The 287,626-nt window shown below is 46.4% G+C and overlaps 2 protein-coding genes across 2 annotated transcripts; one reads left to right on the forward strand and one right to left on the reverse strand.

Moving 5' to 3' along the window:
* Positions 1–27,041: 27,041 nt before the first annotated feature.
* Positions 27,042–163,374, forward strand: TSPAN18 (tetraspanin 18). The gene is made up of 10 exons (XM_082485700.1): positions 27,042–27,235; positions 102,137–102,267; positions 137,404–137,493; positions 143,494–143,585; positions 144,346–144,540; positions 149,965–150,039; positions 156,170–156,268; positions 157,525–157,704; positions 160,209–160,292; positions 161,411–163,374. Exons 4-10 carry the CDS (start codon positions 143,523–143,525, stop codon positions 161,456–161,458), a joined length of 744 nt encoding a protein of 247 aa, XP_082341826.1. The 5' UTR covers positions 27,042–27,235; positions 102,137–102,267; positions 137,404–137,493; positions 143,494–143,522; the 3' UTR covers positions 161,459–163,374.
* Positions 163,375–168,793: 5,419 nt separating this feature from the next.
* TP53I11 (tumor protein p53 inducible protein 11) lies at positions 168,794–173,743 on the reverse strand. The gene is made up of 6 exons (XM_082485502.1): positions 173,415–173,743; positions 172,248–172,306; positions 171,630–171,678; positions 171,097–171,193; positions 170,101–170,202; positions 168,794–168,928 (listed from the first exon to the last, which is right to left on the reverse strand). The coding sequence occupies exons 1-6, from the start codon at positions 173,541–173,543 to the stop codon at positions 168,795–168,797; spliced, it is 570 nt and encodes a 189-aa protein (XP_082341628.1). The 5' UTR covers positions 173,544–173,743; the 3' UTR covers position 168,794.
* Positions 173,744–287,626: the final 113,883 nt, after the last annotated feature.

The raw sequence follows: 287,626 nt of genomic DNA on the forward strand, positions 1-287,626 counted from the left end.
CTTCTAAAGGCACTTGCTTCGGAGAAGCCTTCTCTGCAGTTGCCCTCAGCACTTGCAAAGCCTCCCCTCCTCATGCATACTCGCAGGACTTCCTTTTCATTCATTTCCTTTAATTGGGGGAACAGCTGGAGAAGTCCAGCTGTTTCCCTCCACGAGCAGTTTCGGAAATGAGGTGATAACCTCAGCCCTTCTTGAGCCTTGAGGTTAGCTGGGGGAGGGTTGCAGATTAAATTAACAGGCTGCAAGATATTTGAGGTTAAGGGCAGAGAGGCTGAGAACCAGTGGAATTTTCCATCTTGTCTGGGCTGTATCCCTTTCACCCTTTGCTGTTTGTCAAGCCTCAAGGGCGCACAGCTTGCCTACTTTTTCCCAATTATTTTAATCCTTTGGTAGTGTTAAAATTGGAAGCCTTCTAATTAAATCTGGAGCCTTGCACATGGATTAACCCTTAAGGGCCAGCAGGATGCACTGTCAGAGGAGCAGCACATTCTCAGGGGGTGGTTTACTGAGAAATTATTTTACTCAAGCACAACCCCTTTGGACTTCTCTTGGAGCACTGGTGCTGATGGAAGGATTTGCAGAGCTACTTGCAGTGGACGATATGCAGGTTAAAAGATATTTCTTTCCCTGTGTACGTCCAAATGCCCAACCATGAAAATAGCCAACGTGCATCTGATCTACACTTAGAAAAGACAAAGAGCAGTCAACAGCCCATATTAAATCATTGGACCTTCTGCTTTGACTCTTCTTTTGTATGCTAAGAGGTGGTGAAATAAGTAGTTTTGGAAGATACCTTATATATATCTAAGAAGAAGAAGGTGATTTACTATGTGTTTTGTAGTTTCTGGCAGCTGTCACAAATATATTTCATCTTCTAGAGGTGTAAGAGATGGAATCATCTGTCGGGTGATGCCCTGCAGCTCTTCAATATACACTGTTGTTTCTGGAGTGGTGTGAGGTCTGGAAGCTGTTTTGTACAATCTAATGCTTTACCCTCTCTTAAGGCCATGATCACTACAGTTGCTGTCAGGTGTCAGATACTGTGGGAGCATTTTATTATCCTTGATGCCTTGAGCAGCAGCCACCCCATCTGTCCAGGCTGTTCTGCTTTTGGGAGCCAGCCTCCAGATGACTAGCAATGGCAAGAATCTGCCTGGAGCTGCTTCAGCCAAGCTGAAAGTAGCCTGCTTTTTTTCCATGACTGTGGAGATGTGTGAGGGAGGTCTACTCTGGTTACTTACTTGTCAAAAAAAAGGTATAACAGGTGGCAGCATCAACTGTCCTTCATGAGGACAGTGAATGACTGGGAAGTGGTTTTCTTGTGGTTCGTGCATCATTGGATTGTTACTTTTAAGTGGTCAATGAAAGGTAACTAAGAAAGCAAGCCATCTGACTTATACGTGCTACGTAGGGAAATTAGATAGCAGGCTGCAAACTAAAATATCCTTTTCTTTGGCTTTCTGGAATGTCCCTCAATAAACATTAAGTGGAGAACAGGTCTGCCTGCCATGTCATCCCTCTTAGCCCGTTTTTTTGAGAATCTGGGGTAAGCGTTTGTGTTCATACAGCAGAAGGGTGCAGGGCTTAAGGGTGGTGCCAACTGTGATCGTATGGATCTGCAACACACTTCTGTTGAATGCCCCTGAAAGGGCTCTGAGACAATTTACTGAGAGTATGAATTGTTAGTGGCCCTATGACTAAGAACCTGACTTTGAGCTCAAGCACCAAGTGGTTTATTTGCAACTGGAAATTCCCAAGGTGTTGTCTGCTGCAGACATGGGAGCAGAAAGACCCAGGCTGGGGAATCCAGGCCCACAAAGAAAGAGACCAGAGGGATTTTTGCTGAATCATTGAGAAAAATCCTACATTAATGGATGGCAATGCTTCTTTCAGGCCAGTACTACCATTACATAAGTTCAGTCTGATTCATATTTTTGCCACTAATACACGAATTTATTAATGAGGGTGATCAGCAGGAGGCAGGACAACAGAGGAAATTGGGAAGTCTTTATCTGTAACTTGCTGTTTCAAATCCAGTGCAGCTCAGCACTGACTGATAGTTATTAGTGTCTGATATTTCTTGGTAAGCCCTGCATGAAATAAATTAGCAAATCTTTCATTCATTTCCCCCTCAGAAAAACATCAACCATAACTGACATTAATTAGAAGCCTCATTGGCGGTCTTGCAAGGAGATAGAGACTGTGCTCTCATTTTTCCCCTGAGTTATCAATACGTTCGGAGAAAGAGTCCTTGCAGGTCAAGCTGGGTGTATAACTGTGACCTGAGCAGTAGACTGGAAAAGCTTATCCTGATGTAGATTTAAATGAGATTTTGATACCCTGTGCTCCAGGGAGACTAGCATTGCTTGTAATACACCAAAGGTTTTGTTTGGCTAGAGAGCTGGCAAGATATCCCACTGCAGCCACCTGCTACTGGTGCCAGCTCTCTGGGAGCCTGGGCTGTTATTCCAAGAGTAACTATGTAGATGGTGAGCATCTGTTTCTTCTCCAGGAACCCAGCTGGCTCGGAGTCTCAGCCAGACCAAGGGACCACTGAATATTTGTTCCATGGAAGACAGTCAGGCAGTTTCCAAAGGAGAAAGGGGTTTCCTATCAGGGACCATGAGTACAGCCTCAGAGGCTGATAAGAATTTTGGAGGGTTTTTGTTCTTGGGGTGATTGTTGGTGAAGGGGACAGTTCTTCACCTCATAACCAGAAAAGGTGGAAGTTTGGAATTACCTACCAGCAAGTGAAGACCGCTTTTTCCTTACAGACATATTCCTCCTTCCACTCTAGCATGGTGGTTCGCTTCTTTCTTTGGCACCTTTTTGGTGCAATTGTAGGACCCCTCGGAATGTCTCCCACTTACACACCTCTTCCCCAGGACATGAGTCCCTGGGGGAGGCTTCCTGCGTACTATTTGCTTAGACACCTGTGCACTATAATGTATGTCTAATTGAAATTGCATTAATGGTATGATTCCATTACAGGCGAGCGAGATGCTTGCTGCAAGAACACTCCCAGCGGGCCTTGAATCAGCTGCAATAGATAATTTATAAAGTGCTGTGGATCTGCTCAAAGCTCCAGTGTTAAGTACAGGAGACACAGGGCTATTCATTATTAACAAGATATTATGCTTTTTGCTCAGCAAAAAGTGTGGGTCTGGGATGAGCTAAGCTCTATCAAAGGTGAGATTTGAGACTGCTGGTTTGACTGAGCTATTCCTCAGACACTGCCTCTAAGTCTGTGCCAGATTTTGAACTCTCTTTGAGAGATAAAGTTCACATCTCTGTTCTGACCTTGTGTTCCAAGAGTTTTGTAGGTTCTCTTTGGATTTTCTTGCTTTGCCTTGTAAGTTTTATGAAAAAAACGGGAATGAAAAGAACTAATGGCTGGTCTGAGGTAGGGCTGTTGTAAGTCAGCAAGCCAAGCTTCTCTGAGCCCAGTCTTCTGTTATTGCCAACCTGGCTTTCTCTCCTCACTTCCACATTTCTGCATGTATTTTCTAGTCTGAGTCTTCAACAAGCTTCTGCTGTCTCAGGAACAGGTTACTGCTGTTCTGACAGGAAGAAAGGTGTGGAGAGAGGAATGGCTTTCTGGTGTGACGGTAGGGTAGCAAAAGGCTATTCATCTTAGGAATGGATATCTAGACTAAACTGTAGTCCCACCCCATAGAAGTGCCCAACTGGGAGGAGGTGGAAAGAAGATGCAAAAGAAGGAGCGTACCATCTCTTTCTGAATCTTCAGCTCCCTGCTCCTCTTGCTGTCATTGTCCCTCCCCAGATCCTGCTGCCATGCCTGCCTGGGCAACGCTGCTCTCTTTAGCAGCTCCCCTCTCTGAAGCAAAGCCCCAGCTTTTCTACCCTTGGGGAAGTTAAAAAACAGACACGGGCAGCACTTACTGAAGAATCTGTGTCAGCAGAGAGCAGTAAAGGAAGACATATACAAGGAAAAACTAGATGCAGATTTACCCTCTCTTGAGTCTTGCCTCCCCTCTCTCCAGAACTCTGCAAACGTACCCATTTCACTGCATTTTCTATCATTTGTGCTAGTGTCCTCTCTTCCTCTGTGGTCTGGAGGAGGGTCACGAGGATGATCCGAGGACTGGAGCACCTCTCCTATGAGGAGAAGCTGAAAGAGTTGGGGTTGTTCAGCCTGGAGAAGAGAAGGCTCCGGGGAGACCTTATTGCGACCTTCCAGTACCTAAAGGGGGCCTACAGGAGAGCTGGGGAAGGACTTTTTACTCAGACATTTAGTGATAGGACAAGGGGGAATGGCTTTAAACTGGAAGAAGGCAGGTTTAGATTAAACATTAGGAAGAATTTCTTTACTCTGAGGGTGGTGAGGCACTGGAACAGGTTGCCCAGAGAGGTTGTTGAAGCCCCATCCCTGGAGGTGTTCAAGGCCAGGCTGGATGTGGCCTTGGGCAACCTGGTCTAGTGGGAGGTGTTCCTGCCTATGGCAAGGGGGTTGGAGCTAAATAATCTTCAAGGTCCTTTACAACCTAAACCATTCTATGATTCTATGATTCCTGTAACAGCTCCAGCAGGCCAGCTTATCCTTTTCGCTCTCAGCTTGATCTCCCGTGGGTGTTTTTTACTGAACTGTTTAAAGGTGTAGATGTGGTGCTTAGGGACATGGTTTAGTGGTGGATTTGGCAGTGCTAGGTTAATGGTTAGGCTTGATGATCTTAAAGGTCTTTTCCAACCTAAATTATTCTATGATTCTACATTAGCAAGCAGAGCTGCTTCAATTTGGAAATGAAAGCAAAAATCAGTGAAAGCTGAAGACTTTCCAGAAAAGCTTTGCATGATACTGTGAGGATGCTCCAGATTATTTTTCCTCTTCTCAAAAGACTGTAGGAAACATTAGATGTTTTAATCTTCTAAAGAGAGCAAATATTTCTTTGCAAAATTCTCAACCTCTTGACCTCTTTGTCATTAGCTCTACTAGCAAGTCATTAGCAATTGTTATTACAAAAAAATTTGAAGTCAGAGGTGGACAATCAGTATGATTTTCTTATTCTTCACTCTTCTCCCTCCATTCCATTATACATATGCAGTCAGAGCTACCACCATTGTTTTTATTAATATTTTATTTTTAACTGTGCATTTGAGAGGAAAGAATGGGACATTCTTTTGGCACTGAATCTTCCAAGTCTATGCAGAGCTTTGGGTCTCTTGGCAGGAAGATGTGCATTTTTAAGGGGTCACACATTGAAATTGTCAGTAGAAAGTTTGCGCTCTAAAAGAAGAAACTTAGGAAAACTTGTGTTTTTTTAAATTCTTTTTTCTTTAAAAACAAAAGGAAAGTGCAGGCTTCAGAGTTTGAGAACCGAGATCAGACACACACCAGGAAGTGTGGCCTTTTCAGTTATTTATTGGGTTGCAATTTCATTTGTAGAGATTGATAGTTGATCTTTAAGTACTCCTTCGTCTCCTCCCACTGTCTTTTCTTCATCTGTCCTTTACACAGCTTGAATACTTTTGGGAGCAGCTGGATTAACAGCTTTAGAGACTTGCAGGGAGAAAGGGATATGTGCATTTGATGGGTCTAGCAGACAAGAGTCTGATGTAGACTCTACCAAAAGCCATGGAAGAGAAGAAAGAATCAAAATAGGGATGTAGGAACTGCAGTTGTGTACAGTGCCTATCATGTCTATCCAGACATATGGCTGCACCCACAGAAACCCATCTGCTGGCCTCTTGACTCCCTAGAGAGGTCACTAAGGATTGTGGCTCTATTATATTGGCTGTCTAATGTTGCATGCTGCTTAGCTTGCCATTTTGCTGCTTATCTCTTTGGATTTTTTTTAAGTAATTGGTGGCTTTGACCTTCTGCTTTGGTTCTTCAAATAATCTATCAACACCAGTGGACTGAGCAATCAAAAGTCTTTAATATGGTCAACATGGCCCTCCCTTACCACCTGTCCTTGAAAAAAAGCCCAGATGGACTGCTATCAGCACAAACATCTTCAGAGGCACTTTCTCTCCTGCTGAACTGTTCTTTTTTCCTCCCTCATATCCAGGTGGGAACATAAATCAACAGGGAAATCAAGACAGTAGGCTTGACTGCGGGTCTGCCTGCAGCCCAGAACCCCACCCTGGGAAGAAGTCTAAAAGCAAAACTGTTTGTCTTCTATGAGACCAAAAGCTGTAAATTCTAGTGGTTCAATGTGAAAAAACGCAATCCAAAAGCCTTTCTTTGAGTATTTTAAATGAAGCAGACTTGTCCAAATGGCTCAAAGTTGCTGTCACTTTCCTTTCAGGCTCGCTGCCACGCAGCTGGGATCCTAGCAGTCCTGGTTGCCCTGGCTCAAACAGGGCTCCTTGGCTTCCAGGCTTTTTGCCAGGAAAATCTTTAGTATCCCAGCTGGAGCTAGGTTTGCTAGGCTCTCAGTTCTGCTCACTGATCAGGTACGCAGCAGAACCTGCGAGGAAATGGGCAGATTTCTGCCAGAAAATTCAATTAAGCAAGTACATTCTCATGAAGTAGTTTGATTCTGTTAAACTGGCATTTTTCAAATGGAAAACTCTTCTATCAGAAAGCTTAGGTCCAGCTCTGCTCATTAGTGCATCCATCCATGAACAAAAGGTAGGTTGTGCCCGAGACCAGTAATTGAAATGCCTAAATCCCTTCCATCAAGAGCGGAGCAGAGTAACACTTTGGTGTCTGGCTACATTTTAGCACTTTAATGTTTTCTGCAGATATTAAAGCTGACAAGACCCCTGTTACGTAGGGATTACTGTCCCCATTAACAGATAGATACAGGGCTGAGATGGGGCAGGGAATAACTTGGTCCTATTGTGAGTCAGTGGAAACTCTGCAAGAGCTTCCAGTCCTGACAGAGCTTTCTTCATCAGCTATGCTAGCTTACAGATGCTCTTGCAAAAGCCAAATGGATCAGTAGTGTACGGGGTTTGTCTTATAGGATACAGTTCATGTTCAATTATAACACTTTCAGAACAAATTCATGCCTATTTTTAACCTCAAAACAACAGCATCAGAAGACCACAGGGTAGCAGACAGCCCTACAAAACTGTATTGACACCATCAACTTGAGCCATGTGACATCAAGCTGCAGTCCAGCTAGCAAAAACTACTAGGAAGTGGCCAGCAAGGTTCTCGGCACCCTATGTATTGTCTGTGCTGAATGGACAGTAACACACACTAACCATTTAACCATTGCTTTCCACTTACAGACTGCTTTCCTATGGCAAAAACCAAGTTTATTTAATCATTTGTTCTGATACCATTTGAACCAATTTCAGTGAAATTTTTCAGAAGCAGCAGAATCAGAGATTGTTAAGCTACTACAGATTTTTTTGGAAGTGGGACAGTTAGGAAGAGGTAAGTGTCCTTTCGAGGGGAATGGTAATATCAGTTCACCTGCTATTAGACATCAGAAAATCCATATGAAGGGAGAGAGGCAGAGAAATCAAACACCTTAATTAAAACTAACCCTGGGACAAGCTTCAACTATATTTTGAACCTTAGACATGAAAGCCAATCAACCCCAAGTCATTATAGGTAGCCAAGCTTCTTCATTTGTTCTGCTGGTGAGGAAACGAAAATGCTGGCATGAAATAGTGGATATGAATCTTATGAAAGGCACAGCTTCTATTAATAACAAGCATCTCTAGAACAAGAGCCCCTTTTATTTGAAGGTTCTTCAGGAAGACTTCTCATGGCACTAAGAAAGATAGGGTTTTTTTGACAGTGGTATTCAGAAACAGTCTTGGCCTCACCCCCTTTACTGAGGGCTGAAATTGTCACACACTTTCCACCCAAATCACATTTCCGTACTGACTCTCCTGCCTGATCCTCTCAGCTGCCTCTGTCATTGTTTGCTGCCTTTACATCCTCCGGTGGAACTGGATCACAGACTCTCTTGTGATAGGTCCAGGGTGAGAATTTGAATAGGAAACAGGAAAGACTGAGCACGTAGCCCCTGCTGACGTCCCACTCAGCACTTCTTCTATCACTGGCTGATTTAAGTGCTTCTTGCTGGTAACCAGTGCCTTCCAGATTAGAACCTGGAGCGATTTCTTAACCTATTCTCCCATTTCGTGCTGATTGATGGAGCCTTGCAGCTGAAGTGGATGCAAGCCATGGGAGGAGGGGTTTGTGAAAAGGCCCTCAAACTAAATTGCGTGTGTATAAAGAAATTGTTTTTATTCTTCTACTCAGATTTTGTTCTGCACCAGGTAACAGTGGCATATGATTTCCTCACTGGTGCAGAGAACTGAGAGACTTTAGTATTAAAAGCACCAAGACCCAACAACATCAAAGATATAATTTAACAGGCTCAAAGGCAGAAGGTAAATTCTTAGCTGGGATTGCAAGCAGTAATGAGGAGTGGCACAGTTTCATTATTTAACACCTTGTGATTTTTACACTGATACAAACTGCTACCATTCTTATTTAGTATGATCTTACAGTCACTTTGCAACTGAGGTGAATGACTGCTGGCAACCGATAGTTACACCAGCCATCCAAATATGAGGTTAGTAAGAGCGTGCAGACAAGTAACAAAGGATTCCCTTCATTTCCTCCTATCTGGAGAAGAGGAGAATAAAGACAGAGACCCTTGAGCTGAGAAAAAGGGTCAGACCCACTGTATGCTAGGTGCTTTTTGAGGACAAAAATGAAAATGGGTTTTGCTTAGCGTGAGGTTGATAATTTCGAATTAAGATTTATTGGCTGGTTACTAACCTGCTGCTAGAAATCAAGACATTTAGTTTGGTACAATTGGATTTTAATTGGGCCTTGTTGCATTTTTAAGTGGGCTTTAAGTGGTGTATAAGGCTTGAGTTAGTTTAAATTTCCTAAGTAGAATATATCAACTCAATACTTTTTAGCAACAAAGCAAAGTTCCTGTTTAGGGAACAGGGCTCTGCAACACGTTCATAAAGCTTTGTTATCCCTTCTACCTTCCTTCCCACTTGCTGGTGTTCTTGTACCAAAAGTAAGACAGAAATGTTTTGGCATTTTTTTCTGCTTTTCCCTTTTCCTGCTTACCTTCTAGGGAACTTGCTTTATAAACAATAATAGAATATGGCTGGGAGGCCTTCTACACACAGAGAAGTGGTTCCAGTGAAGACTGTCTCCTCCATATGGCAGCATATGTTTCTGTGCATTTCCTGATAGAGCAACCATCTCCCTGTGGCATTTGGGCACAGTATAATTAGCTGTGTACAGAAGTAGAGTGTTGATAACATTTTGCTGGAAGAGTGCCATCAGCATGACTGTTCTTGGTATTTGTTGCCGTAAGTAACACTGTCTTTAGAGAACAGTCATTGGAAATCTGTGGGCTGCTCTTGCACACCCCAAGCTCTTTCGTGATTTTATCATTAGTGGTGCCTAGAGAATAGTCCTTTGAGTTTTGAATGTTTAACGTGAGAGAGGTTCTGGCCGGTTTGTTTAGCTATGTATCTTCTTGACTGCAGTTTAACAGGATTAATCCCAACTGCAGATTGGTATCACGACTGGATATACAGACTACTCCCTGTTCTGACATACTTGCTCCCCGTTTTCTCCCAGCTTCTGTTGTCAGTACAGAACATGACCAAAAAAAGGGGAAAAAAATAATCCAGGAATATTGTTTCTTAAAAAGCTCAGTCCCTTGTAGGGTCCCCTCCCTGCCTTCCCTATAATCAAATTTTCCTGCCTTTTCGCCATCCCATGCAGAAAGAATCCAGTGATTACAGTGGACCATGGAAGAACTACCCAGAGTGATATATGAAAATAAGATATACATATATGAAAATAAGGTTGTCTCAGAGAGTACCCAATAGCAGAGCTTCAGAGAAAAGTGCAGAAAAAGTACGGTCGCCACTAATGAGTGGGACAGGGCAAGTTACATCTTCCTGTAGGCAATTAGAGATTGGTTTATGGGATTATAACTTCTTTATCCATTTACACTGTTTACAGTAACCTTGCATGTCCCATTATCCATGCAAGCATCTTTTAATCTTTTGAGTACTTTTAATCTGTTGACTTCTGTGGTAACTCTAGAAGTGAGTCCCAACAGTTAGTAATATGATGGTCAAAATATTTTCTGATCATAAATGTACTGTGTTTGGCTTCCTCTTCCCCCCTTGTACAAGCTCCTTCTGTGCTTACACAATGCTCTGTTTTCAGCAAAGCTATAACATGAGGCATGTCTATTACATCTGTAGGGAAAGAGGGGAAGAGCTAGTCCTGAGCTGTGAACCCATAAGTCTATGCAATGCAGCACAGCTCCGTGATGGCTGCCCTGTTTATTTGCTCACCAATAGTACTGAGTGACATGGCTATGATGTTCCTCCTGAACCCAAGCTAATTCACAGCTTTGATGCTTCAGCATGATGCACTCTATCATGTTCAGCTCCAAGAATGTCATGCAAGGTGTTGGTTGGCTTGGGGTCACAGCTCCTGCAGTACATTTATATCCTGCTGGTGGCTGTCCTGTGGCCATGGTGGGTGTCCGCTCTGTGGCCATGGTGGGTGGCCAAACACAGCACTAGCTCCTCTAGCTGGATATTCTTTAGCAACACAAGTAATATCAGTTATTTTATTCTGCAGATAGTAGGGCTGTATAATCTCACACACAGTCAGAGCAGGCATCCGGCTCAACAGACGTTGTTGTGTACTATGTTGTCATTGAATAATGCAAATGGATTTTTCAAAAGGAGCCAAAAGGAGCCAAAACTTTAGACTGGGAAAGGAGTTATCTGTATTTCCCTGCCTTTGCTTGGGATGTGTCAGGGTGTCCAGAAGAAAGCTAAAGACTCAAACTGGATATTTCAACTCAGAAGGACTGACTAAAGTTGGAGAAAGGAAGGCTTAGTCCTTGAGGTGTGGTAAAGTGATACCGCCAAGAAGATTTTAGACCACAGAGTCCTCAAATGTGTTTTGCTGAGGTACTACTGGCAAAGACAACAGCAACTCTTGCTTCTGCATGTGTACTGGAAGAGGCTTTCTTTTTCTGCTCAGTAAGTGTTTTTATGCCAGTTTAAAACAACCTGTGTATCACACCAGAGCTTGAAAGCCCAGATATTCTAGATTATGTATGGAAAGAAGGATTGGCAGGGAGCGTATGCCTACTTTTCTGTATTTATCTGATTTGGGTCTGAAGTCTAATTCTTGGGGCAGCATTTATTTTGACACCTTGTTAAGTTTGAATTTGAAGAAGCTCTAAATTCAAAGTAATGGGTGCATTTTTTAAGGTTGCTCTCTGTTGCTTAACACCTTCTGACTGGGTCATCCCCCTGGAATAGCAAAGCTTACCAAATATATTTTCCATAGCTGTGGTAGATGCAGAGAAATTTGTCCTGACCTTTTGTGTTTCTGCATTTTTAATAATGGTTTCTTTTTTGTTATGTGTGCAAATCTGCGTTTGGCTGCCTGTATGTTCTATGTGGTAGGTACATTTGCTGGTGTTGCGTGACAATCCTAGAGTTTGTGTAAATTTTTTCACTTTACTCCCCAGTCCTCTTGTAACTCTAGAAGCTGAGCAAATTAACTTTTGGAGAAGGTATAGCTGCAATCTCAGTAACAACAGAAACAAAAGTTGGAAAGTATAAAATACTTCATTTTCTCAGAGGTCATCAGTTCATCAAAAAAAAACCCCAAACAAACAGGGGCACATAAAATTCTGCCTTTTCCTAGCAAAATTTCTAGAGGGATGCCTGGGATTTGTGAAGCCAGAACAGAGAAAAACAATGTTTTGGGTTTGTCTGCTGGGACATTTTCTGGAAGGCTCAGGAAAAGCAAGGTCAAGTCCTCCATGTGTCCTGTGGCTGTGAAGCAGGAACACTGGTTTGTTTGAAGTAATTGGAAAAGCAGTCTGTGCCCCAGCTCCCACCCTCACCTGTGTTAGTCTGAACGACTGGTGAAAAACAGCCATTTGTGCCCAGTATATATATATATATATATACTTATGGTATGTTCTCTTCCCCACATGATCTCACACCAGGGTGCAGGAGCTGTTGGGCTCCATCGGAGTTACATTTCTTGGTCAGAATATGGCAATCACAGAGGTACAAAGAGATTTCCGGCTTTTCTGACCTGCAATCTTGACAGGAAATACAGTGGAGGGAAAGATAAAAACAAGAAGGGAGCAAATGAGGTTTTCTCAAGCCAGGGCTTCTCTGCCTTGAATTGGTGCAGATAGATGAATGGGAGGAAGCAGCCTTTGAGGGCTGCTTGAGAGGCAGGCTTCTATTAATAACCTTGTTTATGCGATCCCAAGGCATTGTTGGAGGAATTTCTGCAGACTGCAAGTTTCTTCTGTTGTTGCTTGGGATTTACCCACCTCTATGTTTTATTTTACTCTAAACGGAGAATTTTTAGAGAACACTTTTTTTTTTTTTGAGGAGACTGCCTTTATAGCCCCTTTCTCCCTCAACCATTGGTGTCCTCTAAAGAGGCATGAAAATCCTCACCTGGCCTCAGACTTAGACTTAAAAGACCCTCCCTTTTTAGCCACAGCCCCAGTTGAGGAGAAGATTCCCTCCTTTCCGCTGCAGAGCAAAGAATGTTGGCTTGTAATTGCAAAAGCCTTTCCGTGCCAGTTCTCCTCTCACCTGTGCTATTCTCAACTAATGTTTCCTTTAAGCTCTCCCTATTTGTTCCCACCATAGCAAACATTCAGAAAGGAATCGTGGTTGTTTGTTCCACATCCTCATGGACTGCCATTGTTTGGAGCAGCAGTGGACAAAGGCTTGGAGAGTTAAAAAAAGAACATTCAACGGTACTCTTTGGCAGTACAGTAGAGTTGGAAAGTATGCTTTTAGGCAGTGATGTATACTGTTTATTGGTATATATTGTAAAGTAATGAGTTAGGGCCCGCTTTAGCCCTCTCAAAACATGGCATCTGTGATAAGCTACCTCGCTATCCCTTTATTTCCCCTTTTCTGCTCTTCCCCCTTCCCAGAACAGTGCTAGCTTCAGATATCTTCTGGTGGTGATTACTCCATAAGCAAAAAATCCTCTTTCAGTTATTCAAGGGGATGTTCTAAGCAAGTAACAGGGTGTCTCCAGGTCACAATTCCTGTGAGCCTGGGAGTGTCCTTTATATCTGCTGCTATCAGGCCAATGCTTCCACACCAAAACAAAAGGAGTTTTAACCCTTCCCAGTGAGAGCCTGAGGGCATGTGGAGGTGGACAGCAGCTCTTGAAATCGAGCCTCTGAGCTTGGTAATAGGACTGCAATGTTCAAGCTGTTGCTGAAGAACTTTGAACACAGCTGGAGCAGATGGAAAAGACATTTACTTTGGTGCTGTTAGGACGGGAGAGCTTTTCTGCAAGGTTTGGGGTTTTTTTAATCTTTGGTTTATATTTTATTGAGATACTTTCTATATTAAATTAAATGGGCAACTACATTAACGCAGGCATGCAGCTTCCAGCAGCAATCCCATAGTCACAGGAGTTTCTCTCTGCATTAACATAAATACGCTTAAAGCTAGACCATCTCAGCAACTTATAGACCAATGTACTGTATAATTTAACAGAGAACAGAAATGGCACAAACCAAAGCACTATGGTATGTGAGAGAAGGGAAGGAATATCCCATAATATCCCATATCAAGAAAAGCCTCTAAAATATTACCTTTTCCCCAAAGTCTACCAGAAGAAAAACACGAGCCCTATATTCTGCTCATAGCCCCCAACACCCAGCAACCATGTAAATCTGTGCAACTTTGGGGTCCATTGGCATCAGCTTCCCTTCAGTTTTGAGAAATTCAGAAATCCAAAGGCTGATGCAGCTGGCTGAGAACTGAGGCAGAAGCACACGTACAAGGACAACCATGCTACATAAAGTACATCTGTATTGTCTGGTGACCAGGGTTGTTATCTGTGGTTTGGTATAGTGTGAAAGATGAAGTCCATGTCATGTGAACTGTCATGCGAACTACAAAGTTAAAATCATCTGGTAAAGCAATTTGTTTGTGGTGTTTTTTTTTTTTTTTTTTGCCAGCTGCCTCCAACTGCAGCCAATACAAAAGATTTTCAAAGGAAGATAAATATGTCTGAATGCTGCCCTTGACTCAGTGTAGTGGGTGGATGGCAGATATGTCAGGAATTCTTCTGTGGTAATATTTAAGATTATTTTAGAGTGCACCTGTAAAGATCTGAGATATCAGAAGCCTCAGGAGTGTCCTCCCATGTGTCTTCTAGGAATCCCCCACATCCTAAAGGAATTGGCTGGCTGAAAGATTTACAAAAGACCCCGTTCTGTATGGCCTCTGCTGTCCTCAGCCGGAGCAACTGTTCTGCTGGTATTCTCTGTGCCTGAGCCCACTGGTAACCTATAGGAACCCCCTGCCTTCTCCCAGCCAGTAATGAGTAAGTGCTGGAGGCACTTTCCTGTATGTATTGACACTATGCTTTTTGAAGCTGAAGCTCCCACAGTGTATAAAGGCTGTATCCCTCCCTTTGATGCCAAATGAGGGCTAGGGTCACTGTATTTGACCTCAGTAACTCAAGGTTTGAAATGGAAGAAAAAAGAGTCAGTAACCACTAGAAGTGGCCCATGAGGGCTGATCTTGTGTAATACAATACTCTGTGACAAGAGCTGCCACTGTTGACAGAGCAAAAAGAGTGTGACATACAGCATGGGCAACCTCAATTCTTCACAACAGAGAACTGGGGCAAGCACATCTGTAGAGGGACTCAGAGATAAACATCTCCTCTTATCCTGTCTGTAAATCCCTTCAGTGTGATGAAATTGCCACTACTGGTCTAGTAACAGAATGTAGAAAGCCATCTGGCAAAATTAAAATGAGTGGGATTTGCTTCTTTTTGCAAAGGAAATGTCCGTGTACCAAACTCCGCAGTGTTTCTAATCTATTTTGGATGGGAAAATCCTGTAAAGGGCTCCCTTCTCCAGCCTCTGGTGTAGTAACCAGCAGTGCTGACTTTGAATCAATCATTCTCATCAGGGTGATGATGCTTCCCTGGGCTGTGGCATCATGCCATCCCATTTTCCATAAGCCAGTGTGCAGACACAAAGAGTCTGGATTGCTGGCCAAGTGTTGAACAAGGAGAAAATCAGCAGGTCTAATGTTGAAATTATTGATATTGTTTTAAAGTGGCCTAGTAAATACAGTGGAATCAGCTCAGTTAGAGCAATCAAAGCAGTCATTAAAGCTTAATAAAGTTGAGTGATTCATCTTTTGTTGTAATATTTTCAAATAATTATCCTATTTAAGATCCTTGAGAGTGTAAAGTCTAGGCAGAAGTGAGAAGGGCTGAGTCTGAATCCAATGCTACCTCCTGCCCCTAAACTTTGTACTTTTTATCCCTGGTATTTCCAGCACTGAGAGTTTCAAGTTCATTCTTGGTGAACACTGTAGATGTTCAAGCAGTTGCAAACCCCAGATGGAGACTTGGTCTAGGTAGTTCAGGATCTCATCTCCAACAAACCCCCATCAAACCATGCATCCTTGTACCCTGCCGGTGGCAAATGTCCAATATCCAGTGCTTCTGGGGAATGTGACAGTCCTGTCATGCACACAGTGGTGCAAGGCACAATGCTGCACAGTGACATACAGATGTGGAAGCTAGCCAAGTGCCACCTACAATGTGGACTAATGCAGATCTTCTCATTTATTCTGTCTGGCAGGTGTTTACTTCCAAATGTTGATTAAAACTTGGAACAGCTTTCTGCCCAGAAGAAGATATAGCTGTGCACCTTGACTCTCTGGTAGAGCAGATGGTAACAGCGACTGTTGTGGTGTGTTCAATGGTTAGATGTTTCCAGAGCCTCAGGTTGCTGCTTTGCTTGGCTGAATCCCTCTTCATGAATATTCACTTTTGAAAGAGATTTATTTAGAAGGGGGAAAATATGGCACAGGTAACGGTGATCACTGGAAGAAAGGAGCTTAAAGGCAGGTCCTTATTTCTATCTGCAAGGGCGAAATTAAAAAGACTCAGCAGGTTAGCTATTATAATTGCGTATTAAATAAAAGGTATTCACTGTGAGCAGAGAGTGTACACAGTTACTTCAGTTCAGCTGATATACACTCATTAAGCTGTAGTAACTAATTTACTTGCAATTGTTTCTCCAAGCCCTAAATCAGAGCCTTTCAAACTGTGTTAATGCCATACCTTCCTTTCCCTGGTACAGAAGGAAGGGCTAAGACACTGATTTATCAGAGGCAGGAAAAACAATCTTGGCTAAAACCTTGACAGTTAAAAAGTACACCTTAGATCCCAGCTAGGCATTTCAGCTTTTTCCCAGCCCGAATAGGAATTGAGTTCATAAGAAATTTTTGCCATGGGGTCAAAATATACTTTCCAAGTTTTTGTCATTGTGTCATGTGTTATCTTTAGTGATGGATCACTGGACAATGACCCTATATCTATGTCTATCTCACTTCCATGGAGACTTCCATCAGAAGGAATCATATATGCTTTCTTTGTGCCCAGACTAAAACTCTATTTCTTGTAAGGAATCTGTCAGTAAGATGAGCTATTTAACAATGAAAGTATGCACAATGTTTACCAAACAGTGGGACCAGGCATCTTGATAAAGACCAGCCAACTTATCTGCTCCACAGTACCCCAGAGTGGACAAGACTCAGGCATATCACAGAATCACACAGAACCACAGAGTGGTCAGGGTTGGAAGGGACCTTTGGAGGTTATCTAGTTCAACCTCCCTGCCAAAGCAGGCTCAGCTAGAGCAGGTTGGACAGGAACGTATCCAGGTGGGTTTTGAATATCTCTAGAGAAGGAGACTCCACAACCTGTCTGGGCAGCCTTTTCCAGTGCTCTGTTGTTTTCAAAGTAAAGAAGTTTTTCCTCAGGTTGAGAAGGAATTTCCTGTGTTCCAGTTTGTGCCCGTTTCCCCTTTTCCTGTCACTGGGCACCACTGAAAATGTCCAGACCCTGGAGTACAAATCAGCATTGTAGTAATAAGTCCAGCTACTTTGATACTTGTAACATACAAGGGCTAAAAGGTGACTGAAGAGCACATGGAGTGGCTTCTTCAGACCCCATCTCAGCCATGCTGCTGTCTGCTGTCACTGAGGCACCAGCCTGACTGGGTGTTATTAACCACTTAAAGCTCTTTCCCTGCCCTGATGGGAAGTGATTCAGAACTGTGTTGCTCTCCTCTGAGTGAAGCAGAGAAAGTATGTGGAGAAAACAGGCACCGCCTTGTTTTGTTTCCTGATGGCTCCACAAAAATTGAACTGCCTGTGAAAAACGTTCTACTAAGAATGAGAGAGGATTTGGCTTTAAATCACCCTGGTAAGGTGCTTTAAATACCTAAACTAGGCAGTCAGACGTATCTTTCTTACCCGGAGCAATCAGAGTCTCAAATATGAGGTATTTTTCTGTAGAGCTGTGCACCCGTTCTGCCATTCCATGATTATCTCATGTTTGTTGTATTAGACTGATAATGCAGAAAAACAGTGTTCTCTCACATGGAGTGTGTACTTCTTGATCCTTAGCCAGAGAACCTTGCTTTTCACCAGGGAGACAGCATCTTTACGGGTAGGATGGAAAATCCCTTTCTGGCGAAAACTGGTGCCTAAAATTTCAAACCTTTATGCTAAGACAAAACTAAAATACATCCATTTAGTTCATACAGGAAATTAAGCAGCACTTAAACGAATTGTAGTTATCTAGCTTTCTGGTGATGAGTTATGTTCATTTTTGGAAAGCACTGCGTTCAGAGTGAAAGCCTCTTAAGCCAGCCTCCGAATGCATGCATTTCTGCATTTTCAGTGCCTAAATATTTGCCATTTCCCACTCGGGGATGATGACATGGTATTAACTTTCTGCAAACATACCCTGAAATGGCAGTCTGGGGACATTCAGCAAAAGGCTTAGTCTGGGTTATAAAACTGAGCATGCCTGTGCTCTGATGCTTGAATCAGCAAGAGAAAGGTTTAGGTCAATTGTGCCCACACAATCATTTTATTTTTTTTTACTTTGTACAGCATGTGACTCTGCCAACTAGTTGCTGTTCTAGAGCAGTTTTAGGATTTGCTCTTCATTTTCAAATGTAGGGAAAGGCATCAAAAACCAGCTGAAGATTGCAATCCAAGATTAGAATTTAGGATTAGCTTCTCAGTTCATATTCAATGAGGGGATTTGCTGGGTAGTTGTATCCTTGTACCTTGATTTTTCTCCGTACGATTGGAGAAACACCGAGCAGCTCCCATGGTTCTGACTTTGATGCTGTCCCAGCACATTTTGCTTCCTTTTCTCTCACCAGGAGACAGAACATCTTGTTAAATGGAGATAACGCTTTTGGTTTGTTTACCTCCAGTGGGAGGTGGGTAGAAAATGCAGAGTAGGGAGATTCAGCAGGAATAGCAGACACCAACCCCCTTCCTCCCTGGTAACCACCATGGAAGGGAAATAATCTTGACCCCATAGATGAGTGACCGCATCATGCAAAGTGCCTGAAAATCCTTGGCCAAGCAACAGCAGAAAGGTAGCATAGAGGCATTCCTGCCGTTCACTCAGAACTGCCCCCTGCGAGTTCGCCTGTTTCTTTCAAGAAGCAGAGACAGCTCTGTGTGATGCCAGAGAATTTACCCAGACAATTCCACAAGAACAGAGACAATTGTACTGGGAACTGCAGGCCCAATATTTACATTCCAGGAAGAGGTGAGAAGAGAGAGACCTTAGCAGTGCTCCTCATCCCTGCCTCTTCCTGTATCCTGAGCTTCCATACAGTGGTGTCTGTTTATTTGACACGATCCAGAAAATGTAAACAGTTAGTTTAAAATTAGATAGAAAACCTCTAGGGGAATGACGAAATAGAAGCATTGTAGATGGCTATGCTTATGATATATGTTCACATAGTAAAGGAGGCACAAAGATGAACGCAGTGGCTTGTTTGTCACTCTCTATGTGAACAACTTGACAAAGTGACATGAGCATGATGTGCCACTTGCCAGCAGTCTGCAGAGACTGCCCACTCCGGTATGCCATGAAAGCAGTTATTTTCATCTAAGGGGCATGTTGGACACTGGATCATGTGGTCTACAAAAGCTATACTTTTGTATCGTGGTGGCTTGGCCTCAGCTAACAGCCAATTTCCCACCCAGCTGCTTGCTCACTCCCTTCCCCAGCAGGGCAAGGGGAGAAAATAGGAAGAACAGGAATGAGAAAGCTCATGGGTTGAAATAGAGACAGGGAGATCGCTTACCAATTACTGTGGCGGGCAAAACAGATTTGACTTTGGAAAATTAATGTATTGCCAATTAAAATAAAAACTTCTTTACGGTGAGGGTGACAGAGCACTGGCACAGGCTGCCCAGGGAGGTTGTGGAGTGCCCTTCTCTGGAGATTTTCAAGACCCGCCTGGATGCAGTCCTGAGTGATGTGCTCTAGGCAATCCTGCTTTAGCAGGGGAGTTGGACTAGATGATCTCTAGAGGTCCCTTCCAACTCTGAAAATTCCACGATTCCGTGAAAATAAAACTGTAATTGTTAATTTGGGTAGTGAGAAACAAACCCCCCCAAACACTAAAGCAACACCTTTCATCCCTTCTTGCCCAGGCTGAACTACACTCCTCCATTCCAGACTCCTCTACCCTCCTCTACCCCAGGCAGTGCAGGGGGACTGGAAGGTTATGGTCAGTATGGAGTGGTTTCTCTCTGCTGCTCATTTCCTTCTCATACTTTTCCTCTGCTCTGGTGGGGGTTCTCCATGGGCTGCAGTTCCCATCAGGAAAATCTGCTCCTGAACAGCTCGTGTGTGGGCTCTCTCTCCCATGGGCTGCAGGGAATACCTGCTCTGGTGCCATGGAGCACCTCATCCTCCTTCTCTGATCTTGGTGTTCCCTCTGATGTTTCTTACTCTTTCTGCTCCCTCCTCTCTCTCTGTGGCCCTTTCTGCTCTTTCTTAAATACGTTTTCAAGAGATGCCACCAATTTGGCTGATGGGCTCAGCTGTGTCCTGCAATGGGTCTGTCGTGGAGCTGCCTGCAACTGGCTGCATCAGGCATGGGACAGCCCCTGACATCTCTCCCCACAGGGGGCACCCCTGTAGCATTCTCTTGCCCCACTACCAAAATCTTGTTACATACACCCAGTACCTGTATGCTGGATATTTTAGATCTCCAGCCACTAAAAGTACCTTGACGGCTGTACAAACCCCAGGAAAGGTGACCTGCATTTGCCCTGGCCCTCCCCTGTTTGCTGGGGAAAATTCCTTCCCGCCTCTAAATCTTGTTGCAAGGTAGCGCATGGGAAAGAAGGACTCTGGAGCTGAGAAGCTGGCCTTGGGACTGAGGTGAAGTCTTGGTCACAAGGTTTTTGTGTTGGGTGTTTGTTTTTTTTTTTTTCCTCCATACGTTAACTTTACCAGAGCCCTCCTCGCTGGTTGCTAGGTGATGTTTTCATCATGTGGAGTCATAATTTCGTGTAAGGAGTGACCTGAGCAGTGAACCTTTGAGAGAAAAAGCACAGGAAACTGCGTACAAGAGATGATGAATCCAGTGGAACTATGTAGGGTGGAGATGAGGAATATGCCAGTATCATGAAGGGAATGATGACTGGCAAACTTTTCCAAAGTTGCCTGGTAGCAAATGTGGTAGGATGACCACAGGTGTTTGGATCTACTGGGAGAGAAGTGTGAAGACTTACGGGCATTTGAACCTTGGATCCCTGGTGGGTATATTTATCCTCTTAACCTTTTTCTTCAACCCCACTTCCTTTTAGCCGATTTTCAATCCACGCTTCCAAAGCTATCACATCCATTCAGTTTTGGGCCCCTCACTACAAGAAGGACATTGAGGTGTTGGAGCGTGTCCAGAGAAGGGCTACAAAGCTGGTGAAGGGTCTGGAGGACAAACCTTATGAGGAACGACTGAGGGATCTGGGGTTGTTTAGCCTGGAGAAGAGGAGGCTGAGGGGAGACCTTATCACCCTCTACAAGTACCTGAAAGGAGGTTTTAGAGAGATGGGAGCTGACCTCTTCTCCCTGGCGACAAGTGATAGGACAAGAGGAAATGGGTTCAAGTTATGTCAGGGCAGGTTTAGATTGGATATTAGGAAGCATTTTTTCACTGAAAGGGTTATTAAACATTGGAATAAGCTGCCCAGAGAGGTGGTGGATTCACCATCCCTGGAGGTGTTTAAGAAAAGGGTAGATGAGCTGCTTAGGGACATGATTTAGGAGTGGTGGTGTTTTTATCAGGGTAGGTTAATGGTTGGACTTGATGATCTTAAAGGTCCCTTCCAACCTCACTGATTCTATGATTCTATGATCCCTCCAACCACCGTGATTTCCTTGTCATGCTGTATCATGCTCATCTCTTGATTGGTGCTTCAGCTGTAAGATCTTTGGAGTGAGGGGAAGTTGTTCTGATCAGTGTAATGCAGTGAAGGGGGTTGCAGTCCACAACTAAGGCTTCTAGAGGATGCAACATTATAAGGAAGAGATTATTCCAAACTCCCTGTCACTCTGCATCCCCTTATTCACACACTGGGATCTACCACATTGGTCCCAAAGACCTTGTCACCTTTAACTGCAAATTCATATGAAGAGCAACCCAAATGCCTTTTCTAAACCAAATGCACATGGAAGAGAAAGCAGCCTGTCATGCTGTAACTGTGCAGGTAATGAGGGAAGCGAACCTGTCCCCTTTGGAACTCCCTTATGCTATTCTCTCAACCCAAACCCCACAAATGCAATGGCATGTTAGTGGCAAGGAAACAGTAAATCACTTTTTTTCCACCCTGAGCTACAAGCTGTGGCAATCAGACCCCTGGGAATTCAGACTTCTTCTCCAGCTCAGCTGGAAGGATTAATGCAGCAGACTCGAGGGGGTTCTACTTCAAATCCCAGCTCCCTTGCCTCCCTAATTACTTCCATGTGTATTTGTGCAAGGCTGCATGTTGTCTGGGGTCTGCAGGTGGCACAGTGACCTTTGGGCTGTAAGGGTGGGGTTTCCATGCTTTACCATATGTTACCCGAATGAGCCAAGCAGTTAGAAGGCAATTGTAAGCACCCACGGCCAAGCAATCTCTCTCTCTCCAGTGACTGATGGATTCTGTTTCTCTACCCTCACTTCTCCCTTTATGCTTTCTCCAGCTGTGAAAGAAGAAGGAATTTCTGGCCTTAGTTTATAATGTTTAATTAAAAAGAAAAACCTTCATGCAAAGATAGCTTGTTTCCACAGCTTTGATGTTGGTGCCTGTGGGAAACAGATGAGTTGGAAGTGCATTCTGGGTAACAAAATGTAAATGAGCAACTTCAAGCATTCTTGTGAGTTTCTCAAATCTCAAAATCAGTAGAGCCAGATCAATATGTTTTCCCAGTGAATTCTGTTGTGCTCAGTGCACTTGTACTGCTGATTGTACTGCTTGCTCCAGCCCCCTTAGAAGGCCTTTCCTGAAGTCTCCTCAGATGTATTTTAGCTTGCTCTCAGTGAGGCAGCTGCATTGTTGTGCGAGTGCTCTGCAGGGAGTGTTGTGTTTGCAGGGAAAAAGAAGCCACAGTGGGTACAAAAATCTGCCCATCAGTGCTCCTAGGACCTGCCGCTGGGGTAGAGTTGAGCTTTGCAACAACTGCTAATGGTTCTTCACTTTGAATGTAATTGGGTAGTCCAACAGAAATTCCTCTTTGGTTTTTGCCCTTTATCTTTTTGGGTGGGTTTTTTTGACAGAAAAATAAAAAAAAAGAGATCGTGTCTGATATTTTAGAGAATATGGAAAACCTGTCAAGGGCTTTTGGGGCAAAGGAAGTGGCTCAAAAGAATGGCTCATCTCAGAAGTTTGGAGTGCTGGCTACTGGTTCCAGTGGGATAATTCACATCCACCACTCAGGGATATGTATGTCCTGCCTTATATTTCAGGCAGCCTGGAATAGAAAACATGATAACTTCTAATTTAGTTCTTTAGCAGTTTCTTCAAATATGTTCTGCTAAGATCTTTGGTCTAGTTTCACAGGATTTCTTTTTTCGCAGTTTTGTTAAAGTCACTTAAGACATGTGTTATACACTGGAAAGAAATGTATGAAGTCTGTATAAAGGGAATAGATTCACTGGCTTTGAATCTTGCTGGAATGAATGCTTGCTCCTGGCTCTTGCCTTCTTCCTGCTGTTAGATTGCCACCAAGAGGGACAAGGCTTGAATGAGAACCCACTGCCTACTGTGGCAGGAGAGACAAGCCTCAGTGGGCCCTCCTCCAGTAGACTTGGCTCAAATGCCCTGCTGTCTGAATGATCACATGGAGGAAGCCTTTTGGGATGGGCTGTGCTAGGGAGGACTAATTTTGTTTAGTAGTGTCTTTGCAGCCTTGATGGCTACCCAGTTGGTTAGCCCTGGCTTGAAATTCCTGTATGTCTCACGGGTCCTTCCATGTACCTCTGGAACATGTCATCAGTGTACTACACAAGAACTATCTTCAGGCAAGGCACCATCCCTCCAGACCTTGTGGCAGTGTTGTTCAGAGACACTTGCACTGTCTCTGATCCGCTTTTACCAGGCTTTTCTTGTGAACCACCAGAAAGTCTACCTAAGATGTGCTGCCTGACTTCTGCTGTTCTCCATCTTTGCCCCAAAGCAAGAGGGAGCCGGGGTCTTTGAGTGTTTGGCCTTTTCCACTGCTCCCCCAGCACATCTCTGGTGGGCCCTGTTGGGTAGGGCCACCCCCTCTGACTTTCCTCCGTCTCTGTGTCCTGTGTGCTGGCAGGGGTTGTGCCCAGTCTCTGCTGGTTAAGAGAAGATGTGGCATGGAAGATGTGTCTGAATAGATGTCAGGAGTGCCCAGCAATTTCTGACAACCCCAACTCGCTGCTTGGTGCACAGTGTTAGAGGAGGATTCCCAAAGAAGGCTGTGCTGTCTATGACAACAATCATAGGTGCAGCATCTGTGGCTGTGCTGATCTGCCAGCAAGATGGCTCCCTTCTTCTCATTTTCCTCCGAGGGAAGTTGTGGATGCCCCATCCCTGGAGGTTGTTCAAGGCCAGGTTGGATGGAGCTTTGAGCAACCTTGTCTAGTGGGAGGTGTCCCTGCCCATGGCAGGGGGGTTGGAACTAGATGATCTTTAAGGTCCCTTCCAACTCTAACCATTCTATGGTTCTACTATTCTATGATCATAGCTGCGTTCTTCCTTTAGACAAGTCAGGTAGGGAATCCCCCTTTGACGTGGGATTTCTTTTTGCCGGCATGCATCCTAGGACAGATGTAGCTGATCAGTGGGCCCCATAAGTGGGAGCGCTGAAAACTTTCCTGAGGTATAAAGGAAAAATCTTCACGTATGGAGTGGCTGAAGTGATTCAGAGCTCTTCAGGCAAGGTGCTGTGGTTTCTGCTGTGGTGGCTTACAAAAGTGCTTCAGCTAGTGTGGTTTGTCCAGACTGCATGTGATGGCACAGTGCATCACTGTGCATGGGGAAAATGGTATGAGTCAAGGTCACACAAGCTTTCTTCCCTAGGACTCCAACTGAGGCACTCTCCCACTTTCCCTAAGGGCTCAACAGTGGGGACAGTCAGAAATTGGCCCAAAAAGCACTGTCAAGGCACTGCAATGGTCCCTTTGATACAAGCCCCAATCACTGGTAGAGTCTGTTCTGCAGGGTGTCAAACTACCCTCTGCTCTCACAGACCAGATGGGATCCTGATGATTCCCTGATTGTATTTGTGGGTAGGCTGAATCAGAGGGAACATGTGCAGAGGACAGTGTCTGAGTAGATTAGGGCCGTTTCAATCCATTTGTTTTCAAATACACCATGTTTGGTTTGGGCCATGTGGGGTTTGTTTGACAAAGGAAGAACCGTACTAATTGAATTCACTGGGTCAATGGCAGTTCACCCGGGGGGTAGGGCAAGGACTCTGCCAGAGGGATCTGCTGTGAGGCAGGAAACTACAAGAGCTCGGCTTTTCATCCTGGCGAAACACACGGGTCCTGGTCCCCAGTGAGCCTCATGACAGTGGGAAGCCCACTGCCTCAGAAACTCACTGCATCGTAAAGGCTTTTGCCTGATGCAGGAGGATGAAATGAGCTCAGGCTGTGTCCCTGAGCTGCTAGTCCAGCTTGGTGGTGGTGAGGGAAGGACCAAAGCTAGCTGAAGAAAGCTGCTTAACATTTCAGAGCCAGTCCTTTCTGCTTACTAACCTATCAAAAGGAGTCTGGTGAGCAGCAGCAGCTCTCCTTCCCGACTCCCTTAGCACAAAGGCTCTGTATCCCTGCACTAGTTGTGGAGAGAGTGAGCCGGTGAATGGAAAAAGTCAGGCAAATAGGGAAGATAAAAAACAAACGAGTGTCTCTATCGCGAACTGGAGATGGGATCACTATGACTAGAAGCAAGAGGTGGTGCAAATAATTATTAAAAAAAAATCAATGAGAATAGCAGCTTTCATTTATCTGCTGGAAATCGCCACAGGCTATGTTCAAGGGCAAAATCTATAGCTCTGCATGTGCATTCTAGTGGGGAATATTCCATCTGCCCCAGTAACCTCTCTTAATAGTCCCCGCTGTCTTCTGGGGAGGCTGGCAGTGTTGACTGAGCACAACTCTAGTCTGATGTGATTGCCCTACAAATGGGAGGCGAGTGGAGGAGCAACGGGGAGTCCCTATAATTACTTCCACAGAATATAAATCCATGATGGCTTTGACAGCTTCTGGAGCTGAGAGCGGTATCCCACTGCCTGGCACACCTCATGTCAGAGAACAGCTGGCTGTCGTCCCACCTCCATCAACACCACCATCAGCACTCTGGGAGGAAAGGGAGAAGCAGGAACACGTGAAGAGTGTGACAGATGACGGAGACATTGCCTATTAGCTATAGCAGGGCAGGCCTTATGGATCCTGAGTCTCTGATACTACCTGAATTTCAGTGAACAGCTATGCCTTTCCTCCTTGGCCCGTGATTTGTGCTCGATACCTAATGCTCCTGTGAAAGACGTGACCTTACATGTGTAGAGAGGATGTCTTCTTATTGTAAAGTCACACTAGAATGTGAAGACGTTGGTGACCCATTCAGTGGGGACTCAGCCTCATTAAAGTGGTGGATTCAATTAATCTCCAGGACAAATCCTGGAAGATGGCAAGTCATGAGTGTGTACTCCTTTTCCCCCGCCATAATTGCCCTTTATAGTGATCCTGCTAAAGGAAGCAAGCTTTAATGAACATGCCTGATTGATGAGGAAACACATTGTGAACAGAAAAACAACAGTTCCTCCTGCCTATTTTGGGAGCTGTGCTATGTTCCTCAGGTACACTGGTGTATTCCAGGGCAAATATACAGGTAGGGATGAATTGCTCTGGTGTAGTTTTATCTTAGATTCAAGCAATATGTGATGACAAAGCATTTGTATCATCTGATGGTGTCTGCAAAGCCTTGTTGAGGCAGAACTGCAACATGTGCAGCAAACGTTGGTGTAGATATGGCCCAGCAGCTATCATGATGAAAGATAGTGGAAACTGGCTGGTACCTGCTGTTTGGAGAGCACTTCAGTGCAGTCTCTAGGAGCAGCAGTTGTTTCCAGGTGATAGGATTAGTGGCTGCTGGAATCCAAGATCGGGGTGCTATAGGAAGAGGGTGTTGTTATTGTTCTGAAGAAACGATTTTAGTAACATCTGCTTTCTGGATACAGACAGGAATGCTCATGTCATCCATGTATTGAACTAGTTTGTTGGTTTTTCCTACAATAAAGGATTATTGCTAATTTCACTGTCCAAAATTAAACTAACCCACTGAATTCATGCAGCCTCTTGAATATGTATATAAATCTCATTCTGAATCTCACAGCTTGGACGCATCTCTAATGTTGCGGAGTTACTTTAGTCTTTACTGAAATGCAACTTCCTTTGAGTGAATCACAGTAGACTGGCAAAGCGGTGTTAAATGACACTCTGGCAGGAAGTAAAGAGGATAATATTTCACTGAAGGAAAATTGCAGGAAGTCAGTAGAATGCCTGTTATCTTAGCTGGAGCTGGCATTTGGCCTGGTTACTAAAGATAACACCTTTTCTTCCCTCCAAGACTTGTCACTAGCTGCTTTATGACCATGTATCTTGATTTACATCTCACTCAGAACACCTCCAGCTGCAGAGCATCACCAGTGCCTGGGGGTGACTCAAGGCTTCTCAACAGCATAGACAAAGTTGAATTTTTCAGCCCCCAAGATGAGGGACTGGCGCGAGACTGCTTTTTCCACAGGCAAGGGAAGAGTAGCGGGAAGGGGTGCAACTGTAATTGCAGGCTGAAGAGGAGAGGACCGGGGAACTGGGATTGCTGCAATTACTGCTGCCAGACACCTGAGAGAGATCAGGTAAGTGACTGCTGCATCTGTTCCGAATAACCCTGACAGCCCCAGCCCCAGCCACCGCCAGCCTGCCTTTCCAGAGCTCCCGCAGAGACTAAAAAGGCGGCACGCTGTCCCTCAGCACACTGCTGTCCTCGGCAACTCTCTGTTTTTCTTACTTCGATGGCTGGCATCACACTGAAGCTGTGAATTCTCATCTGGCGTAAAAGAAGAAAATCACATCTGACCCATAGCAATTGTTGAGATCTGGATTTATTTTCCAAGGCCCAGTCAGTGCTAGAAGCTGCTTAATTTCCAGGATCTAACTGGACTGCTGCCCCAAAAAGATAAAAGCAAAATGTGCACAATGATCAGTTGGCTGTTCCTGATAATTTTCAGCAGGAACAGGAAGTAGAAATTTTAGAAATTTTTAATTATGGATGGAGGTGTATTTTGTGAATCACACACTGCCTGTCATGCTGAGCACTAAGGACATACCATTCTCGCTTCATAAATGGTTGATGGCGTTACCAGGGAAAGTTACTTGTCAAGGGACATGCATTTACTCTACAGCCTGAAAAGTAAAAAGGTTATATCTCCAGCTGATATCCTTGTAAATCAATTTATGACTAAGTCCCTGCTGACTTTGACAGGCTGTGATGTGAGCTTACAACTTCTCTTGGTGGCTGAGGGAAGTTGCCTCATTTCTACCACAAAGATCTCTTGTGACCTTGACAGCAGCTCATCTTGGATGCCTGATTACAAAGATATCAGAACTGGATGTTTTGCTGCTTTGGTATTTTCGTTCACACTCCTCTTCTGAACTCTTTTTCCTAGTTTCCTTGAACTTCTTTCTTTCTGCGTTGCCAAAACGTCATGTGTGCATCTGGGAGGCATTCCAACTTCCAAATGCAGAAGTGGGTCACTCCTCGTACATGCACGTTTACAGTCTTTTGCAGATGCCCAGGCTCTAAGTGTAGCACTAGGAGAACCTAAGAAGTGCTGTCATAGCCTGTTGCTTTCAAAGATTCACAGTATTGCCAGCCGGCATTAACTCATATTTGTTCTCTCTGACTGTCTGTCTACAAAAAGAGATCTTGTAATGATCGCCCAGCTAAGGATGAATTATTAATTTGAGATGCTGAAGGAGATTTGTGTCAGAGCCCAGCTTTGGATGGGTGACTTGCACAGAGCTTAAAAGCATCTCTAGCTCATCTCCCTGCCTCATTCTGCATTCTGTGCCATTTCTCTCACTGCCTCAGGGCAGAATGTTTCAGAAAGTTGGTGTGGGAATATTTTTATTCATCCTGTTACACGAAGTTAATCTCGTGTAGCAAAGCAGCTGTGTAATGTTTTGTATTAAATCTCATGTCTTCCCTTGGGTGTGATTAAAATTCAGGTGAAGGGTTTTTTTAATTTTATTTTATTTCCCCACTCCCAATGCTCTCAAGGGGCCATTAGGCTTCATTCTTAATAGCTTGCCATCCCCTTGCCTCTGCTGGTCCTGCTGCACACGCAACTGCACTTGTCTGACTGATGAAGGGTGAAGGCTCTTTACTGACTCGTGCACATACTGCACATTAGTGAATGCATTTCTAGCTCAGGTGAAAGGACGGCTGCTCCCTGGCACGTTGAATAAAGCCTTGGTTGGCAAATTCTCTATTTGCCTGATTATAGCCCTGGAACACAGTGAATCCCAGTTGGAAGGAGACCAGCTGCTCTATCAATACCCTGGGCTTCCCAAAAACTATTGCTTCATTTCAGTGGCTGTTTCCATCAAAGCCAGAGTTTCCATTCTCATCCTTTCTAACATGCCATTGCTTCTGCTTACGACAGAGGTATTTGCCGCCATTCTGTCAGGTTAAAGAGAAAAGCCCCTTCTATTTGTCTCTGAATGTCCTTTCCTTACTCACTGCTTTGTGTCTTTATCTGTGGAACTGAAATAAGATCACCTGGAAGACAACATAGAGACCTGATAGGGAGGGAGGGAGGGAGGAGTTATCACAGGGATACACGGGGGAAAGTAAAGAATTAGACTGAAAGTCCTACAGAGAACGCAACAGGAGTGAAGACAGTGAGAGAAAAATGAGCCTAGAGAAAAGAAGAGGAGATGAAAGCAGGAGGGAGGCTGTGAGACGTGAGCTGAGGAGGAAGATGGAAATGTACAGACTGGACTAGAGACTGCACAGAAGGAGCTAACCTGAGGGCTTGCACAGCTTCTTCCCCTCTGCACCTCTACTACAGCAATTGAAACTGTCTTAAAAACAGTGCTGCAGAAGTGGTTTGGGCAAACCCCTATTCCCCTCTAAAATCCTTAGTCTTGACTCAGCTGTACTTTTCATGATTTCAGAAAAGTCCAGTTAACATTTTCTTCTTAATGTCTTTAACTGTCACAACCACTTCTGCAATTTGTTATCACAGATAAGATCACAAGCGCCAAAATGTGTCATGAAAAGCTTTGTGCAAAGGGGCTGGTTATGACAAGAGGGGGGAGCGGGAAGCTTCAGGCTCCTTGCCAGGCTTTCCATACTCATCAGGTTTCAAGGGTTTGCTGGATCCAGTCAAGTGGAAGGGTGTCTTGGGGATCTTTCAAACAGAATCTACATTCTGGATCCTTCTCTGTGGGTAGTTCAGAAAAACAGGAAACGAGGACATTCTTTTTTTTTTTTTCTTTTCTCTTGCTTCGTAAGCTTTTGTGATGTATGTACAATAAGTTAATCTCAGTAGGTGGCTAAGGGCTACTTAGCTTAGGGAATGTGTCCTTGGCATTATTTCATTGAAATCAGTCTAGTCAAACCAGGGGTGAAGTTGGCTCCAACCTCTTATAAATTCATAGTTTATCTCTTCCTGATAGGAAACAGCAGCTAGTAACTCACAATGTTGTTTAAAACATTCACAGCAGGAATCAGTCAGATAAGGGACTCGCATAGTTCCAACCTGTGTTCCACAGTGGCCTACAAGAATCCCTATTTTTAAGCTGAAATATAACCGTATTTGTACAACAGTCATTCCAACTAACGAGTGTCCAGCCAGTGAAAGGGTTTTCATCTTCAGGTAAAGAAATCTCATGTCTTAAGTAGCTGATAGAGGTGCAATCATGTGGTTTGATCACAGGTTAGGAGCCCTAAATTCTAATCCTGATGCTCACTTGGGGAAATCACTGCATATTCCTGGCATTCATTTGCTCTCACTTGTAAAAATGGGAGGCTGATTAATTAGTGCCTGCTGAAGGGTTCGCAAGGACCATTCACTTCATTACTACATTTTTTAAAATAACTTATCTTAACCTAGCACCAAGTCTGCCTCAATCCCACCGCGCAGCATTCAGCAATTCCACAGCTCCTATACCCAGCATGGATGCTCTATTCACTCACAAGTTCCCTTTTGTTGACAAAAGAGCAGGGCTGCCTCTCGCACGCATGCACAGAAGGACTCTTGAGACTGAGAAAAAGAAGGAAAACTTGTGCAGGTTTTGTTTCTGCCCTGACTGTGTGTATTCTTGGAAAGGAGATGAATGACAAGTGAAAAGAGGTCTGCAGAGAAGTACTATCTTTTATTAAAGGAAGTAGCGTAACTGAGAAAAAACAGAGAAGCTTCTGGGAACAAAAGAAAGCTGTGTATTTTTCGACACCTATCCCAAGGAGGTTATAGTAGCCTCACCATCCACTCATTGCTTCATGGACTTGCTAGGATACGACATCTCCATCTGTCACGGGAGATTGGTCCAGATGTCAAAAGCTACACCCCACTTAGGGCACTGGATTGGATCATGACAAATTCTGGGATCACGTGTGACGTCCAGCAACCTTTACACTATGCAAACTGAGCGCCAGGCATAATGCTCCAAGTCATTGACACTGAGGTTGCATTTTACAGCCTTCTTGCGGTGGTTTTACACAGCCGTGAGTGTTTACCCCAGTGTTTAGACAGCAGACAGTCCAACTTTCTGGATTTAATAAAATTCTATTTTATGTGACACCAGGAAAAATTTCAGGTCCCTCCTTTAGGTCATAATTTTAGCAATCTCCCAGCTAACCTGGTAGCGCCCACGTAAACCAGCTCCTGCAGAACGGGGAACAGTTTTGCCATAGGACACCCATGCTACCTCCTTTTACCTAACGGCCTAGCGGGATGGCTGATTTGGAGTTCTGATGATGTGCTGTTTTGCTTTTAACCATGTGCTTCAGAAGAATTTGCTTGGATAGGACCTTCTCCCAGGTTCAAAGGGAGCAATCACCACTTTTCTGGCTGGGTATCCCTTTCTACGTACAGGCATTAGAATCCTTTGCTTCACTTGGCTCTCTGGAGGGAGTCATTTGGGGAGAAGGGAAGCAGTGAAATAGTTTGATGAATGGCATCAACTTACATCCCCCCAGGAGGATTCCGTATGTTTTTAGCAGATGTTTTACAAGTTATGGCAACACAGCCAGTTGTGTTGAAACAAATTGCAGGGTGACCATCTAAATGTTGTCAGAAGTGAAGTTTTCAACACTTCCATCTGCCCCCGGCAGTGACTGCTTTTCTCTGTGGACTACGTACCATATCTTTGTCAGAAAAATCATGACGAACTCTAACCGTCCAATAGAGTATTATTTAATTGGAACATCTCAAGGAACAATAAACCCTGAATCTATGTTTGTTAGCTTTCCTTTTTTTAAAAAAAAAAAAAAGAGAGAAAGGTGCTGTGTAAAATCTTATGAGAATAAAAATAGCTTCAGGATTTTAGCATCAGCTGGAGTTTTAAAAGTGCATTTGAGCCTCCTCCCTTTGTGTTATAAGAGAAAGGCAAATGCCAAGAAGCATCAAAACATTTGAGGATAGATATTTGGATGACTAAGGCACTTGTCTGGGATCCAGGATCTCCTAGCTCATGTCCCGGAGCTGCCACAGACTCTAGTACTTCTTCAGCATTCATTCTTTGTGCCTCAATTTCCTCTTTGTAAATGGGGATAACTGTTCTGCTGTACTTGTCTCTCTTGTCAGATTTAAACGTGTAGGGGAAAGGGATAGTGCAAGGTTTCTGGTACAAAGGGGCCCTCCATTTTGCTTGTCCTTAGTGAAAACGACTAAAAAAAAATGTGGGAAACAAAGTTTGTTGCTGTGTAGGGTTCAAAAAGTACAGAAAAATTACATCTACAAACTTCAGAGGAAATATGAATGTTCCTTCTCAAAGGATGTGCAGTTGGAAATGATGGGGTTTTGGCATAAGCTCCATTTTAGGAAACTTAAGAAGAAAAAGTAAACAGTGGACAGGACATTTTCTGTTTTGTTTTTTTTTTTTCAGTTCAGTAATACACAACTTTACCTATTGTTGGCAGTGGAGATGGCTATCATCTTAAATACGTTCATTTTGTTTTAAAAGCATCCCTTCAATGCTGAATATTAAAATTATTACAAAGAATTCTCTTAATTGAGATTTTTTCTGGGCAGAGTTCAAGGGTTCATTCAATCATTGCTTCTGGAGTTCTGGTTTTAGGCACCACTGCCAGTTCCTTTGTGTAGTCTTGCGACTTCAAAGCCAAGGAAGGAGGGAGGCAGGCAGGAAAGCATTTAGGAAAATTATGTCTACCTATTTGAGCATCTCAGAGAGCACCAAACGTTGTTCGTGGATTGCATAATCTTAAGAAGAACATGTCCTTTTGCCCTAGAAGCCTGCTTCGAGTCTTGTGGTCTGTGGGTCTGAGAGACATGAGAAGGTCATATGTGAAATGATGACAAAACATGCTTTGTAGCTTCAGAAAAACATACATGCAAGTTACCACGTGATCAAGTAAACCTGAAAACAAAGTTGGGAAAAATAAATCTGTAAATGAATATTCAGCTTAGTTCTTGTTTAAAAAAAAAAAAAAAAGAAAAAAACAAAACTACCTTGGCAAAGCTGCACGAGGGCCTGTGATGATTTTTTTTTTCTGCAAAATGTTAGTTGTTGCTTGGATGAAAATGATTGGGAAAAGCTGATATTGACAAAGAAACCAACTCATAAACAATTTGGCTTCAGTTTTCCCAGCTGAGCCTGGGAAAGCAAAACTGGGTTGAAAAATACACTGGCAAGGTTTTAATTATGATTTTAATAATGAAGCTTGAACAAACCTCTCGCTACCAGTACATCAACTGCCCCCTCATGCTGTTTTCCCAGGCCTGATGGAAGGGGCCCTGGGAAGGCAGTCTGATAGCAGATGAGAGAGCATACTGATCCGTGTAACTTCAGTCAGCACTACAAGTGCTTGACATTTCGGGAAAACAAGATCGCTTACTTTGCTGTCTTTATCTGGGAGCAGGTGATCAGGTTCAGACAGTCAGTTTGTCATCTTAAGCTCTTTGTGGCTAAGACCTTGTTTGTTTTGCACTCTCAGAAGTGCCGTTCAGTCTCGTGGCAGAGTTAATAACACTGCGTGATTTCCACCGAGCGCAGATTGCTGCTGGAATGTGCCACGGTTAGCTGGAAACAGAGCGGTACTCAGGTTCCAGCATGCAGATGCCAGAGAGTTTCCTTCTGCCCATCTGCCTAGGCAACGAGCTGGGCTGTGCCGTCCAGCCCTAGGAACCACAGCCAAGCTGGATCGTGGTTGGATTCCTGCTTTATCTGCCTTCACGGCAAATTGGGAAAGACGTCAGTAGCACTCCTGAGAGAGAATAATAGGAGAAGAAAGGGAGCAGTCTGAAGGCAGAGGAAGCGGGAGGAAAGGTGGGGAGGCCAAGGAAGGAAGCAACAGGGAAACTGTGAAGTTGAGAACTAAGACGTGAAGCACAGACAGGAAAGTGTTGGTAAGTAATGGGTTAGCTGTATGGAGTGAAATTCAATTCTCCATACAGGTCCAAAATCCATACAGTTACACCAGGGAGGAACCTGCCCCGATTTGTTCATGGCCTCCCAACATTGCCGTTTCTGTTTCTGAAAACTCAAGCCTGTCAGAAGTGTAACGGGGAGACTATTTGGATTACGATACACATGATGTAACGTTGAAGGGGCAGACCCTTCTGACAGTGGGAGGGCTGCAGCTCCAGGCACTTCTGAAACAGGAGAAAGTGGCTTCGGTGTTTTGGTCTAAACCATGGAACTGTTTCCTCGATCTGATTTCATTTCAGTAATGTATTTTTCAGAAAACAAGTAAACCAGCCCTCTCGCAAGCTTATCTGTGGTAAAACTGGTTTTATCCAAGGTCGCTATTACGCTGTAAGTTCACAGAAGATGTACTATATCCTTTACACATAACAAAGAATGTAAACCCAGCTTTAAATGCAAAACTCAATTCAGTGCTGGCTGGGATTCACAAAGCGGTTCCTTCATGACGGCGAAAGCACTATAAACTCGGGAAGCTCATTTTCAATAGTGGCCCCTTAAATTGCACAGTTGAGCATGTAAGAGCACTATTGTGTCTATGCGAGCATGTGGAAGATTTGAAAGCTGGGGTCACATATAGTTGACTTTTGTTCATTTACAAAACAGCTTCATAGAATCAGGATGGAAAACAGAAAACACATATAAGTCTTAGGATACATTGCCATGTACTTTTTTTCCAAAATATCAGAATAATGATGTCACTGGAGGGGGGGGGGGGAGGGGAGAGGGAGGGGGCAGTTGTTGGAAAAATGCCAGGCGTGTCCCTGATGAGGAAGGGATCTTGCCTATAGAATCTGGAGCTGTTTACGACTGTGGTGTTTTGGGCAGGAGTAAGCCGACTCAGTTTCCTAGAAACCCTCTGCATGAGATCTGTGCGTTAGGCCACAAAACAGGGGTAGGAGTCGGGCCGCTAGACAGGTACACACACATTTTTGTGGTTTATTCACCAGGGAGACAGCAAAATTGCCTGGAGTGTGGGGTCCTGAAATGGTCCTTTGAGGGGGTAAATGTGTGATTGTTACGAGGGAGTGCAGAGGGGGGACCAATGGAGCCCAGTTTGACAGGTCCGCAGAGCGCAAATGTAATCTCCGCCTGAAAGAGCCATGATCTGCTGCTCAAGGGGTATGACAAGCCCAGCCTCCTGGAAAATAGCACTCTGAGTCCTTTGCAAAGGAATCAAATGAGGAACAAGGCTATTACCTCGTGTCAAACTGTGTCTAATAAAGAAATGGAAATCCCCTACTCTGCCGCAAAGACCAAGGAGAGGTAGGCTCATGCTGTGACACAAATAAATGAATAGTGAAACAGAAATGGAAAAACACGGGCCCAGACATTACAAGAAAATATCAGACCTTGAAATGATTGCCTGTCTTAAGCAATAGACTATAACAAAACATACGTTGCAAATATGATCTAGTCGTGTAATCTAGTTTTGCTGTTACACAGAAATGGATTTGGGACCGTAACTGTTAAATTCTATGTGTATGTCCTCATTTTTATATCACATTAGGAAAAAAAGAAAACCAACGCCAACAAATATCTGCACCTGGGGAGCCTTGTAACTGCTCATTACCAGATATATGAGGCATTAGCAGAGATATTTATACAGAGATGCTGGCGCATCTTTTTTTCCTTTGCACTGCACTGTTAGACATCCGTGCTGTCTCTTGTTCTTCTAATAAGCTTTGAGGGTCCAGATCCGCATCCCCCATCTTGTAGAGCATCATGAAAGAAATAGGACTTCTTATCAGCACAAGGACCCCTCTGCATAGGACCACTTGCAGGGTCCGGCCCGTGCGGGATTGCAAATTCTTTGGTGCTGTCTCTGTTGTTACATGTGAGCGGGATGTCCAATTTCTAACGCCCGTGCTCCTGAGCTATTGGTTGTTACTGACAGTAACAGCGTTACTTCTGCATGCTTTTTCCTCCCTCGATTTCTTTCCCTCCAACCTACCAAGTACTTTTGTGATCATCGGGACCAGTGAAGTGTGATTTCCCTAAGGGATAGTGAAGTTGAACTTCCCTGTGGATTCCCTCGTGTCTGTTGGACGTGGGATACAGTTGTCCTCTGTGCAAGAACAGCAAAACAGATGACCTTTTCTATACAGTTATCTATTTTTTTCTGAAACTTGTGGTTGTCAAACTTAATTGGAATTGTTTAACTGGCTCAGAAGTGACTGGCATGCACACAGAGCACAATTGCACAAGCCGTATTTCCTTAGGAAACTAAGCTTAGGAGGGTTGGCTTTTCCCATTTCACAAACATGGGCTCTTCATTCGGTTTGGGATGCATTTTTGACAGGCTTTCCAATCCCGCAGTGTCGTTCTTTGTTTGAAGTTTCTCTGACAGATCTCCGAACACATTTAGGCAGCTCTTCTCGCCAAGATACCGGTCAAAAAGTGACCTCCCGCCTTCCTGGTCTCTTTCTTTCGCATCCCAGGGATTATCCCGGGTGCATCAGAAGCCCATTGGGCGTTACGGGGGCACCCTGGGGACGGGGAGTAGGCACCTCTCCTCCCTTCGCTGCCTCCTGCGAGCTCGGCGGGCTCCGGACTCACCCCTCGGCGGGGGAGGGTCGCTGGGGGGGGAGGGGGGGACTAACCCTGGGCCAGCTCCGCACCTCCGAGCCGGGGCACGGTACGCAAGAGCCGAGTCGCCGGGCTGCTTTTGGCGACTCCGGCTGAGGGCACCGGGGAAGTTTTGTGGCGAGGGACGGGGCAGCCCGAGCGGGGCAGGCGGCGGGCGGGAGGAGAGGGGGGCGGCGGAGTAGGGGAAGGGGCGCTCCCCGCCGCCGGGGCCGGGCCGGGGCGAGCGGGCGGGGCCGGACCGGGCTGTGCCGTGCCGTGCCGTGCCGTGCCGGTCCGGGCGGGGGCGGAGAAGGGGGCACGGCCGGGAGGTGGAGCCGGCTGCGCTGGCGGCTCTGGCGCTCCGCTGCTGCCGGGCACGGGGAGCGCACGGCAGTGGGAGCCCAGCGCCGCCGGGAGCCGCCCGCCCGCCCGCCGCCAGCTTGGTCTTGTCCCCGGGGAGCCGCCGCCGCCTCCGCCGCCGGAGCCCTTCTGCAGCCGCCGGCAGGTAAAGAGCGGGGGTTCGCTTCTCCGTGCCCCGGCTGTGCGCCGCCAGCCCTGCCGAGGGTCCCGTCCCCTTGCCGGGGGTGCCGGTTGCGGCTTGGCACCACGCCGCCCTGCCGCCGCCCCGGGACGCGCGGGGATGCCCGGCCGGGGGCAGCCGCGGGAGGGGGTTCGGCTCCCCCCGCCCCCGCCGCCGCCTTATTTCCCCCGGGAGACACGGTAGCGCCGTGGCTCCCCGGGGTGCTGGGCGTGCAAGTTTCTGGGGGCTCAAATGCCATCCCGCCCGGCAGCAAGGCCGGTAAGGGAGCTGGCGGGGGGGCTCCCGGGCAGCCCGAGCCAGCTGAACTCGCCCCCGCTGGTAACACCGCGCCGGGGTCGGGCCCCGGGGAGCCTCTCGTGGTTGGTACCCGGGAGCGTCTCCGGAGTCTCGGAGCCCGCCCTCAGCATTTCGGGATTTTAATTCCCCCGTGCCTCAGCCCCCCACCCCGCTCCGGCAAGCGGAGGAACCGCTGGGCGTCGGGAGGCTGTGCCTGGGGCGCTCTGCCGGTGCCGTCGTAGCGTTTTGGGGGTGTGCCGTCACCCCTGAAGTTTGGGTGAGGAAGGTGGGAGAGTTACCCGTGTTTCTGAGTTCAGCCCAGGCCGGCAGGAATTTTCTCTTTCACACTTCGCTGGTGGGCAAACTGCAGTCACGCCACCCGGGGTCAGTCCCCCCTTTCTAATAGAGATTTATAGCCGCAACAATGCGTTAGTGAGGTACCACCCCACCGAGATGTGTGGGGTTTATAAACTGTACGGCTGGGCACTTAAAGTTTTATCATAACTTTTGTATTTAAATGTTGGAGTGAGCGAGTAGGCAGTGTTTTCAGATGCATTGTACTTGGGTGGTTTTCTGTGAAGTCTGGTAATTGTAATTTCTTTTTTTTTTCTCTAGCACTCCTCTCAGCAATTAGTAGGCTCAGCCTGATTACTGCTTGTATTTCTATAATAAGAGAAAATTTGAACACAATTAATAGACTCTAGGCACGTATTTCACTGAATAGCCAGTGGCTACCAAAGCTACTTGGGCAGAAGTGTGCTGGAGATGGCTGTGTGCCTGGCTGGGTATACGCAAATTGAGAGCACAGGCTTGCCCTGGATTTTTACTAGTGGGGAAAAAGTGTGTGGAGTTATTAAAGAGTTGTCTTAATGCAACAGGATGTCTCCAAGTGTTTAATAGATTCTACCAGTAAAATGATTGCTTTGGTATTCAGTGGGTTTGTAAGGAGCAGCAGTTGTTCTGTCTCAAAAGTATACAAACTGAGAGCAAATGTTAGGGATGTCATTGGGAGAAATAGGTGCGTTCTTTGTCTTTTTCATAATTTGGGGGGAATATTCTGAATTTGACTGTGTAGCATAATGTGCAGATGCACTTCTTTATCATCTGCTTTCACTGAAATATTTGTATAGTATGTTAAAATGATTCAAATGTTTGACCCTCCCTGGAAAGCAGTTAATGTTTCTGTATTTGTTGTGGCCGAGGTACAGCTTTTGTTGGCGTAAGCTAAAATACCATGCAACACAGTTACCATGAATTTGGGGTGGGGGGGTGAGAAGAGGAAAGGAAGAGCTTTAACTTTTCTGACATATGCCGGACTGCCAGCAAAATCAAGATAAAATTCCTACCGATTGTCCCACCCTTTCTGCAAAGCAGACCTTTCCCACAAATCGCTTAGCCTCCCCAAGTTGCGGTGGGCTTAAACCCGTGAGAGATGCAGGTGAACGGGCAGTTGTTATTCCTTGGGAAAGGGACAGATGGAGGTGAACCATCGGTCCGCAGCCCCGAGGGTGGGGGGCCGCGGCGGGAGCCGGGGGAGGATGCACCGGGCCGGGGCCGGCTCCCAGGGAGGGAGGGCTCGGGTGGGTGATGCTGGCGGTTTCCACGAGAGGGCTTTCTTGCCGTGCGGTGTCAGCGCCGCTCTTCCAGCAGAGCCTCCGCTTCGCTCCTAGGTACGGGGGAGCGAAATGAAGTTGGGGGTGGCTTTCGCTCACAGGGTGTTTTAGATTTCCTTTGTAAATTACGGGGAAATCCCTTCACCTCCCTTCCCCCCCCCCCGGGGGTGTAAGGATAAGACATCCTGGGAAGAACACCAGTCTTCCGTTTCCAGGCTGGGTTCAAACTTAGAACGGATCCCAGCAACTTAATTTCCCCACAGTGGAAAACAAGAAGAGGCTGAGTGTGTTTTTTCACAAAAGAGAAATGGGGTCCGAGTGTTTGCATCCTCGCCTCAGCTGAGGGCAACGAATGACTCTATCCTGGCGTGATCTCATTTTTTGGCTGCTTTAGCATGTATTATACTTCTCAGGGTGGGGCTGGGCAAAAGGGAAACGGGAATCATTGTGTGCGTATGAAAATGCTGAGCTATCCTTAAGTCCTTTGCCAAGTTGCCTGTGTGGTGTTTAATTCAAATAATTTCATACACCCAGCATTGCAGGTCTGCTTTAAAATGCAGAAACTGTATCTGTAATCGGGAATAATATTGCAGTTCATAAAACATGAGTAACATCTGTTACTGTGACTTCAATTTGTTTCTCTCTTCTTGGAATAACCAAGTTGACAGCTCAGACAGTCAGGTTTAATGTCCTGTGCTAAACCTTTGGTCCTGTGTCCCGTGGCTAATTGTGACTCACAGAATCAATAAACGCAGCTCCTGCTCCGCTGCAGCGGCTCGACGGGGGAGCGGGAAAGGCTTCAAACCACCTCACTGTGTGGAGCTGGTTCCCGACAGCAGATGATGGTGGACAAATTGGGGTTTCTGTAAACCTAGGTCTATCATGTGCGCTTGCCGCTTTCAGCATGGCAGTGCTGCCTGGGATCTTGGCGTTCTCTCAGCATCAGGGCTGAGCAAGTGAGGGAGTGGGTCTGCGCTGCTGTAGGGGTAGTATTTTCCCTCCTAGCACCTTTTATCTAGTCTTAATCCATCCCAGGTTGAATACTGTAGGCAGTTGAAGCACGGCCATCTCATGCTTTGATGTGTGTTTAGCATCTCATCCTCTCTAGCATCTCATCCTCTTGCCTTTTTTTTTTTTTTCCTTTTAAGTTAGGTTGCTCTCTTCCAACTCCACCTCCCCAAACAAAAAGAATTAGAGCAAAGGAGGAAAAAAGTGAATTAAGTGACTTCGTCTTTTTGTGAATGGGTTTTCCTGCTTTGCCCCTGCCTTCCTTGCTGCCTTCTGCAAGATCCTTCATAATTAAAATATTATGACTATCCTTATGGTAGCCCTTCACTCGTGGCAAGGATCCTAATTTGACGTCAATGAAAAAATACTAGTTTCTGGCATAAGGGTAGATGACATTTCATCAGCTAGTGCATGCCCGTTTTTTTTTTTAAACCACAGTGCTAAGACCATATGGGCAGATAATGAGTTTAAGCTGATAAACAGCTTACAGATTTGCCCAAATAAAGGACTTTCTTCCTAGAAGACACGTTTTCTTTTAAAATAAATAATGCAGTTCCTGTGTTTTTATTTAATTATCTTGAGTCCTGTCTGTTCTCACCAGGCTACAGGAAAACAGACACAACTGCTCTGGGAACAGAAGCTACTGGATTTATGGGGCCGTGGGTCTTACATGAGGAAGGACTTGAAAAGTTCGGATGCTACAAAATTGAGGCTTAAGGTATATAAATAAGCAGACGGTGGTCCAAGAGAGAGTATTTGGAGAGTTTTGTGAGGTGGTGCATAGTTCTTGACATCTTAAAGATGAGTCACTGCATGAGGTGGTAGTAGGTCCAAGGTCTGTTTGGGAGCTATAATTAAACCAGATGAGTATCTATACTCCTTGCTAATCCTGTGAGGCTGCTGAAGCAGTCCTTGTTTTGGGGTACTGTTGCAAGATAAACTCTACTTTTGCTTTTTCAAGAGTTTTTGACTAATGTTAATATGATTTTTTTCTGGTTTTTGTTTTGTTTTGTTTTCTTTAAAAAACCCTTAAACTGACTTATCAATAAAATGTGGGGGAAATATTTTTGGATCCATTTCTTCTTGTTGGTTTCTGAGGAAAAATCCCACAAGTAGTACAGTGAGGGTTTGAAAGTAACTTGCGTTGGAAAGTGGTGGTCTTGGTTTTGCGTCACTATTTTAAAATAGCAACCAAAGTAATGTATTTGCATGAGAGGGAAAAGCCTGTGTATTTCTCCCCTAAGATGCATAGGAATGAACTGTTTGGTATCTGAAATTGTTCATTCCCTTTTAAGCTATTTCTTAGGAGTTCTCTTTTTTTTTTTTTTTTTTCTTTTTTCTTGGAAATGACTGCTAACCTTAATTCAAAGTAGCAAATGAAGGAAGAAAGTGGTTGTACAGAAAAATCAGTCAAGACAACTCCATTCTTTCTGATGACGTTTATTCCTTCTAAAACTTCCTTAAATATTTTGTGTTGTCTGTTCCTTCCCTTCCCACCACTTCTCAGCCCTGGAAAGATTGCTGGACTTGAATTGTATTTCATGTGAGGATATTTTCCAGATGTCTAGAGCTTTGCTTTCTGATGGTCGCTGCTATCTCATTTGTAACTGATAGGACAGCAGAGTTGCATTTGGTCCTACCGTTGCTTATGAGCACGTGGTTCAGCATTCCTCTCGTGTCTGTTCCTTCCCCTACACCAAAGTTTCTTGTTTTCTTTTCACTGCTCTCTGAAGTCTTGAGTTTCCAAAACGGGGAATAAGTTATCCTATCCCTGCATTCCAAAGGATTCGTGTGAATTCAGTGCCCACCAAATAGTTGAGGAGACTTTTTTTTTTTTTCCTTCCAACCTCTTGCCTTGGAGCATTTAGCAGCTGCTTTGCTGTTTATCATTTCTGCATTGGTAAAGATCTGTCATGGGCTAATTTAGTATAAATTGTCTGAGACTGAAAGAAGCGGCCATAGTAAGGCGGTGCATTGATCTTATTTTTGTTAACAACACCAGCTGCTAAAACAGTTTGTCAGCATGTTTTTATTTGTTTTTGCACAGATAAGAGGGAATTTGCTTCTGCACCTCTGCCACCTTCTGTCCTCTAGGAATGGGCTTGAAGGATTTCCATTTTCCCAAAGTTTATAAGCAGCGGCATGTGCTCTCCAGTACAGTGCAGCTGTGCTGGAGGTGCTGTCCTTCACTGGTCTTCCTCAGAGCCGGAGGCAGAGAGGCTCAGTAGCCTGGTGAGTTGTGTACGTGTGATTTTTGGATCTGGATATTGCCTCTGCAGGTGTCTTCATACGGGAAGCCTCAGATGAACAAATGCCTAATGTGCATGCTTCATATTTGGTGGACTGGGACGAGACTTACAGTATGCAGTGGATATGACATGACAATTGAGAGGGTATTCCTGTGGTGTCATTTTGCCCTCACTCAGTTCAGTTAAAAGAAAACCAAAGCCACTATCTTGTCATTGTCTTCTGAGATGATGGAGGTGGGGTTTTGACTATCACAGGTTTTTAGTACAGGTCTTGTTTCTGCACAGGATCCCTCCTGTCTGTGTAGTCCCTCCAACATGGATTCCAAAGAATGGGAAGTCTTTGGGGGGTCTTGTCATTTAGGGCTTTTTTTGGCCATCAGGATGTTCCCTGATATTTACTAAATAAACCTGTTCTAAGATGGAAGTTTCCATCTACTTGAGAAATAAATTGAACAGTCACTGTAACAGAAGAGTGCATTATCAAACCCCAAAGAAGTTCAGTTTTTTTTTTTAGACCAGTGGATCACTTCAGGAAGAAACAGAGGCTGCTTTTGATGAAATAAACAGTGCTAAAACTGAATCTCGTCCATGCGTGTGATATTACATGGTTCTGTGATTATTAAAGGGGCTGCGTGATTTTGTGAATTAGGGCTTAGGTCTGAGCTCGCTCAGCTTAGCTGTTGATTGTGCTTAGTTAGTTCATCACTGTTCCTGACCTTCTCTCTCTCTCATTTAGCTGGAGCATAGCCAGCTTGGACTTTCCTGGGGTATCTGTGGTGGTGCCTAGTGTGATCTGGAGTTTGCCCTCGTTAGTCTTCAGAAAGCAGTGTGACAAGCATCCTCTTTACCCCTGATTTCTGTGATGTTATCGTCAGGGAAAAATCTTGCAGTGGTTGTTCATCCTGGGGAAGTGGAACTCAACCAAGCTGCTAATGTGAAAAGTCATGTAGTATAGCGGAGATAATAATAGCTCTTATATTCTTTCAAACTTCTCACTTGAGTCATAAACAACTCTAAATACTTTTTATGCCGCTCCAGATGTCTGGAAAGCCAACAAGACAGATGAGCGAAATGGGGTATGGGACCATATGGTGACTTGTTGACTGCGGGTCAGTGGCACAGCCTGGCAGGGGCTCAGGAGCGTAGAGCTGTGTATATTATGTATGATTACAGTAGTGACTGTTTCTGCAGCTCTGTGCCTCTCATAAGGCTCAGCACCGAAACTGTAATGCTAGCAGCTTTTTTCATGGCCCAATGCCCAGTTTGATGAAGGGTGATTTTGGTCATGTGGCTAGACATACGTATTTATGGCCCTGTTTCATCTGTTGAATTTAATCTGTTGGGGTATTTTGAACGTTATTATGGAAACAGTTACTATATTTACTCCTTATGAAAAGCTCAGTGTATGAGAGTCTACGAGGAGGGAGTTTTTAGATTAATAAAGATTGGACTAAATGATGGTGTCTACACTTCTTCAGGAAAAAATGGACTAAATGAACTGACTGGCAGTTTGCCTGTTCCTGAGACATGGACCTCACAGGGCACTGAACTGGAACACGCTATGCTGGGAAAGCAACAACAGGGTTTGTTCTTGGCTCACTTGACGGCACATCTCATTTTCTTGGGGAGCGAAGAGAACCAGATCTCCTTGTACAGAGAGAGCTTATGCCTATAATGGGCAGGTTTCTCAGACCCACAGAGAACCTGTTTCTTATGGAAGTCTCTGGGACACGTGGGTACCTTTCAGATGAACTTCTCAAAACCTGCTGCCAGGTTAAATGAGGTAGCAGTATGGAAATTCAGTGGATTTTGGAATGGGAGTCACTGTCACTGTTGTCGATGTACTTTATTTCTGTAATCATTTGAAAACAGAATGCTTTTTGATGTCAGTCCTGCTGATAATAATTGGTAGAGCTTAATAGTGATAATAATGCGGTGGGTCCACAATGGACATGTATGAGAAATAACTGAGAATAAAGTATTGAACGTCTCAAAATGTTCTTAGGAGGGGTGGACTTTGGATCTGATGTATTTTTTTAACTGCTCACCACCCTTTGGTCCTGTTAATGTTAGAGGGGATTCTCGGAGCTGCTTAGAATGCTTATTGTGTGTTGATCAACAAAGCTTTTGCTTCCGATGGGAATATAGCTGAAGCACAGACACATAACAGGGGTCTTCTAGAGTTGCACCAAGCTGTTTTTCAGAATAAGATACAGGAAGAGCTGAGAGTTAGTTCTGGAAATGCTTGAGGCACAACTCTGGAGGCACCAATAGATCTCTTCGACCTGTGTTTTTCTTTGGCAGCCGGAGAACTGATGTGATGAATGAATCTGGCTTCACAGTCTTGAAAAAAGACCTTCGAAACCGATAAGGATTTCAGCTTACAGTGATGCTTTGCCAATTAAAAACTGATTCTCTTCTTTTAAATGTCAAGGGAACATCAGTCAGGAACAACAGTCTGATGACATTAAGAACAGAGCTTCTCAGACACTGGCTGGATTGAGAAGTGGGTTTTTTTTGGTTTGTTTTCTGTCTCCCCTCCTCCCCCCTTTTTACTGTGCTGAAAGGAGCAGAAGGTTTCATGCTTTGCATTCGGTGTGTTCATATTTTGATACTGCAGTGCGGAGGGCTTGGCAGGAGAAGAATCAGAGTTTAGTTTAAAAACATCCATTTTCTTTGTTAATGCCGCTGCAGATAGTTCCAAGTTTCAGATGGTAGTGGATTTCTTCGAGTATTTCTGTAACGTGATGCTCTTTGGGAACAGCTTTGAAGCTCTGCACCAGCCTTGGGGAGCAGAGGGCGTTGGGAGGGGGGTTGGACTCTCACTCCCAAGTCCTATCGCTGATTTTACTGCTCCGAACTGAGAGGTGCAAATGCCAGCATCACTAACGTCGGCCTGCTCTAGAGCCTTTTTGGCTCTGGGAAAGTTGCGTTGCTTTTCTGAGCATCTGTTTCACCAGCTGTGAAAATGAAGACAGTACCCTCAGCATGTGGGTGTGATGAACATTCTTGTTAGCTAATCTCAGCAAAGTGCATTGGAACTGCGAAGTGTCACGGGTGGTTGTTTGGAAGTGTGAAGGTTTAAAATGGTGTAAGCCACAAGCTTGCACCTTTGTTAGGGAAGAGAAGTACTAACTGGGGGTCCCTCTGGGGCAACAGGGGCAAAGGCTTTGTGGGAAAGAAGAGGAATTTGCCTATGAGGGAGGAGCTGAGTGAAAATTATGCCTCATTCTAACTTTTTACACAAGGTCTAAATAGATTTACTTAGAGCTTTGGAAAGCATCTGTCCAGGGCTGGATTTTGCCCTCATACCACAGGGTGATGCAGTTGCATTTCCTTTTGTTGTTTTTCCAGCTCCCCCCTGCACACACTTGCTTTTTATGATCAAAGCTCTATTCTTTAAAGATATGCCAATGCCTTGTAATAATGCTCAGAGGATCCCCTATGGGGAACAGTTCTGATTAGACATTGAGGAATTATTTAATTCTCTTCATACTTCTTACTATTTGGAACTTCTTGTTGATAAAATGCGTGGCTTTTTTCCCTTGCTGTTACTACTTCTTTGGCTCTCCTTCTCCCCAGACACTATACTCGTTCTTTATGCTCTCCCGTTGTCTCATCTTATATAAACTTGGTTCCTTGGTTCTTGCTTTCAGTTCATTCTTTTATCTTCTGTAGCACTCAATGAATGCTTGAAAATAATAAATATTAATAATAGGGCTCTTTGAACCAGCAGGTTCTTTGCTGCTTAAACTCACCTTTTCCTGCTGCTTATCCTCTATTAAAAGTTGCTATAATCTGCAGATTGTAGCTGTAATAACTTCTGCAGCAGCGGCTGGGTTTGTGACAAGCGTAGGATTATAGCTCCAGGTGGGGAAGTGGCAGCGGGAGCAGAGATTCTCAAAGGCACGAAGATGTTGTTTCAATTGAAATATTCTTAGCAATAAAGAAAGACAGGCGAAAAAATTTAGTGTGGGAATAGAGCTATTTATCTAAATAGCCCTTCTTACACAGGTTTCCATGGAGTGTCAGTGACCTATATAGGAGAATCCTGTAATGCACATAAACCATTCTATGATTCTATAAGATTTTAGGTTGGAAGGGACCTTAAAGATCATCTAGTTCCAACCCCCCTGCCATGGGCAGTGACACCTTCCACTAGACCAGGTTGCTTTTGGAAGGGGGGAAGCATTCTTTCTGGAGAACATAGTTTAAGAAGGCTGTCCTTTTGGAGATGCTTTCAAGCCAATTTACAGGAAGTGTCTCAAAGCAGCAAGACGAACTGAAATACATCTGTAACGTTACTGTATGTTTTCTTTTAATTCCCTCTGCAGACGGGTTTACCTCTCCTTAGAGCTACAGAAAAAAAAAAAAAAGATACTGTCTGCCCCAGTGTGTAATGTTGTCCACATAATGTCCGGGCCAGGCTCCAAAGCTTTTACCACACACGTACGTACACGCACATACTCTCTTGGACACCAGCAGCATTTTTACTGTCTCAAATCACACAGACTAAGGAACGAATAAAGTAAACGGGAATGGAGTGTGTGAGGTTTTCCTACCACACCTCCTTCCCTCTGTTTAACAACACAAGCTATTGGTTTAGGAGAAGAAGAGAGAATCCTGAGGTGTCAGGGCAAACTTCGGGAAACCTTATTTGTTTCTTCTACCCAGTGTTGGCTTGCCCCTGCGTAGGGGAGGTGAGCTGTTCCTAAGCAGAACCTCTGTTGGGTGGGTTGCTTCCAGGCTTATGTCTTCAGCAGAAACCACACTAGTTACTACTTGAGGCTGGGACTGGCTGGAAGTTTGTCAAGGAAACAATTTGCCTGCAGAAAGTGCTGATTTATTGAAACCAGTACTGCTTTGTGGGAAAGGGCTGGTCTCCACTCAGTTCTCCTTGGGTGAATTTCTTGCGTTTGGGATAGAATTTCTTAGTCAAAACAGAGATGCTGGTTAGGAGTTGGGTGGTTTGGGTTTTTCACCTATGCTGTCACAAATCCAAAACAGCCTCTTGAAAGCAGGTTTCCTACATGCCAGAAATGCATGTCCTAACTGCAGGACTGTTCTTCTAGAGCACATGGGGTTTTGCACGAAGGATTGCAAGGTGGATTCCAAACCTTCATCCTTATGTAAAATGAAAAAAAATATTTTGAGTCTCAAAAAATGTGGTGAGATGAGAAAGTAGTTCCCATCTAGGTGTCCTTGTGTCTCTCTCAGTGGCCTTGCTTGTCTTTCCATGCAGGTTTGTGGCTCCCCAGTCTGTGCTCTTCACAAAGTAGAGCAAAGAATCTTGGGAGACCAAGATGTCAGTCTCAGGAGGAGAGCGACTGACCCTGAAGCACTGCTGATGTATTTTGGCAGGGTCAAGGCTATACAAGGCTATATAGCTCCTATCCCCCTGTTTTCTCTGAGGAATATTATTAGAAAAGCACCCTTAAGCAGCCAAGGAAAATATAGCTGAACACTGCTGATATGTTTGTGCCTGGGCCATTATTGTTGGGCAGGGTATGAAAAATAATGCTTTGGGCAAGAGAGGAGCTTCTTGGAACAGGATGAAACACTCTCCTGCTGGTTTGATTGCAGTGAGCTCAGCAAGGGCAGGGCTAACACATGGTTTCAGTAATGGGCCTCTTTCTTCCAATTTCTTCTCTCCCCCTGTTTTGTAGAGAGGAAAGTGGTCCTCTCTTCATCCTTTCTTAATTCTCCTTGGAGAGTGAGAAGATCACTGGGCAGCCTGTTCCAGTGCTCTGCCACCCTCAGAGTAAAGAAGTTCCTCCTCATGTTTAGATCGAACTTCCTATGTTCAAGTTTGTGCCCATTACGTCTTGTCCTATCACTGGGCAGCACTGAAAAAAGACTGTTCCCATCTACCTGACACTCTCCCTTTAAGTATTTATAAGCGTTGATAATATCTGCCCTCAGTCGTCTTTTCTCCAGACTAAAAAGACCCAAGTCCCTCAGCCTTTCCTCATAAGAAAGATGCTCCAATCCCCTAATCATCGTTGTAGCCCTTTGCTGGGCCCTCTCCAGCAGATCCCTGTCCTTCTTGAATGGGGAGCCCAGAACTGGACACAGTACTCCAGATGTGGCCTCACCAGGGCAGAGTAGAGGGGCAGGATGACCTCCCTCCGCCTGCCGGCCACACTCTTCTTGATGCATCCCAGGATGCCACTGGCCTTGTTGGCCACCAGGGCACATTGCTGGCTCATGGTCATCCTGTTGTCCACCAGGACTCCCAGGTCCCTTTCCACAGAGCTGCTCTCCAGGAGGTCAGCCCCCAACCTGTACTGATGCATGGGGTCATTCCTCCCCAGGTGCAGTACCCTACACTTGCCCTTGTTGAACTTCATAAGATAACAAGGCGGCGGCCGGGAGAGGATCTCAGGTAAGTTATGTGTGTGCTTAGCCAGGGCATTTGTTCTCTGTGGTTGCTCTGTGCATCATTGAAGACCCTGGATCTGGTTTTTCCAGGGCAGCTCAGCCACCTGAATCCTGATGCACTTGCTGGGTGCTGCTTGGCTGCCGAAAGGACCTTTCAGGGGCCTCCTCTGTTTTAAAAGGCAGCATTGCAAAACTGAGGTGCACACCTTTACTTGAGGTTTTGTTCCTCCTCCTTTTGAAAAAAGGGGGGAAAAAAGGTGGTGGGTGTGTGTGTGTGTGAAGCTTCATCATCGCATAGCCAAAGACAAAACACTCCTCTTAAGGCAAAACATTCTGGGCTCTTGCTGTGTATTTGAGGTTTAAATAACAGGAGTTTCCTGTTTTCAAACATCCTCAGATGGTCTCCGCTAACCTGTTTTAAGAAGACTGTTACTCATGCTGTGGTAGATGAGGAGTCTGAGCTTGTCTTTTGGGTTTTACCCCTCCTTCTCCTTCTAGTCAAAATAGGAGGCATGAAGTGTGTTTATAGCACACAGAAGCATAGGGCAGCAGAAAGCCCGAGCTAGTGGAAACCAGAACCAGGATCTCCGTATTGCTCTGTTGCGTTGCAGCACAGAGGAATCCACAACACACAGTCAGCTGTGGAACTTCCATAATGTCAAAGTACTCCTGGATGTGAGATGAGCTCCCAGGCAGAGATGCAGATGCCAGATACAGAGTGTTTGAAAAGACAAATAAGAAGAGCCAAAGCCTCGCTTTTATGGTGGGGTTCTTTTGGTGATAAATGGGCAATACTTCTTTTCAAATATTACATGACAATCGTGTCTTAATATTTTTTCACATGAAATTGATCTAAGAAAAAATACTCAAATTAATCAAGTCTGAGTCTACCGTCCTTGATTGAAATATCAGCAGGTTTCTGCCTCTTGTTTCTTCTGGTTACAGTCATTGAAGGAACCTCTAAAGGAGCCCCTAAGAGGCCGATTGCTAAGGTTCTGTAAATCCCCAGGAGGGTGAAGGTCTTGCTTTTCTTCAGAGACTTAGACTGTGCTCTTAATGATAGCTGGCATTTGGGAATTATATAAGACCTTTTTAAGGACTAGACTGTTTGCCCACAAAAGTCAGTTTACGTCTTCTAATCAGTGAATGATGAGACTTCTTTGCATCCATTTCATGTCTGTATTCTGCACATTTGTTAAGTATATTTAAATTATCAAGAAAATAAAGCTATTGATCTAAAGACTTCACTCTTTTCTTCTTCTTCTGAAACAGGGATGGAGAACAGAAAAAAAAAAAAATCAGGTTAGTGTGAAAAAAGTTCCAGTAAGTTGAGAACTTACATGTATGGTTGAGCTGCATTGCAAATTCCTCCTCTTGAAATAAGGACAGACTGCACCAGGATAACGTTGTGGAGGGTTTGCCAGAACCCACATCGGGGCCGCGTGCCCCAGCTGTTCCCTGAGATTGACTTGCAAAAATCCTTGCTGTGGCCAAAGCCGTATTCCTGTGGGCTCCCGTGTTGCAGTCTAGGACTGGTCATTTAAAGCTGAAGGAGTCTGAAAGAAGCTGTGTAGTGGATCTGTGTACCTTGCACCTGCAGACTGTCCTTTAACATGAAGCTGCAATCTTCAGCTGTAGTCTTTGATTTTTTTATGAAGTGCAACTGTATGGAGTGAAACCCAAACATTGATTATTTTTTTTTAAATGAAATATGATTAAACGTAAGAATGCCTGTCTATCTTGCAGCTTTGTAGGTAACTCTGTATGGACAAGATTTATCACTTCCTTCCCCTTTCCTGTTCTACCGCGCCTGAGCTTTTTTCCTTGAGATGAATTCACTATGGTTTTAGCAATGTGGTGGTAAAACAGATGCAGTTGTTGAAACTGATGATAAGGTAATTTTCTCACCCTTCCAATAACTGTAAATGTGTTCAAAAGAGGATTTGCGTTGCTAGTAGCATTTGTTAATTGTGTGTATACTCCTAGACATAAATCAGAGATTGACTAGTAGATAATCACTCAGGCACGCTGCACTGTTTCAACAGATTGGGCAGGCATCTCCACTATCCATGCACTAGCCCACCAGAATGAGTCTGTTGCTCAGAATTTTTCTGGCAGATGTAGCCTCTCCATGTTGTGTCACAGTGATTACCTATCACTTGTTTACTGAGTTTCTGTGTGGTCCACATTATGTGAACATCTCAGACTTGCAAATGGATTGTATCTTTGTAGCACCTTTTTGAGGCAGAGAGCCCTGTTTACCAATTCCCATTTTACTGATGTAAGTGAAATCTCAATGCTTTGCTGACGGTGTCACGGGAAAGTTGTAACAGGCTAGAAAATAGTAAATCTTGCTTTTAAGGAAGAGCCAGTCACTTCCTTCCTTCATAGCACGTATCCAAATTTTGCTGCTAGACAAGATATCTCAAGTTTAAAAAATGGGGAGGGAATATTTCCTGTATTATAGGAAGATTTTTCCCAGCTAAATAAATGGCTTGCTTTGCTGTTCTCTTGGAACCAAATGGCCCATCTAGCTCAGTGGTATGTTGTTGAGGCCTTCTCTTCTTTTGACTGTGTCAATTGTGCATTTACTAAATTTGAATAGGACACCTTTTTCTCTGTAGATGAAGCTCTGGTTAGTTGGGGTTTTTTGGTTTTGTTTGTTTGTTTGTTTGCTTTGGAGGGTGGGGGAAAGGTTTGGTTGGTTGTTTCTCTATGAGAAATAACGATTTTCTGAAGTTTTGGAAGGACTGGGGTATGTGTGTGGGATTCTTACCTCAGCCAAAATAGTCAATATTTTGTGGTTTGGGTTATGCATTAGAGCGTGGAAGACTATACAGGTTGTGGCCTTGGGGTCTGAACCTCCTTTTTCCTCATCCTACTTCAGTGCACTCACTGCTACTCTTGCCTTCTTTTGCATGCCAACTTTTGACCTGTTGAAATTTCTTAGAAACATGCACAAGTTTATAACAAGCATTTTCCTTTGAACAGACTGGCTTTTTCAGACTGTTTACTCCAAAAAAAGTGTTTGTGGAGAGGATCTAATTGGGCCTAATAGTCCTTAACAAGTTAGTGAGTCCTTGAGTCCCACCATTTAGTGGTGTCTAGGAGTGATGTGGTCTTGAAGCTTTTACTTATTTTCACTGCAGCAATCCTAATCAAAGCCACTAAGTGACACGGTTGCATTCTCCACCCTGAGGCACTCCTGGGTGCTTCCTTGAGAAACTGATTTGCTTTGGAGTTGTTAAAAAGGCACACGGTGTTTAAAAAAAAAAAACAAAAAACAAACCAAAAAAAACCAAACCAAAAAAAAAAAAAACCCCAACAACTTCCCAGGCACAGGTGTGGAGCTGCTGAGTATTAATGCCAATTGTGCAGTTCAAAATCACGGCTTTGTTCTTCTTTAGAATGTAATAGTGTTAAAAAATTCAGCCTTGATCTTGATGAGAGCTCAAGTCCCTGAGCTTGTGTTGAATCAGGGTCAAGGTTTTTAATTTGCTCATTCTTCAGAGATGCTGAGTACCTTCTGTGGCAGCTGCAATTAGTGGGGGCTGCGTGCGCCCAGTGTTTTGGAAGGAAAACAGCGTGTGCACGTGTTGTGAGCTGCGATGTGCAGAAGCCAGGATCTCTAGGGGGGTTGCAGGATCTAAGATGATGCCCTTATAGTTGTTTCTTAATTAAACCCCAGACACTTTACATGGCTTTTCTTGAACTTCAGGACTCTGCTTTTCTTGAGCATATTTGAGCCTTCTAGCCTGGCAGCTCCTTGGAGCTTTCTATTAAGGTATTAAGGGGAGGAAAACCAGTTGGTTGCCTCAAGCTGAGGAGGAAATGCTAGACTTGAAGGATTATCTCAGTGCAATGAATTTTAAAGACTTTTTGCCATACATGTGTGGAAAGCTATCAAAATGCTAATGGTTCTGCTGTCTTTTTTAACCCTTTCAACATACGGAGCTGTTGGAGGGGAGGTGAGAATGATTTTATTCAACTTCAAAAGGACGGTCCATCCAGAAATTAAGTAGCTTTTCATCTGTTACCCACAACTTCTCGCATTGATAAGAATGGTGCACCCATCATTTGGACAGCCCAATTCTGTATGCTTAGTTGAGGCAATCTGCAGGTGTGGTGTAGGTCAGGTACTTCCTGCAACCAACATCCTACAGGAAAGGCGAGCACAGGGCTGAGGAGGTCTCTCCCCCCTCAAAAAAGAAAAAAGTGAAGTTGGAACCAAGTTGCTGTGGCTGGATGAATCCTGCAGCCCCTTCCTGGGGTGACTCAAGGAGCAGATTGGAAGCTTGGTGCTTCCCTACCTGGTTTTTGGGACCTGCACCCTGCCTGCAGTGTCGTGGATGCGTCTGTTGTGCGAGAGGTCTGTGTGGCTGCCGGGGCACGAGGAGTTCTGCCACTGCCAGAGCAACTCATCTGCTCAAGTACGTACCTGAGGGGCCCTGAGATGGGATGGGATGGATCATCCTGCCTGTGGCAGGTTGACCACAAGTCTCCCACAGTAGTGCAGGCCTGTCCTCTGTTTGCTTACTCTAGTGTTTCACAAAGGAGACTCTGATTCTCCTGGCTATCTTGCCTCACCATCCTAACCACGGGAAGACGTGGGCTGTAGGTGGACACGCAGCTCAGAGCATTGTGTGTTTGCTACGTGGTAGCTGTGACCTGGGCAGCGAGGCCTGTCTCAGGTGCTGAGCGGACACCGTGTGTGCTGCGGTGGCTGCCCTGCTGCTGCCGCCCAAAGCAGCTGGGCTGGTTCAGTCTGCGCAGAAGGCAAGCAGGCATCCTCCTCCGGGGATACTACCTGTATCTGTGAGGAACTTCTCTTCCATTTATTTAGGGTTTTGGCTGAGGTTTTTGACATGTTAGGAATATCTCATTCACCTCTACAGAGATTCTGCTAACGTTCTGCTTTGGAGCCGGGTAAATCGTTGGATAACTGGCAATAGAAATAACTGAAATTGTGAGTGTCATTAAACCCATGAGACTCAGTCGTTCCTTTAGCTGTTTCTGAAATATCTTAGAGCAATGGGTCTGTCTGTGCTTATCTCTTTAATCAGGACTAGCCAGGCAATTTCAGCCCCCAGGAGAGCCTGAATCACTCAGCTGCGGGGTTATCTTTGCCATTAAGGTTGTGGCTTTCAGGTTTCAATGAACTTGCAATGTTTCAATGTTTTGTTTTGGTTGGTTCTTTTTTTTTTTTTTTTTTTTTTTTTTTATGGCATATTTACCGTTAAATATTAGCTGCCAGCTTGTTTCACATCTTCAAAGCATCAGTGTTTTCCATTTTGCAGCTGAAGAGTAGGTTGCCAACACGTACCCCCTTGGGGGCAGGAGCAAGGGTAGGCAGTATAAAAAGGATTGCTGCAGGGCTCTGTTTGGGCTTGGTACTGGGAGGGCACCAGGTGAAGCAAGGTAAAGGGACTGGACAGCAGCGAGGGACTGTGGAGTAGGCTTTTCCTTGCTCATTCAGCATGAGTACGATGAGGTATTGCTTTGCTTGGGGCATCCTAAGATGGATTGGATAGGACACTGGGGAAATCAAGTGTAGGGAAAACTGTTTTGACTTGGATTGTTCTAAATGATATGAAGATATGGCTGGTGCATAGCCAAGCATTGGGGTACTTGTGACATCTAGTATGTGTGTTGACCACGATTTCCTGTGCAGCTTTTAGCAAATTTATTGTTTTGAGACAGTGTGTGTATTTATATATTTGGGAGAAGGAATAGATATTCCTCCTCCCTCCCCCTCTGCTTTGTATTTCTCCCAGCAGGGACAGTTACAATCTGCTTGTCAATCTCGTGTATACTTAAAGGCTGTTTTCAGTGGACTCTTCTCTCTCTGATTCTTATGTTTTTCAACGGGTGGCTTTAGGTACTGTAAACAATACCTTTTAATAAGAAATCATTCTCCCTGAAGTGTTTGTGATCACTGGAAAAAAAGTCTCGTTACCTTTTTCTAACTTAGAGTTACTTGATTTCTTGCTCAAATTGTATTTTGCTTAATCTTGAAAATTTAAGATTGCATGCATAAATAGATGGCTCTTATTGTGTCCATAGTTGTTTTGCAGACCAAAATCTTAAACTGTGCAACTGTTACCGTAAGTCGGCAGAAACAAAAACCTTCTAAGACGCATTTTGAAGTTTTAGAAAGCAGGCACTTTATTGCAGCGCTAGACGCACAGAGGATCACTCCACCTAGTGTGTGTGCTGAGTTACTCCGCTACAAAAATTATATACTTATATACAAACAAAATATACGTATCCATCATTTTTCTGAGAAACAATTAACATATTCATACAATTTCCCAGAACTCATTAATATATGTAAATGTCTGTGACACATGTGCTTTCAGGTACACTGGTGGCTGTCCAAGACCCTCTGGTGGTCATTAATAGTCCTCCTCATTACGTCGGCTAGTTGAACCCGATCTTTGCGCGTGCTCAGATTGGTCGCAAAATTCCATTCCCCTTTTAAGCTTGGAACCTCCAGAAGATTTTCTCGGTTTACTAACCAGGCCTACAACATCACTTTCTTGACAGGTATATCAAAGCTACATTGTTTAACAGTTAATTTATAATTAAATCATAGATAGGTCATACCTAGTTACCATTACACAAATTATTTATCACCAAATACATATAATGGTTTTAATTTTTATTGATTGGTCTCTTGATTATACAGTGCTATCAATATCCATATCCAAATAATTATTAGTTGTTGTTTCTATTAATATCTATTGATTGGTTCTTGATATTTAAATCAAGATGGGAAGGGTAAGGGTGTTTCCAAGCAGCATCATTGGTGCACAAGCTTCTATAGTTACAGGACTCAAACCAAACTTCTCTATTCAATTCTTCATTGTTTTGTCCCATTCCTATTAGTTTCATAATACAAAACAGTAGCTACCTGGTGAGGGTCCTATGGTTACAAGTTTCAAAACACACAACATTCTAATATTATATTTCTACTATAATCAAATTTGGTGATTTTACAACACAACTGCTTTGCAGTTTCCATTTGTTTTTTTTCATACGTGTAAAGAGAAGGGAACCTGAGCTGCATTCTTCCACTGCAACCCCTTCTTCTGTGCTAGAAGATGAATGTATTTGCAGTGGGAAAAGTAGGATTTACAGAGGCGTGTATGTACACAACATATCAACCTCACTTCTGTGATTAAGTATGCAGTTAATCTGCAGATTAAATATGAAACACAAATGCAAACCCAAATCCTCTACTATTTCTGAAGAAACCTGCCATTTAGAGTTGGACTTTTGGATGAGCCTGTGAAGCAAGTTGCTGGGCTGGTCAAAGGGGTAGTGGGATATGCAGGCATGGTCTGTGAAGGGTGTTTATCGGAAGGGAATGGGTCACTTTCTTTGATAGAAAGCAGTGCAGGTGTTCATTTTATTTAGGGTCGCCTCGGGAGAGTAATTCTAGCACAGAATAGAATAGGAATCTTTGGCTTCTTCCTTTTATTTTTTTTTTTTAATTGCCTGCATAATTTAAAAGCCCAATTCTTCTTTCTGTTGCCTGTATGAGGAAAGAAGGGGTGCTGAAATGCTGATTGTCAGATACCAGTCTAAAACTTGCAAGTTGCCATCCCACAACTGTTGGCCTCATTTGCATGTACTTGTCTCTGTTTCTGAGGCTGGAAAGGTTGTAGGAGATCCAGCCCATGACAATAAACAGTGAAAGTTCCCTGTTTGCTCAGATAGTAAATATCTGTGCTCTCTTATCAGAGAAGTAGAGGTTTGGCGTATTGGATTTGTTATGCTCTGAGAGATTTCAGTCTTCATTGTAGCAGTAATTATTTCCACCAAGAAGCTTTGTACTTCCAGATTCCCAAGACTGAAGATACCTTGCCCCAGGATATGCACCATCATGATGGGTAGGACACCTTCTGGGAAGAGGAGAGTGCTTGGTTCAAATATTGGCTTGAAGTTAGGCAAAAAGGGTATGTCAACCAGCCTGCAGTATTCCAGAAGCCAGGCACTTAGTCAAGTTACCAGCTGTTGGATGAGCTGTGGTTGTCCATGTGTGTGGTCTTAGCCCGTGGCAAATGAAAGGTAATGCAATTTAGCCAAACTCTATCATTGCTAAATTAAATTACCTCATATCAGCTGCAGGGGATGAGCGTGCACATGGAGAGCTACCACAGCTCAGTTGATGTACAACGTGTTACTCCAGTGTACCATAACTTTATTGGGGCCTCCACTTGAGTGTCCTTGTGACCAAGCAATAAATAATAGCCAGTTGGAAGGAGAAGGAAGGTCTAGCTGTGCCTCCAGTCAGAGAATATTGTTCCTAAATCTCATAACATTTTTAGTTTGGAGAGTTCAGGCTGCTGATTTTGGGCTTGATGGAAATAGAGACTTTCACCAATTATTGTACCTGCTTTTTTTTTTTTTTAAAAAAAAAAAAAAGTTTGTCTTTTCAGCAAACGTTGACACCCTTGCCAATAGGGCGGTCCTCTTGCCTGTAACAGGCGCTGATGCCAAACACATTTTTGTTCTCTTGGGAATGTGTTTCCTGAAAGGTTCCTTTCATCTGCAGGGAATTCTGCTTTAAACACAGGAAACATTACTGGGGTTTTTCCAAATATCTGTGGGAACTTTTATTTAACTGAATTAAGATTGTCCCATTTGACAGTAGACCAAGCAGCAGTCTGTCCTCATCTTCAGTTCCTTTGTCTCTAGGATTGGTACCTTGCCTAGGAATGCCAGGAGGTACTGATCTTGCCCGTGGATGACTCAACAAACCTTGGCAGCCTGGACCTATGCCCAGTTTGGCTGCCACAATGGGGTTTGAAAGGGAATTGGTGTAAAATCATGTTGCAAAGGACATTGGGTGGCGCTTTGGCTCCCTTGTGTTTACAATAGGAAGGGGTAGCTGTTAGCTATCGCTTTTGTAGCAAGCCTGTGTCAGTGCAACTTGAGGAGACCAAGAATTGCAGGAGGTGCCTTTGCTCTGGTGGGCAGTGGGATGGTCTCGCCTTGCTCTGATCCAATCCCCAGGGGCTCAGCAGCTGAGGGTGGCAAGGTGGGCCATGCTGGCTTCAGAACCTCTAGGAGGAGAGGGGAACGAGGGCTTGCTCAGAGGAAATGTCGAATCTTTGGCCCCCAAAAACTTATCTTGGCAGACCGAATGTGACCATGGCGATGGGCAGTGCTTTCTGCAGTCCTAGGGGTTGTGATCTGAGCTGTTTGGTACTGGTGATGTGACACTGGCAGCACCACTGCAGCATTATGGGGTCAGGGTCACAGATGCTTCTACGTCCTTGTGATTTGGCTACGCATCCTGTTTTCCACCAAGCCAGGGCTGAAATATCCTGTTATTGGCTGCTAAAAGATTTTTGGGTTGGAAATTGTCTCATTCCTATCATCTCCCAGAAATCATTCCAGCTTGGCCCACTCTTTTCCCCAGTTCCAGTGTTTCTCCTTTACTGGGATTTTCTGGAAACCAAGGTCAGAATGTATTTCCTAAACATACAGGAGGTTTAGCATCTGTTGTTTGTGACACAGATCATTGCACGTGGCAGAGTGCATGTGCAAGTTCATGCACAGCCAGCTTTCACTGCACAGTGAAGATACGGTTAAATGGGAATTAGGATTAATACTGGATTTAAGATGCTCATAGTTGGCTGGTAATAACCTAATCTCCTCAAAGGCTGCAGGCAGGCTGGCAGCATTCAGCTCAAGGCCGTTGTTGTTTGCAAAACCTGGAAGAAATTGAATTTTGATACTAAGAGAGCTTTAATCGGAGCCTTTCAAGATAGTATATGCTCTTCCCATCCCTATCTCAAATGCAGCCTTTTAATTTCTTTAATGTATGACAGTCACCTAGGCTTCTAGGTTTGATGGGCATTTGACAGTAATATTTTTCATTTCCTTTTGTAAGAGCTTAGGGGTTCTGGTTGATTTTAGAAATGTATAAATTGCATTCTGAAAGCTGATATACCAAAGTCTCTGTATAGGCAGAGTGAGATACGTCCGTGTAGGGCAGCAAGCACTCCCCAGTTTAAAGTGTTCAGAGTGCTCGATGTCCTTCAGGTACAAAGGCTCAAGGGGCCACAGAAGTGTGGAGCTCCTCACTGTGATGTGGTCAGTTCAATCTAGCCTAGTTCGATTGTTGCTGTGGTAGAGATGACCTGCGAGAAATGCATTGGTGAGTCTATGCAGGTCATAAGATGAATCACTGCATTTGACATTAATTAAGGCCCATGTTGGAGGACAACATGTTTTAAGATGAATTGTTCTTGCTTCTCCTGTTTACTGTGGCTGCAATGCAATTTTTTGTGTATCTTGTCTCTACTGAAAGTCAGACATTTAGTTATCTAAATAACTTGTATCTTCAATTTAGTCTTGATTGAGGTAGAGTTTATGCAGGCTTAGCCCTGCATCCTCAAACGGGACAGAGGTGTAAAGTTTACCTACATATCTACTTTTGATTCCTTGCTTCCAGCCTTCTCTTGGACAGCAGTTCTGACTGATTCTGTCCAAGCTTTGAGAGTTGTCCTTCACAAAACGCTTCTCTATCTGCATCACTGCTAGTGGTAGCCTGACAAAGTGACGTGCTTACTCTGTCTGCTTTTCCTTTGTTTTAAATCAGCAGCGCATCCTGTGGATGGGCCTCCTTTGCAGAGGGTATCAGAGATCTCTGTAGTATGATGATGTATGACACTGTCAGTCAAAGTCTCCCTATCTGAGCCACTGGAAGGAGCAGAGATGGATCGACCAGATCTGAGTGGAAAGCTTGTTCTGATGCTGCTGATACAATTCAATATCCATGTTGCCAAAAAGAAAATTACTCATTTGCAGAGGTGCTGATGAAGTGCCTTCATCAAGACCTGAATCCGCTGTATCAATTGGTTTTTTCTTAAGCCTACTTATTCAACTCTCACCTTGATGAATTTCATTTGATTGTTTTCCTGCTGCTTTTGTGTTGGTCCTCCTTGCTAAGGTTGCCTTTCTTCTCGCTGTTGCCTTGTGCAGAACCTGTTATCAACTAATCCTATTAATCCTCTTAGATTATCTTTAAAACACTTACTGTCCAGCAGGACACTTTATCTGAGGTATGAAGTTTGCTCACATACCTTAAGGCTCTCAGGATGTGAAATTGAGAAATGCACCGAAGTTTTGCCTTCCCAAGGCTCAGGGCCCACATGATGACTTGATTAAGATTTGAAAGACAGCGACTTTAATTAATTATTTCAACTGTCTCTGTCTCCATTGTTCTTGGAGAATAGGACAGTGTCAGAAACATTAGGTCAATTGGAATTCAGATCTCTGCAGGGGCTTACAAGTCCCTTAAAGCACAAGTTTGAGGGCAGGTTAATGAGGAAGTTTCTGGTTTAGTTTTTCGTGTGTTTTTTAAAAACCAAAAGCCAGGCAAATCTTTGGTCTTTCAGCTCCATTTGTTCTTGTCTTCTACAGTGGTTAGAGAGGGAACTCGGATGAGTCCGGCACCCAGCAGCAAAGGTTAGTAGAGAGATGTATGAACTGTACCAGCACAAGAAGGTTTATTTTTGTTAGTTAAAAGCATCCAGCTTTCACCGACTCTGAGGCCTTAGCCCTCTGCAGGAGCCAACCAGCTTGGTTTAAGGCATGCAACAATCCAGGGAAGTGCCTTGTGAGCATCTTAAAATTGTTGCTCTGTTCAGTATTACAGCTGGTTGGAGGGTTTGGTCTGTGGCTTTTCTGGTGCGTGGTGGGAGGTGGCAAAGACTGCTTAGAAGAACACCCTGTAATGAGACAGTGCTATGCTGGGTGAGGCCTGGGGGGTGTGTGAAGCTCAGTGATTTTTAAGCCTGTAAAAATCCAGGAGAGCACGCGTTAATGCTATTGCTTGCTGTTCTAGCCTCTAGCAAGCAGATAGGGAGCTGTTAAACCCCTCTGAACAGAATTAGGGATGAGGGGGAATATCTGTGTAACTTCAGCTTGCATCAGTTGTATTTGGAGAAGAACAAGCACGGTGATAGTGTTTAAAAAAAAAAAGAAACAAACAAACAAAAAAAACCCAAAATAACAAACCAACAGTGACAACAAAAACCCTCTCGCACATCAGCAGGATGTGTCTACCCCAAACGTGAGACTTCAAGAAGACTCAGGTTCTCATGCTGCCTGGTTTGAACTTAAGGGGGAAAAAGAAGTGGCACGCTGACCTGGGCATTAGCCAGTAGGTGCTGCCACTTAGGTTAAGCACTCCTTGAAGTCGAGGAATTTCTGTTGGCTGGTTCTGCCAAAGCCTTGTTATTACAAAAAAGAAATTGTGCTGTGTCTCTTTTGTAATAGCTGGTAGAGATGCATGGCTGTGAGTAAACTCCTATCTCGCTGATAGTACCTTAGAGAGCCCAGAGTGATGGAAAATGTGCCTCATGAATGCTCGGTGGAAATTCCTCATGCTTTCTTCAGTGAGTCAGCCCTGTGCTCAGCAGCGAGACGGAAAGGGCTGACGGAGACTTTTCACCGGCACTTGAAGCTGTACCTCAATGCTAACTCTGCTCGGAGCAGATCTAACTGATGATGCTGTGCTTTTCCGAGCGCTTGCAGGCCTGCCTGCAGAAGGCCAGCCAATGTCACCACAGCTAGTACAGCTCCGCCGACACTTTTTCTTTCAAGAGTGCCCAACCGCGGCTAGGAGCGCATGGCCCCTGTGCTCTGCTGTGCCCTGGCCAGCTCTGTGTTTTGATGCAGACGAATGTGGCGGGATGATCTGTAAACACTGCTGTGCGTTCCGATGGTGAACGTATGCAAGCCGCTTGCACAGCGTTACTCCCTTATTCCCCCCGCCTCCTTGCCCATGCCCCCTGCTTTATCACTCCTGACAAGCGGGTGTGTGATCTGAGGCAGAGCCGTCAGCCAGCGCTGAAGGCAGGCAGGAGTCCCACGTGCATAGTTTTGGGGGCAGCTTGGTTTCTTTTCTGATAAGGCCGTGCCTCTCGCGGCAGTACAGTGCACACTCCTTTTAAACCGTAATCATAATCCTCTTTGCAGCCGGCGCTGCTATCCCCACAGGAAGCATTAGCCATATCACGAAGTGCGGAGACTTCATTGTTTTCCCCTAATCTGCAAAGGGAGCTGAGGCAAGGCAGAGGAAACTTTAACCTGTTCCGTGCCTCGGTGGTAAATAATTAGTTTTTCACCGGGTGGGAGAACGGGGGGAAGCCTCTTGCTTAAGATAAAGTAAGCGCAAGGCTCACAGGCTTATCTTGCTCTGTGGAATTCGGGAAAGGACGTGTCCTTGAATTCGCCTGCCTGGCATGCCCGGTTTTTGTGTTTGGGAGAAATGAGCCTATTGGAGCTGCCCTAAGTGATTGCTGGCTATAAGGCACCTCTCGCCAGGAAACGCGGGAGCTATGCTTTTGTTTAAGGACCTTGAACAAAAGGCTCTGGATGTTTAATAATGTGCAAATTTGAGTGGGTGGGATACGGAGAAGGTTAATAGGGCAGACTAACAGAGGAGGAGCTGAGCTTGGGAGAGGAGGAGAGGAACGCTGAGGACATGGCAGCAGACAGAAGAAAGTAAAACAGGAAAAGCGGCCCCTTTTTCCCCATGTTAAAGTTAACTTAGTCACCACTGGCAGTTTTGGGGTAAGTGCAAGCTGTGTCTGCTGAAATAACGGTATTTCCACCCACGGCAGCGTGAGAGACCACAGCACGACTCCGAGGGGTGTTGGTGTGCAGGTCCGCGCGCTGTCTTGAGTGCTGTCTAGAGCCCAGCCCATCGCGGGGGGGGACGGACTTGCTGGGGGAGTGCTTGGTGCTTGTGGGTGGGAATTTGCTTTGGGTCAAGGCTTTACGTCCGCAAAACTTATCTTTGCAAGCTGCCGGCCGTAAAATCTTTCTTCTCACACTTGGTTGTGCAGCTGTGGCTGTGCTGGGCAGGTCTGGGATTGAAGGGGGGGGGGGGGGGGGGGCTGCCCCGTCCTGGCACGGGGGGGCACGAATCCAGTACGGTGAACAGTCCGCTTGCACATGTGCCGTGTCTGTGGAAGTCCTTTAATCCAAAACATGACAAGAGCAAAGGAGCAAAACAAAAGCCTCTCAAAAATAGCATGAGATAAGGATCTGGAGAATTTGCTTTTTATTTCTCTCAAGAGTCCCTGGAGACTTCTTCTTTTAAGGGAAGAAATGTAGCTTTCAAGGTCGAGCCTTCTCTCCCCCCCCCCCCCTCAGACTTCAAAGGCAGTCAGCTGAGAGCTTCTTAGGAATGTTACATCTGTTCAGAGTAAACGTGGATTGGAGGGAAGGCGCTTCTTCCAAAGTGTCTGAAATTTGTACACAAATTTTCCTGAGAGTGCGGTAAACAAGACTTGACCTCGGTGGGGATGGATGGCGCGCGGTAGCCGAAGGGTGGAAAGCCCGCGAGCGGCGGTAGGTTTCTGCAGAGACATTTAGTTTAAACACAAGTTTTATTTTCCTGATGCTTTAATAGAAAACACTTTAGTGTCTGTGCCTTTACATAAAATTGGCTTGGAAATTGAAACTGAACAAATGGACTGAAATGTGAACTGCTAATGCCTGCCTGCACCTCCTCAAACTTCGCTTGCGCTTGCTTTGTACCTGCTGCCACATAGTCTTTTCTTCTTATTAAATAGCTTGTCTTCTTGCTTTCAATCTTAATCTGTTTGCTACGTGTAGTTTTGCTTTGAATCTAACACTTAACTACTGTTCCTTCACCGTCTGGTCCAAAGCCTATTGGCAGTGGAGGGGCTTTGGATCGGGCACTTGACATGCCACCGAAAAATGGCACTGCAAGCTTGGGGGGTACAGCAGGTGGGCTCAGGAGTTGGACCTAGTTTAACACCACTCTGCCTATAACGGGTGGGAATTTATTGCTGATTTTGATGAAAGCTGATGTGTGGCATTGCTGAGAGCGTTTAGAAATCCTCTCCGCAGTGACTTAGGGACAGGATCGCATCTCAGATGGCCTTGTGCATAACTGCCTCTTCACATCTCGAAAGTGTAACTGAACTGCAAATGGTTTTCACACCAATTATTTCCCTCCTGCTTTTGAATGGAGCTGGGAGGGGGGTAGTTTATCCCATTTCCCTGGTGCAGCTGAAATTCAGAGCAGCACGCCTGTGCTGAAGCTGTTGTTTCCTCTGCACATTTCCCATAAGGAGGCCAAGGAGTGCGAGATTTGTGCTTCAGCGTGTGGCTTTGTCACATGCATACCCAGGCTGAAGATGATAGAAATCTTGGTGCTGTCTCACTTTGGGTTGGGTAAGTATGTTTCGTTTGTTGCTTTTGTGGGTTTTTCTTTTAAACTAGGCCTCTTAAATGAAGAAGAGCAATATTTAAGCTTCTGAGCAAATAAGCAGAGAACCCTGGCTTCATCTTGACTAATCTGTTTAACCTTCATCAGCCCAAATATTTACTCTAGGCATTGAATATCCAGGCAGTGTAACTCTGATGCTAAAATACGTGCACTGAGAACGCTGTAGATTGACTAATCCTGCAGAATTCCAGAAATCCCTGTCTGTATAAATAAACTTCCTATATGAAGGATTATAACTAAGTAAATGCTGTGAATTCAGATCAGCAAAGCAGAAGCATAGCAGTTGGCCGTCTTCTTTTGCTGCTTACTTATGTATTTTTATAAGGATATTTGTCTTAGTCTAAATAGACGTGTAAAGAAAACTGCAAATACTGAAGCACGATGCTGTCACGTACTGCAGGAAGAAAGTTTACCTCTCTGCCTTTTTGCTAGCAACTTTCTTTTTTCAGTTTTCCAGTTACCATCAGCTCGATTTACTCAGGCTGTTGAAATTGTTTTGTTTCTTGGTGTGGCATTTCTGGTGAATCCATGTTTTTGTAGGTCTTTTTTCCAGTTGCAGGAAGGGGACAATGTAAATGCTTCATGGAATTGCTGTTTTGGAGATACCAAATTCGTAGCTCGGATGCTGAAGACCCCCCCTGCCTCCCTATACACACACATTCCCCCAGCTACAGATGCCTCCGGCATCCGGATTTGCCAGCAACCAAGTTGGCGCCTTGAAAAGTCTGGTCTGTTGTGTCTGTTGCAGGGAATACTTACAAGCTCCCAGTGCGTAAACCTGTTGGTATAGGTATGGTGTAAGCAGCCTCCTGAGCAGTTTGGCTTCTGTCCCATTACTATATTAATTATCCTGTCTTTGAGATTTAGGTGCAGACTTATCTGGGATCCTTATCTCAGAGAAGCTTTGTTAATACCCCTTGATGTTGCCCTATCTGTTACTGGAGATTGTTCCAGAGACGTGAAGGCTGTAAACAGCCAGGGGAGAGGGGTTAGTTTGGCTATTATAAAGGGAATAACTAAAAAAGTAATGAGATCAAGTTAGAGAAGTAAAATCAAAACTGTTTGAGGAGGACTTCCCAACAGCATTGTTCGTTAGGTTCGTGGAAAGCTAACGTGTGCCCTGTCATCTGAGAATTTTGAGAGTAGACTGCAAAAATGAAATAGGAAGGACAGCGTTAGAGTTGTTCCCTATGGGCGGGGAAGGGTGCCAGCCAATCTTGCTCACCTCTTTTTGCTTGTAAGATTCTGTGTAACAGTAGAAAACTAGAAGGAATAAGTTGCTCAGCTGCTGCGTTGTCAGGAAGAGGTCTAGCCAGGAACCCGTGCTGTTCATGACCACTTGGTTCTAACAGATAGTTCTTCCTTCTTGAAAGAGACCAACGGGGGAAGAATTGCACCTCGCTTTACTCGCCAACATGCTCCATAGGGAAATTCCTTCTCTGTCCCATGCTGCCTTAGTCAGTCCGTTTAACACTATATCTGAGGAAGAATCACTGCAGCTAGGCAGCTAATCTCATTTCTGTCCTCAGATAAGATTGTTATCAGAGTAATTGTCTGTTTGCTCCCCCTCCTGAGTCTAATCAGAGTGGATTGTGCCAGTACCTCCTGGGGCAGAGGAACTCGGATGCTGATTGCCCTCAAAAGAAGGAGAAAATCCTCAGTGTATATTTAACGTAAACTTCAGTTTTGTTAGATGTTCACAGGAAAATCGTCTGGAAATAACTTGCTCAGGCATGTCTTGCACATTTCACAGTAATATATTTGTTCTGGTTTAAAAGCTAAGTTCAGGCAGGCAAGTTCATGTAGTGCATGCTGTGGTGAGGCTTTCAAAAGATAGTGCTGTGCACCAGCGGAACGGGTACTTTCCCAAGCCCTGGGATAGAGTAAGTTCGCGTATGCAGAGAATGCATACTCTTAGATGTTGGTGTTTCAGCCAGCAAATAATTCTGAACAATTAGTGCTTTTTCCCTTATTTCAAAGCAAATTACAGGGTGGGTGGTTTGCTGATGGGGATAAAGGAGGCTCAGAGATATTAATTTTTCATATATCCTTCAAGTTGGGACTAGAGCTTGTCTCTTGATGTGTTTACCCGAGGAAGCGGACCGTTTGGTCTCTTTCTAGTGGTGAGCAAAGCATAGGTAATGCAGCGATACAGAAATGCTGTGTGCTCCCCCTATTATATGGATGAGAAAGCTGAGACACAGAGGCACCACGGGCTGCCATGGGAGTTGCCAGAGTTGCATAGATAAGGAGGTCTGTGCCACAGCCGGCATCGCTAGTGGCTGCTCCTGATTCCTGGTCTGGGTTACCATCTCCTGGCTCCAACAGCCAGCCCGGTATGAAAAGCAAAACGTGATCCTGTCCCTGCTGCTGTAGGGATGTTGTCTGGCTCGAGCAGACCTGTGTCCCTGGATAGCTTAAAGAAGCTCTATAGCTTTTGAGTGTGATACCTAAAGCAAGCTTAAAGGGCAATAGCATACCACTGAAGAGAGTGCTCATAGCTGCTGAACTTGCATGCCTCCTATGTGAGAACTGCTGAGACTGTCCGATTCAATCAGGCTTAAAAGGTGTTGAATGAAGCGGGTTCTTTCAGGCACATGTAAAAGTCATCTTGGGGACCTTGAAATTCGTATGGCCGCAGCTGCTTCTAGCCTAATGTGCGCTTGGTGCGCTTAGTGTGGATATTCTCTAAAACTTTTATTGCATAGTTTGCTGCTTCCTGCTCCATTAGACTTCAAATCACTAATTGTAGTGGTAGCTTCACGGCTGTAGTGTCCCTTTCAGAAGGAACCATAACCACTTTACATTTGCTGGATGACTTAACTGATGTTGCTCTTGTCTTTACAAAGAGAGACCCAAAACTGCAGAAAGAGAGGGAAGAGAAATATAAAGGTGTAAAAATCATTTTTACCCATGACTATGCTGCACTGAAGAGATGCCAGAGATAATATTTAGAAAAGTGCTTCTGGAATTGGAACTAATACAACGACATCAGTACAACTAGTAAAAGGAACCTTAAATTGGTAGGATGCAATGTCCCCAGTGCTGCTGGAACTGGAGCTTGCATGTCCACACAGTGCTATGATGTCACCTTACTCAGATCTAGCTGTGGTGTGTTTGATTTGGCCGTGCTGCACGTGCCACAGATGTGAGCATCCAGCAGTAGAGCTCGTGGTCCTGAAGGCCCCTTTGTATGGTTTGCGGGCTCATGCACGTGAATTTATTTATTTGTTTTCCACCCTTTCTCCATTGCATGTGTGGCTTCATGTGGTATTTGTGGTGGTTATGTTTTGTTTTTTTCACTTGAAGTGTATTTTTTGGCAGCCTTTGGTCCTTTAATGGGCTCTCATGCTATCGGGCACCACAGCTATACATATACTAGAGGTGCTTTGTTATCTGCGTTACAGTATGGTGTTTGCTTTCTTTGTGAGCAATTCATATTTCAAAAAATTGTCTCCAGCTGTTTGGTTTTTTTTTGCAATGGCATGGGGGACAGTGTTGTAATTTACTTTGCTACTTCTGCTGGCGTAGCACTTTGGAGCCATCCCTGACTAGGTGCATCGCTCCCCATGTTGTGGTGTTGATGGTGAGGTTGTACATTAAGGAGCTGTTGGCTGATTTACGAAAAATGTGCTTTTGGAGGCTGGGAGCAGATTTTTTCTAGAGGGGCTAATGAGCTGTAGTCCCTGCCTGCTCCCCTTCCCCAGCGTTAGCCCCATGCAGTGCCTGCAGCACACCATGTGTGTGTTCCCTTACCTCGTTCAGCTTATGGCTGCATCTGTCATGTTTAATGGTGCCCTCCAGTCTGTCGCCCATGGTACCGCTTGTTCAGTGCGTAATAACTATTTTGAAGCCGTGACTTAAATATCTGTCTAGTAGTCCCTTCATGCTGTACCTTGGACTGACCCACCAGTTTACAGAATGGCGAATCATAGTTACTCCTTAGCAGAATTACCAGGTAGGTCTTTGAATCCTTAAAGGTAGCTGTCCTGGTCTAATCTGAGCGTACCCTGGTGAGGTGGTCTAACTTGACAATTTATGAAAGTATGCCATTAAACCAAACACTAGCAAAGCGTAGTGTGAACGTATCTCAAGTTACTAGTATTGCTTCTGTCAGCTACCATGAAAAGCTTTTCTAGACTCTATTAGCAAGTGAACAGAAGGGATGTCATGGAGCTGTCAGGCCCAGACTGTCAGCCTGCTCTCGCCACGCTCAGGAGTACATGACATAACTGAGGCGTTCTGGTATCGGAGTTGATCTAAGGACAGGTCTCTCCCTTGCCACCTACAATGCCTTCTTTCAGTAGCAGTTGGAGATGTTGGGATAATTGAGTATTCTCCATAAAGTAGTTCTACTCAGCCATAAGAATGGCCATGCATAGTGCACACAGAGGTAACCAGTCTAAATAGCAGTTTTAAGAGAGACTATATAGAGATGTTTGCAGTCGAGGCCAACAACCAATGCATGTGGGAAGCATGGTGTCAAATAGCAGAAAATAAGAGAATAAGAAATATTTTACTTGCAACTTCTTAGGCATGTTGCAAGATTTGCCTCATTTTTATGGGTCTTCAGTTGTCTGTGACAACAATCTTTATTTGGTTGGATTAATCCACAGAGGTTCACTGCAATCTGTGGAAAAACTTTAGATATATACACCATTTCAGTTAAGATGGTTCCAGCTTGGAACTTGCTAGAAGAAACCCAGCTGATTTCAGTGAGAGCTGAGCAAGGCATTAGCCTGCTTTTGAAAGAAAACTTAAACAGAAATTATTTTGTGTAGATGGGGACTTGAGTCCTGCAAGACACTTCCATCACAGAAGTTGCCTCTTGCCTATAAGGCATAAAAGTCAGGACAAAGGAAAGAATTTTTTAACTAACTGCAAGGAGGCATCAACAGCTCATGGGAAAGCACGGGGAATAAACTGTTCAGGTGATCTGGGGAGTCAGGATCTCTTTGAAGTGATGCCAAATGGGATCAGTGTGAACTTTCTGGTTACAGTGTGTCATGGCCTGTCTACGGTAGAGGGCTTATTTCTAGCCTTGCTTTCTATTAAGCAGGTCATATTGTATACATTTAAGTCTGGCTTGAGCCTTTGGCTGTTTCTCAGATGGCAGACCCCGAAGAAACCTCCTTTCTTTTGTTCAATACTGGGAAGGGGCCCATTTTCTCTTGTTTTTCCATATTTATTTCTCTTCCATTGCTTCCAGTGGTTCAGGTCTGTCAGTAGTACCACACTGGCAGGAAGTGCCAGCAATAGCAATATTTTAAGCACTGTAGTTCACAGCTTGTTCATACTGAAAGTCCTGTCCACTTGCACTCTGTTCCAAGAGACTTGTGGTAGAGAAACTCTAGATAGAGGCCGGTGTTTCTACCTATACCCTTTTGCATGTGGGAGCATGATGGCTACCATTATAGTTAGTACCGGGGTCTCCAAAAGTTAGAACAAAAATCTGAATGCCTCAAGTTTAAGCTCTGGCTAGGGTTGGGACAGTCCCCACAAGTGGTCCTAGATTGCTGAAAGTGCAGCCATGATGCATGTGACCATCATTGGGGGTGTCACAGGAGATGGGGAGTAGCCCTGTCTCGTGGGTTAGGGGGTGCTGCTTGTGCTGTAGCTATATGTACCTTCCAGAGACAGTAGTGCCAGATAAATGTGGCTGTGGCTCCCAGAAGTATTTAGCCTTGCCTTGGACACAGCTTATAGGAGAATTTTTTGGGGGTGGGGGGGGGGGAAGGGGAGAAGGGAGAAAACTGATGCTCTTCTAGCCCTTTGAACCCTGGACTAGACATTTTCTGAGAACCTTTCAGTAAGGACCCTGGTCAGTAGACCATTCTTCCACTTTTGTTGTGGTCTGTCTTCAGCTTTCACTGCCTTTGAGATTTGTACCTGAACAAGGACTTTGGTCGCCCTATACAATAGTGAAAATTGAAAGCTAGTTTCCTGATGGCTTTTTGCTTCATATTTGCTGCTGCTTCCCATCATTGACAGCAATGAAGTGGCATGGGGTGAAAATCGGCACTAATTTGGGAGCTTGATTGCCTGTGTAATAAGCTTCTCTGTTATCCTTTGGCAGGAGCAACAGCTAATATAAATTTTTTGCTGTCACTTCTGCATGGGCCATGTACCAGCGTTGAAGTTAATCCCTCAAAATTATGTTCCATTATAAATCTCTCTTCACAGATGAAGTAGGTGCAATTAGGCAGAGAGGTCCAGGGAAAAAAAAAAAAAAAAAGAAAGCTCTGAAGGGCAAAAGCAGTCTGCCTGTGCATCACAAAGTGGTGTAGCATCGTGCCAGTCACCTCCAGAGAACGGAAGCTCCTTGGCCACAGTGTTCTTGGGGCTTGTTTGGCAATGACAATATGTTCTGAGTTGATCAAGCTGAAGTTCCGCCTCTTTGTAAGTACAAGGTGTAGGACCTTAGGAGTAACTTGAAGCTGTGTGTGTCAGTTCTCCCTCATTTCTTTTCTTCCCATTACACACAGAATCTTTAATGTCGTTATTCCTGCCTGAGCCCTGGGAAATCAGAAAAGATCATCAAGACCCTGGTATCAGGCTTACAAAATCCCCAGCATATTTAATTAGAGATTATTCTTTTGATGTTTGGGTTGATTTTGATGCTTGTTTTTTATCAGGTTACTCTTGGGTAACCTTCTGTATACTGAACAACTTCCTTGCTTCCATGAATGTCAAAGACCCTCAAGGTTTAAATGTACTAGTGTGGTTAAATTACTCTCATTTTTTAAGTTTAGTTTTAAATTCTTTTTGGCTACAGAAAATAGAAATACTAGCTCTGCTGTAACAGGCTGTACAATGACTGACTTTCTACACCCAATTTAGTAACCCGGCTTAAAACTGGTGCCTGCTGAAAGCTCATTCTTGCCCTTTTCTAGAAGGGGATGATAGTTCTTGGAGGTGGGGTTTTGTTTGTTTGTTTCTTTTCTGGAATAAACCTTAACTATATGAAACTAAGGCACATTTCTATTTTTATGGAACGCAAGCTCTTTTTTCATCCCTGCCCCTTGCCTTTTTCTTTGGGATGCTGAGCAAATGCTGTCAAGTCCACACCAAGAATGGTGCGGACTATGCAGAGAAGTGAAAAGTTTGTTTCAACCCAATGAGCAGTAGGGTGATTCTCCTATTAAAAGTCCCATTAAAGATATGGCGTGTGTGGCTACATATATTGAGTTTTACCTACCTGTTTCTGAGCTTTAGAGATGTTTGAAATCCACACTAAAGTCCTCATTCAACTAAACTTTACTCTGATCAGACTTTTTTGATCAAAGGCGGTGATAAGATTTTGGTTTACTTTCTGTTCACTGTCTGCAAACATTCTGAAAGGTTTTACTTTCAGAAATATTTAGTATTCAGCATTTCAGTTTGAACTGGATAAATTCATTTAAGAAAATCTGAAAAAAATGTCACATTAAATGTCTCTCTGCTTACATGGCGGTCAAACATGACTTACAACCACAGGGACAGGGATATGGTGAACATGAGAAGCTACATCCAGTTTTTATCATAAAAAGCTCAACATGGCAGTATGGTTTGCCATAGAGCCACTTTATTTTGTTCAGATCTGGCCTGTTGAGCAAAGGGGGGAAAAATAAATCTGTAAATGAGAGCTGCCCGCACACAAATTACTGCTATTCTGCACATCGATCATTTGCTGCCTTGTTAAATTCAGCTGTCCTAAAGGTAAATGGCTACCTGGTGTGCTGCTGGCTCTATTCCATCCCATCCTCTTCCATGACGAAAGGATATGCGTGTTCTCCTCTAACTTACGCAACCTTCAGTGAGCTTGGGTCTCCTTCAGGGTGCTGCGTTCTCTGAACTGTGCAAGCAGTCATCACTGCTGGTAGACCCGACATATCTGATTCTTCGTGAGAATTTAGTCGCTGCTGACTCCAAAGGAGCCTCCTAGACTGGTCTTGCTGTGTTTTGCCAAGTACCAGGGGGAGCTTACAGCACTTGATTGCAGGCTACATGTGTTCTCCAGTTTTCCTATGTGTTTTCTCAAAGTGTATTCTCCAAGCATACTAAATTGTCTGAGGAAGGAGTCTTTATATGTTAGAGTAAAACAGTGCTGAGGTCACCACCCAGTTCTTACTATTGTCAATAATGAGTTATTGTGTTATTCGTCAGCTACATGTGAGAGAAGTGTAGGGAAACAAACTGAGGTTTTTCTAGATGATAGAATCTCCAACTGTGGCACTGAACCACGGAGCACAGCGCAGACTAACAATGCCGTGACGTCAGGCTATCTTGATGTGACCGTGAGAGCTTTTTGTCTGTGAGTACAAATACTGGAATAAATCACTAACTGGGTTTTAATAAGCATGGTGGTTTTGGCCTGGTTTCTGAACTTGGAGATAGACAAAGAATGCAACACAGCATCTCATTTTCAAATGTGTGACCAACCAGCAATAGGGTCCTATGCTTGCTGGAGTCTGCTGAGAGAGAAGCCTTGATGAGCTTCAAACCAATGAATTGCAGTTGATAGCTAATGCTGGAATATAGGCCACATTAACCAGAGGAATGGTTTCCTTCTCCTGCTCTACCAAAGCAACTTCAGGCTGCTGTTTGGGGTGGCAGAGACAATTCAGCTGCTTTGCACACCAGACGGCTTGTACGGTGAATAGCTATCGTACACAGAATCCATCGTCTCTCGTGAGGGATGTGACTGTGAAGTAGCTGACTTCTGAAAACAAGCTTTCTGCAGATACTTTTCCCCACCCAACAACAAAGGTCTTGTTTGGGAATGCTTTTTGGCTGCAGTCCTCGTGACCCTCCTGGGAAATGCACTGTGCATTTGACTTGCACTCACCAAAGGAAAAAGCGAAAGTAACACAGCTGTAGTGATTTACTACGAAGTTTTGAGGCTAATTGCCTCATATGTTTAATTAATAACTGACACATTCTGTCCCTCAAAGAGCTTGGAGAACTTCCATCTGGACCCCTAGTGATTACAGCCTGGAAGCCATCCCTGTAATTAAGGAGCAGGCTCTAGGAGGCCTGTTCCCATTATGGGCAATTATTGTGCTTGCTACTTTTTCCCTCCTTTCTTACAAAAGGACTGAGAAAATAGGGCTCAAAGACTAATTTGACAAAAAAACCTGACTAAAGAGGTGCTTTTGTGCTACACGATGGTAGAATGATGGGGTTACGTGTTAGTGCCAACACTCTTTCTTTCTACAGGCTGTCGGGAGGCAGGTTCTCCAAAGACCAAAAAGTGTCTTACACCAAATTGAAGTATTTGTTGGTCAATATCAATTGCCAATGCAAGAAGTGGATTTTTGCAAAGAACTCGGCAACTGAATATTTCTGCTGTTACTTCTCTATTTCTCCTTCCCAATTTCAGACTTCCATTAGGGTTGACAGCTGCTCATCTGCGAAGACTCTGGCTGGCTCAGAAGCCCTTAGTGCAGAGGATGCTGTGTCTTTAAGCCTTCCATACAGTGCTGAAATGTTATGACAGAGCATCTCACAGGGGGATGCGGTTTCCATGGCAACCCCACACTGTAAGATAAGCAAACTGGATTTTATTTTTTTTTCTGAGAGGTTCAAGAGCAAGGAAGGAATGAGGCGATCTGTCAGCGGGCGAGACTTGAAAAGAGGAAACCATGTCCATTAATCCTGCAGCCCTGGCTGCTTTGTGTTTTAATTAGCGAATGTTATTATGGCAGAGAGCACGGGCTCCTCACCCTGTTATGGGGTTTTGAGGGCTTTTTTTGTTTGTTTCTCTTTTTATATCTCCAATTAAAAAAAAAAAAAAAAAGGAGGCTGGGGGGTTGGGAAGAAGCTTTACTAGAGCTTTAAATGAAGGTCTGAAATAAAAAGCCTCAGGATCTCTGTTCCAGAGCTTGTATCCCAAGCCAGGGATGGGAAGTGTAGCTTGCCTAGTGGGAATGAATCTGCCATTCTCAAATTGAGAGTACGTCGTAAATTTATTTTGTCTGATGTTCAGCAAAAATGGAAATTTCCCTTATCCTTGCATCCTACCCATGTGCCCATGGCAATTTGAAGTAAACCAGGGGAGTTGTGACTTCCTTTTGTCCTCCCCAGCTTGCCCAGAGCCATTGCACGTTACAGAGCTATACTGCCTTCCCTTGCCATTGTTTTGGGATCAGTAATTACCCTTATGTGAGAAATCCTCCATTACCTAAATACCGCCACTCGTGAGAATGCAGGACACTGTGCATGCTATGAGAGTCAACAACAGAAAGAACAAGGAGGGGGAATGCTTCAGCCTGCAGTGAGAAGGCAAGCTCCCACCCAAGCTGAGATGGCATCTTAGTAATCAGAGAATCTCTTGGTAGCAGCTAGTGCACCAGCTGGGTAGGAAACTGTGCTGGTCTTGTAAATGTGCAGTGTGTAGGAGTTTATTATGGAAAATATTTTGACAACCTTTATTATTTTCAAACACTTCTATGTGTCACCAGAAAATTAGAGTTAAAGTAAATGTTATCCCTAGAGCAGTCTTGTCTGCATAGTTTCCGTGTCCATCCTATATGGAGTACTGCCTGCTCCTTTGCAGGGAATTAAAGTCCACTGTAAATCTTCATGTGGAATGAAAAGAAAATGATTCTAATCCTTTGAGAAAGGAATATACCAAACGTGTTCTTCAATACTTTTCTATAAGCAGCAGTATCTCAGCCTGTTTTTCAGGGGCTGATGCTTACAAGGAATTCTCGTGAATGTAGTTCCCCTTACTTTCCTGCCAATGTCTTCTTCAATGCCCTTCCACCATTTGTCTCTTTTGTGCTGTTTTTTTTTTGTTTGTTTGTTTGTTTGTTTGTGGGTCCCTGTCCCCCCATCTCCCAATTAGTGTGCAAAGTCAAAATGCAATAGTGGGCATGTGCTCCTCTGCTAGTTTGAATTTCTTCCGCAGTGCATGGGATGCAGAATGAACTTTCTGCTCCTGCACTAAGTATGAGGGTTTTTTAAGGGGGAAGGGAGATATCTGTGTCCCTTTCACCATCTAGCCTCTTGCCCCTCAAATACTACATTTATTTGGCCTTATCTCTTTGTTTGCACATGCCCTGCTCTACCATTAGGTTTTCTGGGGATTTCACAGTTCATGAGCCCAGTAGATAGCATGGAGTTGCTATTCTTTATCAGGTACACAGAAAGGTTTGGGAATTTCCTTTTCCCTCCATTTTTTGCCGCTGTTGTTCTCTCCTGTTTCTCTCATCTTCTGCCCAGGACAAAGCAGATGCCAGTATATTGCATAAGCCAGGAGATAAGTTTCATAGCTAAATACTGATGTTCTGTGAAAAGCGTTTTTAATCATCGCTCGGGTATCTTACAAATGGAAGGGCATCAGTAGAAAGGTTTGAAAGTCAGCAGCATCAGCTGGAGCAAGGCAGTGCTTGTGCTAACATACCTTACAATCAAGAATCCTGGGCTGCGTCAGAGTACTGCATCCAGCTCTGGAGCCCCCAACCTAAGAAGGACATGGACCTGTTGGAGCAGATCCAGAGGAGGGCTACAAAGATGATTCGAGGGCTGGAGCACCTCTCCTATGAGGAGAGGCTGAGAGAGTTGGGGCTGTTCAGCACCCAGTACCTAAAGGGGGCCTACAGTTGAGCTGGAGAAGGACTTTTTACAAGGGCATGTAGTGACAGGATGAGGGGTAACAGTTTAAAACTGGAAGAGGGTAGATTTAGACTAGATATTAGGAAGAAATTTTTCACTCTGTATTAGGAAGAAATTTTTCACTCTGAGGGTGGTGAAGGACAGGAACAGGTTGCCCAGAGGAGTTGTGGAAGCTCCGTCCCTGGAGGTGTTTAAGGCAAGGCTGGATGGGGCTTCGAGCAACCTGGTCTAGTGGAAGGTGTCCCTGCCTATAGCAGGGAGGCTGGAACTCAATGATCTTCAAGGTCCCTTCCAACCTAAACCATTCTATGATTCTATAAGTTTGGGGCTTGCACTCTCTTTGTAAAAGCTGTGCTTTCACATGCCTTTACTACCAGTAATTCTGGTGTTCTGGAAAAAAAATCTGACCAACCAAGGAGTAAATGATGGAAGACACCGCTGGTAACATGTTCCTGTGTGTGGGAGCTCTTCCATCAGGTTCAGTTTGAATAGCCTCCATCTTTTTCCACGCTCCATCCCCCACCCTAGTTTTCAGTTTAGCCGTGCAACACTCGGTGGGGTTTGCAAGCCTGCTTGCAGAAGGGCAGGGACTTTATCCCCAGATGGGAAGAAGCAGCCCAGAGAGGTGACTTACCCAAATAACTCAGGAAATCTGTGGTAAAGCAGGGCTTGAAACAGGGTGTCTCACCGGGTCCGCTCTTTCCCCACAAACCACTGGACTCTTCCTGTGCACTAACATGAACATCGTGCACGAATGCAGATCAGTGAGAACTAATATTGCAGGAAAGGGAAACCCTCTCGTATTTAGGTATTGCACAGTACTGCAAATTGATTCCTGCAGAGCGCTTCACAAATCTCTCTGGTTCTGTTTGAAGTTGCTGTAGAGAGAATGTTCTTCTCAGCTCCAAGCATCTAGTCACCCAAGCCCAGTAGAGCTTTGTTGCACTGATTCCCAGCAAGTACAAGCAGTGTTTGTGTCACAGGGTGAATTAAGGAATGAAGAAGAGCCCAGGAGTAGCTGCAAGTATCATTTGGTCTGTTTTTCACAGGAGGGAGTGTTTAATCGTTCAGTGAGCAGGAAGACTCCTGTGCCTGCCCTGGCCTCTTTGGTTAGAGTTGATGCCCCTGAGCTTAGGGTGGAAAAGAGCAGCTGGAGAGTATTATGCTCTGCTCTAATTATGATTTCCAGAGGACCAGGGCTCCCAGCTAAAGCTAGATGTTTTAACTGATTACTTGCTGACTCATCACTTCACATGGTTTCTTTACCACACCATTTTTAACCCCCACCCCTCTTCCTGGAGGTAATGAGTTACTTGTGCATCTGAGTGGTTTATTCTTAGATAATTCTTTTTGCCATCGCTGTTTCATACTTACTCCTTTCACTGGTCTGTCAGTTGTGCCCAGCACCCAAGCAGTAGGTGAATTTCTCACCGTGAAGCCACTGAAATACGAAGACTTCTAAATCAACAAACGTCATCCATCCAAAATTCTCCTTTCCTCACCTGCTTGCCAGCCAAACTTCCTTAAACAAACCCTTTAGGGAAAAAAATGCAGGTCGTTAGGTTCTTAAGCTCTCCTTCCATTGTATTGGTGACCCTGAATCGAGTCTGTGTTATCTGCACATGCTAAGGAGAATAGTGCTGATGTGGAGGAATTTTGCTTGCTACTACAGTTGCATGCTAGCTTAGCCTGGAAGTCATTTAGACTTAAACACACAGAGTTGTGCTGCTGCTAATGAAGAGCTGCCTTTGAGAGGCTTGTTAGCAGGGCTGCTGGCAGGCACTACCCTGGTGCCAGGGACCGAGCATGTGGAACTAGGTTGCACCCTGCAGAGTCCAGCACGAGTGGAAGTGCATGGATTTCTGGGCACCCAGAGCTCCATCTTAGTAGCATCTAGACTTTCCCTGGCTCATAAAAGCATTGCAAGGAGAAAGTACACAGAAGACACTATAGAAGCATTTTGGTTGGAAAAGACCTTTAAGATCATCAAGTCCAACCGATAAGCCAGCACTGCCAAGTTACCATTGAACCATGTTCCTCAGCACTACATCCACATGTCTTTTAAATACCTCTAGGGGTGGCGACTCAACCCCTTCCCTGAGCAGGCTGTTCCAATGCTTGATAAACCTTTCAGTGAAGAAATTTTTCCATGATCCTCTAGTTGCAAAGAAGTTCACAATCTTAAAGGAAAATTCTCTTTCTTTTACCTTTGTATTTAATTTGCTGGTTCAGCACAGACCATGCTGGTGCATCCTGTTTACATTCATCCCTGTTTTAGACATCCAGCATAATTCAAGAACACTGTAGCTGTGAATGTTTGCAATAAAAAAACATTTTCATACTCTTTTCTACAAAATAATCCTTGGGTCTGGAGTTTGCCAGTTTGCAGTAGCTTCAAGGCTTTTTCTAGTGCGCAGAATGTTTTGAAAAAGAAAAAAATGGCTGGGAGCTTGTTCTACAAGTCCTAATAATAAAGTAGCACTAATTTCTGTTAAACCTCTCCAAGCAATTTGCCCCAAAATGTGTCTGTCCAAAATTGTTTGTTGAAGCATGTGTGAATGTATGTATGCTCTTTATCAAAATACTGAAGAAGTATTTTGGTGCTATGACAAGCCAGGACCACAAATTAAATTAGATTGAAAAACTAGGTTGATATGCTTCATGACATAAATGAAAGATGCTTTGGAACAAACAGAAAGAGGAGCCAGTATTCCTTCTAGATGAGGCCTCAGCATGAAAACATGAACAGCAAATGAGTTTATTATTGAAGCCACGTATATCAAAGCCAAGTTGACTGAGAAGCTCTCTGGCCTAACCTACACTTGTTGTCTTTGCTCTTATTAAATGTCATGTGGTGGTGTGCAGCCAGGAGACTGGGATATTTTTCCCATCTAGAGTTTTATAAACCTGATGAAAATGGTCTTGGCTTCACAAACTCCTTGATCTTTGCATTAAGCCTGTATGACTTAAGTGAGTCACAGACCTCGGGCTGGCCTGTGTCTGGTGTGACTTTCACTCTTCCAGAGCGACAGTGCAGAGCCACAGAAATCGGGGAGGCACCAGCTTGAGTAGAAAATGACCTTGGGGTCTTTGGCTTCTAGATTAGAGAAAAAGGAATGGAGCATTTCTCTAAGGCAAATATTGTCTTTTGAGTATTCCAGTTGATGTTATTTGTTGGGGGGAAAGGCTTTTTTCAGAAAGTGCAGAGACCAAGCGTATGTCTCCATTGTCTTCTAACTTGCATAAGACCATGAAAATCCTTGAGGAAAGCTAATTTTCTGAAATAGGGGGAAAAAAAAAAAGTTTTGGGAACTGATCTTGATTTCCGTGCTGCTAAGACTTGGCTAGAGCCAGGACAAAGTTTTTAAATTTAGAAAAAAAATCAGAGATCTTTCTTTTCCCAAGATCTGTTCAACTTGAATTTTTATTTCTTTGGGAGGTGGGGTGAGGAAAGGAGCCTGCCCAGTTTCATGCACATTCATTGATTGCAGTGCTGTAGTGCTTAGCTCTTCCCAGACCTCTAAAATCGTTGTAAGTAATTGGGTTAAAGTCAGCATTTATCATACTTAGTTAGCCTAGATCTAATCGTTCTTTCCAGAATTGTTTGCTGAATTGCTTGGCATGTCTAACCTTATCGGCCCTGTTAACTTCTTATCCCCATTTGACAAATCTAATCTCTATCTTTCTTTCTACAAGGAGAGAGACAGGCATCCTGAGAAGCTTCTGTTACTGCCTGTGCAGCTAGTCAACAGGCAGCCCAGAAGCTTGCAGAAGGATGCTTGCAGCTGCTAGAGAAGATTTGAAAAGGTTTCAGGTTTAAGGGGTATGGAAAGTTAGGGTTTCTTGTCAGGATGGTTTGCTGGTTTGCTCAATTACTCAGTTTTATCTGTTGTAAGGACTTGAATTTTGCTGTTTTAAAAACAGAATAGGAAAATCTGCTCAAGTTAACAGATGTCAGCAGTCGGAGATTGCTACAATGAGCTCAGGGCAAAGGGTATATATGGAGTTTTGTGCCTTTCACAACTCATGCTGTGGTGTCTTGCTTCAGACACTTTTCTCTAGGCTTACAAAATCCCTCTTGGCTCTAGTTATTTTCTGAGAGTACGACTGAACCACTTTACCAGAAAACACTTACAGCGTGGTGTCTGAGTTGCACGCTGGGGACCTGATTTTTCCCTCCCTCATAAACAAGGAATGACACCACTGAAGCAAATGGAGTCACAGTGTTGTGAAACTGAAGTCAGCAAGGAGAATAATCCAGCCTATATTCTGTGTCACATGCTCATGTAAGGCTATCTTTGCCATGAGAAGTTTTCATGAAAAGGAGGGCAGGGGGAGATATTCTTTCTGGCCTTGCCTATCCCTTCCTTTGGGGATTTCAGGGAGTTTGCAGGCTCACACTTAAGAGCTAATGTCTGCCACAACTGGGAGAAGTTGCACCCCCGCCCCCTGCATCCGCATGCATAATTTTGCATAATTCATGTTCTGATGCATAACGCTGTCATTTGCTACGCTGACTTCCAGTGTGCTTGGCACAACTCGGTGAGTTGGAGGTTTTTGTTACCCTTAGATGGAAAGCAGGCTCATCCTCTGTGCACACTTTGGGCAGGCACCTTTAGAGGGTACAGTGACCAAGAAGTGATTGATCTGCTCTACTGGCAGCCGGGGCTTTAAATTTTTGCATGCTTCAGTCTGTTCAGAAAGGCAAAGGCTTATTTATTTATTAATTTATTTGATTTTCAAAAGGGATGTTTGCTCGGATGTGAGCATTTCCCCCGAGATCAGTTGTTCACAATGGGACTCTGCGTCAGAGCCGGGGCTTGAGGTCCCAGGGAGGGAGCCTGGCCAGCGATGCTCGTCCCTTCCCTCCCGTCGCCTCCTGCTCTCTCTGCAGTTCTTGGCAGTCCAGTGACTATGTGTGTATGCGGTCCAGAATGCATGTACCCAAATGTAAGCCTTAAATCACAATTTGAATGTAAATGTCACATTTTAGACCTTATCTTTAAGGCCTCTAGGCCTTAAATTCGACTCTGTGCTGGGTTGATGACTCTGCTGATGTCTGCCTCTGACTCGCTGCAGATGCACTGGGGCAGAGCCAGAGGTGTTTCCTCTGTGGAGGTACGCAAGGGGCAGAGGGCCAAAAGTCTCTTCTTTTGCTGCCTGGAGGAGGGCAGAAATAGGGTATCCAGTGTGTACCTGCCCAGCTACCGCCTGGCTCCCCTTTGGAAGCTGGCTGCCTCTGTGGAGCGTGCCAGGGCTGGGCTGTGCCTCTTTTTACCTTTTTTAATTGGCAAGTCCTGTTGGCTGGAGGCCAGACTGACGCTGTGTGATGTCAATATGGCTGCCCACAGCAGTCAGCTGCCCAGAGGGTCTGAAGGGCAGACTCCTCTTCCAAGAGATGCTGGTGGGGGCAACAGCCACTCTCCCCAGCCTCCCTAAAGCACCTGACAGCACCCCGGATACGTGCTAGGGAGGAGAGGCACCAAACAACTCAAGCCGGCTAGGGTGAAGTGGCGTAAAACTACAGGAGACATCAGGCAGGCTTTCAAACCCAGTGGCAATATACGGGATGAAAGAGATGAGGGAAAGGAGAAACTGCCCATTGAGTAAATCCAGTGTTTTGCGAGAGAGTAAAAACTCTAGACTTTTCAGTGGACTTCGTTCAGATCTGTCTCCCTTTTATTTGATCCGGACTCTCCTTCATACCAGGTATCTGAATGAAGACCGAAGAGTGATAGAAGTCTCCTTACATTGCAAGATGCTCTCCTTTTAGTTACCCTGCTATCCCTTTCTGCTCTTTTCTCAATGAAATAAAAGCATTAGATGTCATGCCTTAGAAACTGAGGAATTAAAATATGCGGGGTTTAGAGCCATATTGATTTAGCATAGTTGTTAGCTACACCTGAATGATTCCCAGAGGATGGGAGAAAGAGCTGGAGAGAAGAGACATTCTGTTCAGGGGCAACAAGAGGTTGCTTACATTCTACCAGCCCCAATATTGATGGATGTTTGTAGCTGTAGCCTGGGCACCCACAAGTTACATGCACAAAGGGCAGATCTGACTGTTAGACCCAGAGAGGCTTTGGAGAAAATTGTAGCAATGTAGTTTGCTGCTGTGGCTGCTTACAGGGATGGATCTCTGCTTCCTCCAGCTCCCTTCAGTAGGAATTGAGGCAGGTTTCCTTCCAGTAATGCTTAAAGCACTTCCTTGGGTGTAGGTTCCCCCTGTTTTCCTTCTGGTGTGCAGTGGGAGTGGTGTGTTATTACAGATCTAACAGCTTGGAAAAAAATCCCAGGCCCGTTCATTCCTGTCTGCTGTATCAGACGAAGGCTTAGCTCATCCTCATCTGTGTCCAAGAGGCGTGAAGTTTGCTTTTGCAGGATGACTTGGCATTAGCATGGCCAACAAAGTGAAACGAGTCACTGCAATTGCGAGCTACCATACAGGACGGCTCTAGCAGGTGGGGATCAACTGGATATGAGGCCGCTCTATTGCGTGACACAGGCTGAGCACATACAAGTCACTACCCTGTCTATGTCAGTGCAAAGTTCCTTTCCATTTACCTGATCCTATCCTAGCAAACTAAGATACATTTGCAACTAGATCTCCCACATTTGGAGTGGCTGGTTGCAGCCCCACAGAGGTGTTCCTATCTCTACTTTTGGGGCAATCACAATAAAACCAGCACCTCCTTACCAAGGGAGAATCAGAATGCTTCAAGCTCTGCTAGTTCCTCATAAGCTGGGGGCTGTTAGCTCCAAATATTCTTTGAACGCTATCTTCTTCAAAGCTGCTTTTCAAGTAGAGCGATTTGAAAACCAGGAGATTACCATGGCATGCTTTTTTTCCTCTCTCATTTTGGTTGAGAAAGTTTGAATTCAAAATGTTTTGACCAGCTTTGTTTTCAGAAAAGAGTCACCAAATATAGCTGTGTTCTCTTTAGTATGAGAAAGGTAAAAAGGATTCAGTGCTTTGACAGTGATCCATCTGCTGATTGCCACGCGTACCAGGTGTCAGTACGAGGTTGATAGCCTTGGAATATAAATCCACTGAGGCAGGAAGAGTGCCTTCCTTTTGCTTTCATACGGTGCAAAGTGTGTGTATTGTCTGTGCTGAGCCAGTGCTGAATAACGATGACTATAGTTGTTAGCCTCTGAGCTGGGGCATGCTAGGCCTCGCCGGCCGGCCTGGGCTTAGCAGCGCTCGTAATTATTCAGCTCAGTTTGAGCCAGCGACAGGCGTTTTGCCTAAACGCCTTAGTCTTTTCTTCCCAATCATTTTGAGGTTTGGGATGATATACACTCTTTTCTGTGGAATTTCTATGAGGTGGGTATTTTTAAATCTAAAACCTGTAAGATTTCAGTGTGGCGATTGAAATGCATGGACTCCGGTATGCAGGATCGAAATCCAAATCCGCTTTATTAAGCAAGCGTGCTCTTTATATACTTTTCTACCAAGGCCAGTAATTTTCTACTTTACTTGTTTACACCATCATGTACTCTAAAAGATCACGTTCCCACCGAAAAGGGAATCTCTCTTCCCTGTGAGCAGCACCTCCTTATCTAGGGAGTAGCTTCACACAACTTCCTCATCTGCCAGAACAGTGCTGCAGCTGCTTATTCCTCCCTATTAGTTCTACCACACTTAGCCCTTCTTTTGCCTCAGTCCCCACATTTCAGCTTTAATGTTTTGGGTTGTTTTTAATCTGAGAAATTTGGCTAGAAAATATCAATTAGGCTTGTGTTTGGGAAAAAAAAGAATTATCACTAAAACAAGCAAATGACCTCTCCTCCTTCCAATTTGCTTTGTTTTGAAGAGGATGAAGTGTGACAGGATTTTGAGACTGTTCAACATCTGAAAATCAGAAAATGAAGGGTTCTTGCAAAGCCTTGTTCCCTACCTAAGTACGCCTGGATTTTCCCTGGTCCATCTGAGACCTGCTGTTGTGCCTGTGTCAGAGAACAGTGCTTGTCTGGTCCATCTCAGGGCTGGCAGTGAATTTGCAGCCTGTCACCTGCGGAGGTGACCAGGGTAAGGAAGTTCTGATTCCACCTCTCGGTTAGATCTCATTTTAGACTTCCTTGAAAATGATCTGTGGCAGTCCAGGACGTGACTGGGGTGGATGGAGGAAAAGGATTAGGGATTCTGCCTAATCCAGCTCAAAACTCTTGACAGCACCCAATAGAAATGACTCCCTGGCTGCTTTCGCAGTCTGTTCCTTAGTCAAAGCAAGGATTTGTCCCTGGCGGCTACTATCAAGCAGGGAGCTGGAAGTCTGACTTTATATCGCTGAACAGCTCTGTGTTTCATGAGTATTTGGGGTTTTGTTTATTATCAGCTGTGTTTCATTTTGGAAACACGATTGAATCCCTGAAATACAAGGCTCCTGTTTCCTTTGGGGAGGAGAGATCTGCAACTGTACATGTGATGGCAGGTGGTTTCTGGCAGTGTGTTCTCCTTTCACATGTTTATGATTTTGACCAGGTTCATAGCTGCTATTTGTAAAATCCTCTTCTCATTAGGCTAAAGCGCTTGAGAATTTCAGGACCTGCGGCCTTTTTGTGTTTCCCCATATTTCTTTTTCCTCCCCAGCCACCTCCTGTCTTCTCAGCCCTGTGCTGAACGAGCCCAGTTGCTCTTGCCCGCACCTGGTTGTTGCATGTGCTATCAGCACAAAAGCCTCTCCACACAGCAGCCCTCAGGAGAACAAGCTGTATCAAAGAGGTGATGGGGATGTTTTGCCGGGCGACCGACCTGGGTCGCTTAGCCTTGCTTGGGGGGAGCAAAGGTGGCAGTTTCTACTTCCCTGCCTTGCTGATACCCCAAGAGAATTTTGACTGCTTTGGTTCATGGGGGAGGCTGCTGCCCTGAGGGCTTCCTGACTTGGGCAGAACAGGCTGTGCTTGCACATCTGTTGGGTGCTGCTTTCAGTAAGGAGACGCAGGAGAGAGAAAACACCTTCCTTTTGTTAAGAATACAAAGTCATATTTAGAGCTCACTCTTCCATCTTGTGCTGAGGATTTTGTAAGTTTAGAGGAGTCTGGGTGCCTGTTGAAGTTTGAAAATATGGTATTTTGTTCTGAAAATACGGTATTTTGTTCTGAAGGCAATGTGGATAAAACACAGTACTTTTGGAAATAATTTTTTGAGAGCTGAAGTTCTTAACAGAAATGAATTATTCTCTCTTGCTTGCTTATTACTGTTTCCGCTGGACTAGGAAAACAAATTAAAGTGGGACTAGACCACTAGAGTTGCAGTGTGAGGAAACGAGAAGACCCTCTTTGATCCCAAATGCTAAATCAAGAAGCATTTGCCAGCAATGCCAAATGGGATTTATTTGTCAAGTCCTAGACAGAGGCCGGCGGGGTCTGGAACCAAACAAAAGGAGGAGGTACCATACTCTAAACGTGGATTCAACATATTCACTGTTAATCTTCTTTTACCTACATAATATGAAGGTTATTAACCCAACTGTAAAAGGACCTACCGGGGAGTTAAGTGTCACATGGAGGGGATTATTACGTTTTGAAAAGAATTTGTGCTGGTGACTGTAACATAATAAATGTATTAGGTGCCTCTTTAGATCTTCTCTAACTGCTAAAGAAGCATTGATCACCCGGTGTGATGGGGGTTGGGGAGCTTGTTTTTGATGTTTTAATACCAAGTCAAAAATGAGACCTCAGAGTTGTTAATGAAAGGAGCACATACATTTATTATTATTATTATTCCTTTTTCTGCCTTAAAGAGACCAAGAGGGAGTTGGTGCAGAGGGGTGAGGAATAAATCATTAGCATCTTCACATTTGCACTGCAGATTAATCTGGAGAAATGAGGCCGGTAGTTTTTAAGCCTCTTGCATATTTGCCCAGGTGAACTTTTTAACTTGATCCCTTCTTTTACTTTTTTCTAACCAAAAAGCTTTCCACTTACGGATTTAAAAGGTCACAAGGTTAAGCAGAAATCAGAAGCTGATTTATCGTATAAGTACTCTTAGCAGGTGTTTTGGCCAATGCTGTATGAAAGTTATTTTAAAGTTATTCTATTTTTTTTCTTCCACTGAGCCTCTGAAGAGATGTGATATTTTTTTAATTTTTTTTTCTTTTTTATATGCCCGCTCCACTTGCCTCGTGCTCACTTTGCTGAACCACACAAGGTTCTCGGAGCAAGAATGATTTTCTGATTTTTTTCTAAGTAAATGTCCAGCTCAGGGGGCTGGGGGTGGCAATTCCGACATTATTTTATGCTGACCTCAATCTCATGGTTGTCAGGAGGGGATGGCAGATCTGAGCAAGGCTGTGTTGTGCGAGGGAAAGGAAAACAATGGCTGTTGCAATACAACACGGAGTGAGGGCTCTGGCTGATGGGGCTGTGTTAGGCCTTTAGAAATGCATCTTTAGTGGAGACACAAAACAGAGATCCTGGCTGCTTATGAACACTAGAGATCCCCTAACACGCGTGCAACAGCAAGCGCCTTAGCCAGTGTATCTGGGGTAATTAGTCAGTCTGCCTGCATTCCTCCTGCAGCCTCAATTAATTATGAGGCTCTCTTTAACTTCTGGTCAAAATCGTTCTGTAGTGGTGTTATAGGATGTTAACCAGCTGCCACCTACTGCTTCCATCGATACTTTGTAAATACTCTACGCAGGACTTGAAAGCAAGGTCTCTGGCTTGTGAGCGCAAGCCCTGCTCCTGCTGATCTCTTCCTCCCTGAGCGCTTGGTCTAAGGAAAGGATGACACGATCCTGCCCATACTGGTAGCGAATACAAATCCTACAGCAAGCAAATGCCTTGGTATGCTTCAAGAGGAAAGCTGTTGCTTTTACTGTTCCATCCTTTATCAACCAAAATACGAACACAGGCTGGGAAAGAGACAGATAAGCAGATTCAGTGGGAAGAGCTGTACTGAAATTCATCTAGCGGTGGCAGTTTCTTGGGCAAGGTTGACAGGGAAAGTAGGTTGTATCTTTTATTAAGCCTATTGATATTGTTGGGGGAGGTAACCTTTTAAACATGCAACCGTGGTTTCTCATGTCTGAAATAGATACATCAGCCTTTGAAACTAAATAAATACATGTTGAGAACACTTTCCCTGAGTTTAACAAAGTTATGTTAATCACTTAGACCATCTGTTGGAGAAAATGTAGTTGTGAAGCAAGGATAGGTTAGGGGTAAGTTAGTGAGAGAAGTGATAATAAAGTTGTTTGTCTCTTTAGGACAGAGTCAAAGTGACCATTGTAAAACCCTTTGGGAACCAAGTTTTAATTGCTTGCTTTTCCTGGTGATGTTACATTTCCTTTTTAAAAGTAAACTGAGATTGTTTTATTCTTTTTTTAAAGATACATTTTCTGTGAAGCCCAAAAAAATGCGATGGGTTGGCTCGGTATCCTCATCACAGCAAAGTTCCTCAGCGTATAAAGAGGACGAGGCTGGGAGCTTCCTTGCCTGCCTGAGCTGGGGGAGCTCTGAGGTGTCCAGGGCAAACTCTGACCAGCCTCCACAGCTGGGAGATGCGAGACAGTTACCCTGCAACTTTATCCTGAGAGGAAGCCGGGCAAGAAACACAAAGAAAAGAGTTAAAGTCAGTCACCCCAAGAAGTGTGGCTGGTTCCTAATGGCCAGCTGGCTGAGCTTTCCAGCCTGACAGCATCTCTCCTCCTTAAACACATTGTGAAATGTTGAAAAATGGCTTGGATGTCATTATGACACTTGCATTGCTTCAGGAGGAGCTGTCTGTTTGTTTAAATAAAGGCCCAAAGGAGGTGCTTGTTGTCCTAGGATTGCCTTTGACTGGTGACCCAAACAGGAGAAGAGAGTGTCCAGGGAAGAGACATCACGGAAGTGTGGCCAAGCACTGGCAGAAATGTGATTAATCTTGACTAGACAACCATGCCAGAGCCTTTTCTAAAGCGTTGGACTCCAGACTTCACGCATAGTGTATTTGTGACCACTCTCCTGTCCTTTTCAATTACCTTCTCTCTCTTTCTCTCTCTTTCTCTCTTCCAAAGACATTAGTCTTGTTTGAATGCTTCATTATACCACACTGATGTGCTAATGCAAGTTGTAATCTACCCTTGTGACAGTGTTTACTGCCAGTGAATCTCATGTGGGCCAGGAAAGGTACAATATACAGGCAAAAGCAGTATTTAGCAAAAAGTAACCATCTGCTTAGGTCGCCCTGCTGCTTTTCTGAAGATATCATGTCATACCTGAGAGCAAATTCTTCATCTGGACTTGTACCTGATCTGCAGAAAACAACATGAGTGTTTGAGACCACTTGTAAAATATACATGAAGTATGTCAAATCTCATGGTTGTTAACATTTCCCCAAACGTGTAATTTATGGAAGGTTGTGGAGATGGGATGTTGCACTGTTGAGGTGCAACAAGCAGGGAGCTGTAAAGCTTTTAGGAGGGGCAGGTGGTAGAACCCTAAGTAAATGAAGATATGTGACCCGATGAAGAGAAACAAAACCCTCAAATTTTGGGGGAGGCAGGTTGTTCCCCCCTTCTGCTGCTCTGGTGTCTGTGATTTAGCAAACCTGGCTGTTTAGTCAATGTAATTAGTGCCTCCCAGACCATCTACTGCAGTGCTCTAATTTCAGGTCAAGAGGAAGGGAATAAAAGCTTCTGTGTGAAACAAAGTATGTCACTTACTGTCCTCCATTGTTATGCCAATAGAAGAACTGATAAAGCAAATGAAACTCAAAATTGATGAAAGAAGTAGAACCACGAGATTGTTCTTAAATGTTGCAAAATCTCTGCAGCAACGTTGGCTCCTGCCATTATATCACTGAGGTCAAGGAAACCTAATGCTTTTACAGGATCTGTGGCTCTGGGAATTCTCTCCTTCAGAGTAAGACCCTTCTAAAAATGTGTTTCCTGTTGCTCCTGGAGTAGATCTCATCAGAGTTGAACAGGGCCAGCTTTCCTTGTGTCCCATAACCTGTTTTCCTCATGAACTGGAAGCTTCGTGAAGTTTCCATCAGGAACTGCTGCTGTGAACTTGGGGGACTGAGGCTTCTTGGTGGCTGCTTGCCTCTCCATGCAGAACTGTGGTAAATCCAACAAATAATTGACTTTTAACTTTTTGATGTAGAAAGGTCACCAATCTTCTTTCTCCAACTGTCATGTCCAGCTTGGGATCCCTGTCCTGCAGCTCACAGAAAGCTCTTAGGGATTCTTGCAGAATCCAGCTCTAGGAAGGTTTGTTGGGTGTTTTTATTTCAATTGGAAAATAGCAGCAAATCAGGTGCTTTACATTTTTAAAGGATTAAAGAGTGTTGTGCTGCATTGAATTGAAAGTGTCAATTCTCTTCTGCAAATCAAGAGAATGAAATTATTATCTGGTATGGCCATCTGCGAGAATGAGATTGAATAATGACATTAGTACATTCAAGTACAGATTCATTGACGTCAGATTTTGCTCAAACTGTGTGAGAGCAAATCAGACCACTTAGTCATCAAGTTTCATCATGTTGCCTCCATCACTCACTAATGGCTTATGCCTTGGGGATCAGCAGAATTATAACTAAAAATATTATCCTAATACACCTGATCAGTTACAGGATATAAGACAAGAAAGAAAATGCCTTTTCAACCCCTGGTATAATTACTTATGTCTCTTCATGATGAATCATAAATGTTCTTGTGATAGCTACACGAATAATTTGTAGCAATTTTAAAATATAATTTTCTGTGTAAGTTCTTCTATTGACAAATTGTCTACAAATAGCTTATTTGACTTCTCAATTGCATGAGTTATTTGAAATTATTCATAGATTGTTTCTTGATTTGGTTGTTGTTTACAAGCAATTCCTTTTTAGTATTCAGTGGCTGGTATTCAAGTATTCAGCTTCCAGCTGCACAATTCAGTTTGTATTTTGACATATAGGTCATACAATAGTATTTCTGGTCCTTGACTAAATGCATATAATTCATAGGATCTAGCTTCTTGCACGAATATTTGCATTGAATTACAAAATTCTTATTCTGGAGCCATTCTTTAACATTTGTTTAAAAAAAATCGTTTCAGTTTCTGCTGGTAATCTTATTTACAAGAGCATTTATGGAAATACTAATACACAGTGGACATTGCCATAAATGAATACATTTGCTGTAAAGCTTCAGCTATGCACTCAGCTGCGTTTTTATTACTTTAACTGTGTTTGCCCATCTTCTTTCTATTTCTATTAATATTAATCTTTATAATATTTATTTTTTCCCCATGTGATGAAATTAAGCAATTACATGAAAAAGATCCACAGAGGTATTGTTAATAATTATAAGCATTTCCTGTGGAAACTGCATATGGTGACCTCCATCCTCAGTGCTGGTTGCCCCCTGCCTTATTTGTGTCCTTCTATCTGATTTTAAAAGATTTTGCCTGTTAGATGTTCCTAGAACCCCACAGTTCTGTTTAAAACCACAGTACCATGAATATTAAATCAATAGATAAAAAAAATCCAATGCTCTAACTGGACAAGCCAAAGCCATTAAATAAGCGAGAGTCGGTCTCTCTCCTAACTCCCAATCTTTGTTCTGTGGTCTCACAGATGCCTTTCTCCCTGTCCCTCCTCAACTGCCCCCCTTGCTCCAGAGAGAGAAGATAAAAGGATTGCAAGTGTGGAGACGTTTCAGTCCAAGGATTGCATTGCAAACCAATGCAGAGAGCATGTTTGAAATTCTTTTATACATTTCTAAAATAACAGGGAGAAGCATGCTCTCTTGCTGGCCAGAGATAAGGAAAAACTGCCCCTGAAGGATTAAAGTGTCCAAAATACAAGTTTTCATTTCATTTCATTTCTGCACCATTTTGAAAACACTTTTTTTTTTTTTTTTTTTTTTCCTTCACATATTCAAATAACCACAGCGCAAGGCACTGAGTCTGGCCTCTCTGGATTCTATTTGCTGTGCTTCCCTACACCTCTCACTGGTCCCTGGGGCTCAGGCGGGTGTTTATTACAAATGAATGTTTAATGTCTGCCTTGAAGAGCTACTTGTCTGGCTTGGATTTGCTGGGTGCAGTGCTCTGGAAACAGCCGCACATGGAGAAGGGCCCTGTTGAGCATTAGCTGGGCACAGAGAGATGCTCTTGTACCTTGCAGCTGTTTTTAGTGAGGGCTTTCTTGTTTTACCGGTTGGCAGTTCATTTGGCAGAGCAGAGCTTGGTGAGGAGATTATACTGATTATTTTGTTTGACCTTCATCATTGCCAGTTAACTCCTGGTTCAGGACTCTGCTGGCTGAGTGTGCGCTATGAGTTGAAGGAGATCCCTGACTCACCTGGCCCTGGGTAAGAGCAGGACAGTGTGGCAGCCGTTCAAAGCAGGTACTGAGGAAGAAAAGCTCACGGTGAACCAAAAATTTCCGCCACCTGTCTTGCTCCTGAGGCTAGGTCCAAGGGAGAAGGAGGCCTCCAGTTCTAGACACTTCTCCTGTAAAGTTGCTCTGATCACTTTCATCTGTAATGGCAGCTGGTGCCTGAATCTTTGTCCTTCTCACCTACCTTTCATTTAAATGCTGCTAGTTTATGTTGTAGCTAGGAGATAGGGTGGGCTGAATGCTTTAGCAACATGTATCTTTGAAGCTCTGGGAAACTCACTCTGAGATGTACTTAGGTGAGAGATGTGCATGCTACATACACGCCTGAGGGGAAAGATGCCATCTAGAGGGGCCTGAACAAGCTCAAGAGGTGGGCCTCTCTGAACCCTGTGAGGTTCAACCAGGCCAAGTGTAAGGTTCCACACCTGGACCGGGGCAATCCTCAGTATCAATACAACCTGGGTGGTGAAGGGATTGAGAGCAGACCTGAGGAGAAGGACTTGGGGGTGTTGGTGGATGAGAAGCTCAGCATGACCCAGCAATGTGCGCTCCCAGCCCAGAAAGCCAACCATATCCTTGGCTGCATCAAAAGCAGCGTGGCCAGAAGGTGGAGGCAGGGGATTCTACCCCTCTACTCTGCTTTGCTGAGACCCCACCTGGAGTACTGCATCCAGCTCTGGGTTCCTCAGCACAGAAAAGACATGGACCTGTTGGAGGCAGATCCAGAGGAGGGCCACAAAGATGATCAGAGGGCTGGAGCACCTCTCCTGTGAAGACAGGCTGAGGGAGTTGGGGTTGTTCAGCCTGGAGAAGAGAAGGCTCTGGGGAGATCTTATTGCGGCCTTCTAGTACCTAAAGGGGGCTTATAAGAAAGATGGGGACAAACTTTTTTCTAGGGCCTGTAGCGATAGGATAAGGGGTAATGCTTTTAAACTAGAAAAGGGTAGATTTCAACTAGATATGAGGAATAAATTTTTTTACAATGAGGGTGGTGAAACACCGGGACAGGTTTCCTGGAGAGGTGGTAGATGCTCCATCCCTGGAAACATTCAAGGTCAGGTTGGATGGGGCTCTCAGCAATTTGATCTAGTTGAAGATATCCCTGCCCATTGCAGGGGGGGTTGGACTAGATGACCTTTAAAGGTCCCTTCCAACCCAAACTATTCTATGATTCTATGATATCTCTTTCATTACTGTCCTGAGGCTGACTTGCTTGTGCTTCAGAAGAGGTGTCTGATGCTTTGCTTGGATGGACTGGAGCTGTGTAAGTGTTGAGAAACCTCTCAAAGGCTGAAACCAATCAGTACTGCTTGATTGCACCATCAGTGCAAAAGAGCAAGTTTTCACAGCCTCCTAAGGCTTTGTCCTTTTTCCCAGTTGCTAGGCTTAATTCCCATGCGCCAGAAAACATTTCTCAGTTGGGGGAAATTATTTATTCATGGTCCTAGCTTGAGCTGTCTGCAGATTGCTGTATCTTGCCAACTGGTAGCCAGACATTAGAGCTGACTTAAGTAATCATGGACTGTAAGCAGCAACTTTCGCAAGGTGAGTCAAAGGGAACAAAGGTTTCCCCTTAGAGGAGTTCTCTTCAGCTTATCACAGCTAGGAGCTGCTTTCTGAGGGTCTTTAAACACCTAACTCCATCTGAAATGAAACACAGCTGTCCAGAGCAGGTAATGCTGTCTCAGCAGTTATGCCATAACTGTGCTGGCAGCCTTTTTGTGTGCCTGTGTGCCCAACAGTCCAAAACAAATAATGCAGCAAAGAGTTTTTGTGCAGTTGATAAGTTTCTTTTTCATGGTTTCCTGACTGCTTAATTAGCTGGGATGCTGCCTCCTCTAAACTCATGTGGAATGCTTCAGTCAAAAGCTAAGTGCTAGTAAAAGCTCCTGTGGTTGATTGTAAGGCCAATAGGCTGATTTTAGTTCACACCCTGTCTTAGTTAAACTCTTTTACAGATAATGTCGGTCTTTTCTTTTTCTCTGTCTCTCAGTCTCACTGTTTCTAGTCTGGTGCAAAATGCTAAAGTGCAGATGTGCCATTTATTGAAATGCTGAAAAAAAAAAAGTGTGGGGGAAATGTCAGGCAAAAGGTAAGGACCTGTTCATTTTCAAGACGTACCTTTGCAGGCAGCTCTGTAATAAAAAATCAGAATGCATAGTCTTGGTTGGAAGGAATAGCCTCTGCAATGGCAAAGAGTATTTGCAGTCCCATTGTTGGGAGGAACCATGAGAGTCAGAAACTCTCTCTATTGCTCAGGCTGATAAAAAATTGCATTTTGCCTTCCACAATCTATTACATGACCAGGCTCCAAAAGGAACGTAGACAGTAACAGCAGCATGGGCAGTATTTTGGAAACACTTCTAAAATTGTGGGGTAAATGAGCAAGGCAGAAATCTCACTGTTTATTTCAATGACATCTAAAAGTTTTGGGAATGGGTCAGATTTTTTTTTGCTTCGCTTGAAACACTTTCAAAGGGATGGGTTTTCAGAAACGGCTAAGCATTTCTTGCCTGAGGAGTCTTGGATACCCAGCTTGAGACATTTCTATAGATGCATCCCCAGACCACTGACCACTTCTGAAAACTTTGTCCTTCACAGTGAAGCTTCTCCCTACCCATCTGTTTGGGATCTGGTTGTGCTTCTGTTGCAGACACAGCGTTTTGCCCTCAGTTTCAATGGAATTGTCATTTCCCTTGGCTGTCCCTCCCCCTGTTGTGTTCAGCAGGCTCAGAAGTGCTCCTTCACTAATTGCCTAACAGAATCCTTCAAAAGGATGTTCTCTGACAATATAGTGCTTTTACAACAGAAAACACTGTCTCACATTTTAATAAGTGTATTAATAAAGCGAGGAAGCGATGTTCCTTTGCTGATGGACTGTGACAGTGAGCCAAAGAGCTTGCTTTCAGAGGAGTGGCATCCCATTTCTCCAGTTCTGGGAGATCCTTTGGGAACTGGGTTCATTCAGCTTTGCTGCAGAACCTGCAGAGTATTTTGTTCTGCCTGTGACCTGCAGTAACAACAATACTCCTTGTTCTAAACTGCCTGACCAGCTCCATGCTTGCAACTTCCACCATACTACCCTGTTTTAGTTTAAAGCTGTTGAATGAGAGGGCAGAAGAGAAAACCAGGGGGATGGATAGGGGGAAAAGCAGCTGAGGAAACCCGTTTGCAAATAGGTACATGCCCTAGTAATGAAAGCTGGTATGAGTACTCAAAAGCACCGTCATGAGAAAATACCAGCAAGAAATAGTCGCCTTCTCCCTAGTCAGTCCATTTTGGTGTACTATAATTTTGCGGCATGCCACACAGTACAAAATGGCTTTAAGGTGCTTGTCCAACTGAGCCTTAGCTAAGGAAAAAATTACCTCATCTCTATAGTTCTACAATGTGCTGGAATTGGCAATACATTTACTGGTAGTCATGTTTCTTTGGGACCATTGAAAAGTTCCGACCATTTTTGCATTGCATTTCGGAAAAAAGTCTGTTAGATTTGCTCTTTTCTGAAGGATTGGTTCGTTCTTTTGTTTTGGTTTGGGTTTTTTTTTTGTTTTTTTTTTTTTTTTTTTGAATATACAGGGAGTAGAAGGTAAAAAGAAAAATGTAGCTCTTCAAATATTACAATTTTCTATTTTTATTTTCTGGGAGAAAAAAAGAATGGATGTATCCCTTTGCCTGGTGCTAACTTGAAGTTCTTTCTTATCTTCTGCTGGCGTTTGTTTGGCTGACTTTGTATGTTATTCATCCTTTCCAGTTACTGGTTTTCTGCGACGAAGAGGTGACTTTCTGTTGTACAGACAGAGTAAAGCCTTTTGAGGTCTTTAAGATTGATGTTGTCAATAGTATTTACATTCTGACATCTGATTCTTGGTGCTTCAAAATCTAGTATCCATTTCTGTAGGGCTCAGCTCTTCATTTACTATGGTGTCCTCCCATGACCAGCCCTACTGCACAATGACAATGTAATTTCCAACCAAGTCAGTTAAACTGTACTTTCATGTGTGGTTTGCATCTTTGCTGGCTTGCAAATACAGTTTTCTCGCTGATATCTTTAGAGCTGCTTTAATTTGACTGACTTGGATGGGAGATGTATTTACACTGTACCCTTCTATGGTAGCCTTTATTCAGAGGTTAAACTTGGTAATTTGCAAAAATCAAATTTTTATTGTGGTTTATTTGCACCTATGCGCAGCTGGAGCCACTTCAAATTCTATGAAGAAGGCAGTTAAGAACAGCAGAAGGTTGGACAGAAGGTGACAGAGGTTGGGGTGGGCAAGAAGACCCGACCTGCTCAGGGGGAGAAGTAAAGAAGGATATGAGGGGAGAGGGTGGTTTCTTCTGTGTCTTGGAAAATCATCTTCCTTTTCTCTTTGCACTTACCAATCTGTTTTAATATGCTGATCACAAGACTGATTAGTCTGAAGGGCCGAAACCTTTGAGCCACGCGCTAGATGTTTGGAACACGATGAAAATGCCAAGACGCACGGTATGTAATAGCTTTGTTACTGTAGGGAGGATTTAGGCAGAGTTGCAGGCACCGGAATGGAATTTTGCAAGCTTTTACTCTTCATTTCAAGAGGATAATGGAAGGGCATTGCATATCCTTTTCCATAACTGGCTGTGGCTTTTTCCTTGGCCTTTAACATTTGATTATTGTTTTTTGTGTGCTTTTCCCTCTTGAAATACTACTGCTAAGTCCTTTAAAATTATTGTGTCTTTCAAGAAAAACAATCAGGTCTTAAGAGGCATTTTTTGGGGGGTGGGGGGAATCTGGAGTTTGTTTAAAGAAAGGGGATCTGAAGAAGATAAAGCAGAAATATCAGCTATGCAGAACTAATGATGCATTCCAAAAGAGAATTGAAGAGCTATACAACTCCATGGAGTGTACCACTCTATGTTAGCTTTTTCACCGAGAAATCTTTTGAAGGACCAGAATCACACACACATGTATTATATGTGAAATTCTGTAATGCATAAGAGTATATTTGGATCTAACATTGCACGAGGAAACCCATGGCACTCTCGCAGAACAAAAAGATAAGACTAAATTCCCTAAGTGGGAATCAAAGCCTTCCCAAAGTAACACCACTACCGGCAGATGCTTGAATTGCTGGTAATAGACATATACCCTCACTGTGCGCATACACTGCGTGCTGCCTTCAATGTTTATTTTCTTTCCACCCTTGGATGTTTCTGTAATTCTGGGAACATCCTGCCCAAAGGTGTCAATGTGTCTGCTCAGGTGAGTCTGAGGAAAGAGATATGGGAGGTAGATGAGAGCCTCAGAAAAGTGTGATACAAAGCAGCCAGACTGTCAGAGCTAATAGTAGCAGCTTAAGTGTGAAAACCCAAGTGCTGTGCCCCAGTATCCCAGGGATCATTCAAGGGAAGGGGAGAGAGCAGCAACAGAAAACTTAAATTAACAGTTCAAGCTGACAGAAAGCGTTATGCCGGAGTCAAACAAGAAAGAAAAACTTGAAAAACAGTTAGATTAACCATTGTTGTTTATGCACTACAGATATTTCAAACCCAAGAGAAACTAAGGAAGTAGTGGTTCTTGTTAAAAGATGATGTAAAGTGATTGGAAATTGCTATTAATAATGCAAATAGTTCCGTTAGGCCACCCGCTTTGTTGGAGTAGGCAATTTAATCCTATTGCTCAGAAAGTGCCGTTGGTTTCTTTTTCCAATTGGTTTAGGGCACAGAGAGCATTTGGATTAATGAGAGGCAGAGATGGTGGGAAAATACTCGATTTTCCTTAGCCTTTGGTAAGCCTGGCTAATTAGTGAAACCTTTGCAAGAAGTATCTTTCGTTTCAATGTAATTGCAAAATAATTGTCTCATCTGGTAGGGATATCATCTGTGTTGATTGATAACAGACAGGTAATATATGAAACATCTGCTGCAGAAGTACCCGCGCTAGCGTAGTTCTGAGTTTGTCAGCTGAAGGCCCCGTGATTGGGTATATTAAAATCCCATATGGAACAGCACATACCAGCATTTGCTGTTCATTTTAAAGGGAGGAAATCGGCCTCTCTGGGGCAGTTTTTGGGTGCCAGCTGAGAATTCCTTGTGCTCATTTACATCAGAATCCTTAAGCCTCCTCCCCCGGAAAATAAGAAGCACATCAATAGGTTGTGGACTTTGCTTTTGAGGATGAACTCTACAAGCTGTAAAAGAAATTACTTTCAAGGAAAGACAGGAGAATGAGAAGGGGAGAAACAGTGATCTCCATGCTGAAGGAACAGGCAATAGACTTGAGACTGAAGATATCCTCTTCCCAGTTCTTTCACTGCCTTCCTGTCTGATCTTTACCACCAGTACCTCTCTGGATTTCTACTTCCCATCTGTAACAAGGGAAATATTAGTTTTTTCCTTTTTTTTTTTTCCTGCTTTTTGTCTGTTTAGGCAGCAAGCTTTTTGGGCAGGGAGCTCTTTCATGCTGCGCGCAGTAAAAAGCTTGGTTCTCTGGGGCCTCGTGGGACTCTTGTGATACGAATAGTAACAAAGAGGCAGGAAGATGTCCAAAGGTGTGTTTTTGGAAAGGTTGCCAGTAGTTTACTTCTTTTTTTCTTTCTATCTTTCTTATTTTTTTGTTTGGGGTGGGGGGTGGGGAGTGGCAAATTCCTTTGCCTTAGTAGACAGGGAAGTTAATGCATTTCTGAAATGCAGTTTTAGTAGCTTGGCACAGCTCAGTGTGATGCTCAGTAGGCTCCATGGTTTCTTCATGGTAGCAATCCCCTGTTGCAGTGGTTACCATGAATGCATCACTGCTTGTCATTCTTGTCATTGACCCCAAATCAGGTACTTTTTCCATTGCAGGGAATAGGAAATAATCTACATTATTTTGTTAAAACTGAATAGCACTTGTGAGTGTTAACGGTTAAGCAGCCAGCAGCATTGATGGGAAAACCAACAGGGCAAAGGAGGTGGATTTGGTCAGTGTCTGATCATGTCGTTTGGCGAGCACCTGGATGAGTGCTGGCTGTTCATGTTCCCCACAGCACGCTATATAAATCTCTCTCTCACACAAAGATACAGACATACACACATTCTTACATATCTAAACACAGGTTTTGGAGGTGTGTCAGATCAACCTGGGGCATTGGATGTTGTGACCTGCAATCTCCCTGGGCATAACTTCTGTGGGAAAAAGTTATTCTGCTAAATAGGTATGTACCTTTCATTTTCAGGCATCGTGGCGACACTGTTTTCAGCAGGGCAAACTGTGGTTTGCCCAGAGTCTGATCTGTAACTGGAGCTGCATCTGCTGCTCCTGGGAATGCCAAGCCTCGCATCTGATCTGGAATGCCAATGAGCCCATATAAAGCTGTTAATGTCTGTGTGAGGTTTTTTAGTCCTCATTACCAACCTGATAGAAAGATAATTCCTCAGCTGCTGTTCCAACCTGTGGGATTTTACCCACTTAATTAATTTTCTTTCTTGTTAAAGAAGATCTCTTTTTTTTTATGCACAAGAAGGCTTGACTTGCTTTTGAGGGACTCTTCTCATGTCTGTATCAAAGGCACAGAGGCCCCAGAAGTCGGATGGTGAGCCCTAAGGGCGGCGTGCCTGTGGAGGCTGAACTTGGCAGCGCTGCCTCCTGTGCTGAGGGCGAGCTCCTGGAGGGGAGCCAAACCAACGCTTCGGAGGAGACCCTGCTTCCCTTCCCCGCTCCCCCCTTTTTGCCACCACTCGGCAACCAAATGGAAGCTTGTGACATGACCAAAGGATAACAAACTGCATGCTGAATGCCTGCTGCGAGTTAAAAATGCCAGCCTACACCACCCTCCCCAACCTTTCAGCATGTCAGCAAGCTGTCTATGTAAATAAATACACATATCAAACAATAAGCAGATGCCTTTTTAACATGCACTATTTCAGGCTGAGATATTCCTTTCTGGTGCAGCTCATCGCAGCATCTGTCAAGCTAATGCCAACTCCACAGCTCCCTTTCAGTTGTATTTAATGCACAAAGATTTGTGTTGTGGTAAGTGTAAAATAAAATGAGGAATTGGCTTGTTTTACATCTGTTTTGGTGTTACTTGTGATGTATAAAACGTTAAATGGGAACGCTTTATGTTTCTCCCCATCTCTGTGTCAGTATATAGTGCAAACTCTTGTTCCTTATGCTTGATTAAGTGGCTTTCTACAAGCATGTGTATGATTGTAGAAGTATACAAGGAAGGGGGGAAAAAAAGTCGTTTGCAAAATATACCACCATCGGGGCCCCAAAGCAAACAAACATTGAAGAGGGAAGGAAGCTGTGATGATGGTTGGATTTTAAATAAAAATTGGAAAAAAAGCTTAATTCCAGCAGAGTCTTTTGTACCTCTTACATCAAACCAAACTCAGGAGCCACAGAGTCGAAAGCCCCAAGGGTATATCTTAGTGCAGTGTTGTGGAAGGGGCACCCATGACCTGCTGAGCTGGGTCAGATCTTCTGTAATCCAGGGTCTCGTCTCTGATAGCAGCCAGCAGTGATTAGAGACAATGTAAGACCAGGGCAACTACCAGGAGAAATTCCATGTTAAGCTTGTGTTTATTTTTGTTTTCATATTAAAAATGTAGTGAGCTCAGATGTCTACAGGCCCTACTCCTCTTTTGAAAATTCACCTAACAGGGCTAAAGGATTGTTGGATCCTGTGGTACTGCTGTCCCTCTCTGTCCCTCTGCATCAGCCTCGGAGAAGGTGCCTGGTTTATATTGTCCTTATTCACATTTCACACATGCTACTGCTTTTGCTCTGGTCAGATACAAAGGAATCACATTTTTAAAAAAAAAAATCTGACTGTTAATGCAGGCAACAAGTCTTGAAGACAGATTTCTGTCAGACTTTTCTGAGGTCTGTTGAGAGAAAGGAGAATATTCCCGCTGCTCGAGACACTCTGAATTGGATTAGATATAAAAAAAAAGCAGGGGGGAGGGGAGAGGCATGATCCTCCACTGGAGAGGAGGATTTAGATGACCTGAGATAGCTTCTGTTTCTTAATGTTCCTTGAATAGAAATGATTGAAATCTCTCATCTGAGCAAGTATGCACAGAAGACAAAATACAATATTAGTGACCCTAAATATATTAGAGCGCTCTGCTTCTGATCACAGTGGTACCTCAGCTGGAATAGTAATAGGGAGTGAATGGGTTTTGCCTACGTGGATAGAACTGTTCTTCCATAATGGAAAAGGAAAATTGGTACTGAAAATGCCATTGAATCAAATTTTTGATGACTGTCAGTACACCTGCGTGTGACACTTTCCGTCTTGTGGTTTCACAGCACTTTACAAACGGGAATAAATTGATCATTTTTTCCCCTCACTGTCTCCAAAGGCTGGGAGTTACTATCCGATACTGCATGTCTGAAAGGACTAGGACTGTGTTCAGTAGGAGAGGTTTCTATGAGGCAGCTGAGATTTTGTCCTGTGCAAAAGTATATGGATGTATGCATTTCCTGCAGGCAGGCATTTGCACCTCTCAAATCCTTGCCCTTCCCCTTTAAAGAAAGCCAGGATGTGATCGGTCTGGGTGTATTTGAAATGCCAGGTTGTGCAGAGCAGGGAAAGAGGCTTGTAAACAAGCACCCACAGGAAGACGAAGCTGAGCTGAAGGTGTTCAAGTCCACTAGAGACACGGGCAAGGAGAACCTGCCTGAGTACCTGTTTGCTGGGCGTCTGCTCTGCTCACTAGACCATGCTGCTCCTCTGGTGCACGGTAAGATGAGTGACCAGGGCGCAGAGTGCTCATCAGCAGGGTGTCACAGGCTGGACGCAATGCTCCTGTGTCCCACTGAGCTCTCTCGATTGTCCTGGGGAAGCGTGAAATGACACTTCTGTGGAGGGGAGCAGGGGGCTGCTGACAGAGCACTGATACCGGTGCACATGGCAGGAATTCCCTTTCATGTGGTCTGGTGTGACACTTGCACTTCCCAGCTGGCTTGTTAGTGCCTGTGTAGTCTACTGGATCGACAAACGTATGCTAGTTCAGCTCAGTATGGCTGTCTTCTCCAGAGAGCATGGCAGAAAAGAGGAGCTTGAGATGTCTGGCTGCAGCCCCACCTCAGTGGCTTACAGGGCTACTGGATGGAGTTGCTGTGAAAGGACCATGTCTCCCAGCTTTGCATCTTGACCCTGGAGGAGTTACTAAGCGCTGTGATACAGAGAGGGCACTGATGTTCCCTGATCCTGCATGTGGACAGTGCATTGGCTTTGGGATGCTGGAAGGGCTGGGCAGGATGGAGAGTTTTGGTTTCAAAAGAGAGCAGAGCAGCAAGGTAGACCGGGAAGGAGAGAAGTAATACTATGAAATGGATTTGTGTGGCGCCAGCTCCATATCTGAATTGGAGCTGTCAAGGAGAATGAGATCCAGACTCAGTGCTGTTCTCCAGAGAGAAGCTGTTGCAGAGCAATTGCTCTGTTAAGTGCTGGCTCCACCTCTCTGCCCTGGGTCTGGCTGACTTCTGCTGACAAGATCTGGCATGATCCCTCCTCCTTTCCCACTGGCCTTTCCTGCTTTTCTCCAGGCTCTGATTTACCTTCTTTTGCTTGCTTATTGCTTTCACCACCTGAGCATCTCTCACTGAACCCTTCTCCTCATGGCTCTCTTGTTGGTATCTTCATCCCACCCTTACCTGCCTCTTGGTTCCATCACCTTGCCCTCTTTTTCATCCTTAATCTTTTCTGGCTCCTTCTATTCAGCACACAGTTGTACTCTAACATCTCTCCAGTAAGTGAATATGTGTGTGGGTATTTGTTGCATACAATACAGGAAGGTGTGTATGTCTTAAATTTTTAACTACCTTTGTTTTTTCATGCACTACTCCATCCTCTGTTCTGGGACTTGCCTTTGGGGGACTCACAGCATCTCTTCTGGTGTTCCCGTCCTCCCCTGTTTCCCTGGTGACTCTCTGCTGCTGCACGGGGGAGCAGGAAGGGAAGATGGAGAGCAACTCTGTCGCTTCTCTCTTACTCTCCTAGAAGTAGTTCTGTTCCTCCTCCTGCTTTCTGGTCAGAGCCCTTTTCTGGCCAGTTTAAATAGACTGGAAAGCCAGGAGGAAGATTTTGCCTTCAGTCCAGACCTCGCCAGCGACTTCAGGGTCTCTGCCGGGTGCTTCCCCTCACCTCCTTCAGGTGTTCAAGAAAGAGTTGATCTTTGCCTGAGTGGGAAGAAGTGAGTAAAGCAAGGTCGTGGTCTTCTCCTCAGGCCCAGTATAGAGGTGTGTGTCTTACATATTTGTCACTGCTCTTTCTGACAGGTTGACCAGCCTGGATCGCGGTGCTAGGGACCTGAAGCAAGGACCCCGACTGATGCACGTTTAGCGTGACTTGACTTCTTGAGGAGAACGAGCATTTCTCAGAAGGCCTGTCCCCTCAAAGCAGCCCGCAGGTAAGGCAGACAGCCCTCCTAACGCTCAGGCTCTGCTGCTGCCGGGCTCTGGCCTTGCTGCCAGTGGACTCTGCAGAGGACTTTTTTTTCCATTCATTTGGCTCAAGAGGGGCTTTGTCACCTCCGCCTGCCATATCGCTAGGGGAGAATCCTTACATTGTGTTTACAGCATGGGGAATGTTTTTCAGTAAAAATTTACAGGGGATCAAGACTGCTCATATAGTTGAGATAAATATAGGCTAAAAGTGTGGGAGGAATATGCTGAAAAAAGAAAAAGATGTTACATATAAGATATTAATAGAGCAATACTTCAACTTCTTGTTCCAAAATAATTTTATATTGAAGATTACCTTAATTTAAACACGAAGCTTTTTAAGAAAAGGAAGAAAGAAGAGGGGGGGGGTGTTAAGTAAGAAATTAATTAAATCATTTAGCTTTCAACTGGGCAAGATATTTCATGTCAACCAAAAGTGAAAAAAAAAAACCCAAACAAAACAACCAAACAAAAAAGCCCCGCAGTTCTAATCGCAATGACTCATGGAAACCAGATCTAGAAAAGATGAGGCCCTTCAGTCCAAAACCTTAATCCCCTACTCGTATGTAACATCATTCCCAGCAGCGTCTACCAGTCATGTTTTAAATGATGGGATTTTCCCTTGTCCCCTTGGGACACTATTCCACAGTCTAATAGAATTAATCTGCTTACTTCTCTTTCAATCCCTGACCACTGCAGATGCAATTAGTAGTAGGCGATGGAAGGATTCTGTTTTCTATGCTGTATTATGAAGGCTTAGGGCTGTATTGTGTTAAACCAGACATCAGTTGCAAGCATGTATGCATGAGTGTGGCTTATCTGTCAGTACTCATTACAGCCCCATAAACGTCTCCGAACTACAGAGTTCTCAGACTCGCAGGAGCTTTTCTGCAATAGTAGTTCAGGGTCTGATAAGGCACAGACTAATGTATTTGAATGCCTGTGAGAAAGATGGTATGATTGGAAACTAAAGTGTAATGCAAACTCATATGCTGCTTGTGCCGGAGACTCTCTGAGGCAATTTACTTCTCTGTGTCTGGAGCTTTCTCTGGCCTCATTTTTGACTTCTTTCTCAGACAAGTTGGTGGGAACTGTACGAAATAATAGACTTCTGCTGTGTGTGGTGCTGCTGGAGGTACTACTGCACCTTCCCATCTGTGAATTTCAGGCCTGTCTTAGATGAGTATTGTGGGTTTCTGCTGATGTTTACTGAAAGGCTCCGATCAAATAACTGATGAATATAAAGCCCAATAAATTGAAGCTGGAAAATCACGGCTGGTCTTGTTTAGTCTGACTCCACTTAACACAAAGTGGACTTTTCTTCTGTGATACTTCATCCGTGTTGCTCATCAAATTTGGAAAAGTTTTAGTAGGGAGAAGTGTTACTCAGTTTCTAAAGCACGTGGATGGAGTTTCAACCTGTTTACACCTGGAGACTACAGCAACAGTCGGTCTGTACAAACTCTTTGTGTGGACACTTGAATTAATCCATTTCCAAAGTGAATTAAAAAAAAACCCATCTGAATACAGAAAGCAACTGCAATATAATTGCTATTGGATGTTTGAACGAGGCTGCAATGTGAAGCAGGGTTGGGGGTCCTGAGAAAAAGTGCACATGCCATCGTCTATGCCATGGGCTGCGTCCACTGGCACTTAGGGAGATGTTTACAATCCTGTTTATCCCCGCTCCCAATAAATCCCTGGCTTTAACATGCCATAACTTTTTTGTAGTGTTTACTCAAACAGAAAGTGTAAATATAAACTTAGCCGTTGATCCAGTGTTTCGTTATCAAGATAAGTTAATTAAGCCGATTAAAATTTGCCTAGATTGCCTGTGTTTGTCAGATCAGAGTTTCTTAAACACTAAAGATTAAGTTGCAAAGCTTTGATGTGTTCAGTGAGTCCAGTGCTAATTTGCCCATTGTTTTTAATCAGTTGAAATTCTTTTCCAGCTTGGTGCTTGGCTGCTTCGTGTGGTTTTGTAGCATACTTTAAAGGATGGGGAGGTGGTGACTGAAGCAAGGTGTAATGATCCATAGCGCTTTAGATCATCTGCAGCTTATGTTCCCTGTCCCTGCTTTGCCAGTCAAGCTTTATTCCATTTAAAGTGTCAGTAAACCCAAGGCGCAGAAAGGTACCATTTCTCCTATACTCTTCCCTTTTTCTTTCCCTGAAAGTTTATCTTGCTGCTCGCTTTTTAAAAGCTCTGCATTAGCTGGGGAGGGGGGGGCTGTAAAGTAAAAGGCATGCTTTAAGTACAGATGCTGGTGATAGTCCTTTCAAAAGCTGCATTTCTCAAGCTGGGAGCTATTGACCCCTTTCAGTGCAGTCACAAAGAAATCCAAGAGGAAATGGAGGGTGAGGGCCAGCAGGGAATATATATATATATAATTTTTTTTCCCCCCAAGTCATCTTCTTACTCCACCCCCTGCCAGGCTGGCTATTGTTTGAGACTCCACATGGGATACCAGTTGCCATATAAGGAAAATGGCATCATGCTACATTCTTTCTAAAAATTGATTTTTTACAGTTGCCTTTTTTTTTTTTTTCCCCTTGCTGAAAGTTGTTCTGCTTTTCTGGAAGCTCTGGGCAGGAGGGAAGTGGTAGACTGGCATGCATGTATACAGTCTTGGTCTGTGCAAAAGGTTGCACTTTGGCTCTGTTATCACTGGTAGGTGATTAGACAAGCAGCGAGAGCAAATGAGGTTCAGCTACTATGGCAGGAGCAGAGGATGTTGCTGTGCGTTGTCTTGCATCTTGAACTCAATAATCATCCTCCTCACCTTTTGTTTTTTCTTGCTTAAGAGGATGCTCAGGCAGTGGGACGGAGGCTTAGGGTGCGCCTCTGTCCCTCTTCATTCACAGTCTACCATTTATTCAGTGAACGTTTCTAGCCCTGATGAAGGCACACCTGGACCCTTATAGGGGGATCCTGCCTTTTGCTTCCAGCGTGTTCCCTACCAAATTGTCCCTATTTCAGTGCTTGAAAGTTCAAGACATGAAAATCTCTTTCCACCAGAATCTTATGATTTGTGATTGAGAGCTGGGACAAAAAAAGGTGCTGTGGAGCTGGGGCTTCCGTAACTCCCCATTGCCTGAAAACATGGTTTATGCAGTGGCGCTAATCCTTATTGCGCTGTGTTGGATGAGGACGTGGGGTTGCAGAGACCTGAACCTCCTTCTCCCAGCTTGTGCTTTCTTCGTTCCTGCTGATGTACTGAGTGAGTGGCGTACACCAGTTTGGGCCACCAGCTTCCTCTTTGCTGCGCGATGCCCAAGTCCACTGCTGGGGACCACCATAGTCCAATTATCCCCAAAGGCAGCTGAAACATTTGAGCCCGCAGGAAGCAAGGCTCTGTGCAGCAGTATTTTAGAGGCTGAGGTGCTTCCGCGGGCAGCAGCGGTGGGTCGAATTGTGCAGCAGCTCAGGAAAAGGACTGAAAACACCCCTGAGGTTTGGGGTTTGTTTCCTGGTGCAACCGTCACTTGTTGATGAACAGAAACTGCCCGCTTTTTTGGAAATAAGTCTGAGTTCCAAACAAATCCACTTAGCGACTTGTGCAAAGGAACAGCTGGAGCAACATGAGCATAAATAAGGCTGAATCCCCTGATTCCAGAAAGCAGAGGCAGAGTCTAGGTGGGAAAAGCATAAGTCTGAGAGCTGGGAACTCAGCCAGCTCTTGGAGATGAGCAAGTTCGTGCTTGTGCATGTGCGCATAAGAATTGGGCACTCTTCCTCTTGTATCAGTAATTGGGATACATTCTGTAGCGGTGCTCCCTATGGTTGCCATCACTTCTGACTCCCTGTGATGCCCTGTTCATTCTCCTGATAAAAATCTGTTCAGCAACTGATAACGTTGCAGACTTAAAAATAAAAGCAGACAAAACCCCACTCCCTCTTAGAAATAGCAGCAACAAATCTTGGGATTCGTTTACCACAATCGTCATAATACTCAATCTGTGTCACGTTGAGGTGTGATTACAGGAATGGAAAAAAGAAAAATACTTTCTATAAGCACTTGTTTTGAAGAAAATTAATTGTTTGATATTATTATTATCTGTGTATGCATTGGCAATATACACTCTTTTCTTTTTAAAATGTTGAACAAATGGACAACTTTCAAAGAAATGACAATTTTGTGAAAACAGAGTAAGGACTTCTTAAAGGTTCAGTGTTTTTTTTAAAAGCTTGGAAATGGAGGCCACATTGACCAAAGGTAGCAGATATCATATTGAGAAAGTTCTAATTTTCTTTAATTTTTCTTTAGACTCTGAGTTAAATTGTTTGGACGAGATGTGCTACTCTCACATCTCTGCAAAATGAGTCTCCAAGAGAATCTTCCCATATGATAAATTGTGCTTATACTACAGATACAATTGTGGAAACCTCCTGGGCTTTGCTAAGATGCTTGAGTTTGCACCAGTATGGCATCAGAATGTCCTCACATTGCTTTTTCTTCACTAAAGGTAATTTGGTGCCTCCCAAATGCTGTCCACTGTGGTATCAAGAGGAGATATCACTCACAGCGAGTGGTGTGGAACAATGCAATGCCCCATGTGCTCAGTTCTCAAATAACCGGTGAAGCAGCTAATGACTTTTGGCATGTACATGTCTCTTGTTGGAAGTCTGAGTTGATGTTGTACAGATAAATGGGATGCTCCTCACCCAACAGCTATCGTTTCATGCTCTCTGCAAACCCCCAGACCTCGTGTTTTGGTTACAGTCTGCTCCCATTTATAACTGTCCTAATAACTGTCATGGCCAGCGATGATATGTTTGTTGTAGGCACACTCAGAAGTGAAAGACGAGCGTGAAGGGTGAGCGCCAGGTCGGCGATGCATCCAGAGGGCAGGCAGAGCACGCGTTGCCAGCACCATTTCAGTCTCGCTCCAAGCGTGCCTGGCGGCGGCCAGCAGCCACCCGTGAGCTCCTGGCTCTGAAGAGCACCGCTCAGGATCTCAGCTGGGGTAGCAAGGGGTTTCAGCTCTTAATTTCTGCTGCTGAAGGTGCTGTGAGGTGATTCATCAGGCTGTAAGTGGCTGCTGACAATGTGGCACGTGTTTGCCGCTTCTGTCTCTTTGGGTCTAGAGGTGACACAAACAGGCAATACCAGCTCACTCTGCCAGGGGTGGATTGACCTTCTGAGAGGTACTGCCCCAGAGACTTGGAGTTGGTGCTTCTGATGTTAACCATAGCGCGTACGGGGACTGGTTTTGGCTGTGTAGGTTTTCCTATGGAGTCGGAAGCTTTTGTGACATGTAAATGGTAATGAAGGAGGAGGAAATAAATTGTCATTAGAAAGAAATCTCTATCAGTTCCTGTCACTTAGTTCTAATGCTACAGTGGTAATTTAAAGCTCTTTTTGCCTGACTGTATCGCGGGTAAAGTGCTTTGTCAAGGGAAGATGGGGTTTACCCGATGTGACAGGGCAGGAAAGCAAAGCTGCCTTTCATCGCTGTGCCGAGCCCTGGGTGGAGCGGCTGAGATATGGTGTCACTCAGAACAGCAGCGAAGGCTTTGCATCCCTTGTTCTGAGACCTACAGAAGTACATTTGCTATTGATTTGTGAATTTTGAAAAATATTGAGTGAAGCTGGGGACTTAGTTTAAGAGCTGCTGTAGAGATTTCTCAGGAAACAGATATGTAAGAGGGGTATACGTGTGTGTATTTGAAGCTTTTTTTCTTGGGCTTATGAGTAAGAGCTGGGATCAGTGAAGGGTGATAACTATTGAAATCTGTAATAAGGATAGTATTACCTTATAAGTAGTGAAGTGTGTTTGGGGAGTTTTGCATTGAATTACTAGCTGTGCACCTAGCGTGCATTCTGACAGCGGGAAGTAGCTTGATTCCTGTCTGCTTTTCTTCCCCATCTGTATAAGCGTGATAATTATGTTTGGTAAATTTTCTCTTGTAGAAAAAGGTGATAGAATTATTTTATTTTGTGTAGAAACTGGCTTCGTGAAACTTTGCGTTCCTTTTCAGAGAAACCGGAAGATGAAAAAGTTTTCATTCTGGAGGGTTTATCTTCATTTTTTCCTGTTGCTCCTTCTTATTGTCACAAAGCAGGAATGGGGAAGGGAATTAAAAAAAGGAAAGAGGTAATCCAGAAATTCCCTCTCCTCACATGAAAAACTGCCCATCAAAAAATGTCTATGCATCTTACATTAAAAGGAAAATAAAATTGAAAAGCAGTTGATTTTTTTAAACTTGCAGAATATGAAAAAGGTTATTATTAGTCTTGAATGCCCTGACCTGTTTTAAAGCTGAGGTTTCTTGCTTGCATGGCTGTGTCTGTTTAGTGAAAAATCTTGAGAGCCCTTTTGTGAGAGGAGCCTACACGTAGGTCAGCTGCTGGACAGGCTTGTGCACAGTAAAGATAATGATAATCTACTGGCTTGTTGGTCCTTTGTAAAATTACTCATTCTCCGGTTAGCTTCTAATGGATGAGAGCTGCATCCTTGGCAGACGTTACATTTGTTGACAGTACTGGCAGATAAGAAACCGGGGACTGAACCAGCCTTGGACACGCTTGTGCTGGATGTTCAGAGCTGTTCTCCTCGGTAGCGTGTGGCAGGAGCTGTAAGGTGGAGGTGACACGCAGGCATTTTATGGCCGGGTGACATGGGGGGATATAATGGCAGTGCTCTGCCCGTATTTTAGCTTCAGTGCCCAGCACACGGAGGTCTTGAGCTGAGCAGGGGACTGTCTGCAGCTGTTACTTTTCTGAAAAAGTGGAGCACAGCACATGTATGAGTGGACCAACCTCCCCAGCAGCACGTGCAAAACTAAATAAATTCCAAAGAAGTATGTTTAAGTAACATAAGCTTCCTTCTTTAATCGTTTGTGGAAGGTTTATTTTCAAATCCCTCAACACTCACCAGGTGCTAATTTTCAGATTGGGCTGTAGCACTGGCTTGGAAATTTAAAGCTTTATGGGGCTCAGTCCCTCCCGGCTGCACAGCACGAGCCAGCCCCTGTGCCCAGGAGGGCAGGAGGAAGCTTTTCCTGGGAACTGGCTTTCTGTAATTGCCATCTCGAGCTGTTTCTGGCTCCTTTCCCTGGTAACTGCTGATGACAGGTTATTAGAGTTTACGGCTACCTGATCTACTGTTTTCCCCATGTTTCTGCAGCAGGGGTGGTTATCAGGCTTGAGCATTCCTGCCTGCTGGCCAGGTAGCCCACGCTGATGCTAGAGACAGACAGACGGACACCTAGCGTAATACAGATGACATGGATGTCGAGGCAGAATTTGTCACTGACTCCTCAAACTGACCTGGGCCATTTATAACCTTTGTAGCTGCAAAGTACATCCAAGAGTATATTTCAAGGAGGCTAAAAATAATATCCTCAGTTTTAATTTATTCCTACCACAAGTGTTCAGTCAGCAAGAAGAAAAGGAATGAGTTTGTTCTTTTTTTCCCATGCTTAAGTGTTTATCTCTCAGAGTGGAGCCCTAAGTTTATCCCAAGTTATTGGCCTGTTAGTTGAGTTGGCTCAGTGTATGGATCACGTTACTGGAAAGTGGAATCACTTGCCAGAACTGCCTTTGCTTTTCCATTTCCCTTTCCACCTCCCAATTTTGTATGTTATCTGGTAGCAGCACTGAAGGCCAAACTCTCACTGAACTGATTGGAACCAGGAGCTGGCATTCTGCTATTCCATCGTCTTCTGCCAAAAGCCAATGTTCAAAATAAAGACTGTACGTTCAGACTACTTACATGAATGCAATTTATGGTCATTTAAAATACCTGAAGATCAGTACAGCAAAGCTCTGATTCTCCTAGTGACTTAGTATGAGCACATGGTGGATAAAGTGGAGTACATTCAACAAGTTTTCATCTCAGAAAAAGGGAAAGAGTGATGGTGGCTTTTAAAAAGGAATAATGAAATTGTTGGGGGTTTTTTGGGGGGCCGTGGAGGGTGTTGGGTTTTTTGTTGGTGGTTTGTTGTGTTTGGTTTTTGTTTTTTTTTTTTTTTAAGTTGTAGTTGGAAATGTCTCACTTGGAAAACTTCAAACTAGTTAGACGTAAGCGTAAATCTGGATCCAGATGTTTAAGACTAGCAATATAAATCCCTAGGGGTACTCAATAGTCCTGAGTATTAGGTGTACAAAGCTAAAAGTGCTGTTTTAGATGCTTGAGATCTTGGTCTTTTGCTATGTTGTTTTTCTATTGATTTGGAATAATGGTAATTGATGAAAAGTGTAGTGATCTGATGTTTTCTCTCCTGTGAACAAGGAATCAGCTGTCTGTATCAAGCCTGTGAATCACATCTCTGTACTAGATCATTTTGATGAAAGACAAATTAAACAAACCTTTTTTCCAATATCTTCACAGAGAGACCATAAATCCTCATAAATCAAGTTAAAATTAAGCAAATAGTTTCAGTCAACAAAAGGGTACATATATATTTGTAAACATCAAAATATTTACTTCCAGATTTTTTAATGCAACATATTTGTGTTTTAGAAATGCCAAAGCTGATCCTTTCAACATTTAAAAATGAAAACCACATTTTCCTATTAAAGTTTGATCCAAACTTTTTATATAAAGAGGTTTTGGGTTGTTTGGTGTGGTGTTTTAGGGTGGCTATGTTGGATTTTGTTTTGGTTTTTAAGTTAGGAAAGGTAAAAAAATAAAGTTTCATCTTAGACTGAACAAGGCTATGGGGAGTTGATGTGAAGAAGTACTTTTGTATTGTTTTGTTTCAGGAGAAAAAGCTTCCGGTTCAAACTGAAGCAGTTCTTCCCCTCTGGATTTTTTTGGTTTTGTCACCCAAACAACAAAATCTGTTGATCATATTGCTATGTTCTTTGTGCTGATACTGACACAGCGTTATTTTTCTTAGTTTTTGCTAACATCAAATTTGTTTGTGCTCCATTGCTGGAAGACTTTGGGGTTTGTCTGGCAGGAGAATGACCATGAGAGTGTTACTCTTGCTTCTGCCGGTGAGTTGCTTTTGTCGCTTGTAGTTGCAGGCAGTCTGTTTGCTGTAGCTTTTCTTGTTCCTGTTTTCCCATCCACGTCTAAGTTACAGAATACTCTTAGCTGCAAGTCAAGGAACAAAGCATGTGTGCTCCTAGCAATCATTAAGTGTTTTCTTTGCTAATTCTCTTTTATTTTGTCCCAGTGACTTGCAGCTGAGGATCAAAATGACTGTCCTCAGCACCAGCAGTAGGCTCTGTTTGAAACCTCCAAAGGATATTGTTTATATTTTGCCTCTCCTGCCTGTATCCCTCATACAATGCCTTCTCCAATGAGCAGCTCTCTCCTCCCCATCCCAAGTGATGCTATTACTGAGGAATGTTGGACAGATACCATTATACACATACTGGAGGTGCCCTCGGATTTGGGGTTTGAGCTTGATTTAAAGGGGAAGAGATGCGGGAAGGGAATGTCGTTTTTAGTAGGGACCCAGGCTGCAGTGCTTTGCAGAACTGTTTTAAATATGCTCCCCAGGCAGGGAGGTCTGTGGGTGCAGGGGAGGGCTCAGCGAGCTTTTCAAATGTTTCCATGCACTGCTCAGGGCTGCTGTCCCAGGCACGTACTTCATTAATGCTTCTGGGAAAGGCATTCTGGGAATAATCAATCAGCATCGCTCTGGGTTTCTTCTCCATCGGAGTTGCTCTGTCGTGTCTTTCAGTGCTGCTCACTTTGGTTTTAATTTCTGAAGGAGGAATCGATTTGCACAGGCTAGCACCAGGCAGAGGAGTTTGGTCTTGCAATGGGCTAAGCCATCTGGCCTGTTTTCTCTAAAGCACTTAAATGGGTGTTTAAAGTTGTAGGTCCTGAAGAAGCCAGTGTTGGTAGGGCTTTGCTGAAGTGTGATCTGAACGTCTCGATGGTTTCCTAGATCAAGATTGTCCCCTTGGATCTTTGCTGCCACTTCTGATCTGGAGCACTCCTTATCTCAGAAAGGACCTCCATGCTTCAGCTTTGCAGGGGTGCCACATCACCAACCTGCCTCTTTCCCCATCTTTCTTCTGTCTTTTCTCTGCCTCCAGATTCTTTGATGCAACTCAGTTCAGCCACAGTTAACTGCTCGTTGTTTTCTTGCTTTTGTTGAAGCAATATCGCAGTGGGCTTTTTGCAAAAAGGACATGATGAGGAGGGAAAGGCTATAAAGATTTATGTGATTCATAGAATTGTTTAGGTTGGAAGGGACCTTTAAGATCATCAAGTCCAGCCATCAACCTAACACTGCCAAACCCACCACTAAACCGTGTCCCTCAGCACCATGTCTACCCGTCTTTTAAATACCTCCAGGGATTGGCGACTCCACTACTTCCCCAGGCAGCCTGTTCTAGTCCTTGACAACCCTTTCAGTGAAGAACTTTTTCCTGATATCCAATCTCAACCTCCCCTGGTGTAACTTGAGGCCATTTCATCTTGTCCTATCACTTATTACTAGAGAGAAGAGGTCGACCCCCACCTGGCTACAACCTCCTTTCAGGTAGTTGTAGAGAGTGATAAGGTCTCCCCTGAGCCTCCTTTTGTCCAGGCTAAACAACCCCAGTTCCCTCAGCCGCTCCTTGTAAGACTTGTTCTCCAGACCATCTTTATGCATATAAGAATTTTGGGGGGAAAGCTGGTTTGATGTGAAGGATAGAGAACTTTGCCTTCCCTCTGAGTGATCAGTGGGTGAACTGGGATTGAAATCCAGAAGAACCTGGTACCCAGGTCTCAGCTCACACTTCTGACTTAAGCAAATTGTTGTAAAATTGGTGTAGGTGGCTGGAGAGGACACACTCAGTATTGCAAAGGATCTGGCCTTCTGGCACTAGAGCTGCCCTTGGCAGCAGCAGTGGGAATTGCATACTATGAATTAATCACCTTGAGGACACCTGTATAATATGCACTTTAGGCAGTCCTTTCTGATGTTCCATCTCACCGCTCACAAAGGAGCCAAGAAGGACTGTACTTATTTTTCCCCAGAGTTCAGATGGAGGTGATGCTATATTCCAGGGAGGTAGTTCTTTCCCTCTCTTAATGAGTAACTTTATACTGTGCTGTCTCCTACAATAACAGCTATTGCTACTAGAAGGAAAAGAAGCTATTTGCTAAGGCAGTGAGGCTGTATAAATTGTTGAGAGAGGAGGGAAGGCATGGGCAGGGAGCTGAGATTACAGCAGGAGCCTTGACAATTCCCAAGCTCCAGAGTGCTCCTGATTTTAGTATTACATGCATGCCTAGGTAGTGTTTGTTTAACGTTTCTAGTCATGTGGATGAAAGCAAAAATCCCGACTGGATAGTATATTAGTACCGTGACAATGAGGATGGTTAGGCTGTATCTGTTGTGTTTGCTGTACACTGTTGTATCGTGAATGATGTTTATGGCTACGATACTCAAAAGCTGACATAGCATCAAGTAAGGTGAGAAGGTGACATTGTGACCTCTTTTTTTGTACTAGACACAGGGTTTCTTTGAATTAAGTCTGGTTTGAATCAGAGCATTTTAATGCAGCAATTTGTTATACATTTCTTCTACTCACGATTGTTCTTCCCTGTATGTCTGCAATTATATAATATACATATGGCAGCTCCAACAATTATTTAGGAGGCAGCTGAATGCAACAGAAGCTCTATATTTCCAGTTCTCTGTCAAATAACTTCATCCTCTGCAATTTGTGTTTTGAATGCCAGTGGCCTGTAGATAATCTGTGAATTGAAGATGCTCAGGTACCAGATTTGTGTGGCTTTTAACTCTTGTCTGTAACCTTCTTGGTTCATGGTGTTCTTTGGTCTTTCATCAAATACTGAATCTCTGCCAAAGTAAGACCATCCCAGTCTCTGTCAACATCAGCTGCACAGGGGAGGAGAGTGGAACAGGGCATCATGAGTAAACCTGCCCAAAGCACCGTGAATGACATCTGGATGTCACTGAAGTTAGTAGTAATGCTCCCACTCACCTCCCTGGTTTATCCCCTTACCAATGAAGAACTTTTTCCCCTTGTGAATGTAAGGATTGATGGATTGTTTGTTCTCCCCTGACTTTTTCTCTCCACAGACCATCTTTGAAGTCTGGTGATGTGTGTGCGTGTCTGTGACATTGGTAGGTTTTGCCTGGCCAAAACGCAGCTCCAGGAGTTGAGACTGCTACCTATAGGTGGCTAGTGAATTTGGAAACTTCCTGCAGTACAAGGAGGCGGACGTAGGTGAGATCATACACAGCACTGAGAAATAAAAGGAAAAGTCATAGTAAGTTTTGTGGACTGTCCCTGGTGCCTTCCCAGCGAGCAGTGCTGGGAAAAGCAGGCAGCCCCAAGGGGCATCTGGGAACGTGCTTTTGTTGTCAGAAGGTAGTTGGAGATCTTGCTTTACTCTCTGCCTTTATTCTTTAAAATTGGAAAAGCTCCTTCTTTCCCGCGCTCTGTGAAGTCTGGGGGTGTACCTGCCCCAGCTGGTCCTCCTGTGCGGTGCAGAGGTTTGCAGAGCCTCAGGGATGCCCGTTGCCTGGATACAGGGCAGCCCTGCATCTCACACCCCCAGCCAGCCCTGTGAAAGCAGAGGGCTGCAGGGGGGAGATGTGGGGGAGTTTAGCCCTGTGCACTTGGAGGCAGGAGCATTAAGTCCACCTGATGCAGCTTGTAAGGGTTTTCTTTGCCTTTGCTATCATTAGTATTATTTATCATTATTATTGATAGGAGAAAAGTGCAACCCAGCTGCTCCATGCAGAGATCTGAGGGCTCCCGCAGGGTGAAGCGCTTCATGCCACTTAGAAAACCAGCCATTGTGCTGTCTCTTGAATAAGCATTTTATTTCACATGCTTGTTCTGAGCCTCCTGCTGTTGCTCACACTACAACTGCTGACAAGTAGCCGTCCTGGCAACATGGCATCAGAGCCCGTGAGCTGCCTTCCCTCTGGCTGAGACCCTGGGAGAACAGTATGAAGACGACGGTGACTGTTGAATATTTAAAATAAAGTATTTCCTCTTAAACATGAAAATGCTCTTTGTGCTTTACACACATCACTGCTTAGTGAGAGCGATTGGCCAAATCATGCATTATTCCCGTGTTCAGCCGGGATGATGCTAACTGCACTGCAAGAATTTTCTCCTCTCTCCTTGGCTGAGCACGTGAATGCTCATGGTTAGCAGGATGCCCTGTTGTATAGCATGTGTGTGTAAATGCCTATGAACTTTACTAACTAGGATCAATCAAAAATAATTTTTAAGCTCAGTCGCTTTAAATTCGGGCTAGTTCAGATTGTAATGCAACGGCTTTTGCTGTATATGTCTGTAGAGTACTGTGCTGTTTTGAACAGTACTTGGGAGTCAGTGAGCATTAGTAAGTAACGGTAATTAACCTTTAGATTGAGACCTCTAATAATGAACCAGGGTCCTCTTTTTCAAAGCACTGTAAATTTGCACGACAGAAATACTATCTGATCTAAGAACATGTACATTCAACTTCAATATATGATGAGAAAACAAAGGAGTGTAATGCATTTTGGTGGAAATAAAGACCTGAGCAAGGCCACATTGATGTCAATGACCCTTCTACTGACCTTACTAGGCACTGGGTTTGGTCTTAAATAGTTTCTGTGTAGAGCTTCTAAAAACACATTATCATAATCTCCGTGATACGGAGCTCGAGAATGGACGTGGTTTGTCCTACATGAAGATTGACTCGTCTTCATTGCTGAAGGAGGACAGCCCCTAACTTTGAGCTAATATTAGAAACAAAGCTGTTGGAAGACTGAAAACCTGGAGGGTTTCAAGACAGATAGTAGAAGGTCAGGAAACTTGGAGCAATTTTTCTTAGGTCTTTAGAAAATATTATTTATGAAGGTATTTGCATCTCTGCAAAATGAGTGCCAAGTGATGGATGACACAAGCGTATTGTTCTGATGTTGTAGTTCACACTTTTTATTTCTATTTACACATGTATGAAGAATGGCAAAGGATGAAAGATGCAGCTCACTCAAGACTCCTTGTGAGGCGACTTGAAAGGCCGGGCTGAAGATTAGAATCTGCTTTGTCTTGGCTCTGTATACGTGTGTGTATAAATATACATATATACATACATATATATGCATGAAAATACACACACAAAGCCACTGATTGTCAGCAAATAACACTATTCACAGAAGCTTAGTATCTGCTGTAAGCAGAAAGGACAAGCCCTTTTCTCTCCTACTGAAGGCAAAGTTAGACAGAAAATTGGTATGGACTGGTGCAGGGCTTTTATCATCTAAATTGTTTATTCCTCTCTCCATAAATAACTTTGTTTTATCAGGTGTTTTATCAGCTCATTTGTTTAGGTAAACCGAGTACACCCTAACTAAAGGTGTCAATAAAATGCTATATCTTAATCAGATTTTAGTAATAATATCCCTCTGATCTGTTGGACTAAGCACTTTACACTATATAAATTTTCCTGTTTAAAAGTAAACCCACACTCATTTCTCTTCCATAATTCCCCCCCCCCCCAATATAAACAGTTGGCAAAAGGGCTGCATAATTCCTGGAGTGACAGAGCGGGTGGGAGGAGTGAGTGTGCGCTCTGGTTCCTGCTGAAATGAAGAGTGGAGTAACATTTTTGTGAACTGTGTTAGTGTGAAGGAGCTTTAAATGACGGTGACTAGAATGGAGACTGAGATTCTTACCTCCATAGACAGAGCTGTGTGAATGACACGGCTGGGCTGAACATCAGCTTTATTGAGAGAGTAAGGAATCCTCACTACTCAACTACCTCTTTACTGGAAAAGAAAAAAAAAAACAACCCATAGCTCACAACATACAGGAAGACAAATACTTATGGAACTGCAACAAATTCTGATCGAAAAAACTGTTTGAAAGAGTTCTGTACCAGTTAGCTATGCCACACCACCTCCTCTTCTAGCCAACTCATGGTGATAAGTGGTGTGATAGGATTTGAATTGAACACGTGCAGTAGTGAAAGACTGGATTAAAAAATATGAATCTATGAATCTGATTTCAAGTTTTCTTTCATAGAAATTTTGGGAGGTTTTTTTTTCAACAGCACATACACGAGGTTGATCCAAAGTCTATAAAAAGCTTGAAGTCTAGTCTTGGATTTTTATTTACTGAATCCACAAGTACAGTATTCACTAAAGAGTTTAGCAGTGTGTTGCACTTCAAATCCTTTGGGAAGCTAAAAATATGAAAGAGGCCAAAAGGCAGCACCAAAAGAGGCATAATTGTTTTTGTAAGGTTAAACAATTAACCCCTCTTTCTAGATTCAACGCCATCCAAAATTCAAAACTTGAACTAATGAAAGGCAAATAGTATAAGGTTAGTGGACTTTTAACTGCTGTCTTTCCCTCCAGCTGTGGGACATCAAAGATGCAAAGCCTTCATTTTCTGTGGCTTTATGGAAAGTGCTCTCTTATCCTTCTGAGTGATGTGGAAAGGATGGGAAGTTACAGCTGTGTTTGGGCATGGCCTCAAGTGTATTTTGCTGGTCTTTCATGACATTGCAGAAGCTTCTTTTGCCCATTACTGATTTTTTTGTTGTTCTTTTGAGACAATTTGCCTGGAAATCAGAAGGTCTTGGTTGCCTTCAGAGTGATTGATGTGTTGATGATGAGTTAATGTAGTGGAGATGTCACATACATACATTTGGGCTGGGTTAACTGAATTAAATTTTTAAATGAGTAAGTGTATCAGCCTATCAGAACGAAAGCCACCCTCATATCACCAATTAGAGGAAAATAATTAGGATTGAATGCTAAATTTATGTTCAAACGTAATTTACAGGAGTGTTTGTTTAAAGAAGAGCCAACAAAAGGAATCTTGGCTCTGAGGATCACCAGGAAAAAGCCTCTTTATACATTATGGCCATGTGGCAACCAACTCTAGAGATGAGTTGCTGGAAGTGACATGTCTGATTTATTGCCCACTGCAGCTTTGTGTTCAGTGTTTGCAAGCTGAAGTATCTGTTATGGTTAGGATGATTATAATGGGGGGTTATTTTATTTTAGAAAGAGGAAGAAAATAAATACTTTTTTTTTTTTTTTTTTTGGCTTCTGGACGTGACTGACTTCTGTGATTACTGTTGGTTCTTAAGCAATGCCAGCCTGAGCTGCTCAGTGTCACTTGCACTGTCCCTACAAAGGGAGCTGGGGCTGGTCAGTGGGACGAGAGCCCGAGTGCGGTGCCCCAGCACTTACCCCATTGCAGTGGGACAGCAGAGGGACAGCACCACAATGGGGCTTTGCCAGAAGCAGACAGGTAGATCTGGTAGGGCAAAAATTTACTCGGTTAGGTGGGTGGGAGTTTCTGAGTAGGCAGCTAGGATCCATGCTCCCCATATAAGTTTTCTGCTGTTTCTGGTGTATCAGTCAGTCTGTAGCTGGTTTTGGTGCTGTCTCTTAAAAACACGGATGTGTCAGGGCATTGCAGTTGGAGAGTATCTCTGACTGTCCGGTTGGAGTGGTCTGTGGAAGATTCTAAGATCTAACTAGTTAGTTGTTTTATATACTATTCACTCCAGTACTATCTTTCATCTGAAGTTCCCAAAACGCTTCCTACCCTGTACACAATGGAATTGCAAGTGGCCTTTTGAGTAGGGACATAAGCAAAACACTGATGTCTTTCACTGGAAAACATTGCTTTCCAGACTTGAAAGACTAGGAAATTTAATCTATGTAAAACATTGATCATCTCTAAGTTAAGGTCGTGTGTAAATGGTATGTTCTGTTTCATCTATCTCATGAAGTAGATGTCAGGTTTTGAAATTTTAGGGAGATTCTCTTCTCTTCTTTTCTGCTGTGGTCCAAAAATATAAACCCTGCTATAGTTTTAAGTAAAGAAACAAATATAAAAAGTGTAGGATTGTAGCACTACAAGCTCCCTTCTCCAAGAACCCCCTCGGTTTAGCCTGGTGAAATTTTGAGGTCAATAGCCTAGCAATTAGGTTGCTTGTGTTCCCTGGTGAGAACTGGGAAGACGAGGAATGTCAGCCTGAATCTTCTGTGTCCTAAGTTAATGCCCCATCAACCACATCTCTGGCTAGTTAGAACTTTGTGTCTTGTTTTGATTAAAAATTCCACCCTGGATTCACAGAAATATCACAAAATGCCTGTTTTCGAGTCTTAAAACAAAATGAAGCAACAATTCTCTCTCCCCAAACTGAAAGAAATTCTTAGCTGACAGATTCAGGCTTCATCTGGAAGATGCCACAAACTCTCAGGAAGTCCATGATATTCCATCATACAGAATGATAGGAAATAGATGAGTAGTCACCCCTCAAACTCAACACCACTAGAAATGCTGCCCAGGTAGTTGCGTTTGCAGAAGGTTAGAGTTCTATTTTCTGTAGTATCAGAAACTGAGCAGCTGTTCATATATCAGCAGTTCAGGTATCAACAGCCCTGGATAAGCATAAGATTTCATCGTGCAAAATCCCACTTGTACACAGTTTGTGCTGGAAGGCAGTCTCTCTTTAGCTAAATAGGAAAGAAAAGCTGTCAAGGTGAGTTGGGCAGCAGAACTACAAAGAGACGACGAGATTTCAAGAAGTTACAAAATACCTCTCAGAGGTCAAGTTTTCAGCTTCCAGCTAAGCTGTCTTACAAAAAATTTGCACTTCAAACCCTTTTCTATCATTTCTGTTTGTGCTGAAGAAAAAGAAAAAGAGCTACTGAAAGCAAATTCCTTCCGATAAGATCCATCTCTTTACGCCACCTATTTTGCCGATACAGGTTTGTGTTTTGCACAGCCCTGGCTAGATAAAATTGACTGGATGTCCAGCATAACCAGAGAACATCCTCATGAGGTTGAAGAAAAGATGACCTATTCTCCTATAACCTGTCTGTTCACTGTTCTTGGCTGATCCCCTCCTGCTCTCTATTTTAATAGCCTTGTCAGCCTGCTGGCAAGATGCTGAAGCAGTACCAGCCATCCAGTTAAAATATAGAGTAGCCAGAACTTTCAATCAACTCAGACTTCCTCCAACACTTACTGGACATTCATTCCAATTCCTATAAACATATCTAGGCAACTCGTTGCTTAGTGTTTTACCTCATTTTGTAGCTGCTACTTTACAGCACTCTGATTTTAGAATGTAATTTTACAAGGGTTACTTTTACTAACTGTTTGTTTTTTTTTTTTCATTGTGCACTTTTAAATGCCAAGAGGATGAGCAGAGTGGAGAGGGGACCAGGGTTGTAACAGGTAACAGAGAGTCTGGTCATTCTTAGATCTGCTGCTGTTAAATATATTTCCATTGCTTCAGGTGATTGTAAAAGTAGTATATCATGAATATTCAAAATACATTCAAAACCCAACCCATTATTTGGGAAGAAATGTCCTGTGTTTGGTCTGATTGACTATAGCTAAAATCTTTGCTGGTCCTATAGCTCTGGGAAAGAATATTCTATTTTCCTTTTCTGAGAAAAGCTGTGTGGATAAAGAAAAGTGCCTCCGGTAAGTGAAACCTGAGCAAGAAAAGGGGAGGGGTTTTCCCCTATAGACATTTTCATCTTTCAGAAATTTGTGGGCTCCCGGGATCCAGCAGCAACGTGGGTGCTTCAGTGCATAGATATACCTTCAGAAGTCTGGGTGGAGTGTGGAACCAGAAGAGGAGGGAAGTGGTGTGGGGACTGAGTGCCGCCAAAAAAAGCAACGTGAGGGTGCCCAGAGCAGCGCCCATCCTGGGACCTGCGTGTGGTCCTCCCCCTCGATAGAAGGGGCTGAGAAGGGAATGGCAAAGGGGTTTGTGCATTACAAGGGTAGCTGGCTCTGTCCCCTTTGCAGACAGCCGGCATGACTCGGATCCGTGCCTTCTGTGCTTCCTATCCCTTTCTTTCCTGAACGGTAACCTTCCCACGCTCCCCCCATAAACTTAGGAGGAAAGGGGGGGGGGCAGAACGGTTTCTTGAAAATCTTATTCTGAGCAGAACTGCATTAATAAGCCCGTGTGCCTGATAAAAAAAAACAACCCACCCTCAACACGATGAAAAATAAATCCCACTGAGTCTTCAGCATCCTGCCTGAGTCACTAATTCCCCAAGGCAGAAAACAAAGCGAGTAAAAAAAGTTTGTTTTCACATGGCAAAGCCAAAACACGTCCAGTTCTGATTTAAGATGAGTCCTGGGAGACGTCTCTTCTTTAATGTAACATTGGGCCAGTATAGGTGAGCTGACAAATATACAAATTGATTTATTTTTTTTTCCTCATCCTTTAGAGAAAGCACCTATTAATTTCAGTGGGACTCATGCCCACATGCGTTTTGTGACTGGAGCTGCCCCAAAACGTATGAGGACCAGTGACTGCTAGCACGAGGGCGCAGGGAGGGTTTAAATGCGTGAGTCAGATTTTCCACGAGCACAGCGCCTCGTCTGGCTCCAACAGCCAGCACCAGTGGGACTCTGTCCCGCTCCTTCCCCCCTGTCGGGCTGCCTGCACAGGCTCTCCCCATCGCTTCTCCTCTGGTGCTTTGTGCCCCTTCCTGTAGTCCCTGGCCAAGGCTTCAGCATCATAAGGCTTCTACAAATAATATCCGCAGCTCATAAGGGAAACAGCAGAGTACTTCTCTGGTTCCCTGAGGCTTTATAAATACTTTCCCAACTAAAGGCAGTTTATAAATCTACTGAGCTGCAGAATTGCACAAGTTTGATGGAAATTCTTCACTTACGATGGGATGGAGAGTGGAGAGCGAGACTTTGTGCTAGCAAATGAACCTCAGCTGGGAGCAGTCTGTTAATGCTTTTAAATGAACTACTGCGGCAGAGCTCAGGGCTCAAGCCAGAAGCACAATAGAAGGTGCATTATTATTACTGTTCTGATTATGGCAGATAATTTTGCTGTTCTCATTTACAAATTGAATGGTTTGTTAATAATGTCTGATTTGGGAATATGGTATGGTCTATCAACCAGGGGTGGCATAATGGCATTAATAAGGGTAATTGAGGTTGTTGCTACAATCTTATTTGCTCTTTGGTTTGTTAATTGAAAATGACTTATCTTAATATATGATAGAAAAAATTTGTTCCTCTGTGAAGCCTGAGCATCTTGAAGGAAAAAGGGATGCGCCGCTGTGCTGTTCATATACTGTTGCAGTATCTGTACAGCAGTGAGCATACAGAAGTGAACTAGTCCGATGTGTGTCGGGTATTGTGTGTCTGTGTTTATGTTTTGTATAAATAACAGCATGTGCTGTTACTTATGGCCGCGTGTGTCTCTTGTTGCAAGACTTAGTGTGTAAGACTGTCTGGGACATGAGCGATGGATTAGAGAGCCGTTAGAGGAGGAAATGGAAATGAGAGACAGACAGGCTGCTGAGTGTTTAACCCTGGAGAAGAAACTTGGCATTTCATCTTCTATCAACATTTGCCCGTAACTACTATTAACATTAATTATGGAGATACTTATGTGAACACCCTGTTAGCCCTAATTAGAGTTAATGGAAGATACGTGTGGATGTTAACAGGAGAAGAGACAACCAAGCTTCCGTTTCTAAGGTTAAATATTCAGTAGCTCCCTCTTAGACATCTCCAACATCCTATAATCATGTAGTCAGACTTAGGCAAAAGCAGAACAGTTTCTCCTGCCTTTTTTTATTTTATTTCTCTTCCCCTCCCCGCAATTACGGCCACCTCACACTATTTTTGCTTGAATTAAAGAGCAAACAACAACGTGGCAGTGACCTCAGTTACCTTTACTAATGTAATTATGCTACCTCTCCTCTATTCATAGTGCACCTCAGAATCAGACTTTATTAGCAAACCATTTGCTGTCCCTTTTACTGTCCTTTTAATAAATGCTAGTAGAGTCACTTAAGAGGAGCTGGAAGGACTTGGCTTTGTTCTGAACAGAGACCTTGTGATAAAGAGCTCAGGGCCTGAGCTCTTGAGTAGGTCATGTAATATCTGAGGTCTGTAAAGTTCCTATCACTGTGCTATTGTTTGAAGCTGTAAAGACAAAAAAGACCTTCCTCTTGCTTGCACTCATTAGCTATCTGTCGTATTTTGAAGACCAGAGTCGCTGAAGAGTTGAGGCTGCAAAAATTTACAGGTTGTCTTGTTATGCTGCTGTTGCGTATGATTGTATGTCCCTGCCGCTGGCCTCTGCCCAGCAGGTCAGTGTCCTCCTGAAAAGTGTCTTTTCAGGACTGACTTGGAAACTTGTTACCGAGCCTCGAACCTTAGGTGGCGTCACACGCTCCTTGGGGGAGGGTGTGCTTGCTTGTTGTCCGTTTCCTTTGCCATGGAGGTACATGATGATCTCGGACAGTGTATTGGGCATTTTTTTTCCCCAGATGATCTGTTACATAGTTATGGGGCTGCCTGTTCATCTGATTATCTCTTATTACTATGCAAGTACAGCACAGGGCCCCTTTGAATGCTGCTTAGATGCAACCTTATGACTTAAAACCTGTAGCTCCTGGGTGCTTGTTGGCTGGAGCCATGGAAGCGGTGTTACCCCAGCTTTCCAGCTGCGGTGGTTTTCTCCTTTTTCTTGAAGCAATTCTAAGCATAAGAACATCTGTGCTTGGCTCAGATCTCACATGCGCCCATTTGCAGAAATTGCCCAACAGCCCATTGCTGGCCAAGGTGCCCGACATTCACATGTGCGGTGCAGCAGACTGGTCAGGGGACTCTGGGGATGGGATAAAGCACTCGACCTGTAGAGCTGGGTGGGAAGTTGGTCTCTGTCACATTTACCTGGAGGATGAACAGAAGGAAGTTTTTGATTTAGCTGTTTGTTAGTTTATCCTCTTGATGTTTCTATCTGTTTTTCCAATTGTGTCATTACAAGTGCCTGTTTTATTTTGTGGTGGTCACAGAATCTGTTCAGCTTTGTAATTAATTCTACATACCTGAGTTAATATGTAAAGTAATGCTTTCACAGGTCAGATCTACACGGACCTTTTTCCCTCTCCTCTCCTCTCCTCTCCTCTCCTCTCCTCTCCTCTCCTCTCCTCTCCTCTCCTCTCCTCTCCTCTCCTCTCCTCTCCTCTCCTCTCCTCTCCTCTCCTCTCCTCTCCTCTCCTCTCCTCTCCTCTCCTCTCCTCTCCTCTCCTCTCCTCTCCTCTCCTCTCCCCTCCCCTCCCCTCCCCTCCCCTCCCCTCCCCTCCCCTCCCTTTCGCTCTCCTTCATTTTCATTCATGGGTGTGCAGTTTTTAATGGCCATGTAAAGCTTAAAGTGCCCTTATTTAAACTGGTGGGACAAAACCGCTTTTGGTGGTATTTTGCTCTGGGATTTGGAGTGAGTTGTATTGGTTTGAGAGCTCTTGCTGGACATCGTTTAAAGTGGACAGATGCTAAGGAACCTTGTTCTGTGTTGTGCGGGGTTGTTTAATTTAGCTCTTACCTGCACAGGGAGAGTGGCAAAATCCCCCACTGCAATATGGCTTACTCCAGTTTATGGGGAAGAACAAGTTTTTCTGGTGTATCTACATTTAGATCTGTTAACAAAAAGGATAGATACATCATCTTTAAAAAGGAAAAAGCCCCCACATTATAAAGTTTCTATTAAATTGCTCGCTAAGCCTTCAGCTACAGTAGGAGAGAAACTGATGCTGTAAAGAGAACATAGTCATGACATATCTTTTTATTTCAGCTAGAAAAATGTGGCCTTGCTTGGAGCAGAAGCTGCCTCTCTGATGAGGCCGTGGTCTGGTTGTGTGGTTGGAAAAATGAAACACAGTCTGAGTGAAGGTATTGTCAAACCCACCGAGGTTAAGCACCCTTTGCCCCGGGCGAATTCCCTTGTTTTTATAAGCCAGTACAGCTAGGCTGTAAAACAGAGGTCTCCAAGCAAAGCTAAGGTAATAACCACCGGTGGTAATCTGAAGCTGCCTTCATGAAATAAATCCTGCATTTTCTGTCCTTAAAATAAACAGAGGATGTGTGAAGTGAATTCCTCCCTATCTTGCCTATGGCTCGTATAAATAGCAGATATTCAAAGTCTTCAGCCAAACCCTTGCACATCGACACCTTGATTAAAATCAGTTTGTTTTGCAGGTTAATTGCTGATACCATATCCACCAGTGTAGGAATTTTTTCCTGTTAAATGGCTGAAGGAGGTCTGACATTAAAAAAATATCCTGTCCTAAGATGGATTTCTTTTATTATTTAATCTCTAGACCAAACAATAGTCCAGTTGAAGGGATTAATTTAAGAATCTCTGAGCCAATAGTAAAGATTCAAGTAGCAAGAAAGTCATTATTCTGGGTGTTTGGTATAGGCTTAGCAGTATTACATTGATTTACAGAAATGAATCCCCCCAGTTGGTACCAATAGATTCTGTAGTTATCTGGTCACCTCTGACTTGCCTTCTTTACCAGACAGATATCTTGGCTATTACCCCAAAATGCTTTGGAGTCACCTAATTCATTTATAATCTTCCCCGGATAGCAGGGAAAGCAGCAGATAAGTATTAGCTGAGAAACCTGAGCGGTTTTGCCCTGGGATAATGGAAAGATAATGTATTATATGAGAAGATGTCATCTTACCAAAAAAAAGAATTTTGGGAGCTGGTATTTCATACAGGATATGTAAAATGCTTAAATGGGGGCTTGCTTGGTGTTCACTTTTATTCTTTCATTCATCCTTTTTGACTCACAGATTTGTTTGGGTGCTTCTGAGCAAAATCAAATTTGCTAAATGACAACTCATATGCAAAAATCAGATGACAAAAAGATGACTATGGTATATATATGGTGCAGATAACAGTGTCAAGACAGCGTATTGCAGAAGAGAGGGGAAGTTAGGAAACAAAAGGTAAGATACAGCCTCTCAGTGAAAATTTGAAGCAGTGGAATTGATGAGGAAGAGAAATACCAGCAAGCACCTGCTTGCCTGAAGGTGGTGGTGGTTTGGTCAGTGAGGGCAAGGTGAGACCATGCTCGTTTCACCAGCTGCAGACCTCTGGGAAAGCCTGCATGTCTCAATGCCCTCAACCCTCCTGGGGCTCAAGGGGCTGAAAGAGGGAAACTTGGCTCTGTCGATTAGATGTGCCCGGCTCCACTGAGTAACAGCATTTAAATAGCAAAACCGGTGAAGGACAATCTGAGTCAAAGATATTCTGCCGGGTTTTACAGGGTGGGCCGGCATCACCACCGGCTCTGCTTGGTCCACAGGGAGTGTGCAGGCTCAGAAGAGGACTGCAGCCTGTCGAAATGACAGATCCCTAAGCACATCTCCTGCCTCTCCTATTTCTCTGTGCATCTCCTGTGCCTTGTCTTCCACCTCATCAGAGCCAAGCTGTACTCGCTTCTAGTGCACCTGGGTGCACAGCTTGAAAGGATGGAGGTTAAGTACGGGCCCTGAGCGGAAGGAGGCTGGTGTCAATAAATAGAAACAGAAATATTGGAAAGCCAATTTACACGAATGCCCCCTGTGTCCAGATTAATATGCTTCATCCAAAAAATGTTAGAACAAAGCTGTTCTCCAAGGGCTGCAAATAGGTGGTCCCCTTACTGGGGAAGCTTTGTGCTCCAGCTTTTACATTTTGAATATCAGCTAATAATTGTACGTGCCTGCCTCAAACTCCTGATCAAGTCTGTGCTGATTGGAAAACTTTTGTTCATGAGCTGCTTCTGAGGGAGCCGCTGTAAACCCTGCATTTCTTACAGGCATCCCCACATCAGGTCCCCAGGCTTTATTAGCAGCCAGAGCAGCTAACAATTTCCAAGATCTAGTTCACACTGTTGTCGATGGGAACAGTGGGCTGGGCGGTGCATGGGCTGCTGTGGTGCTCACCCTTGCTGTTGGCATGGGATGAAGGTCCATGGTGTACCCATGGTCCTACCCGCAAGGGTTACATGAAGCAACCAACAGCCGTCTCCCCTTGACGTCTCTGAGAAGCTTGTATGTCCCTCTGTTGTGCACTGAGGCTAAAGGAAAGAGGAAGATTCAAGCCATGAGTGAGGGCAAGGTGTGTTTTCAGGTCTTTTGGCAGTCACCAGATTGCTTTTTGCCCTTCACCTCTGAAAATCCTGGGCTGGACCTTTCCTTAGCCACAGGCTAGGTGCTGGGAACAGAGCTGGTGCAAGAGTAAGATGACAGTGACTCTAAACAGAAGGTGAAGTTTCCAAATATGTTGGGGTGGCAATAGTTCTCACCTCCTAATAAGAGTGCCCTTTCCCTCCAATACACAAACGCCTGTAGTGCAACCCCCGTGTTGTCTGGGAGCCCTGGGGCACTGGCAACACTGGTCAGTGAGGAGCCTCAACTGTGTGGTGGAAGGTGTCTGCTTTCAAGATGAAATTGTTTGCTGTGTCTCTCTTCCTATCAATAGATCATTGACTTGGGATTCTCCTAGGGAAGACAGCGTGAACCCACAGAGGAAACTTGCAGGGAGCGTCTGTGTGATGGCTGTAGGAGAGCATTTTTGGAGACATCAGCTCTAGCTGGCTACTTTTCCAGTTTTGAGCACATCATTGTGGGGAATGTGGCAAAGGTGGAGTACAAGCCATCTGAGCTTTTTCTGTCCAGTTGCCACGAGCTCAGAGCTGTGCGGTTCATATGAAGGACCCTGCCTGGGGTTTTGTACCTGAACGTTTTTAAATAATGCTGGCAGCCACTCAAAATGCTTGTTTTGATCTAAAAATGTCTGTATTTTGAATACGGTCTTCCTGGGCACTTCTTTTCCCTACTGCTTTCAGTACAGGCAGCCCGGCACTTTTATAGGATACTGAATTCAATCTCTCAGACTCCATGGGTGGCAGATCAGCGGTGTTGTTAATTATATTAAATACAGGGACACACACACACACCGACTTGAAATGACTTGCCACTGTCTATAAGTTTCTGTGAGAGACGTTAGCAGAACCAGAGCTACAAAGTTGTCTGAGCAGTAGACGGGAGACCACAGAAGCTGCTCAGGACACTTGCCGAGTATCCAGGAGCAAAGCCACGTCAGCTTGATAAAGGACACTGAGCTTCATAAAGGGCTTTTAGACTGTAATGTGGAAAGCAATCTAAGACTTAAGTGGTATTAATGTTCTGATGCAAGGTGGTTTGTGTATCATCAGACACGCAGAATGGGGACCAGAAGTCTAATGTTGAAGTTTGCCATATAATTTATTGTCAAATATGTTTGCACAGCAAGACTGCACAATATTTTCAGAAAGATTCTTCTGATCTTGCTGACAGCAGTGACGGGAGAAGAAGCTGTTAAATTCTGTGTCGCTCAAGACAACTTTTCTTGTCCTTGATGCAGAGCCTAACTGGGAGAGCGCCCCAAAAGGGCTGTCTCTGCATGCTGGGAATGGCTTGAACATCCTGTTGTTCCTTATGTGTCTCAGCCTAAACCTGGGATGCTTTGGCTGTTTGCCCTGAAAAGCTGGTTTCGATACTTTAAAAAAATATGGGTTTGTGGTTTTTTCTTTAGCTGAAAGGCAACATTGCTGTCAAATTTCATGCAGATCAAAAAAAAGAGACAAAGGTGGGAGGTATAGTGAACTTTAGGCACTGAAAACTGGTGTGATTTTGCAGTCAGAATTCAGCCCAGTCCTCACTGGGGTGGAGGTTAGCCTGTGGAGTCCTCCCCCTTGCAGGAGATTGGGTTTTATCAATATGTTCTGTTTGTTGTCCTCCCTAAAAAGGTTGCCTTGACTTTGTAAGAACAGGAATTGCCAGATCAGGTCAGACTGTGTTCTTGCTTTTTTTGTGTGTGAAGACCAAAGTGTTCAGCAACCCAGCTACAAATTGGGTTTTGTACTATTTTAAGGCTATACGAGCTGCCTTATGGTTGGTGTTTCAGATCATGCGTTTGTCATTCTCTGGTACATTTGGTATTATTCAGCCCCCGTGATTTGAATTAGAAGAAGTTTTATGTCATCTGCTTTAACTTGGGTTAGTATCAGTGAACTCCAGTTATAACATCAGTGAACTCCAGGTATAACATCAGCGAACTCCAGGTATAACATCAGCGAAGACTGAGTAAAAGAAAATTCATCAGCATCCAGAGTATTTCCATGGTTAAATTTGCTGTTTCAGTTTTGAAAAAGTGCTTATGATAACCCTGTCAGTGCATGCCAATTCTTACGTATATGTATGATTGATGGTGCTTCAGGTTTTGCCCCAGGCTATTCCCAGTCTGCTTGCAAGTCATGCTGGTAGTGAAGTTTCCACTGCTGTGTTCTTTAGATTACAAAAGAGCTAAAAACGCGCTGGCCCTGAACCACTTCACAACAAGAGATACAATCCTTTCCCCCCAAAGCTCACAAACCCTGAAACAAAGCCTGCCTGGGGAGCCTCTGTGGCACTGTATTAAATATCCTTGCTGAGAAACGGTTTCTTACAATTATGGCCTTCCTAATAGGCACCATGGGTAGTATCAACACAAAGCTATCTGTATTACGTGGTTTGACCCGCTTTAACCCCAGCCAGTCTCCTGGAGATGTAGAAAATATCTGTTCCATACAAAGGTCTTGTCTTTCAGGCAAAGCAGAAGCGGTTTGTTTAGAGCGCGAGCTTTCTAAGAGGAGATGTTATATTTTTTGTGGGTGAAAGTCACCCCACTGAGGCTATCTGAAAGCCCGTGCGTCCATGTCATCAGCACGTAAAGCGGCTGTCTGTGTGTGCAAAAATGGATCGCTCCCAAGTCTCTCCGCTTAAGGCCGCTGTAGATGCACTATGCTTAGGGAACAAGGATATTTTGGGAAAGCGTATATATTGTTGTTCATGATGTTCTCTTCATTAAGAGGAATAAAGGTATGTTCTTTTAACTTTTAGCCAACGTGAAATATTTGACCGAGATTCAAACCTTAGTGAAGACTAGATCCCCGATTTTGCTAGGATTTTACGTCCTTAAAAAATCTTTTTTTTTTTTTCTTTCTCCTCTGAAGAAGTTTTAAGTCTGTCGGCAATATAAGTGGGATCAACCTCAGAGCAGTTAAGCAGTAAGGAGATTTCCATAGCGTTACTTGGTTCCCCCTCCCCACACGTGGAAGGCTGCGGTTATTGCACAGGTTATCGCACAGGAAATGTCACAAGTGGCGAAGGAAACGAGTTTCCCCATATTCTCACCTCAGAAGAATAAATCTATGGCCTCCTCAAGACTCTCCAACATACATACCCCTTGTTGCCTAGTTTTCCTGCAGTGGGAAATGGATGCCTCTGACCCCCCAAGCCCCCTGGGCAGGCGTGGAGAGATGCCCGGTGGCTGCGTGACCCCATGCCATGCTCTGAGCAGGACCATGGTGGGTGCAGTGGGGCGGCCGCAGGGTGCAGGCACCGCGCTCTCCTCTCGTTCACGAGAGCGGCAGCGTGGGGCTGTCCGTTTCGCTTCATAAACACACTGGAGGCATCAGCGGAGGAAGTTTAATGAGGCACCTTTTGTTTCTTAATTCCTGGAAGTGCTGAAGTGTGCTCGTCTGGCCTCGATGGCGGCCAGGCTGCCCGTGAGTGATGCTGGGGGAGAGGTGGATGTGTTGCCATGGTGCTGGGAGGTGTCTCCAAACCCCACCGCTCCGGCAGCTGAGCCGGCTCCCAGCAGCATGTCCTAATTGCGGCTGTGCAGCAACAAAACAAATACTCGGAGATTTCCATAAAGGCTATAATCAAAGGAGCATCCCTTGCTTTTTAATATGTGCTGAATGGGTTCATTTGTAAGCTTATTACGACTTCAGAGAGAGAAGCTATTAGGGTGATCATTAGCTGCCTGTGCGAATAGCAAGGAAAACGGTGGCACGTTCCAGAATAACCCCCTTTTTAATGTCTGCACTTTCAGATGCATTAACAATAACCAGCCATGTTGTCTTTCATGTTTCCTTTGCCATGAGTAAGGACAAAGGGAAAGGAGAAGGGGGACAGTGAACCGTGCGCTTTCAAAATAAGTTCAGATGGAGAGAAAAATGAGGTGTTAAGAGAGCAGCACATTCACTAGCATGACATTGTGTGTCTTGATGCAGTATCTGTTATCCATTGGGAAAGCAAAAGCAGCTGGGAGCCAGCCTGTGAGTCTTGGCTCATATCTCACTTAGTCCCTCTACTCCTGTCATCTACGTATGAATTGTGCTGAGGGTCTTTTGTCTGCCTGGAACCTGATCGTTGCTGGAGCGCTTAGATTATACATCTTTTGAAGGAAGAGAGAACATTTAGAAACACGTATGCCAAGATTATGGGATTTATTAACTCTCGTTTATTTTCCTGCAGAACATCTGAAGCTCTATTGTGGGCTGTGGCCATGGTTCTCTCTCTGCTCCTTCTTACTCTTTTTTAATCAGAAATATCTGTAGCAAAAGACGTTGGATGGTTGAGTGTTCATACCTTAATTGGAACAGGTGTGGTTCAGATCAGTCACATTTACCTTTCAAACCACATTAGCTGCAGTTTTATGTCTTAGAGTAAGTTAAAGGTGCTGATTACAGTGGAACTCACTTTAGATTTGCACATGGAATATATGAGATGCGTATCAGTTTGGCTAGAAGCGGGGTAACTTAGACTTCATGTCTGCCTCTTTTCCCTCGGTCGTTTCTCACGACCTTTGCTGCATTCAAGTTTTCCTGGACATATCACACCTATAGCTTGTGAAAAGTATTTATTTCCTAAATAAATAAATCACTCTGAATTGTAAGCTGTGTGGGATAAAGGATTTCCTATTGTGTTTAGAGTCCATGGCACTTTAGGATGCATTATTATTCTTCTTGTTGAAAATGTTTAAAAGATGACCAAAATCAGATAAATAACGCCACTTCTCAGATTTCCAGCAATATTATTTTCTGATTTATTTTGTATTACTGAGATCCCTCATTTAAGATCTGCTTTTCTCACAGGATGTTTTTCCTAACCTTTCCTTTTCTAGACTGACTAAACCTGACTAAATTGACTGTTTTGGTTTTGCATCTGTGTAGGCAGTTACCTTGAACAAAGGGAGTTTATATTTTTTTTTTTTTTTTTTTTTTGTGAAATAGTTAATGCATTCAAAGTTCTGTTTGGGATTTCTTTCTTGAAAGCAATTAAGATTATTAGTCCCCCCAGTTAAACAGTGGGTTTCTTTTTCCCCACCTCCTCCTTATGAAAAAGCACTGAGAATGAAAAAAAAAAAAAAAAATAAGTCGACCTACTGATCTGGAGGTCCGTTCTTCATTAAAACAGTTGATAAAAGAAAGGGGTTCAAATTCCCTTGCCCATGGGCCCGTGCCCGTGGCGCTGCCTGCTGGTCTGGGGCCGCTTTTCCTTGCTAAGGAGAGCTCATCATCTTTTTGATAGGACCAGACCCGGTGGCTCATAGTAATCCATTTTGATTGCCTCCTTACTTTAAAATCAATCATTTTCCTCCTCTGCATTGTTTCCCCGAAGCCTGCAAAATATCAGGAAACTTCTTAAAATATTGGAAAGCATGGTCTGAGGACAAGGTTGCCACAGCAACTGCCCGGTGTTTCTGAGATGTATTCCTGCATCTTTCAAAACAATCACGAATACCACAAACTGCTGAGGCATTTGCGGCAAACAAAGCAAGGCTATAGAAAAAGAGAATAGAAAAGAGCACCGAGGAGTGGGTTGTTGTAAAGGTGAGATGTGTCAGGCTCAGGGAAAAAGCGGCAGGCATTTACACTTCATGTTAAATGCCCTGAGCGTCTGGAATGCCGTGCAAGCGTATGGAGTGTTTCGACACTTGACGGTATCTGACACGACAGTGGATAATGTCACTTGGCATGTGATGCAACTCCATGATCCACTCGGGAGGGTGACATTTTATTCCATCCCGAAGGGAAATATTTTCAGACATAGGAGGCCAAAGTTAGCCACCTCCCTTCTGCTATGCTGAATAGACTTCTTCCTGGGACGCGAGATGCCTGTCAAAGAGTGTAACTTGTCAGCCAGAAGCGGTCAACTTTCTCATGGGTTTGGGACCGGTGTCAGTACAGACTGGTGAACAGAGGGGCTGTACTGCGGGTCAGGACATCTGGCGCATCCATTCCCCTCTTAGCCCTGGTTTTCGTACCTGCTGAACACAATTAATATTGTTATTTTATCAGCGCGTATAATCTTTGGGTCATCTGTTTCGAAAGACAATCAGTACCATATGGTTCTGTTATACTGCAGTTAATACAAGGGAAAATACACCTGTGAGCTATCTGAGGGCTTTTTTTTTTGTTTTAAGGAATAGAACTTTAAAGAGTTGCAGGCTATCAGAAGTGTTGGTACTGGGTGCAGTATCTTCTTTTCTGAGACAGCTGATGTCTGCGTGTGAAAAGCTGTAGGAAAGGATCAGACATGATTACCTATTGAACTTTGCTTGGAAAGGGGCCAAAGTGAGCAGTTCGTGTTTCAAAGAGCGCTGCGTGTGCATTTGCACTAGTCGAAATGGAGTGGTTTGTGGCCTGATGCAATACTGGCACATCAAACACGTACCCTAGCACTTTTCCAAACGTTACAGCATTTGGGAGAATAGGTTCTGCTCTGGGACTTCTGAATTTCCATTTTGAATGTCTGTGTACATGTGGGAGATTTTACCTCCGTATGATCTCATGTATTCTGTGCACACATTGTACAAAGTTGCAAATATAAAACATAGATGGTAAGTGTTGTATTATTGGTTTTGTTGCAAAGCTGGTGTTATTTATATGGAGTTTTAAGAGGTTCAGTCCAGCCCTCTTTTTTCCTCCTGTGTATTACTAATATGCTCTTATGCCTCTTTTGGAGACAGAAACGTGTCTTCGTTAAAAGCAGACAGACAAGAGTCAGGAAGAGATGTGGCCCAGTTGTCCCGAACGCTCTGCTTGGGGAGGAAACCTGGGGTAGTTTTAGCAGCAGCTCAGATTCATTTGAACACCATCCCAAGCCTCGTATGATTTTAGTGTTATGAAAGCCAAGCAGGTTATTGTTTTAAGGTATAAGATGTCCCCAAGGGCTTTGCTCGCTCAACTGTACAGAGGAATTAAATGCTCTCAGGCAGCGCAACAACCTCATTCAGTCCAGTGTTGCAAGGCGAGGCAGTCATTGCTGGTAAATGGGCCCATATTACAGTGACATTAGCATTTTAATGCAACTGAAGAGGAGGTAGATTGACTGTAATTTAGTATCTAGTTGCATGGCCTTGTGCAGGTCCCCTCATCGCTGCTCCACGGGGGCTGATTATAGTTACACAGTGCACTTTGGAATCTAATTGGATTTGCACGCGGTAAGGTAGTCGTGTCATGGCAATGACTCCGCTAGGCCAGCACTATGAAATTCCAGTGCAATTAGTTATTTATGTGGGAGCAATAGTTACAGGCTAATGCACGGGGCTGACAGCTTGTGCCAAGCTCCAGTTCAGGAGCGGCAAATGTTTTACATTTTTTCTGAAGCTATTGCAAGGGAATGGTATTAATCGGATCCTGCTTCCACAGAGATGTTTCTCCTCACCCTTCACCGTAAAAGTACTGACCTGTTGCAGAAATCCAGCAGGATATGACTTCTGTCTTCAGCTTCTCCTTTGGTGAACATACGGGCTGGCGTGTGTTTCAGTTTCTCTAGATCCTGCAAACGTGGTGAACAAAGGGGACTGGCAGTAGCTAGGGGCACTTGTGAAGCGGGACACCTATAAGCCATTCATCTGGTGGCCCTCCAGTGCTAGCTAACATGCAGGAGACTGGTTTTCTCCCAAAGACAGGCCTCGCTTCTCCATCTTGCACCTCCATTCATGTCTTGTTTCACTTGCTACCCGTTGACTGTACCATCCTCTTTTTGCCCCCTCCCTCTTTGCTCTGGCTCTCCAACTGTCTTTCTGGCTACGTGAAACCAGCAGGAGTCATGAGTTTAGCTGTTTTTCCTTCATCAAAGCCCGCTCCTCACAAAGAGCGGCTCTAAAAGCAGCGATGTGAAGAGAAGCCAGTGCTCAGCAAGGAGACTTGCTGCGGTGGCCGCGAGATGCACGAGGAGGCAGGACAACGTGCCAAACGCAGCTGCTCAGCCAGCTGAGGAACCATGGCTTGCACGCGCGCAGCCCCAAGGAAGGAGCCTTGGCCTCAGCCATTACCTCAGCTTCCACTGCGTTTCCCCAGCGACTGTAATTAAAGGCATCGGCTTGCTCCAGTCACAATTAGGCATGGTGGTTTTGCACTTTCTGCAATTCTCCCTAATGACAAAATCGTAGCTATTAACCGAAGAGAGTCTGTTTGGCAGGGACTTCCTCCCCTTTAGGGCCATAGAGTAAGATGGAGTATTGCTATTGTTTGGCACCAAACACACTCTTTCATCCCTTCTGACACAGCACCTGCTGGTACCTACTGAAGCATTTAAGTTCTTCCTCTCTGCGGTGCTGTAATTTCTTTAAAATATTGTGACTTAAGAGGAATAAAAAAAAATAAAATTCCTCTCCCACGCAGACCTTTGAGGGCTTGTAGGGATGTAATTATATGCACACGCAGTAGGAGCAGGAATCCCATCATTCTGGTTATTTTTCTAATGATAGGTTTATATAGCATAGTGTCATCTCTGCTTTAAAGTTAGAGCCATTTTCTCCTGGCAGCCGCTATCCCGGGATAGCGGCATCACAGGATAGGACAACCGAAGAAACTGTCTCTCAGTTGCCCATGTCAAACACAGGATGAAGTGTCCCCACACACAAAAGAAGAAGATTAAAAAGATAAGGGTGGACACTGGGCTCTGACTCTCAAATAGGGGCTCTCTACTGTGGGGCAGTGACGGTCTCTTGTCCTAGCTGTAGACTCTCCAAGCCACTCTCCGCAGGTCCCTGAGCATGCTGCAACCATCTCCCAGCCGGTCACGTAGAACCCCCCTGAACTTCCGCAGCCTCCATACCCAGCGCTGTAAAGTGGGGCAATTCAGCCCCTGCGCGGCAGATGCCTTCAGTACTTCGCAGCAGAGATGGGTCGATTGGCTATAAGTATTTGTACCCTCCAGGTTTCAAAAGGGAAGCCATCCCCGCTCATCATTCAGAAGTGTACGTCCACAGTGACAGAGGGAGGACATTAAATGTGAGGGATTAATGCAAAACAAAAAGTCTATGAATATTCATTATATGTTTTATATTGTAATAGTTTCAGCCACCTTGAAACTCTTTGTTCGCTTCCTGCCAACAGCAAACGATAGACTTTTACTCACAGAAGTCTTAATGGGAGGCAATTTTCAAAGGCGCGTTCACAAATGTTTGTGGGAAACAGATGTTAAATGCAGCCCCTCCAGAAATCACGATGAAATGCTGGCAGTGAGAGAGCAGGGAGAGACCCCGGTGACTTATCTGATCTCTCACGGGGAGGCAGCGGCTTCAGCAAAGCTGCGAGTATTCCAAAATGATTTGCCAAGGATGAGTGAGTGAGTTACTCAGCCCCATGTGAATATTGGACCGTTAGGGCACGGCGTGCTGTTTGAATTGTTCGGGGTTGCCCCTTCCCCGCAGGCCCTGCGGTGTGGGGTTTGGGGCTGTGTCAGAGGGGTGGAAAAAACAACCCGGGAGAGAGTGCCCTGGGAAAGCAACAGTCAAACAAGCACGCTTTGCACGTTAGTCTGTGGTTTCACCTCACCTTTGCCTAGCCAAAGACTGTCATTAGCGTTGTGCAGGCAGAAATTAAAATTTACTGAGAAAATTGTAACCGTTAGCTCAAGGGCAGTGTCGGTCTGCACCCGGGTCCCTCTGCCTCCACCGGTGTGTCTAATGCCTTTGGGCGGGCAGCGTGGTGGCTTCGCCGTTCCTCCCTGTTGCTGCTTCCCAGGCGGTGACAATGAGGCAGAGGAAACAGTTTGCTCAACTTGGCGTAAGCGCTGGCTGGAGGACCGAGGGGTAGCGCCCAGCGTCTCAGGCCGTTGCTCCTGATGGCTGGGTTGGGCTTCCCAAAGATGCATTCCATCTCCCTTCCTCTGCCTTTTCCATTTTCCCGGTAAATGGGCTGTAAAGTCACAGCAGATTAAAGTTTGTCTAAACCTCCCATAAAATATTGAAGGTGCAGCTGGTATTAATCTAGTCCTGTTGTGGTATGAGGTGCATGTGTAATGGGACTATAGATTTACATGTGGTCTGTGGGCATTTAAAACACCCCAAAGGTTGTTAAAGAGATTTTGAGGAACCGGATCCCTCACTGGGTATTAAAAGCTCTTCATTAGTGCTAATGTACACTAAATTAAGGTGGCAATTAGACTGAGCGTATTCATCAGGATGGTGTGTTTTAATAAATTGTGTATTTAACATGATTGCATTTTATTGACTTCTGCAGTAATTGCATATTTTTCTCTTTACAGGACAAGCTTGGCTAGAAAAAGATACATGGGACACACAGACAATTAAAGACTAGGATAGACACTGTGCTTCAAGTCCCAAGATTTGTGAAGGTAAGTCTTGTTTACAGCTCTTTCTTTCTGCATGCCAGGTGCTTTCTCTGCATCTCTGTCAAGGCTGGTTAGGTGTAGCTGTGGAGTGCAGGAGAGAGGTAAGAAATAAGCAGCTCATCTGCCATCTTACCACCTGCGAGGAGATACTGCAGCAAGTCACCACCCTTTGGTGTCCTAATTAAACTGCCTCTATCTCTGTTCTATCCAGAGGAGCAGACTGCGTGGAAATAATACTCTGAGAGGGTTTTCTGGAAGGCACCACCTGTTAGATATGCTCTCTTAGCAGACTCCACCACTTTGGTTTAAAGGAGTTGGATACTGCTCTCAGATAGTGAACACAGAAATCCTCTTGGGAGAGGGTCACTCCATGAAGGAAGCCAGGTGTGCTGAGCCAGGTCTCCACACCTGCAAGTGAGAGTGTGGGCTGCCACGTTGCTGGGGATTGGACACAATGGAGTGATGCCAAGTTGTGGTGGTCCTTCACCACTGGTGCAGCTTAGAACTTCAGGGACATTTCTAGTGACACCTCAGCTTAGGCAGCCTCTAGAAACCGATACACTCACTTGGAAGAGAATCTGGTCCACTTTTGCTGTCTGGCAATGGTTCTGGAGAGCTTCAAACATGCCTTCTGATTTTACTTGTTTCCATTGTGCATGAACATGAAAGTAGGTGTGGGTTAGCACCATTTGCTCCTCAAGACATTACCTAATATTTTGTAGGAGGTACTGCAAAACTGGTTCTCAGGTTTTAAAGGAAGCAGCGGATCAGTCCAGTGGACAAGGTCCTCATGCATGTTGATGGCAAAGAGATATTTATGTGAGAAGAAGATGTACATGGACAATGTGATAGAAGTGACTGAAAAAGTGGTTTGCATGAGGGTTGGCCAAGGTAACCTCTAGATGTCTCTTCCAATTTTGGTTATTCTGTGATTTCTATCAAGTATTTGAGACAGGGAGACTGTGATGAGCCATCAGGCAAACTCACAAGGTCTGAATTTTATGTAGTGAAACACAAATAGACTGCAGAGGTATATTAGGGTTGGGGATTGCATGGTGGGAATGGTAGGCAAGGAAAATGGTTCACACACTTGTTTTCAGTGGTATGATATGGAAGATGTGAGGATTGAGACTGGTGAAGATAAGGTGCTCCTGAGAGTTCTGATAGACTGGCACATAGAGTCATAGAATGGTTTGGTTTGGAAGGGACCTTAAAGATCACCTAGTTCCAACCCCCCGGCCGTGGGCAGGGACATCTCCCACCAGACCAGGTTGCTCAAAGCTCCATTCAACCTGGCCTTGAACACTTCCAGGGATGGGGCAGCCACAGCTTCTCTGGGCAACCTGTTCCAGTGTCTCACCACCCTCAGAGTAAAGAATTTCTTCCCGATAGCTAATCTAAATCTCCCCTCTTCCAGTTTAAAACCGTTACCCCTCGTCCTACCACTACAGGCCCTGAGGGATCCTCTTGTTCCTTTCACGACAAGGTAACTTGGGCACACCTCGGACAGTTGTTTTGAAAAATCTTTTCACAAGGAGGGTAGTCAAACATTGAAAGAGGTGCACAGAGAGACTGGGGAATCTCAGTCCATGGAGATATTCAAAACTTAACTAATGTGACCCTGAGCAGCCTGCTCTAACTTTGAAGTTGGATCAAACTTTGGAATTGGCCCAGATTGGAAGCAGTGGGTGTCTGTGTTCAGTGACATCCAGAGGTACTGTCCAACCTAAGTTTTTCAGTGATTCCATTTCCGAAGCAAAGGTAAAGGAGCAATCGAAGTGAAACCACAGGTTTCAGTCCAGTGTGAAAGGGATGTGGGGGTAGAGGGAAATGTCAGTGGTAGCAAAGAAAAACTTGGAAGCAGTTTTTGGGGGTGTGGTTGAGCAGCTGCCTTTAGATATGTGAAGTTCAAGGTAGCTGCAAGGCGTGCAAAAGCAAATGTCAGAAGGAAGAAAATAAATGGTGGCTGGAGAACAAAAAAAGGCATTGCCTTGAAAAAATGGACTTTATTCCTAACTGATTACAGCAGCTGGGGTGTGTTTCCTGGCTGCGCTGCTGGGGATTTTGAGCCTCCCCATCACTTTACAAGATAAAATTCATAGCGGGGGGGGGACGGACGGGGATGGGGGGGAGAAATGTAGAATAATCTGGCTAAGAAAAAGCTGAACATTTATAGCTACATTTCAGACAAAAACAAATGCATCTCATATGTCTCACAGGTCTGAGATGGGACAAGCCAGGGAAAGCATCTGTCAACCGCTGTCTTCTGCAGTTCTGACTGTTAATGTTTGCTTAGCATTAAATGTCTCCTGCGGCGGAGAACTTAATCTGTCACAAATTTGGGGCCTGGAGGAGGGGAGAGAAGATATTTTTAAAAGGTAGATTAAGACATATGTGTTCGGTTTTTATCGCACTTTTATCAGTGCGTAGTAGGAGTAACTTACAAAATTTGTCGTTTGTGTGTATGGCTTAAAAAGAAAAGTGGAAAGAAAAAGCAGCTCTGTGGGTCAGGATTGTCCTTTCATGTCAGTTATTTTCTCCGTGGAGCCTGTCGTCAGGGTCTTCAGGTGCCTTTAGCTATTTAGTAAGGCAGCAGCTGGCACAAATGGTTTCATAATTGCATTATTTGTAAGTAATATTATTTGCATTTTGCTTGCATTGTTTGTAAATAGCGTTAGTTATATAGTCTTCAAAGTCTCGAGCAGTCCTGCATATAGCAACTAGATGGTAATATATTTCATATACGCTGGAGTGCTTGAGCTCTGACATGAAACAGTTTAAGGGCTATGCAAGAGGTCAGATTGTAGTTTTGGTTTATTTGCTCTGTTTTAATCAGTGCGATCACAAGTCCAAATGGTGGTCCAAATGTGCTGCTTCAGAATTTGGGTACCCAGCAGAAAATGGAAAGGGTGTGTTATGCAGGTATGTGCGAGTCTCTCCACGTTCTAAGCTCCAGAACTGAAACAGTTGCTCAGAGCTCCTGTTTCTCAGATCAGATCAGTGGGTTGGCATTTTTTGGAAGTTTGCATGGAGCACTTACAATGTGGAAGCTCTGACATGCTCCGTTCTTGGCTTTGCCAGCCCAGACCTTGCACTGTTGCCACTGACTGCCATTTGCACATCCTGAGTTGAAGGACTGTGGGGTTTGTAGGCCCCTCTGGGCGTGTTCCTGCCTTGAAGCACAGCACAATTAGTAGGGTTGCATTTAGTTGTTGCTTTGCTGTGTGAAGAGCGGTGGGTTTAGAAATTACAAATCTGAGCCCAGCACCACCACTGGGGACAATTTCTTGCCCAGGCAAACCAGCGAGACCTCACTTGTGAAAGCTGACTGTGGATGTGTTCATGCTGCTCCCAGGTAACTGTGGCTGCGTGGCCCTGGCAGTGACGTTCTCAGGACCCAACTGATCAATGGATTTAGAGTTTCCCTAAAACTAGGGAAACTAGTTCTAGCTCACGCCTAGAAAACATTTTAACATACCGAGTGGATGCACGGGCAATGCAAGGAATCGTAACTTAGGTTTGTCTTTGGAAAGAAAAGGAGGCCCATACTTAGCTCGTGCAAACCAGAGGGGTTCCAAGGGAGCCTGCTCGTCTTGCAGAGGAAGCGGAACCAAACATGGAAAGTAAAGTAAGGTGGGAATGTGATTTATCAACTCTACCAAGCAGCAAGACAGCGTTAGACTCAGGAGCTGCTGCTTCTTGGACTACAGGCAGTGTTTTTCATGTGGGCGCCTCTGCAGCGAGATGAAAGTGAATGATGTGAAGTGGCACAATATGGCTAAACTGGTTTGCTTTTTATTCCTTTTTTTGCCTGAGGCTACTATGATATGGATCGTGTGGGTGGGTGCTCAAGGCAGCAGGAGTTAGAAGTTTCTCAGATGACTTTCAGACTTTGGCTAATATATTGAGATTTAGGCATCCTTTGTTTCATAGCAGCATAACTTTTTTTTTGTGTGGTGATGGGAACATCTGGGTGCCTCTAATTCTGGGGCTCTTGAAGTTCCAGTATCCTATATGTCTGTATTTTCATATCCCTCTCTACTGCAGTGTCCAAGCTCATGGGTTAGAGGAATTGAAGGTTCACCTTTCCCATGAAACTGAAGAGTTCCCTCCTTATCTCCTTACCCTCTGGACTTCAAGATCTCTGTTCTCTGTGAGATTTGCAGACATGAATTTAAACACTGTTAGAAAGCTGTGGGAAGCTCCTCCAGGCCCACGGCAGAGCTCTGTGCCCCACTGCATCTCCACCAGTCGCAGTCTTGGCTTTGAGTCCCTCTGGGCAGAACAGCTGCGTATCAGAGGTATAAGAAAATAAACTTTGTGAAGAAAAATATTGCCCTCGTTCTCAGGTTCAGATTCAGGTATGTGTTTCTCCAGAAGTGAGGTGGACTGTAAGACTGGCTTTGTGGATCTGCTTGGGATTCCTCTGGCAAAGGGGGTTCCTTTGGTGGTACCCAGCCAGCAGAGGCATGCTGCCATCCTGCCCCAGGCAGGCAAAGATGTGGAGGGAAAGCAGCTGCATGTCCAGATGAGCTTCTACGTCATGCCATTTGTGTCTCTGCCTGTTTGGCCAGAAGGGAGGAACTGATTTGATTTTTAAACGGAGTCAAAGAAGTGCAGCAAACACACATGCTGTACGATACGAATCTGGCTGTTTACTTCAGGCAGCCCCTTGCTGGGAGCACTGCCCGCCGTGGGTTTTCTCAGCCCTTTAGCTAAAGCAGAGCAGTTCCCATGGTCACAGAGGGAAGCACCCCGTGAGGCTCTACAGTACTCCTAAATTTTGTGGATTAAGAAAAACAATGAAGGAGTGAGAGAGTTTTATTTCTGGTCTGGTGAAAATCTTGGATAATTTCTGGGGTTTTATTTTCTTTTAAGTGAATTGAATGTACTTTGCTAACGTAGAATATCATTGGATGCAGGTCTATTTTGGGAATGGCAAACACAGGGAAGAGATGGGTTAAGAAGCATATGGGCTTGGAGAGGGCTTCTCTAGGGAGCTAAGCAAACTTGTGTTGGAATATGTACGCGTTCCTCTGTGCACACTGCCATGACTGCATTATCTTCCATTTCAGTGAAAGTTTTACTATTTTATGTATTTATTTGTCTGTCCCTCTAGGGTACTTGGTGAAATAATTGCATATTGGGAGACATAGTCACTTCATTAAACAGCAAGCTTTTTGGGGCAGAAACTTTCTTCCAGTGTAGCCTTACCTGGTCGGGGGTTTATAGCTGCTCTTCCAATAGAATTACTATCTTCAGTAGTTTGCTGTCTAATTCAGACATGGAATTTCAAAACTGGTTCAGATGCTTTTGCATTTTTTCCTGGGATTAAAAGCTTACCGACTTTGATCCATGGGCTCTGCCTGCAAAAGGCCTGTGCAGGGTGGAGTTTAGAGCACCGGGACTTTGGTGGCACAGTAACATGTCACACTGCATGACAAGCAGGTGTTGGGCCCCAGGCTGAGTAACTGTGTGAGGACAGCCTCCTCAGGCCCTCCCATGTCCACACACTGCAGTCATTCCCAGCCCAGCTCCTCCAAATGTTTACCTGAAGATGTTGTCCCTGTTTATATGGCATTCGTTCTGTGGAGGAAGCTTGTATGGAGCTAACTCTCCGGAAACGCATGCTTGTGAGCCTTTCAAACATGGCCTTTTTTGTCATGAAGTAGGCTTCGTAAGCTTGACAGGCTTTAGGGATTGGGGGAAAAAATTTCGTGGGATATTTTTTCCCCGCATCTCACTCTGCCAGCAAAGCCAGACCTTTCCTCTCCTGCAACCTTCCTCTTCACGTCTGCGTTCTCCTTTAGACCTGGATGAACGCAGAGACTTAGCAGTGATCATTATCTCCTACTAACCTGTGCTCCGTTGCCTTCTTCAGGTAAGAAATGAGCCCTTCTGTATAAATGACTCCACAGGATCTGGGGGGAATACAAATGGGCAGTAGGATTGTGTCACTCCATTAAAAAGTGAGTGTGCTGAGGAAGTGCTGTTGTTTTGCAGGAAGAATTGTGTCAAGGAACCTGAAGACCATGGAGGGAGACTGTCTGAGCTGCATGAAGTACCTAATGTTTCTTTTCAATTTCTTTATATTTGTAAGTATTTAGAATCCACTTTCTCTCTTGAATCCTCCTGTTTCCAGCAGCCTGCTGCTCCCCAGCAGGATAGGCTGTCATTTGGTCAAGTTGCCGTCGTACAGAATATCCCCTCAGCTTTGCACTAGCAATCACTGAGGGTTTTGCAGCATCCAAAGATGCTCAGACATTCAGAAAGCCAGCACAGCGGTCACCGTTGTCTGAGTTATTCCAGTCTTGGACAAGGGAGACCAGAGCTGTATAGTAGCGTACACGGCCTATCTTTGAATAGCAGAAGAAATTGTTTTCTAGTCCTGGGTGCCGTGCTGAGGTTTCCAGTAGGAAACACAGTCATTTTCCTACCACGTGTAGAGTCATTCTTGGTGACCCTGTTGCTCTTCTCCGTGACATGAAGGGTGGGAGTGCCCAGCCACCCAGGACTCTGTGGCAGGGGGGGGTCCCGTGTGCCCCTTCTCTGGGCTGTCCCTGCAGATGTGGCAGCAGCTTGAGACTCAGTCTTTCAGCATTAGGGAGGAAGTAAGCTTTAGAGCGATGTGTCAAGGAAGAAAGGTGCTTTTGCTGCATATGTTTCACTTAGTGAGCAAAAGACACTGAGTAGCATGTCAGCAGACACCTGCTCAGCAGCAAATATATGCCATGAAGAAACACAAATTCTCCAGGTGAACGCTTGATCAAAAGATAGTGATGACTCCGCTTTTCTTGCAGCAGTTGTTTTATGTTGACCTGTCTCCCTCTCTCTCCTCTCCTTGTGCCGTGACAGCTGGGAGGAGCATGCCTGCTCGGAGTTGGGATCTGGGTCATTGTGGATCCCACAGGTTTTCGAGAGATAGTGGCTGCCAACCCTCTGCTCTTCACAGGAGCGTACATCATGCTGGCTATGGGAGCGATGCTCTTCCTGCTGGGTTTCCTTGGCTGCTGCGGTGCCATCCGTGAGAACAAATGCCTCCTGCTTTTTGTAAGTGTCCTTGTGTTTTCTGTTGCCCTTTCAGTGTTTCCCAAGAATGGGATGCCGTGATAAGTGCATGGATGGGTGTCTGTTATTGTAGCCATTATTCCCTTAGATAATAAATAGGTTTATGGCACTTTTACATAGAGCTAGAAATGCAGAGCATTTTCTTCTTCCCCGTACCAGGCTTCAGCACGATATGTACGGAGTCTAGGAGTGTATCTTAACTTTGTTAAGCTTCATTTCAAAATGGTCCTATTTTTCGTTCTGGTTTGGTTTGGTTTGGTTTCCTTTTATAAAGTGACCAAAAATGGTCCTCTTTTGTCACCTGAAACCCCCAGCTCCACTTGTGGATTCGTTCCTCACTAGTTCACAACAAAGCAGAGGGAAAACGTAGCGCAAAACATCTTTGTAATGGAGCCCCTCATGTCAGCAGAGGTGCCCAGCTGAGAACTGCCTGGTGGCCTTGCATTGCAGCTCTCAACAGCTGGTCACTCCCCTATGCAGCCTACTCTGCTCCTAAAATTAACCAGATCTGTTATCCTTTGGCAATTTTCCCCCTGAATTATAGGGTTAAATTACAGCCCATGAGGTCATCAAGTACTATTTGCAAAGTGCTAGCCTCTAAAATAAAGTCATTTTTGACTTCACCGTAAGTACTGCAGGGTTTCCAGCCATTATCTCTTACTGGAAGGCATTATTAGTTATGTGTCGAAACACAAAGATCGTTAGTTTTATTTTTCTTTTTTGTCATACTTGACCTTTTGTTTCTCCCTCTGGGTCTGTTGGGTTTTTTTTGTTGTTTTTCTTGTTTTGTTTTGTTTTAAAAAATCTTGATCTTGCAGTGTTTTGTTATGATTGTATCTTGCACAGCTGTTTCACAGTGCAAAAGAGGCTTGTCTCTAACTTTAAACAGAACAGGAATGTCCACTTTTCGTGACAACGAAACCATTTTTTCCTAGAGATAAGCCTGGCTCCACTGAGATGAATTCTCTCTGGCACGTGGCTCACCCACCCCTTGAATTCATAACCTGCTCGTAAGAGCCCTTTTTGGGAAGGCATTATGGGTTTGATTTCTAGTGACTTGCCTCAGAAGTAAATCAGAAAACCACGTGCATCAGCTGTGAAGTCATGGAGATCTGCCCAGAGGAACCTAATAAAATGCAAAGGATCAGGTCCAATGAGCCTGAGGTTACTTCAAAGCCTGTCCCTGTCAGTTTAAGAAACTAAAAGTTATGTTTGATGAGAAGTATTGATTGTAAGTGAATGGGAGAGTAATACTTTCGGCTTGGACCACGTCCGCTGCATACAAATTGGGGACCCAGCGGGAGCAAGGGAGCGCTGGGCCATGCTCTTTCCTGAGTTAATATCACAGAGTTACATCATGGTTCGAATGTTTCTCCTGGTGTTTTAGTTATACTCCAGTGCACTCAATTTTGTGGACTGGAGGTAATGCCGTAGACTAGGAGAAACTCTAAAAGTAGTTACTGGATGAAGAATTAGTGTTCAGCTTTGATCAGGTCTTCCAGGGCTTCTGGTATCAAAGTCGACTCTGCTAAACAACCTGCCATCTCATGCCCAACAGCGGTGAAGCACTTGGATGAATATCTGTGCTGATATCAAGTGAGAAGAGATATGTTTCTAATTTCTGCTTTTTGGGGGGCCACACCAGCTGATGTTAAAAGGCATAAAACATCTGTGAAACCAGAAGTCTGATGGGAGTAAGTTTTAGGTGTTGAAAAGGCAAACCCTTCATAAGCGTATGCCAGAGAGCCTGGGAACACCTTGCAAAACACGGAGTGTTAGGCTTTGGGGGGGGTGGGGGTGTGTGGTACTTGGGGAGAAGTTGCTAGATCAAATCAAGTCCACTTACAAAGTTGTTAAAGAATTGATGAGCCAGAGAGGTGCTTGAGTGAGATTTCAAAGTGATGCATAATGTATATCTGAAGCTTTTAGTCCAAATGCAAACAGAAGACAGAAGGGACAAGACAGATGCACAAATGCGTGTTCTCTAGGTTCTGGCTTCTGTGTTTGTAAGGACTTTTATTTTGCATTAAGCAGCTTGTCTTTTGGTAAAAAAAAAAATCACTGTGGAACCTAACATGTTGCATTGAGCACAAGGCTGTGAAGTGTTTCAAGGTTTCCCAGCGTTTGGACTTGGCTCACAAAAAGCAACAAGCATTGGCCTGCGAATCAGGCATTGAATAACTTCTGGGTTGTCCTGAAGACCCTCTGACTGCAAAAGAATACCATAAAAATCAGAATCCAAAGTGTTGTTGGGCATACAACATTTCGCCATGGGACTGAATTCAGCTTTGCAACAAGAACAGTCAGCGTTAGCTTCATTTGGCTCAGTTTTGAGTGCAGACGTCCTGGTTTGCACTCTTGTAAAACGGATGCAGTAGCCCCTGAAGCTTTTCAGCACGGAAATGTGGGTCCTTTGTGTTAAAGGCAGTTGCTGCTCTTTTTGGAACAGCATTGCTGAAACTGGAACAGTAGATGAGTTGTGGAAAAAGAAACACGAAACATTGAGTTGTGGAAATTTCTGATAAACCTGTAACCATCATCAGGAGCTGAGGCAGGATTTTTGACCAACATGGGAGACGCCACTCCTCAGGATGTTCACCTTGGATGTGGGGGGTACCCATGTTCACACATGGGTCTCAAGCATGAATTTGAATGTGAAGCTGCTGTGTCCCGGCCAAAGCAGTTGGCTGTTTAGTGCTCTCGTATATCAGTTATCAATTTAATTTTGTGAGGCAAAACACAATAAGCGGATTTTGACTCTCCTTAAAATGCAGAATGAGAGCAAGTTCTGAAACACTGATGATCCATCTTCTTTTTCTCATCAGCCCTAATGGCTGCTCATGGTTTTTTTCTACAGTAACTATTACAAATCTGTAATGCAAACTGCACAAAGTGTAAATCAGTTTGGGAATGATAATGAAGCTTATCAGACATAATCTGGGAATGGCTGCTTCCACTTCTGCAGAGACCTGTGCTGGAGCTTGGGTGAACATGTGTCTCCCAGTAATCAGTAAATGAAATGCAATTAGCAGGGTGACGGGATTAATCACTTGATCACCACCTTAGACCTCTTAGTGACTATGCTGAGATCGTTCATTCTCATCACTTGTTCTTTGCCCTCCTGTGGTGAAATTAAAAACAAAACAGCCTCTGAGCAGGAAGAAAAGAAGCCACTGCAGAAAACTCCAGCAGTAAGAATAAATTATAGACTTAACTAGTTCGGCAAAATCAAGCAACAGCATTCTGTTAGCAACTGAAGTCCTTGCTCATCTGACTCTTCTTGTTTTGCCATTTGAGCCCAGAATCCTTTTCTTTTCTTTCCATGCAGAAGCAGGAAGACAAAAGGGACGGGGTGGTGCGTGCACTTTTCCAGTAAGGAAAAATCGCTTACAGCTTTGATAATTGACAACAAAACGTTTTGCCCATTCCAAGCAGGTAGTTTGAATTCTGTCTCCATTACTGGAATGTACGATGCACAACATTTCAGACTGTTTATAAATCATTGTTTGGGGATCACAATAGCACTTCTGGCCCCATCTGCCTGCCTTCTGTTTCAGAAAGACCTTCAATAACCTTCTCACACACCAAAAAAAAAAAAAAATCCGGACTTCTCTTGTGTTTATTTCTACTTGTTGCTTCAACCACCTTCATTGGTGACATGTACCGCATGTTTATTACCCTCTATGTGATGCGGTCTTACCAGGTTCTCTGTTCACTCCTGTTTTTCTCACATCGTGCCAAAACCTGAGTTCATTTCTAAACGTTCACTCAGTTTTGTAAAATGATCTTTGAGCCTGTGGGCTAATTCTTGGGATCCTCGAATTTTAGAAAGGCTGACTCTCAAGTGGTCATTTCTCTTTATGGCTATAAGAACATAAAAAACGTCCACCTAGTCCAGACTTCTGGTTCCTCAAGCCCACTATTTTGTCTCCAAGAATGGAAACAAATGCCGTTTCGGGAGAGGGTGTGAGCCTAGCCACTTTCTGCTCTGTTCCCATAGGAGTTCCTCAGCACCAACATTTGTTGTGTTAAGGATGGTGTAGGGCATATCCCCTCCCGTTCCTTTTACTGTTGGTTATGGACTGCATAAGCAGCATCAAATTAGCATAAGGCATCGATGTAACTAAGAACCGGTCCCAAAGACAGGCTGAGTCCTGAGCTCTTTGATGTCAGTGAGCGTTTTCCTGCCCTGGGAGATTTGTTCCCTGCAACACTCTTTTTCCTCTCGACTTGAGTTTTACCTCTAGCTGTATACCAGTTTTCTGTGCTGCCTCCAGGCACTAGTGACTGAGGTGGGAGCCCGCAGGAGTCCCGGTGCTCATCCCAGGCAGGAAACGCTCCGCAGTACCTGAGCGCTCTGGGCAGACAAGGTCCCGGGGGCAGCTCCCTCCCAGCACCACATCAGTCTCATCTCTCCGGGGGTGAGACCTCTTCAGTGCATCTGATTTACTTCTGTGGGGTGGGCGATGAAGGGACAGTGAATCGCTCAGGCTTGGTAACATCATGGAAACAAGATGCCTTTAGTAAGATGGAAGACCAGACTTTTAGACCAAAGCAGCAGAAGGTTGCGAGGGCAACAGGATTTTGGCTATTGCTTTCCGCCAAACTATCCTTAGCTTAAGGGTATGAATATGCACACTTTGGATACAGTACAAGACAAGGATGATACTTGCATAATCAAATTAAAATTATGATGGGGTGTTATCAACTTTCTGTAGAAGTTCAACATGGTTAATGCTTAACTCAGTGCGACCCCATTGTGTGGAGGCAGATATTAAGCAAGGCTAATTTTGTCCTGAAATTCAGAGTACTTTGGAAAGAGTCCATTATTGGTCATAGGTGTAAATGTTTGTATATGTATATGTATATGTATATGTATATGTATATGTATATGTATATGTATATGTATATGTATATGATGTCCCACTACCTCCTTCCATACAAAATGAGCCATGAGCATGTTACTGTAAAATTGTTGATGAAGGTGTGTGTGCATATGTAGGTGTATGCATGTGATGCATACACCTGCGTCAGGACAATTTCACCCTGTATGAACATCTGCGCAATCATAAACTTTTTCCATCAAAGTAGGGTTTACTGTTTTAACCTGCTGCAGATTTATCAGGGGATCCTATGGGTCCTGTAGCCTTATCCTTTTTTACCCATTAGAACCAGGCCAAAACGATTGCAAGCTCCCATGTCCTGTAATGTGGTCAGAGAATGGCTGTGTCTGCTCCACGTTACTATCTCATAAGTTTTTTTAATTGTCAGGGGAAAACAAGTTTCCTCAGTTATTTTTTCCATGTCTTTGGTGACTAGCAAAATGCTGTGTTCCTACTGCCTATTGCATGCACCTAATGGTATGTCTGTCATTTTGGGTTTTTTTTTGCATCTTCTCTCTTCCAGTTCTTCATGTTTATTTTGTTAATCTTCCTGGCGGAGCTTTCAGCTGCAATCCTGGCTTTTATCTTCAGAGAAAATGTAAGTATCCTATGGTGGGCAAACTCTGAACCCCGGTGGGGTTGTACCCAGCTGGAGCATGGTGTTAGGTGGTGGCTGATTCATTTGTAGAGCGACTATTTGTTTCAAATACCAACGAGCCTGCTTCATTACTGCCCTCATTCTGCAGAACTACCAGCAAGCCAGTGAATGCTAACTAACCTGGCGTGTGCGGGGTGGATGGTTTATGTACACAGGAGATATACACTGGGGGACTACTTAAATCCTGAAGTTTTTAGAGTCTTCCTGATTGTTTTGCAGCCAAACCAGCTGCACATTCCACCAGAGAGAAGTTTTATAATAAAGTCACACTAAGGTTAAAAGCAACTCTTTTCTTTTTTCAATATAGCATGTGTTTAATATTAATATTAATAGTGAAACCTCCTGTTTTCCCAACAGAGCCAATACTCGCTCTGCAGTGCAAAAAATCTCTTGTGCATCTTCTAATCATATTCCTTCTTGAATTTTCCTCTCAATGCTGCTTGTAAGTTATCCCTCCTGACCTGCCCTGAGCAAGTCTCCTCATGTCCCATTTTGAGTCCCATCAACAGATGCCTGGCATGTTGCTCTGCTTACAAGATTCTGGTCTGTCTCTCCACAGCTTCATGACGCAGCCTTTCTCCACTCTGCTGCTTTGCATATTATTATATGGCCATCATCCCTCCCCTACGCTACTAGTAAGCTTCTACTACACTAGTAGTAAGCACAGTCTCGTTTGTTTCTCTAACCAGCAGGGGTTTGTGAATATTTTTTTTTATGTTCCCACATGTGCAAAGAAGAGCTTGACTGAACTAGGTCCAGCTTCTCCAGTCAGCCCATCTTTGAAATGCAACTCTGAGTGATGACTGTGAAAAAACATTGGCCAGTAGAGGTGGTCACTAGTGACTGTTAGTATTTATTTTGTTTATTTGGCCTCTGCCAGTAGTATGAGAACATACAGTACATTCCCTGTACTCAGTGTGACAGAAATGTGGCATGAGCATAGAAGGGCCACGTATAATGATGATTTTCTTGAGCCAGAATATACTTTCAATTTTATTCATATAAAAAGATTTTGAGAAGAAAAGAATCAAGACTTAGGAAGCTCACAGCAAGACAGTGTGGTGTTTGTGCAGTAGGACAGTCTTGGGGGGAGTTAGCGAGAAGATTTTTTTTCCCTTTATAAGCTGGTGGTCTTTTGTCTTTGCCTCAGATCTGAAGGCAGTGGGGAAGGGACGGCACTCTGTATACAGAGTGGGTGCCCCATTCCAGCTTAGTCTTTGAGACTCTGCCCTCCTGGGAAGAGCTACCGCTCCATAAATAGGTTGCAGCATGGGAGGTCTGGTGTGTTCTGGTCATTACAGCTCTACTGTTAGGAGTTTTTAGAGCATTCCTTGGTTCAACACAAGCAGCAAGACCGCACACGTAGAAACTGCCCTGCAGATCCAGGTACAGGCTTCACAACAGAGTGGGAACACGGTCCCTGGTGAGCAGGGCCTGGGCGAGCAGCCGGCAGCTGACTGCTCCCACCTCCCGCCTTCCCTGTGGTAGAAGGTAGAAGAAACTCTCTGTGATTCCCGTGTGTGGGGTGACTGCAGGGCTGGTTGTGTCCTCTTCCCTCCATCATGAGGAGCCTGCTTATGTCATGCTTCTGGGCAAAGCATCAGTACCTTCCACTCCCATAAAAGTTGTGGGACACGTGAGGATATGTTACCTCACAAGATAAGGTCACAGGGGTTATTCTACACTTCCGTGGCATCTGGTGGTGTTTTGCGAGATAAAAGTTGAAGAGGAACAAACTTCTATCTTTCCTGAGCTTGTCTCCTTGTTTGCATCACCAGCTTCCCACTCTGTCAGAATGACTGACAAGAAAGGGAATGAAGAACGTCAGATCCCAACATAGCTGGAGATGGCTTCATGCAGAAGTTAAATTCAGTCTGCAAATTCTTGTGGTTTGTTCTGTCCTCAGGTTTCTTCAGAAAAAAAAAAACAGCAAACAGACCAACCTTGTTTTGCTGGTGCTATATATTTTGGTGGTTCATCTGGTTTGGTAACTATTGTGGCTAGTTTTGCTGTTGTCTTGATGAGACTTGATGGCTGGACAGGGTGTCCGTGGGGGCAGGGATGGTCTTTCAGTGAACCCCTGTCAGGAAGAATTCTTCACAATAGCAATTTAAGGTAAGGTTCAGATGTGCTTTTCTCCTCCCTGCGAAACAAGTTGCTTTCAAGGCACGTGTTGGTAAATGCACATTTAGGCAACCTACATTTCTTGAAAACTTACCAAGTGGGTTTCTGTGATGGTCATTGCACTAGTCTCCATATGGCTGTGGCCTCGTTGGGTGCATAAACTGAGACAAAAGAGAAAGATACACTCTATCTGTCCGCCTTCCAGATAATGTTCAGTGACGTTCAGTGCAGCTTTCTCTCGGATAGCGTGTTACATTCAAACTAGCTCCCGAACACTCAGCAGAGTTAAATTACTAATAGGTGAGGGAGTGCAAGAAATTAAGAGACAAAAATAAGGGAGAAAAGAGATGTTTTCTGCTGAGATTTGTCCTGAGAGGAAGAGTCAGCGAAGCAGAGTGTGGTGGTGGGGTGAGTGAAAATAGTATTAGCGATGATGAACTGCTGTGATCTGCAAGTCCGGCTGGACTCCCAAAGAACTGTTTAAAAGCAGCTATGGGAGTCCCAGAGTTTCTCTTCCTTTGTGAAGGAGGTTTTGGAGGGTTGAGTACCCTTTACATCTAGAAGACCCCCCATAAAATGGTGTCTTCCATGAACAATAGAGGCTGTGGAAGACTGATCTGACTTGTGTTCAGCAATTGCTCTTTATATGCCCTTCAGAGGTCTGGATGGGAAAAACCCTGGAGGGATATTTGACTCTTTTTCTTAGTGAATTGTCTTAGCAAGCAAGCGGCATGGTAGGAAGAGATTAGCTCAGTGGCACGGCTCTGGACAGAGTCAGGATGTTTGGATTTTTAGCCCCAATTCTAACGCTTAACAGAGAAGTTGCTTTGGTTCCCGATACCTCTGTTTCCTCAGAATAAGGCAAAAACTAAAGAATATGCATTGTCCATCCCTCGGATGGAGGGAGCTGGAGTCTCTTAGGTGGAAGGCGCCATGGAAGAGAGAAGTGCAGGACTGGTGGCTGTACCTACAGTACAAGCACTGTAGTGTGTCAGAAACGTTAGGATGCTCCCAGGAGATGCAGGTGGAGAGGGGTGTTCCCTGTTTTCCAAGCAGGCTCTATGAAGCCAGCTTCTTGCACAGCGTTCAGTGTTCCTTGACACAATGCTGCACCAGAAGGCTGTGGCCTTCCTGGCCAGTGCCACCACACCTGTGTTGTGCAGGAATGCCCTCTTTTTCGTAAGGCCCCTTCATCCGGCTGCAGTGATCCCAGCCAAGATATTTTTTGAACCAGTTTGACAAAAAAAAGTCCCACTTCACTCACTGGTGTGTAAATATACTCATGCAAGTGCTTTTTCTGCACTGGAGGTGCTCCCCCCAGAACAGCTAGAAAAAACCACAGCTGAATGGCTCTTTATGGTCCACGACTGTGGCTGGTATAACTGTGCTGTCAGAAGTGTGTGGGAAGATCTGGTTTTATTAGTAGGTCCTTTGCTCCCTTCTGAATAGTTCTTGCTGCGGTACTCCACTGTGCGCCGACCCCATCGGTGCCGTTAGTAGCTTCAGCGAGAAGGGGGGGGGCCGTGGCCGCGTGAGTAGGACTGTCTTACTGACTTTTATCTTCTTTTGTCAGCAATTTTTTAAAAGAAGAAAGATGCTTCTGCTGATAGATTTTTTTTTTTTTTTTTCTTTTTTCTCACCCCCATCCCCCTCCCCCTTCCCCCGGCCCATTTTTCTGAACTTCAGATCCTCAGGACAAATAGTTTAAGAGCAACAAAGTGGAATCAGTTATTTTCCTGGCAAACTTACCCTTCCAGCACTAAGCTTTGTTTTAGGCCAAGTCTCGTAAAAATCGCACACAAACTCTGAACAATTTCCTCTGGGGTTGCTGCTGTCAAAATAAAGAGTGAAACCTTTTGTGTTAGACCCCGCCAAAGGCACTCGGCTGGGATTATTACCAATGGTAATATCAGTTTCAAAGTCCGCGCTTCAGAAACAGGCAAGCATCAAAAAAAAAAACCCAACCGTGCTGCTGTCTCTGTAGGGCAGGATGCTGCGTGGATAAAGTACGCAGAGAAAGGGAAGGGAAGGAGAACACTGAGGATGTATTTCAGCATCTTCTAACCTGACCTTCCTCCAGTGCACCAAATTCCCGAAGGAAAATGCCATGTCCTCTGGTATTTTTAATATTCAAAAGCAAGAAATGAGTTAATATCTGTCTCATAAAAGTGGCTTGGGAACTTAGCTGCATATCTAATTGGAAGGTAGTGAGATTGAGCTACCTGCATCATTCAAGTCTTTGTGGCAAGGTTTAATCCAGTATTGATTTCGTCATTAATTTTGGCCTTAGTTTGTATTTGTAAAAGAGAAGATATTAAGTGGTATTTGGGGGTCTTTAAAAGAGTCACCACTGATGCCTTTGTTTTTTTAATTTTCTTAAATTTTCTGATACAGTTACAAAGGAAACAAACGATTTTGTGCTTGTGCTTTTGTGCCCATCGCGTACATCTCATACATATGTATGTGTATGTGCGATATTTCACATTGCATACCAAGAACCTGAAACCAACTTGTAGCAGTATATGTTACTGCATCTGCAGTGCTGTATGAACAACAGGAAAAAAAAAAGGGGCGGGGGGGGGAGGTGTCTTTTTCAGGCAGCTTAATTCCTGATCCTGCAAGTATGCAACACTAGAGCAGTGCTGTATCCAGCCCAGTCCAACCCCCTTCCCTGAGGCTTTGCAGTGGCAGAGAGATTTTGCCTGCCTGCATCACAAATCACAAGGTATTTTGGAGAGGGGACCACACAAGTCAAGGCCTGTTGGGAACCTGAAAAGGGGATTCCTTGAAGTTTTCATCCTGAAGTGATAACAAGGCAGCAATATTGAATCGGGGCGTTCAGTTTAACAAGACCATTAAGTTTGCATATTTACTAGTCCTCCAGAGAGCGATCCTAAGTAAATGTAATTTCGAGGTGTCTAACTTTTTTGAGAAGACTCTAAGCCAAAATGTTCCTCCAGTTTTTCTGTTTTACCGTAAATGTAAACAGGAGTAAATGAAATTCCATTCGTTTATAGTGTTGACCTTAGGAAAAATGTTTAAATGATCTAAACACTGGAAACATAAAGAGGATTTTTTTCTTTGTGTGTGTGGGTTAGTTTAGGTAATCTAAAGCACTGTCAGGAAAATGATCTTTTTTTCCAATTCATAAGTTGACTTGAACATTTCATATTCATTACATGCTTTTTACTTCCTTTCCATTCCCAGAAAGTTTCATATTAAGGCTTCATTCTGCTTCCTCACACATGGAAGTAAATTCAGACAGTTCCCCAGTAGGAAGTTAGCTGGTTTAAAATGAAAAGTGAGGGGAAAATCATGCTTTGATTGCAGACCTCATGAAGCACAGTAAGTCAAACTACTCTTTGGGTATGAATTTGAAGATCTTTCTAAAATCTGTTTTAGTCCCATTTCAACCTATGAAATGCTTTCAAATGGTGCTGAAAATTTAAAAAAAACAACCAACCTTTAAGTGTAAACATTATCTTACTAGTACAGATATAATTCAGTCCCTGATTTTCAAGGAGCAGCAGTTTTATTCAACAGGTACCATTAACCCTGGATGCAGATATGATTCAGCCAGTGGCTTTTCCCATGTTTGTCCTCTGAGGTTTGCAAAAAAAAAGAACAAAACCAAACGGAGGAACTTCTTTCCTTTGAGGGTGGCAGAGCACTGGAACAGGCTGCCCACAGAGGTTGTGGAGTCTCCCACTCTGGAGACATTCAAAACCTGTCTGGACACCGTCCTGTGCAACCTGCTGCAGATGACTCTGCTCTGGCAGGAGGGTTGGACTAGATGATCTCCAGAGGTCCCTTTCAACCTCTACTATTCTGTGATTCTGGGAAAACAATGAAACAACCCCCAGCATTCACAGAAGGGACCTTTGGGAAGTGCTTGGGAAAGGTGTTGGCAGCAGCCTTTACGTTTCCACCTGTCTGTGCGTTTCAGCTGACCAGAGAGTTTTTCACCAAGGAGCTGAAGAAGCATTACCTGAGGAACAACGACACGGATGTCTTCTCTTCCACCTGGAACTCTGTTATGATCACAGTAAGTCAGGCCATGCCAGTCCCATGCTGTCCTTGGTCAGCGGCCATCAACACGGTGTTCAGTACCCTCAGCCCACCCAGGGTCAGCCTGCTTCAACCGTCCTGTCGCGTCAAGCATAGCACCGGGGTTTGTGGTGGTGGTGGGAGGGAGATGAGATGGCAGCCTGTCTTTCTCGAAGTGAGTTGCCATCGGTCCTGAGAGAGACGCTCCCAGTGACTGCGTCGGCCTTTGTGGTTTGCCAAAGCCACGTGTGACCTGACTGGGTACCCCCATGGAGCTGTCTGCAACTGGATATCGCTGCATTTACCCTGGACCTTTCACCTTTCAGACTACTTCAGAACTGTTCCCAGCCAACAGCAGCCACAAACTGGTGCTGAATAATGGCTTTTTTGTTAGCTCTTGTGAAATGAGTTGGTAGGTGGCAAATTAGGCAGGAGTGTGCCTAATGGTATATTTTCAGTGTAGACATATTAGCTGTCAAAATTGACTTTGTTATTACAGTCCTAATCAGGCAGGTTAAAGATCGACTGTCATTGGAATTGGAGTTGTTATTATCTGCTACAAGAAGTTCTGCATGCGTGTGTGTGTGTGTGTACAGGTGTGAACTTAGTGCTCAGCACAGCTTACAGTGTTTCTCTTCAGGAGTGAAGAGCAGGATGTCAGGCCCTGCAGATGAAAAGTCAATTTTAATCTTAAAAGAAAAAAGATGATTGCTGCCCTTCATGCTGATTCAGGACTTTAATAAAGACATTTCCTTTTGCTGACTGAAAGGAGACAGAGTCAGAGTATGACTTGAATCCTTAAAAAGGACCTGACTTGAATCCTAAAAAGGTACCCTACTTGGATCACCTAGGAGTGCCTTTGAGCAGCAACAATCCTGACCATTAGCTGTGGGGAGACCAGGCCGTCAGGAGCCTGGGTTGTACTGCTGGCTCCCTTACAGACTTGCTGGGTGATCTCAAGCAAGTCATTCTGGATGTGCTCCAAATCCCTGTGTAGTTCGTGGCAGTATTCCCGGTGGTACCTTAGAATCTACAGTATGACATGGGAACAGCGGGACTTTATAAAAAGGCTTTGATGAAACAGAAGCTCCAAGGTACAAGCACAACTCACTTTGGAAACAACAGTTGTTTTGTCTCTGCTTTGACTAAAGCTTTGATCCCTACAAGAATAGGTCTTTGGTAGATTTCTCCTATCTGTTTTTAGGGCAAAGTGTCAACTCTGTCCTCCTTTCTTCTCTGCCTCACTCTCCCCAGTTTGCCTGCTGTGGAGTGAATGGACCAGAAGATTTTGAAGCTGTCCCTCCTCTTCCACACTCCTCTTTGGAAACGGCGACACCTGAGGCTTGTTGCCAGCGAGAACTCCAGAGCCGGGAAGGGATGATTGTCAACAAGGAAGCCTGCCTCACGGGCATCGAGAGGTTCCAGAACCGACAGGTAAGGGAAGCCAAATGCCAAGAAAAGGAGTTTCACAGCAGGCAGAGAGATGGCTGGGGTGGTCGTGGGTAACTAGTGAAGCTGGCAGGTTGCGCCATTCTGACCATAGCTCACATCCTAATTACACTGCTGCTGACAGCTTTTGAAGTCATGGCATATGTCTGATTTTGAAAATCCCCTTTCATTGCGTGCACTGCTAAGTCCACGTTGTGCTGTATCAGCAGTAATATGAAGATTTTCCCAAGGGATTGAGAGGTGGGGTGGAAATTTACATCAAGTTTTATTGTGTTTCTGAAAGTTAGCACTATCTCTGAGAAGTTAATTTGCAAGCCACCACAGGTCAGCAAGGATGGGATGGAGTTGGCTCTTACTGGCTGTGGTAGTGGCTCCAGTTTAGTTCACAAAGACTCCTCATCAACAACATATTCAACCAAGAGATCAAGAGTTAAACAGCCACGGAAAACCATGGCTGTTTTCCAAGGAAGAGAAGTGTTGGAAAGCTGTATTCTTCTGCTCTTTAACTCTTTACAGTAGAAAAAAAAGGCATTTCTTTTACCAGGCCTCTCGACTTGGCAATTTTTTCCCAATACTAGACTGGAACAAGATAGTTCAGCGTAGTGTCATCGTAGTGTCATGTTTCCTTACATTGTCACCAAGATGGGAAGTTCAAGAAATTTTCTCGCAAAGCTCCTGACTGTGTTCACCTCAGCATTAATAAGCCAGCTCAGCTCTGTACTGACCCTATGTACAAGCCTCTCTTTCTCTCCAGACTAAGCAGTGGTCCTCTTTTCAGCACTTGATAGCAGATTGTGAAAGAGAGTACAGGAGCTCGGAAGCAGCGTGTGAGCTGTTCCTTGCCTGGCAGCTGGAAACGGCTGGCAAAGGCGCGCTGGGTGAGAGATCATAGCAGACAGCACCGTACTGCTTCTGCCAGGTCTGATTGCCGTGAAAGGATGGGAAAGAGTGAGAGGAGAGAGATGACAAACAGCAGGGAGGGAAAGAGAAATACATTTTGAGAAACAGGGTTAAAGCAGGTAACCGATTTAGCTTTTCCTAAGCGGTGATGCTGAGGCCTACCACTTCTATGGAAAGGGAAGGTTCCCTGTGAGCACTTGTCACCGCAGGGTGTTGGTGGAAGCAGCAGTGTGCACACCCACTGTCACCAAACACACAGTGAGGCACTTATGTAAAATCGGAGAGACTCTCCCAAGCGCCTGACGGCTGAATTCAGGCATTCCTGGAGCAAAGTCAGGGTCTCGGGGCACCATTGCTGGTAGGACAGTGCTGGCCACACTTGTGCTCAACCCCCGTCTGTAGCCAGCTGAGTGGGACACGCTGGAAGTTGGGTTAAGGTTGGAGTTCTGGCAAGCCCCCAAACATTTTGTTGTTAGGTTGGATGGTGTTTCCTGAAAATAAGGTTGAAATGTGGCTGCTGCTGAGTGGTCTCACGTTGACAAGAGCGTGGTTTCAACAGCTCAGTTACCGCCCCAGTGGGGACTCCCTGGGTCCACCTTGTGAGTAGGTCCCCTCTGCGCTCCCCCTCGCTCCCCTCTGGTTGTGTCTCAGTCGCAGTGAGCAGGGTCTGGCACGGGCACCAGTAGGTAGCTCTTGTGCTGTCTTTGCAGTTCAGACATTTTCTTTTTGGGTGGAAGGAAAAAATCAGGTGATTGAAACACCCCAGCAGTATGGATGAGATTGAATGTGTATGGGTGAAGTACATGCTCAGTGGAGAAAGGAGCTACTTTTTACATTGGACAAACTCCAATCTACTTTTTTATGTGTGACCTATTTGCGGAAATTTGCTGGTGGGCTGGAATTTTAGGCTGGGAGAACTGAGGCCAGGATAAGCTGGTGATTTCCAGAGACATCCTGAAACCTTTGCAGAAGATGTACCTGTTAACTCTACGAGCAATAATAAATGACATTAAAGATGATGGTGGCTGTGCTGCACACGTGGAAGGACTGCTGTAGCGCGTGGCCCTGAGTTCTTAGTGAAATTAATTCTCCTATAGCCAGAAGATCAGCAGATGTTCATCCTTCTTCCTTTGGGTAAAGGCACAGAGAAATGGTCCTGAGGTGTCAAAGAGCTGCTGGCTATGAAAGAGAATTCAAGAATCTCCTGCCTTGGCTTTAAATAAATTGTCCTAATCCCTAGCCAGCCTGAGGTGTCTGTCATCTGCTCTGAGGGTCCTTTCCTCTGTGCTTAGTCTCTGCCCTTTGCAGATGGAGGGCCTCTCTCCTGCTGCTCCTCTCGGCCCTGCAGGAAGACACAGTTCCTCATGGTCAGTGAGGGGTTGTGGGTGTGCACCGCTCCTGTCCCACTGCAGCAAAACCTTCTCCTCCCCGGCACTGTCCTGCGGGTCTCTGCCTCCTGTGCTGTGTGGCTGGGCCAAGGGGTGAGGGGCAGCCGTGCTTGTGGTGCCTGCATCTGAGAGCACCTCTGAGCTGTGAGAACAACCCAATATGCTGCTCAAGTGTGTCTCACCACGTTTTGTCCTTCCTAGGGTTGCTACACGGTGATCCTGAACTCCTTTGAGACCTACGTGTACCTTGCAGGAGCCCTTGCCATCGGAGTGTTGGCCATTGAGGTACTTACTGTAGCGTGACTAGAAGAAAAGCAAGTGTCGGTAGATGTCCAGCAGCCAGGGGAAGCAGCTCCTGCAAAGTGTAACTTTAGTTTTAGTCGCCTAGAAAGAGCCAGGTGCTTGGTCCTTTGCCACAAAAGGCTGGGGAGTCACGGGTGCCGCACGCCTGCAGCGCCGCAAGCCTGCAGTGCCGCCTCGTGTTGGCCCCGCCGCAGAGCTCGCACCCTGCCACGCTGACCACGGGGACTTTGGGCACCCCGCCGCAGAGCTCGCACCCTGCCACGCTGGCCACAGGGACTGTGGGGACCCCGCCGCAGAGCTCTCGCACTGCCACGCTGGCCACGGGGACTCTGGGGACGCCGCTGCAGAGCTTGCACCCTGCCATGCTGGCCACGGGGACTTTGGGGACCCTGCCGCCTGCCCCCGGGCCCCGCACAGTCACTGCCCTTGTCGCGGCAGCAGCCCAGCAAGGTGGCTGATCTGTTGCTTGGTTAACATGTTCAAACTGTGCCTTTGCTTTAAAAACTTCTGTTTAGAGCCTGAGACTATATTGGCTCCAGAGCATCTCCATTATCCAGCATTAGTGTCTGGCTATTTGGTGATGTTTTGGAGGAATGGGCTTCCACCAGACATGACATCAGCCCAGAAGTGATGTCGCTGCAGCACTGCTGTGGCAAGGCCGGCTGCTTTCCCCAGTGCCCTGTCTTGTGCAAAGGAGAAGGAGCTGGGCAGAGCCCCAGCAGCCCCCATGAAGGTCCCAACTGTGCCTGCTCCGAGCAGTGGGCATGGTGTGCGGAGCAGGGACCACGGAGCCCGCTCCCCTGCGACACCAAGGGTGGTTTGGGAATGAAGCCAGGCTCCTGCTGTAGCCACAAACAGTTTGGGAGACAGGGGGAGGAGGGGAGGGATCACCTTCAGGAAAAAAAAAAAAAGTTTTTCCACTCCTGGCTGGTGGGAAGTGTTCCACTCACTGCGCCACTGACTGCTGGGCAGGAGGGAGTGACAGGAGTGGGGCTGGGGCTGGGGAGGGCTTTGCTGATCTTCTGGAAGATATAGCTGACTCTTGTGGTTCTCTGTTTTGTTTTTGCCCTCTTCTCCCCCCCCTCCTCCCCACCTTCCAGCTGTTTGCCATGATCTTTGCCATGTGTCTCTTTCGAGGGATCCAGTAGGAGATGGCCCGTGAACCACTGTGTTCCCCACGTACTCAGAAGAAAGAAGGAAAATCAGAAGAAACGAAACCTGAAAACACCCAAAAAACCTTTATTTTTTTTAACAAAATGGGGTAGGGAGAAAAAAAAAGAAAAAAAAAAGAGGGTTGTAATATATGAATGACCAAAAGGATTGTACTTCAGGGGCTGGAACTTTGAGGTGATGTGCACTACACTGTACACCGGACCCTTGCCCAGAGCCACCCGCAGCAGCCGTGGAGCAGGAGCTCAGCGCAGCCGATTGCACTAGAGACTGATGGAGCTGGCAGGGGGGAGCGGGAGGACAAGCCCAGCTGCCTCTCCTGCGAGGCCATGCCTACTGTTCACAACTTTATCCTGTTTTAGACAGCAAAGGACTGAAGAACAGCCACGCAGGGGCTGGATAAGGCAACAGGTTGGCCAAAGTCTCTGACTATCTAGGTGGGTTTGCAACAGGCAGTGGTGGCTCATCTCAGAAGTAGGTCGCCGTTGTTTGTGTGATTCTGGCTTTAATACCCAACCACAGAATGAAAACACACGTCATTCAGCGGAAGCTTTGCCCCTGTCACCTGAAACTTGTCAGAGAAGTCGGGCACTTCAGTGAGACTGGCTTTTCTCTGGAGCCCCAGGCAGGGGCAGCGTGGTCTCACTTAGCGATGGGACTCAGCTGAGGCTGGCTGACGGAAGGCCAAGAGTTTGGTGCCTACCTGTCTGTTTTTACCAAGATTTACTGTTCCTTGTTGTGAAAAAGAAAGAGAGCAAATAGTTCCCTGCTGTGCTCCCATCTCCTGGGAAAAATAATGGCTCTGGAAAAGAATCATTGATACTGCTGCCTTCCTGAGAAGGGGAGGAAATAGTCTTTAAATCTTGTCGGCCGTTGCCTTTCCCTTCATACTTGCAAAAAACAGTTTGTGGTGCTCTGTTAGCATAAATATTTGCAGTGGATTCCTACATGCTTTCCAGCCCTAAGGGGAGTTCCAGGCATGGTGCTGGATGGAGGAGGCTGAGGTTTGTCAGTCTCCCATGCTGTTTGCCTGAAACAGTCTTGTGGTGTGATTTCTGCTCGGAGGATTTCCCCCGAGATCCTCCCATGGGCTCATGACAAAAGCATCATCAGAATTGTTTTAGTCTGCCTGCTAGTTGAGAGTGTTTCCTCCCTTGAGACAGTCTGACATTTAACTAATGTTATCATCTACTTAATCACTTGGAAGTGAACCTGAGGAAGATGCCTGGGACTGGACCTTGGTCAGAGATTAAGATGGAACTCCTGAGGCCCCAGGAGCACCCAGGGTACAGCCAAACCACCAGCCGCTGCTCCAGTGGTCGTGGTTATTGACCCAGACAGGTCACTGGTTTCTCTCCTCTGGAAGCCTCAACCCCTGTTGCCTTAATTGTTCATCTGGTCACTCCCTGACCCCAAACTCATCGTGCTTGGTGGAGGACAGAAGGGGCTGTGGTTTCTTGTTTTGCATCCTACAGATTGTAGGATCTGTCTTTTTACAGATTTTATAGGCTCAGATTATGGAGCCCTTTTATATAGGCTTAAACCAGTCCCTCTGAAAGCCCTGGGAAGGCAGGCGAGGGGGCAGAAGGCAGCAGCGAGGAACCGTGTGCCCAGGTTTGGCAGCAGCAGGTGCCCTCTGCCTGGCTGTTCCCTTAGGGGCTGTGTCCCTTCGGCGCTCCCACTGGCACCGCGCAGGCGACAGGGGAGGAAGGAAAGCAGCGGAAAGACTGGTCTGTAATAGACAACGATCCTGGCTAAATGTCCAGGTTGGGGAACCGGGATATGAGGGAACCAGGGAGGAGGCGTTAGAGCTTTTCCAGGCTTCATTTGAAAACAGCCATTTGCTCATCAGCAGGAGAGGGCAGGTAGAGCTGCAGCCCCCCCCCCCCCCCCCCCCCCCCCCCGCGCCACAGCCAGCATATTCCAGCAACGGAATAGGAGGCCAGGGCTGCTGAGCCGCCTCGGATGCTGCATTTAAACCTCGTGGAAAGCTTTTCTGAACTATTTCCTTCTGGACCTGCTTTTAATGAGGCATTTTAGCATTAAATTCTGGTCTGTTGCTTAATGAAGGAAAACAGTTTTGCTAGCCAAAAACCAGCAGTGTTTGTACCCGACAGCAGGTGCTGCGCTTAAGATAGGAAAAATCTGTTGCATCTACTCGTCGTGCAGGGAACGGGCCGAGCAGAAGGCGAGCTTATCTGTTCTGCTTCTGCCTCAGGAGCCGGTGTCAGCGCCGGTTCTGGGAGAGCAATTCCCAGGGGAGGAATAAAACCATGAGCGGATATGGTAATTTGGCTGGAGGTGAGCGAGAGAAGCAGAACTGCCTCCCCCAGACTCCAATTTTTTTCCTTTCCCTTCAGTTGATTATGCACAGGCCTGGCTGTCTCAGGTAAGAGCCTGGAAGGTGAACACCCTGATTTTTGTGCATGGTGGGTAGCTGAAGGGGGAAAAAGAAAAAAGCCTTAAAGCCTTTTTCTGCCACCAGTGGCACGAGGGAAAAACTGTCAGAGCTGGGGGGAACCGGACCAAAGCAGCCAGAGTGCCAAGTGATAAATATACATGCCTGAAAGCAGGATCTCTGCTGGCTTATTTCTCTTTGGCTTTCATAACTCTGTTCCCGTTGCTTTGTCTGGTTTTAGCTTTCTCACTTTGCCTCTCTCCCTAATGGTAGTCCCTGTATCTTCAGAAAGATCTCTAGTTCGTCTGTTACTCTGGCCTTTGCACAGCTGCTTCTCCTCTCTTACCTTCTCCGATCCCCCATCGCTCTTTTCTGGATGAAGACTTCAAATCCTCTCTGCAGCTGGCTAGCGTGCCACTGGCAACACAGCTGGAAACCCCAGCGACGGTCGGTTTTAAACAAGAACTGGAGATCGCTGTAAAGATACGTGCAAGTCTGAGAGGACCTGTGGAGGTTGGCAACAGGCAAGAAGGAATTCCCCCCCCCCCATGGGAGGGGGGGGAATTTCATGAACAGGCAAGCCCAGAAAGGTGACTCCCGCTGTATGGCAAAGCATGTAAATGTGTTGGGTTTGTCCCTTGGTTTATATGGCTGCCCCCTCTGTCGTACAGTAGTTTTCAGAACAGTAGGCAGGAGAAGCAACTGTATTTTTTCATTTGTTTTTAACAGCTCTGGTGAATATTTTGGGGTCAGGGGCTCCAGCTAGATTCGCTGCTTGCTGGAAAGCTCTGGGCAGGCTGGGGACCAGCGGGAGCTGCCGTGCTGCCGCCGCCTCCTTCGCTGCAGCACGGTGACCACGGCCCAAGCACCTTGGATGGGAGTAGTAGAGAGCAGCCTGTGCCTGCGAGCCCACAGCCCCCCTCGGCACCCCCACCTCCCCGCTGTTATTTAATGCTCAAGTGACTGTCACGAATGCCTGGGAAAAAGGGCTGAGTGTGAAATAATGTTTGAAATCTATTTTAAAAAAAAACTGTAAATGTTCTTTTTATTAGATAGTGGAGCTAATTTATCCTGTATTCCCTACTGTAATGCTTTTTTATATTGAAAGGAATTTTTTTTTTTTTGGTAATATAAACCAGAACACAAGCCTGAAGCGCTCTCTGCACGGTTTTTGTGTGCGTTTCTTAAAAAAAAAGTAAAAAATAAAAGAAAGCTATTGTGACAGTGAAGTGAAACGGCTTTAATTTTCACTATTTGCTTGGTGTTAAGTACAGTCACTTTCTTACCAGAGGAGAAAGAATAAACTCAGGTACAGCAGCTAAAATGAGGTATAAACTGAAGTGTCCCACTCTCCCCTGCCCCCCCCTCCCCTCCCCCGGAGTAAAAACCCTTGACCAGAAAGGAGAGGCCAGGTTAGGACAGACAGAGCCTCTCCTTTGTCACCAGCTCCAGTTTGCCAGATATTGGATAGGCGTAAATAAGGCGATGTAGGGAGTTCTATGTGAATGATGAGCTTTCTTCACCCTCAAAAGCGAGGGCTCTATGAACACAAGGGTTTGGGTCCATCTCTCGCAGAGAAAAGGGGGTCAGCCTTAGTCCTGGACTGTGCCTGCTCAGAGCACAACCCTCTGGGGAACACGACGTCCAACCCTGCCACAACATTATACAAATGCAAGCAGGTAATCCATTGCAAACCGTCTCCTGTGGGAGACGACATCAGTCCAAGGCCTTTCTCACAGTTTCACAGGTAAGGAAACTGAGGCCTGTGGAGACGGGAGTTTTTTCTCAGCAGATCAGTAGCAGGGCCTGAAGGGATGCCTCAGGCTTCTGATCCCGAATTATATGCTCAACTGCCACCTGCAGCTGTGATGCCGGCGCTTCTGTCCTTAGGGACGCATCTCTGTACAAACCTTCCAGCATCCTCCTCCCTTTCCCCCCGTTCACACCAGAGTGAAGACAACCAGCCACGGTTGGTTTCTGGCAGCCCCCTGCAGATGCTCTGCATGGGCTCTATCCTCAAGTCGCCCCGAGAAACTCCCTCCTAGACCTCACCCGCTACAAATTCACCTCCTCAAGTGGGCCTGGCCATGTTTCTCCTGCAGCACCTTGCTGATGAGAAGGGACCATGCGAGGGACCACAGCCTTTTTGTAGCCGTTGCCAGGCGGGGGCATCCATTTGCCCCTTCTCACTTAGTTGTAGACGAGGTGTAGAGCCCCTCTCCGCTTCCATACTTTCTACATGGTCCATTTATAGCAAGATGGAGCAAGAAGCATGAAAATAAAACAACTTCATCTCTCCCCTTTCAGGACTAGGTACCAAGTGGCATGAAATCTCTTTCATGGCCGCTCCCCCCAGGCTTTGCTCTATGTCAGAGCAGAAGACATTGACTGGCAAAACTAGAAGTGGCTCACTGTTTTATGTTTTGCAGAGGCAGCTGCTAAGCAAGGGACCAGAAGAATCTCACCTCATCTGATTTAAAGCTCCTTTGGAAAGCTGTAACTGCTTCATCCACCCTCCCACCCGATTTAACCATCAAGAAGTCTTTGGAGAACTGCTCTCACATAGTGCAGTAACTCATTTCTCTCACCTGCTGGATGACATTCTAAGGTACGCTAATCAGGCAGCATCTACAGACCCTGAGTCATAACTAAGTTCCTAGGACATGCAGCCAACATGGGTGGGAGGACAGCATGAAGAAGACCCTTCATTTCCTTCTTCTACAAGATTGCTTTTGCTGTGGTCCGTTTTACTTGTCTTTCCTAGAAACACCATTTCCCACCCCCCCACCCCCCAAAACCAACGATCAGTCTGTGTATACATTCACGTGACCCCCAAAACACAAAGAATCAAGCTTCACGTACCTATACCAACAACTACAGCCAAAGTGCTGCACTGAAGCCATTGCAGCTGCCCGTGCAGGTGGTGTGCAGGGTGACAGCAGCAGCCGGAGCATGCCACGCTCCAGCTCCCACGCGCAGCACCGCTCTGTCTAATTCGTGACAACTCTCCAGGCTGCACTTGACCATTTCCTGCCTCACAGGGAACAGCTTTCCCGCTTACAGCCCGACTCTTCCACCTGAACAGGAAGGCTCCTCTTAAATACAAGTTTTAGTTGCTCGGTATCATAATTTGGACATGTTGAAAGCAGCTTGGCAGGCATGTGTTGTTGGGAGGCTCCAGAATTTAGCCTGCTGTTGGATGTTGCCTCTCCATTTGATTTACTTCTTAGGAAATAAATTAGTTGCGATGTTTCCTGGTTCAACTATTTCCCATATTCTTACCTGACAGACATTTTGCACGGCCAGTAGGTACAATGCACACAGTGTCCCAAGCTTACGCAGCTGCTTCTAAATGCCAAAAGCACTAACACAACATACAGTAACTACCCACTACCTTCTTCTAACTCTACTAAGATATTAAACAGCAATAGCCGTAGATCCCAGGCTCACCAGTGGCTGGAGGGCTGTTGTTCACACAAGCTCTTCTGTTTGCGTAGGCATCTTTCACTGGGATTTTGGGACGTCAGCTCTATTCCAGGGCACATTTTGATCCAGTCAACAGTAGCTCATGAGTAAGAACTCCATATCCTGTACACAGACCTTCTGGCTTTAGTTCCATGGAGAGCAGAAAATGCCGCCCCCAGATGTGGACAGGGATAATCCGCAGGAAAAGTGCTAGGAAGTAGGGCAGCTAACGCTGTTAAGCCCAGTAGGTGTTGGAGAAACCGGCCAGTGAGTACTAAAGCACATTCAGTCTGTCCTTGACTGAGCTAGAAAAGGCAATGATGCCTTCATACGTCCCACTTCTTGCTGTTCTTCATTCCCATTAAGTATCTCACTGCTACAAACTTTGGTCCTGTTTTCTCAAAGTCCTAAGAGCTGGGATGCCTGCACATCAGCAGAGCTGGAAGACCACCTCCCACAGCTGGGGCTCGTCTCTAGAGGCTGCTCACTGACCCAAGTTGCTGTACTGATGCTCGCTCTGCTCTTACTAGTGCTAACCACAACGGCACTCCTGCTTAACGAAAGCATCAGAGGCTACCTCACACCCACCACTACTACTACCACCATCGGTAAAGCTGCAACTGTAGGATGTGTTCTGGGGCGAAGGGGACATCATGAAACATCCCAAGCAAGGGGATGTCTTTGTGCTCAACGGGCTATTTCCAATAGCTTCCTTCACTTCCCAAATATTGTAGTTCCAGCCGCTCTGCTGTTCCCAGCGCTGTCCCTGCAAAAGGAACAAACCACGGGTCTCCCTCTTCGTTTGCTCTATCTCCTGCCGATGCAAAACTACGAAGGGGGTGGCACCTCTGGCAGCAAGGAAAGAAGAGCGGTTTGCGAAGCGCTGAACTTGACCTAGCCCCGTCCAGCCCCCAGCTCCATGGACAGTCAGTACTTGCTAAAAGGGGAACAGGATGCACACGAGGACACACTCCACCAGGCAGGTGCAAGATTCACCAAGGGGAGTAGCGGAGTCCCTCGGCGGTTGCCTTGCCGCCTTGTCTCCTCAGGGATTTGGTTTCAATGTGCTGGTCTTATTTTGTGCTTTGTTCCAGCAGGTTCAGAGCCTGTGATCCCGTCAGCCAGTTTCCCCCGGGAAACCGGCTCTTTTCCCTGAGCCTGCCAGGCCCACACCTCCCTGAGCCTTCCTCCCGCTGCTCCTCACCTCCTCCTGGGGAGGGCAGGGGGGAGGCCCGCCCGACACTGCCCCCCCCCCCCCCCCCATTTCACCTGGCAATGCCACCAACACCGGGTTACACACTGATTCATGCCGGTAAGTGGAAAAGAAGGAAACCTCTTTAGAACAAAAAGGGACTAACAAAAAAAAAAAAAAAAGAAGTTATAATTATAATGCAAAATTACCGACACAAACTCCCCCCCTCCCACCCTTCCCATGACAAAAAGCCCAGGATTTAGACTTTCTTGGGACGGCGTCCAACTTGGTAATAATAATAAATGCTGATGAGGATGAAGAAGATTCGGCTGACCAGGAGGAGCACGGCACCTGTGGCTATCCGGCTACTCTCGACCAGGGAGACAGTGGTAACTGGAGGAGGAGGGAGACAAGGCAGAGGTTGGTGATGAAAAAAAAACCAAATGGAGACAAGTAGCACAAAGCTGTTTTCTACTGCCCTCTAACGCAGAAGCTTTCAGCACAGGCGCAGTGAACCCATGGCTGAGGCTCTTCACTAGCTTGATTTCACAGCCCTGAAGTTAGCCACAGACCCACGGTCCCCAGAGCTCTCACTTTTATAGCAACCCTGCTTGGAAGGCGGCCCCACGTTCAGGCAGCCACAGCCTGAAACGGTCACTCGAGCAGATGCGAGTTTCTGTCGTGCTCAGGTGTTAATTGTGGAAGCTGCACGTTCCCCAGTTTGCTTTGTGGCTTGACCGCTTCAGTGCCGATAAACATTTTTCAGCTGTAGAAGCACCTACAAAATACTCGTAGTCCACACAGGCTACCTCTTTTCTGAGCAGCTCTCTTTTTTTTGGCTACCAACACAGAGCCCATAACTAAACCAGCTACCTTATAACACTGTTAGTGAGCTACCAATACACACATACCAAAACCCCCTTGACTGTTAAATATAGACAAGCTCCCTAGAAACAAGCTAAACTGTTATTCTCTGTTTTGGGAAGACTGAACATCCCCCTTTTTAGTGTAGGTTGCTACGGTCTTTTCTCATTAGCCCCAGCATCTAGGCAGCCCACGCCAGGAGCTGACCTGCACTGGCTATGAAGGCCAGGATGTTTTTAGGGAGGAAACCAAATGAATTGCCAGAGAAAGTTGTTTCCCCGGCACCTGGGCACCCTTTGCTGAGGAGCCCAAGGCATCAGCTACTCCACGTTGAAGGAAAAGGGAGAGCAGTCGGCAGGGAAGATGCTCCTGGGGCCAGGTTATCTTTGTCAGTCCCGCAGAGCGAAGGAGCCATCTCCAGCACCAGCCAGACACAGCACGGGGACAGCTGGGGACCTGTGGGCATCAGGGACAGCATCTTCCCATCACCTGCGTCCACCACAACTCCCAGGGCCTCACCCCGCAACTCCTTCAGCCTGGAGTTTACTCCATCAGACTCAAAGCCACTACTCCAATTTTGCATTCGGTCCCACCGCTCACACTGGTTGTCCTGCCCTGCTCCTCTTCTCCCTCCTCACCACCCCCGGTGGGGGGACGCAGGTGGGGTGCACCCCCATCCTTGGCCTCCTCCTCCCACTCACCCAGGAACTGCACTGCGAAGTAGCACGCCTCCGTCAGCAGCGTCCAGCGGATGATGACTTTCTCGGCCGTGTAGAGCGCGTTCCACATGATGAGCGAGATACCTGCGGAGGGACGGCGGAGCGCAGCTGCCCGAGAGCCGTCGCGGGGGGCAGATCACGGGGAAGGGGCAGCCCACCCCACTGCCCCCAGAGGAACCATTTCACCCTCCCACGGGAGGGATGCAGTCCGCGCTCCCCCCACCCCCCCTCCCGGCGCCGTGCCCGCCGCACTCCCGGCCGTCCCCGCCGGGTGCCGCTGCAGGCTGCCGCAAGGAGCCGCGGCCACAGCATCCCGACCCACCCACCGACCGCCGGCACTCAGACCCAAAAAAAAAACCCCAACCAAACGCACGCCTTGCAAGCATCTGCCCGTCTTTTGGTGCCGGGCACTGCCCTTTGCAGCGCGCCAGCCCCGGCGGGGCGCCCCGACGGTGCAGCCCCTGCAGACTGGGAGCAGCAGCGGATGCAGCGCGGGGTGCGCGGCTTCCCAACCCCCTGCGTGCTGAATTCCTCCACTCGTTTCCTTTTCCAGACCGTGTCTATAGGCTCCACTCACCTTATTCTCCTTTGCCCCCCGGGGCACGGCCCCTCACCTGCGTCTTCTCTTCTCCTGCTCCCACAAGGAGGGTCGTCGCAGCTGCAGCCCAGCACCCCATCACCCAGCCCAGCTGCAATCCCCCTTTTGCTGGGGCACCTGGGGGCACTCCCCCAGCTATTCAGAGTGTGCACAGCCCTTCCCACCCTGCCTGCAGCGAGCCTGAGCCCCTGCTAGCAAAAAGCAGCAGCAGCTGAGCTTCTCAAAATACCCCTAAACTTTGCTAAGAGCAGATCTTCTGCTTTCTGGCTGCAGTTGACCTGCTGGGCACAGACTTTGACCCCTCCTGTCATTTTGGCCTCTTGTCCCTGTACTCTATGGGGCAGCGGCATGCCCCAGGTGCTGTGGCACATGGCACTCACTGAGGAGGGCTCCTCCATAGAGCCGGATGGGAGTCTTGCTGCTCGCCGATTCCTCATCGAAGACGGCTTCGTAGAGCTGGTCAGGGAAAGCAAGGGCCTGGCAGAGGCAAGGGAGAGACTCAGCACTCTGAGCCATCAAAACTTGCCCTCTCGGGCAGCAGCCCTCTCCAACATCAAGCCGTTATGGGATCGGAGCTGCTGCCCAGGAAACTGGAAATTAAGGAGGCGCAAGAAATATCAGCATGTCAGCTACTGGCTTCATGGCCAGTTTCTACAGCCGAGGCTGGCACGCCCTGTGTGGTTTATGACCCTGCTAACGAAAACAGACTCCAGTGATGGGAACAAACTGCCAAGGACACTGCTAGCAAAGCCCATTACGGAGACACGGTGAGGGCAAAGGCCCAGCAAGAGAAAGCGGCAGCAGCTGCTGGAGGCCGAGGAGGGGGATAAATGCCGTGGGCCCAGGAGCCATGCTGGGGCACGCGTTTGGCAACCGGGAGCTGGCGGTGCTCAGGACCATGCCCCTTACTTACCATGATGGCGACCCCGGAAAACATGACGGCGGAAACCAGCTGCCAGACCCTGCGTGGGAGGGAAGACAGAGGACCTAGTGTGAGCATGGGGGGTGATCCCATCGCTCATACTTCGCTAAGCATTCCTGGCTGCCTGCTTGGTCATCAGCCTTCATCCTCCCACCTCACACAGCCAAGGCAGCCACAAGCCTCCCACGGGAGGACTCGGCTCCCCACAGCCCATTAGCTCCAGCCTCAGCGTGCAGACCAGCCTTGCTGGTGAGACAGAGACAAAATCCCCCTCGCCCAAGCAGAGGAGGGAAGTGACCCTGCCAAGAGGGCCGTGCAGAGACGGGGTCCCCACAGGACGCACCGCGCTGTCACACGTGAACCCAGGAGCTCCTCCAGCCCCACGCAGTCCCTGTGGTTCCCAGCACCTGCTGTGGGACAAGAGCTTGAGGGCCTGGGGCTGATTTATGGGGGAAGAAAGCAGAGCTGGTCTGGTCCCGCAGTCCCCGAGAAGCCCCTGCAGGGAGCAGCGATGATGGTGCTGCAGCAGCGCTGGTGTCAGCAGCCAGAGCTGTCAGGGATGCTGTGGGCACTCAGACGACCCAGCTCCAGGGTGGCCCAATATCTTACCTGAGCCCCAGCGGTTCCCGGACAGCAAACTTGATTTCATTTCCCAATACTTGGCTAATCTGCAATTCAAATAAAAGACATACGGTGACTGAGCAGACCCTTCCCCAGCCTTTAGGCAGTATTTGCCAGCCCAAAAACGCATACCCTAACCCCATGTGGGAGTTCTTCTCTAAGAGGGCTGGAAGGAGGATGAGGACAATGGCTTCACCTGTGACCCCTTGGTCCCAACACCTGCCAAAGGCTGCCCTGATTTCCATCAGGAGCTGCAGCTTCTACTGCTCCCTTACTGGGAGCAGCCACGTGCAGCATGGGGCTGGGGCAGGGTCAGCATTAACTTTTCTCTCCTCTTAGCTACGTAAGTAGGCAACTGTGTCCTCCACCACCTTGATGGAACACAGGCTCCAGGAGAGCCCTCAGGGTGTCACAGCATCCGTCCCGCTCTCGCATCCACGCTGCCCAGAGCGATGCCCAACCATGACTTCCCCAAACCACACTGATGGGAAGGCTGCACAGACCAGCAACGGGGAAAGGAACCGGGGGACCTTTTGGTTGCAGAAGGCTCTCAGAGAGCTCTGTGCCGCTCCTCACGTGCAGGCAGGAGCTGGGCAATGCCCTGCCAGCAAGTTCTGCAGAGAGGATCCAGGACAGGGCTCCCAGAGCTCACCCTTGTCCTCCAGCTGTGGTATTTTACTGAAACAGGTTGTTCATCTGCAATTCAGGACTCTTCCGAGAGGCACTGCAGCACCCCTGCTTAAATCGCTGCTCCAGTGTCCAGGCCACCGGCTGGTGGGCATTGATGGTACCACACTCCTACGGCACCAGCTCTGAGCTAGCTCATGGGTGTCTTGGAAATACAATTTCAGGAATGGATTAAAGCAGCCTGAGGGCAGAGGTCACCCTGTTACCAAGAGAAGCCGTTTCGGGCAGCTCCTGTGTACCCAAGAAGGCTGTGTGGTCCATTGCTGCTCAAAGGCAGCGTTGTTTGTGCCACCATAGCCCTCACCCCTCGTGTTACAGGAGCCCCACGGAGCTGGGAGCCCTGTTTTTGCCAAAGAGGCTGTAGAAGTTAGGTGCTAAAAAAAACCACCACCACCACCTCGGTTTGCTCGGGCAGAAGTTCTCTTTCCGATCGTCCCTGCCCTCTTCTATCTCTATCTATGCCCTCACCTTTGAGCGATGGACCTCGCCGTCGTCATCCTCCCCGCCAACCCCCAGGATCTTGCGCGTCTTCAGCCTGCTCACCAGGTCGGTCTGGCTGTGCTTCTTCATCAGCGGCGGGGGCTGCTTGGCCGCCATGGCGGCCCTCGGCTGTGAGACGGCGCGAGGTGGAGAGGGAAGCGGCTCTGCCGTCACATGAAATTTCACGATGTTCGGAAGTTCAGGAAAAAAAAACAAAACTCAAACCAACAACCACCACGAAATCTTCCTGTTAGGCCGGCAGATGGCTCCTCATGGTCCCGGGGCAGGAAGCCCTGGTGGTGGGCCCGGCTACAGGCGGCTCATCTCAGGGTGATCCTGCCGTCACCGGGATCTGCTGAGGGGGACAGGAAAATCAGAGCACTGTGGCTTTAGTGTGGGCATTTAGCTCTAAGTGCTTTTGACCTACAAACCGTAGTCTGGCCTATGCCAGCATGAGGCAATGCCCAGCGGTACCTCTTTGCTGTTTCCCAGATTAGAGGAATTAAATGCTTCCCAGAGTAGAGGAATTAAAGTCATTAAGTGATGCTTTGCTGTTTGTCTTTCCCTGTGCGACACATCACGACCTTCAGCTGCCATTTCAGTCCAAATACCACACAAGTCTCAGATATTTATTTGTGTTCCCCCTCAGATGCTGCAGCCCCCATGTTGTGCCAGAGCACACCAGCCCCTGAACAACAAGAAGCCAGAGGCAATACTTTCCTTGAAATAAAAACATTACTTTCTGGGAAATGGAAGATGATGGCAACTAGAAACTACAAATACTATCTGGGATAGGAACAAGACAAAGATAACTGACAGAAGCTACGGTGGAAGAGACCACTTCTGCCTTGGCATGGTGGTATAAAGGTAGAGGTGTCAAGAGTCCCATGAAATCACTCTATATCATCCTGCAACCATAAAACCACGGAAACCCTCCGATCAGAAAGCCTTTTCTTCCAATTTGTCTTCATTTCGTCTTGGCCTAGCTGAACACAAACAGGTTTTTCTATTTGCCACTTCACCCTCCCAGAGACCCACAGACGAAGTCCCCAGAGGCACCAGGCACAGCTAATCCAGGGCTCAAGCGCCGGCAGTCCCGCGCCCCAGCCGAGCCTTCCCACGGCTGCCCCGGGAGGAGGGAATTTATGCTCATGTCTAAAGAGTTCACGGGTCTTCGGGGAGTCATGAAACGAGGTGTTGGCTATTTTGGCACCATGCACGCAAGCGTTGTCCCGCTGCCTTGCGAGGGATTTCCCTCTGGCAGGAAAACCCTTCCCTGCAGTTGCCCAGAGGAAAGCGGACAGTGATGCCCGCAAGTGCCCAACATGACCCTTCCCGCAAGGCGAAGCTCAGAGGTCTCGCAGGGACAGTGCAAAGACTGAATCCTGTGACCAAGGGCTTAATAAGAGCCTTTCAGCAGGCCACGGGCAAAATGCTTCTCAACGAGCCGGTTCAGCTGCTCAGGGCTTTGACGGTGCTTTCTTTGGATTGTAGGGGGTTTGGTTTGGTTGCTTTTTTTCCACTCTTACTCGACTGAATAACTATAAGCCCAGGTTCCTGGAAAGGCAGCACAGAGCCAGATGCAGCAGGCAGGGTCTAAGAATATTTCCAAAGCGGGACAATGGAAAACAACCCCTCAGAAGGAAGGTGGGAAGCTGTATACTCATGCCTACACTGGAGCACAGGGCAAGAAGCTTCAAGAGGTAGCTGCTAGTAGAAAAGTTTGGCAGATTTATCACGCCTGGAATTTGCTGACCCAAATTGTCACAGTAACTTGTCAGTGCTCAAATCTAGATAATCCGCACATGAAATCCACCCCAAAGCTAGGGTGATGTGTCAAAAAGAAAAGCTTGACCTCTGTTTAATTTCCTTTGCTACAGTTTCTGCGCTCCGGGCAGACCCAGACTGAGCAGCCTGGGTGTTGAGTGATTTCCAACCAGACCTGCACTGCTGCTGAAACCAGAGAAGACCTGTTGCTGTGGTGCTTCCAGCCCGGCATTTTCTGATCAAAGCTATCCAGCCCAATCCTCAAGCAACACCCCACTGCTGAATACTCCTCTCTCACGCTGAGCCTCAGGACCGCTCTGAACCCATCCCACATCCCTCACCTGGCCCAACGCAGCTCCTGGGACATGGGGAGGACAGCCCTGAGCGATGGGCTGACACATGGTGCCCGAGGCATGCCACTCTGTCAGGAGGACCCTCACACCCCTGTAAAAGTGCTGGGTACCTATCCGGCTACTCTCCCTCCCCTTCAGGCTTTGGTAGAGAGCAAAGCGTTTCCATGAAGATTTGCTAGCTGAGGGAAAATCCTGGCAGACGGCCTGAGCAGCAGCACCAAAGCCCTCCCCAGGGATGAGAGGCCCGAGGCTCGCTGGTCTTGATGGGACTTGGGGTGCCGAGTGTGCTGGCCACACCAGCCAGCACCTCTGCCCGCACCTCCTGCCCTGTCCTCATGGTCAGAAATGGCAGGGGAAGGGAAGATGGCAAAGGAAAAAAAAAAAAGAAATTAAAAGGAAAAAAAAAAGAAATAAAAAGAAATAAATAGAGAGAAAAGAGGGAAGGGGGGGGGAAGAGAGTGAAAAGGTCAGGGGGAAAGAAGGTGGGGAGAAAACATCTTCGGATCTAGAGAATGTCTCCTCAGGGCAAAAAGCAAAGGATGGTGGGTGGGGGTTGGAGGGGAGACTCCATGACTCACCGATGAAGACGGTGATGAACAGCTCTGTGATTACAGAGGCAGTTTTCCAACTCTGACCACAGGCCAAAAGATCAGAATTTGCCTTCATCAGTTGTCTCGCCAGTTGCTTTCAGGGCAGGAGTTGGTGGAAATTTCTCCACATCATTAGCACCGCTCTCCCATTAAGAATTCCCACCAGTTTGTGGTAAACCGCTGGCCAAGAGCTGGGACAACGCAGGCCACGTACAAGTGCCAGTAAAACAATCACCGAAGACCATTCTGGTACATAAAACTACACTCCCACCACACTAAGCGCAGCTACGGCGTGGCCCCGCAGCCAGTCCCATGTCTCATTATCCCCATCTTCCAGAGAAAGAGCCAGTTTAACAAATACTGAATATTAATGAATAATGAGCTAACGAATGCATTAGTGCTAATTCGATGACATTCAGATAGAAGATGCCGAGGATTTGAAAGCGTTATACTTACATTAATGTGTCCTGACACACTGACAATTTACAGGATGTTTTCTATTAGCCCGTCTCTTTTCAAAGGGGAACCTCCACCGCCTCCTTCTCCCGCAATTCTTTTCTCCTTAAGCCGTTTTCTGAGCATCCCAGGGGCTGCGCAGATCAATCACCATAAACAGGCAATTCCTACTCCCCAACACAGCTCTCAGTGATGGGCAGTGCCTACATGCAGTTGAAAGAGGGTTTTTTTCCTCCAAAATGCTTTTTCTTTGCAAGCTCCTTTCAATATCTATTCCCTTGCTCGGCTGTTCAGCATACTGCACCCAATTTTGATAGCTCCTGCTTCATGGTGCAAAGAAGCCTCACTGGTGCCACGCTAATGATAGCTCAATCTCTCCCCACCTCCACAGCTCTTCCCCCAGCATCTCCGCTTCCCTCCCAGCGTCTGGAGAGAAGAGGAGCTCTGCAGCACAGGAGAGGGGAGACTCAACCGCACACACGCGCTGATGCTGCAGCAGCCAGAGCTGCGCACCCATCGAGGGAGGTGCAAAGGGCTGAGAGAGGGGCACCAGACCCCGCTCCCGCAGGCTCCTGACTACCCAGGGCTTCAGCGAGCTGCTGCCGAGCAGCCGATGGGTGCTACCCAGTCCGCCTGGGAGGACACAGCTCCCTAGGTGGCCCTGGGGACGGGGCTGCTGCCTATTGCTTAGCTAGACATTGTTTTGGTGGCACAGCCATCCACGGTGCAGCCTTTTGCCTAACAAAGCAGTGCTGCTCAAATGAAAGATGTGGCACTACAGAGTACCTCTCACTCCAAGGGTTTGAGGGCACTTCCAATCTGCCAGCAGAGGAAGAAAAAATGAACCAGAGTCAAGCCAGGATAATGAGTGAAAGGTTTAAACACTTAAGCTGGCCACAAGTTTGTTCAGCTCTATCACATTCAGGCCACGGAGAGGACTCTTGCTATCCTGTCAGGATCTAGTTTTAGGTTTTTCAAGCCTGAGACAACTCAACATCTTTGATTTGTTATGCCAAAGAGTTAACCAAAGGTGCAGTGGATGTATGCCCCTTTCCAACAGCTTAACAGGGCGCTTGCCATGCCCTAAGCATCCTTCCTGGACCACAGGTCCAGAAGCAGTAGTAAACACGAGGCAGCAGCACTGTCCCTTTGCAATACTGTAGTTCCCCCAGGAGGGGAGGTCTCCAGCACTGCAGCAGCACGAGGGGGGTCGCAGATGAAAGGGGCACCCAGTATGGCAGCTGCGCTGTACCGGGCTCTCACAGACGGGCTGATGCCCACAGCATTTCTCTTGCAAGGCTCTGGCAGCTGTAACACATTTGTCTAACTCTTCTGCTCTTTCTCCAGGCTCTGGCGTCCCTGTCTCTTTGCTGGTGAGGACAGTGCCGGGTCCAGAGCAGCTGCTCTGGACATCGAGAAAGCCTGGGCTCAAATACACGGGCAGGGCAAAGAAGAGCGGTGGTGGATGCACAGGTCAGAGCAGTCAAACAAGAGTAAGACCAGCCAGAGAGGGAAAGATAACTTTGTTTAAAGAGTCTCCTCTGGAGATATCCAAAACCTACCTGGACGCAATCCTGTGCAACCCGCTCTAGGTAAACCTGCTTTAGTATGGGGGATGGACTAGATGATCTCCAGAGGCCTGTTCCAACCCCTACCATTCTGTGATTGCCACATACAGTTTTCAACCAGACAGCCATCTCTTCCTTCTTCTTGCCCACAAGGTTCATTAACAAGGTATCTCAGTGTCTCACAATCTCACCTTACTACAGCCCTGCACCTTCAGGACAGATGACACCCTCACTTTGGAAACGCCAGTAGGTTAAGGACAGGATCCGCAGACGTACTAAGTACCTTGGCTCTTGCAAACACTAGGCTGTTGCCCCAGTTGTGTGGGATCCAAGACTCCTTTTTTCCCCCCACATATGAAGGCTCAGTCTGCTCACTTTTACATGCATAAAATCTCTTGGTAAGAAAAAAAACCCAACAACACAGACACTTCAGGACTCTGAAATCTCAAGGGATGAGGCAAATCCCCTGTGTCTAACCCAATAACACACCTGAGAACCACAAAGCATCTTTTTGCATCCTATCCAAAAGGCCTAATAAAAGTTTCCCCAGGAAGCCCAGGCTGGAGTAGACCCCAAGCCAGAACTTCCCCTGGCCCAGGTAACTACCAAGATACAGCTATATTCTGGCAATGTGTGCTCGCAGCCCAGAAAGCCAGTCGTATCCTGGGCTGCATCAAAAGCAGTGTGGTCAGCAGGTCAAGGGAGGGGATTCTGCCCCCTCTACTCTGCTCTGGTGAGACCCCACCTGGAGTACTGCATCCAGCTCTGGAGCCCTCAGCACAGGAAAGACATGGACCTGTTGGAGTGGGTCCAGAGGAGGGGCCATGAAGATGAGGGCTGGAGCACCTCTCCTATGAGGACAGGCTGAGAGAGTTGGGGTTGTTCAGCCTGGAGAAGAGAAGGCTCTGGGGAGACTTCATTGTGGCCTTTCAATACTTAAAGGGGGCTCATAAGAAAGACGGGAACAGACTTTCTAGTAGGACCTGTAGCGATAGGAGAAGAATGGTTTTAAACTAAAAAAGGGTGAATTTCAACTAGATATGAGGAATACATTTTTTACAAGGAGGGTGGTGAAACACTGGAACAGGCTGCCCAGAGAGGTAGTAGGTGCCCCAGCCCTGGAAACATTCAAGGTCAGGTTGGACAGGGCTCTGAGCAACCTGATCTAGTTGAAGATGTCCCTGCTCATTGCAGGGGGGTTGGACTAGATGACCCTTAAAGGTCCCTTCCAACCCAAACTATTCCATGATTCTAAGATTCTATTCTACGATTCATGCTGTATTTCTGCAACTGCATATCCCAAACCCACAGTGACTGAACCAGCTCCCTGCCTAGATTTCTATCCAGAACAGAGATCTAGTTGATTAGGACCTCTCTGCCACCAGCCAGCTGCAGCAGTCCATCACTAGCCCCATCTCCCAGTGGATTTCTTCTGTCAGCTCCAGCACACAGCTTTGCACACCCCACGCTAGCAACACATCTTAAAACAACAACAGAATAATTTGCATTTTTTTTTCTGGGAGGAATGTAATGTGACCTATGCCCTGGATGAGGGGTGTAAGTTCTCCAACTAAAATGGTCCTAGAGCATTTTCTGCAGGTCAGGAAACCTCAGAGACCTGCAGGGAATAAAACTTGATCAAGCCAAAAATAACCTGATGCTCAGGCAGTAAAAACAATTAGCACTCAGCCACCACGGCAGCATAATGCGGCTGCTGCTCCCGCTCAGTCTGGCACAGGCTGTACAGCAAAGCAACGGGGATACCGCAGATTTCTCACCTGTAACAAGCCAGGTACACAGGACTCCCTTCCCACATAACCACCGGCCCTTTCAGTACAGAAGGGTCTTTGCAACACCAGTAGGAAACATCTCTCGCCAGAGGTTCATTCCCAACTCTGCCACAGCCCTGCTGCTTCCTTAAGCAACTCCGACAGGCACAGGGACACTGTGTCCTCCATAGGGAAAACCTACCAACCTAGCCAGTAGATCTTGTGCCGCTACACCTGATGAAAACACAAAGCAAAAAACCTAGGTCAAAAGACATCTTCACTGGGTGCCTCCAGATCATGTCCTCCAGACAAGCTGGAGGAAACCTCAAAACCCAAACCACCCGTGACACATGAAGAGCCACCTCAGGCACGTCCAAAGCTCACCCTGCAAGTTAGACATGCCCCATGGCCAGACACAGCCAGATGCCCTCCAACGCTCTTTGTGAGCAGTGCAGAGCTGGCCCTGGAGCCACCACCTGCAAGATGGCGACACCCTGCGCGTAATGTGGCTCCAGCAACCATGAATGCCATGGATGTGGCCAGCATCACCACTCACTGGGGACAACCTCCTCTGGAGGCAAGAGTTAATTTGTGTTACTTACCCTGTAACCACTGCTGGCAGAAAAGGACATCCAAAGCCTGCTCAGCCTTTCCCACACATCCCAAACTCTCCGCCTGCTTTAGGGCTGCAGCCCTCAGGGAAGGCTCAGCCCTTGAGCCCTCCTCAGAATCACAGAATCTCCTACACTGGAAAAGACCTGTCAGATCATCTAGTCCGATTGTTAACCTAACACTGACAAGCCCACCACTAAACCATGTCCCTGAGCACTATATCTACATGACCCTTAAATACCTCCAGGGATGGGGACTCCACCACTGCCCTGGGTAATGCATTCCAACACCTGATGACCCTTTCAGTAAAGAAATTCTTCCTAATATCCAATCTAAACTTCCCTTGGCACAACTTGAAGCCATTTCCTCTTGTTCTATCACCTGTCACTTGACAGAACAGGTCAACCCCCACCTCGCTACAACCTCCTTTCAGATAGTTGTAGAGAGTGATAAGGTCTATCCTGAGCCTCCTCTTCTCCAGGCTAAACAACGCCAGTTCCCTCAGCCGTTCCTCATAAGACGTGCTCCAGACCCCTCACCCGACCAGACCTCCATGCGGCTCTTCTTATCCTGCAGCCCCAGCTCTCCCGCTGCCCTCAGGCTCCCTGTGGCCATCAAAACATCCTACCCCAAGATGCACCATGACCAGGGACTAAGCCATACCGTCTGGGAGGTATGGCCCAGCTCAAGGATTTTATTGCCCATAAGATTCAAATTTCCTTTTTCAGGGAGCACAGGAGAGTTTCTTTCCGTGTCACAGGATGTGTTATACTGCAATCAAAACCTGCCAAGTGCTCAGATCCCCCAGAACAAGATAAAAAAGCCCTGTTGCTCTACTAAGTTTCTCGAACGGGAGCTATAATTAAACGCAGCGACCACACTCCTACCACCTGCGGCAACACACCAACCCCTCCACGGCGAGCAAGCGCGCCCGAGCTTCACCTCCGGGGAGGAACAATCGTTTGCCCACCGCCGCAGCTGGCAGGGCGGTCTGCGACATGCTGAACACGCTCGGTCAGGCACCAGGCACAGCTACGGCAACCGGCACGCACGACACCCCACAGGTGCCCGGTGGGACACCCGGCCCCACCGCAGCCCCGCTGCATGTGGCTCGGTGGGCTCCCAACGCGGGGGACAAACAGACTTCATGTTTCGTCCACCATGTGCGTGCACACACATCCCCCCCTCCAAGTACTTGGCCACACCATCCAGCTTTCTCAAGCAGCGCATCCCTTGCTGCTGAGGAATGTTTTGGCTGCAAGTAGAAAGGACGCAAGGTACAATCTGCTGCTTCAGTGGCTCTCATCTGTATCACTTACATACGTGTCCATGCCCTCCATCATCCTCCTCCCCGCCGCGGAGGCTCTCAGCCCGGCCAACCGCAGCCGTCCATCACCCCAAAGCTGCCCCCACTCTCCCTGGTGGCTCGGGCAGCCGTGTCCCAGCCTCAGCCCACAGCCAGACCCTCACCTTCACCCTGCATGGCCACCACCGAGCATTCAAGTTTCCCAGGGAGTTGGGAGGATGGAGAGAGAAGGAAAGAAGACGTACAGGCATCGGGTGCTGTTTTTCTTTAAGGGCATTAAAAGAGAAGAATTCCTCTTTGATTTCCCAGCTGCCTTAGACAGGTGTTTGTGGGAGACAGTCCCAGAAGCTTAGCAGGCCATCTGTCCTGCAGATGATTTCTACAGGGAAACATTAGAAGGAAAAAATAAAACCCATATGCACACACACAAGAGTAAAAAAAAAAAAAAAAAAAAAAAACCAAACCAAAAAAAAACAACAAAAACTGAGTAAATCAACCCTTGCTACTGAAAAAGAGCAGCTTTGAAAAGCCAGGAGAGCCCTGCAACCAAACAGGGCAATAAAGGAGGGTTTTACAGGAAATCTGATGCAACTCAGTATTTCTTCTCCTCTGCCTCACACCAGAGGAATGACACGGGCTCAAAGAAACTCTATGGAAAGTGACCCTGGGACCAGGGAAAAGCCCAGACACGCAGCGCTTACCCACAACATTGCTGAACACTGGATGATAAAATGGGGCTTCTTCCCCCAACAACCTCAAACCTCCCCAGATTTTCTTTCCTCTGTGCCCCCAAGCACTTGACAATTTCCACTCACAAACCCTCCAGGAAGCCAATGCCCTTTATTCCCAACAATCCTCCAGCTCTGTCCCTTTCCAGAACTCAAAAGGAAATTGTGAGAAATGACAATTTGGGAGATTTGGTCCCCTCAGCCACACACAAGCACAACGTCCTTCTGTATACCATCACTGAGACGATGATTTCAAAGCCATTCTTGATGGGTTCTCCCCCAGAAGAAGATGAACTACATCTCCAGCAACATTATTTCTTTAGCTGCAGTCCAGTAACTTACCCAGCACAATGAAACTACCGCAATTTATAAACCACCAACATTTCTACAGCCATGAAATGGAAGATGAAATGAATAAGGCTGTGCCACTCTGGCACCCCAAAACCAGGCTCCTGACCTGTTTCACAGGTGGATTTGCAGCCCCAGCCTGAGAACCGCGGGACGCCCCAGCACCATCATTTTTTTTTTTTTCCTGCCGTTTTCGTAGAAAACAAAGGGTTCCTCTTCTCCCATAGTCTGTCATGATATGACCAGATGTGCAGTCTAGGCACACACAAAAAGGGGAAAAAAGGGCAGACGAATAAATTTGCATTAAGCAGGGAGATAGCCTTTTGGTCTAGAGAGGACATTTCCTGAGTCCCAGGCACACAGGCAGACACAGGACTCACGCCTCTCGTTGCGCAAGCAACAGAATTTGCTTCTACGACAGAGAAGTCCTGTAAATCAGGACGCGCAATGGCCCCGGTGACCATCACTCAACAGCAGAGTCGTCACCAACCCTATGTTACAGAGCATTTCTCATATTACACGGTCACATCCACATCCTGTAAGAGTATATTATTTATATAACTATATATTTTCGAACTAATAATAAAGACTTGATTAATTAATATATAATTTATTATTTTTCTATGACTATATAAATAAAAGCTACTGTTTTATTTGTGTGGACTTACTTTGGCTTTTGCCGCATGGTGACGATCTCTTGAGACCGGTTAGTAAAGACAATTCAGGCTGCCAGACCAGATGATTATTTTGGCATTTACCTATATTTTAGTCTCAGGGGAGAGAAGGAGCCACAGCGAGCAGTTTATCCCAGACTCCCTTTTGGGAGATGTCAGCCAGGAGCTTGACTCCTGCTTCTAAGTTAACCATTTACCGTGCTAGAGACCATACCACCTTCCATCTCCCGGCCCTGGACTACCACCTTACGTGCCACTTGGACCCACCTCCTGCAGCTTGGGAACATGTTCCCACTTCCTCCCTAAACAATTTGCCAATATTAAGTCCTGCTTATTTGCACGCAATTACAACTCCAGGTTTATCGCTCCCTCGTGGCTCCTTAGACTCAAAACAAGCACAGACACGCAGACGGGCTCGGGGAATTTCTCAGCTTGCAGCCTCCCAACAAAACATATACTTCAACTACTTGGTAGCCTATTCCCAAGTGGCAAAAATCTCCCTCTGACACCTTAGCGGTTGCTATAGCAACAGGTTAATGCTAAAAATGTTAGATGCAAAATTCCCCGTGTTGGGCAAACAGGAGCTAGGAGGACAGATTTAGAAGAGCAAAACTTCTAAATAGCTGCTGACAGAGCTAGCGCAGGCTCTGCTAATTCACAAGGTGGCGGCGAACCACCTTAAAAGAAATTCCACCTTAAAAGAAATTCCACCTTAAAAGAAATTCCACCTTAAAAGAAATTCCTAGCAATCCGCTAGTGGGGCAGCGGGTGGTGCACGGGGATGTGCCTGTGGAGCACCAGCCTGCAGCATCCCCCAGAACCGCAGCATCCCCCAGAACCGCAGCATCCCCCAGAACCAGGAGGAGCCACAAGTATGACTTTGTCCTGCAACGAAGCACTTGGAAGTGAAACCAGCTGTTTTCGGGAACAGAATTACAGCCCAGCATACAGAATAGCAAGCCTGAAAGCCAAAATACTAGATTATAGGTTTGGTAGCGCTGCTGCCCCTCCGTGCAACCAAGACCGGGTTATTTAACCTCTCCCACCTCAGTTTTCCCAGTTGTATATGAAAAGTAAACCCACCGCCCAAGTTCACACGGGGTACGCTCAGCAGGTATGGCATTTCAAAGGCGACTGCCCGGCCACCGTACCCCATCAGTGCCGACTGCCTGGCTGTGATGCCCCGTGCTGCTGAAGGCTACAGGTGCCTGAGCAACACTCGGTTCATTACACACGACGTGTCAAGAGGCAGAAATGCCCTTCCTGGCCTGAGTAACAACCAGCTTAGCATGACATCAATTTTTTCTGTCTCTCTTGCTTGGCAGGAGAAAGCACTGTGGCAACCTTGGGGTGAACCTCACATCGATACCGCCTCCGCGCACGCCAGAAGCTCTTGGAAGATCCTCCTGGACAGAGGAAACCCATATGCGTAAAACCAGAGCAGCCACAGCTCGGTGCGGCGCCGCGCAGGGGAGGAAGGCAGAGAGGAACCCACCGCACCACCAAGGAGCAACTGCTTGTGCCGGAGTGGTTCTCAGCTCAAACAGTCCCGAAGAACCCACAGGCTTTCACCACAAACACTGCCCCACACCACCCCCAAGGAGCGGATACAAACCCAACTTTGCTTTTATTTGCCGCTAAGTCAGGGGAAAAGGCTCTGTGCACGCACGCATGTATGTGTATGTGCACGCTTGTTTATGCACGAGCTGTCAACCCCCGAATTATGCGCAGATCGACAAGGCTCTTGGAATTCCCCGACTGTGAAGTGCATGACATTTAATCGCAACCTTCCTTTTGGATTTCATAATGCGCATTATCAGCAATGGGCGTTCAGCACACAAGTACCCTTTAGAAAGCTTTCATCAGAAAAGGGAAATAATATAAAAAAGATTGAAAAAGACAATGCCTCTGATGGGCGAGAGGTTCTCCAGGTTCCACAAAAGGGCAGTGTATGTGTACTACGAGGATCACACACAGCGACAGTCTGTCCCCCGCGCAGAATAAAAGCATTTCACAGGTGGAGTGAGCGGGGCTTGGAATTATAAAATATAAGGTGAACCTACAGTTCTCTTCCCCCTCTCTCTTTTTCGCTCCCTGGGAAATAGGCAGGGTAAGCCATACCCCAGAGGTGCCTATTTTAGGACGGGATGCATCATCTCCTGCAATGGCTTACCTCTTTCCATAGACCACAGGAGGAGCCTAGAAGATGAGCGAGACCGGGTTTTTGGTTGCTTTTATATAAATGGGCGAGACAAATTCTTGATCCTTGCAGTTAACTTCTCACTACCCGATCCGAGGCAAACACTGAAGTGCTTTTGCCCACCTCACAGCGCGGAGTCACACTTTGGGATTATAAAAAAGCTAGACAACAACCTGCAAGGAAAGGGGTTCCCTTCTCTTCTGCTGGGCACAGAGAAGCTATGTCCTAAGTAGACCTGCTGTTATTAGTCGCAGCCCCAGAGGACGCACATCAGTCTAAGGAACTAAAGCAAGATCTCTCTTTTTACAGCAGAGAGGAGGGACAAAGGGGTGGACACCAGCACGTGGCAGCAATAGCTTTGGTGACGGGGGATATCTGAGAAAAACTGAGAGGGCCCACAATCAAGGAGCTCTCTCCCCATCTCAGCTGGCACATGCAAGAGAAGCCTTAGGGAAGAAGGGATAAAGGTACTACTGACTACACGCTGACTCCCTACTTTTGTTTGACTCCTGTACCCAGGGAGGAAGAGGCAACCGGGACGCCCGGGAAGCCAAGTGCTAGTGGCACCAGCGCTGACAAATCAGGGTCTCGAGTAACCATGGAAAACTCAAAACTGCCAGATGTCTCATCTCTACTGTCAGGGGTCGTTTTCAGGACCTTCCCTTGCTTCTACAATTTTAACTCCTGAACACTTGAATGCAACAAGCTCCAGTAACATCAGCATCATACAACAACAATACGAGTGTGTATACGCACGCATTTTGCTGGTGTGCATACACACATCTTTCTCAGCGGGCATATAGCGCGGCCTCCTGCTTAGAAGTGCTCATGGCACAGAAGGGTCAGGTTATAGTCAACACTTTCCCTACTACCTTACCTGCAACGCCATTCCCATGCAGCTGTGGCTCTGGGGACTCCAGGCTGGTCTCTTCTCCCCCACGTTCTTTGCAAGCACCAATGAAAGGCACTGGGTTTGCACGGCGATGTGGAGCAGGGAATAAATTGGCTGGAGGAGATAAGCTCAAGCGCTTTATTATCCCTCCATCCATCAACCCTCAATCCATCCTGCTTGTCCAGAGATTTAAACAGTGGACATTGGCACGGCTCATGGAAGGGACTTGTTGAACTCGTGATGTACAGCGGCTGGGTTTTTGCCAGCAGACAAGGCAATAACACGTTTGTACGCCCCAATCAGTTGCAGGGGGCAGGGTAATGGGGGAGGAGGGTGGGAGGGCGCACTATAGGTGCCTGCTGTTCAGAAGCACGACAGATCTGTGCCCAGCACTCCCAGAGACTCCACCTGCAATGCTGATATTAAAGGCAGCTACATTTTATTCTCGCTTACCATGAAAACAACCTGGGAATGCGCAGACAGATGGTCTACATTCTTCAATCCTCTTCGGCGCAGCCTTTGACTCCTGGCAGATTTCCACCACGGCTTTCCACGAAGCAAACTTTGGGCGCTCTTTATTGCTATTAAGCAGCTTCTACAGTAAAATTTTTCCTAGGCCACGGAGAAATTTTGGGGAAAAGCCAACACCACTCAGCACCTCTGGACTCAGTATTGCAGGTTTTGAGTTCCCCTCTCCTCTCTACAAGGAGGCAGCTCGCATTTCTACCTCCTTGGAATACACACGGCATTTACCCTGAATGACGTGCCAGGCAGTTAAAATTAGGTGTCCAACAGAAGAATTCAGCAGGTCTTAAAATCTTGGACCTCTAAAATGCTTTGTTTCCTAAGAAAACAGCCTGCTTACTGGAAGTCCTTCACTGCCGGCACTTCCATAACACTCTCCATCCTCCGTATAGCACGGCAGAGCACCTGCACCCAAGCTGTGCCCAAACCATCGCCCACGTGTCCCTCAACAGCTTTGCAGCAGCACGGCAGAGGGGACCAGCAGAGGGGACCAGCGGGGCTGCTGCCCTGGTGGGTGCGCGTGGTGCCTCAGGAGGCAGGGCCAGACAGCCGGGAAGGCTGAATTAAAAGCATCTTCTTGGCCGTCAGGAAGATGGGTTAGGAAGCACGGCGCTGACCTCGGGAAGCTACCTGCTCTTTGTCACAGCCATCCAGTAGACGCATCTACAGCAGACCCAGCTGTGAGCCCAGGAAGAGACCGAAGCACCCAACAAGGGCGGGAGCGATTTTAGGGCTCAAAGCAAGGGGATTCCCGAAATAAGCTCTGTCAGAGGGGAAAGCTTCTCACGTCTTTCCGTGACCACAAACAGCTGGAGACCAGAGGTTTGCATTTCACTCGTAAGATGGCACCGCTACGAAAAGAGCACTTCTGCTGCCATCATGGGTGACTGAATGAACCCGGTAAAACGCGCTCAGACAAAAACACCGGCTGAGTCACCCACAGAGCTTCCTGAAGACTTGTGGGTTTTCTCTGTACGTCTCTTGTTCGGCTGCTGACATGGCCTCAAACTGTTTACTTTCTCAACCCAGGCAGGATATGCCAAAAACAGGAGGGCTGCGCTGCGCGCCTTTGTGCGCTGCTCTGCCTGCACCTGCCCTCCTCCTGCCCCTCCAGCCAGCAGCTGAAGTGCTGCCTGATTTTAATGAGAAAAGGAGGGATTTCTCTGCTGTAGGCAGCAGCAGGCAGCTGCAAAGGGGACTACGCGCTAATCTGCCTATAAAACACAGAATCCCATCAAACAAAGAATTAGGTTGCCGGTGGCCAGTATTATCTGACGCTCCTGTGTGCACATCTCCCGTTACATCAACTCACACTGCTAATGCCACCCCCCTGGAGAGTGGGCTACCGGACCACTGTTTGATTTATTTCTAACTGGTTTTCTCCCCGTGCTCTCCTCGGCGCCTTTGATTTAAATTATCCAAATCCAAATCTCTAACAAAAACTTCTAGGAAGCCCCGCAGCGATGGAGCCGGCTACCGGTCCCTATGCTCACTCAGACTTCTGATTTTGGCCCCAGAAAGCGAGCACACGGTTTGCGAACACCAGCATCAGCGGAAGCCTCTCACCGTTAGCACTAAACCCAGCTACAATCATTTTGACCATTTCCCCGTTTCGGTGACAGATGTCTCCTGCCTCCTCCCCACAACTATGGCAGCGGTCAGTATAAATCTGGATTAGTCTCACAGACTCTTGTCTGTGGCTTTGGACATCCCTTTGGGTCCTCGGCTTTGCCCTGGGAGATGACCTGGGTAAAGCACAGTACGCGGGTTCGACCAAGGTCTGGTATAGATGAGTCAGGCAAGGATTTCCCCACCAAAACCGATGCACAAATGTGCTCAATAAATTCCTATTTTGCATACGGAGGGATAGAAAGACATTCAGGGATTTACCTAACTGAAACACACACACCCCACCCCTCACAGGATGAGGGTGAGAAATGTACCCACATTGTGAAACCCTGGGGGGAAGTTTGCCGCTGGGGTTTTATCAGAGCCCTGGCAGCCAGGGCTGGCGGGCTACCACGGGCTCCTGCGTGGTGGGTCGTTTCGCGCAGACCCTGCGCATCTCCGAGCCTCATTTTCTCCATCTGTCATCCGGGGGCAGGCACGCTAACCAGCACCACAGATGGGCACTGAAACGCGCTGAAATCCATTAACCGTTGCAGATGACAAAGAGCTTCACAAACAGAAGAAACCCAAGAAGACCAGAGAGTCATTTATCATTTCCCTTCATGTCCGAACCATCAAACTGTCTTCGGTTATAGCTGGATTTGTCTTTGTGAACATTTTTTAGCATCTTGAGCAAGAACTCTTCAAACGTGGAGTGAACTCGTGCTAGCCTGCGATCTCCAGGACAGAATCCAACCCGTACTTTCCAGGGGAAGGCAGGAAGCAATGTGAACAGGGAACACCTGGTCACCTCTTAAATGTTGTTTTTCCTGGCCTGGAGAAAGTCCCAACGTATTTGGGGGCCAGCATTGGGTCTTTTCCTCCCAAGACTTGTTTTCACATTCCTACGTCAAAAATACAAAAACCCAGAAGATCTACTTTCTATAAATAATTTCCCAACACTGCCAAGGTCACCAAGCCATTCCCCCTGGCGCCAGGCCAGAAGCGGAACATAAACAATCTCAACATCTTTCTGGTGCACGTGTGCTTTTTTTTTTCCCCTGTGCCAGGGGAAGGCTTGAAACCAAAAATGTAGCACGAGGAAGACAGACACCTCCACTTCATAGTCCCGTTGGTCTCTTCCCACTTTTGCCAGCTCCAAAGAGCTCCCAGCTTCGCCCAGGTCAACATGCAGCCTCCTGGGCAGCCCGGTGGCGTGGCAGCCCATCCTGCCTGCAGCAGGGAGAGATACTCTTTGCGTTGTAACAGCATTTACCAGTTCTTATTAGAAATTTGGGTACCCACTGGGTGAGGCATGACCAAACACGTAGCAAGGAACAGTCCATGATCCGAATAACTCGAAGTGACACTCATAGCCAGCACATGGAACAATCCCTCCCAGTCCCATCCCCTACTGTTAAACACTTCGACCTTCAGAGAGCTGCAGGACAAGCGAACGCCAGCTGCAGATGTACTCTGGGCATTTTGCACGCTTCAGCACTCCATGCTCATTGAGAACAATAGAAAAACATTTCCCTTTGGATCAGGCCCCAGCCTCCAAGCAGCTCTGAATGGCCAGAAAATCTCAGGGCTGAGCATCTCTGTGGTTTATGCTCCTACACATCAATGGCCACCCCAACCCCCCCTCCAGTGCAAGTCTCTGGAGATGCTCTTCTGCCCGTATCTCTCTACCATAAATCCTCACTACCTGCCCGCAAGCAGAAAGGATAAATTTCCCTTGAGATACACGGCAGACATCATCTATTCAGCCTCCTGGTTCGGACAAACCACCTAGAAGAGCCCCCTTGACCTCGCTCTGCACAGCAGACAAAGAACAAAAACACATGGACGCATTTGAAAGCACCCAAGTCCCACTTTTCCCGGCTGCCATGAGTACCGAGCCCCTCTCTGCTGGGGGCACCAGGACACCGCAGGTTCACAGCGTCCCTCGCAAAGCACTGTGCACGCATCAGGTGTATTTGTGTAACCCAGCTGAGAGCTGGTTAGGGCTAGCTGAGGCGCCTTCATTCCAAGTCTTAAGACCTTGTTTATTTTTGGTTTTCACCAAAATCTTTCTAAGAAAACTTCCTCCCAGGGGGGACTCCCCTGCCTGAAGCATAACTACTATTTATTTGTTTAAAAACCACTTTCCTCATCCACAGGCCCTGAACGTCATTATTCAGCAGACTCTGCTTTCGTGCAGATAGAGTTACTGAGCAAGTTATTTATGCCAAGTCCAGAATAGCCAGCGCTTTTGCACACTCTGTAGTTTCTCATGGCTCAGCTGTACTGGTGGTAGCCCTAATGTCAACAAGGCTTTGGGTGCTGCTGGCATTTATAACTCCCAGCCTCTGCAGACAGAGGAGATGGATTAAATGGTACCTGTTTAATCGCTTGCAGCTCGGGCTTTGCTGGCCCAGTCTCTCGGGCAGCTGCAAGAGGGACAGGGGCATCGCTCAGGTAAGGGAAAGGCTCAGTGGACTGCAACTCCGGGCAATGCTGGGGCAGGGCAAGGAACAGGCACTGAATAAGGTGCTGCTTCTTCCTCAGGCTGCTGTGCTCAGTCGGAGCTGTACTCACCTGGAAAGCCTAAGAGCTGCTGCCGCTCTAGACAGAGCGGCGCACCAGCTCTGCTGGCACAGCCAGGCACTGCCAAGTGGCACAGCAGACATCTCAGCGTGCAGGGACATGTGGGTGCCCAGGCAGGGATGCAGAGCCCGCTGGCAGCTGGGTCACCTCACCTTCCCCCTCTGTGACAGCAGGGCTCTGTCCTGTCTCCTCTCCCCGGCTCCCTCCAGCATCGCAACTCTCTCACACCATCCCTCTCCCTCCATCCCCAACCCAAGTACCACTGCGTCCACCACGGCCAAGCCCTCCCTGTGCTCCCCAGCACACCTCCAGGGCTGCATCCCATGGGAACACGGCCGTGGCAGCCTCCCCCATCCCAACCCCAGGCACGGCTCAGCCATCGAGGCTGACCTCCCAGCCCACTCTGTGATCAGGGCACAGCCTCCCCATTCAGGCACCTGAGGCACCCGTTTGGGGACGTGGTCCTCCCGTGACTCCTCCCAAGCAAGCAGAAAAGGATGGGCACTTCCAGGAAAGAAGCGACACGGGACCCCAGCCTTTGAGAGGTGTCACAGCCAGGAGAAAGATCTTGCCAAAAAGCTCCCAGCCAAGGGACCCACCTGCACACCACCTCGCAGGGTGGCACAGCTACTGTCCCCCGTCCCCCTACAATGCCTCCGGGTAGCCTGCCACTCTCCCAGCAAGATGCAGCGCTCCACCACCTCCTCCTCCACCCCATTCCACCCGGACCACGCACGGCCAGGACGGCGATGGTCCCACCGCAGCCGTGCGCAGCCAGCACAAGGGCTACTCCCTCTCCTGCCGCCCCTCTCCGTCCGTCCATGCATGCATCCATCCATCCATCCATCCCCCGCCCGCCCTGACTCCGGGGAGCCCTCTCCGAGGGGACGCCCGGGAGCGGGGCCCGGCCGGCGGCGAGCAGCAGCGGGCTCCCGCGGGGCGCACGGCCACGGTGGGGTCTGCGCCCCCCGATTCCTCCCACCCCCCCCCCAACCCGCATCCCCGAGATCCCGGTGGCGGAGGCGCGGGGCGGGGGGGGGGGGGCGACGGCACGGTAACTCACCGCCCTAGCGCACGTCCCGGCGGCGGCGGCGGCGGGGGGGGGCGGGAGCGGTCCCGAGGGCTCGTCGCGGCTGCCCCATGGGCAAAGCGATGCGGTGGGCGGCGGGGGCGGCCGGCCGGCGCCGCGCAGCCCGCAGGCGGCCAGACTGAGCCCGGCCCCCGCGCGGCGCCGCCTTTACCGCGCCCGCCCGCCCCGCCCGGGACGGCCCACGGCGGGCGGGACCCGCCACCGCCTCCGCCACCGCCCGCCCGACGGGGCGGCCCCGCCGCCGACCGCACCGGCACCGGCACGGTGGAACCCTCCACCCCTCCGGCCACGTCGGAACCCGAGGAAATAAATCAGTGCCTGGGAGTCACAAAAGGCTCCTCGTCCCGCCCATCCCTTTGGGAGGTCTGCCAGAGGGACGCCTCATCGCTGCACGGTCTGAGGGTTGGGGCGAAGTGGCGGCAGGACCGGGATCGTCCCGGCCCTTCTCCGCAACACAAACGGGGCCCTCGGTCGTTCTGGTCATGGGCACATGGTTTTGAGGACTGTTACGCAATTCCCTGTAAGAGGCAAAGGAGAGTAAACGTGGGCGCAGGGGACCACGTGTATTTTTTTCCAAGTGAGGTGGTGCAGGGGAAGAGCCTGGCTCTGCTCCTGCACAGAATGCTGCAGGGCCAGCTGCCCCCCGCCAACCTCGGCCAGAGCCTGTCCCGGAGAGGCTCACATCGCTATGTCCCTCTGGAGGGATGCTCGGAGAGCAAAACAGGCGTGCTGGAGTTTTAATGTTGCAGTTAGCTCAGACCAGCTGAGATTGTAGTGAAAGAGAATGGCCACGTGGTAAACAGCAAACATCGGGGCCAATTAGCACACAGAGGGGTGACATTGGAGCCGGGGGCAGCTCCATCTCTGTCCTGATGCCACTCCTTGGTTGTCCCAGTGAGGTTTCTGGTGTGTTTGTGTGACCCAGATCATTTCACTGGTCTGGTTTGGAGGTTTAGAGGAGGACAGCACGCCCGGGTGAGGCACAGGGAGAGGGAAGCAAAGAGAGGCAGGATGGGGTGGGAATCTCTGAACTCGCTTTAACCCCATGGACAAACCCTAATGGGGAGCCACATCCTGAAGCGTCTGGTGGGGTGAGGTCATGGCAAACACAAAGGGAGCCCTTTTAGAAAGTGAAGGCTCGTCCACTGGGAGCTGAGCTGACATCTCTCATTTCACAGAGGCCAAGTAATGAATCTTTGGGAAACAGAACATTTCTTCAGAGGGAATAGCTGACATTTCAATAGCTGATTTTGCTGCACAACAGGGGGAAAAAAAAGGAGAAGATTTTATATTAAAAAAAAAAATCTAAATTCCAAAACAAATCCAGTCCTGACTCGAAGTCGGTGAAACATTTTACTGTGATAAAGTTCAAAATTTTCAGTGTGATTGTGCCAGAACATGTACAAGAGATGAAATATTATATGTACTCCATCTGGGCTCTGTGGCGTTGAAATATGATAATGTAATACAAAAGCACACAGAGCAAAATGAGAAGGCAAAGCTGAAACAATCATGTTTTACATTATTGAGATGAAATAACTACGATATTGTCAAACACGGAAAGTCAAAATATGTCATGCTGGCTTTTTTTTGAAGAGAAATTTGCATTCAAGGAGCTCTTTCTAAATTGTTTCAAACAAGTAGCGAGCAGACAGTTTTCCGAGGATAGCTCAGGCTGCTGCGTCGGGGTAAGAGTTTCAGAAGTAGTAAACGTCATTTTTCAAAAGTGATTCAAACATTTGTGTCATCCGATGTCATGAGGAGCTCCGGGATTATTTCTGGCATGTATAAACGTGCTTTTGAAAATATTACCCTCAGACAAGATTTGAATTCATAAACAAGAGCCAGAGGCCTTCTGCAGCAATCGCTTTATTTGAGATGGCGCAGATCTCCCACCCACCCACCTTTTCCTCACTCAGGGGCCAGGGAAGAGCCTTTGTCCCCCCCCCCGCCGAGTATTCCAATGGCAGAACCACCACAAGACGCGCTCTCAGCCCTGCCCCTCTCCCCTCTCTCTTTGATGCTGTATCATCAGGGTGGATCGTCACAGCATTAATGTCGGTCTGTGCGACTGCAGTTTGATAAGTAACCCCGGGCTTTTGTGTGCATTTCTCTCCAGCCGCCCGGGAAACAGGCGGATGGATGCAGGCAGCATCTCTCCGGTGACTCCTCGCAGGAGGGCACGGGGTGTGACACAGCTCGCAGGAGCGACCAGCGGCCCTCTGGGCTTGCGAGAAGACTTACAGAAAAGGCAGCGGCCGGTCTGTGGGAGGCTTTCACCTGCGCAGCGCTGGAGCCTTACACGGGTCCAAACGATCTTTAGTTTCCTTCACAGCAGCCTCAGTGCGTGCGCAATCGGACCTTCGCTGCAGCATCTCTAGCAGGCGCCGGGGGCTTGGGGCTGACATTGTCACGCAGAGTTGTGCTGCCGGACTGAGGAAATCAAACAGTTCAGAGCCACCAGATCGCCGTCCCCCCGGGAGCTGAGGCACTTAATTGGGCAGCGGAGAAGGAAAGATGAAAAGCAAACTCCCAGCTGCGGGCTTGGGTGAACAGCAGGACGGAGGTGTTGCAAAGGAGGACAGGGAGGAGGGGGGCAGGGAGAGGGCTACACTCGCCACTGGCACCTGCAGGGGCCAACCGGAGTCTGGCGCTTGGACGAGAGGGAAAAGGGAAAGGGAAAATTTGTGAACTGTCCCTAAAGAACATCCTGCATTTGGGGGAGAGTCCATGGAGAGAGGTGGTGATTCGCAGAGAGCGGGACACGGAGGGATGAGGGCTCTGAGGTCAGGGAAGGGAGAGAGTGGCCCAGGGTGTCTTCTGAGCTGCGCTCGTGAATATCTGGCGTAGGAGCATCTGCAAAGGAGAAGGGTCTCGCGACCTCCCCCGTCGCGGGGGAGAAAGCCTTTTGTGCAACGTGTGGAGCCCGAGATCAAACGCGTGGCACAAGCGCTGTTTGTGCAGTCCTCGGCTGGAGCAACACCAGCCTGACTTCTGCATCCCCAAACAGGACAGCCTGCTGAACCAGCTGCCTCTGAAACGTGCTAAGGCGGAGCCATCAGTAGTGTCAAACATTAAAATACACACTGGGAGGAAGCGGTGCGGGAGCCTACGGCGCAGATACTCCGACTGTGTGTGGAGCAAACCCCCGCGATGCTGACAGGGAGGGTTAGGCTGTGTCCCTGGGGAATGCCGAGTCTTCATTTCTCCCCAAGGCCAGCTGGAAGCACGGAGGGGGCAGGTGAAGCCCGCGGGTGGCACTGCCTCCTGCTCTGTCCTGGGGGGGTGGCACCAAGAGCCACGTCTGGCAGCAGCCGTGAAGGGTATGGGTGGGTGCACCCTGCCCATGAGAAATCAGGGGCAACGTATGGAGAGGCAATATAGAGAGAGCAGGGTGCTGCGAGGGGACGGAGATGGAAGGCAGATGTGCCGCTTCCTCAGATGTCCCCTCCTGGGCTCCAGGGTGGGGGGAAGGTGGTCCCTGCCTGGGGGCTGGAGGCCGCAGCCATCCTCCAGCAAGTCCTCCATCTACGCAGCACCCGGTGGGTGCGGAGCTGCTTTATTTGGTCAATGTTAGCCTGGCTTTGGGTGGAAGGATAAAATCGTTTGTGAAAGGGGCTCGGGGAGGGCGGCATGTCCTTCTCAGCCCGGGGAAGAGAGGCGGCTGCCTTCCATGCAGCAGACAGCTGCTTGCAGCAGGGAAGCGGTGGAAATAATCAATACTCGGTAGATGAGTCTGTTTTTTTTATTAGCACCTCTCACGGCTGTGGCCATCTGTGCCCTCGCGTCCCCAGGGTGCGACCCCGGTCCCGCAGGTCCTGCAAGACAACGCGTACCATTTGGGCTGAGATCGCTCCTTATGGTTGGACCCAATTCTGCCACCGAGGTGGCAGAAGGTGAAGATGATGACAGAGACACTGTCTTCACAAGACCCGAGCTGCTTTAACAGCAAGGTAGCCTTGTTTTCTGGGAAGGGTTGCACAGAGATCTGGTGCGGGGTCTGTGTCCCCAGGCTGCTCTTTTTTTGGAGATGCCACACAGTGAGACGGACAGACACTGCGGGGAAAAAAAGCTGTTGGGAAAATTGTGTTTTCTGATCTGTGAAAAGCATTGAGGCCAGAAAAGAGGAAAAAGTAGGTTCCAGATTGGCATGAACTTTTTGTTCTTCTTTCGAGGAAATCTCAAAAACTGTTGTTTCAGGTCAAGGGCTTTTGATTCAAGGCATGAAAAGTGTTGCATATGAATATCTGTCTTGTAAATAATTCTGTGTATACTCAATTAAACAGAAAAATAAAGTGCCATTGAAATAAAAACTTAAAAACATACTTCTCAAATTTTACCTGAAGCAGCATAAGACATTCACAATGTTTTTGCTGATATGGCATTTTTAGGAGAAAAAAAAACCCAAAACACAAAAGATTAAGGTCAACCATGTATTTCCAGAGTGTCATCAGAAGGAGTCTGTGTGCACCCAGGTATCACCAAAAGGGGCTGTAGCACCTGTACGAGGCTCCTGCAAGAGCTTTGTTGTCTCAGCGGGATGGGCACAAACCCCATTCACTGTAAAAAAAGGTCACATCAAGGCAGAGAAATATCTTTTCCCTCTTTTTCTTGCCCTTCAGCGGCCTCCCACGCCCTTCTGGATTGCCACCCTTGTTTTCAAAATTCTGCAATGCTTTTTTGCTGTTACCCTACCTGCTTTTCCCTCTGCCTACTCACCCCATCAGCTCTGAGCATCCTCTTTTCAGTCCTTTTATGCTCTGTGTCTGAGATTGTCTTGTCATCCCTGTAGCATGTTGAGATGCTCGCTGACTTCAATTTTCACCCTTTAGATTGTCATTTTCTCATGCTAGGAAATATTTCCTGGTGTTTCCTTTGAAAGATGGCACAGAAAATGCTCTGAGTGGTACATCTGTAAGCTGTAAGATCAGAGGAGATGATTAGACTACCTAGTCCAAACTCTTCTATCTATCACAGCTTCTTGAATTTCATCTAGTTAGAGCTGTATCGAGTGTGACAACCTGGGCTTCTCCTTGGCTGCAGCATACTTTCTGGAAAGGCAGTCAGGACTAGCCGTTACCATAAAGCTGCTTTGCAGAAGTTACCTTTCTGAATGCTGAATGTCTCCGGTCAAGACACAGACAAACAAAATGGTTTGACCCTGTGTTTCAACCCACAGGTCACAGCCTTCCACAAGGCAGGTGGGTGACAGAGCCAAAAACCATCCCGCCGTGCATGTCCTATAGGCAGCAGCTTGAAACCTACAGCAAGTCTGCAGGGTGGGCACAGCCTCCCTCTAGGTATGAATACCTTGATGGGATGGTCAGTCGAGTGCCTCTCCCATTCCAGAAACATGCTGCTATGTTTAATCAGCTTCATGGAAAAAATGTGTCTAATTTCTCATCGGTGTTTGCTTGGAATCCGCCTCTGGCCACTAGCAGATGCAGTGCCCAGTTCTGCTGGCTTAAAGGACGTGGCACGTCTGGAAGCAAGGGGTGATGTGTTCTTCTCAACGGTGCTGGGTTTGCGGCGATGGAGCGAATGTGCAGAGCGATTGTGTTGGATGAGGTATAATATGAAGCTGTGGCACCTCCAGGTTTCTCCACATGTGTTTCGTTCCTTCTGGGCATCTGTTTTTGGCACCGGGCAAGTCTCCTTATCTCCAGGAGTAGCAGCTTTGTGGCTTCTCTATCTAAAGTCCTACATTCAGTCTTCACAGGGGGCTGCTCTAGGAGCATGCACATGATAACTTTACATCTCCTGCTAATAAATGAGATACCACAGGGTCACCTCCTGGATCAACACTTTGCCTCTCTCTTGAGCCTCCCACCTAGGGTAAGTTATCTCTGAAGCCCTCCGTGGAGCTCAGCAAACACTGAGCAACCTGATTCCCTGCAAGGAAAATGAACGAGCTGTGTACAGGATGTCAGAGAAGCATAAATCTGAACGGAAAGGTACTTTCTGAGAGTCGACTGTCAAAGCTTGGCAACATTAAGAAGTAGCGGATATTATCCCAGTGGGGTCTGTCACCTGCCGGCGTTCCCAGATGCTGTGCCGGTGACAGCAGTGCGGTGGTTATACCTGGCATTAGATTCCATGCGACTGTCCCTTATAAATGGTCCGTGATTATATCTTGTGTTGTGTTTCTGCTTCCCTCTGATGGCGGGCAGGGCGGGCAGATGGGCAGAGGGCTGTGCTGGCGGGGGGCCGTGGCTCTTGCTCCCCCGATCCCACAGCTCCAGGGCCAAGCAGCCACCGGCTGCTGCTCCCGCCATGATGCTGGCCTGGCTCCTCACCCACAATGGCTGTAACCCTGGGATCACTGCTGTCATGAAATAAGAGAGAAGGCAGGGATCATCCTCTCTCCCCAGAAGGAAAAAGGCAGCCCGGAGGGATGGGAGCGGTGCCCAGCGGAGGCCACCACAGCCCCTCCAACAGCTTCAGCACCTACCGTGGCATTTCCTTGGGGAAAGCAAAGCTGATGGAGAAGCTGCCGGCAGGAAAAGAGCTGCCTTTTTGCTTTGATTTGCAAGTAGAGGCAGAGGCAGGTGACACAGGCAGGCTGCCTGTCCTCTGGTACCCAAGAGGGGCACGTCTCATGCCCTAATGAGGGGGTCTCCCAACCAGAAAGAGGAGGGACAGACATGGGGAAAGGGGAAAAGGAGGGTGGTGTTGGAGAGGTGTCAGAGCTAATGGGACGAGGTAGTATTTCCCCTAAACCCCAAGCACCAGGCTGGGGTTGGTAATGCTCTCACCCATCTGGAAGGCTGTGGATGAGGCTGAGGGGCTGCAACAATAGGAGCTATAGAAGCAAATGAATAACATACAGAAACAGGGACAGAGCTCCCTTCCAGCCCTGTCCTCTTTGATTTGAGCTGGCGAATTAATGAATAAGCCTTGCTCGGAGACCTCACTTCCAAGGGCAGCTGTGCTGGGCGCTCCAGTCGCGGCTGCCGGATCCTCTTGCTGCAGAGCGGCCGTGCTGCTGCCCCAGCAAAACCAGGAGTGAGGGGCTGCCCTCCCTCCCTGCCCTGACCCCCCCCAGCCACCTCCCAGCCTTTTGCTGCTGGGGATTCTGGAGGGGAGGAAAGCTCAGTGGAGGCGTTTTAAAACCACGTTGGTAGGACGATGCTGCCAGGCTGCCGGCAGCCATCTGCCCGAGCTGCTCCCCGGGCTGTCCCTGATGCTCCCCATACTTGTGTCCTGTGCACCCCAGCAGCCTGTGCCCTCGACGCTCAGATAGTCTCTCTCTCCCTTTTCTATGTTAAAATAAGCCAATTTAACTAATGATTACAAAGCGTTTAGAGAAAGATGGGTGGGTGAGCAACGCCAGGCATTGGGGTAAGCACCACAGCAGTTTTGCGTTGACAAATATGAGGCTGCGTGAGCTTTTCACTTCTAACTCCCTGCTTCTGGTTGTTCGTTGCTCTTCCTTTCTCACCTTGCGGACTGAAGTTTCCTTGGCTTAGCCTCCAAAGAAAAGTGAGATGCTTCTCCTCTGTGCTAATTGATTTCCTCTGCCGAAGTTTCAGGTCAAAAGGCTGGGAGAAAGAAAGGAGATGACTTCTCCCTTCTGAAAAGGATGCTGGCTGTCTCTTTTTGCAAAGCAGGGAGGCGAGCTTCTGTCGGGGCTCCTCATGAGCCAGGTTTGGGGGCTGGCACGTACCTGGGGCACACACACAGCGCAGCTGGAACGCGTGTAGGGGGTCTGCTCTAACTGCGGCTTGCTGGTCGGAGAAGCTGTGGTCCCCGGGGTGGCCTCCCGAAGAGGAGGGAGGCAAAGCTGCCGTGGGGGAGCCTCGCAGCAGGATTTCCCCCTGCGACCTTAAACGACTGCACGCAGCGTTTCTAGTGCTGCCCGCTGTTCTCTGCATGCATGACGAGGTCTTTGTAATTAATTTATACGAGATGCACAGCCAACCGTACTTACACAGCATACTACAGATTAAATTTAACATCAAAGAGCAATTGCGAACATTTCTTGGCATATATAGGCCACCTAGTTAAACATCTCTAGTTTAGCTATCTCTGTAGTTAACTGCTTCGGCCCCTGGACTGACCCTGGCAGCTGCCAACAGCTGGAAGCACACCGGGAAGAGCATCCACCGCAGACCTCTTTGCCGACATGGTGCTTTCAGAGCCACGACCATGCAGGCCAACTCCCGGTGATATTCAAAGCATGACCATGAAGGTGAATGTTCAAAGCGTGACCCGCACAAAAGCCAGGGCTGGTGGTTTGCTGCAGGTGTAACTTCCTTGGCCAATGCCGGGCCCTTCTCAGGGATGCTTGTTTCACCGGCTGTGATCCCCGACACAGCGGGGCTGCCGCCAAGCGAAGCGGCTCCTGCGCTTCGGCAAGGCTTCAGGTGGTCACGCAAAGTGGAGCATCGCCACCCACCTCTCGTTGCTCCCAGTCAGCGCAGCCAAAGAGGGGCTCGCAGACCCTCACCATGAGTCTCCCCGCTTTGTCTCCTCGGCTTGAAAGCTCAGTTTTAGGGCTTTCCGCTGGTGATGCTTGAAGGTTTTGGTGGTGTGCCCTTCCAGTCCTCCCTGCAGCCTCTGGTGCGGTCGCTACCCCCGTCACTGCTACCGCAGCAGCATCTCAGAGGAGCAGCCCCTGCCAGAGGTGGGGGTCCCTCCCTCAGCCGGCACTGCCAATGTGCACCCCCGGGACAAACAGAGCCCATGAGTGGAGCCGCTCCTGGCCCACGGCCATTTGCTCCAGGGTGCCTAGCTCCACTCTCCCAGGCTGCCACCACCCCCATGAGCAATTGGTCACAATCCCAGGTGAAACCGGGATGCACACATACACCAGCGACAGATTTCCTCCTGATGGCAATGGTTTATTTGACAGAAACACAGGAAAAATTCATAAACAGTGAACCAAACCCAGGGCTTCTTCAGCAACTGCACAGTGGGAAAGGAACCAATTTTGCTCACTGGGAGCCAAGATTTACATGAAAAAATAAATTACTATTCAGTGTCCCTCAAGCGGCTGGGGTGTGCTGGAGCACCTCCCTGCAAGGAAAAGGGTGCTCATGAGGAACAGGCTGCAGCAGGATGTCCTGCAGCTGCACGTGGTATTGGTGGAAAAGGCGCTTTCAGGTAAAACATGACAAGTTACCAGGAAATATCCCGCCCCTCTTCTCCTGCCTCTGCCTCTGCATCCCACCGGACCCTGTCAGGCCAATGTGAGTGGAGGAGCGAGGAGCTCCTGGCGCCTGTGGGAACCTGCCCAGAAGGAGTCTCTGATGCTGGAGTCACAGAGTCACAGAATCACAGAATGGTAGGGGTTGGAAGGGACCTTCAGAGACCATCTAGTCCAACCCCCCTGCCAAAGCAGGTTCACCTACAGCAGGTTGGACAGGAACACAGAAACCAAAAGAGGGGAAAAGCACTTTACAAGGAAACCAGGAGTTAGCTGCTTGGGGCCAGCAGGGTCCAGCACCGGTCTCGTGCCGCACCAGCTTGACAGCCTGCTGTGTGCTGGGAGTGTGATGGGGACACAGCACGATGGTGCTCCACCAGCCCCTTGTGAGGGAGAGTGGTGACCCGCTGCCCACAGCCAGATGTCAGGATTTGCAGGGTCCAGCACATCAGGCTGAGGTCAGGCAGCACTGGCTGAGGCTTGCCAGCTCCCTCTTTCCCTGCTGACTGGGAGCGTCCGACACTAAGGCAGCTCATACTGTAGCTGTAGCATTTGCTTAGCACATGGTGTTCATCAAAATATGGGTGGGTAAATGGTATGAGATCAGTCATTGTAGACAAGGGAAAGTGGAAAAGAGAGACAAAATGTTTATGCAGGTTTGCCCTGGTGACAGAGCAGGGATAAAGCCAAATTTCCTCAACCCTTGGTTGATGGCATTGGCACTGGATGAGAGGTTGGATCTGACCTCCACACCAAAGTGGTACACAGTCACTTGCTCCGTCTTCAGTTGCTTTTACATCTTTCACCACCACCCCGGAGGGCAGATGATTGTTCTTTCTGTCACTGGGAGGTCGCTGCTGGCCTGTCCTCTGCCCTGACCATGGGGCATCCCGCCTGACCTGGTTGACACTGATGCATTTAGCTGAGAGCACTTGGCAGCTGATGGCCGGATCATGAGGGCATCTTTCCCTTGGAGAGCAGGGCCTTGGTGACCGTCTAACGGGATGGAAATGTTCCACTGCCTGCTAGCTATATAAATATAATACTTGGCACCTTTACATATATGCTTTCAATGCCATGAATTCCTTTGCCAACTCCCGTATTTTCCAGCATGTTGAGTTCTGTTCTTGGTATATTTTGCCAATCTACTAAACATGTTTTCGGTCCCATTAGGGTAAATAGAAAGCTTCCTGCATCTGGCCTCTCCCTGTCTCTAGGCACTCAGACAGCTGCCCTCATGCAGAAAGTGGGGTCAGTTCCCGGTGCACCTTTTCCCAGGGTCCAGCCTCCTCTCAGGGGGCAAGGAGAAACAGCAGCACTTCTCAGCAGCGTGGCAGAAGGGAAATGGACCCCTTAAAAGTGAGGTTGAAAGTCGGGGCTAGGTCTGGGGAGAAGAAGCTTGGGGGGAAGGAACAAGAGTTAATGCTGACAGGAAGCATCTGGCAGGTTCTTCATTTTTAAGTGACGCAGACTTGTCCCTGCCCGTCCCTCCGTCCCCAGCTGCAGGGATGTGCAGGCACCTCCGAAGTGGCAGGTGTAAAGAGTAAGTGAAACCATCCATTTTAGCTCTGGACCAAAACTGCGGTTCCCCTCTGTGACAAGAGCCAGTTCAATGCCTATGAACCACCTCCATTTTAACTAGGGCTGCAGCAGGATGCTGCGTGCAGTGCGTGCTCGCGCCCTCTGCCTCGTATGTTTTAAGCTGAAGTGATATAAGTGAATAAGCGGCAGAAACAGTGGCAAGTTGCCTTCCTTTCTAATCACCAAAATTAAGCTTTAAGTGCAAATTAATAATCTCAACAAAAGGCAGGCTTGAAATAAGGCTTTTAGACCTGAGCGTGTTTCCCATCACCCTCTTCCTGGAATTTCTATCTGTGGCCAGAAAGGGCCCACTTTGTCGCTGGAGGAAACTCACCACAAGAGGCTGAGTCTCTGGAGACATCAGTTGTCCAGGGTGAGCTCTAGCCCTCACTCCTAGCCTTGACTTAGTGCAGATCTAGCTTGAGTTTTAAATGCCGTACCTCTATTCCCCACGTAAAGAGCCAGGAGAAGTTAAATCCCGTATCGGCTGGCAGTGGGACTGCGGAAAACGGCTTTTCCGTTCAGATCTGTGGGTTGGTTCCTAGGCCAGGCACAGCTTGTACAAAGCCGTGCGGGGTCAGATCTGCAGGGGTCTCAGCAGTGTGAGGCCCCGGCTTTGCACACTTCTCCGGTGTATCCTTGTGGTCAGAGGCGCCTTCAACTCTTCTTCTGCGACATCCATCCTGCTGAGAGGCAAACTGACCGATGCCCACGCTTTCTAGTAAAATTACAATGATATTTTTCGAAAGAAGGGTAAAATATAACTTCTCTGGGGCACTGGGAGGTGGGTAGGGCGAGGTAGCCAAGGAGACAAGTGGCATAACATTTAAAAAAGCACTATAGGGGAGATAAGAGAAGCTTTATGGGAAGCACTGGGAACTATTTAGAGGAAGTGCAATTAGCAGTCTAGAGCTCTGCCTTTGTGGGAAGGACATATGGGAAAGAATGAGATGTTCATCATTTCAACCCAAAGTTGCTTGTCACAAGTGCAAGTTCCAGCTTGTGTTCGGGAGTGGATCTACAAAGGCTGTGCACTCCCAAATTGTACTGAAAGTAAATAGAAGCCAATTAACACTTAGCAGCTTTCCTAGGGTCACATCTGACAAATCTCACTCATTTTATTAAGAAAAATCCTTATGGGGAAATAAAAAAAAAACCACAACGTTCACACTCTTTACTCCTAAAGCCCAAAGTTATTTGCTCTGATAACTTCAGCACAGGCCCGTGGATGCACGTTATCTTGGTGTCCAGGGACGTAGGCCCCTTGCAAGGTCCACTCATATCTTTTTAACCCTTACATTGTCTAAAGGGATTTTCTGCGAGCTTCTTTACCCACTTTGATTTGTGCATTAGTGCAGAGCTCTTTCTCATTATACAAATCCATTTCCTCAAACGCGCTTTGTTACGGTGACGCTATTATCGCAGTTCAGCCTTGCACTTCCTTACTCAGCAGAAACATCTTTAGCAAACAACCCAAACACCTTCACTTAGCAGAACACCACGTTTGTGTCATTCTTACCAATCAGCAGAGATTTCCATTGCCCTTTTTGGGTAACAGCATGTCAACATACCTCCAACCTAGCCTGCACTGTGGTGGCACCGACTCTGGAAGAGTTGTGCACCGGGCTGTGGGCATGTGCCCGCTCCCAGCATTATTGGTGGTGTATGGTCAGATCCACAGCCACGTGCCTCCTTCGCTGGGCGTAGGTGTGAGGGCTGCAGAACATCTCCCTCTGCACAGAAAGGCTGTCACAGGCGTTGTAAAACCAACAACAAAAGCCCCTGTCTGGAGGTCTCAGCCATTTCCAGCCAATCCTGAGCAGGACAGGGTTGTGGATAATTGTACAGACTGTTCATCCACTTGGTGAATTAACGTGAGGGAGCAGAGATTCGGAGGCAGGAGCCCAGCAACTGCACTGACATTGAGGCTGCTGCTCAGAACAACTCCTGCAAGACGTTCCTGCTCTCCCTGAAAGAAGATTTGAGGAGGAGAGTCCAAGTGCACACAGAGGGTACGGAAGGACACGTGCCACTCCCAGGACTCTACGTTCAATTTTGCAATTCTGTTTTCCTGCCCTCTTTTAGTAGGTTTTAATGTTACCTGCAAATGTGCCATTAGGTGGACTTGTACCAGCGAAATGACCTGTCTGATTGTAAAGATCTTAATTTAATTGGCCAAAAAAGCCTCCAGGAAGAGAGCCTTTGCCTGGGTTATAACAAACAGCAGTCACCATGGTATTTTAAGCTGTCTAAGGCAATGTATACCTTAAGGTAAAAGATGAGTGTTTTAAACTGGCTTCATAAACATTTGTGAGGTGTCACATACTTATACCCAATGTGCGCAGCATAAACAGTGGATTCATGTTTTACAGACGTGTGAGCTCACCAGGGCTGACCTAAACCTCCCGGTGCAAGTAACTGCCAAGTTCCCCGAGGGGACAGCCAGGAGAATGACAACGAATTAATTAAAGCCTACCTGCTTTAATCCTGTAAAAGGAGTTTTGGGGGAGTTTAATGAGATCTAAGCTCACAAGCGTTGCTTTTCAACGGTGCATCGCATTTGGTGGTTGTGGTACCCCAGGGTTTCTCAACCCAGCATGACAAGCCCCCGCTGCTGCCACGTTGGTAGGACAGGCTGTGGGGTTGTCCCTCAGACCAGACTATGGAAAAGAGTCTTTTTCTCAGACTAACCCATCGGATGGGCTGGATGGCTCCAGCACCCCAGCAGCCGGGCTCACCACTTGGGGTCAAACCAAGCAAGGAGGTAGGCAGGGCCACGTCTCTGGGGCTAGGGTAGAAAAGGTGGGGAACAAGGACATGGCAGGGGAGCAAGCGGGGACTTTCTTCGCAGGGCATTGAACAAGTAGATTTGCTCTGTTGCACTTGAATCTGTCTCCTGAAGAAACCAGTGCTTGTGACAAAACCCAGCAAATGGTGGCGTAGCTGCGCTTGAGCAGACTCCAGGATATTTGCTCTGGGGAAAAAGAGGAAGATGACTGGTTTTCCCCCCAAAAAACAAAGATTGGGAGACAAGAAGAACAATAAAAAACTGCTTGACTTCCAATGGGTCCTTAACTTTAAGAAATAACATAGGTTGCATCTGTTTTTTTTCCCATAGTACAAGAAAGAAACCAATTTAATTCCACTTGTAGTGAAGCATAAGATTAGATGGGACTAAATATGTGTGTAGGCTGTTTATTAGCAAATGGAAGCGAGCAGTGAAGGAAAACAAACAAGCTTGTTTTAAGGAGACTTTGTCACTGTATCACCGGTCACAAGCTTCCCAAGGGAAAGCAGGCGAGCTTCTAATTGGACTTATGCAGCACTGAGCAGCTGGTGAAGATCCCCGCCTGAGAGTAGGAGAATTGTGAAATTCAGCTTCATTGAAAAAGCGCGCCATTTCGCCTAGTGATTGCAACAGCTCAGCCGTTTGCAAGCATCAGTCGTTTTGAGAATTGGTTACCCGGTGGTCAGTGGGACTGCCAGCACAGCTGGGTGGGTGGCTGGGTAGGCAGGGTTCAGAGAGCTGAGCTGATAGAAATACTGCCCCTGTAAAGGAAAAAAAGGATGGGTTCTTTCCAGCCCGTTCAGCTGCTGGCAAGAAACTGCAAAGGAAACGCTTATTTTTGCCCCACTTGGGCTGCAGCATCACCTGAGCACACAGCACGAGAGGGCTGCACTGCTGGGTGGAGGTGTGAAGGATGGAGGAAGGCTCAGTTTTTAAGGCTCAGTTTTTAAAGGCTCTGATTTTGCTCAATTTAGGCTGCTGGGGAGGTTTGCCCTTGCGATGTTTTTGGGAATTTAGCAGTTGGTTGAAGTGCTCTGACTGGGAGAATTACTGCCCCCAGCCATCTTTCCCTCTGCTCTTCTGCAGACCACCTCTCTGGTGTCAGGGCTCTGTGTCTCTCCGCGTGGCTCATGAGCCACCTCTGAGCAGCAGCGCCTTGCTGCAGCAAAGACTACTCACTTCATTTGTCTTACAAACTTTATTCATACATCCCAATATGATTTTGAATTTTTCCATCAAAGGGTAACTATGGTCTAAAATCTGCATATGTGATGCTTTATAAGCTCTTTTCTTCCGGCAGACCCACTACCCATCCTGCCATCTCCATCTTCTGCTTAAGAATTTGATTATTCCTTCCTAAGTATACCACTTTGTACTTGTCTATATTGAAGTGCCTCCTGTTATTTTCAGACTATTTCTTTAACTTATCAAGACCATTTTGAATTCTAATCTTATCAAATGTGCCTGCAGTCCCTCCCAGATTAATGCCACCTGCAAATTTAATAAGTACGTTCTCATTCCATCATCTAAGCCATTAATGAAAACATTCAATAACATCTGCTACAGGAATGATCACTGCAAAATCTCAGCTGATGAATCATTCTGACTTGACAATTAAATGTGAGCAGTTTTAAGCTACCCTTAGACTCAGTCTATAGAAGCTGCCTTTGGGCCATGCTTCCCTAACTTGTTTATGAATATGTCATATAAGACCAGTGTCATAAACCTTACTGAAGTGAAGACACATGACATTGACTGCTCCTGCCTTGTCCACAAACCCTATTACCCTGTCAAGAAGGAAATTGGATTGTGTTGATGCGATTTATTCTTGACATATTCCTATGAACTTCAACTTTTCTCAGCCTTATCATCAAGGTGCTGGCAAAAAATTTGTTCGATTATTTGTTTCAGGTTTTTTTCCAGAAATAGAAGTTCAGCTCATGGCTCTATAATTTTCTGTCTCCCACCACTCTTTCCCTTTATTCAAATGAAAGGCTTTTTCTCTGTCTGGGGATAGGATTTGCAAAAGCTGCCCATGGTGGCCATTATCTTCAGAGAGTAGCCTTAGGTCAATGTTTCTTTTGGGCTTTTGAAAAATCTCTTCTCCATCTGCACAAAATAACTATGAAAACCAGGGAAGATGCTGTTCCTGCACTGTCTTTCTTTAATGCTACCCATTTTTGCGGTACGCAAAATGGGAGGACTTTTCCCCTCCGCTCTGAGCACCGTGTAATGCCTACTGCTATAACAGGAATAGAGATTCTCTGCTGTAAATGTATTGAGCCCACTCATTCACCCACCGCTGTGTTACGAATGTGCGCTGCGTATTGGCAGGCTCACCAGCTGCGCTCAGGTTCAGCAGAAGCCCATTAGGCTGATTTTAGAATAACTTGCTTATGGGTTAGCTTCTTCTAAAGACAACTCTGATACTGAGAATTAGTAAGGGGTGATGCCATTTGCATCTTTCAGGAGGACAATGAGAGTGGAATTAACAGCACTGTGATACTGCCAAGCATTATGATGCTAATTTCTCATCTAAAGGGTCAGAGGGCTTCAGGCGGTTGTGAAAGGGAGTCTCGCTGTTCTCCCTCACCCTCCCACTCCCCACTGCATTTTAATTGGTGGTGGAAGCGGAGTACATGTCAGCAGTGGGAACACTGCGAAGCCACAGTCCCTTCGCAGACTGTCTCTGCCTTCCCTGTCTGTCCTGGGCATGAGATTTACAATGTGGCCACCAAACTGTAGTCATACCTGCTCGTTTTGCTGGTGCCAGATATGGTTATCCACTGTATCATGGTGATACCTGTGCTCAGTCTGGGTGCCTAGAAGCAGCCTCAGAAGAGCAGAGCACATCCTGGCCCCCGCTCCTCCCTGGGAGAGCCGCCCACAGTGACCACGACCTTCTGGAGTGAACTTTAGCGCGTCGCTAATAACCCTACAATAAGGGTTTAACCTTCAGTGGTGGCTACTGATAACCGATAGCCTTCAAACACAGCAAGCTGGCATGGCAGCGAGGCAGAGAGTAACCGTATCACGACAAATTTACCCATCAGGCATAACATATATCAGGTGTCTTAAATAAATGTGTTACGGGAAGAGAGGAGCAGCAGGGAAGGAAGACGGACGTGGGCAGTAGAGAGGTTAGCCGGCTGTGTCCATGCGTCCATCTGAAACCCTTTCACGCTAGATGTGCCTTGAGGAAACCCGGTTTGTGTGAGGAGCTTCAGGCCCAGTCAATGGCGTATGTGAACAATGGTCCAGATGCCGTGGCTGAAATGAAAGCCTTTATCAGTCAGCACACAAAGCTGAGCAGTTCTGGGGTTAGACACTGAAAAGCCCCTGCCATATGGGGAGGCCAGCCTCTTTTTTTTTAACCCCTCCCCAGCCTGAAAGATTGGGGCATGACAGGGAGTCGCTGCTGAATTACCAGAGCAGGCGGTGACTGTGGGCAGCTGCCAGGAGATATGATCCCCCAGGAACTGCGTGGAGCAAAGTCTCCTTGTTCCCCGGCACGGGTGGCACGGTGAGCGGTGCAACAGGATGAAGGTGGCAGCGTGGGGCGTACTGCTGAGCATCCCTGCCGCTCTGCCCGCTTGCACGACCGTGCTGCCGCCTGGGGAACTCAGCTCAGGGCTTTTCCATCCAACAACCATGGAAAATGAAGCTGTCAAAGCCACAGAGCGCACGAGTGGGACCAGGTGTCTGAAAACACAGGGACAGGCACATCTCCACCTCTTCTCCAGATGGGTTTCTTTGGCTGGGCATAAATGATTTTTAAGTGGAATCATCTTGTTCAAAAGCACTTTGTGGCACCGTTCTCCCCCCTTTCTCCGCAGTCCTGGGAGGCAGCAAGGACAGCAGCAGGCATGGGGCTGTAGTGCACGGGGGCATCTATTTTGCATTATAGGGCTCGGTACCTGCTTTTCACCAGGTGGCAGGGGTACCTCCCCCTCACCGCTGGGATACGTGAAACTGGTCCTGTTTGGGAGGGCTGGATACAGGATGGGAAAGAGCTGGGCAGGCAGTGAAGCTGGAAAGGAAGACTGGTTTTGGAGAGGCAGGATGGGTGCAGGGAAAGGTCTGGCAAAGTGCAAGACTGGGCAAGGCTGGGGGTCAATCCAATGCTGAGAAGCAGGAGCTGGAGGAGAAGCCGTGGTCAACAGAAGCCAGCAGGAGGTGGGGAGGGGGGAAAGGTGGAGGTACAGGGGTTGTGCCATTTGGAAGTAAACCTTTGGGATACCTCTGAGATACCCATCCAGCTTCCAGCGGCGCCCGTGAAAGCATCGCTGAGGCCCATTGGTGTGTGTGCTGGAAGGGGTCACCCTCTGACCACACTTGCAATTACTTCTGGTGAGAAATGGATTTTCTGCACTTAACTAAAGCCCTATTAAGTTGATACGAATCAGATCCAATAAATGATTGCAAATTAATTTGGGCAATGGCCTCTGTTTGTAAAGTCCAGTTAATGAGAGAGCGTTGTACCCAGGGGGTGATGGGTGAGTGGAGGAGGGGGCTGTGCCGTGCACAATGGTCTCTCAGTGTCATATTCTGAAAAGATGGGATTTTTATTTATTTTTCTCCTTTTTCATTCTGGGATGACACAAAGGAGGAGAAAATAACTCCTTTTCTACCCCTGGACTAGAAATGAATGTTGCAGCTGTGCAAGCAGCACCCGCCCTGATTTGTCTGAGAGAAAGGCCCTAGTTAAATGAGGGGAGGCTCCCAGCAGCCAACAAATTATATTAGAGGGGAAGAAAGGTTCAAGCCTCTCTTGTCTGATGCCGGTTCGTTTATCGAGCAGTATTAACCCTTCTGTCTGCTGCTTTGTTTGCTGGCTTAACGACAGCCCCAAACGGGCTCCCTGGATGAGCTTGCTGTGACCTCACCCCGGCGCAGCTTCCCCGCACGGGTCGGAGAGGCGCCTATAGCCTCCGAATAACCCCGGCATCTGCTGCGCTGCTTCATTAGGGGATCGAGTGTTAACGCTGTACAGCCAGCTCCTGCCTGCCCTACATTGGTAATTAGCTTTCCAAGGGGAGGACTGGGACCAGCTGAAAGCGAGGGAAGATTCATTACCTGCTGTGGGGAGGGAAGGGGTTTCTTTCCATTGCTAACCACGCTGGCTTCCCATAGGATCTGCCTTTAAGATCTTCCTTTTGATTTTCTTTTGCTAAGCGGTAAGCTGAGCTATGGAGATAATTTGTCTCCTGACACTTTCAGCTCTGTCTTTGCCATACAATGGGGTATGAGATTGCGATGCTTAAGGATTCATGGGGTGATTCAGTGGACACTGGTATTTCTGCAGGGGAAAGAGCGAGGTGAATGTTTCTGATGGGTAGACAGCAGCACCAAGCCGAGGATGCAGAGAGATGTGGGATCCTGGACTGGAGAAGAACCTCCCAACCTCCCTCCAACCTCGCAGAAAAAACAACTGGGCAAGAAGGAAAGAAAAAGAGTTAAAAAGTGCACCAAAAATAGAAACAACGTATGTGCTTACAAATGAAAATAAATGAGGATATTCTGTAGTTTAAAAAAATGAATGCGGATATTGAGAAGTAAAATGTAGAGAGGCATGCATTATGGAAATAAACAGAATGAGTCAGGGTTAAAAATAGGTAAATATTGAGAGCATGCAATGTTTAACATTTACTAATTATAAGAGCAGGAAGGGATTCAGACCCAAGCAGCAATGAAAAAAAAGCATTTTAAGGAAGAGCAAGTCTTCCTTCCCCCCTCCTCTCCAATTAAGCAGCTTTAGCTGCAGAATAAAACAGTCAATGACTGGGAAACACGCAACAAAGAAGAAAGTGAAGTGACCAAATGAGATGAAGGACCAGATGTATTTGGAGTCAAACTTAATTGTTGCTTGAATTAATAAGATACATTCAACTTTTAGGTCAGATCTTTATGCTTTTGTTTTCCATTTTATTCTCCTTGGAGAGTAGTTACGCAAGTCAGTGTAAGGGTAATGGCTTGCAAGTCTGAAGTAGGCATCCACAGTGCTCCAGCAGCTGAGGTGCTGTGTCCCTCCTGCCTCCCCCCTGGCCTGTGTCTATCTGGTTGTTGCCCAGGAGGCTCTTCTGGACTGTGAGTTGTTCAGAGCTCTTCCTATTTGTCTGTGCCGCCTCTGAGCTGCAACTGGAACAGCAAATCATAAGAATTACTGGTTTGAGACAGCAAACTTGTCCTCTGTGAGCGTTAACATGTCCGCTTGGATTCAGGGAATGCAATTACATAGCTGCATACAATGAGGCGGGTTGATGCTCGTATTGGAAATAGGCAAAACAACAATAACAGGACTGAATTCAAGAAAATTGCTCTGATTTTTGATTTATGAAAGAGACAACAGCATCTACAGCATTCCTCATCTGTCACTCACTTCAGGGATCCTGAGCCTTCTACCCTATTCTCTACCGTGTGTGAGGGATTAAAGAGCTTTTCCACTATATTGAAGATTATTCTCCTTCTTTAAATAGAATTGAAAGAGAAATAAAATCCAGCTGCACCTTCTCTTGCAAGAATTGAGTGGGACATGTTGAGATAGTCTGTCCTGTGATTTATATGCACCAATCATATCTGAGGGGGAGTATGAATAACACTTGCCAAGAAGAGACTGTGGCACACCTGCCTCTCTCCTCATTACTGATCCCATGAGCAGAGATGTTTTGTCATCAGCCTCTTTAGCTTTATAGCCTCTGGCGCAGGGACTGGCTTCAGGTAGGCAGGGACAGTGTGAGGCAGGGGCATGATCCCCCAAGGAGAGACCTCCGTGGCCACTCCAGGCCACTCAACTGGCTGGGTCCAGGGGAAACCTCTCTCACAAGGCCCAAACCACCCTGTGGCAGAATAAGGCCTTCATTGCACAGGAACAGCCTCCTTGGTTTGTCTGTGACAGGACAGAATATTTTATTGATAGGAAGCATATAGAGGACCCCCAAAAAGGAGCCCCTTATCACCAGTAGGCTGTTATAACACACCAGAGGAGATTGCTTGCTCCTTCTTACTACCACCAGTTTAAGCAGTATGTTAAACAATGAATTAAAGAAAAACTTAATGTCTGTCTGTGGCCTAAACTTTCTAAGGACACGGAAGCAATAGCTCGGAGGAAAATCTGAGTTTGCTCCTGGCTGTCACAGTTAGGGATCTAACAGCCCAGCAAGGACTGAGGGATCACGGCTGCACCAGCTCCATTACAAGCCCGCCGTACTCAGCACCTTACAGCAATTGCCCAGCATGCTGCCAAACCTGGCCCATGCCCCCCAGATAATGCTAATATCACAAGCAAGTGCATTGTGTGCTGTAGAAACACCACAAGAAGTACATCTAGAGCACCAGTGCCTCTTGTTTCTACTCATCCAACATTTCATACCAATGTTTTCCCCACAAAACTAGAGTGAGGGGAATTAGATGTTCAGGCAAGGCTCCTGTTAGTTTCCCTCATCTTCCTGCACTGAAGTAGAACACATTTTCTTTCAAGAGCTCCAGATTATTCTGATCATGACAGGAGAGTCTTGGAGGAGCACTGGGGAAGATCAGACCCTTTTTAGGGGTCGTGAGAATCATCATGGAGGGACTCAGTCGTTCTCCAGCACAAAAAGATGAGATGGATCATCTGATATAGCAATAATATGAGAGTTTTTGTAGAGTGACAGAAGAATTCCCATTTTAACTCATTTAGTGACAGGCTATCAAATGTGTTCACCTGAGTCCAGGCCCTCATGCCAGGCCAGGTGTAAACGGCCCTTGCTGCACCCTCTGAAGTGATTACTGGGCAATGCCCTGAGCTGCCTAGTCCTGCTCATGGTAATAAGCCCCCAGTGGTACAGAATACCTTGGCCTTTAAGGCCAAGTTGTGCTTCTAAGCTACCTGTTAAAAAGGTGAAATTCCTGCAAATCTCATGGTGTGGTTCCCTCCCCAAGAAACTTTTGATGGCATGAAGGCGTCATTCTCATTACATGTCATGCCTTTAGTCTTTTTTAATACTAAGGGAATTTACGCAGCAAAATACCTGTGGTCCCAGTCCCATGTTTGTAGCATCACAGCTGGCAGCCATAGGGATGGCTGTTTTGTCACAAAACAAAGTGTAACACCAAGGTGGAGAGTAAGCAACAAGAAGAGCTGAAGGCTGTAGAAATATGGGTCCTGTTTTGACATAAATGCTGCCATCCATAAAGCAACACATCATGACCTGTACTGGGGTGGTATGTTTTCCACAAATTGCTGTACTGCTCTGACTTACACTTTTGGGGTCATCCAGGAAAGCTTGCTGGATGGTTTGGACCAAAAGGCCCAAAGGAGAAAAAAAAAGTTAGGCAAGACTCTGGGGTAACTCTTAATGTTACCCCATTAAGATGCCTGGTTCCCCTCTTCCCAGCCTCTAGGTCATCCTAGCTCAGCTCTCATGCAGTGTGAGAAAGTGGCTTGTCTCTGGAGAATATGGGGTTGGAAGGAAAACAAAGTGTAAGCAAGGGTGCCTTTGCATGGGCTGATTAGGATTCAAAAGCTGAGGTCAATGTTTGTCTTGAATTCGTCTCCATCTCCAAGACTGCCAGTGAGTTGTCTTGCACAGTTTCTGCCTCAGCTGTTAGGGAGGAGAGTGTTTAGAGGGAGGGAGATGTGTTATTGTTTCCACAGATGTATGATCCAGGCTGCCTGGCTCAGCCACTCTGCGGCTCTTTTGCACCCGATATTAAACATGCAGAGGCCATCTCAGGCCAAGCATGCAGCTCCACCATCCAGCCCTGATACCGCTGCTCCAAACCCTGACGGGTTTGCAACCCTGGGCATGCAGCCCCGTGTATCTGAGGAGAGGGAACATCGGGACCGTTCTTGTGGCTCCTACCGCTCTGTTAACCAGGCAGTGCCAGTGTGAAACCAGTGCTGCTGTTAGGAGAAGGAATAGAGGAAACGTGGTGAGATACTTGGATAAGGCAGAAGACACAGACCCAGTAGATTTAGGTTCCTGTATCACCTTAGACAAAAATTTGCAACGTTTGCATTTGTGTAATTCGTAGGCAAGAGGTTCAAAGGCTGTCTTTGCTGCTTCCCATGTTGCCAAGAGGCCCTCACCAGCACCATCCCCTGAGCTGACCATCTCTCTCTGTACTGGCAGTTTGCTGCCACCACAGCGTGACGTGCTTTCAAGGGCCGAGGGACGGCGTCCTCTGCCCATCTTTCCTCCAGAGCTGAAGGATGCCCTGTGGAGCTGGGCTGTGTGGGATTGCTGGAGTCAGTTCGATAGCTCAGCTCCCTTCCTCACCATAATATCACGTTGTTGCTGTGCCTTTATACTTGTGTTTGTTTTCCTGGAGCCACTGCCCTCAGTGCCCCTCTCTGTTGGCTGCACGAATCCACTCTGTTGGCTGTTGAATCCTGTTTGGGTCCCCACACAAACTCTCGGAAAGAGCTCTGTGCAGCTGCTACCCACGTGGATTCACCTGCCACCCCCGGACCCACGGGGTAAGGAATGCAGCCACCCAGCCCCTGCCTGGGCATCACACCTGGCTTGCGCATTGGGAAACCCTGCTCCCGGTCCCTTCATCCATCAACACCTGCTTACAACAAACCAGCCAGAGACAGAGCCAGAGATAAAGATGATTCAGCCTTTTGCAGACATCTAAAGTGTGAAATCAGGGTGCTCTTATATCATACGTGAAGCAATGAGCAAGAGCATCTGTGGAGGGAGAGGTAGTACCTGTCATGAGCATCACTCCTACAGCTGGGAAACAAACAACAAGCCTTTTCAGGGAGTTTTAAATTTTGAACCCGGATCTAAAAGGCATGTTCATGTGTATCTGCTTCTATCATTAATGAAGATGTCAGAGGATGACAATTAATGTCAGCGCATTGGGCTTTTTTCTGGGGGGAGGTAAAAACTGGTAAGTTATTATAACCCACCCTTTCTGGTGGCATTCAACCTGCCAAGCCACATTATGTCTGGGTAGCTCCACATAAACACCGCTGAGTCAAACCAGAGATTATATTTGGTCTCTAGCAAGTCTGTCTCATTTTCTAATTTTGTGACATGAGCTACACTGGTGCCTAAGTGGGAAGCAAATATGAGGAGTATATAAACAAAATAGGGAATATGAGTCAGATCCAGCATTCAAGTCACTGGAAACAAGCCATGTACTCTCAGAATTTTGACTGTGGGGATCAACAAGTTTTGGTGGGCCCTGTGCTGGGGATATGGCTAGCAGAAAAGAAGACCTGGGGTCTTGCATGTTGGTCAAAAGAGCAGAATTCTTGGGCCAGTGTGATCACTAGAAGAAGGATTTGCCCTGCAACAGTTTGTGCTTAGTGCATGGAAAGAAGGACAAGAAATATGTCACCTTTTCAAAATCTAACACAGGCTTTTTTTTTTTTTTTTTCTGCTCCCCCAGAATGCCCTTTGTAGAACATGCGGTCACGAGCCTCGCTAATTGGCTTCATCTTGAGGATAAAGATTTCCTTTCTGGAATCAGTTGGCAAACATACTCCTGGATTTGCCTCTCTAATTTGGACAAGCGATCCTTCCCTTTTCTCAAGTGATTGGGGATGTAAGTTTTCCTATTTAGCCTTGAGGGTTTTAGCAGCTTTTAGAGGTTCTTTCTTCTGAAGAAGAAGTAATGCTATAGGGCATTTTAATTAAGAGGAGATAATAACCCAGTAAGAACTAAAGCCGGATCCCGCTCTTGTCTTCAGTCCAGCTAATGACCAACCACCCGCCTTAGTCATGCCCGCAGGAAGGAAGTCCCACTGTCTGGAGACTTGTAGACCAGGGGTCCTGAGTTCACAGTGGTGAGAGCATCATTGGCAAATTAATCTCATTTTCTTGGCTTCCTACTGAAAATTGCAATTGAAACTTTCAAATGTTGTCACTAGTTGCCCAGTTCAGCTCCCTGACACATCCTTGTCCTTTTTTTTTTTAACAATCTTTGGTTGGTTTTTTTTTTTTCAGGGAAAAGCTGTCTTGGCAGCTGTTACTATTGCAAGAACTACTGAGTAACATTTTTTTTTATCTAGATAACTGATCAGGACAGGTTAATTGGTGCTAATTCTGCAGGCCTGTATACAACATATTTGGCATGCCTTTGCCCTTTTGAATGAATACAGCTAGAGGTGCATAGGTTTTTTGTTCATGACTGCACATGAATTCAAATTAGATTAGATAAAGTTGATTTCAGACTTTTTTCCCTGTTGAGCCATTGGTGTCAGTCCTGACCATCTAGCTATACTTTGTTCAGGAGCATTATTTCAGGCATCTCATCAATAAATGTGATAATTTTGTATTAATATGTTTGTTCTTAATGATATAAAGCCAAAGTTTGCTGTCAGACAGAGACCACCAAGCTGAATGGGTTAAAAGCATAAGCCCATTGATTGTGCGGGAAAACAGCATATTTAAAGAGTCATACATGAGTAACTAGAACATCCAAACCCCTGTGGCTATCAAACATGACCCCTGCAATACAGGAGCATTTCACCCCCTCTTTGACTTGAGGAACGTGGTAAAAGGTAGAAAGGCCCTTGAACCAGACTCCAGCCCATCCCTGAGCCAAGAGGTGCCTCTGGCTCCCTGGGTTCAGGACAGCAAATCTCATTCAGTGCCAGGAGTGGAGAAAGCGAAACTGAGTATTGTTTGTCATTTCGTTGCCTTTGTGCTTTGTGGCCTGAATCTCACAAAGCCCGTTTCAAATAGCACATTGGGACCTCTTGCCCATCACTGCCACCCTTGAGACGTTGTTGGACTTTATTGCAAAAGAGTCTAAGCAGACATTGAGCTCATCAGCTGCTTCCCCTGGCTCAGTGTACAGTCCTTTCATACTGTTCTTTTATTAGTTTGTGGTTGTTGCTCTCTCTCCAGTGAACAGTCCTTCTTTGGTATGAAACTGAGATCAATGGTGACAGTTATGATTACCGTTCTCGCTTCTTTTGGTTATTTGTATCACTCCACTATTTATTCACCTGTCATGGCTTACTGATACAATATTCACCTCTGGTTTGGGTCAAGTCAGCCTATCTTCAGCCCTTCTCCATGATTGTCACAATCTATCTCAAGCCAGACTTGAAATGTATAATGGAAGCTGAAATACTTCTTGAGATCACTGTTGCTGCGTTTGTCTTATTCCACAGAATAAATTAGAAGAAGAAAAAAAATCACCAAAACCCAGGGCTAGCAATGCCTCTGGTAGCTAGAATTTGAAAGCTAAGCAACTAAAATAACTAACACAGGTGTCCCTGACAAAATTCAGATTTACTTTGTCTGGCTTAGCCCTACAATGCAAAGAGTTGAAAATGGATGTTCTTCTTGAGTTCAGGGGAAGAAGTTCTAGTTGGAGAAACTAGCCGGTCCTCTATACCCTGTAGAGCCAATGCCATTATGTTACAACAGGAGTATGGAGACTGTATCAGAGCTGCTCAAGGAAGGGGGTGATGAATGATGGGGGTGGGACTGTTGCAGACAAGGATGCTCCATGATCCTGCTCTTCTGTTCCTCTCTCTTCGTAAAAATGTGCAAAAAATTAGATAAGAAATGCTGAGAAGGGCAAAGAGAAAACCATCTAGGCGGCAAGGAATGAAGAGAAACATGAGAAGAGGCAGCTAAACTTGCAAAATTGTTGTAGAGTGATTGCACCGGGTGAGGAGAGAGACTTGATGAGAGATTATAAACACTTCACAACAGCAGCAGTGAGGGAGGCAATTATTCACGCCCACAGAAGACAGTAAAACAAAAAGAAAGAACTGATGCTCAGGAAGGATTGGTTTTGCATCTCTCTACCACCAGACGTGGACTCCGCAGGAACAGGACAGCATGACGGAGTCCTTCTCGCCTGCCTGTCAGACATGGGAAGTGGGAATGGCCGGCAGAGCCCAGCGGTGCTCCCAGCAGCTCTCGCTGGAGTGGCGCTGGCAGTGTGTGTGGCTCAGTCACTGCCTGGGAGCCATCAGAGGCACAGGGACAATCTCGCTGTAATTGCATTCTGCATCGCAGGGAAAGCTGCTTCCCTCCCAATAAACCTGTGTGCAGTTGAGGATGAACAGAGATAAAGGAGATTATCTGCCTCCAATTTAGGGAATACAGAGTTAATGGTCTTCTCGTATATACTCAGCAGGTAGGTTTATCCACTTTTTATTTACTACTACACCATTTAAAACAGTGCAGTGGTGCTCCCCAGGACATGCCCTGGCGTTCTGCCCAGAGAAGACCAATCCGTCCGTCATTTATCTGCAACACCACATGGGGATTTTGCCTAGGCCTGCCTGGGCGCATCAGCCGTAAACAAATCCAGTGGTCGCATGAGTAATTCTTCTTTTCTCTTTCTCTTTGTGAAATGAATACGCTACAACATCCATATTGCAAATAACGGCCAAAATCCAAAGATTGTACCGGCGCCATCTTCTGCACCTCATTTGTGAACCAGTTTGGCAGCGCTATTAAAACTTTTTTTTTTTTTTTTTTGCAGCCAAAGACATTTCCTAGAAAAGCGTGGCAGTATCTGTAACCGACCATTTGTTTGTACCCTGCTAAGGCGCTGCGCTGGCCGGCACTGTGCGACCAGATCTCAGCATGGATGAAGCTGGAGTGCAATAAAACCAGAGCACAGAGTAACCATGAACACTCTCGCTGATGAACAGAGGGAAGGTCGGGGTGAAGCTCCCACAGCCATACTCGCTCCTCTGGTGGAGAGCTGCTGGCTGAGCCGTGAAGCAAAGGGGTGTCTGTAAGTCACGGCAGGGCTGACGCTACCCTGTGTCTGTCAGCACAAAACAATGGTAAAGTGCTTCAATAAAGTCCTAGCAACTTCTGCAAATAAGTAAGTGTCAATACATGAGGTAAGGCACTCTCAGTATCCCCCACCTCCCGCCCCCAGCATGGCTTTATTAACATTTATTGCCTATGTACAAAAGATGCAATTGAATTCATCTGAGAAAAAAAGCATGATGTTGCTGCGACGTGTTTATGAGTGGAATTAGTCAGCTACTTACTTGTGGGCAACAAATGTTTTAGTGTTTAAGCATGAATATTAGTGCTTTGGGGTTGATTTTGGTTGGAGGGGAGGAAAAAGTCACTCTGTTTTCTGATGAGCACCAAAATCACTAATTGCTTCTGAAAATGGATCCCCTCTCTCTACATCTTTGACACTTTAAAAATGTATACTAAATTCCGTATGTCAAACGTTGCTCGCATCTGTATGCACAGAACGGGGTACCTTTGCCCCTGGAAAATGCAGAAGCCTTTCCATTCGCCTGACAGGAGAGCGACTCAGCCCCATGGCTCTTCATGGGAGAGCAAAGACAGGCCTGCAGAGCAAGACTTGTCCATTAATGGCAATGCAGAGCTGCTCTTGGGTGTGACAAAAAGTTTTGAAACTTCAGAGCAAAGGTTTATGCCATATAGTAAGTCCCAAGTGGTCTGAAGCGGTGGTTTTGAGACACTGCTGCATCAGATACATCCTATTACCACACGAGCACACAGGTAAGGAAAAGACGTTTTTCATGCATTTCCTTGCTCTTTCTTCATCATTTCTAAGAGGTAAGTTGTGAATGTGCGCTCAAGCTGTGTTTAATGAGACTGCTCTTTGATTCATCTTGCTTCACTCGAAGGTCCCTTCCCCACCCACAAAGCCCTAGGTGCGAGAGGTAACAAACCATTTACCGACCCGCTACTAAAAGGTATATTGATTTCCACTAGACAGTCCTATTCATGCTCCTGACTGTATGTGCTTTTTCTCCTTTGAATTGGATTCTGGCCTGAAGCCATATGACAATAAGCAATGGAATATGTTCCAAGAATAGATGGCTTACTGTTTCCCCTTTGTCAAACATCGCCACATGGGGAACAGACAAGTTGAAAGTAGCAGCAAATTATGCAAAATACTTGAACAAGAATTACAAGATGTGCCCAGATAATGATATATTTTTTTGTTTGCAGTCTTATTCAACTATAGAGCATTAAAATGAGCCTTCTGTGGTGCTTTCCATCTTAGGACGGGGGCTGTCTGGGCATGCTAATGAGCCCGGCCCCGCCGTGCTCCACCGCAGGGGCCGTGATCATCCTCGCCCTGATCTAACCATCTCAGCTCTGGCTGAGGCCACAGAGCATAGCGAAAGAGGCTGGGGACTATTTTGGTTGGACCAAAGACAATGTGCAATATGTTCTTTCATTATTATTATTATTATTCGCAGTCATGTGTTAGAGATCTGACAGCCAGATCTGATGGTATCTAGTCTGAACTGCTTGCTCAAAGCACAGATGTCTTTTCTATCCCGGTATGAATGAATTTTAATCCCTGAGGGATTTCGGAATTGGCTCTGCTGGCATAAAAAAATAGGAGCATTCTTGGGACAGGTGCCATTACAATTAAGTAGATAAGTATTCAGAGGCATAGACGAAGATTATCCACTCCTACAGATAGGGAATGGGACAAGGAGACTTTCATATACGTTTTTGGCAGATAAGGAAAGCGAGCCTACAGTTCCTAATCCCATGCTGGTGCTTTAAATATAGATCCAACCTGATCCTTCTCAGTAAATGTACAGTATAAAATGGAATTCACGCGAAAATAAATGTGCATGCGTGTGCGTACACCCAGCCATACAGGAGTTTCAACTCTGTTCGCCTCCAGATCAGCCCCTCGGTGCCTAAACCATATTTTGTCCTGGTACTTCAAGAGCAACTTGAAAGGCCTGTGATAAATCATGAAGAGCCACACAAGTGCTCAGGGTTCATTCCTCTAACGCTGAAGCATTCATCTCCCAGTGAACCAGCTGGCAATTACCATTCCTCTGCTGCTCTACAAAGCACCAGGTTGTCAACACACTTGAGTCGAGTGCAATAACGTGCAAAGAAAAGGAGACCCTCTCCCACCAGCTTGGATGATGACCTGTACTGGAAAGGCAGAGAGCTTGCAGGGTTTCCCAGGATGGAAAAGGTGGGGTTTGGGCTGCCCCTTATCTCCAGCAGCTGTTTCACCCTGAGGGAGCAGTTGTACCCCTTTCCATCTTGCGCAGCATTTTTTGATGGCTATTCTGAGCAGAGACCACAATCCTGATCCCTCCAAAGGCAGAGTGTTGGTCCTCCTTAGTAACAGCGATGTCGTTGTTCATTTTCTTTTCTCTTTAACGACGCGCGAGGCCGCTGGCCTTTCCCTCACTGTGCATTGTGTCTGTCAGGACCAGGCTCTGAACTACGAGCTCTCTCCAAAGGAGGCTTTCCTCTCGCCCCCGAGTCCTGCTCGTCCTTCAACTGATGTTGCTTTCTGCCTGCATGTTGGTCAGGAAACAGAGTAGTTATTCCCTGTGCAGGAGGCTCTAGTGGCAGCTCAATAGTTCTGTACACCTCCATTTTTTTATTATCTCTGAATTTCTGAGCTGTGTCTTCCAAAGTTGGGATTTCAATACAAATACGGCTAAAAGAATCTGCTGTCACAGACAAACTGTACCAGTTCATCTAATGCGAGGCATCATCATCCCTTACAGTCTTTGCCTTGTTCTATTGATGACCCCCCCGGTTTTGTGGGTGATGGGGGAAAATAAGTGTACAAACGGTGCCAGAACAGAGCAACCATTTTGCATTTCACATATATCACACAGCTTTATTTTTCTCTCACTTTTCAGCTGTTATCACAGCATTTATGGAGGAAAGGAAATGTGTGGATGATTTGTGGAGGAACAGAATGTGCCTTGAATAGATATGTGGGTTTCCAATGACTTGGGAGCCGTCAAGATGAATATTAAATGCTGCACGTGAAGTTGTGTAGGGCAGTCAGCTTTAACTAGAGCCCCTTGGGTAGGGGCTAGGAGGGCTTTGTACACTGCCAAGGCTCTTTGAGCTTTGTTTTTTAAGAAAATATATATATGGGGCCTCATGACTCTAGTTTATTCAGAATGAGCAGCCTGACAGCATAGGCAGAATGGTGTAGGGAAGGAAAAATGTCAAATCTGAGCACGTAAAGCACAGGGTGTCCAATGCCATTCAGCCAATTTGCGTGTCTCGGCTCTGGGGACATATCCCTCCACGTCAGGCAGCATTTCTGACCTACATACGCCAACGCATGGACTTTCTGCAGGGATATTCAAGAAGATGGCGAAGAAGTGGATGCATGAACTTGAGAAGAGCGACACCACATCTTGGCCACTACACAGCCTCTTGCTTTCCAAAATGTTTGATGGATTATGAGAAAGGCACAGTTCAACTTGGTGGGGAAAATGCGCAAATGGTTTGTAATGAATGAGGACTTACTTGAGTTGTTTAGTCTCTTCTCCCTTGACTGTTTATTTTCACATGTTCTTTCATTTTGTTTGTTTTTAGTCATCAAACAATACTCACAGCTTTCTTTTTTTAAATTCCTTTTGGGCCACTAACAACTCCTGCAAGTCAAGTTCTCTTACTGAGACTATTCAGAAAAGCCCCCACTGCACCAGTGTGGTGCTTCTGACATAAACGCTGTGCGAATAAATCTAAAGTTTTTTGTTCGCAAACAGTTGGGCACGCAGCTCTGACAGTCCCATTCCCAGCCCTCCGTGCCAGAGTACCTATGCTGTGTGAGTGTTCAGAGAAAACAAACCCCAGCCAGACAAAACCAGGCCAAGGCAAGTTAATTTAAATGAATATTCAAGAGGCTTTTTTGGCAGTAACAGCCCATCTTTAATCAAAGGTGAAAGGCTAATTGAAGACAATTAGCTTCAAAAAGCATTGCTTCACACTGGTCTTGCTACTGCCTTGCACCCTCCCCCGCCCCCCCCCCCCCCCCCGCATGCACCATTCCCTTTCTGTCATCAGTGTTGTCCATAAGAGCAGCTACACGAGTCAGAATAAAAGTCCACTTAATGCTGTAACCCTTCCAGCAACTTATAGCGGGAGTTCAGAGAAAGCGTGTGACAAACAGGAGAAGCACAGGCTCACAAGAGTGAGCTTTCTGAGCTATCGGCTTTTAGCTACTTATAATTTAAACTGCAGGGTCTTCCAGTGCTAGAGCTTGAACCCAAATCGTTGCACTTAGGTGACATTGGTATTCCCGCAGTTAATATGGCTTGTATCTTTCAAACCATTTCTGATTGGAAATGTCTCTGGTGTCAATGAATTTTGAAGTTTAATTATTCTACAGCATTAATGCATTTTCCTCATCATTGTGACTGTAGAATAAAGTACTCTTTAGGTCTGAAGGGACGCGTGGAGGTTGTCTAGCCCAGTTCCCCACTGAAAGTGGGGCCAGCTTGGACGGGGGTGCTTGGGGCTGGCTGGGTCCAGACAAGCTTTGAATAGCTCCTGGGGTGGGGATTGCTTCCAGAAGTTCCCACGGGTAGGTGAGGTATGGCTTTACTCTGCGAAGACTGTGGCAGTTCCTCCCTCCTGTACGATTTATGTTTAACAGCATGGGCAACAGAAATGATGCTTTACGGTTTATCAGATCACCCCTTTAGTTCTGGTTTGGAAAACAGTGCTGTGGTTCCCACGCTCAGGTCTTCCGGCATCAAGACCAGTTTAAGCAGCAGGTAATATCTAAAAATCAGTAGTTCAACAGTATCATATTTACACTTGTCTTAAGGTGTGGGTGAAGGCTGATCTTGGTGACTTGCTACTGCCCGTTGCATTATGTTGTTCCAAAAGTTCCCCTATATTTGCATCTGAGAGGGTTTGACTTGGCCCCTGTGTAAAATAACTCTGCTGTAGGAACCTCCCTGAGCTCCTCTGCAATAAACGCTGATGAAAATCATTCCCTTTGTTTCCATCAATTGTTTCTCCCCTGAAGTGCTCCTTTGACACCTTCGTCATCTGTTGGACCCGGCAGCTCTCTAGCAGACTGGCAAGCTCTGGCAGACAAAGCCTGTGAGTGCTTTGGAGACAGAACTGTTTTGTCACCAGGGATCTGATCGGTATCTAGCATAAGGCATCCCAGCTCCGATTTAGGCTCCTGATGATTACCGCTGCTAGCCAGGCACTATTATTTTCATCTAGATTTTGGAGTTGTTTCTTTGAAAAAAACCCGTACAGCATCCTAGGTCTTGTCTACTGCAGATGTCATATTCATACGCAGTGGAACAGCCTGCTTTTTTGGGGCTACGTCCCTCTGCAAAACGTTTCTCAGTGGTAACTGCCCCAGGTAAATGGCTGTGGCTTGTCCCACACAGGTATCATTTTCTTTTGTGTGAAAACAATTGGAAGCAATAGATCTTCAAACACAAAGAGCTTTTTGCGTACCTCTCCGAGTGCGCACACGCATTAGAGGAATGCGATGACAATAAACTTGTTGTTACCTGCCTACGCAGTCCTAGCCCTGCCCTCCGTGCAGCCTTGCTCAAATCCAAGTCCCTTTGGCAGAAATGACAGCCCGGCTGCAGACATGGTGCCACATCGAGCAACGGCACAGGGTGTTTGAGGCAAAACGACGGCATCCGCGCACTGTGCCCAGCGATCGCGTGGTGCTGGCTGTGCTGGGAAGAGCTCCCCTGGCTGCAAATGCTGCAGGAAGGGTTTCGGGGTCACTGGCTCAGCTGTACCTGTCAAAAAAAAATCGCTGCGGACTGCACTGGAAGCGACACCATCATATTCACAACTTCAGAGGCGACCTGATAAATTAGTGGTGGTTGTTACTACACAGGCTTGCAATGGAGGATCTTCTGCAAATACACCAGTGGCCGAACTGGAGAAAGTAACAGAGCAGTCTGTCAAGAACAGAAATTGTTGCCCTCCTTCACCTAATAAACAACAAACACACAACAGTTCAGATTCACAGAAGAATCGATTTTAAACTTATTTCAAGAAAGAAAGTTGTATTTGACAGCTTAAGAGCTAATCTGACCTTGTGCGCGACCACCTAGAAATGAAAGTTAAAAAAAAGACAGGAAATATGTGATAACACAGGCAAGGGAACTCTGAAATCTCATAGATTTTGCAAGAGTGCAGAGGGATCAAAGCAATAATTCTTCAGTAATCTGACAGGAAAATAAACAGCCTTTTTTTTTCACATCTTGACGAGAAAGTAAATAGATAATTTATGAAATAAAGTGTTTGGAAAAGCAGATCTAGACCTCTGTCACACCATAATCAAGGTGATTATCACAGTATTAAAGCACACCTACGCAGTAAACTCATTATCATTAGGTTACACTTGGTAAAGCAATGTGTACATCTACAGCATAATGAATGAGCAGAGGCGCTGCCAGGTTTCTGAGCAGTCAATTCCATGTGTTGCCACCCGAAGACCTCCATCAACATCAGATGTATTGTAGGGATGCACACGAGCACCAGAGAACTGGGAAAGAATCAGAGAATGGGGATAATTGCTGCCTTTTTTGTGAAGCAGATTGCATTTCAGAAAGAGTACAGAGAAAAAGGAGACCTATTTAGATAAGACTAATAATACTTTTCTGAATTTTGAGCTGGCGTGCAAGTATACACCATGTCCCATAGATCATAACCATTTTTGTTATTAATGCATTCCAAATGTTTTTGTAAGGACTTTACTGAGCTTGTGTATACATAAAAGACTAACTAGATACCAGGAATAGATTGTCCTAGGGATGACATGTCCAACTGTGCAAAAATAATTAGTCTAGGGCATGAAACCTGGTTTCTGTCAGCTTGATAGATGTTACATGACCAGGGTGTTGGAGCTGCTCCACGCTATTCATCAGTGCTGGGCAACGTAGCACATTTTTACATTTCAGCTTTTGGATTATTTCCTCATGTGCAGTGACACTGGGGGAGTACAGAAAGACCTATTTGGGTTATCCTGTAACTGATCTGAACATCAGAAGAAATGAAATGTGCCGTACTAGAATGGCACCGTGAAAGTCCACCTGTTAATCGGATAACTCCCTTCAGAAGATAGTCAGCTATGTGTGGCTTTATTTTTCATAAAGGCTCTAATTTAAGTACAGGTCTTGGATGATTGTCCCTAAAAGAAACACATCTCACATTGTCATGCATGAAATGTACTTTGGCAGGGCAGACCAAATCAGCAGAAATATTCATTTCCCTGCCTCCAAAGGTAGAGTGGCTGAGCTAGATGGAAAGCTGAGATCATCGCTATGGGTAAGAACAGGCAAGGCAACCTGTCACAGCTGACGGCCACCTCTAGCCTGCTCCCTCCATCTCGTGCAGCGCCAGCCCTTCCTTCCCCCACTTCCCCATCACCGCGCTTTGGATCGCAGTCCAGAAGTGACGGGTTGGTAACACAGAGGCAGGTGTGGATGCTCTGAAAGCTGTAGCTGCAAAACTGTGCCGAGATGGCTCAGGGCCCAGAGCTGTTTTCTCCCCAGCTGAAGTGCAGAGAAATCTGACAGCCCTCCCAGTGACTGAGAACTTCAATATGAGAAAGGACTTGGAAAAGCTGCCCTAGAAAAGCCTGTTTCATCTTTCCCAGAGCTGACAGGAACCTCACATAAACGGGGTGAGTCAAACTTTACCAAGGTATGGCGTAAGCACCCCTGAGGACAGTGGCTCATTCAGTAGGCTCATGACAAGTGCCCTCCTCGGTGAGGAGTTCACCTCAGTGGATCACCAGTGCTACCAGTCTCACCGAGGCTGTGGCGCACTCACAGCTGGTGGGAGTGCACAGGGGATGTCTACAAAGCCATCGGTGGTCCTGGAAGGCTTTGGGTGAAGCTGGGGGGAAAAAAGAGGCTCTGAATTTTTGCAGCGAAACTCAGGGTAACTCAGGAGGCCACAGCTGTGTTGGCTCCACCTTATGCTTGTGATTGCAGGGTCACTTCCAGCTACCACATTAAGGAATTCATTTTTTCCTTCTACATGTTTCAAAGAAGTGACAAAATTCGGATGAGAGTATGACCTATCAGGCACAGACATCTGCAAACAAGCTTGGTGCCAGGTAGAGCCAAGGTAGGGCAGAAGGGGTCCATCTGACCTGTGTGACTTTGATGTTAGATTATCAGTATTAAGCAGAGACAGCTCTTGTAGAGACCTATCTAGGAAAGTTCAACCCCCCAAAATTTCCACTGTCCCACTGGGACCTGGTGCAAAACTGAGGAAAGGCAAGGTACGATGATCTTAAAAATTATTCTTATCCAGCCCCCAAAAGACAAGAAAAAACACCCACGAGGCCAGCCTGGTTCCCCTGGCTCTGTGCAAGTGAAAACGTTTATCCCCACCACTGGACCTCGTATTAGAAGTCACCATTAAAATTAACATGGAGAAGGAATTGCTGGTTGTCATCACTGGCAAAGATGGACAACTGATAAAGGTATTACTTGTATCAAATACCGTCAGTGGTTAATAATGTTTTTTTTTTTTTCTGTTTGAGATGACAAGTAGCAGACTGCAATATTTAACTAGACTTCAGCTAATTGAACAGCACCCATTGTGCATAGCCTGTATGAAGCTTAAAAGCTTTCAGACATAAACCCAAAATTATATTGGCATCTATATTTGGATTAATTACCCCATCATTAGTTAATATTAGCCATGGTGCCTCTAATACATAAAATCCTCTTTTAGTACCAAGAAATAGCATCATCTCGTGACTGAGTCTGTACTGCAATGTATGCATATTTTCACTGAGGAGCAACGTAGATGCTGGACGAGATTTATTGCTGGCAACAAGATATATTAAGGAGAGTTTTGTTCACTTACAGCAAGGAGTATTCTGGCTCACAGAAATACATACACAAAAAAGAAACAACATGGGCAATTAACCATGAACAGACAGTCAAGGGAGAAAAGCTTTTTTTATTCAGTTAGAAGAACACTGTTTGCTTGTCTAAAAACTATCTTTTACTTAAGCAGGAGTTATTACCCTCACAACTGTCGTAAATGAATGAAAGTCCGTGACCTCTTACGGTTCAAGAAGTCAAAGTAGGCAATGGCATAAATCTAGAGATCCTAAAATCAGCTTAATTTTAACACCGCTGGTTCAGAGGTCGCATCTGTGATTATGCAGTCTCTCTTGGTTTTGCACCTTCCACTTGTCTCTCGCCTGCCCCACAAGACGGGTATCTGTTGGGAGCTGCTGAAATCCAGCTGGTTTGTTCACATTCAGGGCAGGGGGGGAGCAGCGCAGTGACACCGGAGCGATGGGGAAGGAGGCAGGACTGTCTTTCCTTCTACCAAAATTCAGCCCCCCATGATGGCAGCGGGGCCAGTGGCACCACCGGTTCAATGCTGTGTGCAGGGGATGATGCTCCACAGACATGTTACCGTGCCCCTGTTAGCGTGTAGCTTATGTCCTGGAATACGACAGCTTACGTGCCTCCCAAATTCTTGTAGTTTTCCAGCTGCAACTATAGCCTGTGCTGTAGTACTTGAGAGTATTCTCCTCCGTACAGCACGCACTCCCTCCTTGGGTCCTGCTGAGCTCCCGACTTAAATACCAGCGAGTCTCACGAGCTGAATGTGTGATGTGTGAAAAAGTCATTTTTTTTCCGAGGTTTTGCATTTACTGAGTATCAGCTTCACTGAATGTCTTCTTAGTTTTGTACTAGGAGAAAGCGTTGAGGATTTACTGTTTCTAGCCTGTTCATATTTCATACAGTTGCAGCATGTCCTTCTTACTCGTTTTCTTTGTAAACTAGACAGTTTCTGTCTTTTCAATCTGTCTTCCTATGAAAGTGTTCCCATGCCTCTAACCATTTTTTCCATCCCGCTCTATACCCATTATGTTACTCTACATCATGGCAGAAAACAGCTTTATCCCAGTTAAGGCGGAAAGCGCTTTTCCGTTTTGCAGCTGAATTTTTCAAGGGCTCAGAAATACACACATTTACTTGTGCACCCCACAAATCTGTTGTGAATCATGGAGATACAGGACAGTGCTGGAGGTCCAAATGGACAGTCATGAGAGACGGGGGTTGTAAAATCTAGCCCCTCTCTGGTTTTTTTTTTTTTCCTTTTTCCTCATTAAAGGGTCTTATCTCTTGTGCTCCAAAAATATCAGCAATTCAACAAACACTGTAGGTAATCTTTTCCTGGGAACACGCCCGGAAGGATGCGCCCTGTGTTTCGGAAGCTGACGAGGACCTGGGTGCCGCTGCATGGGAGGGAAATGGCACTGCTGAGATGCGGGGCCATGTGCAGGAGGAAGGGCCGCGTTTCCCCCATGCTGACTTCTCAGTCCTCTTGTGCTTCGCAGAGAAAACCAGGCGTCGAGGTGGCACGGGCTGCCGCCTCTTCCGGACCCCAATGCCATGCCACAGCCCCCCGCCCAGGGCACCCCGCAGCCGCCAACTGCCCGTAGGGCTGTCTGCAGCAGCGCTCCCTCTTCTCCTCCGGGCACTTCAGGCCCTGGTGGGGAAGAGGAGGAGGTCTGCTCCCACCCTCAGCTTTCCCAGCATTAGGGATTTTAGGCAGCTGTGCCAAGCGGCCACCTTGCAACTCAATGAGGCAGCCGGTGAGAATGATTGGGGGCTTATTGGACTGTACAAACTTGATTTAAAAAAAAAGCACAGATCATCTCTGCTTGGGGGGAATCTGCTTGCCAGTATGCATCTCAGCATCCCTGGCCCGGATGGGGTGGGGCCGTGATGTGAGGCTGATTTGGGCCATGAAGTCATTCACACCAGTACAGACCAGATATCAGGTGCTAGCAAAGCCAGCAGTAGCAGGTTGGCTTTGGGAGGCTGCATCCGCCTCCCATCGCCATCACAGACAGTAGGGGAAGGTACACTGGCACAGCCACCGAGAAGCCAGTCTGTCTGTGTAGTCTTCTTGCGGCTTTTTACCCCTCTGCTAACCAAACCATGACAAAACCCATTTTTCGCTAGCTTTGTTGGAAGTGCAGAACTAGAAATCAGAGCTGCCTTCACCAGCTGCCGGTGTGAAAACGCGGAGTTTACGAGATGTCAGAGTAGGAGTGAGGGGATGCTGGGAATATCTGTGGTTCATACTAATCTCCATAAAAATGAAGTCAGTCTGGTAAGTCAGAAAGGAAGATGTCTAAGTCTTTGCCTCTTTTTTCTTTGTCAGAACAGAAAATTTCTCCTCACTCCCATTTGAGATTATTTAAGTATTTTCTGCAATGTGAGGTTTCTGCTCAAGTTTTAACAAAGGACATCCCTTAATAGCTAGTCTTTCTTGCTTATAATACATACCACTTGAAGGGGAACTATTCATTGATTTATTTTTTTTTCTCTGAACAGCGGGAGGAAGAATAGTGTATTCTCCCTCTCTCTCCCTCTCCCTCTCCCTGCTTTCAGCCATGGTAATGACAAACCCCGAGGTATTAGGAGACTCATTAAGACCAACTCTGCTAACATTTGTGTTTGTTTTCCCACTTAGAGTGAAAGGCTTTAATTTAGAAATAATTTCATATAATGGCACTGAATAAAGAGAACTTCTCACATCTGCCCTTTGCAGGAATGGTTTCTTTGTGCTAGGGTGCTTCAGTGTGTACTTTCTTGGAATTTTTTTTTTTTTTTTTTTCCAGAGCAAAAGTTTAGCTTAGATCTTCTGGTGGGGTAAGAGAGTGTCTGGGGGACAATCACAGGCAGTAGAAGCTCTAGCACTTTTTAGCCCATGGGGAATTCAGCAGAAACAGTTGTAAGATATGTGTGTGTGTGTGCATGCGCACACACGCGTGTAATGCAGTGGAGGTCTAAGAGAACAACAGTGTATGAAATATGGCCATTCTAGGTTACTAATTAACATGGTAATAGTAACAAGGTGGGGATACTTTCCCCTATGTGTCCGGTTCCACACTCAGCCCAGGTTGCTACATAGAATCATGGAAAGGTTTGCGTTGGAAGGGACCTTGAAGATCATCGAGTTCCAAGCCCCCTGCCATAGGCAGGGACACCTCCCACTAGATCAAGTTGCTCAAAGCCCCATCCAGCCTGGCCTTAAACACCTCCAGGGATGGAGCTTCCACAACTTCTCTGGGCAACCTGTTCCAGTGCCTCACCACCCTCACAGTGAAAAATTTCTTCCTAATATCTAATCTGAACCTGCCCTCTTCCAGTTTAAAGTCATTCCACCTCATCCTATCACTACATGCCTTTGTAAAAAGTCCCTCCCCATCTTTCCTGTAGGACCCCTTTAGGTACTGAAAGGCCGCAATAAGGTCTCCCCAGAGCCTTCTCTTCTCCAGGCTGAACAACCCCAACTCTCTCAGCCTGTCCTCATAGGAGAGGTGCTCCAGCCCTCCGATCATCTTCGTGGCCCTCCTCTGGACCTGCTCCAACAGGTCCATGTCTTTCCTATGTTGGGGGCTCCAGAACTGGATGCAGTACTCCAGGTGGAGTCTCACCAGAGCAGAGTAGAGGGGAAGAATCCCCTCCCTTGACCTGCTGACCACACTTCTTCTGATGCAGCCCAGGATATGGTTGGCTGGGACTATGCATTGCTGGCTCATGTTGAGCTGCTTATAAATCAGCACACTCAAGTCCTTCTCCTCAGGACTGCTCTTGATCCATTCCCCACCAAGCCTGTATTTGTGCTTGGGATTGCCACAACCCAGAAGTAAGACCTTGCACTTGCCCTTGTTGAACTTCATAAGGTTGCCATGGGCCCACCTCTCCAGCCTGTCCAGGTCCCTCTGGATGACATCCTTCCCCTCCAGCATGTCCACATTGCCACACAGTTTGGTATCATCAGCAAACTTGCTGAGGGTGCACTCAATCCCACTGTCCATGTCACCAACAAAAATGTTGAACAGCACCAGTCCCAGTATCAGCCCCTGAGGAACACCACTCGTAACTGGTCTCCACTTGGACATCAATCTGTTGACCACAAATCTTTGAGTGTGACCATCCAGCCAGTTCCTTACGCTCCAAGTGGTCCATCTGTCGAATCCATATCTCTACAACTTAGAGACCAGGATATTGTGCGGGACAGTGTCAAATGCTTTGCACAAGCCCAGGTAGATGACATCAGTTGCTCTTCCCTTGTCCACTATGGCTGTAACCCCCTCATAGAAGGCCACCAAATTTGTCAGGCATGACTTGCCCTTGGCGAAACCGTGTTGGCTGCTACCAATCACCTCCTCTTTTTCCATGTGCCTTAGCAGCATTTCCAGGAGGATCTGTTCCATGATCTTGCCAGGCACAGAGGTGAGACTGACTGGCCTGTAGTTCCCTGGGTCTTCTTTTTTTCCTTTTTGAAAATAGGTGTTATGTTTCCCCTTTTCCAGTCAGCAGGAACCTCACCAGACTGCCACAACTTCTCAAATATGATGGATAGTGGCTTAGCAACTTCATCTGCCAGTTCCTTCAGGACCCACGGAAGTATCCCATCAGGTCCCATGGACTTGTGCACCTTCAGGTTCCTCAGGTGGTCTCATGCTTGATCTTCACGTACAGTGGGCGGTTCTTAATTTTTCCAGTCCTTGCTTTTGCCTTCTGCATCATGGATAGTGTGGCTGCAGCCTTTGCCAGTGAAGACTGAGGCAAAAAAGTCATTGAGTACCTCGGCTTTGTCTCTATCCCGGGTGACCGGCTCTTCCGTTTCCTTCCAGAGAGGGCCCACATTTTCCCTAGTCTTTCTTTTCTCACTGACATACTTAAAGAAGGTTTTTTTGTTTGTCTTAATGTCCCTGGCCAGATTTAGTTCTATCTGGGCTTTAGCTTGCCTAACCTGATCCCTGGCTGCTCGAACAATTCCTCTGTATTCCCGCCAGGTTACCTGCCCCTGTTTCCACCCCCTATAGGCCTCTTTTTCACTTTTGAGCATGTCCAGAAGCTCCTTGTTCATCCATGCAGGCCTCCTGGCTTTTTTACCCACCTTCTTTGGAGGGATGCATCACTCCTGAGATTGGAGGAGGTGATCCTTGAATATTAACCAGCCTTCCTGGGCCCTTCTTCCCTCCAGCGCCTCATCCCATGGCACCATATCAAGCAGATTCTTCAAGAGGCCAAAGTCATCTCTCCTCAAGTCCATTGCAGAGACATGTCTGTCTTTGCAAGCTTGGAGATTGCCACCAAAATCCCCATCGAGGGCTACTGCATAGGAGCACAAATGCATGAGAACTCAATAACACAAACTTGTTATCTGTTACTACAAGTTTGAAGGAGTTTCTGTAGTCACCTTAGTTGCACAAGACAAGTCGACATTCCCTAAGTTATTCCATTTCTGTCAGGGTTAAGAAAGAATACAAAGAAAAAATTTAACAAAGTTTATAAATTTCTGCGGGGTTTCTTTCACCACCCCAAAGCAGGTGCTCTCTGATCATAGGTGTTTTTCCAATGAAGCAGGGATTTTTGCTGTTGTTTGTTGTGGCTGGGGTTTTTTTTGACGGTCTTGTCTAACCTGTTGTGTTTCTGGGGACAAGAACACATTCTCTGTCACAGTTGTCGCTGTCACAGGAGCTGTGCTTCAGGAGGGTGACCTATTTTGGGGTGTATGGACTTGCACTATAACTCCAGAGATCTGGATTCTGTGCCTAATTGCAGTACTGCCTGGCTATGTGATGTTCACCAAATTATTTCATCTCCTGTCCTCCATTTTATGCAGTTAGACTGCAAGTCATTTAGGTCAAGACTTGCCATTTCCTGCCCTTGCACAGAATATCTTGAATGCCTGCAGGAAGAATGATAATCAAGAAGAAAACAACCCAAAGAAGAGAGAGAATTCCTCCCCAGCCACACAGGAGCCGAGTGGTGAAACTGTTAGAAGAGGTTCTGGATATAGTCAATTCTCTTATAGGGACTAGCTGGCTTCTCTTCAGTGTTGATCGTTTTTATCCCTGGGGCTTAGAAACTATTTTACCCTTCCTGTGAGAGCTACTGGTAACCCGTCCCCCTTCATATGAAAAGCTGATGTGGCTCCAGGCTTGGACAGAGAGGCTGTGGACCTGTGGCCCTTTCCAGCTGTGCCCACGCGTGACAGGCTATTCTCTCCCCTTTGCTCCAGATGACAACCTTTCCCATTCTTCTTCTCCAGCATCTGCTGCCTATTTTCATCAAACCAAGCCTGCCTCTTCCTTTTCCTTTAATTGTGTTGAAGAAATGAAAAGCATTTGGCTGGGAAATGTTTCCTCAGAAAGGCAAAAATATGTTTCATAAGCAATACTGAGCTTCCAGCTTCCTGCACAAAGCAGGACAAGATCCTTTCCTCTTCTCCTGTCAGTCCCTTTAGATGTGATCTGAGGGTGAGGTACTGCAAACGATTAATCAGAAAGGGAACCCTCTGACTATTCTCTTCCCTAGGGACCTATTTGCAGCAAGATTTTGAGAAAAGATCATTTCATACAGCACGTATGTCTAGTGCCACGGGTCATGGCTAGATTTGGCAAACTCTCCTCTCCTCCACACTTCATACCTTCAAATAAATTTTATTTTAAGATTTTGCACAAACAACAGACAAATGCCTGGGAAGGTAATTCAAGTTGTCTCTTCTGAACATTTTCAGGTTTCTTCATTGTTACTGGAACTGTGACTACATGAAGATCAAGAAAGGATGTCTTGATATTTTGAGTTAGTGCCTCCCAAGGGTATTTTTTCTTAACTTGTTTGGTTTTGAGATTATTTTGCTGGTGAACTTGGATCATAATATTGCTATTGTAGGCCTGGATGACTAATTAGCCTAGAATTAGAAGATGGAGGTTTTGCCATCAAGACCAGTGGCTGCACTCCATTCCAGGCTCTACGTTGTCTTTCTTTGCCCCAGGGGACCTCACAAGATGGTTTTCATTGGTGGGGACCTTAGGAGGTCGCCTGAGCTGAACTCCTTGTGAAGGTACAGTTGTCTTCACAGTAAGATCAGGCCACTCAGGGCTGTGTCCAGCTGAGCTTTGAGTATCTCCAAGGGGGTGGAGATACTGCAGCCTCCCTGGGCACCTCTTCCAGTGCATTACCACTTTTACAGGGAAGAATATTTTTCCTTACAGGCAGCCAAAACATCCCTTTTTGCAACTTGTCTACATTGCTTCTTATACTCTCCCTACCCCGAGAGGAGCCTGGCTCTGTCTTGCCCCATGAGGTAGCTGAAGTCAGCAGTAAGAAACCCCGTAAACCTTCTCATCCCGAGGCTTCAGGGGCCCGGCTCCTTCTGCCTTTCCTTGTGCATCAAGTGTGGCAGTCTGCCAGTGCCCCTCCGATGGACCTGCTTCAGCTCAACCACACATGTCCTTCTGTGATTTGGGAAGAGCTGTTCACACATCACTTGAGCTTACAGCTGGAAGCTCAGCTAGCCAAACATGGCAGGAGAAGGCTGCATGATGTGAATCTGCCCCTCCGGCTCTGTTTTCCTAATCTGCAATTGTAAGAGAGTACCTGCGACCCATGAATATCTGTGCCACTATTTGAGAATTGTTGTCTGGAGCATCTGAGAGGTGTTCAGGGACCCGTGTTTATCCTCTGCTATTTACCTAGAAGCCAGATATTACCTTCCCCTGGAAATGTGGTGTCAGGACAATAACAAATCTGCCCTCTTCCAGGCATGACACTAGGCTACATTATTTTTGACAGTGCTAGAAGGTGGAGAACAGCAGGATATGAGTAAAATCTGCAGAGAAAATGTGTGAGAAGAAACTTGCAATACTTTTCCCTGATCTTTGTGCTCCTGGACATCTTTGACTGAAGAGCTATTCCTCGGTGCTTGGATTACTGTCCAGAAAATGCCTCCATCATGTGCTGTCAGTGTAGCCATACGGGCAACGGCAGCAATACTTGACAGACGGTGGGATCTGCTGGGAAATCAGTTTTCCACATGCAAAAGGGAACAAACAGAAGAGTGTGACAAGGCTCGCTGAAATGGAAACTAGCCGAAGATAAAGGAGGAGGAAAGGCTAACCTGCCTATGAACCCAGAGCTACAGGAGATGCACCAGAGCAGGAAGGCTTAGGAAGAGAAAAAGCACACACCTGCAGAGCCAGAACGAGCAAGGAGCCTTCGTCTTCCCTGCCACCACCGGGTGGCTTGAGAAAGTCCAGATTGGTGGGTGTTGGGGCCTTCAGGTGCTCTAGCTGTTGCCTCCAGGGTCAGTGCAATGGTAGCCAGGGGCAGGCGCAAGGGGAGGAAGGGAGCGCTCGGCCTGCCCCGGCTGGCAGCGATGGTCCCAGGGGACAGGCAGAGACCCTGCCACCAAGGGCATGGCCAAGGAGAAGTAAATTCCCCGAGGGCTTTTCCAGCCCACAAGTGACCCACTGTACTTCATAGACATGCTAGGTAAGGTGTGCTCTCCCCAAAAGCACAGTGGGGGAAAGGAGAAAAGAAGAAAAGTTTCTCTCTGGATTATGAAATAGTTGAGGTGGAAACCAAGCACGTAGTTCTGTCTGTGCTGTCCCGTGTCTGTGCCCTCAGCCGCAGTGCTTATCAAAAGGATGTTACTTGCCTTTCCCTATCAGCTGTAACCTTTGGGCTATATTTTGCCTTGAAATCAGTGATATAACGTCTGAATCCTCTCGCTAGCACAGCCCGCTTCCCCTGATGCATCTGAGGATTTCCTGCTGGCTGGGGTTGCATTTCCCTGTTTTGTTTGTTCTATATATACATGTGCTTTTACGGCATAGGGTTATTTCAGGCAGAACAAGACATCTCCTCTGTAGCATGGCACTTGTAGTTGTCATTTGAGAAAGCTGTTGTGAGTCTTCATTAGGGCTCATAAAGTACTCTAAAGCTAGACGGCACTAAACACGGCTTATCAGTTAATGTTACTCCTGGATCTTCCCCTCCCTTTTCCAGATTGGCCCCTGCCTTCTTCTGACACAGGCTTTGTATAAACTGTATTTCCATCTGTTTGGCTTTGTGGACATGTATCAGATTCCCTTTCCCATGCTGAGTTACGGCAGCTCTCCACTTAGCCCGTACCCACATCCTACCTCCACACGCTGGCCAAATAAAAGCGGTCTTTGATTCATTGTCACTCCCACAAATATTTTAAAATTTTGCATCGAAAAAAAACGTTGTGATTCCCAAACATTTTCAGCAAAAATATTACTTCTCATACATAGAAATGTTATGACAACATCAAACAAGAATATATCTACTATTTCCCAGATCAGGAAATTGAGTGATGGCCAATTTGGCTTCTCTCTTTCCTCTACAATTTGCAGGCAAAGGAGACAGAGGGAAGCAAGGGCCTGGAGATGCTGTTTGCTCATTGTGAGATGTGTTTGTTCGCCGTTAGTTGATAGCTAATTAAGTTAGCTCTGTTTCTCTGCTTCTTCCCTGGGAACTGCCTTGGGAGGTGCTGAGAAATCTCATATGTTCCAGCGACCCAGACAGCCCTGCTAGCAAGAGATTTATCTCCCAGCAAGACTACTCAAGTCAAGCAAAAATTACCATGCAAACTGGACAAACTCCAGATTTGCACCGAGCGATGGATCAACAAACCATTAAATGCAGAGCACTGTGCTTTGGGAGAGCAGCACCAGCACCCCTGGTACTACAGAGGGGAAAGAAAGCACAGCTCCGTCGGTGCCGTGAGTCAGTTCTGGCGGTGGAGGATGCACTCAGCTGTCTCCCTGTGAGTTTGAAGCTGGCCCAGTAGCACAGCAACCCTTCCCAGCACATCCCACTGGCTTCCAAACAGGCACAGGGCACACTGGTGCGGATTATCTCAATGGCACCTATTGCAACACGGAGGTGCTTTTCTGAGAGTCACCTTCCCCTGCTGCTGTGACATGAGGGCTGTGAGGGTGACACAGCCGTCTGCCCCTTTCCTTTTCTCCCACAAATATGCTTTATTTAAAGCACCTCCCACAAATGTGTTTATTAAAATAATTCTTGTATTAGCAATCATTTATAATGCCCTCTTGTCTCACTGGAACTCGAAGAAATGTTAACCATCGCTCCTACCACTGGGTTGTGGAAGGGTGATAATTTTAATACCAGCTTTTAAAAACTACTGTCCCCCTTGAAAAGCACCACCTACCTCTCCCCACCTGCCCTGGGCTCTCGCACAGAAACCAGAGCTAAGCCAGCTGCCAGAAAGCGTGAGAAATCTCAGCGCTCAGCAAAGCCGCGAGCGCAAACCCCACACAAACAGGAACCAAATGCTGCGCGGAACCACTGTGATGCCAGAGGAGGAGTGCAGAGGATAAACTGTTGCGTGCCTCCCTCTGACAATTCATCCAGCATTATATCGCCTTCCAAATCTGACCCAAAGCAAGCACATTGCTGATGGCAGGATATTAGTTCTGTGGATATGCCACATTATGAATTGACCATATGTGGTGTGAAACCACCTGCCATTTCTTGCTCTGGGAACGAGATCATTAAAAAAAGGGGTGGAGGGAGAGGAAAAGTGTATTTCTTGCAAAGATAACCTCATCTCTCTAGACACACTGGATGCGTATATCCTGCAAAAGGTCTACAACAGACAAGTCACTAAGCTTCCTAATACAAATGCAAAGACCACAAACCACAACTTTCCCCATTTTTGGACTTGAATAGGTGAGTGGGAGAGGGGGGGGTGTTCACTGTTCACTTCCTTCCAAATAGCCTCGCATCCTGATGTCACTTGGAGAGCAAACAGCAATAGCCATGTGACTGAAGAAACATGCTGAGGGATAACAAGGGACATGGTCATCACTGAGGTTACCAGCTAACATGGCCACCGCAGCCTCTTCCCTGTCCCCTGCCTGTCTCATCCCTTCTCTCTGTGCTCCAAGTTGCGTTGACATTGAGGCGTATATTTAACAGCAAAGGTTTTTGAGGATAAAACCAATAGCTCTTTCTGTGTTATGTGGCATTAAAGAGTTCCGGAAAGCGTGGGTCCGTGCTCTGCTGCTGCAGCATCCCGGCGACAGCGGGCAGGGGCCACCCTGAGCACAAGGGCCCCCCAGCCCCAAACAGCGGCAGCCTGTCCCTCTTCCCCGCCGCTGTTTCTGATACAGGTCCTGCTTCAGTTTTGCCTCCTGTCACTGCAGGTGCTCTGAACAAACCTGGGCACTCGTTCCATTCACCGGGACCGCTCTGTGTCTCTTCCGGCTGGCTTAGTTTTGCCTTGTGGGTCCCTGCCAAGGGTGCTTTTGAGCTGTGTCCTAATAAGCTGCTAAACAGCAGGCACTCCCTCTCTGTGGGGCTGCCTTGGGAAGGCGTTTCCCAGGCACATGGGCAGCGTGACTCCGGCGGGGGGTCCCCAGGCACCTCACCCTGCTCCGGGCACAGAGCTGCTTGGGATCAAGGTCTCCTTCCCCAGCAGCCTCCTCAGGAGAATGACCCAACCTCGCCTGCCCTCACCATCACTGTCACTGCTCCGATTTATTTTATGCCTCGCTGAGGGGCTAAAGAATGGTGTTTAGGTACTTCCTTCCTTGTTCCCAGACATGTGTCACCTGGGGCCTGGCATCTAGCTGTGCTTGGTGGCCCCACAGAAGCAAGATGATGGTCTCTGCTCAGCTTCCAAGGCATCACGCAAGTGATGAGTCTGCTCTGTCCTTTTCATTCATCTATGGCAGCGAGAGCTTATGCACTGCCATCCTCGTAAGTTTGCAGTGTGGGCCCCTTTGAGACAGCTACAGACACCACCCAGGTCTTTATCATCCGTGTTTCTGCCAAGTCTTCCCACAGGGTCAGAAAAATGCAATGAACAAAGTGAGGGACAGACTGGAAGCCACCACCACGATGTCCTGCCTTTATGAGAGCTGTTTCCTTGTCACCACAAAACAAGCAGTAAGCTTTCCCAGCCTAAGCCAGTCACCAGCCACCTCAGGCAGGTCATCGAAGACGCTACTGGAGACCCGCAAACCTGCATCTGCACGGCACGGTCTGCACCTCCACGGGTGCTGGTCCTGCAGCCCCAAGTCTTCCTGCGTCCTGCTCTGGCTACCACTGCTGCAAAACCAGCCTGCTACACACTGGGAGAGCTGGGGGCTATGCTGGCTCATTCAGGTGCTGGCTGGTGAGAAAAGATGGTGACCAAAGTCGGGTTTTCCATTGTCAACCTACATGGAAAATATTTAAAATACAAAGAGAGAAAACCCCAGACCGCAAACCAGACTGGAAGAAAACAACATGACCAACAAGGTGGGCTGTTGGTTTTTTTTTTAGAAATTGAAATCTGCACAAATTTATGAAGGCTGTGCTCTAATACATACTTTATTTTTTTTTTTCAGTCTAAACTGGCTACTTTAACTGGCAAGTTGTGCTGGACAATGCCGCTTCCAAGTGCTGATGCCACATGTCAAATGATATAATTATTTTGTTTTCAGTAGGTTTGTACTTCTTGTGTACTTGGTAGTTCCCAGTTTCTTCCATGTTTTAGGGAAAAATATTTTGTTTTAACTTCAGCATTGTGAAAAAAATCTAAGTTATGCAGTAGAGGAGGTTGTCTCCTAACTGCATTTAGAAACAGAGGGTGATTCTGTAATGTGTAAGCAAAAGCCTCATCCTTTCTTAACCACCTTTACCAGTCATGTGGCTATAGGTTGCAGAAATTAACATGAAAAAAAGCAAATATCGGTGGAGAATGTGGATGCAGGATCTGGGGCCTTTTGTATTTCTCCATGCCTTGGGGCTGGCTCGGCTGCTGCCCCATGGCTGTACGTGGCTGAGACATCCATGAGCTCTGCAGCGCTTTGCAGCCCCAAGCCCTGGCCCTTGGTGTTTGCCTCCCAGGCTTTCCAAAACTCAGGCTTCAGCCCCTACTCCTATGCAGGACCTGCCTCTCAGTGCCAGCAACAAAGGCCTGGGAGATGGGATTCTTCCCAAGTACTGAGCTTGCATGGCCATGTCTTCTCACTTGCTGCACCTTGGAGAAGCCACCCCAAAGCAGCTTCTCTAGAGAGCACAAGCTCTGTCCATCATGGACATACTCAGCTTCACTCACAAGCAAGGTGGTGGTCACCAGGGGATAAATGGGGGGTGGTTCTGCAAGAGATCAAGAGGGAAGCAGCCCGGCTACAGGCTGGGCTGGACACCCCTCTTCCTTCCCAGCTGAACTGCTCTTCCCACACCCAAGGAGGACCTGTTGGGGCTCTGACCATGCACCACTGCCCTGGGTTTGGCCACCTCCTCTCCAAAGAGTGCAGCCCTCCTCCGGGACGCTATGCATGACTGTACCAGACCCGGCGATGCCTGACAGCCTTGCTGAGGAGCCATCAGTGCTGGGAGCTCTGAGGGGAGCTAATTACACTCTTATTTATTTAGATGAATGGAAAGTAGGCGTGCAGCTGGTGAGTGGCTTTTTGTCTCTGCAGGGCAGAGCAAGCTGCTGCCTGCTGCACAGGCAGTGTCTCTCACCTCTGATTTAAGGGAAGCCCTGAAGGACTGAAGGGATAAATATGTTTCCTTTACCTAACTCTTCTTCCAAGAACACTGTGACAAGCAGACCGCGATTTGGCCATGATTTACCATGGGACATTCGTGCACAGGACCTGGACGCATCTACCAATAAACAGAGCTCGCTCACCACCAGTTTGACCTTAGGATTTTGTTTACTGATTTTGTGTTTTAACAAATTGTTTGTCTAACCAGATCCAAATGATGTTGTAGCAATAGCAGCAGCAATCCTGAACGTGGGTTCAGACCTGAAACGTTAAAGCCCTTTCATGCTCATGGTTCAGCGGTCAGCACAGAGAATAGATGCTTGTGCCCAGAGCAATGGAAAGGGATGGGGCTTTGACTCATCATGTCAGCGTGGGGAAGCACCGTTTGGCCTGGTCTCCTCCCCACCTGCATCTTTCTGGCCTAAGCACTGATGCTGTCAACTCAGTTTAAGTTCAAAATACCTCTGTGCTTCCTTCCACCAAGGGGCCACATGTGCTACAGGCTGCCAACCAGCAAATAACTGTACGAGCCTTTAAAGCAGCCCAGGCAAGAAAGGGTGGTGGAGAGGTAGGGTGGCAGAGTCTATCAGTGCAACAGAGACTTCCCAGGCACCTCTGTCTCCAGCAATGGTGTAGGTGAGAGTCCAAAAAGACCTGGAGGAAGAAAACAAACAGGTAAGTCAGTAGGTACATGGACACTTGAACACGAAGACAGTAAAAGCACAGTGCACCTAACGATGTCTTGCTCATCTTGCTCTCTCAGTCTGTGTCTATAACACATTAGGGCAGCTCTACTGGGGACAATATTTCTTCTACATTGTTAAAGATGGGCTGTGGACCATTTGACTCAAATGCCCTGGTTCCTGGAAGAGGCCTGATAATCCCAGAAGCAAAAAGGCAACAATTTATGGTAGAACACGCTCGATCAAATTGTAGTATTGATGTGCTGTTTGACAAGGAAGCCCTCAGGAGTGGATGGGGGAGAAATTACAAATAGATTTGACTTACCATGAAAATTCAAGGACCTGGTATGCATTTTGTACATTGTAAGGTCATCTCCTGGTCTGACTGCACTTTGACAAAACATGTCTTGACCAGCCTGGTTAGTGGGTTAGTTTCAAGATGCCACCCATCTCTTACTAAAACAGAGAGTTTCTTCTGCATTATGGTTTGACACCATTTTGATATTGGGGAAAAAAAGGGTACTCTGTAGACCTCAAAAGGATTCTGGATCAGGTAGCTTGGTCCATTCTTCTTCTTACCTCTTTCGCTTCTGGATCCTCAGATATAGGTAAGTTTTTCCTTGACAAGTGCCTTTGGTGGACCCAGTGTGTCAGGCAAGTAAGTAATCCATTTCTTCTTTTGCCACAGACTGACAGCACTACTTGTGTATCAGATGGGGAGGTGGAGATGTATGGAACAACAGTAGATTGCTCCCCAGCAAGTATATGAAGTTATGAACTCAAATTTGAGAGCTTCTCCCATATGAAAACCTCCCTCAGATAAGGAAATGTTGACAAATATGCTTGTTCCTAACCTGGTAAGTTGGACATGTCCAGACTCTGACCTTGGGATGTGATCTGGGAGAGAATGAATGAACGTATATCAGAGCAGGATGTGTGATGCACCAGGTTGACAGGGCGTGAATTGTGGCTGCAGCATTCCCATGGGCTAAATTTCCCAGGTGAGGCTATGAATATGCATGAGTCAATCCCTGAAGTCCCTCATGGAAAAAGATGAAGGTGACCTTGCTGGCAGGAAGGACAAAGTGTACTGACTATCATTCTGGAGTTTAAACTTCTGGTGCTCCCGGTTCTGTTTGAAGTACAGACTACTGAAAAGTTGGCAAGAACATCCTCACATGGCATTCCCCAGCGTCATTTTTAGGCTCAGAAAAAGTGAAATAAAGATTATAAGGTCTGCACTGTTGACCATCAAATCTAACCATGTTCCAACAAGCTTCTCTAATTTTCATTTTTCTGTAGTATCAGAGTTGCTTTTCTAAACCGAACTTCTGAACTGTGCACAGTGCAACCCACCATCTGATGGGCAAAAAGGGAGGATGTAAATGCATATTACATTTAATTCTGTTTGTAATTAACATGACATTTTATGGTGAGTGAAACTAATTTCCTCCAGAGATATTAGATATGGGAAACATAGCTGACAATTTAATGTGGTAGGAAAAGAAAATTAGTGCATTAGAGGCAGGCTGGAGAGGTTTTGATGAACTGATGTCCTTATCCAGTATGGCGACAGCTAGAACGTGTAACAACATAAACCACCACCCTGTTCTTGTGAGCAGATGCTCCCTTCTAAGATGGTTTAGAGACACAATTTACCTCTGCCTCAAGACAATATTTTGCAACCCAACAGAGATTATACATGCCATGGATTTGCAGCTAAAGTATGCTACCTAGAGCTAGGTGCGTGCATTTTTTCCCTTTCCTGCCCGTTTCACAAAGAGCTTACAAGTATAGTCATTCATTAAATAAATAACTTTCCCTCTACATCAGTGCAGCCTGCTCCTGCTCTAAGGCATTTTATACTACAGTGGTGAATGTGCTGAAGTGGTGACTCTGAGTGTCCCACAAATGATTCCTTCCACTACAGCAAGCGACAGTGACAAATTGTTTAAGATCCATCAGCTACACTAGATTTAGTACTTTTTTGGACTAAGATTTGTCACGGAAGAACAAATTGTGTCATTCACAAGAATAATCTCTCCCACAAGGAAGCACTTTGAACAATGGAGGAATGAGTTGCTATAATTATATAAACTGCAAACAGTCAAATCACATCACGTCATTAGCTAAAACAATTAGGGCTAAATGACAGAGTTAGGTACAGGTGCATATACCTCAGCATCTACTGAGCATAACTTTTCCAAAGTTGGTTGAGGTATTCTCTTCCTGCCTCACACACCTTGCACCAAAAAGGGTGTGATATTGACCCCAGAACTATCCATAAATTAACCCCTACAAGGACAGTCCAGGATAAAGACTAACACAAGATAATCGCACAGAGATTTACCCATCTTCTTATGTGGATTTTGCTGCCTGCTGGGAACTTGGAGTGGGCACAGCAGTGCTGTTATTTGGACCCACTTAGACAATTTCAATTAAATCACGATTTCAAACTAGAGTAGGTGCATCAACGTACGCCATCTCTGCACCTTGACTCTGTATTTTAGAGTTATCCCCAACTCTAGCATGGTCTTTTTAGGGACTTTCTATTCCTAACAGCTTCAAACGTGTGTCATCATATGTATTGGGCATTGGGATATCCATTGTCTTCACGTATATATTTGTTTCCCAAGGAGACTGATAAATAATAAGAAGCAAGGAACAAAAGCTACTGTCCATTTAGAGATACTAAATTGGATGCTACCCATCTGTTCGCTCGGAAGAAGCAGGTTTCATGGGCTATTTACAGCCCATGAGGCGGTCAGACTTGCTGAGATATACCCACCTGGGGCAGGTATTATTTTACCTGAAAATGGCAGAACTGTGTCAGGCAGAGTACCATTAGCAGAGCAGAAGGGCTAAGTGGTTCAGTTATCAGGACCAGGGGTTGCAGGAAGTCCCAAGGGCAGGAATATACTGAGCAGAAAGAGTTCTGGAAAATGCTTAGGGGATAGTTCACGCTGCACAACCAGCACTTTAGGGGAGGGCAAGTAAGTGGAAAAAGCTGGCACAGGAACAGGACGCAGCTTTGGGAAGCTATTGGAAGAAAAGGCTTTAACTCTGAAGCTTTTTGAGTTGAAGTAACTAGCTATATAACTGAGAAGCAGAAGTGCCTTGCAGTGCGACCAGAATCACAGGAGTCTGTCTCTAAATATAGTAACTATTTCATTAGGCCTTGCATTGCAGCAAAGTCAATGTGATTGTTTTACTTAGTGCTTGTGTGTTGCTGAGTGATCTGGGGGACTGGCAAACTATCATCTCGCCTTTCTGCTGGGAGCAATAGTCTGAAGCGGGGCTAATGCTCCACGGCCAGTGCTCAGCGCTCTGAATAAAGACCAGAGAACCCCAGGAACCCACAGGCTGCTCTCCTGCTAAGCAGCGAGACCACATTCGGAGGCATAAACCCCATGGCAAAATCATCGTAAAGCATCTCTAGATTGTAAAGTCACCAGTTTCCAATACAGAGGATGACCAAGTGTTTTTTGCATTTATGGTCTGCCTCGTAGGACCCCAGAGTACTCTCTGGGCTGGCTGCCCCTGTAGAACATCTTCAGGGTTTCAATGCACGCTTCATTCATATGTGCAAAGATAACAGCTGGTTTTTACCCAGGCTTTCTTCCTCTCTTTTTCCATGTAAAATTATCTTTCTTCCTGAAGAATTGCAACAAGGAAGAAAATGGCAAATTTAGGCTTCTTTCTTCTTTTTTTTTTTAACCTTGATATAAATAGCTTCCAGCAGTGCCTGATGTGCACTTGTGTTTCTCCTTAATGTGCATCCTCTGAGATTGTTGCTTCTTTTGGGAGGGAGAGAGGAGAATACAGAAATTATAGCAATGTGGTCAAGAAACGGGAGAATAATCAAGTTTGTCTCTGGTTCTGGGTTTTTTCTCTGCTCTCCACATCAGAGAATGTTACCCTTTAGACCAGATGCTGAGGTCCATGGGGTGTGAATGCTGTCCAGAGACAGAGATGGGGCAGAGGACAGGCAGAGAGAAGGGCAGCAGGAGGAAAGGCAGCCCAGCGATGGCCTTCAGAAGTGAAGATGATGGCTTTCTCTACAATTCTTAGCACTCCTCACCTCCTGCCTTGAAGAAAACACTTCAAAGCATGACAGTAGGTCCTGCCTTCTGTCACAAGACCACACAGAAGTGCCTGTTTTGGTTTGATGAGGCAGCGTGTGTCCCCGCATCGCAAGCAGATCCATTAAGGGTTGAACTGCCGGCCACCGAGTTGTTTTTATGTGGGCTAACACAAGGGTTTCTGATGCAGTAATTTATTGCTGTTCTTTACTCTGGGCTGATTTTGAATGAACCGCCTGTACATAAAAAAGCTTTGTGCTTTGGCCTCTCAACTGCTGCTCTTTAATAGAAAGCCAGGCACTAGAGTGAAGCGAGCCAAGCTCAATCACGTTTTAGCTTTGCATGAAGCAACAAATCTACAAGGGCCGGGGCTGGCAGCAAACCCAAGGTTTCCCAATATGTGAGTCTGCTTTGCCACCTCCTGCCATCTGGAAGACTTTTTAGCTTTTCCCCTGGTTACAGATATCCCACAGATTTGGGTTCTGGCTCCAAGCAAACTTCTCCTCTCTCCCAGCTCCTGTTGTGGGTGAAAGTTTCCCCAGCAGCAGCCGGCACAAGAGCCTGCTTTATACTCCGGCATTAACTCCAGCAGCCACAGTGCTGCGCGAGAAAGCACACAGCCTAGAGCAGCTCACGTCTCTGAAATTAACTTGCCTCCTGGCTTTACTCCTTCCTTTCCTGGTCTCTGTGCTTTGCTTTCTCTCTTTCTGTATTCCCGCCCCCAGTCCAAGATACTCTTTCTTGTCAATCTGTATGTTTTGGTTTTAATTCGACATTGGGCATGGTCTGTTTGTCACTGGCAAAGCCTTCGCAGGATGGGTTACTCCATTTAGAGGAGTCTCCTGGGAGATGCAGATGAGATTTATTTCTTGCAATACCCAAACTAGTACCACTTGTACTGTTATCATGAGAAAGCAAACTGGTACTGACGGGTTTGATAGTGATAGGTCACAACTGAAGGCTGCTGACTCTGGGCAGGCTCCCAGCCCCGGTAAAGAAAGGAGTCCCCTCAGGCATGAGCCCTCTCTTGCCTTCCTCAGCACGAGCTCAGGGTGCAGTTGTGAGCTGTATTGGTTCATACAGACTGTGAAACAACAGGGGAACCACCAAGCAAAAGAACATTAATATCTAGAGACAGTTAGTACTCAACACATTAAAATACTGTGTTTGAGGAAGACGAATTTGGGTTTTTTTTTCTGTCTAAATATGAAACCTGTTTAAAGATTAATTCCAACTTTTTTAATCAATCCCTTGATATTGGACAGAAAGCCACAAACAACTCCTTGAAGAGCGCCTTTCCCTGCTTCGCCCTCCTCCGCAATGTCCTCAGCAGACCACCAGGACGTCCCCAGCAGGGACGTGGGAAGCAGCCCGCAGGCTGCTGTCAACTGAGGACTTTCAGCTGGAGGCTGCTGAAGACAAGTTCCTACCCAGGTTCACATCTTTGGTTTTCTTTTTTCTCCCTTTCTGCTTCTCGGTGACACAAGAAAGAGGGTGATTATATAAACAATGAATGAGAAAAAATAGGTCTCCCCAAAACATTCCAAATAATTGTTAAGAACATGCCAGAAGCAGATGGGGACTCCCAAAAATTAGTGAATGAAATAAATATTTTTCCTCTGAGAAAGCCTGGCCTGGACAAGGATGGCATATAGGTTGTCTGTAAAGGGTCCTGTGCTGGCCCTGTGCTAAGCCAAGGTCAGCATGGGCCGGCAGCTGGCACCTATCAGCCTGACCTGCAATTCCTACCTCTCTGGTGGTCATCCCCCTTCTCTGATACATACGAAGGACCCTTTTTGGTTCTCCAAGCACCTGAGTTACAGTTTTGTAGCTGCATTTTGCCTCCTGAATGGGCTGTTTGGAGAAAAGCTTGTTTTATAAATGCCCCATAGATTGCAGGTGCCTGCAGACCGTAGTTCACTGTTTGCCCGGCACCCTCACAGCTTTGGCTATTTCTGCAGCAATGCCCACAAGTACACTGACAACGCTTCATGCAGCACGCAGACAAATTAGACCCGCGAGTGTCGAAACCACCATACTGCCTGATGACACTGTGCGGTGTTGCCACAGCAGGAAATTATAGACCCTGTCACTTATTCAGATTTTTAAAAAGGATTAAATTTTTGTATGGATGGGATTTGCATGTGAAATGATACTCATTAGGAAATAATTATGAGATAAGGCCATCATTGTGCTTCAAGGCATGGCTGATTTCCATCTGCATCGGGAAGAAATCAATGCCTTCCCACTCTTGGAAACACTCTGATGGTAAGGTCATGCTTTGTCACTGGTCATTGAGTCAGGGATGGGATGTCCTGATTCAGCAGGGCCCTTGGCCTGTCCTTAAATAGAAGTAAGACATATATGTGAGGGATCAGTGCTTTCCTCCAGTTTGGAGTTGAGTTAAATGTTCTGTGGTCTCCAGGCTCTGGTGCCTGCGGCTGTGCAGCTCTGTGGGATCAGTTGGGACCAGGCTGCTGTGACCTGGCAAGGGACGTGTGCCTTGCCTGCAGCTTTCCTCTCTCTGGAAGCACCTCAGCTCTGCTTGGGTGCTCTGGGTGGCTCAGTGTTCCTCACCAGAGTAAGGTCTCACTACTTGCTTCTGTCCCTGTACTTCTCTGATGGGGCTGTGTGTCAGCAGCGCCTTTGAGTGGGAGCAGGGACGCAGGGAGCCTGTTGCAGTGCTCCCGGACATGCAGCGAGCCCGTTCTGGAGACAGGAATAAGCTCCATACCCCCTGGCCATGCCAGTAATGTTCAGCCTGCTGGAGCCTGGCATCCCTCCAGGGAAATTGTTTTACTCCATCCCATCATGAGAGCCTTTTGGGAAGGGCTGTACAACAGGAATTTGTTCCTTCGTTACAGAAAACCTAAACCCCCTCATTTCTTCCAGCAAGCAGAACAAAAAAGAAAGGAAAAGAAAGGGAGAGAAAAACATGACTCTACCTGTGAGTACATTTAGAGGTGGCAAAGAGCTTCCCTATGAGAAACGGACATTGAAACATTATGCAACCTACCGTGAAGAGCACTTTAGTAATGCTCCCTTGTTTGCACACTGAGTTCCTGCAGGGTTTTCAGGACAGGGCTGTAAAGAAAACAAGCAAACCTCGTAGTGTCTCAGCCTAAGCGTAACAACAGCTTTACTCGACCAGAGGAAATTGTTCTGATCTAGCTTGTTTCCTGTAAACATGGAAGATTTGGAGATTTTTCTGAAAATAATCACAAATTAGTGTTTGCCTGAGTTTCGGGTAAGACACAGACCGACTATATATATATACACACTTATGTACATGTATAGAGGAATGATAGGATAAGGGGTAGTGGTGTCAAACTAAAGGAGGGTAGATTCAGACTAGATATAAGGGAGAAATTTTTTATGACGAGGGTGGTAAAACACAGGAACAGGCTGCCCAGAGAGGTGGTAGATGCCCCATCCCTGGAAACATTCAAGGTCAGGTTGGATGGGGCCCTGAGCAACCTGATCTAGTTGAAGATGTCCCTGTACATGCCAGGGGGGTTGGACTAGATGACCTTTAAAAGTATCTTCCGACCCTAACTATTCTATCGTTCTATGATAATACGAAATCTGAGAAAGACAAACTAATGTCCATGCATCACCTACCCACAGTGGCACAAGTACACCAGTGTGAGAAGCCCTGAGTGACTCCCAGCCACCTTGGCTGGCTCTGCATCCCACCCCTGCGCCTCCTAACCCTGTCGCACCAGAGCTCAGAAGAGTCTTTACAAGCTGGGCTTGTTTGCAAAACGCACGGAAAGACTCTGCAGAAGCAATACTAGCTAGAAAGTTAGAAAGGAAAGATACTGACTACCTCCCGCAGGTGAAATGGTGTACAAATACACATAAAGGGAATACTGTCATGGTTCCTAACGGACACCGTGAGCTGTTGATACCTGAACTGTTACATGGACGTGATTAAGAATCACTTTCTCTCCTACGGCAGGCAAAGATGTATTAGCAAAGGAAACACACAGGTAATGTTATTATGCAGCAAAGTAATTAAATACAGCCCTTCAAAAGCAGAGCAGTCTCGGTGCCTCCTGGCACGCAGACTCCTGCTCCCAGCCATCCCCGCCCCCAGAGCAGCGGGTACCCGAGGGCTCTGCTTCCCCTCGGGAAATGCCAGGAGCTCAGGAGCCTTCTTGTACCCTCCAGAGAGTGAGCGGAGGAGACGAGTCCCCTCTCCCCAGCCTCATTCCCTTGCTCCAGAGGGCAGAGATGTTTCAACGGAGCATGACAGCTCTTCCAGGTCCACTTTGGCAAATGCACGCACACTCCTGGCACGGCGGTGCGACCAGGGACTGGCTTTGCAGCTCCCCATCCCTGAGGCAGAGCCAGCCACTGAGAATGATTAATCTCCTGCCCATCCTTGCTAATGACAGAAATGTCAACCAGCTTGATCACTGGATCAATTAACATTCCCACTTACTCTGATCCCCATTAGGATCAGAGCCCTGGATGCATTGGGCAGGCATGCTCTTTACCTGAACCTCTTATTGATGCCCCTTTCCCTTCAGGCTCCAGCATCATGCAAAAAGAATGTAAAAAAACTCCAGCTTCTCCCTGGCTGCCTTTCCCTTGATTCCTGGGATGGCAGCTACCAACGGCTCCCCTACAACAAAGATCTCCGTGCGTGCCTGCAACAAGCCTTCAAAATGGGACAGATGATGAGAACATGGGATGGGAGAAATAAAACTTGTTTTTTTCCCCTTGTGTGTTTGCAAATGATCGAAAAAAAACAGAATCAAACTAATGTCCAATTCAGCAGCACTTCGAATGGCATGGAGCGAGCAATTTCTGGCACGGGCTCTGAATTCCAGGTCTGATTCATGAAAACTTGGATACAGAAGGCGCACTGTGCAATGAGAGTTAGGGAAAGCAACACAGCATCACACTGGACAGTGAGCTGAGAAATGGGGGGGGGGTGCAGGGATATTCATTCGGGGCGCTTCACTTCTGCTTTACAGAAACATCAGCTCAAAAATGCTGTCTAAATGTGAGAGACATAGCCGACTGCCCTGCTTTTGTCTTGAGGACATTATCTGTGCCTTTTCAGCAAGATGCAATTTAGGTGTAAAATGTTTCATCTTTTGTGCCGGAGGCGATACGAGGAGCAAAGCAATATGGAATTTGGCCCAGGGAATTCATTCGGTGATTAAAGAAATGGATCGCTTTTCATTTGAAGCAGACACATTACCATGACAATGCAGCGACAGAGGCAGAGGGGTAGGAGCAGCCCGACAATGCGGAGAGGATCTCTCTCTCCGGAGGAACTTCCCACCCGGCATCAGAGAACACGGATGTATTGTGAATGTGAAACCTGGCGCCCACCGCCGTGGTTTGGACCGTGGTGTCAGCACTTCTGCTCCTCTCCTTTGCTCCCGCTTTTAGATGAGGCTAATCTGCAAGTGTTGAATCCCTGACCTGTGCCAAGGAGTGAGGGTCAGGGCACGCATGGTTGCTCTGGTGGTCATGGGCATCAGTGGGACGGTCACCTTTCGCTCCAAACACGTCCCTGCTCAGGGACAAACAGAACGAGACCAGGCAAAACTAGCATCCCTCTTAATGAGAGGAAAAGACTCGGAGGAGAACTGACCCAGGACCTTATGCCGCAAAGGGAATTAACTCGCAGTACCGGGGACAAGGTGCCACGCACGACTTCTTCACACATTTGAGACTTTGTTGTCAATGGGAACCTGCGAACAAGCAGTCTGAGAAGAAGCAAAATGGTTAGGATGCCTCAGAGAGAAAAGCAGATCACAGCTTGGCACGGAGCTACTTTTGTTGGCAGTGCATAATTGATGTGAAATAAATTACAAGCCAAAAAAAAAGAGAAATCAGCCTGTTCTTTAGGGCACTGCCTCTAATGGGGGTTGAACACTTTCTATTTCTAGCTGAATTATTCTGATGTGTGAAGCGTGACAGATTGAATTGCTGCCCAGCATCTTATTAGGTTTATTTACTAAAAGGCAAAAAGCATGAGAAGACAAGATAATCATACCAAAAGACTGTCTACCCCTCCCCATTGTCCCCCTCACCCGACAGTGCAGCGACATGCTATTCATTTTATTAGAGACCCATGAGAAACAGGTGGCGGGAGACCCTTGGCGGACGATGGACCATCAGGCTGTGTCACCATAGCATCACCAAGCGATTCCCCATGGCTGTCCCAGAGGCCGGGGCGGGAAGCAGCCTCTACCCCACAGCGTGATTCCGTAGGCACCGCCAGGATGCTGATGCTCTGCCCCGCTCAGGGGCTGGGTCTCGCCTTCTCTCGGGTAGCGCTTGCTGAAGCACATCCAGTCACCTTTGGGGGAGGCAGAGAATGGGGAGGGGGCTGGCAGATGGCCAGCTTTTCCACTCTTTCTCATCTTTGAGTGAGAATTCAGCCTAAATCCCTTCTAATGGGAGGCTGTTCCAACTACGTGCCCAGCCCTCCCCATCCGGAAAGTCCCCAGGCATTTCAGATGCATCCTCAAAGCCACACCCTGCATATGAAATTACAGCTGTACGTGAACCCAGGGCTCCCAAAATGAGGAAATATGCTTATTAAAAACATATTTATTACTTTAAAGGAGTCCTCAAGCAGCACTGTTATTAGCCTGTAATATTGCTGTTTGCTCCCCATTGCCTGGAGTGCTCTTTCAGAAGCCTGAAAAGAACACTTCTTTCCCTGCCAATTTTCTCTTTTGGCTTCACTAAACATCTAAGGGTTAGTAATGGTTCTGTTCATGACCGCATTATTTTTGAAGAATTCAGCACTGCGACAGGAACGGTACTTGTGCAAACTCTCAAGTCATGCTCTTCAAGGGTTTTGTTCCAGGCTGTACCGAAACGAGTTCCTTTTAGCCTGCAAAGAAGGGACAGTGTTTTTCCTGCCCTGTTTACAGCTGCTATAACAGGAAGGCCCCCCAAGAGTGACTCCTGGCAAGGCAGGCCACCCAAAATACGCTTTAATCCACAGATGCATTGCAACGGGACCCAACTATGTGTGTGCAACCTGCCGGCGGAGTGGCAGCCCCAGCCCCCGCTTCGCCTCCCCAACAGAGATGGAAGCAGAAACCAGGACTGCACATCTTTGCAACCTGCAGCAGGGAGGGAAAAGAGCAGGCAAAAATCTGACCCAAAGGAATAATGTAGGAACCTTTATTGAAAATACAAAAAAAATGCATCAAAACGTTTCATCTCCACTCAAAACTTGTACCCTTGTGCTGTTCTGAAAAGACTCCCCATCTTACATAGCTAATGAGATTCTGTCGGTCAGAGTATGTGCTTGTCTCAGGGAAACGAATGCATTACCAGCGTAACTGAGTTTTCTTCAGTTCTCGGGTTTACAGGCTCAGATCTGTCATTTCATTCCAACTATGTCTAGTACAGGATTCAAGTGACTGTGCTTTTGGATGAAGGCTAGAGAACAAAGCTGGCTTTTTCCTCCAGCTGTCCTTCAGACCCTGATCCCCTAGCAGACATCAGATCTCAGGTTGCACTCAGTCTGTCCTATGCCAAAACAAACATAATTAAAAACATTGGCCATATAATGAACCAGAAAGAGTAAAGGTCTTAACTCTGGCTTGTCCATACCTGACATAAATGCTGTAAGCACTGGGCTGTTTGGATACTTCTGTAGGATTTATAATTCCTAGCTGTGGGTTGTGTGTTTGGGAGAAGGGGTGGTATTACAGTTTTTCTTTCCTTCTTTTCTTTTTTTTTTTTTTTTAATCTTTAAACAGCTCTATGTTTGATCCTTTGTGAAAAGCCTTTCTTTCTGGTCAGCCCTAGCGGATAAATTGGATTTCTTCACTATTAAGTTACAAGAAAAACCCGGAAGAATGAATCAAAGGAAAGGCTAAGGTGAGCAGTGAAAAGTAGTGATATTTTTAAAAGAAAAGACAGCCCATTTACATCAGTGGATTTGGGACTTTTGGTCACTTTTATTTACCTAAAGGTTAGGAACGTATGGTGCCTATGTTAAAGGCCTATGCCTTTGCCCAGCATGCATTGGGAATATTCACAGTTCTTTCAAAAGCCATGTCATCCCAGCGTGACATCAGAGTACCAGAAGATAATTTGGGTTGGAAGGGTCCTCTGAGGATCAGTGGGTTCCAGTCCCTGTTGAAAGCAGGGCCAGCTTAGGTCAGCCCTATGTCCAGCCGAGTTGTGAATGTTCCCAAGGATGGAGATTTCCATCAGGCAACCTTCTCTAGTACCGCACCACTTATCACTCTCATGAAACGGCCACAACAGTAGTTGTTCGTTCGTCTCAAAAAATCAGCTCTTGTGCTCTAAATCTAATTCCAATTTTTAGGATCCAGCCTACTGATCCTTCCCCTAGGTCTCTGGAGGTTGGCATCCTGGGAGATTGCCCTTTACATACCATCACCAAGGAAATATCTCAGGCAGGTACAGAGGAGGATGTCCCATTCCATTGGTGACATCTCACGATGTGTGTGGGGTGGCTTGATTGCGTTTGGTTTCCTCCCTCCCTGTCCACCTCAGGAGTTGATGGAGCAGATTCAGGAGCAGGGACTCTGTGTGTCCCGCTGGCAACAGGACCGGGCGTTCGGCAGCCACAGAGTGACCTTAGCCTACAGCTGGTTCCACCAGCAGATTTCTGGTTGTTTAAAATTCCCTGTGACCCTTCCTGCATTTAGATCACCCTCCTCTCTTGCCAGAGGCTGGAAAGCATCTAATTGGCACTCTTAGAGATTAAGCAGCAGGAAAGTGGGGTGTTGCTGAGGGCTCAGTGTCAGCCTGCCTCAATTGCACCCACAGCCAGCCCAGCCCATCTCCCAAGAAAATATGCAGGAATTTAGCTGCAGGATGGAGTCAGTGCCCATCACTGTGGTATGTCTAGCACAATGCAGGCATCCACCACACTGAAGAAATAAACAAGCTTTGTTTAAAATACTTTGCTATCCCGGGTGGTCTTCATCTGTCCAGACAGAAGCCATCCAACTAAGCAACCAAGAAAATGCTGAGTAAATTAAGTGTGTGTTGCATTGTTCTCTATTTATAGCTAAATATAAGGTCTGGGGGAGGAAATTCCTGAGATCAGCACCCACTGTGGTGAGTTCAGCAGCTGGCATCCCTAGTGCCTCCTGCCAGTGGTGTCATGAGGAAAGGTGACCGATGAGCAAGCCAAGATGTCAGGATCAGGAGAGCTCTTGAACTGCACCTACAAGCATTTGGGCAGCCACTGCAGTTCAGAGGAGGAGCTGATGCTTTGTGCCTCCGTAGCACAGGACAACCTCTTCCTTCCCTGCTAACTGAAACTTTTGAGAGACCTCCAAAGTCTGAAGTTGGGCAAAATGTATTCATATCGCAACCCAGTAGTCTATCTCAGCCTCACAGCTTGGAGGGATGCAATTGATTTGGGAACAGAAAAAGGACCCTTGAGGGTCTTCTCTGCTTTGAGTTTCCACAGGTTTCTCAACTCAGGAAACTTGGCGCACTGACTCTGAGGCATCCCAATGCACTCTGTTTATGAAGAGAGAAAAGAAACCACTTCTGTATATGTAGTTATTGCCATACAGCCTTGTCTGTAAGAGCTGGAGAAGCAAATCTAGAATAATTTAAACAGATTTTTGCCTTAAACTTGCATTTCTATTACACGTTAGTCTACCCAGATGGTGGGTGACAAGGCAATGTTGATAATGCATTTCAGATCTCCCATCTATCTTCACTTTAATGTCTCGTAGCCTTTCTGATAGTATTTTAAGAGTAGAAGAGATCAAATATAAGAATATAGCTATGAAGCTAAAAGCCCACAGAAAACAAGTCGGTGAAATTGTTCAAAAACATTGTTGCAGAATCTGGATTCGATCAAGTGAAACTATCATACTTGCAAGCATTTTCATTCACTATTTCTGTTGGTTGCGTGCGCAAAATTGTGGGGCAGCAAGAGGAAGATGAGGGCCACGTTATGTAGTTTGTCTGTGAAAGACAAAGTGGCTGAGGTTATTTGTCTAAATGTCTTTCACATGGACATAGCAAGATCAGGACTCAAACCCTGACTTCTTTTATGTACACATACCACCACTTGGGGAGCCAGCGCTTGGGGGACTGCTGTGTCAGCATTTCCCAAAGGTCAGGGTCCAAGCCCTGGATTCAAGTTTTGAGAATTTTTTGCATGTTGGCACAGGTAGGCTTAAGATTGATTTCCAAGTCTAAGAGCTGTCTAAGAGGTTGAGTAGAGACAGCCAGTGATATTTCTCCAGGGAAGATCCGCGCTGCATTTTCATATGCTTTTTGTGAGCCTGGAGAATTACCCTCTCCCCAGAACAGCTGCCACTTCATACACCAGGAAATACTCCTTAATAATTTAATTCAGTTAACACAGCTTTTATAATTGAATGCTATGGCATAGGTACCCACCTGAAAATTACATTCAACATGGGTCCACCATTGTATAGGCTAATTCCTCATTAAAGAAAGGAATTGAAGAAAAGCAAGCACCAGTGGTTGGTGATTGTGAGCAGTCAGAGCATAGTTTTAAAAAGCAGTGTTTGTAATTACGGTGCCAGCCCGCACAGCTGGGGAAAGATTGCTGCCACTGCAGACAAATAGCATTAGTAATATCTCATTTCACACAAAGTGAAGTGGTGAAGGCTGCTAACGATTGAGAGGCAAATACAATTAAAGCCTACGCTCACCCTATCCTTTACGATCTACCAATAACACATGTTCTTGTCTTCAACACATACATTGGATACATCGATCATCCCATTTGTCCTTGTGGGAGAGCCAGATTTACCGCTGGCTGAAACTAAAGGTTGCATACCTGCTTGCACCAAAGAAAAAAACACAGATCCGCTGAAGTCAAGAAGCAGTTTTGCCCCTCTTTTCAGAGGGGTCCAAGATTTCACCCCGTGTCTACAAATTCCTGTGGGATGTATGTATGTGCTATCGCCACCATGGATCTGCCTTTCAGAAACTTCAGTGATTTAGTTCTTCCAGTCCTCTTGCAAGACCCAAAAGACCTTATCGATAGTCTTTGGACATGGAGGTAGGAATGGAAAGCCTGTAGTAACCTTCACGGCAGTAAGTGGAAGGTACCTGTGCCATTACCACCGCCACCTCCAGCCTGTACCCAAAAGTGGTGCCCGACAAAGATCATGAGGATAGCAACATTACCAAAACATTGAAGCATTCTTAACAGAAAAACACCTCATATTATGAATATTGTTTGCTGAGCAGCTTGTTACTGCAATACTGAGCATATTTATGACAAGCCCTTGGTTGGGATGATGGTGGAAAGCAGAACTGGTGGGAACCAGTAGAGTCACCAGTCAGGGAAACTCTGCAATAGTGTTCAACCGGCAAAGGCCCATGGTCTGTTGACAGCTTGAATATGCTTTAATCTGTACCTGTTTTTGCAATGGACTCTGAGGACAAGAAAAAAGAGACCAGTTAGAGGCAGTGGATCTCAAACAGCTGTTGTTGGTTTGAAACTAAAATCATTGGTAAAACAGTCTGGCCAGGTGGTCAGGCTGAATTGCCCTGTGCCTTCTGGGTTTAAAAGCTTGGAGTCTATAAATGTAGAGGAAAAAAGCAGTGTATGAATTATTTCAAAAGCATACGATAAAACTAATTATCCTTGTAGCAGAGCAATACTTCACATACCTTATCTTCCCCAGTCTAATCAGATTAACTTGCATAAGAAACGGGACAGTAAGATGGCACAGGCAAGCAAGACTCAGAATCTTGCAGAATAGGATGCGTTCAAGCGGACATTAGCGCTAGAGCCAAGCATTGTGATTAGTAATGCTGCCATAACTTTTGCTGAGCCTAAGAACAGCTCTGGCTCCGAGAAAACCAGGCACGTCAGGCTTTGTTTGCACCGAGGTGAGAGACTGCTTTGACCTCCACCAGACCATTTTCTGAAGCGAGTGCCAGCCGACTCCAGACAGGTTTTCTTTGCGTGGGCTTGGTTCAGCCCTGTTCAGTCATCTCCCTGCCCTGAGAGACCTCTCCCTGGGAGGCATTTCTTGCTTTGTCACCTAAATCTGCTTCTGTTGCTATGGTTCTCCCGTTGCCCATTGTGCCGCTTTGGTCAGCGCGCTTTCCCTCCTCGTTCCTTATGCCCTATGAACTTGTCACGGCACATTTCGTCCTCTACTATTATATTATGTTAACTTCTTTCATCTGTTTTCCAACTTACCCAGCTCACTGGTCTTCGTCAGCACTCTTCTTCAAGGAGCATGAGAAATAATCTGTTCCAGGGTAGTGCCACTATGAGTTACTGTGAAATTTATTATCTTTTTTTAAATCAATAAATAATTGTAATGATAAAAATTATTTGATCTAAGAGACTTCCAAAATCTGGGCCCAGACACAGCATTTCTCTCCTTTTCTAGGTGGCTTTCGAGGTGTTTATGATTTGGTGAGAAATCCTTCTGATACACAGTTGGAGAACTGAACTTTTCCATGGCAAGTGACTGTCTGTATGGCTTTTAATAACCATGGGAACAGTTTTTGCTCTCCAAATGTACAGCACTGAGCACTTGCCCCTGTCCATAAAGAGACCAGCACTCACCTCCGTGGGCTGCCTCTGGGCACTGGGGAGCAGCAGTGCTGTTGGGTGGGTCCAGGAGAACCCTGGAAATGGTTCAGCCACCAGGGAAAAGATCAATCCTGCTGCTGCCCCGCAGCTAGGACAGCAGGGATGCGTTGCTCAGTACATTGAGATGCATTCCTGGGAGAGTCCTGCACATGCTGCTCTTTTTCTTCTAACTGGGAATTTGAAGGAGGGGAAGAAACGCTTGCTCTTTTAACATCTGCCCTTTAATACTACTTGCTGCTAAGGATGGCTGATTTGTAGAGGATGGTTATCCCTGGGCAGATGTAGGGCATGAAAGTTGTAGGAGAGGAGGAAGAGCGGTGATTTTGAGAGCAGATGAGAGCTGACGTGTTGACTCTGCACTGTGACAAAACCGAACTCCCTGCTTAAGGCTTTCAAACTTGAGTCCAAGTGGTGTTTCTCCAACTGGAGCTATTGGGGCAGGTGGGATACAGAAACGCAGGGCACATGAAAAACATGTGACACCATTTCATTAGTGGTTGCAATCCCCTTGTCCATAAATCATAGCAACCCAAACAGGGAGGCATTGCCTCGGCTGAGCAAACAGCAAGCTGCCAAACAGTGACAAAATTTAAGGCTGCCTTCTTGCAACTCCACCACAGCGCCCCCAGATGTGTCCCTGCCCACTCCTTTGCAGAATGTTCAGCACAGCCAAGCTGGGGCCTCATTAATCACCTGCTCAGCTGCTGCATCCTCCTGGATGCAAGGAGCTGCTCCAGCACATCTGATCTACCCAGGTTTAGAAATGATGTAGAATATCACTTCATGCATCTCCTTTCCCCTGACATGCATTTATTCCATGCTTTACTGAATTAACCTTCCTGCTGGATGTTATTATGATGTACAGTGTAGCCGTGTTCTTAATATGTTGGGAGAGTTGCGCAGCTCTGGAAAGAACCTGGAAAGTTGCTTGTTACTGTGGGTGTGGTTTTGCAAAAGCCCCTGAAATTATTGCTCCTTCTGTGCCTGGAGCCAAGCTCCTAAGGTCTCCTGAAGTTTGCCAAAGTGCTCACCCCATCTGCAACCCACAGATGGGTTTGGATTAATCCATCCCCCATATACACAAGCTGCAAAAAAATGCTCATGGTGAGCTAGTTTAGTGTCTAATGGCAATTTAAGGAAGAGTCTTGTTTGCTGCAGCTGCTGGTCTTTGATGGAGGGTTTAAAAATATCATCTTAGGTCTCTCTCTCTCTTTGGGTCGAATGGTAGGGCCCTTCTGCTGCTCTGGTGCCGAAGATAAAAAAGGACTGCTCCTCTTCCTCATGCTGTCAAAAGGATGCTGGTGGTGGAGAGGCCCTTTATGCAGCCATAAGATGCACCTCTGCTCCATGGTCCCTCTGGCCCCAAGCAGAGGTCTGGCTGCTGGTGGGGTGAGGAGACGGGTCTGGCCCCAGGGCGCTGCGGGGGCTCAGAGCAGAATTTGTTTCAAATTCTTCCTCTCTCCTCTCCTGCCATTGCTAGTTCCCACCAGCTCGCGCCGTCCAGGGCAAGAAAAAGAATTTAAAGAAAATGCTTCTCCTTAGTGGTAACATACACCAAAGGTGCGGGCAGCCTTTTTTTCTTTCTAACTAGGGCGAGCGCAATGCCTATAATTATTTTATTCCCATTAAATATAGCATTTGCTGAGCACGGAGGCTGTGCCTGGGTTGCTGTGATTATCCAGCGCTGAGGCCCTGCTGCGCTCTCCAGCTGAAGCAGGGCCAGCATTGCTCTTCTCCAGGTCCGTAGGCTTATGCCTGGCCAATGTCACTTTGTGCCAGGCTCCTTGGCAGCGGGAGAGACCACGGCAGTCCCTGCTGGTTTGCCAGGACTGCACCAAGCCAGGAGCCTGCCCAGTTGTGATGCTGTGCTCCAGCAGCCCGGTGGGATGGTCCCAGGGCTGCAGCAGAGGGTGCAGGAGTCCTCTGACTTAAAGGGAGCTGAAATGTGGAGAGCTGTGTGAGAAGAAGAGGATGGTATCTGAATGAAACCTTCTCCATACGGCACAGAAAAATTCAGGCAATCTCATGGAAATAAAGGTCCAAAAAGACAGGCACATGCCAGAAAGGGGATGAAGCAGAAGCAGCCTCTGTTAGCGTTTTCTGAAAGGGAGGAGGAGGATGGGTCCCCTGAGCAGGTCTGAGCCACCTTTCTCCTGGGAGATGCTTTACTGTCTTCCAAAGCTGCCAGAGCTGAGCCTGCTGCCCACCCACTCATGGCTTACACTCTGCTCCACGTGGGTGGAGAAATTCCTCCGCTTATTCTTAAACCTCCTGGGGCCAAGTAAGAGAGAGCCCGTGTCAGGGAACTCTGTCATTAAACGGGAGATTTCATTAAACAAGCCCTCTCGCATCAGGGCAGCCAGCGGGAAGGGCACCAACCAGCTGAGTACAAAGAGGAGAAGCCTCAGCTGCCACAGGCTGTGCATGGGAAGGGATGCCAGCCCCGCCAAGATGAGATTTTTCTGACCTTAACCAAACAGAAGAGAACAGAAATTCATGTTTAATTCCTAGAGATTTTTCTTCCTCAAAAACAAATGGCACGAACGAGGCTTTCCTGCCTCCGGCACAAAGCAGACCTCCAGGCGCAGTCAGCAGCAGGGCTGAGAGACAACCTCTCTGAGATGGCAGCAGCACGGTCACCCCGGGCAGCCTGACCACACCGACTCTACCTCCCCTGGCACGGTGCAGTCCAGAGGGGATCACGGTCCTCTGGGAGGAAAAGAGAGCAAACACCGCAAGGATGGGCCTAGTGAGGCCGGAGGAAATGACCTGCCTTGCTGGGAACGCAGGAAAAAATGGAGGAGACAAAAAAGAGCAATTCTAAGCTAAGCTGCTGAATTCCTCCTGGGAGGTATACACCTCCCCAGGAGAGCTGGGCCATAAAAAATGGTTTGCTTTTTTCTCTTCCAGAAGGTACTGGCTAACATTTGCCAGCAGGAAAGCAGCCTCCCAGATAATACCGCAGCCTGAATTTGCACGGAGAGTGGAAGCCCAGCTGGGCAGTTTCCCTTTTCAGCAGATTTCTTTAGCACATGGATATTTTTTCACCGCTATCATCACTGTTCAGCAAATGACAGATCTGCTGGAGCACCTCACAGACAGTTTTGATTCACTCAGGGCCCAGCACTGTTTCCCAGAACCGTAGCTGATAGGGACAGAAAACTTCATTTTCTCCATCTGTCGGGCACAGAAGGACTTTTTTTGCGCCCAAGAATATAGTTTTCCAACAATTTAATTGCTTTGTTTTATATGCCTAGTGTGATGAGTCTGTCCCTGTTCCTCCATGGTCTGCTGCCAGCACTTCAGATACATCTGGCTTTGCCTAGCCCTAACATTTCCAACTTTGGAGAAGTTCCTCAGCCACACATTTGTGCTTCTTCAGCCAGCACTGCTCTCACCAGGTGCAGTGCTAACATCTTTAAGTTATATCTCTCCAATTCTTTTGCACCCGCTAAGATTTCAAAGTGTTTACTGGACTCTAATATATAAGGGCCACTTGTGGATTGTTGAAATAACAGTGTATCTTAGCTCTTCCACAAAAATTTTCTTCTGTGTGTCCCACCTCCATTTCAAAGAAGATGAGGATAGCAGCCCTGTCTCGTAGGCAGTGAAGTTGATGCATAAAGATACTGAAATTACTTATCTGAAACCCCACTGCCAGGGCCAAAAGCAGAGTCTGGGCCCTTGGAATCCTTTGGCCATGCTCTGTCCATCTGACCTTCCCCAGGCCTCGGGGACCTGCTCATCACTCATGCTAAACTGCAATATTCCTCTGTTTCCTTGCCCAGTGAAGAATGATGCTAATCTTTGGTGCTACCTTTGCCCATGTCACACATAACTTTGTCCCAGTACCAAGCCTGCTGTTTGCGCAGGCCATTCATTAGGGATAAGTAGAGCAGGGAGCAATGAATGTGGCTAATTGCATATAATTATAGATCCCAATTCTCTTCTTATGCTGTATGTGTGTGTCTGTTTATAGGGCAATTACACAGTAAATAGGATGCAATTAGAGTGATCTATGCTGAAGGGCTGCACTTGTCACTGAGTGCTGAACTGGATGGACTCCAAATGGGGATGCCATCTCCTTTCAGTGGAGTTCCCCCAGAATCAAGATCTTGCCAGGTTCTTCAGCTTCAACCCTGACCATCGAAGGTAATTTTCACAAGTATGTCTTGTTCTGCTGCCCCTGCGGCGAACAGATGTCTCGGTAATGCACTGTCTCTCCTAACCATCCCCATCTCTAAGTTTTCCATCTCCTGATGTTCCTTTTCTCTTGGTTTAAGCATATGTACTACCCAAAAACATGTGTCACAGCTTTAGGTCAGTGTCCCACTAAAACAGGATTTTGACAGCAGCCTAAGTAGGTGGTGAATGATTAGCTGACGCCAGATGTTCATACATTTCCTTCCATGAAATGAAATGCAGGTCCTGGTCTGGACAGAAAAAAATCCACAGTATGTAGCTACAGCTACATTGGGAGTCTCAGAGGAGTGAGAAGTGCTTTACTCTCCTGGTCCTGCTTGCTAGAACAGAAGAGGTTATCTATTTTTGCAGTGCTCACCAGAGGGACTATAAACTGGTTGGAGCTCCTAAACACTGCTTCAGTATGAATGTTAGGTAATAAGAATAAAGTTGGCAGGGAGTGCTGGGAAGGAACCATTCCCTACTGCCGTCTTTTCTCTCGGTTCAATGAATAAACAAACCTCAAGTCCCCACAGTTGTCAGTCCGGCACTTTTCACCAGAACTACCATCTTAAGCAATACAGATGATGTTGGGTCAACAAAGTCTCTGCTAAGAATAGCTGTACAAACATCGCTTTGGGCTTTCTATAACATTTACCTGTGAGCTTCTCACATCCTATCTACAGAGGTTAATCAAACAGGCAGATTGTTTAGTACAACCACTTTTTTGTCTAGCCATGAAAGCAAAACCTGAATTCAAGTCAGACTTTGGATGCATCAGAAAAATGTGTTAGATAAACTCTGACTGGGAAACCTTCCTGGCTGTTGCTGAGGTTGGAGAAAACTATGATGCAGTTTGATGGGTTTTTGTTTTCCACTCCAAACTTCTGCTGCATGAATCAGTATCTCTGTTTAGTTTCTGGAACAGAGGTGCTACTGCTGGCAAACTGAATGGCACTGGGATTTGGAAAGCCAACTATGACAGAAAGTAAAAAAATCAGATTTCAATAGTTTTCACCCACTGGTTGCTGCTTTCACAAAGAAGTTTCTGGGTTGTTCAGTGCAGTCAGTTTGGGACTGCTTCACACAGATGGTTCTTTCATCACCCCTACAAAGTGGATCAGGAGGAGGAGTCCCCAGTTCATAACATCTCTTCAGTCAAAACTAGCCCAGAAGGTCACTCAAAGGAAAGACCAGATTAAAAGGCCTTTAGGCAGGTCTACCCCTCACCTCCTTTTCAAGGAATGTGGAAGTCATGGGCAGAGCATGGGGGAGATGCCAGTATTGCTACTTCTTGGGTGCATCCATGCTTGCCAGGCAAAATGAGTTCTAATTTTCAGGCTTTTCAGCTTTATGCCTTTAAATGTTGGACAAATAAATCCATGCTTCCGTGAACTTCTCACTATACGTGGAAGGCCTCCACTTAAGCAGCCTGCATGTCCTTCCCTTTCATTGGAAAGGGGAGTTCCATGCCCATTTTTCATGGTGAACTTGTGGAGACTTCCACCTTTAATTCTCCCTTCATAGGAAAGGGCTTGGAAAGGAGAGAGGCCTTGAGGTTGCTAGCCCTCGTAATGACTGTCAGACAGGTCTGCATCTGGTCTGGTGAGAAAGCAAAAGGTAAATGCTTGGCAGGGCACTCGTGGTCACAGGAAAATCAAGGACTGAAGGAAAGCAGCTTTTCTGTGAGCTGTGTGAGTGGTCTCCATCTCATTTTCCATTGGAAGAAACACCTGAATGATGGAGCCTTGTCCAAGTCCATTTAAAACCCAGAGATCAGCTGTTAACTTGGGATTGCTGGGGACACGCTGGGTCTGCCACTTCATCTCTGGAAAAGAGCTGAAAAGATGCATAATACCCAACAGGCATAAATTAAGGATCTGATCACAGACGTGTAGGAGCTAGAGCCGGACAATAAAACACCCTTATACTTTAATAGGCTTGAGCAATACCAGTTTCCTGGAATGAAAACTTTGAAACTCTGGGAGCTCCGAACGGGAGAATACACAATGTCGTCTTCAGATCTGCACAAGCTTGACCTGAGTCAAGTCTGGCACAGCAGCTTGCCATCTTATTTCACTACCTTCTCACTCTGTTCCTTCCTGTTCCCATTTGAGAAAGGCTTGTTGATCTCAATCCACCTACCTCGGATGTCTCAGTGCGGCTGGGAACTTCCACCGCACACCCTGCTGGCCCAAACGAAACTGCCTGATGTACTGACAGTAGCTGTGAAACAGCTTTTGGCCACTAAACAGCAAGCCCCTTCCTGCCCAACTGAAGGATGGTACCTTATTTTCCCCAGGGAAGGTTTCTTTCTTTTATAAGCACTGAATCGCTCTTCACAATCCTTCTGAGATCTGCCCAGCAAGAGAGAGAATAAAAGGCCATGAAGGAATGTGTTAGCCAAGAAACTGAGAAAACCTTACTAAAGATAGCATGAGAGAGTTCAAAGAGGGACACTAATGCAGCTCCTGTCATTGAGAATTCAAGAATGGGAACTGGATTATTGTCACACGTTAGGCCATACTTTTTCCTCGAAACTCTCTTGACTGGAGGGTTTCTATTCCCAGCCCGGGAGACCTGTTGTAGGGAGTACTGAAGTTCATCTCTACGATGGCCATGCCTAGAAGATCTGGTCATAGGCTCCATGGACGTAAAAGATTTATGCTCTTTCCAGCAAATGCCCAGTAAGGGGGTTAGCCATGAAGCCTAAGGCAGCTGATGTCCATCTTCAAGGAGCTTTTCTTGACTGGTTATAGAGGGACACTGGAGAAACCAGCTTTCTTATCCTACCTGTAACATCCATGCTGCCAGGATTTTAGTGATTGAAGCACTTGCCCTCTGCTGGAGTGATGTCTTCCCCCTTGCTGCAAATTGTTGTCTGATAAGAGCCATCTCATCAAGACTGGAAACAGCAACCTAGATATGAAAGGTTTTATTGCTCATGCCCAGCAGCACTACTTTCAGTCCCGGTGTGTGCCCAAAGGCACAGGTGAGCAGGGCAGGCTGGAGCAGAGAGGCTCAGTGGAAGAGCTGCGGTATCTCTGTGATGGCGTTTCCTCTGAAAAGAGTTAATTCCCTGCCATGGCATTCTTGATGCGTTTCTCTACTTCCCACAAATATTTGAAGAAAGCGCATAAAGAAAAGCTCGTCTAGAAAAAATGTCATGCATCTATTTGTGCAGGGCACATTCTCACAGCTATCCCCAAAACCTTGGAGGGAGGGGTGAGTGATGTGGGTATCATGCTTGCCTGGAAAGAAAAACAATAACATTCCCACATTCCCACATTCCCACAGTGCAAGTATTTGAAAGTCATTAATCGGCACAGTTAGAGACTGTCCGTGTTACCCGTATCCACATCGATGTGTTTGCAGGACCCACTTGACAAGAATTTCAAAACAGGGGGGAAAAAAGCATTTAATTTTTTTTCGCATTTCACAAATTGTCCTGGTTTGAGGTAAAACAGAACCAATTTTGTTCAGTAACTTCGCTTCTTAGCTGGGCCTCTTCTAACTACTGAAATTAACTGCATATTTTGTAGTCAGTGTTCACTCTCTCAGAGTGATAAGACCAATCAATGTTTACAGCTGATGCCCAGGCATGGTATGCAGAGAGGCTCTTGCTTATACTTATTGCTACAACACCCAAGGCCAACCAACTTTGTTATTTGCCACGTTGGAGGGTCGGAAGCGGAAAAGCATAGTGGGGTCCCACCTGCAGGGAGGAGAGGACAGGACAGGTGACCCAAAACTGACCAACAGGGTATTCCATCCCATCTGCCTCATGCGCAGTATAAGAGCTGAGGGATCAAAAGGTCACGGGCTCTTCCTTCAATGGCCGACGTCTGAGGAGGACTCTGTTCGTCTACCTGTGATCCTGATCCTGAATCCAGATCCGGAATCCAGTTCCCGTCCGTCACTGAGTCCAGCCTGGGACTGCCCCAGTGCCAGCCGGTGACATGATTGTCATCTCGGGAGCTTGATACGGTTTTGTATATATTTCATTATTTCTTTTTATTTTATTATTAGTATTTCATTAAAGTAGTTTAGTTCCTTCTAAACTCATAAGTCTCTTTTTCCTCCTCTGCCTCTCTCTTTGAAGAGGGGTAGAGGGGAGCATCTGTCGGTCCCGTTTAGGGTCCCTCAGGTCCCCAGTGGTGGATTTAGCCTAAACCACGACACAAATCCAAAAGGAAACTAAATCCTGCTAATAAACGGACCTTAGAAATTAGCTTGGGCTGCTCTAAGTCCATTCAGCTTTCTGAGCTTATTACGCCAGGGAATTAGGAAAATGCCTATGAATTTCTCCATTTTGGAGATAACTTAGAAGAGGCGGATTTGGTAGAAAGGGCTGAACGCAATCATCCTGCAAGTGAAGTCCAGTGCAGCTGTATTTGCTAGGAGCACCCAAAATGTGGGTCCCTGTGAAAGCGTGCCTTCTCCTTGCGCCCCCAGCTTTGGCCCTCCACACTGAACAAGGGCAGCAGCACCTGCACGGCTTCGCTGTCAGAGCAAACCCCGAACCCACCTCTGCGGGGAGCGAGAAAGGAAACCCCATGGCACCCAGGAGCAGCCGTGCAAGAGACTCATGCCTGTGGAGCATAGCCCCTGCTTGGGAATGGCTGGTGGGAAAATCCCTCCACCCACTCTCACCTCTTCAAGTTATCTTCTCACAGATTTTCATTTGCCCTGGCACCGGTGCTGGCGATCGGCCACGTCCTGTGCCTTATGTGTTGGCCCTTTGTTTAATTTTTACTCTTTTTGTAGGCCTAAAAACAATCAAGTGTAGCCCTGTATTGTAGAGGAAAATTTTTATAGCCACTAGAAATGGAATATTATGTGAATATGAGTAGGGGCTTAGCATGAATGAGTAACTATAACAGGCATCTTACATCATCTTTGCTTTAGTTAAGTTAAGTGGAATTTAGGTGATGGACAAATACTGGAGGTGAAAGGCAGAGATGAGTCAGGACTTTCCGTGAAAAAAAGGTCAAAAGAGCCAGCTTGCCGGCAAGTACCAACAGACATACTCTTCACCTTATTTAGCCCAGGGTAGGATGGTAGGAACATACTTAATTAGCTCATCTGGAGTCCAATATTTTGTATTATTGATTAAGATCATAAAAAAGGGGCTCACATTGAGGCTGAACTGTGACCCGTGTCCCTGCAGAAGTGCTCATCTGCGGCGGCTGAGCCCTTCCTAAAACGTAATTTCCGATTTTAACTGAGGTAAGACTTTCTTCCTTCCACGGATTTCCTTTTACATCTCTGAATTAATCCTTACTGTTGATTATTTTTACATTTCTTTCTTATTTTCATTATACAGCCACAGTCTCCACTTGCATTGATTCCCAACAGACCAGCACGTGTATTTGCTTTGTCACATCCGCAGCACGTTGCCCTTCGCTCCTCGGCGTGCTGTGTGGTCAGACCGTTAGCTAATCTTCCACTCACCTGTTTCCATGAAAGCCAGTTCTCTTTAAGGTGGCTTACATGAACTTTTGCAGCTTTCCAGCTAACGTCTGGGGGGTAACACATCTCTCCTCTTGAATGCCAGCTTCCTTGAGGCAGGAGACAGTCTTTAAATGCTGGAGTCTGAGATGAGCACACAGCTGTGTGTTTCTATTCATCCGGGCATGGCTGTCTGTCAAATACAGATAATTGGATATTTATCCATACATTTGCATGAGGAATCAGAGGAACTGTCTACAGGAGCGGAGACCCTGCATTTCAGGGGCTAGCTTGGATCCCTTCTTCCTTTAAAATGTCAGCCTCCGGTAGCTTCCCAGAGGGTGACTCTGTACCCAGAGCAGTTACGGCTGCAGATTCGAGCTAAAAGTTAATTATGAATAATAAAGAGAATGGAGGAAAGAACTCTGTGCTCTGTCCTTTTGGCATTAGGCAATTACTACCCAGCTCGTTTCAGAGGTTTATGCGTTTTTCATTTAGCAGTGCCCAGCTGATTTCTCCTTGTATGGAGCTAGAGAGCATCATATACCACCAGTATTTACCTTTTAGCTCAGGAGCCCTCTTTTAAATCTGGTGCTTCATGGCTGCCTCTGGTACATATGTTTAATAAATATTTAAATTCTGGAAGAACTTTACACTCTGTGCACTTAATCTTTTAAAATCATGTTGTTGTCAGAATGCCCCTCCCATGAAGTGCTGGTGGCAAAGCGCCTTACCTCCTCTGAAAGCTTTTTTGACTCCCAGCTGTACTCTCTCTTGTTTTTTAGCCAAGCTTTCAAAATGACATACACAAACAACCAGCTGCTAGATATTTATGTGGAACATTAGCCTTGCAATTAAAGGGAGAGAAAAGGAAGCTCTACTTTGGGGTCCTTCATAGTTTCATTACTGCGTGTTCTGCTCCATTACTGCATTTCTTTGAAAAGTGAACTGCATCAGGGGGCCCAGCTGCAAGCAGGTCCCATTGATCACCAGCTGCCTAAGGAATTATCCATGCTAAGCCAAACGAGTAAAGTCATGATGAAGGTTATGAGTGACTGCCCAGTCCTATCCACAGCTTCTTCCTTCTGGGCAAATGAACGTGGTGAGAAAACGGTCCCAGGCTGGAGGTGGAGCCCATCTACAGACACAGAGGCTACACTGTCATCGTTGTCCTGCTAGCAAGGTGCTTACCTATGTCCTAGGCAGGAGAAGGCTGCAGTGTTGGTGCCTCCTGCTTGGATCAGACCAATCCATATTCCCAGTCCTGCCATTTCAGCCTGTAACTCTTCTGGGCAGGATTTAGCCTGCCAAATTTCAGCCCATGCTGTTGGAAGCACTTTTAAAGCATTTATCACTTAATCCTAACCAAGTTCTTGTGGCTCCAGCAAGCAGAGGTAGAAGGAATGAAGTCTGAGGAACAATGAAGTGCAGAGCACAGAAAAATCCTATAATCTGAACCATATGCCAAGGAACAAGGGAAGGCTTTAAAAAAAAAAAATATTGTAAGGATTAGGATATTTTTCAAGAATCTTGTGGTAACCATCTTTGCTGTGATGCTGTGGCAATGGCTGAGGGATCAGGAGTGAACACATCTCCCAACAGTCGTCTATATTCTGATTTCAGAGAGAGCTACTAGGGGAGGGAATGCCACTGCCTTGCTCATTATGCCGTCTCCAGTTGGTGAGCAACCAGAGCTAGGGAGGAAAGAGATCACCAGGTCAGCAGAAGAGGCCAGCCTGCTGTTGTGCATCTGGCCTATAGAAGGGATTCTCCCATCGCCCACCCAAAGGATGCTTGAAAGGCTCATTAGAGGTAGACGTGTGGTTGGCAGGAGTTTATGGCACCCAGTAAAGTCAGAAATGTAAATGATACATTTCCTTAGGACAAGAGACTTGAAGGTATGTTCCCGTTCACTGTGGTCAGTGGAGAAGGGGGCCCAACTCGAAGCTGAGCATGGGGAAAGGAAATGTTTAACTTGCAGCCTTCCAAAGCATTTCACCACTGAAAACTCACAATGGTCCTGTAGTAACTTTATTATTTCCATGTCACATATGAGGAGAATGAATGACACATTGGCACACAGAGTGAAATATAAGTTTCCTGGTTTCTATTTCTAGCTCTTCATTTGTAGAGTACTTCTATTTGTGTGATCTCCAAACTAGGTACTTATCCTGATCAATAGCACTTCACTTTATCTCTCTGCAAAGCAGGAGTGAAAAAGCTGCCCTGTAGGGGAACTGTGATTATTCCCTTCGCTGCCTTTAAAGCAGTTCCTGATCAGTTTTGAACAATGATGCATATATGAAAATAATTTAATTATTATGAATTTACACTTCGTAAAGAGACAGGTCAAAGGGCAAATCAATGCAGTCAGGAATCTCCGCATCTGCACTTGAGATCTCACACCCTTTGATGGGCTTCTCTCTGCCTCGACTGAGAATTAGTTGGTGTTTGGACTCCAAGAGCTTTGCCATCTGACAGGATTTAATTAAAATCTGCTTCTACACATCAGGGTGGCTGTCCCCACCCCATTGGCATCAGCCCAGGCCACAGTGCTGATGGAACACCTCGTTGTGCAAGGCCATGCTGGAGCCAGGTCTTTGGCTTCCCCTTCTTCCCTCGTCCAGGCCCCAGACATCTCCCAAAATGTCTGACAACTGCTGAGGAGGTTCCTCACCAGCCGCAAGGCTGGCAACGCTAGTCATGTTTCCCTTTGAGCTGTAAATGGACAGTGTTGACAGCACAGCATCAGAAAACGCTGCCTCATGAAAACTGAGATATCTTGTGGGACTATTTCATGTCAGTTTTAAGAAAAATGTTGACAAAAAGGGTTCCATAAGCAACTTTCTGATTGCATTTTGTTTTGATTTTTGTGAACTACTTTGCTGTCTTTTCAAAAAGTTTTAGCTATCAATTGATTTTAATTGTGTGCACATATAACAACACATTTGAAAGTTTATTAAGAATGTCATGTTACGTTTTTATCTATACTATGCTATGTGTTTACACTATGGAAACAAGGCATTTTAAAATTTTAAAATGTAACTGTTAATTAAAGGTATTTCTGTGGTTAGAAAATGGAACAGCTGGGCTTTGCCTTTCCACAATAAATTTTGAAAATACATTTTGCTCCAACTCAGCAGTCCAGATCTCCAGCTATACAGCTTCCTCTGTTCCAGACAGCTCTGCCTTCAACCCTTTGGGGCTTTCAAAAGTGATCTGTGATTATGAGGGTGTGACAAACACAAATCAGGCAACCAAATTCCCACAGGTTTTACTTCTACCTGCCTGAGCTACTATCTTGGCTACAAAACCTTTAGTAACTCTTTGTGATGCTTCCACATCCCCGGCCCACTGGTCATTAGCTGGGGCACGGAGAGTGCGCACTAACCAGATGAGATTTTGGTGAAAAGCTGAAGGAGTTTTTAGCAAGTGAGTTTCAGGACAGAAATTGTTCTGTTTGGATTCCCTTCACTTTCTTTCGGAGTCATTATCTCCAATTTGTGTGTGGAAGGCAAAGCTTCTAATTATACACTGCAACGAGTGCATTTTTTATAAATAGCACAAATTGTTCTGCTGGGACATTCTCATCTGAATCAGTTCCTATTCAGCTTTGTAGTCTCTGTCTTCCATGTGCAAGCAGAATATTTTTTACTAACGAAACCCAAGTGGATCGCATGTGACCCAAAGGCTGAGGCACTAGAATAGGATTTGGGAAACCTGGATTCTGCTGCCGGCCGACAATGGTTTCAACTGCTGTATTACCCTGGAGTCACTTCAATTCCTTGTAATTCTGGCCCTTTGTCACTCTTAAGTCCCTGGTACAAAGCCCCCTGGTACCATGACCAGTCTCACTGAGCATGGAAGTGTTACTGTAGTACAAAAAATAACGATTTCAGAGCACTGTCCAGATGTGTCATCCCACAGCAAATGTTTACATCAGGATTGGTAAGCATCGGCCCTGAAAGATTTGAGTTGTAGAGTGCTTTGCTTCTCATCCTGCAGGAGAGAACGTTTTGTATGACCCCTTGCCAATCTGGCTGAGTGAGGGATGCTTCTGGGCTGGCAGGAAGCCTTGGTGGTGTGCAAGTGAGGTGGTGACTTTCAAGTGGAGGGGTAGAAGGATATGAGAAAGAGGGTCTAACCGGCACTAATTTGGGAGATAATTCAAGGCAAGATGACAGAGGTATTCATATTTGTATTCTGTATTAGTGTCTTCCCTGCCTACAACCTTCTTCTGATTTAACTAGCTGCATCCTCAGATGTCATCTTTCTGCGGAAAAGCCCTATGGAACCACACAGGGAAGAGGAACTCTGGACACCCACCTGACAACACACAGGTTGTTAGCAGAGGGCTTCTTGTGTGCCCCCATGGATCACTCCTAGCCACTGCCTGTAGGCAAAGACTGTGGCTTTGTCCTGCTACTATGTGGAGCTGTAAAGAGAAAAGCACTTCTCTGCTCTGGTCAAAGGGGGCACAGACACCTGGTTTCACAGCAGAGACAGTGCTCATCCTGGCAGAGGGCTCCTCTCCTCTCCTCTCCTCTCCTCTCCTCTCCTCTCCTCTCCTCTCCTCTCCTCTCCTCTCCTCTCCTCTCCTCTCCTCTCCTCTCCTCTCCTCTCCTCTCCTCTCCTCTCCTCAAGCCTCAGTGTATATCACTGCTTTGGGTTTTTTCCCTGAAGATTATGGATAAGGCTCAAATGCCAAAACAGACGGAAGCCCTGGCTGTGCTGCAGTAAATGCTAGTTTCTCTCTCGCCATCACCCCCAGAGCCTCACACTAGCGGTGGGGCCCGGACCCTGCCGCCAGGGTGGGAGCCTGTCTGCAGAGGCCGAGCCAGCCTCCACCAGGAGGTTGTCACAGCCCCCTGGTCGGCCACCATGTCCCAGCCGGGCACTCGGCAGTACTCATCCTGGCAGCACGGCTGTCTGTGCAGGTGGGACCTGCCCATAAGCAGCCATGGCAAGGGCCTGTGTGCGCAGGAGAGGGGACAGGTGTGTAGAGGACACCACCCAGGCCCCGGCAGCCACTGCCCCGCCAGGGGGTGGCTGTGCCCCCTCAGACAAGGGCAGGGGGGAATCGCCCGCCCGGGGCAGAGCCCGTCTCACACCCCAGTGGGTCCTCGCAGCAGCTCCGCAGAGCCCTGACTCCGCTTGGAAGCCAAACCATCCCTGATGCAGCCCAGTGCCGGGGCCGTGTTTATGTGGCAGCGAATATGTCACGGAGATGAAATCTCAAGCGAGCTTGGGGCGAGTGATTCACAGGCTGCTCAGTTTATGAATACAGCTCAGCCAGGAGCGTGTGTTTAATTGCTCAATGTACTGTAACACCCGTCGCTTCCTGCATTATCCACTTGCCCCAGCACTAGAGCTGCCACCTTCTCAAAACAGTCATTTCATGAAGTGAATTGCCTTTCCGTGATTATCTTTTTATGCAATTAATATTTTCTCAGCAAATCACAGATCACTCTACCTCCTCAATATCTAAAGCAATTAATGAGCCCCAGCTGGCAGCCATGGCTGAATGAGTCACTCTGCTGGAGAAAAAGATATCACCGTTGCATATTCTCCCCTCGTGCTGTCATTTGCCGGCTGATATATTGGACTGAGGGTGCTTGTCTGTCATTCCCATGATGGAGCGGGACCAGCCCTCTGAACTTGCCAGGTCAGGAGGCTGCGTGTTCAAAGGACTCAGTCCTGTCCGTCATCTCTGCCCCAGCCCTGGCTGGTGAGAAAACAACGCTGCAGACTCACTCCTGGCCAAGCAATAGGTGGGGAAGGCGCCTGCTATAAAATCACAGCCCACTTGACTTCTCTAATAGGGTTTATGAAGTTCAGAGAGCTACTTTGCACTCCATACTTTATGAAATGAAAGTGCTTTTACAGCCTTCTTCAAAGAAAACAAACTAGGACATCCCTGGGGCAAATTATGGGTCATTTTTTAAACATATATACATCAGCCCTATATACCTTTCAGCATGTATGTCACAGGCATGTTTCAGTACATTCCTCCATACCGTTCCTCTTACAGACTGCCACAGTCAGCTTTGCTGACCAAGGTCCAAAAGGCTTTTTTGAACTGTCTGCAGTGACGCCTTGGTATCTTTCCTATCTTACAGAGCTAATGTGGAAACTTTTTCAGTGTACAAACAACTGAAGTGCCTTCCTCCACTGAGTCTTTAAAGAAAAAAAAAAATAACATAGAATTCTTTTGTTTCCACTTAACTGTCCAATTCTACATGAAGTTGCTTTGGGTCCCCTTTCATCTCCACTGACTAAAGAGACAGCTTTGTCATCAGCATGTTGTTTCGTCTTTCTTTTCACTTACCATCTTTCCAAACAGCAAGAAATATGATTTGTAGAGGAGCATCTGACAGAGATGAAGGCTCCTGGCTTAGCTCAGGGAAGCAGTTGTGTATACGTCTCAAGAGAGCTGGAAACCTTTGTACATCTGCAAGAAGGAGGCAAGCAATGCATTTAGGCCAGCATCACCAGCAAAGAGGACAGACAGCCCAAGATGTTATGGTTGCTGATGAGTGAGATAAAAAGAAGCATTAGAAGCCCTGGAGGTAGGGGTCAGGACTGGGAATTTGAAACAACACAAAACACGGCTGTGGCAGGGAGCAGGCATCAGGGGCAGGACAGGAGAGGAGACTAAGTATGGCTGGAGAATTTGGGGAGAAGCATCACGCAGGCTTTAGTAAAACCTGAGAAGGAAATCCAGCCAGAAGAAGCAAGGGTTGCTTGGATGGCAATTTAGCTGGCAAGCAGAGGAAAATCAAGAACTAGAAAAAATTAACAATGGAAAAAAACAAAAATCCAATTTCTGGTGGTTTAAATTCCCTTCCTGACTCAGTTTTCTATCATTTTTCTCCTAAGATTGTAGTGTCACCTCTCCAAAGTAAAACTGGAAGAAACGCACATAAGAAGGAGGTGGCAGTGAACATAAATCACACCGTTCACATGTTGAAGCTTTGGTTTAAGTCACAAGAACGCACCAGGTCTACCAAATTGCTGTGTGGCTTTTGGGCTGAAGCTGTTAACCATTATTTTAGGCATTAAGCAAAGAAATCCCCCTGGATAGTTTGTAGATTGTTTTTGTAGATGGGATTAGTGGCGAGTCCAGCTATATTATGGTTTCTTCCCCTCAGGAAGCTCTCCTACACACCATCTCCCTTCCCTGTACAAAGCAGGGCTCAGGAGGCCTCGTGATGCCCTTCCCTGGATGCCTTTATTGCTGCCTATTGAACCAAAGACATGTGTAAGAAAGACTCAGACCATGCATTAGCTTCCTTCTTTCCCCAAGCATTGGACAAGATCCAGCAGAACAATACAGACTTCTACTTTCCACGTGGCCCTTCCAGTTAATGTTTCTTTTGGGAGGGGAGAAAATCAGCCCACCATTATTATTTATTAACATCTACATCATGCCAGTTCTGAATTTCTGACCTACATTGTGCTTGAGCAAAACGCTCATCGAAGGAGAATTTTGCCTAGAGTAAGGACTTGAAGTTTAGGTCTATTAATTATTAATTGCTCTATTTACTTATTCAAAAGCCCCGGTGAAATGGGAATATTAGCTGTTTTCCTTCCTCTTGAACTCATTCTCTTGCGTGTTCTCATCTGGCTTTGCACATTTTCTTCTCCAAAGAAACAAATGAAAAAGTGTGTGTGTTTGTGGAGGGAGAGGGTCAGACTTTTTGCCAGGCGAGTCAGGGTACAGTCACATTTATTCTCACATGCTGCTTTGTAGAACAACAAGCTGGCAGATAGAATGAAATATTAGCTTCATTTCCTGCAGATATGAATTTAAAAAAAAAAAAAAGCCAAGGATGGAGGAGACTGAATTTAGAACAACAAACACCAAAGCTACAGAGACTCTGCTAGTCAAAGAAAATCTCTCACTGTAGTGATTTATTAATTTGGAAGATGCCGTAGAAGATCCTTTTCCATCAAGACCATTCACCTGTAAGCCCATGTGGTTGCTCAAGGTTTGGAGGATGTATCTGTGCCAATCATCAGTGACACTCATGTCTTCCCAGCATATTCTGCCTTCATCGTGTATTTAGTTTCTTGATAACCCAGAAGAGCAGGAGTCCCTAACCTTCCCTTTTGGCTTTCCTTCACATCATCTGCAGCAGGCTGGCGTGTCCTATCGCCGAGCCAAGGAGGCAAGGATGGTGGGGAAAACCAAACTTGTTCCGTGCTGCAGGAAACAGCCATAGAGAAAGAGCCTCCCAGCTCGGGTGGGACTGGGAACAAACACTGGGCAGACACCTCTGTGAGCCCAGCGGTCCTGCAGAGAGAGCCCTCGCACGCTGCCTTGCACACTGAAGAGAAGAAACGGCTACTTCTGAGCTTCAGGGACTACTCCAAACACACATCACAAAATAAAACAGAAAGACCCCACAGAAACAAAAAGACCCCATAGGAACAAAAACCTCTGGGTGCTTTCAGGGAAGAGGCGCAAACCCACATACCTTGGTAGATCTGCAGTCAGATCTTCCAGGCACTCAGATGTGATGGCTGGGCTGGTGTCGAGCTACACAGACGAAACATATTGATGTCTGCTAATTTAGACCCTTGACATCCGCAGGCATTTTCTTGGACACAAGAACGTTGTATTCTTGTACTGCTTGGTGTCACCTACAAATCCAGGGAGAGTAAAGAAACCTTCTTGTGTCTCTGCTTGAGTGTAACGATTTATTTTCGAGGCAGACAACCCAGCTGCAGGCTGCTTCTGACACTTGTGAGGTTGCAGGCATCAGTGTCAATAATCCTCACCTCTCTCCTCCAAACGGCTCCTGGAACATCACCCAGCATTTCAGCCCAGCATCACATGCTTCTTTAGTTTGTGTTCAGGAGTGAACAACTGAGGGTACGGACTTTTATTTGAGTGCACTATATTTCCCCTTCTGTGAAGGTCTAGAGATTGCTGCTGCATAAATACTGCCCCAAGGGCTCTCCCAGCAGCTCCTGAGATAAAGTCATTTTCTTCCTCACAGGGATTCCCATATTGAGGAAATAAACATGAGGTTTTCATCCAGAGTCCTTTGCTTTTCTTTTTGGGCGTTCCGGCAGCTCGGATGAGAGGGTATAAGAAAGTGGTCCTCTCCTCACTGTGCTGCTGACAGCCTGAACGTCTCTCTTTCTCCTCCCTGACACGTCCTGCAATGTTCATTGACCCCAAACCCCACCAACTGCTCCATCAATAAGCTGTTTGCTGCCTGTGGCTCAATGTGTCACCACGTTGTTAGGAAAAGAAGGCCGCCACACATCCCTTTAGCAGGCTGCTTGTTTCAGTGTTTTAATTGTGCATAAAGATTCTTTGATTAGGTTAAACGATGATATCCATCACCCAGCAAGAGCTGCGGATAAAGACGTAACTGTAGGTCATGGCAGCGTAAAGAGGTGCAGACAAGGCAATAGACAGAAACTCTATTCTCTGAAAGCAAAGCAGGGGAATAATCTTCCAGGGCTCAATGACAGCTCCAAACATTTGCCTCTTTTGGAAGTAGTTAAGGGAAATAATGTGATGGGAGCAGGTCTAGGAGGAATTGCAGCAAAATGCTGCCAGCAGAAGCATGTTTTGGAGGGCTGGCAGCCTGCACACTACCTACCTGGGCAGGACCAGAAGCACTGTGTGTGGTGGTGGCAGGCCTTCTCCATGGTGGGAAAACACGAAGCATCAGAAATCTTCTCTTCTTGTGGGGTTTGCAGTCTTGTTTTGTAGATGTATCAGTTTGAGCCAATTTGGGGAGACCCAGAGAAGTCTCAGAAGTGGATCCTGGCTTGTTTGGTGTCTAGGCACGGAGCCGGTTCCCTTCCTCAGCTCCAGGCTTCCTGCCCCAAGCCAGCACGGCTGCCGCACACGGGTGTTTCAGCTCCTGAGAGCTTGCTGAGGTGCAGCAGGGGACTGTGGAAAAACCAGCTACCAGCCAGCCAGCACCCCAGCAGCTCGGGCATCACTTTTGGAGGGTCTCCTCAGGAAGGACTCAGAGTGTCTCACAAACTTTCTCCCACCTCATAGGCCCCACCGCTGTGCAGCGCTGGAGGTAAAAATAACCAGTGCCGACACAGACTGGAAACAGAAATGCAAAGAGAGAAAGAGGCTTGGTAAAGGTCAAAGCAGTGACAAGTAGCAGCAAACTCCGCAGCATCTCCTTACAGTCTTCAAGGAAATCTGACTTGCTCCAGGCTTGAGTGGTGCATCTTCTCCCCGCTTGTCTCAGCGGCCTCCCCACCTCTGCCCATGCAGCGAGCTCCCTGCCTCTCCGCTCATGCTCCTTTCCCTCCCACCCACCTCCTCCCCACCCCCGCACGCCCGTACCTTCTCTCACTTCTGAAAAACTCTGTTTCTCTCTTGGTCAGTGCGAGTTCTCCCTCCACCCAGAGATCCTCGTTGGACCCAGAATGCAATTACCAGCACGAGGGAGCAGGCACTCGCCCAGCCGCTGAGCACGCAGGCTGTAATAAACCATGAACAGATAAATATAAGAGGTACCATCCATCAGAGCAGACAAGCCCCTAATATCTGATGCGAGTCTATGCTTTAACCCAAAGGCAGATGGTTAAAACATGTGAACGGTGGATATGGCAGTTCCAGTTCAGACCTATTCTCATTTCTGAGGATAACAACCTGCTGCATAAGTGTTTGGCTGAACAATTTCCAGCCCGTCATTTCTTTTCAGATTGTTTTGCTTCCATACATCACTGTTTGTGATTGCGGGTGTAACTGGTCGGTAGGCATTGTTTCCTTTCGCTGATTGTATGCTTGAAATGTTTAAACTGGAGACTGATGACTAGCAGAAGGTGAATATTGAATCTCATGCCTCCGGTATCAACTTCCATGCTAGATAGAGGGGATCTCCCAGAGTTTCTAAATATTTTCACCACATTATGCTCAAAGATAGAATTTCTTGGGCTTTGGGAGTTTTGGTGGGGTTTTTAGTTTGGGGGTTGGTTGTTTCTTTTTCTGAAGAGTCCACGTTTCACTCAGTAGGTTTCGTGTGGAAAGCAGGGGTTTGGAGTTTTCCTCACCACCACTGCTGCATGGGCCTGGTTGCACCTTCTACAGACTAAATCTAGAAAATTTCCAGATAAAAGTAAATTTCTTTCACATGCTTTTTAAGAGAAATTTATGAGCTGTTCTCTGTGTGTGTGTGTGAGCATGCAGGGAAGAGGCCAGTGGGCCGTAGGAGCTGAGGCCCATGTATACGTGCAGTGGTCCATGTGCAGTATAACCGTATAGGAAAGCGGACATGATGGGGGCAGGGGAGCTGAGTTTGCCACACCTCAAATATCATTTTTCAGCAGGCAGGGGTTTTCAGGGCTCAGTGTAGGTTACAGGGAGGGGGGAGCCAGGGAGAGGGGTGGTTTGCCTCTGGGGAACATCAGCAGCCCATGGGGAGCTGGACCCTGCCAGGGGGCAGGAGGGAGAAAGCCCCTGGAGCAGAATGGGGTTTCCTCCCATATGGAATTAGCTCCCAGCTCTTCTTCAGCAGCTCTGCCTCTAAGGAGAGGCCACAGAGTTTCCCATAGCAACATTTTTTAATAACAGGCAAAAAGAGCGTCAGCTGCCCCTGAAGACACCAAAAGAAGGTCAAGCTACAGGAAGAGTCTTCACGGTTCACCCACCTTGCCTGTAACTTACTTCTGCTCTCGCAACAACCCGTGGCCCAGCTCTGTCTCTTGTCCCAGCTCCCATCTCACCCCCTTACACCGCAGCCTGTCAGCACTGCTGTGGGGGGGACCGAGCCTGGGGCTCCCAAGGAAGGAGAGCCTCTCACAGGGCTCTTCTGCAGCCCCAGCCGGTGAGGAGGAGCAGCCCTGCAGCATGAGCATTGCTGCACGCACCTCTTCCAGAGATGGGTGTCTGAAGAGGATGTGGAGGAACCGTGCACCTTCCCCCAGGGCAGGGTGGAAGCCTCAATGTACCAAGCAGTGTGACACCTCCCTTCACACTTCCTCTGCCCCCTACACCTCTTGGACATCCCCCGTTTCTTCCACTGCAGATGCTCAATCAAAGGGAAGCAAGGGCTGAGCTCGGTGGTGAGATGTCCAGCACTACCCTTCCACCCAAGCACTTGCATTCAGAGGTTTGCTCACCCTCTTTTCGGGGATGCCACCACTGGCTGGCTTTGCCGAGCTACTGCTGGGTGGCCTTCAGGGACCAGGAAAGAAGACACCAAGCTATAGATGCCCATGAGACAAATGCCCTGTTCCCCCTAGCCTCTTTCTTACAGCTGTTCCTGCAGGCACCAGAGGCGGGCTGTGGGGTAAGGGCCAGAACAGCATGTTGGATTTGGATGGTACCATAGGGAAAATTAGCAGAGTAATTGTAACTGCTCAGGGTGAAACAGAGCAAAATATAAACCTCTTTTGGGTCTTTTCCTTCTCTTTACATATGTACTTTGCATTTTTAACAAAGACCGACTTATTTTTTAATTGTCTTGTATTTTTTTACTAAGCCTAAAACTCTTCCCCCCCCAAAAAAAGTTAAATGTGTCATCCAGACAAGACTACCAAGTGCTGTATTTATAGCCCCACCACCCTTTGCTGAGATGTTGCTTTGAAACGGTGCTGGCCATGAAGAAGATGTTACCTCACCCAGCAGTTATGGAAGCAGGTTTTATTGTGTCTGCCCAGAAGTGCTGGTGCTGGCAGAGGGAGGACAACTGGCATCTGTGAAGAAGGATTCTTGCCCCAGGCCCTGCCTCTGTCTGTCATCCACACACGTGCCCTCTTCCTTTTCCCCAGGGAGACATTGTGCAGACACTGAATGTGCTGGAGTGGATGCAAAAGCACATGGAGGAGACAGAGCATCGAGCAGAGAGTTGTTAGATACAAAGAGGCATCTTTGGTGGCTATTAAGTGCTGTTAGATGAATGTATAATCACAGGCTTGTCAGACCTTGATTTATTTTGGTTATCTGCCTGATGCTAAAAACATAAACATCTGTTTCTGAAATCACCACATCATAAAATGCCACTGTCCTCACCCCTATTCATACGGGAAAACTGATTGACTTCAAAAAGGAAACTCCAGGCAGGGCAGAGACCGCATCTCACAGACTCGCTCCCCTCTGAGCTGCAGTGGGAGGCGAGGGACCCGAGGGCACTGGCGAGCAGTCCCTAAGTGTACACAAGGCTGATGAGATTGTTAGCGTGGGTTGGAGTGTATGTTCTTTCCAAAGTCCTAACTGTCCTGGGGCCTCCTCTGCATTCGGCTCCTGACGGTAGGGTAGTCAGGGGCTGCAGGGCTGCTCGGGACCCCTGAGGTTTAGAGGACTAACATCCATTGTATTTTACGTGTTGGCTGGGAATGGAAAAACCTCCGTCTAGCTTCCCCAGAGGAAACCAACCGCAGCAGCGTACAGTCTCCCTTTGTCAGAGAGTGAAAATGAAACAGCCCTAGTAGGTCCCTTCTGGGCCATTTCCCTGAGAAAAGCTGTGGGGAGATTCTCTCTTCCAGCTAATTTTTTCTGACGCTTTTTCAATCTTACTTGAAATCTGGCTTCCCACCTTATCCCTGTGACACTGTCTCACAACCACACATCCAGCGTCCATATGTTCCTCCCTAAATCTTCCCTGTACTTCCCTGCTTTCATGCTGTCATTTCCAGACGGAGGTTCCCCTTCAATTAAGCTAGATGCACTCCCCCTCCTCCCCTGCTGTCCATCGGCTGACGGATGCTGTACCAGTGCTCAGCCGTAGCTCACACAAGCGTTGTAACTTGGCCTCTCTTCATCTCACCTCATATGTCCATCCCTGAAATGCTTTTGCAGCTGCTCTTTACACTCAGCCCAGGTTGCCGGCATCCTTCTGGGGCCACATGTCTTGGTATTGAAGGCAGCATCCTCCTGTCCAGGGGATTTAACCTGGGCAAGATTGAGGAGGAGGCTCTGAACAGCCCTTCCCACGCTGGGAGTGAGGCAATGGGACTGCTGTTGGCTGCCGGGTTGATATGACACATAACCAATAAACCCAGTGATTGAAGAGATTGTGAGCAAAGGGAAAGAAATCCTTTGCGGACCAGAGGCTGTTCTGTTTGCTTGTGTGTGATCTGTTCAATACCTTGAGATCCTATAGATATATAACTCCTTTGCCACTGTCTAACACTAACAACACACACAGACAGTTGCTGCTTTGGGCAGAAGGAGCCCAGAGTCTCCCCGCAGCTTGAGGAAGGTGTGTGTTCCTCCCCGTGGGGCACGGCCTCTTAATTACCTCTGTTAACATGACTTAAATGAACCCTGCGGCTTGTAGAGGCAAGAGGCTCCGAAGGATGCTGTGATGAAGATGTGGTCAGGGAAATATTAGGATAGCAGCGAGGAGAGACAGCATATTCCCACCTGGAAGGGAGAAAAGAAAACAAAGAAACAGAGCTGCCGAGGAAGCCAAGCTGCAGAGGAGAACCCATCAGCTGTGGGCACACACACACGCACCCCCACAGACTGGTCCATCTCCCGTCCAAGGGCACAGCATCTTCCCTCCTGTCAGCCCTGCAGGAGCAAGGCGGGAGGCGCTGACAGCCGGTCACACCTCTCCACCGCACCAACTGCGGCACCAACACCGCACTTCGCTGCCAGACGCTACCGGGCACAGAGCCGGTCACGTCCCGCCGGTGCAGCGAAGGGAGGCGGAATCAGCATTTTGATGAGCTGCCCCCAAGCACAGCGAGGCGGGACGGGGGTGAGGACCACTGCTGGCAGAGTCCCTCCTGCAGCACCCCCTCACAGCGGGCTGCCCAGCCCGGGAGTTTCATTTTTTGGATAAATCAAGGCCTGAAAGTTTCAAAGTAACTCGGAGATGCGGTCGTGTCTCACGCAGCGGTTTTAATGATAGCTGTGCGGATAAATCCCCTGGACTGCTTTGAATATCACAAGAAAGATCTGGAACAGTGAGTCATCAAAGGGCTCGTTATATTTCCCACAAGAATTAATTGTCCGCCGAGAATCCCAGATCAAGAAACCACATTTTGCTTCCACTTCTCACGTCAGCCGCGTGCAAGATCTAACTCATGCTCCGTTCTGAGCCTCTGTCGGGTATTGTTAGCCGCCCTGTGTGATGTACTCCAGCTGCAGAGGATGAAATAAGTGCCGGTGTATCTCTTACTTTCCCCCCGGGACGCCGAGGCTTTGTTCTGGCAGCCTTCCCCCGGCTGGTGCGCAGTCCCGCCAAAGGCAGTCCGACCGCCCCACCGTGGCAGCGATGCTCTTGCGGCTCAGCCCAGCTCAGCAAAGGACTGTGAGGCTGAAAGCTGCTCAGGAGGGGTGAAGTGCGTCGCTGTTACTGCTATTTTTATGAGTTGCTTCCTGCTAGAGCCCCATCCCCCGCTATTAGTCTCTAGGCCGCTGGCAGCAAGAAAGGCCTCCCTTTTCTTCCACCTTCTGCAAGAGTTTCACTCAGTACAAGCAGGACAAAACTGCTTCTACATCCCTTTACTGTTCATGAAAGCGGTTCACATCAAAGATGAACTTCCCCTCCATTCCTGAGAAGAAAATGCTATCACCCTGCAGACTGGCTCCTCCTTAAAGTTCTTTAAATCCTCAAAGAAAGGGCCATTTTTCAGTGCTTTCCACACAGTGTTTCCCACTTTTCCATCAGTCCTGATCTGTGGCCCCTAAATATCTTCAGTTGCCAGGGCAGAGAGCTGCACAGAGAATTTAGGCACTGCTTTGGCTTAGTTCTCCTTTGCTTCCTTTCAGGGGTCCCACAGGAGCAGATCATGGACTTCCATGTGCCTGAAGACCACAGGCAGAGACCTAAACTGTCCTTGAGCATAACAAATGTTACTTTGGGTCATATATTAGCAAGCTCCTTCACACAGCACATCGCAGCCTCTGTTTCTCAAAGAACAGGGAACTGTAAAGGCCAAAATTTACTTCCATTTTAATCCCATCATAATTCCAGCAGGTGACTGTGAAGCAGAAAAGAATGGCTCTCTCTCCATTATAGAAAGCTGAATAATTCAGACACCTTCTTTAGGCCTCCTCCTCTCTTCCCAAGATAATAATCATCCCACATTTTAGTGCTGCAACAAAACCAGCCACCCAGGACTTCATCGCATTCACTAGGCTTCGTACTGACAGGAGGAGAAAGCACAGATCCTCTTGCCGTTGGAGTGAAAAGAGAATTTTATTTCGTTGCTGGAACATGAGGCTTGTGATGCAGTTGCGCATTTCTGGCTCCCTCGGAGGATGGGCAGTGGCGGGTACCCACATGCACAGCTATCCGCTCACACATTAGGGAGGATGTTTATGCAGCCCAAGACCAGGAACTCGGCTGAAATGGGGAAAAAAAAAAAAAAAATCTTGCTGCAGATTTCCTCTGTGATTTTGGCCACATCACTTTGTCTGTCTGTGACTCATTCCTCCACCTGCAAAGACGGCAGTAAAAGCACTGCCTGCCTGCAGCTGGCGGCTCTCAGGAGCAGCACACGCAACGAGTGTCAAAGACTCGATGAACACGGTGGCGGGGAGTGTTAAAAAGAGTTATTTCTCCCCCCGTGTAACTTGTTCCCAGACCTCCAAGCTGGAACATGGCGGGCTCCAGCTCGGCACCCTGCGCTCTCTACATCCCTGAAATGGGAAGCCTTGTTCTGAGAGGCGTGGATTAAATTTAGCCAAGGAAATGAAAGCTTAGGGGCCGTTGAACTACATGTGATCAGAACCAGGTAAATCTGTGACAGGTGTACAGACTACAGTCCTTACCCGATAATTTAAAACAGATGATGCCTCCAGGAGAGAGTAATTATGAGGAACAAATGATGAACAAGGGAAAAGTGGCAGTTTAGGAAAAGAGCACACCTTCCCTTGACATTCCAAAAGTTACCATAGCTTTACAATAACTAAACAGTATTTGTTCCTTTAAAAATATCCTGACCGAGGAGAGCTCTACAGACAGACAATTTCAGTAACACGTATATAGGGAGTCTGCGAGTACCTGTGCAAATGCATGAACAAGGGAAGAAGACGGGGCTCTAAAGGGAGCTGGAAGAGGCAGTGAAAAATCTATGACTCAACACTATCGAGAAGGATAATGTGGATAAAAATGTTCTGAGAACAAAAGAAATCCTGAAATTGTTATAGATCTTTTATCAGATGAAGATAATGATATATCTAATATTCCTGCACAAAAAAAAACCCAAACAAATTAAAAACAAACAAACAAACAAACAAAAAACCCAACCAGCAGTATCCAGTAAATATTTATCTTCTGTATTCTGAAAGCAACTAGATGGCATATTAGTATCCTATGAGATTAATGCGTTATTCTACTCTATTCTAAGTTAACAACAAAAGTTATTGAATATCCTTTACTAGAGATAAATATTTCTAAATCAGGACACCTAGATAATGCTCAAAAGGTTTCTAAAAGCTCTCTGAAGACCTCCCTAGACAGGTAATGTCAATTTCTAATAAAATTTGGGAAAACTGAGAATTGCCTGCAAACTGTAAGGGAGGCATCATTCCATTAGCACTTTTAAAGTACAAATGGGACAGCAAGGGGAGAGGGGAGAGGGAGGTTGTCTCCAGCCCATCCTCGAGGCTACTAGCCCACTGGGGAGAGTAGACGGAGGAGGAGGAGGAGGAGGAGGAGAGGAGGAGAAGGAGGAGGTAGAGGTGGAGGTGGAGGAGGTTGAGGTCGAGGTGAGGTGGAGGCAGAGGCACATGGGGCTGGGTTATTATTGCACAGAGCAGGGTACAGAGGAGAGATTACAGATACCATGATGTCGTCTTTGTGTCTGAAGCCGTTTTAGGGAGGGAGAATTGCAAATACACTTTTGTCCTGGAACAGTGCCCATCACTAAACTGGCTAAATTATACCCAATCACTGGGCCTGATATTTCTTGCATTGCAAACTCACTAACTGATAGACCTCAAAGCATTTTCACCCACCAGGAAGGGTCAGCATGATGTCTACTAGCTCAAGAGGTTTCATAGAGGTGCATTCCTGACCCAGACTCCAGTAGCAATCCAGAAGGGAACCTAAATTCTGTGCCTGCAAAGTTCTCAGCTCTCACTGCCCGGTAGGCTGGCAAATAATGAAGAAGTTGGTGTATTTACACAGGTAAATTTTGTTTACGCTGACAGAGAAAAGACTGCGCTCTGGAAAATGATATTTTTGATCAGCACGGTGGGAGCATGAACGCACACAGTGCAACAGCAATGGGCTGCCAGAGCGCTGCTACGACCGGAGGGAAAGCATGGTCTTTGATGCCCAGGCATGATCCTGCCGAGCAGGTGCCCTCGCTGGGTAATCCTGCAAGATATTGGCCAGACCTGCAATTATTGGGAAATGTGGGCAGCTGAAAAGCCAGCAATTTTTCTGTCAGAGCAGCTCTTCAAAAATGCTCTCCTTGTTTCAAGATGTTCCTGGGCTAAATTTGAAGATGGCAGATCTTTATAAGCACTGCGTGATCTGACCCAGAGGGAGAAGCAGTCCATGTCCTTCCCAGGACATGGTGACAAGTTGGGATTTTGGTTCTCTATTACCAAGCAAAGCCTAAGCAGCCCACGTCAACGTGCACAATCTCTGCTGG

The sequence above is a fragment of the Vanellus vanellus genome, assembly GCF_965231255.1.
Source record: "Vanellus vanellus genome assembly, chromosome: 6".
Taxonomy (NCBI): Eukaryota; Metazoa; Chordata; class Aves; order Charadriiformes; family Charadriidae; genus Vanellus; species Vanellus vanellus.

Coding starts and splice junctions, on each gene's coding strand:
- TSPAN18 (XM_082485700.1), top strand. CDS start 143,523: ATGGAGGGAGACTGTCTGAGCTGCATGAAGTACCTAATGTTTCTTTTC. Junction 144,541..149,964: donor ACAAATGCCTCCTGCTTTTT/GTAAGTGTCCTT, acceptor TCTCTCTTCCAG/TTCTTCATGTTTATTTTGTT. Junction 157,705..160,208: donor AGAGGTTCCAGAACCGACAG/GTAAGGGAAGCC, acceptor TGTCCTTCCTAG/GGTTGCTACACGGTGATCCT.
- TP53I11 (XM_082485502.1), bottom strand. CDS start 173,543: ATGGCGGCCAAGCAGCCCCCGCCGCTGATGAAGAAGCACAGCCAGACC. Junction 171,679..172,247: donor CGGGAACCGCTGGGGCTCAG/GTAAGATATTGG, acceptor CCTCCCACGCAG/GGTCTGGCAGCTGGTTTCCG. Junction 168,929..170,100: donor CTTCGCAGTGCAGTTCCTGG/GTGAGTGGGAGG, acceptor CTCCTCCTCCAG/TTACCACTGTCTCCCTGGTC.